The following is a 256,440-nucleotide window of genomic DNA, read 5'->3' on the forward strand; positions in this document are numbered from 1 at the left end:
TCCTACCCTCACATTCTAGGACTAGCTACTACTCCTAGTTATTCTATTATAAGCACTCCGAGGGCTGGGGCCAGGTCATTAAAAAAATTCCAAATCCTCAGCTAAAAACACAGTGCTTTCTATGCATCGTTAATCTTTGTTTAATTGAACGCTTTTCCCTAGTCCTTTGGATTTGGTTATCTTCTGAACTCCCACTTGATCCTGCATGACTTCTTTTTTTCTCTTAGAAAAGAACTTGGACCATCCCCCTTCTCTCTCCACCCTCCATCCCCCAAGGCCAATTTCTTAATGATCTTTTCATTAGACCTACCCCTTTCTTGAGGGCTGGGAGTCCACAATGAGAATTTGAACCCAGGTCTTCTGACTGGTCTCTCAGTGCTCTTTTCTCTACATCATGATGTCCCAGGTACCATAGAGTGACGGATAGAAAGCCAGCCAAAAAACCAGGAGAACCTGGTTTCAAGTTTTGCCACTGCCATCACATGACTGTGATGCTGGGCAGGTCACTTAAACCTCTCAGTGCCCTAGGCGACTCTCCAAGATTCTAAATTGCAAAGAAGGTGCCAGCCTTCACTAGCAGAGGGAATTCCCTCACCAGGGAGTTCTCTATGCCAATGAAATCACAGGTCCAGTAACTGTCCATATTCTTCCCCATCTAGAACAAGGAAACCCTTGGGGATGCCTGCTGAGTAGACGAGGGAAGGAGAGGTTACCTGCCCTCCTCAGCAGCATTAGGGTTGGCCCCAAAATGACCAGCATAGAAAGGTAGAATAATTGCAGTCCTTTGCTCTGAGGCAGACCCAAAACAGACAAGAACGCATATCTATGTAGGTTCCAAGCAACAAAAAGCATATTTCAATAAACTCTAACAGGTCAGGATCCCTTCAGAGACTCTGAGAGCCTCAGAGTTGGAATGAACCCAGAGGTCATCCAGTCCAAGCTATACCTGGAATCCCCTCTCTGACCTTCCTGACAAGAGGTCATTCAGCCGCCACTTGAACATCTCTAGTCACAGAGAACTCATTACCTTCAGAGACACTTCTATCCACTTTGAACATCTGCCACCAATTGTTAGGAAGTCTTCCTTTCCTGAGCTGTTTGCTCAGGTTTTTCATAATGTAGAGACTATAGAAAAGACCCCTTTTGTGATATGAATGCAATATTTTCAATGGTGTTCTCTTTTGGGGGGGGCACCACTATTATTAACCCCTTTCTCACCCTCTCTCCTTGACAACTAACCAAGAGAAACAAAGGTGGGGATACTGATTCAGCCATTCTGGAGAGCAATTTGGAACTATGCCCAAAGGGCTATAAAACCATTCAGACCCTTTGACCCAGAAATACCACTTACTAAGTCTGTATCCCAAAGAGATGAAAAAAAAACCAAAAAGGAAAAGGACCTATATGTACAAAAATATTTATAGCAGCTCTTTTAGTGGTGGCAAAGAATTGGAAATTGAAGGGATATCCATCAACTGGGGAAATGCAGAATGGGTTGTTGTATGTGATTGCGATGGAATACTATTGTGCTGTAAGACGTGATGAGGAGAATGTTCTCAGAAAAACCTGGAAAGACTTGCATGCGCTGATGCAAAGTGAAATGAGCAGAACCAGGAGGACGTTGTATACAGTAACGGCAATGTTGTATGATGATCTACTATGAATAACTTAGCTATTCTCAGCCATGCAAGGATCCAAGACAGTTCTGTAGGATTTATGATGAAAGATGCTGTCTGTCTCCAGAGAAGGAACTGGTAGGGGCTGAATGCAGATCAAAGATACTTTTTCTTTACTTTATTTGGGGTGGGGGGTTGTCTGTGTTTTCTTTCACAGAATGACTTACAAGGAAATGTTTTTCATAACTACACATGTATAACCTATGTCAAATTGCTTGCCTTCTCAATGCGGGGGGTGGGGAGGGAAAGAATCTGGAACTCCAATTTTGAAAAAAATGTTAAAATTACTTTTACATGTAATTGGGAAAAATAAAATATTAAATAAGAAAAAAAAAGAAAGGAAGGAAGGAAAATACCTTGTAACAAGTAAAGGAAATCAAGTTTTTAAAAATCCACAGAGCATCATGTCCAAAACATAAGTCTCGACTGCTTATGCTCATTACCTCTCCACCAAGGGGTGAGTAACATGTTGTATAATCAACCCTTCAAAGTCACAATAATAACAGAATAATAGCCAGCATTTGTATAGCACTTCAAGCCTTACGGAGTACTTTACAAAAGTTATCTCGTGTCATCCTCACAGCAGCCCTGGGAGGTAGGTGCTATTATGAGCCCCATTTTTAAAGATGGGGAAACTGAGGCAGACAGAGGTTAAGTGACTTGCCCAGGGTGACACAGCCAGATTGGAACTCAGGTGTTCCTGACTCAAGGTCCAGCACTCTATCCACTGTGCCACTTAGGTGTCTCAGTAACAAGACTGGCCATTGTTCTGATCAGAGTTCTTAAATCTTTCAAAGTTATTGGGTTTTTTTCTCTATCATGTTATTGCCCTTGTATAAATTTTTCTTCTGATTCTGCTCCCTTTTGTCAATTCATACAATCTAATCTTCTCTGTAATCATCTTGTCATTTCTTATGTCACAATAAGATTCCATTACATTCAGAGGCCACAAATTTTTCCGCCACTCCTTAGCTATCTAAGAGGAAATCTAAGATACCCCCAAAGATTTTAATTCCTTTTCCAGTATTATCCTCCTTCTTCACCCCCCCTTCAATAGTCTATTTCCCTGTTGAGTTTCATGTATTTCTGTACCAAACTGTGTGTCTCCTTTGTCTAGTTGAGTCGAGAGGGAGCCCACACCTCCACCCCTCCCTTCGTGTTTGTATGTTCTTCCCACACACCCCAAATATGAGAAGTAGCAAGCCCTAGCTCCTTCTTCCTCTTTTCTACAATTGTGTATCCCTCCCTTTACCCTCTCTTCTCTTTCTCCTTCTCAAACCCTCAGAACAGAACCAAGGTCACCCTGGCCCTCCATTTTGCTTTTTGAACACGTGTTTAGGTCTCATGATTCTTATTCAGCTTTGGTCTTTCCATCAGGAATTCTTGGAAGTCTTCTATTCTATTCAAGGTTCATATCTCCAGCTTTAGTTGCTGAATTGAGGCCTTGGGGCTTGGTTTTCTTTTTCTTAATTTATTTTTTCCAACTAACAAGCATTTGTTTTCTCTCCCTCTCATTTTCTCCTCTCCTCTCAAAAACTGTACTATTAAAAAAAGACAGGAAGAAAGAAATGAAAGAAAAAAGAAAGGAAGGAAAGAAGAAAACCTTTATTAAGCAATATGCAATCAAGCAAAAAAAAAAAATCCCACGTTGGCCACATCCAAAAATGTAGGTGTTTGTTCTGCATTTTAAGTCTGTCTCCTCTCTGGCAGGAAGTGGGTGAGTGTCCTTTTTCGGTCTTCTCAAATCAGGGTTTATAATTGTATTGATTAGAATTCTAAGATCTTTCAAATTTGTTTTTCTTTATAATGTTATTGTCATATAAATTGTTCTCTTAATTCTGCATCCGTTCATAAAGGTCTGAACTGTTTCAAAGGAAACTTCATTTCATCATTTGTTATGACACAATAATATTTCATTACACTCAGATGCCATAATTTATTTAGCTGTCCCCCAATAGTTGGGTACCTCCTGACTTTTTATTCTTTTACCTCCTTAGTCTCTGACTCTTTTACCAATAGACTTGCCATAAATATTTAAGTAAATATGAGTGTTTTTCATCTTTCTTTGATCTTTTTGGGATATATATCCAGTAATGGTATTGTTAAGTCAAAGGGTATGCACAGCTTAGTGACTTTTTGCAGGGTATAGTTTCAAATTGCTTTCTAGAATGGCTGAACCAATAAACAGTTTCATCAACCATGGATTAATGGGTCTATTTTCATATAACCCTTCCAATGGTCATCATTTTCCCTCTTTGTCATCATGATGGGTGTGTTGCAGAACCTTTAATTTGCTAACCTAAGTTCCTTTAATTTGCATTTATCTAAGTATTAATGATTTAGAGCATTTAAAAAAAAACATGGCTGTTGATAGCTTGGGTTTCTTCCTTTTAAAACTATCTATTCATATTCCACTGATCAATCTCTCTATTTTTTTTAACCGGTCCCAAATTGTTTTGAGAATTACTGCTTCGTAATATAGTTTAAGATTAAAATGGGTCTTCATGCCAGGGTCTGTCCCTTGCTGTGTTTTTAGGTGGAGTGATAAGCTCTTCTTAGTTCCTTTCTGGGTCTCTTGGGGGCTGGGAGGGGTGGTGCCCTGGATGCTCACCTGTACTTCCCAGCATTCAGTCTCCTCCCTATCCCTCTGATCTCTGAGGTTTAGAGGGCTGGATCTTTAGGGCTTTCTCTGGCATCTCAGGACAGAGTGTTAGGGACCCCAGACCCCCTGGACTTTGACCTTTTCTAAGAACTGATGAATAATCGGCTCAGTGCTGGCTGCTTTGCTGCTACCCACTGCCTGGCCACTCCTCTGGTTTCCAAGGCCTCCACTTTGGGCCATTCTTGAGGTAGCCCTCAAGTCTTGCTAGCTCTGGACCCAGAGCTTTGAAGGACTTCTTTTCCTATTGCCCATGGGCTTCTGGATGGATTTTTGTAGAGTTGTGAGGCGGAGCTGGTCACTCTACAGGGTGTCCCTAAAGTCTGGACGCATGGGCAAAGATGCATATTTTGAAATATCTGGAATATTAACAGACCTTAGCCCCCTGACTTTTCTGGGGTGTGCTAAAGGAGAAGGTGTACTCAATGAAAATCACAGATGCAACACACTTGATTGAACACATAAAGAGTGAATGTGCTAAAATTGATGGCAATGTGGAGTTATTGTATCAAGTTCACATGAATCTTGCAAAGTGCATCAACCTTTGCATCACAAATGATGGAAATCATATTGAAGATGTTATTTGTTAATATCCCAATTAAATAAAATGTTGTTGAAAATTTCATTCATTTCATTTCTTGAAAATATGCATTTTTGCCTATGTGTCTAGACTTTAGGAACACCCTGTATAGTTTCTCATTGGAGTTCTTAATCATTATACCATTCAGCGTGAACTTAAGGATTTTGCCAGAGTAGGTGTATGGGAGCCAGGTCTCAGGGGCCTTCCATGCAGGCCGCCATCTTGGCAGGCAGCCATCTTGGCAAGCCCCTCATGTTACCCCTTAGGAGTATACTCCTCTGGCACGTCATTTCTCATAGCTCTCATAGATTCAGACCCTTAGCATGTTGTGAACATGCAGATTTTTAATAACAGAATAAAATGCAAAAGAAATATATAAAATTCCTTCATCACATCTTTCCAGATTGTTTGGGGAAGATGAGAAAACTCCTGAGTTCACTCACCAGTGTAAACCAGCTTGCCTCCTGACCCAAACCAGCTGGAACTCCCCCTCACCTGAGAAAAGCCCAAACCTGGACTGGCCATTCAGGAGAAAGACATTTTTGGCCCACTCTGGTCTTAACCTACTGTAATGCTTTGCATGCTCTCTGGATGCCCCTTCCCATGTCAGCAACTACAAGGCCAATGAAGCCCATCAGGAGCATTGTTCTGTTATGACTGATATGGACCAGGCTCCTTGAACCAGACACTATCTTGAATAATGGCATTTCTCTTATCTTGACATTTTATGGGCACTGTTATGTCCTGTTATGACATTGATGTTTTATACCCATGTTTATGCCTGACACCTGTGGAGACTATAATTTTGGCATCCTGAGTCAGGAGGGGACGGGGGATTGCTCTGAGGGATATAAAGTCCTCTTCTTTTCTTTGAGTTCATTTTCTCATTGGACTCCTGTACATGTCTCTATATGCATGTTTTCCCTCTTTGAGAGAAATAAACACATGCGTGCAGCCTAATTTTGTTCAGCTTTCTTAGAACAACCTCTGTAATGTTGACACCAGCTACTTATGGCAACGAAGAAGACAGAAGAGGGGCACTCATTCCCTCTGTCTTGGGTTCTATCTACCACACCACCCAGCTGCCTCTGGAAGGAGGGAAGCTGGTGTTTTCCCAGCTCACCACTCTGTGGATGCACAGAAAGCACCATGGATGCCAGATCTCACTTGATTCTGTGTGGCATAAATTGTGGCTTGAATGCCATCTGAGGAGGTCCACCTGAACACTCCAGGGCCCTGCTCAGCCTCTCTGCATGGGCTTTGGCTGTTAGTGTCAGAGACAAAGGGACAGAGAGGAAAGAAGCCAAGTATGGCCACTGTCCTCTGCATCCTGGTGCGCCAGCTCCTCCTGTCACAGGAGAGAGCATCATCATGATCCCAGAGGGGAACATGATCCTTTTTGTGTGCTGAGATCATCAGAAACTGCTCTGCCACTCAGTCTCTCCCTGCATCATCTCCTCAGGCCCTGAAGAAAAGGATTCAAAGAGATAAATGGCAAGGCAAATTCTCCCTGGCTACAGATAGAAAGTCAGAACTGGGATGGCCCTAGAACACAGAATGTCAGAGCTGGGAGGGGCCTTAGAACACAGAATGTCACAGCTGGGAGGGCCCTTAGAACAGAGAATGTCAGAGCTGGGAGGAACCTTAAAACATAGGATGTCAAAACTGGGAGGGCCCTAAAACACAGAATGTCAGAGCTGGGAGTGGCCCTAGAAAATAGAATGTCAGAGCTGGGAAAGCCCTTAGAATACAGAATGTCAGGGCTAGGAGAGCCCTTAGAACACAGGGATGTCAGAGCTGGGAGAGTCCTTAGAACACAGGGATGTCAGAGCTGGGAGAGCCCTCAGAACACAAGGATGTCAGAGCTGGGAGGGCCCTTAGAACACAGAATGTCAGAGCTGGGAGGGCCCTTAGAACACAGAATGTCAGGGCTAGGAGAGCCCTTAGAACACAGGATGTCAGGGCTAGGAGGGCCCTTAGAGATGATCTAGCCTAAGATCCTCATTTAGCTCTTCACTATGAAACCCAAGGAGAAAGTGACATTCAAAGTCCATGTCAGGTTAACAGTAGAGCCAGAAAGAGAACCCAGGTACCTTAATTCCTAGCCCCCTAATGCTCTTTGGAGTAAAACTATTAGACTCTCCCTCAACACAGGGAGAGTGAAAAGGTCTTTCCTTCCTCCTTTGGGATCTGACATGAACCATAATGTGGGCTGCCGAATTCCTCCAGTATCCGGACATTACAGCAAGCCTCCCAAGGCAGTGTCAAACTGGAAGACCTTTACTGATAATTCATGTGGGGGACAGATGATACAGTCAGAAGGAATCCAGCAAGTATTAGAAGGGATTATAAAGTTCTGGTCAAGAAAAGGAACACCTTGGGCCCAGGCCAGGCTTTCACCATTGCTTCCTCTTAAAGACAGAGCCTTCAAAAGTGAAAGCCAAGTTTGTGAAGGAACAGCTGGGTAAGCAGATAGTGCCTGACAGTTACATTTGGTGATAGGAGCTCTACCGGCACTTTGTTGAGGAAGGAATACACCTAAGGAGGACTGGTGAAAATGTAAGTTGGGTGTCTTTGATTGAGCCTTACTAGGTGCTAAACCCCAGGCCCCAAACCCCTATCTATTAGGTGCTAAGCCTATGTGGGTGTGAATAGGTAATTAAGGTGGGGCTCCAGGTGGGGCTGATGAAGAGAAGTGCTAACTCCAGAGCCAATAGTAAGAGCCTAAGTTCTGGTCACTCAGATGACGTTTGATGATGTCTGAAATGGCTTAACTCAGATGTTGATGGTTTTCTTGGTAACTATGAATTGTATTGGGTCTGTTTGTAATTTGATTGTATTTGCTCTGAAGTTCAGGGTGCTGGCTTTTCCCCCTGAACTAAGTAAATGATATTTGTATCCTGGATTAAATTGAGATTGTTAACCCCTTAACGTTGCTTTCCTTAGTAAAGCAGATCAAATAAACCTGAGCTTGCAGCATTCTGTGAGCTGGTTGTTTTTGGTTTTACACCCCCACAGCAGCAGCTAGCCAGATTGTTGAAACAAGGAGACCCAAAAAAATACTGAATAAAATAACACCTTACAGAACAGACTAACCAAAATGTCAAAAGAGCTCCAAAAAGCCAATGAGGAGAAGAATGCCTTAAAAGGCAGAATTACCCAAATGGAAATGGAGGTCCAAAAGACCACTGAAGAAAATACCACCTTAAAAATTAGATTGGAGCAAGTGGAAGCTAGTGACTTTATAAGAAATCAAGATATTATAAAACAGAACCAAAGGAATGAAAAAATGGAAGACAATGTGAAATATCTCATTGGAAAAAACACTGGCCTGGAGAATAGATACAGGAGAGATAATTTAAAAATTATTGGACTACCTGTGACCAGAATGGCCTTTGTTTTCTTTGGGTGGCTCAGTTTATCTCATTGGGTGCTGGGCCTGGTGCTCTTCTTCTGGGGCAGGAAGCCCAGAGACCATGCCTGGGAACAGAGAACTTCCTCTGTGATGAGTCATGGGGCTGGCTGAGGGGAGGTGTTGACTCCAGAGCCACGCCCTATTGGGTGTTAACCTAGTCTACGCTAGGGGGAGGGGCCAACTCAAGAACCAATCGGCCCTGGTTATTCAGGCGGCGCTTGATGATGTCAAAAACTCTATAAGAGGGGAGAGGACAGCTTGAAGAGTCCTCTTTCCTTTTCCAGTTGGCGCAGGAGCAGTGGCAAGCGTGACTCTGGGCCAGCCCTTGCTCTTGGGCTGAGCCCAGATGTTGGTAACTATGAATTGTATTGGGTCTGTCTGTTGATATTTGTAATTTGTTTGTATTTTGTTTTGAAGTTCGAGGTTCTGGTTCGTTTCCCCCAAACTAAATGAATGTTCTGAACCTCAGGGTGCTGGCTTTTTCCCCTGAAGTAAGTGAATGAATCTGTATTTGGTCTGTCTCTTGATGCTTGTCTATATGCTCCCCTGAACTAACTGAATGCTAACTGAATGCTGGCGTTTTTCCCCTGAACTAAATGAATGTTGTCTGTATGCTAACTGAATGCTGGATTAAAGTAAGCTGGTCAACCCCATTCACCATGCTTTCCTTGTTTAAGCAGATAAAAAGAACCTGTGCTTTCCTGGCATGCCAGCAGCCTCCTGGGTGCTGTCTGTGGGGGGAATCTTACGCCCCCACAGGAGCTGCTAGCCGGATTATTGAAACACTACCTGAAAGCCATGATCAAAAAAAGAGCCTAGACATCACCTTTCAAGAAATTATCAAGGAAAACTGCCCTGATATTCTAGAACCAGAGGGTAAAATAGAAATTGAAAGAATCCACCGATCACCTCTTGAAAAAGATCCCCAAAAGAAAACTCCCAGGAATATTGTCGCCAAATTCCAGAATTTCCAGGTCAAGGAGAAAATAATGCAAGCAGCCAGAAATAAACAATTTGAATATTGTAGAAACACAATCAGGATAATACAAGATCTAGCAGCTTCTACATTAAGGGATCAAAGGGCTTGGAATATGATATTCCAGAGGTCAAAGAAGCTAGGATTAAAACCAAGAATCACCTACCCAGCAAAACTGAGCATAATGCTCCAAGGCAAAATATGGATTTTCAACAAAATAGAGGACTTTCAAGCTTTCTCAATGAAAAGACCAGAGCTGAATAGAAAATTTGACTTTCAAATACAGAATCAAGAGAAGCATAAAAAGGTAAACAAGAAAGAGAATTCATAAGGGACTTACTAAAGTTGAACTGTTATGTTTACATTCCTACATGGAAAGATGATGTGAATTCATGAGACCCTTCTCAGTATTAGGGAAGTTGAAAGGAATGTAGACAGAAGGCACAGGATGAGTTGAATATGAAGGGATGATATCTAAAAAATGAAATAAATTTAAGGGGTGAGAGAGGAATGTATTGAGAGAAGGAGAAAGGGAGAGATAGAATGGGGTAAATTATCTCACATAAAAGTGGCAAGAAAAAGCAGTTCGTTGGAAGGGAAGAGGGGGCAGGTGAGGGGGAATGAGTGAATCTTACTCTCACCGGACTCAACTTGAGGAGGGAATAACATACACACTCAATTGGGTATCTTACTTCACAGGAAGAGGATAAATAAAAAAAGGGGGGGGGATGATAGAAGGGAGGGCAGATAGGGGGAGGAGGTAATCAAAAGTGAACACTTTTGAAAAGGGACAGAGTCAAGGGAGAATATTGAATAAAGGGGGACAGGATAGGATGGAAGGAAATACAGTTAGCCTTTCACAACATGAGCATTGTGGAAGTGTTTTACATAATGATACATGTGTGATCTATGTTGAATTGCTTGCCTTCGTAGGGAGGGTGGGTGGGGAAGGAAGAGGGGAGAGAATTTGGAACTCAAAGTTTTAAAAGCAGATGCTTAAAAAAACCGATTTTTTTCCATACAGCTGGGAAACAAGATATATAGGGAATGGGGCCTAGAAATCCATCCTGCCCTACACGAAAGTAAGGGGGAAAGGGATGGGGGGGGTGAAAGAAGGGAGGGCTGACTGGGGAACAAGGCAATCAGAATATATGCCATCTTGGAATGGGGGGAGGGTAGAAATGGGAAGAAAGTTTGTAACTCAAAATCTTGTGGAAATCAATGTTGAAAACTAAAATATTAAATAAAAATGATAAAATTAAAAAAAATAAATCTGATAAAGGGGACTTTATACTAAAAATGGAGAGTGAGTAAGGAAACTGCTTCTGCATGTAAAGTACAGGGCTCCCTCACACCTAGGCCTGAAGTCACTGCCCTGAGTTTGAGGCATTCTGTGGATCAGCACCAACTCAAAACCAGAGCTTGTGAGACCCCAATCTATTACTGCCAATTAAAGGCTATATAGTTATCCCTTCCATGTCACGACTTTTCCCATCATGGTTTTGATATATCGCGGGTTGGCATAAGAAACTAAATGGAAATTTTGGGGGGAATTTTGTGGAAATTGTAGATGTCACACAAAGGTCTACAGACAACACAGAAAAAGTCTAGAAACTCAGAAATGCATAAAATATATGTACAGTATTGTATAAGATCAACATATTTTATCTTTTAATACGACAATAATTCAGACTTCTTCTTGGTAAGAAGGGAAGGCCAAAAAATTTTACATGGATTTTCCAAATGGCAGGGGTGCTGCTCCTCTAACTCCCTTGATGTGGAAGAGATAACCATATTGGTTCAAAGCAAAAGATAGTTAATCAAACAACCTAGCATGTAAAGTAAGAGACAAAAAGAAAAGCCTCTCTCCGTGGAATACACTTTCCCACAGGTTGTCAGGTCAACTGTGAGGATGGACACACACAAAGGGACTTTCCACCCACATGGAAAGGACATAAACACCGGGAATATGTGTGTCCCAAATATATGCAAGCAGAATGTACATATAAGGAACACATCTGGAGAATGTATGTGCATGGTGCACAGGTCAGGAACACAGATGGATAGGGTACGTGCATGGGGGAGGGGGCACATGTATGTACACAGGAAGCCTATCATGTGCCAGGCACCATGCTAACTGCTTTACAAATATCATCCTACTAGATCCTCACAACAACCCTGAGGGGTAAGGGCTATTATTATCCCTGTTTTACAGTTGAGGAAACAGGCAAACAGAGGCAAAGTGATTTGTCCCAAGTCACACAGCAAGTAAGGGTCTGAAGCTGGATTTGAACTCAGATCTTCCTGACTCCACGTCCAGCCAGCTGCCTATGCTGCCTAGACATGCCTATAATGGCACAGAGCCTCTGGTGATGACATCATGCTGCTTTGCATGGAATACCATCATCTCTACTGAACTTTCTATCTTGAAGAGGAAAATGGAAAACTGGAAAATCCACCGGATTGGGAGTAAGAAGACCTCTAGCTCTGCTACAACTTTGAACAAGTCATTTAAACTCTTTGTGCTGCAGTTTCCTTATTTGTAAAGTGAACTGAAGGTCAGTCTACTGTCCTACTGGCTTATGCTCGTTGGCTACTCTCTGCTGCCACCTCCTGGTCTTCTTCAGAAAGTTCAAGATCTACTATATTGGTCTCTTGACCTGGTTCCTCAGACTCCCTCCCTCTAACTCTCCTCTGAGTTGCAATCAGAAGTTCCTGTTAATTTTTGTAAAACCGCGTGGTCCTGACAAACACCCCAGGGCTTACACTTCAGCAAAGTGCAAAGGAGCTGGATAAATCTATGATGGGAAAATAGTTCTCAGCAGCATTCCCCTCCCCCACTGTGCCTATCCTGTTCCTTGAAAATCAGGGGGAGTGGGACTGGGGAAAGAAAGCTGAAAAGAGGAGGCGTACTTCACTCCACTTCAATCCACAAAAATCATTGCCTTTACATCATCTTTTTTGTGCCATATTTTCTCTAGCACAAAGTTATTGGTCTCTTTTTATCTGTCTCAGTCAAAACAGGGTAGCACATAGGTAACACACAGTAAGAAAATCATTAAAAAGGGCCAATAATTTACAGAAAGCTCTCCTCAAGAGGAGAGCCAGCAATAAAAGCCATTGCCTTGAATGTTTATACACAAATTCACAAAGTGTGGGAAATAAACAAGGCAAGTCATCAGTCCTGAAACAAAAAGGGAAATCAGTAGCACTGAGAACTGGTTGGATGGGACTAATAACTATGTTACAACATAGCCATGGAAGGATACATTTTATTCAAAAGAATCAACTGATTTTAGAGGAAATATCCAAGTGCAGAAAATCATGAGCTGCATTGGGGAAGCATGGAGAGAACATTTTAACGAGGATCAGTAGGTCTCCATCGATAGAGGTAATATTGTTACGGACATAGAATACAGACCCCCTGGACAGAAGGAGGAAATAGATAAGTAATTTGGGAAGCAGATCCCAACCCTGGTATCAAGACGCAACAGAGTTGTGATGGAGAAATTCAGCTCTCTGGACGCGTGCTGAAGCTCTCTCACTTACAAAATCAAATTAATTGAAAAGTTCTTGACTTGTTTTAATGATCACAGAATCTCAACATCTTCCTCCCCTAGGGCCAAGGAGAACAAGTCTAATCCGTCTTACATGTGACAGCCTTTCAGATCTTGAAGACAACTGTCATGTTCCCTTTAAGTCTTCTCTTCTCCAGGCAAATATTGCCAATTCTTTTAACTCATCTTCCTGTCGGAACATTCTGACAGCCTTCAACATCCTACTTAGCTTCCTTCGGACAAGTTTGTCAATCTTCTTCAAATGTTGCACCTGGAACTGAACAAAATTCTCCAGCTGTGGCCTTCCCAAGGCAAAGTGCACATGACTATTATCTCCTGCTATGTCCTAATCTTGGACATAAGACTAATTTAATTCTTCAAAAGTCAGAGGAAACAAGGGGGAATGACTACAAGGGACCTGAATTTGGCCAATAAGGAAGAGCCAAGTAAGTATCTGAGGCCAGATTTGAATTCAGATCTCCTTGACTCCAGGTCCAGTGCAGTGTCCACTGAGCCACCTAGCTACCTCAGAATAACAGATTCACAGAATTTGAGAGCTGGAAAATATTGTCATCCAGTTTAGCCCATGCACGAAGGAATCCCCCACTATAACATACCTGACAAGTGGTCTATCTGGCAGCCTCTGTTAAAGTAAAGAAGAGGGAAACCACCATCTCTTTGTTTTTTTTCATAGTACACATTTTATTATTTCCATTTTTACAGGTGAGGAAATGGTGGCCCAGAGTCAGGTGGCTTAAGTGGAGTCATACAGTAACTTTGCAGGTGACTGATGAGCTGGGAGATGAACAACAACCAAACCCCCCAATTCACCCAGGGTTGCTCGTTTCTCCCTAAATTCCATGAACTTTTATTAAGCGCTTTCTAATTAGAACCCACGGATCTGGAGGTTAACCATTCCACTTAGAGGCAGCTCATCCTGATCTCAGGCCTAAATTGTCCTCCTGATCACTATCTCTCACTGCAATCCTAGGTCTGCCCGCTAGGGTCAAAGGGAACAAGCCTAATCCTTCTTCAAATATTTGAACAAAGCTATTATGTCCCATCCCCCACCTTCTTTTCTCCAGGCTATCCATACTCAGCTTCTTCCCCTGATCCTCAAGGTCCCCTCATCCTCCTAGTTGTACTCCTCTGAATGTTCTCCATCACTGTCCTTAAACCTAGAACTGAATGCACTACTCCAGATGAGATGTGAGCACAGCATTACACCACAGGACTCTGCTTCTTCCTGAAAACTATGACCCTCCTAATGCAGCCCAAGATCCCATTAGTTTTTTTGGCTGCCCCATTGCACAACTTTCTCATATTGGGCTTCCTATCCACTAAGACCCTCAGATCCTTTTTGAAACAATTCAAAACCATACCTCCGCCATCTGTGGAGCTGATTTTTTTTTTTGCACCCAAGTCCAAGACTTTACATTTATCTCTACTGAATTCATCCGACGAAATCTAACCCAGGGGTAGCTATGTGACAATTCATTTCTTATTAAGCCTCAATCACTGAGACCTGTTAATGACCTTAGCTTGAAAAGCCAAGGTTCCCCCAATGCATCTTGGGCCCTCACCAGTTTTGATCTATCTCTGGCCATTAGATGGCTCTGGAGGAGAAAGTGAGGCTGGTGACTTTGCACAGCCCTCCCTCACTTAAATCTAATTCACCTACATATCTTGGTCCTCTTCCAGAATGAAGGACAAACAACAATAACAACAAGAAGCTACATGGTACAGTGGTTAGAGCACTGGCCGTGAAGTCAGGAGGACCTGAGTTCAAATGTGACCTCAGAGGCATACTAGGTGTGTGACCCTGAGCAAGTCACTTAACCTTGATTGCTTAAAAAAAAAAGTCCAACCCAATGCTCCAGTCTGTCCACTTCCTTTTGGATCCTGACTCTGTGTTCTGTCATTCTCTGTGCTAGCAATCCCTGTGTCATCAGTCATATGCCATCTATGAATTTAAATAAAAATGTTAAATGAGGCCAAGTACAAATCCCTGGGGCACTCTGCTGGAGATCTTCTGCCACCTTGACCCTGAACCCCTCACAATTACTCTTTGAATTTGGCCATCCAGCTAATTCCTAATCCATCTGATTATATTATCATCTAATCCATATCTCTTTATCTCCTCTACAAGAATAACATAAAATACTTTATCAAAAGATTTGCTAAAACCTAGGGAACCTATATCCATAGCATTGCCCCCATCCCATTATTCCTGTAAAAAAAAAAGCCACGATTTCAGGTTCACATGACCTGTCTTCAGTGAAGTCGTGCTGGCTTTTTGTAATCACTGCTTCCTTTTCTAGAGAGTTTCCAACCACCTCTTTAATGATCCTTTCTAGAATTTTCCAACAATTAAAGCAAGCTTGCCTGCTATAGTTGGCGGGCTCTCTTCTCTTTTCTTTTTTTTTTTTTGTTATTTGTGTTTTTACTTATTTTGTTAAATATTTCCCGACTATATTTTGTTATTTAATATTTTGTTTTCAACATTGATTTCCACAAGATTTTGAGTTACAAATTTTCTCCCCATTTCTACCCTCCCCTCCATTCCGAGATTGCATATATTCTGATTGCCCCTTTTCCCAGTCTGCCCTCCCTTCCATCACCCCCCTCCCCCTTATCCCCTTTCTCCTTACTTTCTTGTAGAGCAAGATGGATTTCTATATCCCATTGCTTATGTATCTTATTTCCCAGTTGCATGTAAAAACAACTTTTTTTTGAGCCTTTGTTTTTAGAACTTTAAGATCCAAATTCTCTTCCTTCTTCCCTCCCCACCCACCCTCCTTGAGAAGGCAATCAATTCAACATAGGCCACACATATATCATCATGCAAAACACTTTCATAATAGTCACATTGTGAAAAACTAGCTATATTTCCCTCCATCCTATTCTGTCCCCCTTTATTCAGTTTTCTCCCTTGACTGTCCCTTTTCAAAAGTGTTTGCTTTTGATTACGTCCTCCTCCAATCTGCCCTCCCTTCTATCATCCTCCCTCTCTTATCCCCTTCCCCCCCAACTTTCCTGTAGGGTAAGATACCCAATTGAGTGTGTATGTCATTCCCTCCTTAAGTCAAATCCGATGAGAGCAAGATTCATTCACTCCCTTTCACCTGCCCCCTCTTCCCTTCCAATAGAACGGCTTTTTCTTGCCACTTTTATGTGAGATGATTTATCCCGTTCTATCTCTCCCTTTCTCCTTCTCCCAACATATTTCGCTTTCACCCCTTAAATTTATTTCATTTTTTTAAGATATCATCCCTTTATATTCAAATCATCCTGTGCCCTCTGTCTATATATATATATATATATACACATACATATATATGTATATATACATACATACATACACACACACACACATATATATATATATATATCCGATATATATATACCTAACACTGAGAAAGGTTTCGCGAGTTGCAAATATCATCTTTCCATGTAGGAATGTAAACAAAATAGTTCAACTTTAGTAAGTCCCTTATGATTTCTCTTTCTTGTTTACCTTTTCATGCTTCTCTTGATTCTTGTATTTGAAAGTCAAATTTTCTATTTAGCTCTGGTGTTTTCATTGAGAAAGCTTGAAAGTCCTCTATTTTATTGAAAACCCATATTTTTCCCTGGAGTATAATATTTAGTTTTTCTAGGTAGGTGATTCTTGGTTTTAATCCTAGCTCCTTTGACCTCTGAAATATCATATTGCAAGCCCTGTGATCCCTTAATGTAGAAGCTGCTAGATCTTGTGTTATCCTAATTGTGTTTCCACAATACTCAAATTGTTTCTTTCTGGCTGCTTGCAATATTTTCTCCTTAACCTGGGAACTCTGGAATTTGGTGACAATATTCCTAGGAGTTTTCTTTTTGGGATCTTTTCCAAGAGGCAATCGGTGGATTCTTTCAATTTATATTTTACCCTCTGGCTCTAGAACGTCAGGGCAGTTTTCCTTGATAATTTCTTGAAAGATGATGTCTAGGCTTTTTTTTTTGATCATGGCTTTCAGGTAGTCCAATAATTTTAAAATCATCTCCCCTGTATCTATTCTCCAGGTCAGTGGTTTTTCCAATGAGACATTTCACATTGTCTTCCATTTTTTCATTCTTTTGGTATAATTTCTTGATTTTTCATAAAGTCACTAGCTTCCACTCGCTCCGATCTAATTTTTAAGGTGGTATTTTCTTCAGTGGTCTTTTGGACCTCCTTTTCCATTTGGCTACTTCTGCTTTTTAAGGCATTCTCATCCTCATTGGCTTTTTGGAGCTCTTTTGCCATTTGGGTTAGTCTATTTTTAAGGTGTTATTTTCTTCAGTATTTTTTGGGTCTCCTTTAGCAAGTCGTTAACTTGTTTTTCATGATTTTCTTGCATCACTCTCGTTTCTCTTCCCAATTTTTCCTCTACTTCTCTTACTTGCTTTTCCAAATCCTTTTTGAGCTCTTCCATGGCCTGAGACCAATTCATATTTTTCTTGGAGGCTTTTGATGTAGGCTCTTTGACTTTGTTGACTTCTTCTGGCTGTATGTTGTGATCTTCTTTGTTACCCAAAAAAGATTCTATAGTCTGAGCCTGAGTCCTTTTATGTTGCTTGCTCATCTTCCCAGCCAGTTACTTGACTTTTGAGTTTTTGGTCAGAGTATGACTGCCTTCAGAGTGGAGAGTGCTTTGTCCCAAGCTTCAGGGACTGCTGTTTTTAGAGCTATTTCTCTTCTGAGGTAGTGTGCTCTGGTCTGTGAGTGCAAGCACTCCTTTCTGCCCTGTAGCTACCAGGAGGACTTCCTCTCCACAGTCACCACAAGCTCTGCCACAGCAGCACTCCTCTTCCCCCAAGAACCAGGACTGCAACCCAGATCCAAGCAGGGCAAAGCAAGAGAACCTTGCCTCTGCACCAGCAAAGCTCTCCCTGCACTCCCGCTCTGATAGGCCACTTGATTCCTCCCACAGGGTGGTCCTGGGGCCAGAAGTAGCTGACTCTGGAGCTCTGGAAACAGCTGCTGGAGCTTCCTGCTGCTGCTGCTGCTGCTGCTGCGCCATCTCCACTGCCCCCAGGGCTGGGGTCAGACCCTGCATTTCTCTCACCCAGATCCAGCAGTTTTCCCACTGACCTGCTCAGTGGTCTTTGGTGTCTGTGGGTTGAGAAGTCTGGTAGCTGCTACAGCTCAGTGATTCATGGCCCCCTGCTCTGCACCATCTATTCCTGGCCTGGTCCTTCCTGGTGCAGTCCACACTGGGCTGCACTCTGTGCCCAATACGGTGCGATAGACCCTTCCCAGCTAATATCCAGGCCATCCTGAGCTGGAGACTCACTTCCCTCTGTTATTTCCTGGGTTCTGTAGCTCTAGAATTTGTTCAGAGCCATTTTTTACAGGTGCTTGGAGGGATTTGGGGGAGAGCCTAAGCGAGTCCCTGTTTTTCAGCCACCATCTTGGCTCCATCTCTCCTCTCTTTTCTTTAAACTGGGACTTTTGCCCTTCTCTAATCCTGTGGTTCATCTCCCATTTTCCATGATCTTTCAAATATCATTGACAGTGGCTTGGCAATTCTATTTGCCAAGTCTCTTGGGACTGAAGAATGTGGTTCATCTGGGCCAGGTGACTTGAATTTGTCAAGGGCAATTGAGTCCTCTCTTACTGTCTCCTTACTTATCTGTAGAATTAATTCCCTGCCAGTGATTCTTGTTTTGTCATTCCCAGATAAATGCCATTCCCTTTTGCAGAGAAAACAGACCAAATTAGAATTCAGCAGCATGGCCTTTTCTCTAGTGTCAGTTGGCATTGTCCTAGCCACCCCAAGCAACAGTCCTGGCCCTTCTTTGATCCTCCCTTTTCTGTCAATATGGCTTTTAAAAGCCCTTCTTATCATCCTTAGATTCCCTCTGCCAGCCTCAGATCACTCTTAATGTGCTTGGTACAGAGTAGGCATTTAATAAATGTCATATGAATAAATGAAGGAATGAATTCTGAGCTTTAGCACTACCGACACTATTTTTAAGGGATGGTGTTACCTTCATCTTCATATTCTGTTACTTGACCTTGCTTTCATATTCTGTTTTTGTTTGTTGGTTCAGTCGTTTTCAGTCACGTCTGACTCTTTTGACCCCATTTTGGGTTTTCTTGGCAAAGATATTAGAATGGTTTGCCATTTCCTCCTCCAGATCATTTTACAGATGAGGAAACTGAGGCAAGTAGGGTTAAGTAACTTGCCCAGGATCAAATAACTAGGAAGTCTCTGAGGCTGGATTTGAATTCAAGTCTTCCTGACTCCAGGCCTCCTATCCATTGAGCCACGTAGCTAAGTTGCTTAGTGAGTTCCCAGTGCATCCAAGCCTATCTATTTAGATAACTCCTATTTTTCCTCTGCATTGGAATTTTTCCTTTTATTTCCTCAGAATATCCTTCTTGAGTATCTCCAATCCCTCCTGAGCTCACTTTTTCTGAAGCATGTTACTCCATGGGATCCTGCCTATGTTTCCTCTGAACCCTTGGATATTTGCCTTCTCCAAGTCTAGGGTGCATGTCAGACTAAGTCCATCTTTCCTCTCCTCCCCTATCACAAATTTCAGGAGGGAGTCCTGACCCTCAAGCTTCCCATCATCTCCACCCAATAGCTAATTTCTCCTTCTTAGTGAGAATCGGATGCACTATAGATTTTCTCCTTGTTGGTTCTTTCACCTTTTGAAGATTGTTACTAAAACAAATCAAGAAATTAGCTGTTCTTATTTTGAGAGACAGGCAGGCAGGAAGGCAGAGATAGAGATAAAGAGACAGTATGGTGGAGGGAAAAAAGAGAGAGAGACAGAGACAGAAAAATAGAGGAGGGAGAGGGGAGAGAAGGGAGAGAGAGAGAGACAGACAGAGAGAGAGAGAGAGACAGAGAGAGAGAGAGAGACAGACTGACAGACAAACAGACAGACAGACAGACAGAGACAGAGAGAGAGAGAGAAGAGGCAAGGGGGAGAAGAGAACAGGAGAGAAGAGAAACAGAGAGAGAGGGAAAAGACAGAGACAGACAGAGAAAGAGAGAACGAAAGAAAGAGAGATGGAGAAAGAAGAGGCAGGAGGGGAGAGGAGAGAAACAGAGATAGAGAGGAAGGGGAGAAACAGAGAGACAGAGACAGAGAAAGACAAAGAGACAGAGACAGAGAGTTCTAGAAGATGAGCAGATGTCCGGATAATTGAAGTCCCCCATCACTATCATATCATGTCTATGCGTCAAGTTTATGCTTTCTTTCCCAAATATCTTATCTTTCTTTTTACCACAAGTGCAGGAGTGGACATATGCATGGAACATACATTACGAGGTAGTGGAGCATGTATGTAGGGAACACATGTGTCCAGAGAATGCCTATGAAGGGACATAGATGTAAGGAACCCATGTAGCCAGGACCACTCAGACCTCTAACACTGCAGAGCCTCCGGAGATATCCCGGCATGCTCCCTGCTGCTCTCCTTGTTTGTCCACTCATTGTTGTCGTGTTTGACTCCCCATGACACCATTTGGGATTTCTTGGCAAAGATACTGAAGTGGCTAGCAGGTGTCTCCGCTGAGCCGTTGCTTCTGCTCTCTTTCGCCATCTACTGGTCATCTCCTGGCGTACATTAATATCACTAGGATAAAACATCTCAAGAGAGAGAAGGATCTGTTCACCAGCTCTTTGAAAACCCCCGAAGCCAGCTTTATCTTTTGTGCTTTAGTCAATCTAGTCAGAGCACTAGAGAAGCCTGTAGGTCTTTGAAGTGTGTATTTTAAAATACGTAGGACTTGTGTAGCCTGAACTCCTATTTGGCATAAAATGTGAACATTCCTTTCTACTCTACTCACAGGAGGTCAGTCATGATCCATGCAAATCAAAGGCACTGGAAAGAGAAGCCTGAAAGAGACTGATGACTTTTGTTCTACTTCCTTTTTTTACAGGAACCTCCCAAATGATCCATTATCTGTCACAAAAGGAAATGAAGTCACTCTGCTTGGCCTTGATGAAACTATGTTTGAGATCTATGATGACCACTCCTCTGGATGTTTCCTAGCCATCACTGTAATGCCATAGTCTATTGCTTCTCCAGGACCCAAAGAAAGGGTAACTAGCCAGTAGTATGCAGATTCCACCATCTTCCCCTTTTTGAAAATCAGGACATTTGACCTTCTCCAATGCTGAAACATCTCTCTTGTCCTCCACAATTTTTTTATAAATTATTTCTATTTATTTGTTATTTTATTTATTTTGTTTAATTTATTATTATATTTTATTTTTATTTAATATTTTATTTCCCCAATTACATGTAAAAACAATTTCTTAACCCTCCACAATCTTTTAAAGATCACTGACTATAATTTGGCAATTATGTTTATCCATTTTTTCGCCACCCTGTAATGTCTGGGTACAGTTGCTTAAACCCATCAAGGACAGGGAAGGAGGTGTTCTCTTTCTTTCAAGTGGGGCCCCAGGGCCTACATTAACATGGAATCACAAACTTTGAGCTGCAGGGGACCTTAGGGATCATTTTGAAGATAAGGAAAAATGAGAGCTGGAGAGGGGAAGTGACTTGACCTAGGTCCCACATGTGGCAGGTGACAGAAGCGGAATTTGAACACTGATCCTCTAATTCCAATCACCAGGACTCTTTTCATGATACCAGGCTACCTCTCACAAAGTCTGACTGTACTACAAACTCATTTCCTCTTTTTCTTTTTTTTTTTTTTTTGAGAGGCAATCAGTGTTAAGTGACTTGCCCAGGGATGCACAGCTTATAAGTGTCAGGGTTTGAACTCAGGTCCATTCTGACTTCAGGGCTGGTGTGCTATCCACTGCACCACCTAATTCTTCCTAACTCACTTCCTCTTATTTTGGCTTCTTTTTCTTGTTTCATTTCTTCTTGTTTTGGGTCAACATGGGCATCAACTTCTTATTTGCCATTTTTGTTCTGTCCTTTTCAGGTCAAACACCCTGGTCTAGAGGGTCATTCTCCTTGGCAGAGAAAGAGAAATAAAGCAAAGGCTGAGAAACTCTTCCTCCTAATTATCTATTATGGATAGCCTATGCACAGCAAGCAGCACTCTCCCCCTTCTTGATTCTACCTCTTTCTCAATTTAATTTTTTTTTAAATGACAACCTTTAGTTAGCTTTTCTCACCAGCCACAGCTCATTCTAAGATTGAGCACTCCTGACTCTTGTTTTGCAGAATCCTGACACACTTTGGATTTGGCAAATGGCTCATGCCGTAGGCAGATTTAGAAGCCAAAGGGCTATAATAAGCCATCTTCCCAGTAGCTTTTACAATTTTTCTAGGGGAGGAGAGGCATGGTGTCCTGGAACGTACCCAGAAACATCAGAGAGAAATTCAAATAATATTAGCAACAGCTCACATTTCTATAGCACTTTTAAATGAACAAAGAACTTGCCTTCTGATAATTTTGTGAGTTTGGTGGTACAAAAAATTATTCCCATTTTGCAGATGAATGGAGAAAAGCAAAATGAGATTGTCAGAGACCATCAATGGTGTCAGATGTGTGAGTTGTCCTGTCCTAGTGTCCCTAAGAATATCTTCCATAATGGTCAAAGGATATGAACAGGAAGTTTTCAGAGGAAGAACTTAAAGATATCTATAGTCATATGAAAAAATGCTCTAAATCACTATTGATCAGAGAAATGCAAATCAAAACAACTCTTAGGTACTACATCTCTTCTGTCAGATTTCTGTCATGGCTAACATGACAAAACAGGAAAATCATAAATGCTGGAGAAGATGTGGGAAGATTGGAACATGAATTCATCGTTGGTGAAGTTTTGAACAGATCCAGCCATTCTGGAGAGCAATTTGGAACTATGCCCAAAGGGCTATAAAATGTGTGTACCCTTTAACCCAGCAATACCACTTCTAGGGTTGTATCCTGAAGAGATCACACAAGGGGGAAAAGGACCTGTATGTACAAAAATATTTATAGCAGCTATTTTTGTGGTAGCAAAGAATTGGAAATCAAGGAGATGCCCATCAATTGGGGAATGGCTGAACAAGTTGTGGTATATGAGAATGGGGAACATACAGAATTAAAAACAATCTGGAAAGAACTACATGATATGATGCTGAGAGGAGCAGAACCAGGAGAACATTGTACACAACCACAGACATATTGATTCTGTGATGACTAACCTTGATAGACTTGGCTCTTCTCAGCAATACAAGGTTCAAAGACAGCCCCAAAGGTCTCATGATGGAAAGAGCTATCTACATCCAGATAAAGAACTATGGAGTATGAATGCAGATTGAAGGAAACCATCTGCTCTCTTTTTTTCTATATTTTTTTGGTTTTGTTTCTTCTTTCTCATGATTCACTCCATTGATCATGGTTCTTCTTTACGGCTCGACTATTGTGTAAATATGTTTAATTGAAGGTATACGTAGAACATACATTGGACTCCATGCCATCTTGGGGGGAGGGGGAGAGAAAGGAGGGGAATAAAATTTGGAACTCAAAAACCTGTGGAACTGAGTGTTGCAAACTAAAAATAAAGAAGTTAAATATAAAAAAGAATATCTTCCATAAACCTGGCCAGGCCATATATATTCGGCTTCCAGCCCCGGGGGCAGGGGAAGTGGGGCAGCTACGGCCGTTGCTGCTTCCAGCTCCAGGCCCACCTGGTGGGAGGAATTAAGTGGCGGATCAGAGCAGGGGTGCACAGCCTGCTGAAGATCTAAGCCCAGTTCGGGTTGGGGGTTCTTGGGGAAGGAGCAGTGCTGGTGTGGCAGAGCTGGCACCTCCCCCCCAAACGTGGAACATAGAACTCTGTAGTCTACAAGCAGTCATACCCCACTGAAAAACTCAAGGGTCAAGTTAGTTGGCTGGGAATATGGCCAGGCAGCGAAAACGCACCAAGATTCAGTCTCAGACTTTGCATTCTTTCTTTGCTGACAAAGAAGACCAAAACATACAGACAGAAGAAATTAATAAAGTCAAAGAGCCTACAACAGAAGCCTCCAAGAAAAACAGGAACTGGTCCCAGGCCATGGAAGAGCTCAAAAAGGAGTTGGAAAAGCAAGTTAGAGAAGTAGAGGAAAAATTGGGAAGAGAAATGAGAAGGATGCGAGAAAACCATGAAAAACAAGTCAAGGACTTGCTAAAGGAGACCCAAAAAAATACTGAAAAATACACTGAAGAAAACAACACCTTAAAAAACAGACTAACTCAAATGGCAAAAGAGCTCCAAAAAGCCAATGAGGAGAAGAATGCCTTGAAAGGCAAAATTAGCCAAATGGAAAAGGAGGTCCAAAAGACCACTGAAGAAAATACTACTTTAAAAATTAGATTGGAACAAGTGGAAGCTAGTGACTTTATGAGAAATCAAGATATTATAAAACAGAACCAAAGGAATGAAAAAATGGAAGACAATGTCAAATATCTCATTGGAAAAACCACTGACCTGGAAAATAGATCCAGGAGAGATAATTTAAAAATTATTGGACTACCTGAAAGCCATGATCAAAAAAAGAGCCTAGATATCATCTTTCAAGAAATTATCAAGGAGAACTGCCCTGATATTCTAGAGCCACAGGGCAAAATAGAAATTGAAAGAATCCATCGATCGCCTCCTCAAATAGATCCCAAAAAGAAATCTCCCAGGAATATTGTCGCCAAATTCCAGAGCTCTCAGATCAAGGAGAAAATACTGCAAGCAGCCAGAAAGAAACAATTTGAGTATTGTGGAAACCCAATCAGAATAACCCAAGATCTGGCAGCTTCTACATTAAGAGATCGAAGGGCTTGGAATACGATATTCCGGAGGTCAATGGAGCTAGGATTAAAACCTAGAATCACCTACCCAGCAAAACTGAGTATCATGCTCCAAGGCAAAATATGGATTTTCAATAAAATAGAGGACTTTCAAGCTTTCTCAGTGAAAAGATCAGAACTGAATAGAAAATTTGACTTTCAAACACAAGAATCAAGAGAAGCATGAAAAGGTAATCAAGAAAAAGAACAAGAAAAAGAAATTGCAAGGAACTTCCTAAAGGTGAACTGTTTTGTTGACATTCCTACATGGAAAGATGACGAGTATGATTCATGAGACCTCAGTATTAGGGTAGCTGAAGGGAATATGCATACATATATGTTTATGTATATATATGGGTGAATGTGTATGTATGTATATATCTATACGTATATATATATATATATATATATATATATAGAGAGAGAGAGAGAGAGAGAGAGAGAGAGAGAGAGAGACAGAGAGAGAGAGAGAGACAGAGAGAGAGACAGAGAGAGAGACAGAGCGGACACAGGGTGAGTTGAAGATTAAGGGAAGATATCTAAAAGAAATAAAATCAAATTAAGGGATGAGAGAGGAACATACGGAGAGAGGGAGATAAGGAGAGATAGAATGGGGTGGATTATCTCGCATAAAGGAGGCAAGAGCAAGCAGTTCTGTGGGAGGAGGGGAGAGGGCGGATGAGGGGGGAATGAGTGAACATTGCTCTCATCAGATTTGGCCTAAGGAGGGAATACCATACATACCCAATGGGGAATCTTACCCCACAGGAAAGAAGAGGGAAGAAGATAAAAATAAATGGGGGGGGGGATGATGGAGGGGAAGGCTGATGGGGGTGGAGGTAGTCAAAAACAAACACTTTCGAAAGGGGACAAGGTCAAGGGAGAAAATTCAATAAAGGGTGATGGGTTGGGAAGGAGCAAAATATAGTTAGTCTTTCACAACATGAGTATTGTGGAAGGGTTATACATAATGATACACATGTGGCCTATGTTGAATTGCTTGACTTCTTAGGGAGGGTGGGTGGGAAGGGAAGAGGGGAGAGAATTTGGAACTCAAAGTTTTAAAAACAGATGTTCAAAAACAAACAAATATGTTTTTGCATGCAACTAGAAAATAAGATACACAGACAATGGGGTGTAGAAATTTATCTTGCCCTACAAGAAAGGAAGGGAAAAGGGGATGGGAGGGGAGTGGGGTGACAGAGGGGAGTGCTGACTGGGGAACATGGCAACCAGAATATACGCCATCTTGGAGTGGGTGGGAGGGTAGAAATGGGGAGAAAATTTGTAATTCAAACTCGTGTGAAAATCAATGCTGAAAACTAAATATGTTAAATAAAATTAAAAAAAAAAGAATATCTTCCATAAACCTGCCCAGGCCATATATATTCCCTTTGAACATGTCCTTTCATACATGTGTGTATGGCCACTTGTATGGTTTCTGCTTTGTGGTCCTCACTCATTGAATGTACAGTAATCTATGAGAGAGTATATTCTTGTGGGTATAGAAGGATCTTTTGGTCACCTAATTTGTGATGCTGTCTGATAAAATACTTTTTGCTTGAAAATAATGTGTGTTCTATTCATTAGTGAAATGCAAATCAAAACAACTCTTAGGTGCCACATCATTCCTGTCATATTGGCCAACTTGACAAAACAGGAAAATCATAGATGTTGGAGAGGATGTGGGAAAATTGGAACACTGCTACATTGTTGGTGGAGTTGTGAATTGATCCAGCTATTCTGGAGAGCAATTTGGAACTATGCCCAAAGGGCTATAAAAAAAAGTTCATACCCTTTGACCCAGCAATACCACTTCTAGGGTTGTATCCCAAAGAGATCACACAAGTGGGAAAGGGACCCATATGTACAAAAATATTAGTAGCAGCTCTTTTTGTGGTGGCAAAGAATTGGAAATTAAGGGGATGCCCATCAGTTGGGGAATGGCTAAACAAGTTGTGGTATATGAATGTAATGGAATACTTTTGCACTATAAGAAGTGAGGAGCAGACAGACTTCATAATAACCTGAAAAGACTTACGTGATCTGATGCTGAGTGAGGGGAACAGACCCAGGAGAACATAATACACAATCACAGACACACAGTATCTGTGATGACTAACTTTGATAGACTTGGCTCTTCTCAGCAATACAAGGTTCAAAGACAAAGAAAATAATGTGCATTTTCTGGCTGACTAAGTAACAGTAAACACTCCAGTGGGGGCTCATACAACTTTTAATAGGTGCTAATCCACAAAGCACTTGGAAATTGGGATACCTTTCCTTGGGTGTCCCTTGTGAGTGCAGTCCAAAAGCTACATTACTATACTATACTATAGGATCATAAAACTTAGAGTTAGAAAAGGAATCTCCTTTTTGCATTCCTCAAAAGTTAGTTTACAGGCACTTATAGAGAGGAAGCATGGTATGGCAACCTCAGTTTTCTCATCTGTAAAATAGGGATTATAATACCTGTAGTCCTCGCCTAGTAGGCTTGTCCTGAGAATGGATGTAAAGTAATTTGCCCTATTAAAGCTTAAAACTGCCCTGAGACATTTGGGACAACCTGTAGAAAGGCCGGTTACTTGATATTACCATCTGCTTTGCCTTTTCCCTGAGTCTTTTCTACCACATCCTTCTTTAAATGCCTGTTGATTTCTCAGCATTTGACACTGCCAGACATTATCGCTGCCTGGATACTGCCCTTTCTCTGGGCTCAGTTCTCCTTTGCTGGCTCAACGATTATATCCCAACCCCCAACCCTGATGGTTATCCAAGGCTCGGTGCTGAGCCCTCTTCTCTCTGTACACTCTCTCCCTTCTTATTTCTCATCAGCTTCAATGATCATCTCTATGTAGATACCTCCCACATCCATATTACCAGCCCCAGCCTTTCTCCGGGACTCCATGGCCACATTTTAACTGCCTACTTGACATTTCAAACTGGATGTCCTGAAAGTATCTCAAATTCATTATGTCTGATACAATACTCATGATCAAACTTGCCTCTTTTGCAAACATCCCTACCACTTGAAGGCACCACTGTCCTCCCAGTCACCTTGGGCTCCCACTTGGTGTCCTTAGCCCATGGATCTAGTCTGTTGCCACACTTGCTCTATCTCCAGATCTTTCCTATATGTCTCTTCCTCTACTCACACAACCCCAACCCTAATTCAGATACCTCTTGCTTGTACATCTGCAATAGATTCTTATTTAGTCCCCTCTCCGATGCATTTGCCACTCAGCTTCAAAAGTCGTTGTCCTAAAGCACAGGTCTGATCCCTACTCACTACTCAAAAAAATTCCCTCGGCTCCCTCTTACCTCCTGGAGGCAGACAGAGGTTAAGTGACTTGCCCAAAGCCACTCAGCTAGTAAGTGTCTGAGAATAGATGTGAAATTAGCTTTTCCTGACTCCAGGCCCAGTGGTCTAGCCATTGCACCACCAGCGCCTAGCACATAGTAGGCACTTAATGAATGCTCATTGATTGAGTGATTGATTCAAATTTGGTGAATGGTATCTTAATGATGACTGCAGAGGCAGTGTGTTATAGTGGAAAGTGCATTGTATTTGAAGTCAGAGGACTCAGGTTAGAATTCTGGTTCTTCTACTTTCTACCCATGTAACATGGGTCTAGACATTCAATTCTGGTAAGCCTCAGTTTCCCTCATCTGTAAGTGAGGCAGTTGTACTGAGAGATCTCAAAAATCTCTTCCACTTCTCAAACCCATTGAGGCCTGAGTTTGAATTGTGGCTCTGCTACCTTACTCTGATGATTTTGGGCAAGTCAATTTCCATCTTTGGCACTTAGTTTACTCAACTATAAAATAAGTGGGTACATTAAATGAGTGCTGTCAAACTCAAATAGAAATTTGTTCCTTTTCGGTCATGTCCGACTCTTCTGATCCCATTTGGAATTTTCTTGGCAAAAATACCAGAGGAGTTTGCCATTTCCTTCACCAATTCATTTTACAGATGAGGAACTGAGGCAAATAGGGGACCTGCCCGGGGTCACACAGCTAGTATGTGTCAGAGTCCAGATTTGAACTCAGGTCTTCTCGACTCCAGGTTGGGCACTCTATCCAATGTGCCACCTAGCTGTCCCCCCCCCCTTTTTTGTACACTCCAAAGTTTTTATTGTATTAATTGAATATTAGTTAAATTTTTCATAGTTTTAAAAGATTTTTCCATCGAAACTATTCCATGAATTGTTTTAAATTAAATTTTCAAGTATTTTCAAGTATCAAGTGCCCATTTTTTTCCTCCCACCTGCTCCCTACTGCCCACCACTCACTGAAAAAAAAAAAGGAAAATGGGAAAACAAAACTCCTGTAACAAATAAGGACAGTCAAATGACACCAAATCACACACTGGACAACTGTTAATTCTCTTTCCAAGCCTCTCCTGTATAACTCTCATTTCTTTTCTAATTCCTTCCTTTATTGCTCTCATTTCATTTATAACATCATTTTAACTCTTTCAAACCTCTCATAATTTCTTCTAAGAATTCTAAGTGACCTCCTGGGCAAACTTATATGTTTCTTTGAGGTTTTGTATGTAGGTGTTTGGCAGTTATTCTCCTCTCCTGGGTTTGTATCTAGAGCGTCTCTGGCACTGACACAGCCTTTTCTCTTTTTTTGGTTTCCTCCTTCTTCCAAGGATCTGCTCTGGGCAAACCTGTGTTACTAGGCTAATTGGGAGATCTGGGGGCTGAGTTTTCAATCCCAGCTTTTCTGGAAGTTTCTCCTCCTACCCTGTCCATGCTTTTTTGCTGGACTGAGGACCAAGTCCAGGATCAACTCAGGGCAGGCCAAGTCTAGGCTCTGGGCACTGAGTCCATTCTCCCAGTCCCTCTGAGACAACCCATCTTAGGCCCAGGGCTGCATCTGGGATCAGCTCTAAATGTCCCTTAGCTTGGAGCTCTGAGCATTGAGTATATAACCCTGGCCCGCAACTTTTTCTCATAGTTCCCGTCTATCACTTGCCATGGATCAAATTTGTGATTTTGGTATAAAAAGATGACCCAGTATAGTTTTGCCTTAAATTTCCCTAGCACTAGACAGTTTGGCATTCTTAGATTTTCGTTGGAGTAGTCATAGGGGAGAGCTAAATTGTATTGCTTTCACAGTCTTGACTCAGTCTCCCCTAAGTGACTTTCCCAAGGATGTATGTGGCAAAGCCAGGATTCCAACCCTCTACCCTCAAATCTACTGTTTATTCAATAAACCGTGCTGCCATTCTGGACCTCAGTTTCTCCATCTGTAAATGTGGGAGTTGGGCTAGATGACCTTTAAGATTCTGTCCAGCTCTAAATCTATGATCCTAAGGTCTCCAGAATACCTGAGTGAACCAATCCTAAGTTAAATGTGGAGTGTTCGGATGCCAAGGACACTATTATCATTTGGAGGCTCAGACAGAGCAGGGCTAACATACCAGGAGCTCCTCACCAAGAGAGAATCATGAAAACCAAGCCAGCCTCAGGATCCTGCAGTGGTTGTTGCTATTCATTCTTTCAATGATATCTCAGGTTGACGTCTTGACTTGCTCAGGAATTGGATTTAAGTGAAGCAGAGTTGAGAAAAGTCATCAGCTTCACTCTCTTTCAGAATCATCGAAGTCCTGTGGCAAGCAGTAGACAGATGACCTTAGTGTTTTATCATCCACCTAGTCTACACTGGATAGACTCTTTCATACACCCTTCTAATTCCCATCCCCTGGTATATTATTTCTGAACTGATAGAGAGTTTTGAAACAAACATCAAGGTGCATACCAGGAATAATCTGTAGGACCCTCATTGCTTTTTTTTTTCCACAGGGTTACAAAACTGGTAGAAAAAGAGATATTTCAGCAAAGTATTTGCCAAAGACTCTCACTGTATCTTTGTGGGCAAAACAGATTCAGGCAAGATGACAGCACATGTAATTGGGTTCAGAACTGGCCGAACCATTAGATTCAAAGACTGAATGGCTCAGTGTCATCCAGGAGGGAAGTCTCCCGTGGAGTGATCCAGGGATCTATCCTTGGCCCTTTTCTGGTCAACATTTTTATCAGTGACTTAGGTCAGGGGTCTGTAAGCTACAATAAAACTAATTTTTTTTTAAAGATCTTAGCTTGCAGGCTGTACAAAAACAAGTAGTGAGCTGAATTTGGCCCATAGGCCATGGTTTACTGATCCCTGACACAGATGAAGGCAAAGATTGCATGCTTATCCACTGGAAAATCAATAACCATTTCCTGGGCAGTGGAAGGATGGGACCCTGGCCTGAGAGGCAGAAGAACAGGTTTATAGCCTCAGCACTGCTACTAACTGATTGTGAGATACTGACATCACTTCCCCTTCTCTGGGCCCAAATCTCCTTATCTGTAAAATGAGATGAATGTATTAGGTGGATTCCAAGAGAAGGCAGCATGATACAGAGGAGAGAGAAGAGGATTTAGAATCAGAAGACCTGGGTTTGAATCTAAGTTCTGCTACTTATTGGCTGTATGATCTCAGGCAAAATTCCTCCAGGACCCAGTTTGCTCATCCGAAAAATGAGGGGGAAGATAGCATGATACAGTGAAAAGGACATCAAAGAAATCAGAGGCCCTGGATTCAAAACTAGGCTCTTCCACTTAGTACCTGTGTAACCTTGGGCAAGTTATTTTATTTCCCTTGGCCACACGGTCAAAAAAAATCCTTATTGGCTAAAAAAGTTTCATCATAGTAAAACGAGAGAATTGTATTTGATATCTTCCAAGGACCCTTTCAGCTCTAAATCTCTGACTAAAATTTTGAGAAATACCTATCTTTGAGAATACTTTGATAATTAAAATCAAGTGAGATATATGCTCACCAAAGGGATTGCATTATTGTTATGGAGGAGATACTGCATAAAGTCCAAATCAAACAGGGGTTCCCTGTGGATGGATAGCCATCCCTATGCCCCTGTGTACAGATGGCATTGTACTGATTATCTTAAGTCCCAAATCACGGAGGTTATTTCCTAAATGAGATTCTTAATCACTCAAAAAACAAAAAAAAAGTTCAACCTAACTATCCACACAGGAAAAACCAAGTGGACAAAGAAAGTCAGTTGAATGGATGACCTGCAGAATTAATTCATCAGTTATATATACTTGAGATAAAGGGAGGGAGAAAGGAAGCAAACATTTTTAAATGCCTACTATGTGTCAAGATACTGTGTTAAGCACTTTACAAATATTACTTCATTTGACCCTCACAACAATTCTGGGAAGCAGGTACTATCATTATCCCTATTTTACAGATGAAGAAAATGAGGCAAACAGAGGTTAAGAGTCTTGACCAGGAGCACAGACCTAGTAAGCATTTGAACTCAGGTCTTTCTGACTCTTGGCTCAGCTTTCTATCCACTTCTCCACCTAGTGGCCTCAATGGACATTGCAAATGGACAAAGTGCCAGGTCCAGGATTGACTAGAAGGAAGTTGACAAGGCAGGATTGACTTTCGGAAACTTTGCTGTCCTTTTAATGACCCCAAACTTCTCCCTGAAACAAAGGTCCATTTTTTTCACCTTCATACCAAGTGATGCTGTAAGGCTGTGAGTCATGGTAGACTACACTCTCCGAAAAGCTGAAGATGAAGGTCACCCAAAGGGCGGCAGTGGGCGGGAGCAGGATGCAAACTAGTACAAATGACTAATTAGGTAGTAGAGGTGGGATAAAGAATATATGATGAGAGAATAGTGGGGGAGGGGAAGAGAGATTTGGCTAGACAGAGAGAGTGAAGGACACAGGCTCACGTTTGGCTCTGCCCTGGTCTTCCTAATAATGATAATAGCTAATATTTATTTAAGTTTGCAAACTGCTTTACATATAGAGCCCTGAATGTCTTAGCTCAGTCTTAGTAGCTTTAATCTGCACTAAGACTTCTGGGATGCCTTGTATTTTCTCATATGATCCTAACCAACAACTCTGGGACATAGGTGCTATCATTAATCCCATTTTACAGATAGAAAAACTGAGAATGAGAATAAATGACTTGCCTAGGGTCACACAGCTAGTGTGTCTGAGTATCTGAGGCTAGATTTGAATTCAGGTCTTCCTGACTCCAGGCCCAGAACTCCATCCACTGAGCCACCTAGCTGCCCATGTACAGTATAGCTTGATTTAATTTGGAAGATCTGTTAAACTGCACAGAATTTCTCTATGCCCTAATCCTTTGCAACAGATCATTAGCACACAAGCTGCCATTATTTTTGTCATGGTCCGTTTACAAATAATATCTAGAGTGCTAACATTTAAAATGATGAAACGTCCCCTGAAATGGTGTTTTTTCTTGCTTTGGGACACATGAGAGAAATAGCTCTGCCAACTCCTTATTTATTTGCCTCTCAGAGGACAATCTGGGAGCCTGCCAATAAAGCCACAACTAAAGCCATGTTTTTTCCACTGTAGCCCCTGAACTTCAGCTTGTCCATTTTAAAATAGAAATTCAGTTTTAGTTAATAAATATAAATAATGTCCCTAATATTCTGCTTAAATGCTTTCCCTCTGAGATTATTTCTCATTTATCCTGTATATAGCTTGTTTGTCCATAGTTGTTTTCATGTTGTTGTTAAAAGGAAAATTCTATGTTTGGCCCTTTGCCCTGACAAAAGAGGCAAACCTCAGGAAGAGAAATTTAAAAGGAGTTTATTAAAAAGCGCCAAGGCTTTGTTTAAAAAAAAAAAAAAAAAGCACCAAGGCTGAAAAGCTTGGTGGGATGGCTGAGAGGGAATCAAGGCAGGGGTGGGGAACCTGGGGCCTTGAGGCCACATGTGGCCCTCTAGGTCCTCAAGTGTGGCCCTTTGAATGAAACCAAACTTCACAGAACAAATCCCTTTAATAAAAGGATTTATTCTGTAAAACATGGACTCAATTAAAAAGCCCCACCCAAGGATCTAGAAGGCCACATGTGGCCTTGAGGCCTCAGGTCCCCCACTCCTGAGCTAGGGCCTTAAACCTCCAGCCACTTTTAAAGACTACTTTTCATAATAAGAGGGACACTGTCCTGAGAGGTACACATCTACAAAAGGAGATGGGCCATTATGCCTCAGGTCCTCCCTAAGTATTGCTATTGGGGTGTATGGGGCATTAGGGGAGGACTAACACCTCTGGTGTGAGGGCTGCTGAGCCCTTTTCAGGGCTGCTCATCCACCTTTGGTGTCCACCTGTCACCCAACTCTCACCTGTGGCTCTAAGAAGCTGTAGAATGGGCATCAACCACATCCTGGTAAAACCCACCTCGGCAGACAGGCTAAACCAGGTTTGGGATGACCGACAGGCCTCAAACCTGTCTGTGAGTTAGGGGGATGTCTACCCCAAGCATATGAAGACTCCCCCCACCCCCAGGGGAATGAGTGAATGAGAATAATTTGTTCCAACTGCCATGAAGGCAGCTGAAGCAGGCTCTGTGGAGCACTTAGAGCTTGGTTAGACATCAAAGATGCCAAGGTCATCCACTGTACCACTGCACTGCCAGTCTTCTTGACTTTTGTCTTGCCACTAGACTTCAGTGACTCTGGAAGAAAGAGTGAGGCTGATGACTTTGTGCAACTCTGCCTCACTGAAATCCAGTTCATGCACAAGTCAAGACATCACCTTGTGATGTCATCGGTCCTTTTCAAAAATGAAGGACAAACAATAATCAATTGGCCTACATTTCAAATAAGGAGACAGGTTAGTGAACATGCATGGTAGTTGCTATCATGTGCTCTGGCACTCATTCTGAGAAGATAAGATTGGCGCTAAGGAGATACAAGAACGGGTACTGCCCTCTCCTGCAGGCTGGCTGCATGTAGCCAAAGTCAAGCAAGGTTAAAACATGGGGTCACTTCCAAATGATTCTGCAGTAGTAACTGATTTTACACATTGTCTATCTCATTAGACTGTAAGCTTTTTGAGGGCAGGGGCTGTCATTGACCTTTTTTAATTCTGCAGTGCTTGGCACAGTGCCTGGCACATAGTAGGCGCTTCATAGATTCTTGTTGACTGTTTCAGGAAACATCCCCTAATCACCCAACCAGAAAAGATCTTTCCCTCTTCTGAAGAGCCATAGCTATGGAGGGGCAACCAGGGCTTCACCCAAAGGAACTGAAATTTAGAGGATGCTGACAGCATTTGAAGTCCTTCAGCAAGTTTGGACTTGTATTTCTCTTACTAGACCAACCAAAGGACACATTTGCTCAAAGCAAAAGATATTTACTATAATAGCAGATAAATATAAATGATAAGAAAGATTCCCCATTACACATAGCACCTCTAATTTAAGAAGGAGGCCTCAGCCAATCAAGTCTTCATTCCTCTCTAGGATGAACTGCTAATTTATCGACACAGGACTTTCTTTACCATCTCCCCTCAAAGGGTACCTTTGGCGCTACCCCTTTTCAAATTTCCCCCGTCATGTGGTCATGTGTTATCTTCCTCTATTTAAATGTACGCGCCTTGAGGGCAGGGGCTGTTTTCTTTTCTGCCAGCATTTGTATTTTCAGCACTTACCAGAGTGTCTGGCACATAGTAGGTGCTTAATAAATGCTTGTTGACTGGCTTGACATAGGGGCATACTTCCACTCTTTACTACTCTAGCGGGGAAGAGGAAAATAGTGTATGCAGATAATATGTCATCAGAGAACCCATATGAAGGGGCACATTTCTAAGTAGCACATGTAGCCAGGGAACATAAATAGATCAAGAATCTCAAGTCTCTAAGGCTGTGGAGCTGCTGACGGTCCTCTGGTGAGGTCTCTGCACTGTCCTCTGCTGGGTACATCCCGTGAGATGTTCTCCGAGGTGTTTCCAGTCTCTTCTAGGCATTTTTGCTGAGCTGCTGCTCTCTGTTGCCATCTGCTGGTATTCAGTTATAATGCAGCTTCTTTCTACCGCAGCTACTCTCTGCTATCACCTGCCGGTCTTTCGCTACAATGTAGTTTCTTGACCACTGTAGGAGTTTCCCAGTTATTTGGCGTCCTACCCCCAGGACTATCTCACGTCTTTGGTCTTGCTGACCTTAGTGAGCCTTACCTAGTCAACTAAAGAGAGAAATCCTTAGTAATTTTAGTCTATGTTTTCAGCTCCTTTTCTCTACTTCCTTGATTTAGAGGGAGAAAATGCCTCTCAACCTTGTCCCCCTCTCCTGAAGTCAATTGTGGAAATGGATTATTGTTCAGTCTGTCTGACTCTTCATGACTCCATTTGATGTTTTCTTGGCAGAGATACTGGAACAGTTTGCCATTTCCTTCTCCAGCTCATTTTTACAGGTGAGAAACTTAAGCAAACAGGTTAAGTGACTTGCCCAGGGTCACACAGCTAGTATCTGAGACCAGATTTGATATGAAATGCATCTTTTTGATTCCAAACCTAGTACTCTATCCATTGCACCACTTAGCTGCCCCATTTAGCATGTAGGAAGTGCTTAATAAATGCTTGCTGATTGACTGCTATAAAATATTTGCCACAGTTTTGGAAGCTAAAAAAACCCATAAACTGTGCCAGTAAGCAGACGCTTGATCTCTTTGTCAGGCAGAAAGAGGGAGATCTGTAGCTTATCAGATTTGAAGATGACACAAAAGTAGGACATGTAGACAACATGCTAGATGATACAGTCAGGATCTAAAAAATACCGTGACAGGTAAGAACATTGAAGCCAACTCTGGTAAGATGAAATTTAACAGGGAAAAATGTAAGGTCTAGCATTTGAGTTCAAAGAATCTATTTCTCAAGTAGAAGATCGAGATAGCTGATGGAGACTGTCTTCATTCTGGACTGTTTAGTTTCCTTTTTATTTTATTCTATGTACAATAAACCATGTGATCACAGCAGTCTTTGAATCTAGGAATACTTTGGGAAGTGACCTGAGAATCAACAATATTTCATGGGATAAGGATTCAGTCAGCTGTAAATAGCAAATTTCATTTTTTAATATTTAGATTAATATTTCATTTCATCCCTTAAATTTAATACAATAACCCAGTTAACAAAAGTGGTGGACACGGTGGCCGAGAGAATTACCTAGATGTTTAAAGAACTTGAGAACTTTTTGTTGCCCAGAGGGGATACAGAGTCACTCACTGTCCACAGGCTTCATATTGCTGAACCAGATTGAAATGTAATTGAAAAATATTTAACAAAATAAATAAAAATACAAAACAACATAGATAATATTAATTTGGGGTTTTCTAAATCAATGTGAAGCTTAGGATCTGTTTCTATTTGAGTTTGACAACACTACTGTAGCCTATTTGAAAAAGGGCTACCCATGTGCACATGTGCCAGAGAGAATGGGAAATCTCAGCTAGTAGTTCAAATACTCTATGACTTGGTGGCAGAATCAGATATTTTACTCACCTAATGAAGCTCCCTTGCTGGATACTGAACACGGTGATATACTGTCTTCTCTGTGTGTCCAAAAAAAAAAAAAAGGCAGAAATAAGCCACAACAAAGGCTCACACAAGCAAAGCTGAATGACCACTTGGGTATGGGTTTTTGTTTTTGTTTTTTTGCTAGGCAATCAGGGTTAAGTGACTTACCCAGGATCACACAGCTGGTAGGTGTCAAGTGTCTGAGTATATTGATAAAGGGGATTCCTGTTTAGATCCAGGAGACTAGGGAGCCGCTACAATCCCTTCAAAATCGGAGACTCTGTGAACAATATTGGTTTAGAATATAACATCATTTGCAAAGCATTATGGAGGAGGGTGGGTGGTGATGAGCAATATCGTATCACATACACAAAAGGAAAAAGCATGGATAGGAGTTGAAGAAGACATATTGTCCCTGATGTGATATTCAACCAAGCCAGATCATCCTACTAGCCAGAGTGATACAGGATTTAGAGTTGGGAGAGACCTTGGAAACTATATCGTCCACACCCTCATGTTTAAAGGCAAGCATTTACAGGTAAATGTGGAAAGGAGACAATAGAAAAGATTTACCACTGTTTCTATAGTGATATAGTCTTATTTATGCTGAAAGTAGAGCCAGGAGATTTGGAATCTACTACCTGGGTAACCAGTGTACTAAGTGAAGAAGTAGAAATATCAATATTAAGTTTTCAGTGAGAGTTTTAATTTTCAAAAAAGAAAGGAAAAAGTAATATCCATGGAAGTTAAAGAAAACCAGGTGAGAAAGAGAAGCCGAATATAACCAAACCAAATAGAAGAAATGAGTACTATAGGCAACATAATTTTGAAAGCACTCAAGAATCCATTTTTCAAAATGTCTCTGTAAAGGGAAAAATTTCAAAAGAATGGAAAAGACGATCAATGATACTTTTACTTTTTTTAGAAAGCAACTGAAATATTATAGAGCTGTAAAAAATGACAAAAGGAACAGTTTCAAAGAATCCTGGGAAGTCTTGTATGAACAGATGCAAAGGGGAGTGAGCAGAACCAGGAAGCCAATTTATATAGCAATAACGTGGAGAAACACAACATTTTTGTTTTTAATGACTTAAGAACTTTGATCAATGCCATGACTAATGACAACTTTAGAGGACTGATGATGAAGCATGACATTGACAGAGAGGTGAAGTACAAGGTCAAAGTACAAAAAAAGATATATACATTTTTCGAGGTAACCAATGAGAGGATTTGTTTTGCTTGATTCTACTCGTTTGTTACAAGGAGTATGTTTTTCTTCTGTAACACAGGAACTTTTACAAAGGAATATTTACTTCAAAAGGTAAAACCACAAATAAACATACTGACTCCCCGCAATACCTAGGAGGCATGATCCTTTTCCCCACTTCCAGACCACCACCATTTCAGTGTCTGGGCAAGAGAACGGGATTAATTCATAGCCTAGCTCAGTTCCTATCAGAGCACAGTCCAAGTCCGAAGTCTAAAGTACCCCCTAGGGATTGAGTATGAGGCACTCTGGTTTCTCAGAGCATCCACACTAGTCTGCTGCCTGTACCACTCTGCCTGCAATCCTGGCTCCAAGGTCTCCAAGGCCCATAAGGATCACCTCCTGCACCTGAAACTGAGAACAAACACCTCAGAACAGAAACAAACACCCCCATGCCCATTCCTTACAATTTAGTAAAAGAGAAGTAAGCAGCTAAGACAAGTCTCTAGTCTAGTAGATAGGAGGCACTGGAAGATTTGTCAAGTTACAGGTTAGACAACCCTCAAAGGCTGGATGTTAGTGGTGGTGGTAGAGGAGGAGGAAGAGGAGAGGACACCTTTGAAGACACATTTTGACAAAAATACAGATAGATAGATAGATAGATAGATAGATAGATAGATAGATAGATAGTTGGATATGGATAGATAGATAGATACACACATCCACACATACATAATTTTAAAAATAAAGCAAACTGCAGGTAATAGAGATTTGTAACCACATACATTTGTCTGCTTCTGTTCCACTTTGTATGTGGAAATGTTCTCTTTTTTGGAGTTGATTAAATTCAGAATAAAAAATTTCTCATTTAAAAAAGGCAACTGAGAAAACATAAGCAACTCCTGATTCAGATAGTGAGTTTCTCATGTCTGTAAAAGATTTATGAGAATGGTCTTTGTGCACCTTGAGGATAAGTCTGATTAAAATATGAGAAGAGAACAGGTAGAGAGAGATGAGTTTCTATAGCAGACCACAACTTCACAACATGGAAACAGTTAAAAAAAAACCCTTTCTTTTTAATAAAACAGAACATATTAAGAAATAGTGCAATACTTTTTTTTTTTTAGAACTTTATCCAGACTCCTGGGAAAAGCCCCTCGGAAAGCTGGGCTATTGTCAAAGACAATAAGATTTTTCTTAAAGGAAATGGAGTAAGGTAGTACCCAACCTTTTAACCAAGAGTAACTCTCATATTGTTCCCTTCATTGCCTCACAAATCAATACACATTTATTAAGAGCCTATTAAATGCCAATCACTGTCCTAATCACTGGTGATATATAAAGAGACAAAAGACAATCAAGGATCTTCCAATCCGGGGAGACAATATATAAACAACTATGTACAAAGCAAGCTGTGTATAGGATGAACAGGAGATAATTAATGATGAGAGCACTCAAATTAAGAAGAGTTGGGGAAGGCTTCCTGTAGAAGGTGGGATTTTAGTTGGGACTTAAAAGGAAGCCAAGGAGGTCCTTTGTTGTTGTTGTTGATTGTCCATCATCCAAGAGGACCAATGACATCACAAGCCACAAGCCACAAGCCATGGGTGTGATATCTTGACTTGGACCTGAACTAGATTTGAGTGAGGCAGAACTATGAAAAGCCTTACTTTCTTGTCCAGGGTTATTGAAGTCAAGATGGCCAGATAAAGGTCAAGAAGATGGTGATAGCCCAGGATGGCCTTTCTTAAATTAAGGTCTTTCCTAAGTTTCAGTTAGTCTGAAACCATGTCCGTTCAATAACTAAGGGATAGGTAAAAACTGAGATGAGATGGCTCAATTTACCATCCCAAAGATGTTAATCTGGGAAGGGAAGACCTTCAGAGTTTCTGGCCAGAACAGAAAACCATTGCTCATTCTAAGCCAGAGGTTCCCAAACTTATTTGGCCTACCACCCCCTTAAAAAAAAATTATTCAGCACCACCTTGGAAATCTTTAACCCTTTAATGTGTGGGTTTTCTTAAATTGTGTCATTTCAAAAAAAGATACATCTTGAATTTAATGATTTATTATAAATTTGTGTTTTTTCCTGCATTGAAATTTTGATGACACAATATTGCTTCATGTAACTGTATAGCATCATATTTCAAACAAGTCATTACATGAACATATTCTTGTCGATACATGCTAGAATTCCCGACAATTTGGGACATGGTCACCTGCCAACACTTGCTTATTAAGACTTGTAGGTAGACTTGACCACTGATCAGTTATAACTTGTATTTCATGTTTTTATTTGGAAAATACTGTTATCACTACTACTTTATTACACAACAGATGAAATATGTATGAACAGTTTTTCAAAATTCTCTTCTTTTCTTATGCTTCCACCACCCTCTTATTTTTATTCAACACTTCCCAATTGCACCCAAGGTTACTACTGAGCCCCCCCCCATCATTCTAGTACCCCATAGCGGGGTGATATGGCCCACTTTGGGAATCTCTGATGGCTTAATAAACCATCAGAACCTAAATGATGAGCCACAGAGGTTTGGGCTGGGCCTATTATTAGCCATTCAATGAAAGCCAGAATGATGGGTTAAAAGGTATGTCAAGTAGCTGCATTTAAATACAATGAGCTTTTTGTTTGTTTTTGGTTTTTTGGCAGGGCAATTGGGGTTAAGTGACTTGCCCAAGGTCACACAGCTAGTACATGTGTCAAGTGTCTGAGTCCGAATTTGAACTCAGGTCCTCCTGACTCCAGGGCCAGTGCTCTACTCAATGCACCATCTAGCTGCCCCCAATGAGCTTTTTAAAAGCCTGTTTTTCAGAGCTATATTTCAAGAACTCAAGAATGAAAACTACATAGGACAAAAGTAAAATTTCCCAGCAAGAAAAAGAAGGAGGAAGAAAAATAATAGCAGCATTTCCCAACTTCTGTTCGACTTGGCAGGTGGGGTCCCCAGAAGTAAGCTACTAGTCCTCTCTGTTAACACAGTTAAGATAATTAGTACAAAACCTTCTCTTAAGAACTTGGTTCACTCCTTTCCACAAATACACACAGCATCCATGGGAGGAGTAGGCTTAACCTTAGACCAGAATAGTAGTGAGACATGTATGTAAGAAATAAGTGTGACAAGGTTTAACTCACATCACCTGCTCTGGAAGTTCTCTGTGTGTAGGGAGGTCAGGCAGAACCCTTGTTGTTGTTGTCCATCCTTCATTCTCAAAGAGGACCAGTGACATCACAAGTGTGGTCAGTAGATGAAGCAGAGGAGGGGCATCACTCCAGGCATGATGGATGACGATAACAAAAAAGTTCTTGACTTAGCAGAACCAAATGCAGCCTTAAAGACTCCTCATCCAAGGTGTCTCTGATGCATATGTTAAAATTATGCAAGATACTATGACAAAAATGACTGCTTTGTTCAAGAATCCTCTGAGTATCAGCACTAAGCAAGATGAAAAAAGATACACAAAGTCCAAATAGCCATAAGGTCTTCCAGATGTTATTCTGTTATTTTTTTCTTTTTCAAGGCAATTGGTGTTAAGTGACTTCCCCAAGGTCACACAGCTAATAATTATCAAGTGTCTGATGCCAGATGTGAACTCAGATCTTCCTGACTCCAGGGCCAGTGCTCTGTCCACTGAACCACCTAGCTGCCCCCGGATGCTATTCTTTCTCAATCATATTGTGCTGATCGCATCAAATGCTGGAACATTATAAAATCTCACTAGTAAAATCACTGATACTGCAAAAGAGAGCACTAACCATTCACATCAGGAAGGAAAAAAAAAAGTGGATGAAAAATGGAAACTATCCAGACCATAGAATGAAGTTGAATGGGCAGCCCGTTGAGTTAGTCCATCAGTTCCTGAATATTGGGGACAACGAGCTATGCCCAGAATTGAATAAGAGGGAGAAAGCTGACTCAATCACATATGGAACCTTATGCAGCATTCTCACTGAATGATCCTAAGCTGTTTCCTATAGCCAAAATCTGTTTGGTTTTTTTAAGAATATGATTCTCCTGGTGATGATACATGCCTAAAAATCATGAAATCCCATGATTTCCATTGGAAAGACACAGGGAAAGGGAAAGTAGTTGGTACTAGTTTGCCTGTCCACAGTGACTTGTGTGCAGAAAAGGACATCATGAAGAACATGTGTGATTGAGAAAGGAAATGGTGGCAAGGGTGAAGGATAAATTATGGGCAGCCCAGATGTTACACTAGTGTTCACAGAACATTTAAAGAATTAGAGGAAAACCATTGCTGCTCCCCGACACATTGGTTGGATCCACTATAGAGAATTTATATAAAGAAGCAAATATTAAGGACAGAACTAATACCAATACCCTGCTAGTTTAAATTCATTTGGGGGATTAAATGAGGTACATTTAGCTGCTTATTGGACAGTTTAAAAAGGGAGGTTGACTTTGCCCTGACGCAGCAAGGATATTGAAAAAGGTTACAGGGACACTTGGCTTTTACAGATTTGTCCCTCCCCTCTATTTCCCTATAATCACCAGGCACAGTATTTTGATTCACAGGATGGTCTTCAAATATCCACCAAGCCCAAGTGACCCTGACTCCATACAAGTGAGACTCTTTATGCCCTTAGGTAACCAAGGTAGGCAGGGACCAATCAAGTTCCAGCACAGCTTTGTTGCCCTTTAGGGAAAACTAATCCCTATTTTGGGGAAATAGGTGAATCTTAATTTGTGTTTTGTGGTGTATATGAAAATGCTTACTTTTGTATTTAATTTTTAAAAATGAATAAGGCTGGTTAAAATGTATTTGCAGGTGTTTTCCAAATCTAATCAAAAGCTACAATGAAACTAGATGGAAGATGGATAGGATTACCTACCGTATTTCCCCATGTATAAGATGCACCTTAATTTTCAGGCCCGAAATTTGAAAAAAAAATGTATTACATAAAGTTATTGAACTCAAGTTTTATTCATCTGCTCATAGCTTTCAGGCATCTTTTGGGCTAGTCTGGTGTGTGTATGTATGCTTAGTCCATTCTATTTCATGAATGTGAAGCACCAATTGTGTCCTCCTTTGAAATCAGTTGTTGTACCAGAAGCGAGCGAGACACACCATAGAGTATAAGTTTTAAGTGGAGAATTTATTAGCCAGCGGCCATTGGGGTACGGCACCACAAATCAATGGCAATGTGTTGGGGTGATAGCTTGGCTTATATAGGATATGGGGGTACAGAGTGGGGGGAACAGGAACAAAGGTCCTGGCTGATCAAAAGATTCAGTCAGGTTATCATACTAGTGGGATAATCTCATTTACATTCCTTGGTGGAGTCAGGGAGCCCCAGGGATATCTGCTAGAAAGGGTCTGCCAGGTTATCCTTCAGTGGGATGGTCCTATCTATTGACATTCCTTGGTGGAGTCATGGAGTCCCAGGGGGTTTGCTAAATGCCAAAGATATCTGAGTCCATTCTTTCTGGGGGTGCTTGTCAGTAGCTAGGGGTTTCTCAGGGCTTCCTAATTTTCCTTGTATTACACAGTAACTTCTTTTTCATCAGCAATTCTTCTTGCCTCATGCTGAACCATCTTTGTGGACACAGGAATTCCAGCTTCCCTTTGCTCTTTAATCCATATCATCAATTCCCTCTCTAAATCAGGACATTTTGCTGACTTGCCTCTCATGGCCTTCAGCTATGGCGTTTTCAGTAGGGTTTCTTCTTCCTAGAGCAAGTCCTGGATTGTTTTCTCAGTTGGAGGAGGACCAAACTTACGTTCAGCAGCATGATTTCCATTCACTTTTGCAAACTGGATTACTTTTAACTTGAATTCAGCACTGTACAAAAATCTTTTCTGAGCCATTTCTGGGCAGAACGTGGCAAAACATAACCTAATATACTGGTAATAAATGCGAAACAATGAGCGCAAAGACAACAAGCTCGAAAAAGTGGGAAATGCAAGTAAAAAACATCTACAACCACTGTATAAGATGTACCCAGTTTTTAGACTCCAAAATTTTCGAAAAAGTGTGCGTCCTATGCTTGGGGAAATATGGTATATGGGATTTTGGTGCCCTGTGAGATTTCAGCAAGGACTGAAAGCATGCAGAGGCTAAAAGACAGACTTTGAAAAGTGAAGAGGAAAGCCTTCCAAAGAAAAATAGACACCACTCACCCTAGAAAGTGTGGCAGGCATGAATACCTTAATTGCATTTGAAGAGGCCAGCTAGAAATGAAGTGCCTTCTGGGCACAGACTGCATTCATACCTTTGTCCCCAGGCACTTATCTAAATGAGATTACCTAAGGAGTAGTAGTTCTGGTCCTTCCTTTTCAAAGAGGACCAATGACATCATGGGGTGATGTCGTTACTTGGGAGAATAGAGTTTAAGTGAGGCAGAGTTGCACAAAGTCTTCAGCCTCACTCTCTTCCAAAGTCATCAAAGTCTTGTTGCAAGACATAAGTCAGGATGACTGGGGATGGCCCAGGATGCTATGGGTGACCTTGGCATCTTCAATGTCTAACCAATCTTTAAATGCTCCATGGTACCTGCTTCAGCTACCTTCATGGCTGTTGGGACAAATTATTCTCATCTACCCATTCTGCTGGGAACGTAGGTAGGAAGTCTTCACATGCTTGAGGTAAACATTCCCCTAAGTCACCAAGGTCTTAGGCCTGGTTTAGCCCATCTACTAAGATAAGTTTTATAGGGGTGTGGCCACTGCTTACACTACAGCTTCCTGGAGCCATAGGTGAGAGGTGACTAATTGGACACCAAAGGTAGATGAGTAACCCTGAAAAGCCCTGTTCAGGATGGGTACTTTCTTCTCTGAACACCTCTTACACCACCCATCCCACCCCACCCCAAGGAGTAAGGTAAGTTGAAAGGACTGAACAGAAACTAATCACCCTAAGGCAACAACATGGAATACTTCCTGAAGGGAAGGGGCTTTTGAGCCAAGGTGAGTCTATCAAAAAAGGCAAGCCTTCTCCCACCTTAGATCTGACCAAAAAGAAGCTTTCAAACAGTCATTGCCTTAGCTGAAAGAGTTTTTTAATACCCCACTTAAAGAAAATGTGCCAACACTCTTGCTGAAGAAAATGCCCCAGTTGGGGCCATTGTCTGTTAGAGTACAAGACCAACAACTTAGCCATCTAGCAGATACACCAAACCCAGCTGAGTGGTCTGCTTGGTCCAGTTTGGCAGCTGCTACTGCACAGCAACCTGCCCAGGCACTATCTGCCAAGTAAAGTCAATAAGTATTTATTAAACATTTATTATGTGCCAGGCACTATGCTAGGTGCTAGGTATAAAAAAATCCCTGCTCTTAAGAAACTTCCAGTCTAATGAGGGATGCAACATCTAAATAACTATGTATAAACAAGGTATATTTGAGGATAAATTTGAGATCATCTAGGAGAGAAATTGCTAAGGTTAAAAAGTACCAACAGGGGCTTCTTGCAGCAGGTAGATTCTAATCTAATGGCAGTGTAATTTAACACTGAAAGGTATATTTATCTCTCAAAGAACTGAATGAACTCTGAGTGCAAAATGAAGTGTACTTTTTTAGTTTACTTTTCTTGCTATTTATTTTGCAACATGACTAATATGGAAATCTGTTTTGCATGACTTCACATGTATAATTGATATACTGCTTGCCTTCCCAATGGGGAGAAGAAGAGAAATGAAAAATCAAAAAAATTTAAGTGAATATTAAAATAATGTACAATTATTTTTAAAAGAAGAAAAAAAATCACATTTCTTTCTCAAGCTAAATATGATAGACTATAGCTACCACAAAGGAAGAGCAACAGTTGAAACATCCAGTAGTTCACAGGAAATCAAATCCAAGAAAAGAGTCAGTAGTTTCTAAGAAAGGAGACAGCATTCCAAATGTCTATTCACAAATACTCAAAGTTTTGGTGAGAAGAGGAACTAGAGATCCAAATACCCTAAGGCAGGAAATCATACAGGAAAATTTCACAAAATTATTGAAAGCAGGTAGCAAAGAAAGATCAAGGGAAACCACAGAATGCTACACACCCCAAACAGAAGAAAAGAACAAGTTTTACTCACCAAGAAACAACATAGTTAAACTTTAAAATTGCAACATCAAACGAACCAAGGGGGAAAAAAACCTTTTCACTTTCCAAAGATACAGGACTATTCTTTGTTTATAAGAAATCAAAGGAGAAATTAAAATGTGATCTTCTGAAAAGAAGACCAACTGATACCCCAAAATTAACAGATCCTACAAACCTAAGGCCTAAGCATCAAGGAAAATAATTGAATATTCAACAAAAGGAAGAATTTGAGTTAGTCTTTCTTAACCGAAAGGTAAGCTGGGTATTTAGTATGTAAACTAACCCAACAGAACAAAATTAAACACTTTCAGAAAGCAATGAAAGACTAAGAAAAGAAATACTTGTTTTTCTTTTTTCCGACAAAGCTATGAATGTGGGGAGAGGGAGTCCTTTTAAACAAAATTTCTCCAGACACCTTCTACCCCATGAACAGGAGACTCTCCTGGCATGGAACATATCGTATAAAGTCAGATTTTTTTTCAACGTCTTGTTAGGTTTTGCTGATTTTTTTTTTCTTAAAAAATTCCTTGCTATAACAGATGGCTCTCTGGGGAGAAGGGGGGAATTTTGAAAAATTTCTCCAAAAAAAAAAAAAAGACCCTCACCTTATCTGGGAGACATTGAGAAGGCAAAGAGAGCACTGACTGCCTAAGAATTAAGGAAGCAAAAGATATATATAGTAAAATCAGGAGGCAAGTAGGAGAAGAACGAAAGACCAATTAGGAAAGACTAATGCATTTGGAACCAAAGGGTTTGAATTCAAATCTCAGTCAGTTTACTGCTTATATGTCCTGGATCAAGTTACTTTTCTTCTCCAGAACTCAGTTCCTTTGTCTGGAAATGGGAAGAAACTGGAATGGATTCTAATTTCTTGATACAATTCTAAATCAAAGTTTTGAGACCTGAATGCAATGATAAAAAGCCAGGCAGTCCATAAGTTAGCTATATGCCAGGCACTGTGCTACAAAGAAAGGTAAAAGACAGTTTCTGTTGTCAAGGAGCTTCCAATTTAATGGTTTTAAAGAATCATTGTTGTACCCACGGGGTAGTGACACTACACCCATTCCTCCATCCTAGAGGTCTCTTCTGCTGAATGAGGTACAACCAGGTTCAGCCTTGGGGAGTCTGAATTCTAATGAGAGGATTAGGTTCTCTGTTTTCACATGATACAGCTTATTAAACTCCCACCCTGGGTTAAGTTTTGGTTCACATGTAGTTATCCTCAAAGAGGGAGGAGAATAAAAAGGTATTCAATGTACAATGTAAATCAGGTATAGGATGGGTATTTATTTCCTATGCACAAAAGAAATGATACAAAGATACAGCACGTGTTGACAGAACAACTTGAATAAGGTTTCAGTAACTTAACTTTAACTATTGTTGCAATCTTTTGGGAGACTGATAATTGAATCTCATCAGAACATAAAGCAATCTGTAGGCCTAACTAATAGGAATTTCATATTTCACCTTGGCTTTGCACTGTTTAAACAACTCTGGGTCCATGTCTTCTGCAAGTGGTCATTTTCTTAGATGTAGAGACTCCCTGTGTTGCTCCACTCAATAGTGTCATTGACCTCTAAACCCCTTAAACATATAAGGACATGTCCAAGTTTAGATATGTCCAGCTGGACTGGAGAATAATATTCAGTCCCTTAGGACAGGAAACACAGGGCAGAAAAGACAGCAAGGGGCACAGGTACAAGCTCAGTTAATTGGGTCTATTCTTCATGTGGGAGGGGCCATTGGTTCTGGGAAAAAAGCATATAGTTCATTCCTCTCTTCTTCATGGTAAGGTAATGAAGGTAATGAAAGTGAACACCATTAGACACAGGAGAGTAGTATATGATCATCCTTAAGAGGATTGACAGAGTCTTTTCTTGAAAGTTATTCACTCTACAAAATTGTAAATATCATGTATGGGATAGTTTTCTATTTCCTCCATCACAAAAGAAATGTTTAATACCTGGATACTCAAAAGTTCTCAATAGCAAATACTTAAAACATGAACCAATAACCTATTGCCTGTATCATACTCTCCCTAGGAGTTAAAAACTCCCAGGAGCCTTGTGGAATATTTCACATTCACTATAGATTTTTCCTATCTGAGCAACTGACAAATTCCTTCTATTTTAGCCATTCAGGTATGACTTGGACTTTCTTAGTCTTTTCAACTATATTACTCTCCTGGAAGAGGTCAACCTCTACTTGAGAAGGGTGGAACTGCAAGAGGCATCAACCAACCCTGGATCAGAAAGCCTAGCCCTCTTAACCAAGGTTGGACACATTCATCTCCCAGGATTACTTTTGGGGACCTGTGTTCAAAGGAAGCAACACAAAGCAGAAGAGGCAGCCAGGGGCTTGAGGTCCTATGTCAGGCTCACCTAGGAAAGCACCTGTTCATTACCATTGCCTTGTGCTTACTGCAGGCTGCCATGGCTCTTGGAGGGGAGGAGTAGGAGGGAGGCAGGGAGGGAAGGAAGGAGGGAGGGAGAGAGATTCTTTCCTCCCTTTGCTGGAAGTCTAAGGTTGAAGTGTGTCCCACAGGAATGCCGGCTTATCAAGAGAAAAAGGCTTTTTCCACAGCCCCTCTTTCCTGCTGGGGGGTTGGCTCCTGAATCAGTTGCCAAACATCTTCAACATAGTCCCTCCAGTCACAGGGAGCCAGGACCAATCAGAAGCATATGGACAATCATGTCTGTCTTTTAGTAAAGGGCCAGAACACAGGCACATCACCACACATGGTTGATGGGAGGGCCCCTGATACACAAAGGGGAAATTAGGGCCGAGTGAGGTTGCTAAGTGACCTGCTCAAGATCATACAAACTACTAATTGTTAGAGGTACAATTTGAACCCAGGTCCTGTGATTCTGGAGTCAATTTCTTGTACTTCACCAACCTGCCTTTTTTTTTTTGTTTCAGTGGGTTTATGAGCTCACTGCTGTGTGTACTCCTTGTATGTTCAGTCATTTTGGTGGTGTCCGACTTCTCATGACCCTATTGGGTTTTCTTGGCAAAGATACTGGAGTGGTTTGTCATTTCCTTCTCCAGTTCATTTTTATAGAGGAGGTAACTGAGGCAGACAGGGTAAAGTGATTGCCCAGGGTCACACAGCTAGTAAATGTCTAAGATCACATTTGAACTCAGGTCTTCTGGCACTGAGCCACTTAGCTGCCTCTATTCTCTTTATCTATCCCATGATCCTTAGGAGAAAAAATACATAAATTGATTCTTTACTGCAGGAGAAACAAACAACAACAGGTCATGACAACTCCATAAAAGGATGTAAATCCCAGGTTTCTGAGTAGACCATTGGCAGGCACACAATGTTTTTATTTTCCTATCACCTAATTTAATGTATCTGTTCCCCCTTGCCCTCTCTTATAACAAAGCTATCTCTCATAACAAAATAAAAAATAGGGAGAAAAACCAGTTCAACAAAACCAATACATCAACACATAGCTAGAGTTCCACACCCATAGTGCCAAGTGCCTGCCAGGAAGGGAGGGAGATGCTTTTTAGCTCCTTCCTAGTAGGGATCATTTTATTCATTATATTCCTTTCCCCACTGCCTAGACAATAACAGTTAGTCAGTCAATCAATCAACAAGCATTTATTAAGTGTTCAATGTGGAAGATGTTGTCTTGTTGCTGAGTTGCTTCAGTCTCATCTGACTCTTTGTGACCCCATTTAGGGTTTTCTTGGCAAAATATTGGAGTGGTTTGCCATTTCCTTCCCCTTTGAAGATGTAAAGAGAGGCAAAAACCTAAGGAAGCACATAGTCTAACAAGGGAGACAACACTTAAAGAATTCTATACATACAATATACATACAAGGTCAATGGGAGGTAATTGATCTCAGTGGTGCTATTGTAGGAATTCTAATTTTACAGCATTCAATTTCAATTGTTTCCTTGTTCTTTCTACGTAGTCATGTTGTTTTCCTGATCCGCTTCTTTCTATCAAGTTATATGTCTTCCCAGGCTCCTCTGTGTTCATCATATTCATTGTTTCCGAAAGCACAGTTAATATCCCATTACATTCACGTACCACGACTTGTTAAACCATTCCATAACCGGAGCGTACCATACCTACTTTGTTTCCAATTCTTTGCTACTACAAAGAGTGCTACATAAGTATTTTGGTATATATGGAGTCTTTTTAGAACCACTGAATAATTTCTCACCCAGCTTCAGTCAATTTGGGCTACTTTGCCTTTTCCACCTAGTAAATCCATCATTGGTAAATCTCATCAACTTGCAAGATCTAATCAGCCTTGTTACTCAAATCTCATGGAGGCAGCTTTTGGCACAGTCTATAGAACACTAGGTGTGGTGTCAGGAAGACCTGAGTTCAAATATGGCCGATTGCCCTGGGCAAGCTATTTAACCTCTGTCTTCCTCAGTTTCCTCAATTGTAAAACAGGGACCCTAATAACACCTACCTTACAGGATTATTGTGAGGATAAAACAAGATTATATTTATAAAAAGCACCACACACAGTGCTTGGCACATAGTAGGTATGAATGTTTATTCTTCTGTTCACGAATACTCTCTGCCCCTCTGATTGGAGGGTGGATCCATAAACTCCTTCATTAAGAAGAAAGGATAGGACAGACATCTTATTTCCCACCTGGCTACACTCATTTTGGACTTGACTTTCCACTGTTCCCTGTGCTGAGTATCTCTACCCCTTTTTTCAGCTTTTTCCTGTGTGCTGTCTTCCCCCATTAGATAATAAGCTCCTTGAGGGCAGAGACTCTCTTTCTTTTTTATATTTGTATCCCTAGCACTTAGCACAGTGTCTAACATATAGTAGGTGCTTAATAAATGTAGTCAAAGCTATGGTTTTCCCATTAGCAATGTATGGCTGTGAGAGTTGGACTATAAGGAAAGCTGAGTGCCACAGAATCCATGCTTTCAAATTGTGATGCTGGAGAAGACTTTTCAGAGTCCCTTGGAAAGCAAGGAGATCAAATCAGTCGATACTTAAAGAAATTAATTCAGACTATTCACTGGAAGGTCAAATACTGAAGCTGAAGCTTAAATACTTTGGCCACATAATGAGAAAACAGGACTTATTGGAAAAGACCCTGATGTTGGAAAAGACTGAAGGCAAAAAAAAGAGGGGACGGAAGAGAATGAGATGGATAGATAGCATCATGGAATCAACGAACATGAACTTGGACAGACTTTAAGAGATAGTGGAGGACAGAAGGGTCTGGGGTGCTACGGTCCATGAGGTCATGAAGAGTCAGACACAACTGAACAACAACAACAAATGTTTATTGACTGACTGAAGAAATATTGTCTATATCGAAGGACATGGGTTGAGTTTCCCCAAATTCAAGGGACAAGTCTTCCCAACAGACTTGAGTGTCCCTCAAGGGGCAGTCTCACAGGATCACAGTTTAAGTAACTGAAAGGGATTTTGAAAGTCATGTAGTCCATCTCATTTCACAATCAATCAGTCACAAACATTTATTTATTTAATCCTGCTCTATTCTAGGTGCCAGGGATACAAAGAAAAAACTTAGACAATCCCTGCTCTCAAGTGGCTTACATTCTATCAGAACAAGAAAACCAGAGCCCAGAGAATTTTAAGTAACTTGTAGAAGGTTACACAGTTTGGTAATCAAGTTACAGAAGGAAGAATCAAAGCTGAGTCCTCTGACTCCAAATTCAGTACTTGTCGAATTGTGAGTGATGCCTTATTCTCTTATCCCCCTCTCCATCACCCACTTCAGGACTAGCTCATACCTAAAATGAGATTATGGATGTACATTTTCCAAACTTTAATGGATGATACAAATATTAGCTATCCTTACTATCATCATCATCCTAGGATTTAAGGATGGAAGGATCTAATCCAACTCTCCCCCACCCTTTTTTTAACAGGTGAAGAAACTGATATATTAAGTGACTTGCCCAAAGCCACCAAGATAATATGGACCAGAGTTGGATTCAATTCTGGCTAAATGTATAGGATGGAGATTTAAACTGGGATCCATCCTTTTTTTATTATTTTCCCTCTTTTCACCCTCCTTGTAAAGGGTAAGGGAAAAAGGCCAAGGTGTCCCACTGTATCCAGGACCATCGCCAGTCTTCCTTTTCTATATCTTGCCACTGGACCCAGATGACTCCAGAGGAGAACAGTGAGGATGGCGACTTTGTACAGCCCTCCCTCCCCTAAGTCCAATTCACTCCCACGTCAAGGCATCACCTTCCTGATATCATGGTCCTCTTAGAGAACCGAAAGACAAACGACAAAGGGTGAGGAAAATGTTATTTCAGCAGCCACCTAAAAAGCTGGAAAGGAATCACAGATTCTCACAGTTGAAAGGGGCTTCCGACAGCTTTTAATCCAACCCATTTCTGAAAGATGATCCCTTCTACTCCATTGTTGGTCACAAAAGGTCACTTGTTTTGAGACCCTCCTGGAGGGGAGAACCACTTACTTCCCTAGGCAGCCCATTCCTCTTTGCTATGGATTTAATCATTATTGTCGCAGATGCGTTGCTCCTAATTCTTGCCCTCTAGGGCCAAGCAGGACAAGCTTCCTCCTTTTGACTTGTAAAGTCTTCCATCACCCGGCCCCTCCCTCCCTTTGCAGTCTACTTTCTTCTTACACCCTAACCCCACGTTGTCTGCTATCCAGGGACACTGATCTCCTTGCTGTTCGTGGAACAAGACTCCACCTTCCAGCTCCAGGCATTTTCACCGACTGTCCTCCGTGCTTGGAACTTTCTCTCCCCATCCGCCTCCTAACTTCTCAGGCTTCCCAGCTGACATCTCACCTTCTACAGGAAGCCTTTGCCGGCCCCCTTTAATTCTAGTGCCTTCTCTCTGTTGCTATCTCCAATTTCTTCCGCATCTAGCTTGTTTGTACCCAGATTTTAGCATGTTGTGTTCCCCCACTAAACTGTGAACTCAAGAACCGGGACTGTCTTTTACCTTTATCCCCAGAGCTTAGCAGAGTGACACATAATGGCGCTTAATAAATGCTTGTTGACTAACTCCTTGAAAAGTTTTTCTGCAGCTCCCGTGGCCTGGAACCCTTGGGTTGCGTGGAGTTAGTGAAAAGGAACAGACGGCTGCAAAACCAAACAAGAGCAGGTCACTGTGGGCACTTGGAAAACAATCGGGAGGGATGGGTGGCACTTGGTGAATAGCTCTTCTCGAAACTTTGTATCTCTTCCAGCCCGTAGCGCAGAGCTCAGCGCACCGCAGGGGCTCAAGAAATGCTGGCTGCGCTAAACCAAACACGTTAGAAGGTTCCCGACCGCGGAGGCGGGAGGGACTCGCTGGGACCTCTCTGGGTGGCGGCCGGGGCAGACCCCTAGGTGTCGCTAACGCAAACGGAGGTGGCTGGGCAGCCCGCGAGAGTCCCGAGAGCCCGGGGGAGGCGGAAAAACTACGAGTCCCGGCATGCCCTTCGGGCGCCTCCCGCTTCCCCCTCCCCTCCGCCCATACCCCTCAGCGGGCGCCGAAGCCCATTGGCCGCGGCCTGGCGAGGGTCGCTCCCTCCCACTAGCAGGTTAGTGGGCGCCCCCGGCAGACGTTGACCGGGGCGAGGGGCCTCCGCCATTCTGCAAGCGGTCGCCCGCTGTCGGCGTAGCGTAGGCGCCGGCGGGGAAGCGCAGGGCGGGGGCGCAGACGGCGTGGCGCAGGCGCGCTGCGCGGCTTCGCCCGGGTCCCCAGACAGCTGGCGGAGATAAACAGAGGAGGAGGGAAGGGAAGGGAAGGGAAGGGAAGGAGACGAGGAGAGGGAGGGGAGTGCGTGTGTGTGCGGGGGTGAGGGCGGGCGGGCTCGCGTGTGTGTGCGCGCGTGTGAGTGTGTGTGAGGGAGACGGACGGTGGGAGTGGGTGCTGGGCCGGGGGCCCGCAGCCCCAGCCGGGCTGGCCGCGGGGAGCATGGGAAGGGCTTAACGCGGCGGACCGGCCGAGCGAGCGAGCCACGGGCGGACGGACTGACTGGACGACGGGCTGCCCGCTGCCTCCGGACGGGGCTGGCCCGGTCGCTGCCCCCCGCCGCGCCGACATGGGCTCCTGAAGTTGCACCGACCGCTCGCTGCCTTGCTCCGGGACGAGGCCTGACAGGTAAGCCCGGCCCGCTCCCCCGGCCCCGGCCCGGGCTGGACGGAGGCCTGGGGGTGAGGCAGGGGAGAGGAGACGCCCCCCCCCCCACCGGACACCCCCAGAGTCCGAGCGGAGAGCGAGGGCTTGGGGACTTGGGGGAGCGGAGAGAGCCTGGTAACCAGAGGGAGAACTTTCGGGGAGCAGAAGGAGACCTTAGCAACTAGAAGGGGGGACTTTGGGGAGTACAGGGGAGACTCCGGGGAAGCGAGGGGACCCTGGCAACCACAGGGCAGACTTGAGGGAGCAGAGAGAGAGCCTGGTAACCAGAGGGAGAACTTTGGGGGAGCAGAGAGAGATCTTAGCAACTAGAAGGGGGGACTTTGGGGACTACAGGGGAGACTCCGGGGAAACAGAGGGGACCCTGGCAACCACAAGGGGGACTTTGGGGGAGCAGAGAGAGAGAGACTGGTAACCAGAGTGAGAATTTGAGGAGCTGAGGGAGACCTTAGCAACTAGAAGGGGGGACTTTGGGAAGCAGAGGGGACCCTGGCAATCAGAGGGGGGACTTAAGAGAGAGAGCGAGCCTGGTAACCAAAGGGAGAACTTTGAGAGAGAAAGGAGGCCCTTATCAACTAGAAAGGGACACTTTGGAGGGTAGAGGGGAGACTTGGGGGAGCAGAGGGGACCCTGGCAAAAAGAGGAAGGACTTTGGGAGAAGTGAGGGTCCTTGGGGCCCAGAGTGGGACTTTGGGAGAGGTGAGGGGTCGGTAGGACCCAGATGGGAACTATGGGAAAGAAGAGGGAATTTGTGGGAAGGAAGAAATGAACTTTGTGTGTGGAAAAGGGTATGCTAGAACTGAGGACAGGTGTAGGGAGGACATTGGCTCCAAGAAGGGAGGTTTTAAAAGGTGAGCAGGCCTTACCCATTCTAGGCACCTAATAAAAGTTTATTGACCTGAGAAGATTGAAGGGGAAATATTTTTTTTTTAAATTACTCTTTCCCTGGGTTAGCTGAATAGACCTACACAGGAGCTGGGAATCTGGGGAACCTATGGCTTTGGAGTTTTGGAGACTTTCTTTGGGAGACTGGAGAAGGAGACAGAGCTGAGAGAGTGGTGGAAGTCCCACAATCACGAGACATTGGGCAGAGTTTTTGTTTGACATCTGATCTGGCACAGAGCTCAGGAAGAGGGGGCAGGTGGAAATGCTGGGAGGGCTGCCACACTGACCTGACCCCTTCTGTTTCCTCTGTCTGTGTGCGCACGCGCACGCTCAAGTTCAACAGAAGTTCCCTTTGATTGTACTTCTGTGACGCTGAACTAAACTGCCCAGGTATGCCCCCAGCCCAATGCTGGCCAGTGACAAAGTCACCTTTTATGTGTGAATACATTATTCAGATGTCAGTTAAAACAATATGAGGGACAGTTACTTCACAGAGGGAGAAAGCCAGCTAATTCCAGTTCTTTTTTCTGAAGCAGCCTAATGGTCCCCTCTTGCCTGTTCCTTTGGATGTGCTTGGACATTGCTGGTCTGGCCCTTGGTCTAGCTTGCAGTTTCACTTGTCAAACCTTGTCTTCTGGCACCTTACAGGAACCTCTGCATGAGAGGCTTAGGGCTTGATTTGGGGGACTCTGATGTTTTCTCTAGAATACTTTTCTCTTTTTGACCTCTTGTGCAATAGTGTTCAACTTTGTTTAAAAAAAAAAACAAACTTCTTTGTGTCAGGAGTTTGAAATGCTCTTGCCTTTTGGGAGTGGTGAATGTCTGCACCAGGTGGCATAGTCCAACAGGGTGGAACTGGAGAGATAGATTGGTCTCCCATGTATACAAGGCCTGAAATCTAGAGCAAAGGAAAACATTGGTCAGTGATCCCCACCTTGATCCGTAAAACCATTACAAAAATCTCTTGGGGATCTGGACATTCAAACAGGTAGAACCCAGTAACCCTAACCGGGTCACACCTTTCTTTCCTCTTTTGTTATGTCTCTCAGCTGGCTAATGCAGCAAGTCATTAAGATGATGGGGAAGAAATCTTTGTGGCTACATCAAATCCAACTATGTTATTTCATTATTTGTGTGATTCTTCAAAATCACACTGTTAGAACCCATGAGGACTTTGGAAACTACCTAGCCCCAACTCATTAATTTTACAGAGGAGTGAAATTCAAGGAGGGGGAAGTGAGTTAGGAAAGTCAAGATTAGATCCCAGGACTCCTGATTCCTAATAGAGTTCAGATTAGACCTATAGTTTTTAGATTTAATAGCTAGACTCTCTTTAATTTACCATGGATTAACTGGTTCTTGCTGGCCCTTAATGTTAAACATTGTATAAGATTTGTGAGGAAAAAGTCACCATTTTTGGCGCCAGATACTTTGATTCTGGGGTTATTTCAGAGTGAGCAATTTTGTTTGACTTCTGTAGGAGCAGTAAGGTTAACCTGAGTTCCTCTTGAAGCATTATACAGAGCTGAACCTATAGACATTTGACTAACTAAATGACTACTTTTTTTTTTACCTTCACTTGCTGCCATCCTGTGCCTAATAGCATAGACCTGGCTTGGGGTAATCCAGAATAAGATGTATATCAGCAGCATGGCTTATCGAGTAGCATGATGGACTTGGAGTCAGGAATCTTGGATTCAAATTCTTCCTCGAGCCCTCATAGTTCTCCGTGATCAAGGGCAAATCATTTACGTCTCCCAGCTTCTGTTTCCTCATCTATAAAATTAGGGAGCAGGTATTTGAATTGCCTACTTCCTAAGGTTGTTTAGATAAAAGCAATTTTCAAACATTAAGGTATCGCATAAGCTCTAGTTAACGATAATCTTATTATTGTGTTGATTATGGTGACTTTTAGCACCTCTGCTTTTCTAACCTTGCTTCTAAACGTGTCAGAAGACACCAATGTTTATTGCTATGGGAAGCTCTTAGCAGGGGTTCATTAAAAGTTGGACTGCTTTTGTATAGGGCTGTTTCATACAGAGGCATCTGGAAGTTATGCTTGAGTCCCTCTGGCTATTGAGGGTCTTTAGTACTTTGGGTACCCATCTGCAGAAGCAAGTCCAAAGCTAAGGATTGATGTTTTAAACTCTAAACATTGTTTTTCCTTTTCTTCTTTCTAAACTTAAAAATGATTCTGTTGTGGAATAGAACATTGGAGAACAGGAACATCGTGCATCGTCAGTGAGGCTCAGGTAGGAAGAGTCTCGATGTCGCACTTTCCTCTAATGTTGACCAGTTGAATAGTTTGTCCACACCCTGCCTTCCTTCTCTGCTTTCTCAAATGACCCCTGTTTCTTTAAGCTGTTGCTTTTGATCACTTGAGAACTCCTGATTAGAATATGTTCTTCTTAACTCTTGCCACCTTCTGTCTAGTCTAGAAGCTTAGGTGCTGCTGCTATGGGATATCCAGTTGCTGAATTTTAAAACTATTAACAGGACATTTGCTACCTTTGACTAAGCTGTGGGTATTTAAGGATATTTTGAGGGATGCTAGATATAAAATGGAGACCCCTTTAAGGCAGGCTTGGGGAAAGAAGAGTATTGGTTCACTCTATGGCATGGCGGGGAGATGAGGGGACAACTCCTGATTTGTCCCGGGTTCTTGAGTTTCAGAGCCCATTTTGTGCTATTAGTAATAGCTGTAAACTCTACATTGGGTTTTGTGGCATTAGTGACTAATAGCTTAAAAACTTTAGGGCTGAATATAGCCCTAGAACATGTCAAGTAAGTGGGAGTGTCCCAAATGTGTGTAGGAGGACCTAGGCAAAGGAAATCCTTATCTCAAGACACTCTTGGAAGGGCAGTTGCAATAGGTTCCCTCCTGGTTTTGTTTCTTTATGTGCCTTTAAAAAGAAAAGAGCAGAACTTAACAGATTGGTGCAGTTTTCCTCTAAAGGGAAGTCAGAGATAGTTTGAGATGGGAATTCTGTTTTGGATAATACCTCTGAAACTTAAGAAAGAGCACCTGAGAGTTTGGATTACCAGGGCTCCCATTAGATGGAGGGCAACTTCTTGTTGTTCCAGGACTGAGGACACCTCATTTGGAGCCCTGACAGGACAGTGCTAGTGCCAAGAATAGCACTGAACTATGGTAGGAGTTATGGTGCCCCATTCCCCGTGGGGAGTGGGAGAGGGCCACATCAGGGCTCTGCTGAGGTCTTTGTCTTCCTGTCTGTCATTTTCTGAGTCAGTCTAAACCCAGCTTTCTGCTCGGCTGACAGGGACTTGTTGCTTGTAGGACATCATTGACCTGCTGTTTTGGTTGATGCTGAGCTATTCAGGTCCCAGCAGTTCTCTCTTGCTATGGCAGGGCCAGTATAAAAGAAGGGGCTTCTGTGTCTGGTCCCTTGATTTTTCCAGGTCCCTCTGCCATCATGTCTGTGTTCAGAGGATGAAATTTCAACTCTGGAACTTCCCAGTCACTTGTTTCAAAAGCTTCTATGAGTGGCACCTTAACCAAGACCATTCCAGATCCCGCCACAATGTGAAGCAAGGTCCAAGAGCAGGCAGTCTTAAATGTGGTAAGAAAAGATAAAGTTATTCAATAAACATCCATTTCTCTCTATCGCCTCCTTTTACTTCCAGGTAATTAAGGAGTGAAGAGAGTGGGGAGGGTGGAGAAACTGCATTGATAATTCAGAATAAAAATGCTGAGAACCTCAAGGAAAAATTCTTGGAAAGAGGAAAGCACCTTAAAAATTAAATAATCACAATGAAAAATTTCAGGGCTGAGACAACATTGATTGGCTTTTATCAAAAATTCTTTAGAAAATAAAAGTATTTCTTAGAATAGATGATCCTAAACAAAGGAAAAGCTTACCATTGACTGAGATGGATTGGTAGCCTTAAAAGTGACGTGAAAACTCTGTGTGGATCCTTTGCAAATAAGACAGTCTCATGTAAAATGACATAGTCTCAAAATTGGAAGGGACCGTCCAGGTCATTAGTTTAACCTGTACCTGAATAAGAAAATAAGTCCTCCCCTCCTGGCACTTATCTGGCCTCAGCTTGAAACAGCCCATTATTTTGGAAAGCTTTCATCTTTGGAAAGTTCTTCCTTATGTCAAACCCAGACCTACCAATCTCTTCCCATTGTTTCTCCTTTTGCTGCCCGGAGCGTAGCAGAGCAAATTGACTTTTTCCCAAATGACAGCCCATCCAGAATACTTTGTAAGACAGCTCTCATATCAGCCTTGCATATTCTCTTTCCTAGGCTAAACATAACCAGCTCTTTCAACCAGCTCTCCTATGGCACAGTTTATAAGCTTCTCACCTCCTGGTTACCCTGTCCAGAGGGCCCCCATTTTGTTAAAGTCATTCCTAAAATGTGACCTCCGGAACATTGTACTCCAGATGTGGTCTACCAGGGTGGAAGGATTATTAATCCATTTTACTTTGGACATAGTGCTGGTAAATACAGCCAAAGATGGCATTTGTGTGTCTGAGCTTGCAGTCCACCACAGTCCTCCTCCTTTTCCTTAGTTGTCCAGCTGTACCTCCCTTGTAGCTTCCCCAGAACTCCTTGGTAGAATTTGATTCCTAGCACATAAGGTTCAGTTACCTTAGTAGTTATATGCCACTTTATGTGAAGCATGACTTAAAACTAGATTATAAAATCTTAGTGCTAGAAGGGGACTTGGATGAGATGATTCTTTGCTTGTGAAATATATAAAAGGGAAAATGCTTCACACATACAAAATAGACTTCATGTACCTCGAAAAGAAGTACAGAGTTCTATATGAGAACCAGGAACAAAGATAAGTTCTGACTATTGGGTTAGTGAAGGTTTCGTGGAAAAGTAGCATCTGAGTTGAGTTGGGTCTTGAAACATGTTTAGGAAGGCCAAAGGAGATATCATGGAATTTGGGAAATAGCATTCTAGGCATAGAGAATCATGTAAGAAAAGGCAGGAAATGGAAGGGCCTGTTGGGAATGGCAGCCTCACTTAGGATCATAGACCTAGTGGGGAAAAATGGGAGGGAAGGTGGAGGCTTTGCTGGTGGCCTGTGGACTTCACGTAGCTAGATCCTGTGTCTGACTTCGCAACATCTCCTCTTTTCTCCTTTCTAAGTGCATGGCCACCGCCTTAGTTGACGCCTTCCATCTCCTCTCACCTTGGACACTTCCCGTTGGTCTCTCTGCTTCAGGTTTCTCCCCATTCCAGTCCAGCCTCCACTTAACTGCCAGAGAGATTTTCCTAAAACACAAGAACTCAAGCAGCTCCATATTATTTCAAGGATCAGATAAAAAAATCCTCTCTTTTGCATTTAAAGTTTTTGACAGCCACACTGCTTCCTACCTTTCCATTCTCCTTGAACTCTTCTCCATGTACACTATGATCCAGCTACACTGGCCTCCTTGCCAGTCCCAGCACGTGGTGCTTCATCTTCTGACTCCACACATTTGCCTTGGCTGTCCCCCGTGCTTAAAGTGCACTCCCTCCTCACCTCTGCCTAATCTCTTCCTTGGCTTTCTTTAAGCCTCAGCTCAAATCCCACCTTCCACCAGGCAAGCATGCTTTCCTGATCTGTGATGCTGATAGGGCCTTCTCTTAGATTGCCTTCCGTTTATGCAGCATATATCTTACATAGTTATTTGTGTGTTGTCTCCTCCGTTAGAGTGTAAACTCCTTGAGGCTAAATCTCTGCCACTTCTTCCATAGCATGGAGACCTGGGGTAGCTTGTCAGTGTGATACCTCAACAATTATTGCTCCGAAAAACTCAACAGTTACCTTGTTCCTGAAACAGGGATTGAAAATCTATTGATTTGGGTGATGGTACAGACTTTTGACTTTGGCATTACAGGCCAAAACAGTAGATGCACTTGGACAGCACTTGGCTTCTGCTAATCATTTGAGTTACCATTTTCATTTGAAACTTCCCTTCCAACCCGAAGAAGTGGGAAGGCCTGGAGCATCTTGGGATGCTTTTTGTTCCTTCCTTTGGCGTTTGTAGTGGGGAGAGCAGCAGTAGACATGTTAGTGACCTTTTTATTGTCATTGCACAGTGCCTGGCACATGGTGAGTTCGTAATAAGTGCTCGTTGGTTAATTCATGAGAATGGAATCATGAACTCTTAGAACCAAGGAAAGGACCTTAAGGGAGCATCTAGTCCAACTCCTGAGACCGGTGGGAAGGGGTGCAACTGGCTCAAGGTCATTTTTTCAGTGGTACGAAGAAGAAAACACAGGTGTTCGCTCTCCCATCCTTGTGCTCTTTCTCTTACACCTCAGAGATCTCATTGGCTAACAGGCTGCACCTAGTGTCCTTCTGAATACTCAGACAAAGCTCTCCCTGCCCATTTATGGGTTTACTAAGGTGTTTAACATAGGACTGAGTGAGAACTACATGGCACATGGAAAAATGAATACCTCCTATGTGCCTAATAAAATAAGAGAATAAATCTATATTGTAGGTACATGGGTCCTGCTGGCTAGATGCTGCTAAGATTTTTATACACACACACACACTCACACACACTCTTTCTCTCTCTCTTTCTTTTTCTCTCTCTCTTTCTCTCCCCCTCCTTCCTCCTCTCTTCCTCCCTCTCCCTCCCTCCCCCTTCCCCTTCCCTCCTTCCTCCTTTTCTCTCCCTCTTTCTTTATCCACTTAGCATACAAGAAGTAGTAGGCTAGCAGGATCTGTCTACCTGCCCACTGTCCCTGTTGGGTAATGATTGCCCCCTGGCATTTTGCAGGCCATCTTGGGTCAACTCTTAATTGCATCGTGAAAAATATATGTAGCCTTCACACATACACATGATTTCTGATTATATGGCCTATAATTGGGTGGGGGGGAATCTTGGATACCCTGTACCCTGAGGGAGAAGAAGAGCTAGGAAAACCTTTCTTTACGCATGTGCTTGTTGATGCTGAGGAGTAGCGTGAAAGCATGTAATGTATCTGTCTGGAGTCTTAGAACCAGTCGAAGGAATTTAGCAATGGAAAGGATGGTGGCTGCTCCTAGCCATCCTGCTGCTTTGGCTGGGGTTAGAGAAGCTTGGAGGAAATGAGCTAAGGGGCAAATACTGGAGCTATCCATCCAGCAGAAGTTAAGCATCTACTATGTACCAGGCATTATGCTAAGCACTAGAAATATGCTGAAAGCTGCCCTCCCCTCCCAAAAGACCAACCCAAAACTAGAACTAGAGTTAGAAATTCAACTTTAATAGCTTAAAACTTCACTAAGACTTTTGAAACACCCTGTGAATTATATTTCTGGTGAAATACATAGCCCCTTTAGCATTTCATCCTTTTCTTAATAGAGTTAATTAGTTATTGCTGTCCACCCCCATTCCTGAGCTTCTTCAGTAACCCTGGAATGGGGCTCATCCAATGTATGAGGGGCAAGGCTCTATTTAGACAACAGGTCATCAGCTAGTGTGTTGTGTAAGGGACAGAGAAGGATTCTGACACCCACACGCATGAACACACCCCACACACCCACATCCACATACTTTCCCCCCTGGCCAATATTTGATGATGATTTTTTTTCTTTTCAGGTAATTACATGTGTGCCCCCTGGTCCTGGGCTTGGCTGGAATGCTTGGGGGTACAGAAGATCCTTCTAGAGCCTCCCTTTTCCTACCCCATTTTGAGAAGATGGCAAAAGTCAACATAACTAGAGACCTCATTCGTAGGCAGATAAAGGTAAGCGGCTCAAGATCGCTGGGTCTCAGAGTCTGGGGGACTGCGTCCAGCCCCTTACCCTCTAGAGCCACAAGATGTTGGGGTTGAAAGGAACGTCAGAATACGGAATGTTAGAGATAGATGGCCCTTAGTGATCCTTTAGTTCAGTCTGCTCTTTAACACATGAGGAAGCTGAGGCCTGGAGTAGTGACTCCATGTTCCTCAGTGAGCTAGGAGCAAAGCCAAAGTTCAAACAAAGGCCCCCAGATTCTTAGGTCAGTGCTCTTTCCTCTGTACCATACCCTCTCCCTTTCCCTTGGGGGTTTGGCTTTATGGAGCCCTTCATCACTGGCTGCTTGTGACTTTGCTGCTAAATAAAGAGCCCAGCCAGGTTGGTGAGAAGGGGTCTCTGGGAAGCAGTGCTGAAACGCACTGGGAGGCTCCAGTCTCAGTTCAGCCTCAGAAGGGTGGATCTGGATTGGATAGCTTTGTTCTCTTCAGAGCCCACTCTCTTGAAGCAAGCAGTTTAGATAGACTGGGACAGAGACCACTATTTTATTTACCTGTGTGGCCTCCACTAAGCCTCTTGATAATACCTCTCTGGGACTCCGTTTCCATTGTCTATAAAATGAGGGGGCTAACCAGATCACCTTTAGCTTTCCATCAGTGACCCCAAAGGCCTTTTGCAGCTCTCTCCTGTTACCTCATCTGAACTTTGAGGCTTGACTCACTCTGTACCGGGAGAGGCAGCGCAGTGTTGTGGATCCTGCACTGGGGCTGAGGGAGAAGGAGCCCAGGGTCCACAGCTCTGCTGATGAGCTGTTACTTCATTTTTCTGGACTGAGGTTTACTCCAGTGTAAAATGGGGGTGTTAAGACCTCTCTTTAGAGGCAGTGAGGTGGCTAGATTGGAGAGTTAGGGAGCCCTGAGTTCAAATCCAGCCTCAGACACTTCCTAGCTGGATGACCCTGGGCAAGTCACTTGACTTCTGTTTACCTCACTTTCCTCAGCTGTAAAATGGAGACCATAATAGCACGTACCTCTCAGGGTTTTGAGAAAGATCAAAGGAAATAATATCCATAAAGTACTTAGCACTGTGCCTGTAGTGTAGGACCTTAATAAATGCTTATTCCCTGTCCTTCCCTTCCCTGGAATACCTCACAAGCTGGTTGAGACTCAGATGAAAGAGTAGACGGTGAGATTCTTTACAAACACTTTGTAAATGTCAGCGGTTATTATGATGTCCCAGGGTCCAGAGCAACATTTGGGGTGTAAAATGGCTCTGCACTGGCCTGGGAGCAGCTGGGGAGGAGCTTGGCTGGAGGTGCAGGAGCCTGGAGTTGGACTTTGCCTGGGGTTCTAATCCCAGTCCTGCTGCTGACTGACTTTGTGACTTAGGCAGGTTACCAAGGAGGGGCCAGTACAACTAGTAGAAACACTAGTGTACTCACTGTCAGAAGAACTAGAACTTAGCACAGTTCTCCTGACAGTGACCTCGTGGGGTCTCAGTTTCCTTATTGGTAAGTTGAGGCAGAGGCTAGAGTGGGATGGATGGACCAGGTAGCCATTGAGGCCATGCTCCTCTACCTGAGACCTATATTTGAGCAGAAACCCCCTTGAATGTGGCCATCCAAGTGTTCCTTGATGTTTCTGTACTGCTGTATGCGCTTACTTCCTCCAGTGATTAGGGGTTCTCCTCCTGCTTTGGGGACAGGCCTAATTGTTAGTAAACTCGTCTTAGTGAGACTCTTCCCTAAGTGCTCCCCTTTGGCCCTGGCTCTGCCCTCTGACTCTGGAGCTCTGTTCTAGCGCACACCCCAAACACACTCATTATGTCTCCTTCAGGGTGGGTGCCTGCACACTGCCTTCAGTGACCATACACCGTGTGTCATGTTGTTCTTGTTGCCATGCTCACAACATCACTCAGCCACTCAGAGCCTCATCCATTTCCTCCTCTGTCAGATATTGAGAATTATTGTTAAGTTACTGATTGTGAGAATGAAATGAGAAAGCATTTGACAAACTAGTGTACCACATACATTCTGTATGGTGGTGTGCCTTTACCTGTCTGAGCTTCAGATTCCTCCTCTGTTAAGTGAGGACGATATTCCACGTTCTTACCAGGTGGCAGAATTGTTAGGCTTGTAATGTTCAAATACAGATTGTACATTTAGGATGTGTCTTTTTTTTTCTTGTCATGGGTCTAGTTAGTGAAAGTTTCAGAAAAGCTGATTTAGGCTGAATGTAAAGAGAAACTTCCTGGAACTATGCCAAAGTGTCATGGGCTGCCTTGGGGAGGTGGTAGGAGCTCTCTCATCACTAGCAGCTTTTGGATGGAGCCTGGATGACCACTTGGGGATGAGGCGGTGGATGGAGGTCCTTTCCAGCCCTGAGATTCTGTGATTCCCTGAGCACAGTCGTAGCCCTAGAATCTTGGTGTTAGAAGGGACCTTAGAGGCTGAAACCCAGAGTTTTGAAGCACACAGGTGCTTAGCCTGAATGTGTTCTCTGGCATCTTTTTACCTATGGTTGTTTTCCCATTAGATTCTTACCTCCTCAGAGCAGGCACTGCTTCCTGTGGTGGCCTGAAAATAGCCGGAGCTTAGTGTGCTAGGTGTGGTTAACTGAGATGAGCCGTGTGTCCTGAGAACTCCCAATCTCAAGTAGAAACCTTAAACTTACAGGTGAATGGGGGCAGTAGTTATACTGGTACTTTGCTATATAGAGTCAGTCTCTGCTGTAGGATTGTATTGTAACAAAGTAGTGAAATGCTCAGATATCGGGCCCAGCTCCATGTTGGATGGAGTTCTGTGCTGTTGTCAAATTACAGGGAGGTTCTGGTGTATTTGTGTCACACACAGGGCATGGATATGTGGTGGGGGCAGGGCGGTGGCAGTGGGCGGCGTTAGGTAGTATGGGCATCCCAGGGAGAGTCATTGTGCCTGGACAGTTTGGGATGATAGGAATTCACTAAATCTCCTCTAGTTAATTAATCCGAGGAGGACTGTATGGGGAAGGCAAGATTTCAGGAGTGCTTTTAGTGAAGGAGATGAGAGCTTGGGGGGGTGGGGGGTGGAGGATTAGCTAGGTATACTAAGGGAATGGGACCTCTTTGGGGAAAGGCTCTGAGTGGTGCTATTGGATTAAGAGATCTTGAGCAGGTGTTTTAGAGATGCCACAGGGATGGACTGCTGGGTAAATAGTTGTGCTAATAAATGTGATTTGAAATAATAATGCTAATTATTATAGTGCTAATAAATGTGATTTTAAGTGATTTGAAGGGATTTTGGCATATTTGAAAGACTAGACTTCAGGATTCTGAAAACCTGACTTCTCATAGTCCAGAGGTATGAAGTTGATGTACATAGGTATGTCCTCCCTACTCTTTACCTGTCAGAAATCTTCATAGCCTAGTTCAAGCCCCAGCTCTTCCTTACCTAAAACTCCAACCCACAATAAGGTTTCCTTTTTCATTTAAAAAAATGTGTCTTGTATACGCTAGGCACTGTGCTTGCTGCTAAAAGAAGGGAAAAAGTATTCATGAAGCTAGTATATGCAAAGCACTGTGCTTAAGGCCTGGGGAGACCAAGGGAAAAGTCAGCCGCCCCCTGCTCAACAACACAAGCAGATGGGAATACCATCTTTAAGGGCCTTTCCACTGATAAGATTCTCTCCATTTCTGATGTTGAACCATGTGACACAGAAAAGGACTTTGATGGAGAAAATGTTCTTTTCTGAGTCTTCAGCAGTTGTAGCTGTCCCCCACCCCCACTTCCTAAGCAGTTGCCAGGCTTCATCATCCTGTCTGGGGATTGGCTGGAAGCAGGATGTGGGTACATGTGGTCTGGGGGGAACTACTCTTTCCAGGGTTCTTGGGTGATGCAAAGATGAAAAATGATGAAGTCTTTGCTGTCATGGATCTTCAAGTCTTGTAGGAGAGTGAGACATATTCCCAGACAGCTCTACCACAGATGAGAGAGCATTTACTTGCATAAGAAATGAGAAGCATTGGAAGCCAGAGGAACTGATGCTGGGGGAAGGAAGCAGATCCAGGAGAGCAGTGGACAGCCGTGTAAACAGAACTGCAAACCCAGACTGACCCTGCACAGCCCCACACAACCGAGAGAGTGCCTCTCCTTCCCTTCGTGGCAGAATGGGGAGGGGGGATGCAGGGAGCATGAGAGTTTTATTTGGTGTCACATGCAGTGCACGTGGTGTCTGGTTTTGCTGAGCTGATTCTTTTCTATTTCCTTGGGGAAAAAAAACCATTGCTGTCAGTTTTCAATAACTGCTTTTCCCTCAATAGAAACCTGCCTTGTAATAAAGAAATTTGTTCAGTCATTTTCAATCTTGTCCTACTCTGTGACCCCATCTGAGGTTTTCTTGGCAAAGATACTGGAGTGGTTTGTCATTTCCTTCTCCAGTTCACTTTATATATAGTGAAACTGAGGCAGAGAGGGTGTCATGACTTGCCCAGGGTCACCCAGCTAGTAAGTGTCTGAGGCCAGATTTGCACTCAGGTCTTCCTGACTCCAGGCATGGCATTCTAAACATTATTCCACTGCCCAATAAAGAAATACAGTTAAGTAAACACCAGACCATTTGCCTGACAGCGTACATCTCACCCCAGATATAATCCATTCTTTCCCACTGAAAGAGAGGACACATGTTTCTTCCTCAGTTCCCTGGGGTCAGGATTGCTCCTTGCAGTGATTTGATTTCTTTTTTCATCTTTGTAACAAGGGATGAGAGGAATAAAAGATATATTTGGAAATGAATGGGATGTAACAGCAAAGGCTATTGATAAACAAACAATTTGTAAAAATAAAATTAAATACAAAGAAGAGGTTAGGAAAAATGAGAGGGATTACTTCTATGGCAGGGGGGGGGGGGCGGGGAGGGGAGGAATCAGGGAAGGCTTAGTGGAGGACATGGTACCTGGACCTATTTCAGGCATGGGGGGACAAACAGTGAAACTAAAAAGGGAAAGGGCTGTGTCGTGGAGTAGTGATGAGCCTCTTTTGGTTGGAGTTGTATGAACTGAGGCTGGAAAGATTGCTTGGAAAGATTGTGGGGGCCTTGAATATGAAGCTAAGATGTTCGAATTTTATTTTGCCTCGGCAGAAGGCAACCATGGAAAGTTTTTGAGTACGAGAATAATTTAGAACTGTGTATTAAGGAAAATGTATGAAGGAAGAATTAGAGGGAAGAGATGAGGCAGGGCTACCAATTAGGAGGCTGTGTCATTAGTTCTGGGGAAGGAGGATGAGGCTCTGAACAAAAGTGGTATCCATCCGAGTGGAAAAGAGGAAATGGATTAGAGAGATACCATGAAAGTAGAAGTGACAGATGTTGGTAATTAGCTATACCTGAAGAAGAAAGAAAAATCAAGAATGACCCTGAAGTTTACAGACTGAATGATTGGAAGGATACTCAGCAGAACTGGGGGCACGAGGAGGAAGAATTGAGTTTTGAACATACATGTTATTTTGGTTACATTGAGTCTCTTCTCCAAATACCTGTACAACTCATAGTCAGTACCTGGTTCTGACCTTCATCAGTTATGTGGCCATGGATGATTCACGTAGCCTCTTTGGGGTCTCAGTTTCCTAATGTGTAAAATGAGGATGTACAAAACCTACTCCAGAGGTGCTATAGCAGCAGGAGGAGGTTTTTTGTTTTGCTTTTATGAACACTTGATTGTATCTTACCAGGCCTTTTAATAATGATACCTGACCTGGTTTTTTTTAGAGTTTTTATTGATGTCTTTTGTTATTATATCATGTTGTTTCCAAATATATCCACTCCCTAACCCAGCAGGCCATCCTTGGTAACAAAGCATAAAAAGAGAGGGAAAAGTACAATAGCAAAGGAGCCAACACAGTCTGATGCCGCAGCACATACCATTCTATACCTGTAGTTCTCCACCTCTGCAAACAAAGGAGGGAAATACCTGGTATTTTTTAAGCTACTTAAAGCCATTCTAAGAGTTTTTTCCGTATTACTGCTTGGAAGCTCGTGACAGCCTTCTTCCCCAGTAGATTGTGAGCTCCTTAGGGGCAGTTCATTGTCTTCCTTTGTATTTCCTGCACTACTTAGCACTCTGCTGGATATGTGATAGATGCTCCAGGAAAGACTCGTTAAACTGAATTGATAAACTGAAAACCTTGGTTTTGTTTCCATTTTTCTAGGAGCGGGGTGCGTTGAGCTTCGAGCGGCATTACCATGTCACAGACCCCTTCATCCGACGGCTGGGCCTAGAAGCTGAGCTGCAGGTAACCTAATTGCTACATGGCCTCCTCTTAGGGGATGGGAGGGAACCCACTGTGGATTGCTTAGAACACCTTTTCAAAACTGGACTTGCTTTCCCCTTAAGGTCAATTACACTTCTACCTCACTTCCTCCCCTCCCCCCCGCATTGAACTAAAAAGGTAAAGCTGCTACAAAATCCAAATGATTGCAGAAGACCAGTAGAAATTATTTCTGCACTATCTGTGTTCCACATTCTTCTCTCTTACTTGAGTGAAGGACTGTTGACCATACAACTCTTCTCTCCCTGATCCTGGATTTGGCTGTTTTCTGGCTTTACATGACTCACATAATTAGAATCACATATCATTCAAGTTGAAGAGGAGCTAAGAATACAGAATGTCAGGGTTGGGAGGGGCCTCAGAGGACATTCAGTATAATTCTTTAATTTCACAGAGATTTTATATTTCATCCTAGAGGTAATAGGGAGCCCCTGGAGTTTATTGAATGGGACGGGGTGACATGACCAGACTTGTGCTTTAGGAAGGTTAATTCAGCAGCTCAGTAGAGGTCATATTGCAGTGGGGAGAGACTTTAGGCATGCAGACCCACCAGCAGGCTTGTTGGTATGAAGTGATGAGGGCCTACACAGGGTGAATACCAGTGTCAGAGGAGAGAAACAGCATGTTAAGAGATGTCCCGAAGGCAGAATTGACCAAAGGAGGATAAATAGATTTAGTCAGATTTACTTTTACAAGACCACCTTGTTGCGGTAACCTAGTTTGGTGGAAAGAGTCCTGGACAAGGGATCAGTTAACTTTTCTGACTCCAGTTCCCTCATCTGTGCAACTGCAGTTATACACTTCCTTGTCCTGTATCTCAGGGTTTGTTATGAGGCTCAGATGAGGTCATGCATGTGAAAATGATGACGTATCACACAGTTACAAGGTATTCTTTCAAAAGCTGGTTTGGTTGTTGTCTAGGAACATCCTTTTTCTTTCAAAAAGAAAAAAATCAGTTGGGTTCTATATTTCTCCTCCCTTTACCTTCCCAGGCTTCAGAGACTTCTGCCATCCACAGTTTCTTTAAAATCCTGAGCAGTGGCTTTCCCCCTAACAGCCACCAGGACTTTCAGTGGCCTGTGGACCTATCATCAGGCTTTGCTGCTTTATGTCTAGCTCTTCAAGTATTCTGCACTTATTTTCTTCCCTGTTTTAGTTTGGCCTTCCACCCACCCCTCACTTCTGATCCTCATCCTGGTGAACCAATCACACTGATCTTTTTGCCTAAAAACAAGAAGATTGTGAAGAGTATTCAAAGCACCTGCCTCTTTCCAATTAGCTCTCATCAGTTTGCTTTCTCTAGGGTCTGATGAACATTTTTACTGCTTGAGAGTCAGTTTTTGTTTTGTCAGAAAGAGGTCTTGGAGTCAGAAGACCCGATTGCCTGTTGTCTGTCTACCTCCCTTCCTTCTTCTCTCCCTCCCTGTGTCACTGAGGTTGGAAGGACAGTGGCACTCACCAGCTGATGGATCCTGCTGCTGCTCAGCACATGGCTTTAACCTGCTTTCTTTCCTACCTGTGCCAGTTTGCCCCTCCTTAGGCAACCTGGAAGCCTCCCTTGCCCCCCACTCCTTAGTTCTGGTGGGCTCACCATATTAATGCCAGATTTAGTGCCCATCCCTGATCAACTCTGACCCTCCTGGAGCTTGAGAGATGGGCTAGTTCTGTCCTCCCTACACATACATGCCCTGGCCTGGCCAAGAGACCTGTTTTCTATTGCCAGCTCTTCCAGTTTCATGACTTGTGTCAGGCAAGCTTTGCTTCTCCTCTCTGAGCCTGTGTCCTCTTTTATAAAATGGAAAATGGGAAGCAGTCATCGTTATGCCTACCTTACAAGGTGGCTGTGAGGATGAAATTCAGTCATGTGCATAAAGCCCTAACACTGGTGAATGGGAAGCCTTACGGCTGTGCAGAAATGAATGTTTTGGAGAAACATAAAAGGTGACTGGGCTGCCCTGAGAGGTCATCACCTGTCCAGTTCCAGGCTTCTGAGAGACTTCGGATAACCACTTGTTAGAGATGGGTTTGACATCATTTCTGCTCTGTTAAGTTGGGGCACAGATGCCCTCTGAGATCTCTTCTAGCTTGGAGATTGTTTAAAGAAAATTGATTTGTGCCGAGCACTAGGTCATGAGTTTGTGTGATTTATATTAATCTCCCACCTGGCTCTTAAGTTCATCTCCAAACAAGTAGCATGTACCACCCAGTTAATAATCTAGCCTAATTTCTACTTTCTGTGGCTTTACTATTTACTTCCAGATCTCTGTGTTGTTCAGGATTTGGCCAGTTTGGCATTTTGTTATTCTGCCTACATACTATTAGAGTTTGTTCCTATGTTCATAGGGCTATTTTGAAAGCTTTCCAAGTCTTACTTGGATCATTTTGTTTCTTAGGCATTTTCCCCTCTGTGTTCTGCCCTAAGGCCCTGAGATTTTTTGCTCTGAGCTTCATTTTTTTTTTTTTTACTTTGCACATTTCTGTCCTCTTTTTAGGAGTCTAAATGCTGCTGTCATATGACTGCTGCCCAGATGTTTCCATCTACCTTTTTCTCCTTAATTCAGTCCTTCCTCTTAGTGCAAAGTGAATCAGAATCCTCGTTATTTTCTCTGTACTAGAAAATTATCCCAAGCACACTCTTTAAAATCTAGTCACTTCCTTATGGTAAAAACAAACAGAACTACTTCCAGCGTATAGCTTAGTAGTTATTTACCCCAGGGCTGTCCAACCGTAGGTTTTTATTGAAACAATATACAGTATATTTTGATTTGCCATTTTAGTGAGAGCTCTTTGGTAGCTCAGCTTCGGCTTCATTTACTAAAGCATTTATGTACATTTCTATGCTTGTAGGTGGGCGGCATAAATCACACTGCAGGTTACACATGGCCCTCAGGCCACATTTTGGACAGTCCTGATTTACCCCATCACTTGTGCCTGACCTATGCTAGAGCATTCCAAGCTCATATTGGCCTGATCAGGCACAGTTGGACACATTGAATCTTGACTCTAGCATAGTGATGTCATTTTGGTCCTCTTCGAGAATGAAGGACAACAACCAACCAACCCCCGGTCTAAAGGCACATTGTTGAGTTCATAGAAAGTGAGGCTTGGATGGGAAGAGACAACTGAGGCCCAGCATTAAGAAGGGCTTTGCCTATGTTCAAACAGCCGTTAGTGTTAACTCTTTACAGCTGGGCTAGAATCCATGTTTCCAAAACTCTGTTAGTTGTTTTTCACATCCTACCATGATGCTTTAAGTTGAATTAGGAAGGACTTTTCTACCTTTCTTCCGTGATCTTAACACATTCCTTGAATGAGATCACCATCATATTTCCTCCTCCGTCAGATATCTGACAGGTAGGCCCCTTCCTGTTTCCTGGGCCTCTAAACTTAGGCATGTATACAAGACTACCACCTTTCATTTCTGTCTTCTGACCATCTGTGCCTCTCTAGGAATGTGTATGCTACCTTATTATGACCCAGTTATTCTGATTATTTCCTAACTGAAGAAGTCTCCCTATTCCCTTCATTTTCCTGGAAGACTCAGTTCAAACCCGGCCTCAGATACTCACTAGTGGTGTGACCTTAGCAAGTCACTTAACCTCTGTTTGCCTCAGTGGCCTCAACTATAATATGGGAATAACAACAGCACCTACCTTGCAGGGTTGTTGTGAGGATCAAATGTGAGAATATTTGCGAGGCGCTTTATATTTTTTAATTTTTTCCAATTACATATAAAGACAATTTTTAACATTTGTTTTTTTTTAATTTTTGAATTCCAAATTCTCTCCCTCCCTTCTCAATCCCCTTGTTAAGAAGGTTATCCATGTGCAGTTATGTAAAACATTTCCTTATTAGTCATGTTGTAAAAGAAATACAGACCAAAAAAGAAAAGAAAGATAAAGAAAGTTTAAAAATGTATGCTTTGATGTGCATTCTGACTCCATCATTTCTTTGAAGATGGATAGCATTTTTCATCATAAGTCCCTAGGAATTGTCTTGGATAGCTGAGTCATTCACGGTTAAACATCCTTACGATATTGTTGTTACTATGTACAACATTCTCCTGGTTCTGCTCCCTTCACTTTGCATCTGTCCATGTAAGTCTTGGTTGGTTTTTCCGAAAGCATCCTGCTCACCATCTCTTATAGCACAATAGTATTCCATTGCAATCGTACGCCACAACCTGTTTAACCATTTCCCCAATTGATGGGTGTCCCTTCAGTTTCTAATGCTTTGCTATCACAAAAAAGCTGCTATAAATATTCTTATACATGTGGGTCCTTTTCCTTTTTTTAAAAAAGATCTCTGTGGGATACAGACCTGGTAGTAGTGTTGGTGGATCAAAGGGTACGCACAGTTTTATAGCCCTTTGGGCGTAGTTCCAAGTTGCTCTCCAGAATAGTTGGACTGGTTCACAACTCCACCAACAGTGCTTTAGTGTCCCAATTTTTCCATATCACCCTCAACATTTATCATTTTTCTTTTCTGTCGTATTGACCAATCTGATAGGTGTGAGATGGTTATTTTAATTTACATTTCTCTAATCAGTAGTGATTTAGAGCATTTTGTCTTATGACTATGGATAGTTTTGATGTCTTCTGAAAAATGCCTGTTCATATCCTGTCAGCAAATGACTTTTCACTTTCCAACTGCATTTTTCTGCTTCTCTTTAGTTCCTGTGCTTGAAATATCTGTACCACCATCTCTCTGCATCTGTTGAGTTCTTCTCTGTTTGTTTAAAGCCTGATTTAAATCTTGCAACCACCAGGAACTCATCCCTGATTCCCCTTCTCTAAACTCACGTATCACTTTGTACCCCTCGTGTACTTATGTCACTTTGTGTTATAGGTATCTGTATGTATCTCATTTCCCTGCTAGACTGTGAGCTATCCAAACTTTGTAAATGCCCAAGCCGGGAACAGAATGCCCTGCACACTGAGACTTAATAAATGTTTGAGTATCAATCAACAAATATTTATTAAGCACATACAATGTGAATGACTTTAGTTTATCTAACTAGCCATGCTATTTCTTTATTTGCCATCTTAATGAGTTAACCTGATTTCTGATAATAAAAAATAATAGCTAGCCTTTGTATAGCACTTTATGGTTTGCACAGTGTTTTACAAGTATTACCTTATTTTATGCTCACAAAAACCCTGGGAGGTAGCTGCTATTATCTCCATTTCACAAATGAGGAAACAAGTTAAGTGACTTGCCCACAGTTATATAGCTAGTAAGTGTCTGAAGCTGGATTTGAACTCAGATCTTCCTGACTACAGGGCCACTGCTGTCTAGTCTAATGTGTCACCTAACTACTCTAATAACTTTTTTCCATTTGTTTTTTAGGTCTTTTTGTATAGTTTGAGTTCTTACTAGAGAAGAATGTGGTGATCTTTTGATGCTAATATGGGTTTATTAAGAAAAATGACCCCAAATTGACCTTACTTTTTTTTTTTTAATAAGGGTACTGGATTAGTAAGAAGCATCATTACTTAGTGGAAGTTATAGGTATTTACATTATTTGGCCAAGGGAATCCCTTCATTCACAAATTCTTTGATCTTAATCCCCTCTAGATTGATAGAACGAGGGACTGCTGTAGGCATAGATGATTTTTAGCAATTTCCCATGCTATCTCTGAGAAACAGATATAAATGATGGAGCTGATTGAACAGTTATTCCCAGAGTACTGGATCTTATTTCCCTGTCAAAATGGAAGGACATGGTGTACCGTCCTTGATTCTCAACATTTTTATCAGTGGCCTGGATGAAGACAGGTGTGATTAACAGATTTGTAGATAAAGCAAAACCCAAAGTGGACACTAATCAGAGAGGTGACAGTATCAAGATTTTAAATGGTCTTAACAGAGTGACATGCTAGGCCCAAACCAGTTTGAGATTTAACAGGAATTAATGTAAAATGTTGTATTTTAAAGTTGTAAAGGGCTGGATGACTGGATGTACGAGGCTTGTCAGGATTGTTGTTGAGGGGATTCTTTTTTCAAGTGTGGGCTAGATTATGTGGCCATAGAGCCCTTGAGCCCCTTCTAGCTCAGAAGTTCTGTGTTGGTGGTGATGTTTTTTTCTTCTGAGTAATCTTACAGTAGTTGTTACCAGGCCAGAGAGCTTTTGACCAGGTTCTTTAATTGGAGTCTTTTCAGTTTCCATTGATAAATCTTAGTATATTCCTTGTATGCTAGATACCACACCAGGCCTGGTATTCTTCCTTCTTGAAGCTTGAAGTTTTAAGGGAAGCATTGTGTGAGACAAGTTTTGTTGATGGTTGGGGGGAGGTTGGCAGAAATTGACATTAAATATCCATTTACTTAATCCATAGCACTACCTTTTTGCCTGTTGACTTCCTGGAGGAGGCTGACTTGGAAGGGAGAGGGAAAATGAGTAACCTTCCTATTTGGAGCTGCCTCTGAACCCAGGAATGAGTGGACAGTTTTTGGCAGGTAGAGTCAGGTCTCATTCTAAAGTTAATACTCTTTTCCTTATACCAAATTGTCTCCTAGAACTATTTTTTTAGATGGCACTAGTAAATGTTATACAGTTCACATTTAGGGTGCCTTGGAATACTTTATAAACCTAATTATTGAGTTAGTTTTATTGGGTACAAGATCATGAAATAGAAAACATGTCTGAGTCCTCACACCGTCTCAATTCATGAAGTCTAAATAGCTGGATTATAATGGACATCAGTAGGTGACTATGCAGAATTTAATCTGTATTCTGTAATATTCCCACAGTGAGCCAGTGGATAGAAGTTGCAAAGAGGTCAATATAAACTCGATGTCAGGAAAACCCTCCTAACATTTAGAGCTGACCAAAAAGCAGTGGGCTGCCTCAGGAGGCATTGGGCTACAAGCAGAGGCTCAATGACTATTTGTCTGGTATGTTATAGCAGGGGTTCCTTTTGGGTATGGGTTAGACTAGGTGGAATCTGATATCCCTTCTCACTCTCAGGGTTCTGGCCCTTGACATCCTTTTGTCTCTGGTTCTAAAGGGAGAGGCCCCAGTTTTTTGGGCATGGGCTTTCCTGTAATACCGATGGGCTCCTCTTTGTTCATTTGTCTACTTTCACTCTTGTTCACCTCCCATGAGAAGAGTGTTGAAGTTTTCCTGTTAATTCAGTCTTAACTGTGCAGAGCCTGGGGTAGATAACTTTTTTAAGGCCACTAAACCAAAGGAAAGAATCTAGCTGCCCAAGCTGGAACACTGGTCAGACAGCCTCTGGCTTTGGACACCTCTCGCCCCAGCTCAGTTGCTGAAATGCTGTGTGACTTTGGGCAAATTAATTCCCTTCCCTGGACCTCATTTTGCTTTCTTTCTTTTTATGTAGCAGATAGGAATTGATCTAGATGATAGGTGCCCTTCCAGTTCTGACACTCAGACTTTTGTAGTTTTTTTTTTTAATTTTGTGAATTATCCAAGCTTTTCCTCTTTCATAGAGCATGTGTATGTGCACAGTAGAAAGTACATTAAACTTGGTGTTGGGTGACCTGTACTTACCAGCTGTGGGTAAATAGTTTCTGTTTCTTCATGTCTAAAATGGAGATAGTGATGACGAGTGGTTAGGAGGAATGCCCTTTAACCTGGAAACTCTATTGAGTTTCTAATGAAAGCCGTCTGTTTAGGGTAAAGGTAGTGTTCCTTTGCTTGTCAGCCCTTTGTGAATCACACCTTATGGAAGAAGCTGAGGAGACAAAGGAACTTCGGGCTTCCATAGCAGTTGGGACTTTGGCGCAGATTTTCTCTGTGTCCTTTTTGTCTCTGCTGTGCTCTCTGCTACTTGGTGCCTCATGGAGCAGACACAGCCTGGAGAAGCCCATGTTTATCCCTCAGTAGCAACCACCTCCAACCTCCCCCTCCTCTTGACACCCTTCTCTCCTTCTTTCACTGGTTTATTTGCACCCCTATGTGTAGTGAACACCTATTCTCTTGTATTTTTAAAATATAATTGTGTATCATGTGCCTGTACTAGAGCCAGCCCTGTTTATCAAGACTGAAATAATTTGTGTCAGACTCACTGTTCCCTCATAAAGCAGATTCTTGGGCATGTGTTCAAAGTCATAAAACCCTTTATTGGCATTCTTCAGCATAATGATTCTGTGTGTAGTGAAGCTATTCTGGACTTTCTGTGCTTTTCCCATCCCAACACCTCCCCTCCCCCAGGACTTTCCTTCCTGCTCCTTCCTTCCTATTCTTGGACCAAAATCAATTCTGATTTGGATGTCCACTGTGGTCCCTGGATAAAGGTGTTCTTGTACAGGTACAGACTGGAGTTCCAGAAAAGGGGGTGTGGTTTTGGTAGTTTTGCTTTTTGATGGAGGGACCCAGAAGGTAGGTGCTTTCAGCTGATTTGTTGCTCATTCATCCTATAGCTTGAGCAGGAAGTATGAGAGCAGGGTTTCTAGGAAAGAAACGGGCTTGGCCTCCTCACTAAAGCTCTGTGCCAGGAGGAGAGCCAGCACTGGAGGTGGGTCTTTCTGGGGACTTCTTGGGGCTCTCCTTTAGTGGATGGTACTGTGGGAGAAAGCACAAACACAGGTTTGAGTCCAGGTTGTGATAATAGCTCTGTGGTCCTGGACAAGTTACTGAATCTCTAAAAAGCCTCAGTTTCCTCGTCTATAAAATGGTTGTTTTTACACTTACCTCTGAGGAAAACATTGGCAAACCTTAAAGCAGTGTAGAATTCAGTAATCGTCAAAATAGATGGAAAACCTTTAAATGTAGTTGAAAGGGTGAGCGTGAGGAGAGGTTTCATTTATGGGATTTTGCTGCTAGTGATTAGTCTCCCTTAGCCTGCTAATCTGCCTCAGCCATTGATTCCTGATCCTGTTTTTTTTTACAACTTACAAGCTATTGTTTTAAGGGAAGTGGTGAAATCCTCCAAACATAATTGTTATAAAAATCTGTACCACTATTTGAAATAGATAAAAATAGATGTCTCTGCCTCATGGCAGAAAAGTGTAGAGGAGGCAGAGGAATGAGCTGGGTCCCTGGGTGAGACCTTTGTCTCCGTTTCCTCTGGGAAACTTCCTGGCCAAACAAGAACAACAGTTAGATTCACATGTCTCGTTACCTCTCCTTTTACAAAGTATGCACTTAGTTGCATATCTGTCCATAATTTTAAGCTGTATTTAAATCATCTTTAAATTATATCCACGTTGTGACTCCTCACCAGGAGTCTCCTCCCCTTCCTCTCTAGCTTGACTGCTTACTATGGAGTCTAGCCAGGATTGGAAGCACAACTGGAAGCACGAACAGGAAGGATCCTATTGGCTTAAATGAAGAGCCCAGAGGGACCTTACACATCAGCTGGGCCACCCTTCTCATTTTACACCTGAAGAAGATGAGGCCCAGAAGCCTAGGGTGACTTTCCCAAGGCTTTATAGGGAATAAGTGAGAGGAGATTGGAAGCCAGGTCTTCAGGTCCCAAATCCAGATGGTTTCTATTTCATGATGTCTCCAAAAGTGGCAGGAGCCTGAAAATGCATGTATTTGATTATACTGGGATGAGTCCATGGTGCTGGTTATGATAGATGCTCTGGCCCCTAGTGCAGAATTCAGCCCATCCAAGCCTTCTCATCCTTTGTGCCTCATTGGTGCTGTTCCCTTTAGCCAGTGATGTCTGACTTTTTTTTTTTTTGGACATTTATGTCATCTTTTGTTTCAAGGAGCGCTGTGAAAATCCCTGAACAAAATTAAATTATAAGAACCTATACCACATGAATGAGAAAAACATTTCTCTCTGTTGCCCAGCAGAGAAGTGTCCTTCCATGAGTCTTCCATAGAAGTTCTAGTGTACTAGTCTTCCTCAAAAACTTTTGTGTAGGAAAGTGAATGTAATGTCTGACTGTCAAATATAATTTTTGTTGATGATCTGATGTGTGCCTCCTCTCTTTGTTTCTATTAGTGTAAACAGTGCAGCACTATTATTATGACCCAGATTAGGAAGTAAGAATAAAAATAGCATAATGGGCTTAAGTAGTGGCCTGTGGGGTAGGCAGGGCAAATAATGTCATCATTATTTACAGTTGAAAGAATGAAGATTCATAGGCATTAAATGATTTGCCACATAGTGTCATCTGAACACAGGTCTTACGACCTCAAGTTCAGTGTTTTTGCAATTTTAATCAGCAGTCTTTTATTAAAGTGCCTTCTAGGTGCCAGGCCATAAAAATAAAATAGTTCCTGCCCTCGATTGTACTCTAATGTGGGAATAGGGATATTTTACATGCACACACATAAGTAAAAACAGATTGTGTACAATGTGATTTTAAAAAATTAAATATTTCGCAACTACATGTAAAAATTATTAATAATAATTTTTAAAATTTTGAGTCCTAAATTCTTTTCCTCCCATACCCCCTCCTTGAGAAGACAAGTAATTTGATATCAGCCATACAGGTGAAGTCATGCAAACATTTCTATATTAGCCACGTTGCAAAAGAAAACGCAAAATAAAACAGTAAAAATAAAGCAAAAAGTATGCCTCAGTCTAGATTTAGAGTTTATCAGCTCTGTATCTGAAGGTGGAAAGCATCTTTCATCATGGGTTCTTTGGAATTGCCCTGGATCATTGATCAGAGTAGCTGTCTTTCACAGTTGATCATCCTTGGAATATTGTTACTGTCTCTTCCAGGTTCTGCTAACTTTGTATGAGTTCATGTATCTTCTTGGGTTTTTCTGAAACCACCTCCCTCACCATTTTTTTTTTCAGTGTTTAATTTATTTTCAGTTTTCAGCATTCATTTCTCCCCTTCCCTCTTCCCTCCCTAGGGTGGCATGCAATCTGATATGGATTGCATCATTCCTTATAGCACAGTAGTATACCATCATCCCCTCATCATTTCTTATAGCACAGTAATATTCCATCACAATCATGTATCAGAACTTGTTCACTTATTCCCCAGTTGATGGGCATCCCCTCAATTTTCAGTTCTTTGCCACCACAAAAAGAGCTGCTATAAATATTTTTGTACAAATGGGTCCTTTTCCCTTCTTATGATCTGTTTGGGCTACAGACCTAGTAGCTATATTACTGGGCCAAAGCTATGCATAGTTTTGTAGCCCTTTGGGCGTAGTTCTCAATTGTTCTCTAGAATGGTTGAACTAGTTCACAATTCCACCAACAGTGCATTAGTGTCCCAGTTTTTCCACATCTCCTTCAGAATTTGCCATTTTTCTTTTCTGTCCTGTTAGCCAATCTGATAAGTGTGAAGTGGTACCTCGGAGTTGTTTTAATCTCTGTTTTTCTAATCTGTAGTGATTTAGGGCATTTTTTTCATGTGACTGTTGATAGCTTTGATTTCTTCTAGAAACTGCCTGTTCATATCCTTTGACCATTTGTCAACTGGAGAATTGGGCTCAATTACCTATATATTTGAGAAATGAGGCTTGTATGCTATTAAATTTTGTTCCCCAGTTTCCAGTTTTCCTTCTAATTTTGGCTGCATTACCTTTGTGCAAAAGCTTTTAATTAATTGCATGTAATCAAAATGGTCTGTTTTACTTCCTGTAATCTTTTCTATCTCTTGTTTGGTCATAAACTATTCCCTTAGGCACAGATCTGATAGATACATTTTTTCATGTTCCCCTAATTTACCCATGATTATCACCCTTTATGTCGAAATCATTTATCCATTTTGACCTTATCTTGGTATACAGTGTGAGATGTTGGTCTGTACCTAGTTTCTGCCAAACTGTTTTCCAGCTTTCTCAGCGTTTTTCTTTTCAAATGTTGAATTCTTACCCCCAAAGCTTGGATCTTTGGGTTTATCAAACATTGGATTACTGCTATGTATTTTGTACCTGATCAATTCCACTGATCCACCACTCTATTTCTTAGCCAGTACCAGATTGTTCTGATGATCAACACTTTGTAATATAGTTTGAAATCTGGCTGTTAAGTCTCCTTCCTTAACATTTTTTTTTCTTTGATTCCCTTGATATTCTTGACCTTTTGTTCTTCCAAATGAATTTTATTTTTTCTAGCTCTACAAAAGAATTCTTTAGTAGTTTGATGTGGCACTAAATAAGGAAATTAACTTAGGCAAAATTGCCATTTTTTTTTTTTTATCATATTGATTGGGCCTACCCATGAGCAAGTAATATTTCTCCAGTTCTTTGGGTCTGTCTTTATTTGTGTGAAAAATGTTTTGTAATTGTGTTCATATAATCCCCCAGTTTGTTTTGGCAGGTCAGCTCCCATGCATTTTAAATTGTCTGCAATGATTTTTAAATGGAATTTCTCTGTCTCTTCCTGCTGGGTTTTGTTGGTGGTATGTTGAAATGCTGATAATTTATGTGGGTTTATTTTATATCGTGCAACTTTGCTGAAGTTGTTAACTGTTTTCATCTAGGTTTTTAGTTGATTTTCTAGGGTTCTCTAAGTATATCATCACATCATCTGCAAAGAGTGATAGTGTTGTTTTCTCATCACCTATTTTTTTTTTATTCCTTCAATTTCTTTTTTTTTGTTTTGTTTTATAACTATAGCTACTGTTTCTAGTACAATATCAAATAACGGTGGTAATGAGCCTTCTCACTTCACCCCTGATCTTATTGGGAAGGCTTCTAGTTTATTCCCCTTGCAGATAATGCTTGCTTTTGGTTTTGGATAGATACTATTTGTTATTTTAAGGAAGGCTCCAATGATTCCTGTGCATCTTAGTGTTTTTAATAGGAATGGGTGCTGTATTTTGTCAAATGCTTTTTTTGCATCTGTTGATATAATCATATGATTTTGGTTGTTTTTATTATTGATGTGGTTGATTATACTGATCGTTTTCCTAATATTGAACCAGCTCTGCATTCCTGGTATAAATCCCACCTGGCCATAGTGTATGATCTTTGTGACATATAGCTGTAAATTCCTTGCTAGTATTTTATTTAAAATTTTTGCATTGATATTCATTAAGGAAGTTGGTCTATAGTTTTCTTTCTCTGTTTTTGCTCTCCCTGGGTTTAGCTATAAAACTGTATTTGTGTCTTAAAGGAAATTTGATAGGACTCCTTCTTTACCTATTTTTTCCACATAATTTACATAGTAGTGGAATTAATTGTTCCTTAAATGTTAGGTAGAATTCACTTGTAAATTAATCTGATCTTGGGGTTTTTTTCCTTAGGGCATTCATTGATGGCTTGTTCATTTTCTTCTTCTGTGATAGTTATTTAAGTATTTTATTTCCTCTTCTGTTAATCTGGGCAGTTTATATTTTTGTAAACATTCATCCATTTCACTTAGATTGTCAGTTTTACTAGCATGTACTTGGGCAAAATAACTCCTAAAAATTGCTTTAATTTCATCTTCATTAGTGGTCCATTTACCCTTTTCATTTTTTATACTAGTAATTTGGTTTTCTTCTTTTTAATCTGGTTAACCAATGCTTTATTTTATTATTTTGTTTTGTTTTTTCATAAAACGAGCTCCTAGTTTTACTTATTAGTTCAGTGGTTTTTTTACTTTCAATTTTATTAATCTCTCCTTTGATTTTCAGGATTTCTGTTTTGATGTTTAATTAGGGATTTTTAATTTGTTCTAGGTTTTTGTTTTTGTTTTTTCAAATTTATTTATTTATTTTTAGTTTGCAACATTTACTTCCATAAGTTTTAAATTTTCCCCACCTCCCTTCCCTATCCCCTTCCCAAGATGGTGTACAATCTGAGATAGGCTCTACATGTACATTCTTATTAAACATATTCTCACATTAGTCATGTTGTATAAAACGTATGAGAGGAACCATGAGAAAGAAAAAACAAAACAAAAAAAGAGAGCAAATAGTATGCTTCAGTCTACATTCAGACTCCATATTTCATTGTCTGGGTGTGGTTGACATTTTCATGAGTCTTTTGGAGCTGTCCAAAATGTCCTTGCATTGCTGAGGAGAGCTAAATCTACCAAAGTCAGTCATCTCACGATGTGGCTGTCACTGTGTACAGTGTTCTCCTGGTTCTGCTCACTTCACTCAGCATCAATTCATGTAAGTCTTTCCAGGTTTTCCTGAAGTCCATCTCTTAATCATTTCTTATAGCATAGTAGCATTCCATTACATTTATATACCGCAACTTGTTCAGCTATTCCCCAATTGATGGACATCCCCTCAATTTCCAGTTCTTGGCCACCACAAAAAGAGCTGCTATAAATATTTTTGTACATGTGAGTCCTTTGCCCATTTTTAAGATCTCTTTGGGATACAGCCCTAGAAGTGGCATTGCTGGGTCAAAGGGTATGGACATTTTTTAGCTCTTTGGGCATAGTTCCAAATTGCTCCCCAGAATGGTTGGATAAGTTCACAACTCCAACGACAATGCTTTAATGTTCCAATTTTCCCACATCTCCAGCATTTATAATTTTCCTGTCTTGTCATGTTAGCCAATCTGATAGTTGTGATGTAGTATCTAAGTGTTGTTTTAATTTGCATTTCTCTAATCAGTAGTGATTTAGAGAATTTTTTCGTATGGCTATAGATAGCCTTAATTCCTTCCTCTGAAAACTACCTGTTCATATCCTTTGACCATTTATCAGTTGAGGAATACCTTGTATTCTTATGAATTTGACTCAGTTCTCTATATATCTTAGAAACGAGGCTTTTATCAGAGACGCTGGTTGTGAAAATTCTTTCCCAACTTTCTGCTTCCCTCCTAATCTTGGTTGCACTGGCTTTGTACAAAAACTTTTCAATTTAATGTAATCAAAATTAACCATTTTGCATTTCATAGTGTTCCCTAACTCTTGTTTGATCATAAATTCCTCAATTCTCTGTGAATCTATCAGGTAAACTTCTTTGTTCTCCTAATTTGCTTATAGTATCAGCCTTTATATCTAAAAATTGGTACCCATTTGGACTTCATTTTGGTATATGGTGTAAGGTGTCAGTCTATGCCTACTTTCTGCTGTACTATTTTCCAGTTTTCCCAGCAATTTTTTGTCAAATAATGAGTTCTTATCCCAGAAGCTGGAGTCTTTGGGTTTATCAAACAGTAAATTACTGTAGTCATTGACTACTGTGTCTTTTGTACCTAACCTGTTCCACTGATCCAGTACAAAGTAGTTTTGATGATTGCTGCTTTATAATACTCTTCTAGTTTTTTTTAGTTGTATGCCCAATTCATTGATCTGTTCTTTCTATCTTATATTGATGTACTCATTTAGAGAGATAAATTTTCCCCCAAGTACTGCTTTTGGCTGTATCCCACAAATTTTGGCCTCTTATCTCATTGTCTTTCTCTTTAATGAACTTATTGTTTCTATGATTTGTTCTTTGACCCACCCATTCTTTATGATTAGATTGTTTAGTTTCAATTAACTTTTAATCTGTGCTTCCTTGGCTCTTTATTACATATAATTTTTATTGCATTATGGTCTGAAAAGTGTGCATTTAATATTTCTGCATTTGGTTATGAGGTTTTTATTCCCTAATACGTGGTCATTTTTTGTGAAGGTGCCAAGTGTTTTCCAGAGGTCTATCATATCTAACTTTTCTAAATTTTTATTCATCTCCTTAACTTCTTTCATATTTATTTATCTACCTCTGAGAGGGGAAAGTTGAGGTCCCCCATCAGTATAATTTTACTATTTCCTTCTGTTATTCATTTAACTTTTCCTTTAAGAATTTGGATGCTATGCCATTTGTACTTATATTTGTATTGCTATTACTTCATTATGTATTGTGCCTTTTAACAAGATGTAGTTTCCCTGCTTATCACTTTTAATTAGGTCTATTTTTGCTTTTACTTTTGTCCTGAGATCATGATTGCTACCCCTTCCTTTTTACTTCATATGAACATAATAGATTCTGCTGCAGCCCCTTATTTCAAGTCTTTTGTGTCTCTCTTTCAAGTATGTCTCTTATAAACAACATATTGCTGGATTCTGGTTTCTGATCCATTCTGCTACCCACTTCTGTTTCATGGGTGGTTTCATCCCATTCATATTCATAGTTATGATTACCAATAATGCATTTCCCTCTGTTCCATTTCTTCTCTTTATTTCCCTCTCTCTTCCTCTCCCTCTCTCCCCTGTGAGTCCTGTAAAGTCTGCTTTGCTTCTGACCACTTCTTTTATCATGTCTTTTGTCCCTCTTATCTTCTTCCTCTCCTATTTCCCTATTGGATAAGATAAATTTCTATTACCAATTGAGTATGTATGTATTTTTTCCCTCTTTGAACCAATTTAAATGAGTGAGATTCAAGAGTTGTCTCCCAGGGGCCCTGCCCCCTCCCCTCCTGTCCTTGCCTCTTTTATGTAAGATAATTTCCCATTTTTCCCTCTTCCTTCCCCCTTCTTTTAGGTCATCCCACTTTCTTGCCTATCCATTTTTTCACACCATTACAATATAACTACTTACTCTTTCTATGTAGACTCCTTCTAACTGCCCTTATAATGATAAAATTCTTAGAAGATATATGTATCTGCATCAATAAAGTGGAGAAAAAGCAAATTAATGAATTGGGCAAGCAACTAAAAAAACTAGAAAAAGAACAAATTAAAAATCCCCAATTAAATACCAAATTAGAAATCCTGAAAACCAAAGGAGAGATTAATAAAATTGAACTAATAAGTAAAAGTAGAAGCTAGTTTTATGAAAAAAAGTCAATAAAATAGATTAACCATTGGTTAATTTGATTTTTAAAAAGGACTAGTATCAAAAACGAAAGGGGTGAATTTACCACCATTGAAAAGGAAATTAAGACAGTTGTTAAGAGATATTTTGCCTAATTATATGCCAGTAATTTGACATTCTAAATGAAATGGACAAATATCTACAAAAATGTAAATTAACCAGATTAACAGAAGAAGAAATAAAATACTTAAATAATCCAATCTTAGGAAAAGAAATTGAACAAGCTATCAATGAACTTCCTAAGAAAAAATCCCCAGGACCGGATGGGTTCACAAGCTAATTCTACCAAATGTTTAAAGAACACTTAATCCCATACTATATAAACTATTTGGGAAAATAGGGGAATAAGGAGTCCTACCAAATTCCTTTTATGACACAGATATGGTGCTGATACCCAAACCAGGAAGAGCCAAAACGGAGAAAATTAATAGACCAATTTCCCTAAAGAATATTGATGCAAAAATTTTAAATAAAGTACTAGTGAAGACATTCAATATATCACAAGGAACATACATTATGACCAGGTGGGATTTATACCAGGAGTGCAGGGTTGGTTCAATATTGGGAAAATTATCAGCATAATTGACCATATCAGTAACAAAACCAACAGAAATCATATGATTATCTCAATAGATACAGAAAAAGCCTTTGACAAAATGCAGCACCCGTTCCTATTAAAAATGCTACAGAGCATAGGAAATAAATGGAGCTTACCTTAAAATGATAAGTAATATTTATCTAAAACCATCAGCAAGCAGTAATGGGGATAAACTGGAAGACTTCCCAGTACAATCAGGGATGAAGCAAGGATGCTGATTATTCCATTATTTAGTATTGTTCTAGAAATATTAGCTATAGCAGTAAGAGAAGAAAAAGAAATTAAAGTAATTAGAATAGGCAGTGAGGATGATACGATGTTATGCTTAGAAAATCCTAGAGAATCAACTAAAAAACTACTTGAAATTATGAACAACTTTAGGAAAGATGCGGAATACAAAATAAACCCACACAAGTCATCAGCATTTCTATGAAATACCAGCAGAGTCCAGCAGCAAGAGATAGAATGAGAAATTCCATTTAAAATAACTGTAGATGATATAAAATACTTGGGAGTCTACCTGCCAAGACAAACCCAGGAACACTTTTCACACAAATAAAGTCAGTTCTAGACAATTAAAAAATATTAATTGCTCGTGGGTGGGTTGAGCCAATATAATAAATATGACAGTTCTGCCTGATCTATTTATTCAATGCTATGCCAATCAAACCATCAAAAAATTATTTTCTAGAGCTAGAAAAAGTAACACTTCATCTGAAAGAACAAAAGCTCAACGATAGCAAGGGAATCAATGAAAAAAATGTGAAAGTAGGTGGTCTACACATTTCAAACTGCATTTTTATAAAGCGGTAATTATCGAAATTATCTGGTACTGGCTAAGAAATAGAATGGTGGGTCAGTGAAATTGATTAGGTACAAATTATAGTAAATAACTATGGTAATCTAGTATATGGTAAACCCAAAGATCCAAGCTTTTGGAACGAAAACTCATTATTTGACCAAAAACTGCTGGGAAAACTAGAAAACAGTATGGCAGAAACTAGATATACACCAACATCTCATACCGTACACTAAGGTATGGTCAAAATGGGTATGTGATTTATACTTAGAGTGATACCATAAGCAAATTACGAGAGCATGGAATAGTTTATCCGTCAGATTTATGGATAAGTGAAGAATTTAGGACCAAAGAAGATATAGAGAGTATTACAAAATGTAAAGTAGATTATTTTGATTACATAAAATTAAAAAAGTTTTTGTACAAACAAAACTCATGCAACCAAAATTATAAAGAAAGCAGAAAAAATTTTGCAGTAAGTATCTCTGATAAAGACCTGTTTCTCAAATATATGGAGAATTGAGTCAAATTTATAAAAATATAAGTCATTCCCCAATTGATAAATGGCCAAAGGATATGAACAGGCAATTTTCAAAGAAATCAAAGCTATTTATAATCATGTGAAAAAATGTTCTAAAACACTATTGATTAGAGAAACGCAAATTAAAACAACCCTGAAGTACCACCTTGAACCTATCAGATTGACTAATATGCCAAAAAAGGAAAATGTTGGATGTCAGAGGGGATGTGGGAAAACTGGGACACTAATGCACTGTTGGTAGTTATGAAGTGATCCAGCCATTCTGGAGAGCAATTTGGAACTATGCCCACTGGGCTATAAAACTCTGCATATCCTTTGGTCCAGCAACATCACTACTAGGTCTGTATCCCAAAGACATCCATAAAAAGGGAAAAGGACCTGTTTGTACAAAAATATTTATAGCAGTTCTCTTTGTGGTGGCTAAGAATTGGAAATCAAAGGGACGGGGAATGGCTAAACAAGCTGTAGTATGTGATTGTAATGAAATATTATTGTGCTATAAGAAATGACAAACAGGATGATTTCAGAAAAACCTGGAAAGACTTACATGAACTGATGCATAGTGAAGTGAAGAGAACCGGGAGAACATTGTATACAGTAACAACAGTGTTGTTCAGTGAAGAACTGTGAATGACTTAGCTATTCTCAGTAATACAGTGATCCAAGACAATCCCAAAGGTCTAATGATGAAGCATACTATCTGCCTCCAGAGAAAGAACTGATACTGATTGAATATAGACTGAAGCATGCTACTTTTTACTTTTTCTTTTTTTTTCTTTTACTTGAGTCTTCTTGTACAAAATAACTCATATGGAAGAGTTTTACATAATTGCATATGTATAACCTGTATCTGCTTACCATCTCAAGAAGGGGAGGGGAAGGAGGAAAGGATAGAGTTAGAAACTTGAAACCTTAAAAATGCTAAAAAAAATTTTTGAAAAAAAAAAGGTACCTTAAAAATAATTTTGAAACATAATAAAAATACTAATACTTCTCCCCACCCTCAACAAAGAAGATATGTGTATCTTCCCGTTTAGAAAAGCAAGTAATTTAACTTTGTTGAGTCCCTTATGATTTCTCTCTCATATTTACCTTTTTATGCTTCTCTGGAGTTTTACATTTGAAAGTCATATTTTCTATTCAGCTCTGGTCTTTTCATCAGGAATGCTTAAAAGTCCTCTATTTCATTAAATGCTCTTCCCCCCCCCCCCCGAAGGATTATACTCAGTTTTGCTGGGTAGGTTATTCTTGGTTGTAATCTCAGTTCTTTCACCTTCCAGAATATTATATTCCAGTTCCTCTGCTCCTTTAATGTGGTAGCTGCTAAATCTTGTGTCATCCTGATTGTGCCTGCATGGTATTTGAGTGGTTTCTGTCTGGCTGCTTGAAGTATTTTCTCTTTGACCTGGGAGCTCTGGAATTTGGCTATAGTATTCCTGGGTGTTTTCATTTTGGGATCTCCTTCAGATGTGACTGGTGGATTTTTTTCAATTTCTCTTTTACCCCCTGGTTCTAGGATATTTGCAATTTTCCATGATCATTTTTTGAAATATAATGTCTAGACTTATTTTATTCATAGCTTTCAGGGAGTTTTATTGTTTCGTGATGTCTCATTGATTCATTAGCTTCCATTTGCCCAATTCTAATTTTTAAGGAATGATTTTCTTCAGTGAGCTTTTGTACCTCTTTTTCCATTTGGCCAATTCTGTTTTTTTAAGCTACTAGTTTCTTCAGTATTTTTTTCTGCCTCTTTTACCAAACTATTAATTGTCTTCATAATTTTCTTAATTTTTTTTCATTTCTTTGCCTAATTTTTCCTCTTTACCTCTGAGTTTGAGAATAATTTTTTTAGCTCTTCCAGGAATTCTTGTTGAGCTTGTGTCCAATTCACATTTTTCATTGAGAGTTTCCTTGTAACTGTTTTTGGTGTATTTTGATCTTCCATATCACCATAGTAGCTTTTTATGGTCAAGTTCTTTTTGTTGTTTGTTCATTTTTATGGCCTGTTTCTTGATTTTTAACTTTATGTTAATGTTTATCTAGTGTTGGGCGGTTTGGGAGGGGCATTGTCTCAGACTTTAGGCTTTTTCACAGTTTTCAAAACTAGTTCTGGGGTCTTTAAAGTTTTCAGTACTTCCCAGGTGGTGTGATTTGGGGAGAGGTGTGGTCACTGCTCTCTTCGTTTAAACTTTGGTGCTTACCCAGGAAGGACCCCGGATTTCATGGGATTATAATTGATACAGTTCCTCAGGGTTCCTGATCCCTTGGGACCAGAAGTGATACTTCCCTTCAGGGCTTCCAGTCCATCTTGACCAGAAGTGTTCCTCTCCTCCTTTGAACTATGACCCAGAAGTCAGTATAAACAGTGGAATTGCCAGTGTCCGTCCTACATCCAGTTTCAGCGCAGAGGTACCCTGTTGTTTTTATGACCAGTTGCCAGGTTTCCTTGCTTACTGGTTTGAGGGCTCCCAAAGCTGCTTCTGCTTCTGTCACCATCACTTGTGTTCCCTCCCTGGAACTTCAGCCCCACATCACCAAGTGCTTATTAGACATTTCAAACTGGATATCTCCAAGACTTCTTAAAACTTGCCTGTTTCTGTTGAAAGCACCACCATCCTTTGAATTTCCCAGGTTCATAATCTCAGTGTTAGCCTAAACAACTTGTTTTCCCATGTATCCGATCAGTTTCCAAGTCTTGGCATTTCTGCCTTCCTAACACCTCTCACATCTGAGCCCATTTTTCTGCTCACACAGCTACTACTCTAGATCCGTCACGACCTGTTCTGTGGATTATTGCAACAATCTCCTAATTGGTCTTCCTTCACTCTAGTCCATCTTACACACTGCTACCTCAGTAACTTACCTTAAGTGTAAACCCACCTGGTGATTCCCCTAGTCAGTCTGCTTCAGTGGCTTGCTATTGCTTCTCAATTCCAATATAACCTGGTCTGTTTAACTTTTAAAGCATATGCAGTCTAGCCCCAACCTATCAATCCAGCCCCATTCAACAGCATTCTCCATCTCACTCTCAGCTATACAGCCAAACTGGCCTTCTCTGTGTTCTTCCCATGACATTCATCTCTAGTCTCCATGCCTTTCCCCTGGCTTTCTCCCATACCTGGAATGCCATTCCTCCTTAATTTTACCTTAAAAAGTCCCTGTCTTCCTTTAACATGCTGTTCTTCTGCATGACGTCTTTCCCAGTCCCCCTAACTACTCGTGCTCTTTCTCCCAAACTACCTTGTATGTAACTGATTTGTACATTTTTGTATTTATTCACTTTATTTATGACATATACATATTTCTAGCTGTACGCACCTTTCCGTGAGAATGTCAGCTCTACATAAATAAGGATTGTTTCATTCTTTGTGCCGATGTCCTTTTTGCCCAGCACAATGCCCTGGAGTGAAGAGGCTCTTGATGAGTCCTTGTGGAGCCGCTCCTGGGCAGGAGCCATCCTGGGCTACATCTTCCTCAGCCCACACTAGCCTGAGAGCCTGATTCCTCGAAGAGTCTCTGTGTGTGAGAGCATTCCCCAAGAACTGGTGTCACTGACTCTTCTTCCCTTTCCTTCCTCTTTGCCTCCCTCCATCAGGGTCACTCAGGATGTGTAAACTGCCTGGAATGGAATGAGAAAGGAGAGTGAGTATCAGCCCTCGGGTTACCCAGGAGATGGCGCTAAGGCTGTGAGGAGCAGGGCTGGCCTGAGCTTGAGAGGCTTCTTTCTAGAATCCCTTGGCAGACCGAAGAGTCTGTGGGAATCGGAGCCACAGCTCTTTCTCTGTTCCCCACCCTGGCTTGAAAGCATTATTTGCCCTTCTTGTTTTCTGGCCACCTGACAAATGGTCTCCTTTAGTCCCTTAGACCCCTAAACCAGCAGTTCCCTAAGCCAGGTTTTTTGACAACGTATCACATTTCTTTTTTCATTACATCAGTCATTTCTGGCGGGGGGGAATCAAATGAACAAATTTCCCCCTTTCAAGATTGAGTCTTCCTTTGCATCGCATTATTTCAAGAACTAGAATGAAATTCCTAAAGTTATACTTAACTTCGTGGTTTAAAAAAATAATCACCTGATACCTAGCCCTCTAGTCATAAGCCTCTCTAGGAGCAAAGATATTTCTTGAAGCCTTTCTAGCTTGTAGGTCCTTTAAAGTTTTGCTCTGCTAGTAAAGTAAAAAAAATTATGGTCCTTTTTATGTTATGGTAAGGACTGAAAGAGGACTTTAGTAGAGCAAAAACACAAGCTAATTTTTAAAAAGTTTATAACATGTAGCATATTTGGCATTTATGTGGGGTGTCATGATGTTAGATGAACAATAACCCTTTTAATAATCCTTTTAAAAGGATGGGCGTTTCTAGTGTGGCCTTACTTCTAGGCCAAGGAAAGCCAGGGAGTCATGAGAAGAGAAATCCTACCTAGAAGCTGGGAATATTGGGAAAGTAAAGGCACCAAAGAAGCTTAGAGACGGGCCCTAGACTCAGCTCTTGATCTCTAGGAGAAATGGCAAGACTCCTTGCTTTCTGGGACTAAGTAGTATGAGAGACTCAGGACATTTCCTGCTCTGATCTCCAGCTTGCTAGCGTCTGGCTCCGATGACCAGCACACCATTGTGTGGGATCCCTTGCACCACAAGAAGCTCCTCTCCATGCACACGGGGCACACGGCCAACATCTTCTCTGTCAAGGTGAGTGGAAGCTAGAGAGGCATTGGGAAGAAGGGAAAGAAATGTGGTTAATGACTGAGCACAATCCAGTCTTCTGTTTGAGGCTGCTGGTGTGATGCTGGTTGTCTTTTTGAAAGCTTGGGTCTCAAGCCCCCAAATTGTGTTCTTTGTCAGTAACAAGAACCAACCAGATGCATCCAGATTGGAGAGCTCAAAACTTGCCATAGGGCATTTCAGAATGTCAGAGCTGTAAGGAGCCTTAGAGCGCATCTGCTTCAGCCCCTAGTTTTAGAGGGGAGAAGAATGAAGCACAGTGAGGTTAAGTGATTTGCCAACCTGGTTAGCTATAGATATTGCAGCTGGGAGTCAGACCCAAGTCTTCTGACTGCAATTCAGTACTCTTTTCACTGTTATGCAGCCTCATGCATAATCTTAGAGCTAGAAGGAACCATAGACTTGAAGGGCAACCTTGTCATGAGCAGCCATGAGAAAGGAACAGACCCCTCTAAGGTCACATGGCTTGTGACACAAATGCCGCCCTGCATGCGTTCATGTCTGCTTTCCTGGGCCCTGGGACCTCACTTATCCAATACCTCTTGACTCCAAACCTCTTTTTCAAAACAAGGGAAATAGTTTTTACAGTGAGCTTTTATTTTTGCAGCTTGCTTTGAGTTAAGTAGGACCCTCTGAGAGGCAATGGCATTGCTGAATTGCCTTAATGGTTGGATGACCCAGGGCAAGTCCTGTACCCAGGCAGGTTGAAAGCCATTTCTCAAGCTCTGCAGTCTGAAAAAAGGTCTTAGGCAAGCTGTGCCTTCTGCCTTGCACCCGGACGGTAGTAGGAGTCTGTTGTAGAGATGACAAGACCACAGGTATGTGTGGTGCCAGGGCTCACCTCCTTATCTCAATAGTGGATCAGTGTTTCCCACCCCAGATCATGCTGAATCCTTTCTGCCAAAGCTGCTGAGAATCCCTCAGTACCAATGAATTGGTTTTGGATGGCTGTCATACAGTCAACAAACATTTATTAAGTGCCTCCTTTGGGAAGGGCAGATGGAGAGCAGGGATCATGAGTGCAGGCATGGCTTTTTTTTGGTTGTGTGGCATTGTGTGTGTGAGAGCAGAACGGTCACAGAAGGCCTGCAGAAAAATCCGAGAAAGTCATCCTTTCTAGTTGCCAGCTAGCTCACCTTTCTGTAGCACTTCTGTATTGGGGTAATCAAGGGCTCTCCTGACCAGGATCCACGGAATCAGTCGTAGTACCATGGCTCCCGTGTCTGCAGGGCCCTGCAGCTTATAGAGTGCTTCTCTCACAGCCCTAGGAGGAATTCTTACAAGTGTTGTCTCCATTTTACAGATGAGAAAGCTGAGCCTCAGAGAAGTTAAGGGCCTTGCCTTAGCAACGCTGCCAGTAAATGGCTCATCTGGTCTCAGGTGGAGACCTTTTGATTCTAGGTCTGTTGCTTTCTGCCATAGCATGCAGACTTTAGGTTAGCTCTTGTATGGAAGTCTACGAAACTCTTACTTGGGGGAGTGGCTACCGGGGTCGGAACTGACTTTTCCCCTTCTCCACCGCCACCCACAACAATATTTACCCACATTAGTTTCTGCCTCATGCTGGGGACCGGATCTTGATCACGGGAGCAGCTGATTCTAAAGTGCACGTGCATGACCTGACTGTGAAAGAGACGATCCACATGTTTGGAGACCACACAAACCGGGTGAAGCGCATCGCCACAGCCCCAATGTGGCCCAACACGTTCTGGAGTGCTGCAGAGGATGGGCTCATCCGGTAAGCACCCCGGCCCAGTCTTTATGCCAGGCTCTGTTTCATGCCTAGCCAGTCCTTCCTTCTAGCAAGTATTCAGGCCTCATTTTGCTACCCATTGCAGAAGTCTGTGTCTTTTTTAAAATAGGATTATCTAAATGTGTTTGGAGCAGCAAGATGAATCAGTAAGCATTTCCTAAAATGGCCAACAATTACTGTGCTGTGCCTAGCCCTGTCCTAGGTGCTATGGCCAAGGGAGAGAGGAGTATGAGACTTTTACACCTAATCAGAAAGAAGGCAAGACATGAAGATGTTTGAACCTATTAGCAAATGATAGAAGACGAGCCTCCCTGATACAAGTCCTTGTTGCGGCCCTCTTGCACTCTTATAATCTCCTAGTAGGTTCTCCTCCCTTTTCCAATCCATCCTTCACACCAGTGTCGGAATAATCTTCTATTTTTATAGATCTGGCCATGCTACTCCTGCTCAGAAATCTTCAGTTGATCCAAAGTTCCTTGAAGTTCAAATTCTTGAGCTTAGTGTTCAAGGCCTCTCATGATCCAGTGCTGCATTCTCTTTCTATCGTCTTTACTCCTTTGCACATATTCTGCCCTCTAGCCAATCTAGATTACTCACCACTCCTTGTGTGTCCACACTACCCTCCACCCCCCAATCCCCAGGCCTGTGATTTTCCTTATGTTGTTCCCTTTGCCAAGAATACTTTTCTGTGTCCCCCATGTCACATCTGTTGAATTCTTACCCATCCTTTAAAAATGAACTCAGATATCTCCTCTGTGAAGCCTTTCCTGACTGTGACCTTTTCCTTCCTTGACCTTCACATAGTTCTTGGTTCGTTCCTCCTCTGTGCACTTATATATGTAACATTTTGTGTTTTAGTTATGTGTGTGTGTATTGTCATACTACACTACAGGTTCCATAAGGGTAGGAGCTGGTTGGTCCAGGCTTTTCATCTCTCCCAGCACATCTCCCTGTCCTGTCAATACAATAGGCACTTAATAAATGTTTGTTTGAATTAATTTGAGTCATAGTTCAGTCATTCAACAAACATTAATTGATTATGAGGCACATACAGTGCATTTCAGGAAATAGACAACAAAGAATGTTGTCTTCCCCCGTAAAGAACTTGATAGTGGGTAGTGGGCAAAGTGCAATTGGATCAGTATCAAAAGGGAAGGAGCACAGAAAGGGATTTGGAAGTCTAGAGGAGTGGGGGAAGCAGGAAGGGAGAATGAACAGAGGCTTCATAGGGCATAGGAGTCTAGCCAGAACAGGGCATGTGAAGGGGAATGGTGACATCACCCTGTAAAGACAGGCTAGGAACAAGGTGAGGAGGGCCTCAGATGTAGGACAGACAAATGTGTACTTTGTTCTGTTGGCAGCAGGTGATAATTGGAGGTTTGTGGGCAGGGGAATAATATGGATTATAGAACACAGAGCTGAAAGGACCTAGCCATCAAGATAGAAATGCATTAGAAGGACTTATCTGGCAGTCTGTATTGGAGGAATTGGAGCAGGAATTGGTTGGAAGCAGGAAGACAGGTTTGGAGTCTGTTATAATCCAGGTGAAAAGTAGTAACAAGGGCCTAAACTCCAGAAGAGGCAGTGGAAGTACAAAGGAAGGGTAAGAAAAAATGTATAGAGATGGAATTGGCAAGACTTAGCCATTAGACGTGGAGAAAAATGGAAGAGTCAGAGAGGACTTCAGAGATGAAGCCTGGCTAGTGCATACAGTCATAAAATGGGCAAGTCGGGAACGAGACTCATTTTGAAAGGGTAAATAAAACTAGCTCAGTCTTGGAGGTGTTGAGCTTGAAGTGCCGATGGGATGTCCAGTTGGATACATTCAGTAGATGAACAGAGCTTTGGAGAGAGATTGGAGTGGAAAATATGGATTTGGGAATAGTTGTATAGATAGTGGTTGAAGCCACGCAAGAGAATTAGAAAAAGAGAGAACCACTGCGAAGACCTGTGGCATAGAAACCCTTGGAGGAAAGTCAGTAGCCACAGTGGCTTCAGAGAGGTCAGGGTCATCAAGGATTAGAAGTCATTGGTGACGTTGGAAAGAGCCATTTCAGTAGAGTGATGGGAATAGAAACCAGATAGCAAGTAGTGAAATAAAGGCAACAAATGCGTGCGAGTTTAGTACTGAAAGAGGAAGTAGGGAGAAAATGGTTTGAGAGGTTGTGGCAGAGGAGCCTGCAGGTGGGTGTATGTAGGGAAGTGGATTATTAAAGCAGGTGAATGTAAAGACATGGGGGGGGGCGGGGCGGGGAGCAGGAAGAGAAGTGAAATACAAGGTTCCAGGTGTTGTGGAAGAAGGTGCGCCTGGGATACAGGTGCAAGGTTAGTTTTGGTGAGGAGGCACAGGATTCTTCTCTGGTGAGACAGGAGGAAAGAAAGGACAGTAAAGATGCAGAATCCATCTGAGGTGTGGAATCGAAGAGTTGAGAAAGGCCTTGACCTGAGGAAGAGGGAAAAGATTTGAAACAGTCACAAGTGAACTTATTTACTTTCGTGTGAAAATCCCCACTTCCCATTCCAGTTTCTGATACCGTGAGGCCCCCTCAGACTCTTCCCCCTTTGTACTCACACAGCTTCTACCCCGAGGTGATCCTAGAGTCCACAGAAGGCGTAGACTTGCTGCTGCTCTCTACAATGGCTTACATCTTCCCAACCTTCTGTCTTGCAGTCAGTATGACCTTCGAGAGAACAGTAAACACTCAGAGGTGCTGATCGACCTGACCGAATATTGTGGCCAGCTGGTGGAGGCCAAATGCCTCACAGTCAACCCCCAAGACAACAACTGCCTGGCGGTTGGGGCCAGTGGACCCTTTGTTCGGCTCTATGATATCCGAATGATCCACAATCACAGGTATGGCCCTCTGGTCCTGTGGCCCACTAACTCCCATTGGAGCCAAGGTCACTGCCAGTCATCTTCCTCTCCTTAGTGCCTCACCCCTTCTTACTTGGTGGCTGTTTTAAGCTGTGAAGGGAACTGCCTTCCATTCCATCTCCCAAACCTTCTGGAGACCGCAGAAGGGATCCCTGGTGAGACCAGAACTCCCTCAGGGGACTCTAAAGCAGAACCCCTAAAGTGGTTTTAGGCTTTCCAGGTTCACTCTAGAACCTCTTGGGAGATAGTTGGTGATGTTCCATAAAAAGATCAGTGATCTCCTGGGCTCTCCTTGCTTCCTTAGGTGGAGCTAGGATCTCAGGGTGATTGCTAGCTCCACTGGTACAGATTAAAGTCTATCTCTCCCCTCCTGTCCTGGATCCACACTCCTCTAGACTGCTCCATAAATCCTCCATGAAGGTCCATTGTGTTCTTTTCATACCTTGAAGGGGCACCAGGTAGTGGTTGCTATCTAGCCATCCATTGTCTCACTTCCCATACGTGACCTGCCCACTTCCTTTTCCATCTCTCTGCACCCTTGAATGGCATCTCTGTATCACTTCCGGAATGCAAATCATTGGCAACATACTGTCTACAGACACCATTATTAGTCTTTCCATTGCCCTTTGTGCCACATGCAACTTTGATTTTTCTGATACTGTGGTGATCTGTGCTTCACAGCATCAGTGGAAATACCCTAGACTTGCTTGGAAGGAGGGAGGAGTTTTGCGTGATATTTTCAGTGCCTCATGGATCAGTCTCCCCCAGTGGGTAGGCAGGGACCATGCAGTAGCCATGGAGGGCACCTCACTGGGTAAGATAGGGAAGATGTTGCATGACCTAGTGAGGAAAGATGCCACCTGCCATGTCATTCAATTCATCAGGTATTTATTAAGCACCTACCCTATACAGTGCACTGTTCTCAGTGCCAGGGACACAAAGACAAAATGATGCCACGGACTGTCTGATTTTGTCTTGTAATACCACCCTTAGGTGGCAATTCTTAAAGGTTTTATGGTTCTCTCTCCTGGCAGAAAAAGCATGAAGCAAGGCCCTTCAGCTGGTGTGCACACGTTCTGTGACCGACGGAAGCCCCTCCCTGATGGTGCTGCCCAGTACTACGTAGCAGGTAGGACTCTATCCAGCCACAGCCCCTGGAGAACCTCCTCATTAGGTCGAGGCTGACTTTTTGGGAAGGGTGGGAAGTATAACTGACTTTGGGAGATACCACTGTCATCCAGGGACAGAAGGGGTAGCTTATGGAAAGAGCCTCAGGGCTTCTGGGCCTCAGCAGCCAGCTCCATGGGACTTGTCATATCCTGGAGTTGCCTGTCTTTGGGCACAGCTTCCCATATTCAGCTGACTGAAGAGGCAAGCCATTTCACTCTAAGCCTTAGGTAATCTCTAAGGTCCTTTTCAATGTTATCAATCAGTAATCTGGAGAGTTACTCTTATTATGTGGTCTCACTCATCTGTCTCTACCGTTATGGATAGACTGGGGTACTGAGGACCCTATTGCCAGAAAAGCTGCCTAGTCCAGTGGTGAAGCAGCTATCAAGAGGACTGATAGGCAAGGAATGGGAGGCTGGACAGCTTGGGTTGAGAACACTGCCATTAACTGGTTGACTGACTTCAAGGAAAAAATTCAGGAGACAGCCTGCGTATTGGTCAGTGATGGGGCTGGGAGATCATAATCCCCCTTCTTCTTAACCCACAAATGTGTTGTTAGGATCAAATGAGGTGATGTATGTCAAAGTGCTTTGAAAAGCACTTCATGCTAAAGCATTAGGAGTGAGCACAGAACTGGTGTCTGGACTTGGAGGGAGAATCCCCAGTACCTGCAGGAAAGAGACATGGGCAAAGGGACTTCCCCTTCTCCTTCCTTTCTCTAGCCAGTCTTCCTGTCTATGTGTTGAAAAAGAATGAATGCCATAGGCTTGACTATGATGCATCTCTAATGCTGTGTGTGGGTCTCTACTTCTTCATTCACAAAATCTGGCTCTGGGCTAGTGGGTGGGTGAGTGAGGTTGGAACAGAGACCTTACATCCCAGTGGTTGGCCTGTCTCCCACAGGGCACTTACCAGTGAAGCTGCCAGACTACAATAACCGCCTTCGAGTGCTGGTTGCTACCTACGTCACCTTCAGTCCCAATGGCACCGAGCTGTTGGTCAACATGGGAGGGGAACAGGTAGGCACTTGAGTGGGAAATAGCTGAGCCTTGCAGGTAGCCCTGTGTCCAGCTAGTTGAAGTTGTGTGTGATTCTCACAAAGGAGGTTAAGATAGAATGAAGAAAACAGTCTTGGCTTCATAGCCGGAGGCTCTCAGGGAATAGTGGTTCTGCCCCTTATTCAGTTTGTTTAAAAAGATCAAAGCATACCCACAGAGCTAAGTGAGAAACAGGACTTGCTCGCTGTACCAACCAAAAGGGCAAGGAGAGTGGGCATGGTGCCATTGTGTTGGGGCTCAGCTGGCATAGATGTCCTGTCCCTTTCTCTGGGACAGGAAAATCTGAAGGGGGAACAGAGGGCACATGCCCAAGGTGAACAGGGGTGACTGTGTCATCTGGTTAGATGGGTATTAGAAGGAATGAGCCTTCAGAAAGGTGGCGTTCCTATCCCCTGTGTTATCTTAGAAGTGCCATGATGGCAAGAATCTGGTCTTATGTATCTTTGGATGTCCTCTAGACCCAAACACTGCTTTCCTCACACAGGAGTTTAAAAAAGAACTGGTTGAACAAATGTCCTCAGGACCTCTAAAAAGCTTTGAGCCAAATCTATCATATGCTTATTGAGCATTCACTTTATATTAGATCCATTTTAATGGATCTTAAAAATGAGGAAAACAGTTCTTGTACTGCCCACCTATCAAGGTTATTTAATCTGTTAGGCAAGCGCTTTATAGTGCTTAAATGGGCAGGAAGCATTTCATTATTTATTGCTTTATAATATCATTTAATCCCTAACTGTCCCTTGTGGCTCTGTGACCAGGCACATCACTTTCGCAGTCTGGCCCTATGGTGCTGTGATCCCGAATAGGACAACATATAAAGGGTTCAGGCAGGGGGCACGGGTAGTCACTGTAGGCTGGAGCTGGGGAGGGCTTTCTTCTGACCCGGAGAGTAATGGGTAGAATGGGTTCTGTTTGGGAATCAGGAAAGGACAATAGGAAGATGGTAGATGTGGAGTCGATGGAACCACATCCCACAGACTTCAAGCGTTGTTTCCCTCAGCTGTGAGATGAGGAGAAATAGAGGCAGCTGGGTGGCACACGGAATAGAGCACCGGCTCTGGAGTCAGGAAGACCTGAGTTCAAATTCGGCTTCAGACGACACATTTACTAGCTGTGTGACCTTGGGCAAGTCATTTAGCTCCAATTGCCTTGCCTATCCACCTGCCAAAAAAAAAAAGAAAGAAATGAGGAGAAATACTATCTGTAGTAACTTCTCAGAGATTATTCTTGTTGTGAAGATCACATGAAAGAATTCTATGAAGTACTTTGTAAATCTTAAGGAGCTGTATGCATTCAGCTGATAACTTTTCATGTCTTTTAATATGAATTGGCTGAATATTACTCAGAGAGCTCTTTCTCTGGAACTTCCCGATGCCCTGATAGATCCTTGTCTGGCAAGGCCTTAAGTACCACTTGCTGTGAATCCTCCCTGCCATCTACTTGGCACCCACTGTATCCTGGCTTTTTAGGATACATCCTTGAAGAGGGTGGAGTCTTTGCTGTCCACTGATGACAGTGAGGGATTTTCATGGCCTCTCTCTCTCTCTCCCCACTCCTCTAGGTCTATTTGTTTGACCTGACATACAAGCAGAGACCATACACCTTTCTCCTGCCAAGGAAATGTCACTCATCAGGGGGTGAGTGTGGGAATGGGAGGGCCCAGGTTCCTGACACTACTTCTCTTCCCCATCAGATCAGAATGGAGGCTTCAGAGGCTGACCCCGTGGGGTCCAGATCTCCGTCCTCTGTAGAGATATCGCTAGACAACTTGTCAGTGTTTCTCTTCCCTCTGATTCAGTTGTGCGTTTATTTTACTACCACTATCTCCCCTACCCAACTTCTAATCTGGGCTTGTAACCCCTGGACAACCAGCATAGGTCATGTTGAGCTTCCTTGGGTATTGATAAGGTCTTCCAACCTTCCCCCATTGGGGAGCCTCTCCTTTGGAACAGTGCTCTCTGCCTCCTTCCCATTTCTTCTGGCATGGCTGGGAGAATCTCTAAGCCTACTTTGTCCACCACCAGTAAGCTTCCTTTAGCCACCCAGTGCCTGTCATCAGCAGGCTTGCCTGGGTTTGGGTGGGAATAGAAGCATCATCGTCCATACCCATAATTTAAACTGTCCTTTTCTCCTTCCCCCAAACCCATCAGAGGTCCAGAATGGCAAGATGTCCACCAATGGCATGTCCAATGGGCTCCACCTGCACAGCAATGGCTTTCGATTGTCGGAGGGCAGAGCACACGTAAGGTAATGCCTGCTTTAGGCTGCAGCACCTCTCCCTGATTGTGATGTGTCCCATCATATGACTCGGCACCTTTCATGGGTCTTCCCAGAGAGGGAGGGGAAGGATGTGGATCTGCCGTAGAGGCAAGAGAGAGCCAGCAAAGCCATGGTTGTGGAGTGGTTTGTGGGTGGAGAAGCTGCTTTGTTCCTTCTGCCTGGTCAGGCCTTTGGGAATAGAGAATGTGTCAAGTCATGCCCTTTTAGGATTGCATCAGCAAGGATTGAGGCCCCAGAGTTTGCCTTGCTGTCATTCTATCCTGTCTTGATTTCCCCCTTTGCTTTCTCCCCTGTAATCTCCAAGTTTCCGGTAAGGATAGGATGAAATAGGAACCATTTCCAACACACAGGAAGTGGAGGGGAGAGATAATGTATTAGGGGGAGAAACTGTCATTTGGGAATTCTCTTGGGAGGTAGGTATGACATTTTCTAGTTCCTTTGAGCCTGGAGGGCAAGAAATCTTGACCAGGGAGTTGGAACTTTACAACTCAAGAGGTGTTATGAGTCTGTGACTCTCTTCTGCATAGCTTTGGTAAGCATGACTACATGTCTTTGTGTTATAGAGGGAGGGAGATGCCTCAGGAGAGTCCCTTCATTCGCCTCTATCGAATCTAGGATCAAGAAATTTAGTTCAGTTCAACAGACGTTATTAAACCCCTGCTATTATGTCAAGGTCCCCAAAGATCTCGACAGGTGTTGGGCTGAATCTAACAAGATGAAATTTAACAGTGAAACATGTGAAGGCTGAAGCTTGGGTTGCAAAAATTAGCTTCAAGGACAAGATGGGGAAGGCAGGATCAGAAAACATTTTGTCTGAAAAAGAGCTGGCGATTTTAGTGGACTGCAAGCTGCACAGTGATGAGCAATAGGACGTGGCAGCCAGCTGCTCTAATGCTATTTGGGGTTACCTGGAGAGAAGCAGTGATTTCAGAGCTCGAGTGGAGTTAATCACTATGTCCCCTGCCCCAGTCAGAACAAATCTGGAGGGCTGAGTTTATTTCTGGCTGCTACAGCTCAAGAAGACTTAGCATGTGGGGAGCGTCTGGAGGGGTAGCAGTGAAGACCAGCTGAAGGAGCAGGGAAGATTTAGCCTGGAAAAAAGACTCAGGGGAGCAGGATGGCCATCCTGTATGTGGAAAGAGGAATTAGGTGTGTTCTGTTTATTCTCAGAGCAGTGGGTTGGAGGGACCTTCAAAGAGGCAGGTTTAGGCTGGATGTCGGGTAAGACCTTTCAAACAGGGAGACTGTTCAGAAGTGGAATGGATGGACTGCCTTGGGAGACTGTGGCTTCCTCATGTGGAGGGCTCAGAGACCACTTGTCTAGTGTGTCAGAATGGAGATTCCTCGTAGGTTTGGGTTGAACTAGATGCTGCCGAAGTGCCTTTCAACCTTAAAATAAGATTCCTTGATGTATAGGGCCCTGTGATAAACATTTGGATGACAGAGGAAGGAAGGTAAACCCGCCTGCCTTCAAGGAGCTTGTGATCTGGTTGAGGGATGAGGTGTGTGCAATTCCAGAAGTGAATACGTGCACAAGAAGAGTCAGAGAGTCTGGCCAGAGAAATTCAAGCTGATAAATAGCACTTTTATATGGATACATTAAATAAAGGCTTCTTGAAGGAGGCGGCATCTCAGCTGTATGCTGGTGTGGGCTATCAGAGGTGGAAGGGGAGAGGACAGCAAGGGCCAGGATAAAGTGAGCAATGGTGAAGAGTCAAGTGTGACCAAAGAGTACAGGGGGAGGAGGGTTAAATAAGTTTGGAAAGGACGGCCGTGGAAAGCCTTAAATTCCAAGCAAAGTCACTCGGACTTTATTCTGGACAGTGGAGAGCCAATAAAGTGGTGGCAGAGTGTGCAGGATTGATGGGAGCAGCAAGAAGGTTGTGTGGGGAGTTGTTGCAGTAGCTGAGCACGAACTAAGGAGGGTTTGAGCAGCAGAGGAGGAGGGACAAAGAGGAGGTGATGGTAGAGGTCACGTCGGCAGGGCTTGGCGACCAGCTGGGTGTGGAAGGTGGGAGATGAAGCAGGGAGGCTTTGAGCTGGGCTAATCTGGTGATGGTGGCAAGAGGCGAGCTTTGCAGAAGGAGGACATGAGCCGTCTCAGTGTGGACAGTTAGTGGGCAGTTTGAAGTAGGAAACTGGGACTTGGGGGAAGGAGTTACTGGAGCTTTCCTGCCACAGCCCATTCCGTTCTTTCATCTGCTGTCTCAGCTGTGCCTCTCTGGAGCAGGAGCTGGGAGACTGTCCTTCTCAGTGAGGTTTAAGGAAGGGCTAGCCTAGTTCACTGGCCAGCATCACATACCTGGTAGGGCTAACCTGGCCTGCCCTTTTCCAGCATTCAGGGTCACTCCTTCTGCTGGCCTGGGTGCCTCGTCCCTTGCTCTCCTGCCATGATTTTCTCCCCTGTTTTACCTCTTCTCTGTAGTCCCCAAGCAGAGCTGCCTCCATCCCTAGAGCGAGTGAAGCAACAGGCCAATGAGGCTTTTGCCTGCCAGCAGTGGACTCAGGCCATCCAGCTTTACAGCAAAGCCGTGCAGAAGGCCCCCCACAACGCCATGCTCTACGGGAACCGAGCTGCTGCCTACATGAAGCGCAAGTGGTGAGTGAGCCCCAGCAGTCTGGCCAACAGACAGCAGGACAGGGGTGCCTGGGCATCCTTGGGCTTAGCCAACCTGGCTCCTCCTCCCAGAAAGCAGACCAGCCAGAACCAAACCAAGCCCATCCCTCAGTCACTTTGGACAAGTCACTGCCTTTCTCTGAGCCTCTGTTTCTAGTGCTAGAGGATTTCTGAAGTCTCTTCCAGCTTGGGTCTATGTCACTTACCTGTCAGCCTCAGTGACCTTATTTGAAAAGCAGGGATAACAGTCTTGTCACTAGCTTCTTTCTAAGGTCCCTGTGAGGAGAGGGACTGTAAAGTGCTCTGGTGTCAGCTGCTGTCGGTAGGGCTTTCTCACTGTTTGCCACAAAATTCACAGTCCTTCCCATTTTGACTACCAGGGCATGGATTTTTCAGCAACTCATGAAGCTGTTCTAGGTCACCAAGAGATTCTGGTCCACATGAGTGGGAATCATAGATGTTTGAGGCATCAGAGTCTGAGCTGGAGGTTGTACCCTGTCCCTGGGACCCTTGACCCTCCCCAGGAAGAAGATTCAGAAGAATCCCCACCCATGCCACAGAGCCTGTATCACCCAAGTTCCACATTTCCTGCTGAACCGCCTCTAGTGGTTGTTGCTGGTTCAGCAGAAGAGTTCAGGGGCTTCCCTGAAACCAAGTGTGGATGGGGGGCAGTAATACAGATACTAGGCAAGGAAATTGGTGAAGCCCCTTAGTGTCTAGAGGTCCTTAAGCTTTTTGGATCTTGGATGCTTTTCATCCAAACAGTGAGCCTGAGCTGCTCCTCAAGGGCTAGCAGTTGGACTTTGAAAAGGCCTCTTTCTCCTTTTGCCCATCAGATGAGATGATATTTATGAAAGTGCTTAGCTATATATATATTCCCTTCTCTTCCATCACATCTTTGTGCACTGACGGGCCTTCTTTTTCCTGGGAATAGGACAGTTGGGTCTCCATCCATTTCTGTTCTTTCTGGCAGCTACCTGGACCAGAGGATGCCATTGGGAAAACCTAGTAAATGCCCAGTACTGGGAACCCTTCAGCCCACAAGCCCTCCATGGTTCTCAGTTCAGCTTCATACCTTCCCTTGGTACATTGTCATGTCCTTTTCTAGTTATTATGCTGCCTGGAATTAGAAAGTATTTCCATTGGGATCTTTGGGGTCTATCTGAATGGTTTTTAATCCTTCCTGCTGCTGCTGCTGCTATGCCCTGGTAGCTCTGGCCAGGAGATGATGATTAGTTTCCAGTCCCCTCGCCCTGCGTATTACCAGATGTGCCCCATCTTGTTCGTGACCTTCCTAAAATGTGGAGAGAGCAAAGCTGCGGCCTTCTCTCCAGCATAGATCGCTGCTGTTCCGGCTTGCGTACCTCACAGGCCCCAAGGCCTGCAATGCTCTTGGCTTGGTCTTTGGGCTGACTCATGATCAGCTCGGAGAGGGGCACCTTGCAGACAGTAATTGGATTTCAGCACTGCAGCAGCTCCTGAGTCACTCCCGCTTGTTCTGGTGTCTACTGGATCATGATGGATTCTCTGCTTCTGCATGACTGCACCCCTCTCCCCCTCCCCCTTCCACCCCCTTTATTGTCAGTCTATCCTAGTCACAGTGTGGCAGCAGCAGCTCCGATGACCCACACACCACACCCTTTTGCTCCTGCCTTAGGTGCTCAGTCTTGAAGCTGGAAAGTTCCATAGAATCTCAGAGCAGTTCCTCCTTGTTAGCCATTGACTAAGTGTGTGTTTTGGCCAAATCTGTGATCTTCACCTGTGCCAGCCACTGCTGCCTGGAGTCTCTGAATGTTCCCATCTAGCCTAGATTGTCCTGGTTGGTATTATCCTTTTTTGGACAGCAAGTAGATTACAATTAGTGCGAATAAGGAAGCTCCTGAAATGGAGAAGACATTCATTCAGATTTGCATTGCACATTTCTATTGGTCTGGAGCCAATTACAGATAGTTCTTACTTTAAGTGGACTGTTCCATGGTCTTCTACATAATTTTTTTACATAATGTGAATTTGCTTGTGGATGTGGGGAAGAGAGGGAGTGAGTGAGGAAGGGGACATGGCACCCATAGAGGGGAGGGGGCTGGCACACAGTTCAAGGACACATGGGGGCCATGGACAGAGAAGTGAGAGCAGGAGGAAGATCACACGGGGGTCTGGCCGAAACAGAGGAAGAGCACCCAGGGGGCAGATCCATGGGGGCCAGACAAGCAGGCAGGTGGGTGGCACAAGGCAAAGGTCTCTCTTGCTGGAGGTCACAAGCCAAGCCCCTGACCTGGTGGCAGTGTCACAGTGTCTCTCTGTGCATCAGTTTTTCTGCTTTCACTTGAAGGGGGTCTTTCTGGTGGGGGTAGTAAGCTGCAGAGAAGAGAGCGCTCGCGCAAGTGTGTGCACTAGTGTAAGGTAAAGTTAACAAAGGTGTTTTTTTGGAATGCACATTTCGTCCAGAATTCTTTACATAAAGTTGAATTTGCATAATGCAAATTTATATAAAGCAAGAACTGTCTGTATCATATTTTACATGATTATAATTTCAAATTCAAATACATGCAACCACTTGAGGGGATTCATTACTTGCACTAATTACAACTAACACCTCCCCCCCACCCCACCCCAGCCATTATGTTTGTGTTCTTGATAGATGAGTGATCAGCCAGCATGTATTTATTAAGCACTTGCTGTGTGCCAGAAGCTACACTGTTCCTGCCCTCAAGGAGCTCACATTCCAGTGGGGAAACAGCATGAATCATAGACTGCATGGAGGGGATTAGGTTGTGAAATTCTTTCAGTTTCAAACAGAGGACTTTGTTTGATCCTGAAGGTAACAGGAACTTATTGAGCAGGGAGGTGACATGGTCAGCCTACACTTGAGATCACGTGACATCCATGTGGACGATGGAGTGGAGTGGGGAGAGAGGGCAGGGAGGCCAATTAGATGGTGATTGCTGATGGGGACTTACCGGCACTAGGGTGGTGACTGTGTGAGTAGAGGAACAGAGGTGTCGTGGAGGTGGATAGAACAAGACTTGGCAATAGTTCGACTGTGAGGTGAGAATGATACTGAGATTGTGAGCCTGGCTGACTGGGAGGAGTGGGGGCGGGGCCCTCAACAATGACAGGAAAGGTGAGAATTGGCGAGGGTTTGGGGGGACATGGTAAGTTTGCATCTCAAAGACAATTGGTGATTTAAAACTAGCTCAGGAAAATTAGTTTAGAGGAAGAAATGAAAAGGGCACAGAACAGAGCCTTGGTTAACAGATAAAGAGCCAGCAAAGGAGGATGACGGGTAAGAGAAGAACCAGGAGAAACTAGTGTCATAAAAGCTTTGAGAAAAGAGTATCCAAGGGAAGAAATGGTGATCAGTAGTGTCAGACTGTGGAGAAGTCAAGAAAAATAAGAATTTTGAGGCAATGTCATTGGATTTGGCAATTAAGAGATCATTGGTACCACTGGAGAAGGCAGATTCCATTGAATGATGAAATCAGAAGCCAGATTGCAGAGGGTTTTATAAGAGGGTCTTATATATATATAAGACAGTTTTATATTCACTCTGAAGCTCAAAAATTGGGCCACAATAGATCTCTGCCTAAGCTCCACTTAATGTCTATATTTCAGGCCCTCTTAGCTCTGAGTGAATGTCAGTGGTAACTGTTTCTCTTTTGAGTAGCAACCCTGAGGGTCTTGCCCTCCCAGTTTGATTTTTTGTTTTCTTCTTTTCTTTTTTCTAACTAAATGGGCCAATCTTTGACTCACTTCTTAAAGAGGCTGATTCCCTGACTGGGCGCTACTTCACTCAGAGTGAGAACCTGAAAAGGCCTTAGCCCGAGGGCCAGGGTCTCCCAGTGCATCCTAGGCCCTCTCTAGTCATCCTGGTGAATATCAGGCCACTGGACCCAGATGGCTCTGGAGGAGAAAGTGAGGCTGGTGACCTTGCACAGCCCTCCCTCACTCAAATCAAAGTCAACTGCCAGTCAAGTCATCAATTAGCTGATGTCATGGTCCTCTTTGAGAAAGAAGGACGAATACAGCAACAGTAATAAGAGAAAAAAGTATAGGCACCAAGTGTAAATGGTGTTCTTAAGTTTAGCCGAGAAGGGCAAGAGATACTTTGGATGGTAGGATCAGATCAAGCAAAGGTTTTTTATGAATGGAAGAAGATTCAGATTGACAAAGTTGTATTAAAAAAAAAAGAAAAATGACAAATGCTGGAGGCAGGGGGGAAGACAGACACATCCATACACTGTTGGTGCAGTTACATGCTGGTTCACCCGTTCTGGAAAGCAATTTGTAACTGCCCAAAATTAGCCATTAAATTGTGTATACCCAATCATACCATTATTAGGTCTATCCCAAAGAGACTAAGAATGAGGAAAAGGACCTATATGTACAAAAAATCTTCTCATGGCTCTTTTTGTGGTAGCAAAGAATTGTAAACTGAGGGTATGCCCATCACTTGGAGAATGACTGAACAAATTATAGTATATTAATACGAAGAATTACTATTGGGCTGTAAGAAAAGATTAAGTAGATGGTCTCAGAGAAACCTGAGAAGACTTGTAAGAATTGATGCAGAGTGAACATGACCAGGAGAACAATTTATACAAAGACAATAACATTGTAGAGACAGAATTTTGAAAGACTTGGGGACTGTGATCGATGTAATGACCAGCTACAGTTCCACAGGACCAATAATGAAACATGCTGCCCACCTTTCTGAGAGTTGATGGAGTGCAGATTGAAGCATATTTTTTGGACATGGTCAATGAGGGAATTTGTTTTGCTCAACTGTACATGTTTTAACAAGGATTTTGCTTTGGTTTTGGGTTTTTTGCTTTCTTCAGTGGGGGGAGGGAGGAGGTGGGAGGGAGAACAAATGCAGACTTGTTGGTAGGGGAAAAAAATTTTTTAAAAGAATGGGGGTGGGGCTGGGGCAGAGGTATGTTTTGTAGACATCCGAGAAGGAACAGTAGAAAAAGAGAGACTGAAGATTAGTGAGAGAGTGGGGGTGATTGTGGGTGTAATATGCTGTTATCAGATTAACACCGTGGGCTTTTAATGAGTCTTATTCCTAGAATAGATCCAGTTGCCTAGAGCCAGGTGACCAGGGCATGGCCTTTATACTTCAATGATAATGATGGTGTCAGCAGATTTTACCATGGCCTCGTACTGGGCACTGTGTTTGCAGAACAGAGTTATGTCCTGTCCCTGGACAGGACAGGGTGGAGAACAGGGGTGCTATAGCTTTCTGGGAGGACAAAAATGTTACTAGAAATAACTTCCTTTCAGCCCTTGTCCTTCATGGCCTTCTGCTGGCCTCATTCCCTCCCTCTCCCACAACTACTAAGGTTTTTCAGAGTGCATGGACTAGCTGGTAAACCGCAGGAGAGAAGCTGCTAGTGACCAGGCTGAGAGAGATTGTCCCCTGGGCTCTATGCATGTCCCCTTCCCCTCAGCTTATACTGGGCCTCCCTCCTCCCCATGAGGAATCTAAGACTTGGGGGTCAGGGTTGGGGTGATGAAAGAAAGAAGGGGACTTCTGAAAAGGACCCAGTGGATGGATGGTGCCTGAGGTGTTTACTGAATGGCAGTGTGCAGTTGGGCTGTTTGCCCACTGGGGGGCACTCTTGCCTTGTTCTTGCTTGCACACTGGAAATCCTTTGGTTTTAAAGTGTCTTGGATGTTCTGGCATTTTTTTAGTAATGTCAGACTCTTCGTGACCTCATTTGGGGTTTTCTTGGCAGAGAAAACCACTGAAGTGGTTTGCCATTTCCTTCTCCAGTTCTTTTTACAGATAAGAAAACTGAGGCAAACAGGGTGAAGTGACTTGCCCAGGGTCACACAGCTAGTACGTGTTTGAGGCTGGATTTGAACTTAGGAAGAGGAGTCTTCCCGACTCCAGGCCAGGAACTTTGTCCAATGTGCTGTGTCCACTGAGGATCTTAGAATGGCCAAGCAAAGCCGGCTTTAGAGCCCAAGGCTGCTCTTTGGGGAGCAGTCCTTCATAGCTGATGTGTGCAAAACCTGGGCTTCGGGGAGGTAATAGGTATAGTGAAGATGGTATTCCCTCCCTCTTCTCCCCTGCCTCCAGTTACCTGCCTATGCTCTCCTGTCTCCTTAGGGATGGGGACCACTATGACGCCCTGAGGGATTGCCTCAGGGCCATCTCCCTCAACCCCTGCCATTTGAAGGCTCATTTCCGTCTAGCACGATGCCTCTTCGAGCTCAAGTATGTGGCTGAGGCCCTAGAGTGTCTGGATGACTTCAAAGGGAAGTTCCCAGAGCAGGCCCACAGCAGTGCCTGTGATGCTCTAGGCCGGGACATCACTGCAGCTCTCTTCTCTAAGAGTGATAATGGTGAGTGAGGTAGGGCTGATCCTGAGGGAGAAGGGTGTGAGCCTCCCTTCCCCTGCCAGCTTATGAGCTGAGCCCAGATAGGTACCATGAGTTCCAGGTTTGTATTGCTCCCTAACCCTGCCCACCCCAATTCCTTTCTCTTTTCTGCTTTAGCTGCCTGAGCCAGGTATCACCCCAACAACAGCTGCCCCCATGGAAACCAAATGAGGACAGAATCAAGTTGGACCTTGAGACCTAGGCCTACAGAAGGGATCTTAGAGATCCTCTGGTCCAGCAAAAACCTAGAGAGGGCAGTGACTTTCCCAAGGTCACATAGCCCTCACCAGTAAAGTCACGGATCTGTGTGTGCTCCACTGTATACATCTTGTTTTGTGCTGGTCATAGTCTTATTCCAGCTTGTGTTGCTGTGGAGGCAGGAGACTTGGACCATTTACTCGTTGTGTGACCTTAGCAAAGTATTCAGTCTCTCTGGAACTTACTTGCCTGGTCTGTAAAATGGGAGCGGCAATTCAGTTTGGGTCCTCAAGCAGCTAGTATGTGCAGCGCACCAAGGATACAAGAACAAAAGAAAAACCAAGCCCCTCCTATCAAGGTGCTTCATTCCCTGGTCAGACTAAAAGTCACAGGGTTAGAGAGATCTGGGTCCTAGATAGCTAGGACCCCTCCCAGCTATAATGTCTAAATTTCATGATTGATTTAGAAAAATCCACTCACTCAGTGCTTGTAGTCCTTTCCCTTGTCCCTGAGACTGACAGAGTGCCGATGGTGACTCTGGACATCCAAGCCCTGACCCTGGCAGCCTTCTGGAAGGAAGAACCTTAAGATGCTTCCCTGCCCTCCCCACTCTCAGTCAGTGTGGCTGTCTCCAGTGAGTCTGAGTCAGGCCTGCCATAAATGAGTTCTTGTCCACTGTGTCAGCTCCCTCTAGAAATGTCCCTCTGTGCTGGCTCTTGTGGAGCTCTGACCTGGCACTGAGACCAAATCTTGTACAAGGGCACCTGAGCTGAAGGCAGAGAGGGGTGGGTAACAGGCTGCTCATTGACTCTGGCCCCTTCTCCCCACAGAGGAAAAGAAGGGTGGTGGTCCTGTGCGACTGAGGAGCACCAGCCGAAAGGACTCCATCTCAGAAGACGAGATGGTGCTACGGGAGCGGAGCTATGACTACCAGTTCCGGTACTGTGGGCACTGCAATACCACCACAGACATCAAGGAAGCAAACTTCTTCGGCAGGTTTGTGAGTCGGGGTTCCTTCTGCTCCAAGCAGGTGGCTTGGCTGGCCACAGGAGAACAGAAGCCTTCTCTGTGCACAGGCCAGGGGGCACCAAGCTGGCTCTCCATAGGTTGATTAATCACCCTGAAGGAGGATCAGTGAGGACTCTCAGAGCCTAGCAGTTGGGAAGGGACTCAGGAGAGCCCCCACAAGCAATGCTGGGCACATTGTGCGCCCAGCCCTGTACTAGGTACCAGGTGAAGGGGGTGGGGAGGAAGAGCATACCACATCGTGAGATAGTCTCATTTAGTAATACCTGCTCCTGGGCAAAAACCCCGTGCTCACTGCTGGCAGGGGTAAAATCTAGCCCTCATGAAATTTCCATTCTAGTAGGGAGCGAAGACCCAAGAACAGTTGTCACATGGGATTCCATCGTGGAGCGCTCCCAAGAATACATATAAAGTTCTAGTCAGGTCAGAGGGAGCAGGAAGCTGTAATGATAACTACCACTAGCATTTATGTAATACTTGAACATTTGCAAAAGCACTTTGTGTCCTCTCACTTGCTCACATTTGCCTTTTGGGGAGGAGGTGGCGTTTGAATTGGCTTTTTAAAAATGGGTAGGAATTCATCAGGTAAAGAGGAATAGGGAGGACATCGCAAGCATAGGGAAGAGTATGAGTAAGGTACAGAGGTGGAAAGGTATACAGTGTGTTGTGGGTGGAGGGAAGCTATAGGGGAGGGTGCCGAAGCGTAGAGAGCAGATTGGAGTTAAAAGACATTGGCTCATGCTCTGCCATCTCTGGGTCAGTTTCCTTATCGCTGAAATGGGGCCAGTAATACTTACAGTACCCAACTACATAAGAGCGGGCCGCCATTGTTACTCATTACAAAAATAGTAGTTCAGAATAAGGTGAAACTGGGAGACTCGAGTGTCTTTCTCTTCCCCGGCCCTTTCCTCTATTACATAGGGTACATGGACTCTTCTCCCTGTTCCTCCAATCCAGAATCCCAACAGCTTCTGGAACTGAAGGACAAGGCTGGGGGTGGGCGGGAAGTATTGTGAATGCTGGCAGTGACTCCCACCCATCCACCCATGGTGACTAACCTTCTCCTTTCCCTCCCCAGCAATGCACAGTATATTGTCAGTGGCTCGGATGATGGCTCCTTCTTCATCTGGGAGAAAGAGACTACCAACCTGGTGCGCGTTCTGCAGGGGGATGAGTCCATCGTCAACTGCCTGCAGCCACACCCCAGCTACTGCTTCCTGGCTACCAGCGGCATTGACCCAGTTGTGAGGCTCTGGAATCCTCGGCCCGAGGTGAGGCACAGGGCGGAGTGGAAAGAATGTTCTGGGACCGTAGAATCAGAAGGCCTGCGTCCATCTCCCAAAGCTTGCTAACTGTGCTGTTCTAAGTGTTCTTAGCCATTGACCTCTCTGAGCCACTTTCAGAAGGGAAACCCTTGAAAAATCATGAAGTGCCACAGCACGAGTCAGTGGCGATGGGCTTCTTATTGGCCTTGTTTTTGCCATCTCCTGGATGGAGCCTCAGGGCTCTTGACCCAATGCCTGCAATGTGCAGTGCTATCACTGCCCAGCCCTGTGGAGGTCACCAAGAAGATGGAGATACAAGGGCTTTCCTAGGAGAGCTTCCAGCCCAGAAGGCAGAGACTGACCCATGGAGAATAGCTCCTTAGAAGAAGGGCTGCAGGAAGACAGGGAGGAGGAAGCCCAGAAGTTCGGATGTCTTGAGTACAACGCTGTGAGGTGTAGTTATTGTGAGTGATGGAATAAGATAGGGACCTGGGGTGTTAAGAGATGAAGTTACCTATGCATAGTCATACCCCTGGGAAGTCAAGGAAGACTTCCTAGAGAAGGTGGGATTTGCTCTAGGCCTGAAGAAGGCGGCTGGTGTTTGGATTCCTTGTGGGGACTGGTCCCTTCCCTTCCCCCTCCCCTCAGAAACCAAACAGTTTTCTGATTCCAAATGGAATTTGCCCCTACTTCTCCAGGGAACCGAGCAGGCTCCATAAGGCTGTCAGCAGAATCTGGGCTGGGTCTTTGAGGCTAAAAATAACAGCTCAGCAGCAGCAGGGGAGACTCAGATCAGGCCTTGGCCCCTGTGGATGCAGCCCTCTCAGGGCATCATTCTCACAGGTAGGGAACGGAAGGGACTTGCTTCCCTCTCAAGCCGTGCTCTTCCTCTTTCCTTCCTTCCTTTCCCCCCTCAGAGTGAAGACCTCACAGGACGAGTGGTTGAGGACATGGAGGGGGCTTCTCAGGCCAATCAGCGCCGGATGAATGCTGATCCCCTGGAGGTGATGCTGCTCAACATGGGCTACCGGATCACGGGCCTGAGCAGTGGAGGCGCTGGGGCTTCTGATGACGAGGACAGCTCTGAGGGGCAGGTCCAGTGCCGGCCCAGCTAAGGCCCAGCCTACGCCTCCCATCTCCTCACAGAGGAGGAGGAGCAGGAGGAGGAGGAGGGGTTTAGTTTTGGTTTTTCTTTTTGGTTTTGGGTTTTTTTTATCCCCCTCCAGACACCCCCTCCCCGTTTTGTTTGTTTGTTTGGGGGTGGAGGGTGGGGGACAGTAGAGCTCATTGGCTTCCAGACTCTTGGGGGTGACTGTCCGAGGCCCAGAGCGGAAGCTTCTTCCAGCAGTCTCCCTCCTCCTGCCCCTGGCAGCGAGTCCTCTGGCATCAGGCTGCTGGGAGGGCAAGAGCATAACCCCAGTAACTGGAGCCCTTCTATGACTACAGACAGGGTTGTGGGGTGTGAAGGAGGAATCTTGGGCTACAAATGCCCTTGGCTCTGCTTAGTTCTTGTCCTCAAGTCCCTGGAGAACTGGCCTGTCTCCCTGTGTCCTCCAGGGTGGTCAGGGATGAGGCCTTGGCCAACTCTGGCATCTGCTCAGCATTCCTACTCCCTTCTTCCCTGGAGGGAGGTCCTAAAGTGGTGGGAGCAGATTGAGGGAAAGCAAAGCTCACCCCACCCTCTCCGGACTGGAGAGTCCAGGCTAACCCAGCCTCATAGGAGGGGAGCGCCTCGGTCTTCACTGATGTCCTGGCCCTCAGCTCTCTCTCATTTAGCAGCCTCAATTAACTCATTCCCTTTATCTTCCTGGGAAAGTGGTTGGGGCCTAGAGCCACTGGCCCTGGCAGAGAATAGCCTTTCACTACGCTAATGCCCCCTCTCCAACTCTGCTTGGCCTCACTGTGACCTCTGCCCCAGAGCCTATTGGCATCCTCCCCTTCCACTGTCCCTCATCTCCTCCAGCGTCAGTGCTGAGCATAATGCTCAGTAAGGGCTCCTTTCTACCATCCCTCCCCTGGCCGTGGAGTCCCCCCTTCCGCCTTTCCTATCCATTTTACATTCCCTGTTGTGCTGAGCCTCTGGACACCTAGGGAGTGATGGCCTTTCTGTCTGTCTCCGTAGGGGCCACCCCACCCCACCCCACATGTCCATCTGCACATGCTGGCGGAGAAGGGGGTCTCATCCACTCTCCCCCCACATCCTCCTCTCCCTGTAGAGTGCTGCACCAGCCCAGGCTCCCCCCTCCCCTGCTCCTCAGGTCCCACCCTCCCCACCTCCGAGCCAAGGACACTTGGGAAAAGTAGATGCCATTGTCCCAGCCTTCCAGTCAGGAGGAGGGTGCTTCCCTGCCTCTGCCGGCTAGCCAGGCTGGGGATCATTTTAAAATCCATTTCATTGTTTTAAAAGTAAAATTAGGAGTGGGTTCGGAGGAGGATGGACAGGAAAGGTTTTGGGGCGTCTTTCTGCTGCTTCATTCCCCACAAAGCAGGGGCGGTTTCTCCCCGCCTTCTTTCCCTCCCCGCCCCTTTCCTCCTTCCTATCCTCGCTTGGTAATGAAGTATATTTATTGGTGAAGGAGACAACTGCTGCTGGGACTGGCTCTCCCCTCTCTTTTCCCTGACTTCTCCAGTCCAGAGAGGGAGAGTGGGGTGGGCAGGGCTCCCTGGGGAGGGGAGGGGAGGCCTGGCATAGCCCCTTAGCTTTCCTGCCTCTAAGCTGACACTCACTCTGCTCCAGCCCAGGGCCCTCTCCCTCCCCCTCCCCCCCAGTGTGGAAGAAACACAAAAGCCTTACTGTCCCCTTGGGCAGGAGCAGAATATTTTTGTTCCTCTGCCCTCCCCTCCTTCCCCACCCCCAGCAGAGTGAGGGTGACAATGCAATTGATTAAAAACATTTTGTTCTAGGTGTGGATGTGGCATTTGTGGAAGGAGAGGGGAGGTTCCTCAAGACAGGACCGGCCCCCAATGCTTTGGGCCCCTGCAGGCCAATGTCACTGGTCACTCATCCCTGGTTTTACTGAGGGCCAAGCTGAGCCTCGACTCAGCTTTCCACACACAGGATTTGCACCTAGCATGTGACACCTCCAATTCTAGACCACTTCCCTTTGGATAACCCTTGTCGGTGTTATCCACATCTGTCGTTTTACAGAAGCTGAAAGGAATGGCCAGAGCCAGGGCAGGGCTGGAGGAGTCTAATGGCAGTGGTCCCATACCCATACTCCTGCCCCTTTTGAAAGATTTGGTCCATAGCCACTCATAAGATCAGAGAGCTCAAAATGGGATTTCCAAGGCTGCCTAGTCCAGCCCCAGGTCACGTAGGTAGTAAATGAAAAAAACTAGGATTCTGGGTCCTGTGTTGAGAGCATCTGGGACATTTTCTACCTTCCAGAGAGCTAAGAGAGGAGGCCAGCTTGGAACATTGACCACAGGGGCTCTTAGAACATGGAACTTCACAGCTGGAGGGACCTGAGAATTCAGATGACACTTTTTACAGTAGAAGAAACAGGCTCAGAAAGGGAAAATGCCCAAGACCACCAGGCGAATCTGTGGCCAAGGCAAGAGCAGAGTTCTGGCTCCGCATCCCCAGGCTAATGGTGTCTTTGTTGGACGATGCCATGCGGCTCCTCGTGTCTGTAGAGAGCTTTGAGCCTTTTCTGAGTGTGCTTCCATTGGAGGACTTGCTTGTTGCTCATGACATCCTTCCGGCTGAGGCTGGGCAGGCACTGCTGTGCCATGTTTTACAGATGAGGAGGTTGGAAAAATGACTAGTGGAGCCGTCATTAGGCAGGTCCAAGCCCAGCCCTGATTCTGCCAATTAATGAACAGCTGAAACAGAGTGCTTTGAGATTCACAAATCTTTTTCACACATTTCTATACATTGTCAATAGATAAGACTTTGCTCCTCTGCTAGAGCAGCAACTATGAAAAGCCATATGATCACCCCCACTGGTCTGGGCACTAGCCTTAGTGGATATCCCAAAGCCTGGCACTTTCTCTGCATCAGAGGGGACAGTGCTAAGCAGAACAGTACTACTTGGCATTTGGTACTTCCAAAGATGTACAATTTCTTTAGTATGAGTGCTTCCTCTAGAGGTGAGCCACTATAACCAAAAAAAAAAAAAAAAACCCACACTTCAGTGACGTTTTAAGATTCTGCATCTCTTCCATCACTAGAAGTGTTCCATGGCTCCTGTCTAGTGGCCCAGGGCCAATTTCTAGGGGTCCAGTGGGTAGTGCTCCCTAAAGGAAGTTGGTCAGGTCTGTTCCAAGGAAGAAGACAAAGTAGTGATGAGTGCCGAGAGAGGGGCTGCTGTGTGTAAGAAACACCTTCCCTCTCTCTGCTGTTTTTAATGTGTCAGATGATGGGCACTGGGCTAGACAATCCCTAAGGACCCTTCTAGCCCTAACATTATTTTATGCCCCCAGAAATGTTTTACAAGGAAAAATCCCATTGGTCATATTCAGCAACGTTGTTATGTTCAACTTCCAACTATGCTAGGCACCCAACAGGGCAAGAACAAAATCGTCCCTGCCTTCAAGGAGCTTATATTATCACGTCTATGGAGAGAACCAGGCAAAAGCACAGAGGATGGGGAGTTCAGGGGAGGCTCCATGGATTTCTTGAAAGACAAAAATTCTAGAAGGCAGAAACGGTGCATTCTATCTGGTTTTAGAGTGTGGAGATCATTGGTCAAGTTCAAGCAGCCCATGAGCCAGCCAGTCTAACTCGGAGTGTGTGAATGGCAAAGCAGGTTCTAGACCTAAGTACCACCAACCTGGGGAATTTGCATTTTGTCCTAGAGGCATCACTGTCCCCTGGACTTGCCTGGCAATGGGCAGCCCAGTTCTTTTTTCCACTCACATGGCATAGCTGCCCCCATAATCCACAGTTTGTAGTGTTTTGCATTACGGACCTGATGTGTGCTAGACACAGTGCTGGATGTGAAGGATAAAATGACAACCCTCAGCTCTGGTTCTAGTGGGAGACACCAGCATATTCATCACAAAGTAAATAGGCTCAAACAAAACAGGCCAGAAGGTCGCCAAAAAATAAGCAGGATCCTCACTCCCCTGGGCTCCAGGCATTAGTTAGCCTGCTGCTCCTAAACTGGAGTGTAAAGAGCATTGGAGTCAAGGGATTTGAGTTAGAATCCTAGTTCTGATTCTCACTCCTATGTGACCTTAAGCAAGTCATTCTGCCCTCACTCCCAATTTCCCCACATAAAACAAAAGGTTGTTATAGATGAACTCTTATGGGCCTTGCAGCTCTTAAAAGCTGAAGGAATGGGAAGGGCACATGAAGCTAGGTAAAGCTTCTGTTACTTCTGTAGATGAGAAATGGGGAGTGGGGGAATGTTTGATGATAAGCCTGGTGGTGCCAAGTAACGATTGGGTAGGTTTACTGTAACTTTAGGTTCACACAGCCCTGACTCATCTATAAAGTAAAGCTACACAGCCCATCTTGAAATGTGGAAAACACTTGGTAAATCTTTAACTGCTACATAAATGAAGTATTCATTCATTGAACAAATATTCAATTAACATTGGGCACCTGATATATGCAAAGGATGCACATACAAAAATGAAAGTCCCTGCCCTCAAGTAGTAGTTTACGTTCTAGAAAGGTACATAAATGTTAGTACAAACTAATTTTAAAAGGGGGAAAGTGATAATATCTGGGTGGGGGGAGGGGATAAGACCACAGGAGCTGTGCTTTTAAGGAGGCCATGAAACTGGATGAGTAGGGGGTAGGGGTGGGGGCGGGCAGAGACCACCTGGGCAAAAAGCATGGATGTGGGAAGTGGGATACTTATAGAACCCCCAACTGAACTGGAAGGCTGGGTCCTCAGGATATCTGACCTCTGCTTCCTTCAGAGTTCTAGGAGTAACCCAAAGAGGGTGGGGGTTTCTAATACTGTCATTTCATGAGCTCCTGGTGGCATGCTCTCTATGGATTATCCAGTTGAAATCAATCAACCAACCAAAGTGAACTAGCTTACCAAACCACTAGGGATGTGGTTTAGTAAGAACAGTTGGAACAAAATTATCCCTCCAAAAAAATCTGACACTTTCCCATAACTGCATACAGTCCAGGCAAAAGTGGGCTCAAAGTTGGAGAACACATGTCAAAAGGGTAACAGCTCTTGATTGGATGGAAGTCTTTACTCCCTGGAGCCCTTGGGAAGTTCCCCTAAGCAGGTGCATGGCACCCTGCTGGGCCCAGTAGTGAGGTCCTTTGTAAAAGCCTGATGCTGTGCTTCTCCAAGCTTCCTTGGACAAGTCACCCTCCCCCCCCCCCCCAATGCCCTTTCCTCAGCACTTCAGTTTATCCTCTCTCAGCTCCCAACTGAAAGCATCCCTTGTTGCTGGTGACATGGTCTGTGGGAGGAGTGTCACAGAGCTCCTTGCTGGAATGCCCCTGCTCAAATCTCCTTTTCTGATATACATAGGCCCAGTGGGGTGCCTGATTCTTTCAGCCAGTTGGAATACATGTATGTTGTCATCTGGCTTGAAGCATTTTGCTTCTTACACCTGGTTCACACCTTTGATTGTGTAACTCAAAGAGGCCATCTCACCTGATAAAGCGATCTTAGAAGCCATCCAACCTAACGGCTTTATTTTACAAATGGAATTGAAAAAGGTTAAGTGACAACCAGGGACATGCAGCTGATAAGTGCTTCAGGCAGGTTTTGAACTCATTCTTGACTCCAGGCTCTGCACTATACTCAACCACCCACCTGTTTACTTCCCAGGGTGTGAACATTTGTTCATTGGGGTTGGGGGTGGATATGGAACACTCCTATTTGCAACAGAATTATGCATCTAGGGCTGGAAGGGACTTCAGACGTTATCTAGTCTGATGCTGCCTCATTTTATAGATGAGGAAGCTGACCACTGGAGGCTGTGTTCCCAAGGTTCGTATAAGTGGTAGGAGCCACTTTTGCCTGAAAATACACTTTCCACTTCGCTGTTAATATCTCAAGATCATAAATTCATAGCTGTGGAAGGGACCTTGGGGTGACGTCATCTAGTCCATCACTCTTGGGTTGTTTTGTTTTCTTTTACAGATGAGGAAATGGACCCAGAGAGATATGGTGGCTTGCCTTAAGTCACAGAGGTAGCCAGCCACGGAGGTACGACATGACCCTAGGGCCTCTGGTGCTTTTCCCATCGAGCTACATTGTCTCTTCAGCATCAGAAATACAGCCTTCTGGTTCCCACCATGTTTTTCTCCATCAACCTTTGAATTATAACTTTGACTCTTCATGGTATGGAGGATTTGCAGGTAGATAGCACTTACTAGCTGTGTGACCCTGAGCAAGTTACATAACCTTGTTTGCCTCAGTTTCCCCATCTGTAAAATGAGCTGGAGAGGGAAATGGCAAACCGCTCCAGCATCTTTGCTAAGAAAATCCCAAATAGGGTCACAAAGAGTTGGACATGACTGAACAACAATAAAGCATTTCTAGGAGGATGTTTTATTTAAAAATGGGTCTTGGAGCTGAGGAACAGATTGGGGTTCGTTAAAAACATTGGGCAGTCATTCCCATTTTCTTCCTGTTCAGTTCTGGGCCTAACTGACAAAAAATTAAGAGTTGAAAGAGACCTCAGAGGCTATCTCAACCCACATTTAAGAATCCCCGCTACTACTTAACAAAAAAAGTGTCTAAGGATTTTAGTGGCTGAAAACTAAGTCTAAATAACAGTGTGATATGACAACAGAGAAAGCTAAAGCAGCCTTGAGCTACGTTTAGAAGCATTGCACTCAGAAATGGGGAAGAGGCGGGGGTTTATAGTCCTCTACCCTGCCGTGGTCAGATGGCACCTGTAACATTAAGTGTAAGATTGTGCCTATGCATCCACATGGGTTGGCTAAATGCAGCTCACAGAAGTTACTGATGGGTATCTATGACACCTTTTCCACCTGTCTTCAATGGAAAGAATTATTCCTGATTTGAAAGAGGTGAAGGATGTGGCATCCAAGAGGGGCACTAGTCCATAGATAAAATAGTTTCAAAATCGAAACTGCCTCCCTAATCACAAGCTCTTAAGGAAGGTAGCCAGCCCTAAGTTTACAGCTTCTGGCTTGTCCCATTCCCACCAACTCTACACAAAAGACAAATTGCACAGATGTCAAATAACGAGTAAAACCATTTATCCAAGCAAACAAACAAGTTTCACAGGTTAGAATGTACAAGAACATACACAAGAGTGAACGGGTTCTCCTTAGGCTGGGAATAAAATAAGATCTCAGTTCAAACTGAGAGATCTCAACCCAAGGGGAAATTCCCTGAAGTCTCTGGGAAGGCAAGCTGGAACCAGAGACATATTGAGAAGCCAGCTTCCCCCATGTGTCTTCATATTCCAGAGTCTCTCTCTCTTCCCTGGAATCAATCCTGAAGGAAGTGTGGAACCACATGTTCCTTTCAAAGAATCTCTAGGGACCCCCACCTCCACCTTATGCAGGTCTGTGAAGTTGTCTCAGGTACGTCTCCACTATGTAGGAGTCATGTCATACAGGGACATATAATCTGCTCCAGCATTGTCTGGAAATATAGTTTATGCAAGTTTAATTCTGAGTATTAATCTTACCCATGACCCACGTTCCCCCCACTCTGCCAAGACACTAGGCTCACATGAATCAAGTCTGATCTGGAGGGCAAGCCATATCTCTTGAGATCCTTGCCCATACCTGGAATCATTCAACTTAAACAGATCTGTATCTTTTCCTATCACACATTTCCTTGTTAACATGTTTAACTCCTGTTCTTCATAGTTATACACTGCAGCCTCCGTACACCCACCTCTTCATGACTCTCAGAGTAATGGTAGTTTTGAATTCTTCGAAGAGTGTTGTATTCCATGTCTCACTGCCACACAGCAATGGTAGAATGTTGGTATTAAAAAGATGTGCCTTTGTTTTCATGGGAAGTTTAGAGTCATTAAAGAAGTTTTGCAACCCCCCAATGGCATCTAGCCCTCCATTGTAATCCTATGTATTTCATTTTATGCATTTCACATTATTCTGAAACGGGGTACATAGGCCTTACTAGAAAGGGATCCATGACACAAAAAGGTTATGAACACCTGCTATTGTTATTGTCATTAATAGCTAATTATCAAGCATTTACTATGTGCCAGGCACTATGCTATCTCATTTGATCCTCACAACAACCCCGAGGGGTAAGTGGTATTATTTTACAGATGGAGAAACTGAGTACAACAGACTTTTGGGGTTTTTGTTGTTTAAGTTTTAGTGACTTGCCTGAGGCCATGTCAGCAATAAAGGGCAGAGATAGGCTTTCAAATTCAGTATTATTGAAGGTTACTGAGAGATGGTACAGACCTGAGCATGTTTGGGTTGGGCAAGGAAGATACCTGTAGTTAAGGAGAGGATTGAAAGTATGATGGTCTAGGGAAACGGTCTCCAAACTTTTTTGATCACACACTTCTATCGATTCCCAAAAAAAGTTTTGAGCATGCACCCCCTAATACGCGTGTACTGGAGGTCTGGAGCATTCACAGACTCATCAGCTGTGGAGGTCGCTTCCAGGAAAAGTATGATGGGAAATGCCTTGGAGAGACACTGGAGCATGTGTGGACATTCTGTAGCTGGTTCCAGTGGGCACCCATGTGGAGAAGGATCAAAAGCATTCACAAGAATCCGGTCAGTTTCAGTGGCTTGCTTTTTGCTTCATTCATATCCAGGTCAGCTCAGGGGCCGTCTCTGCCTCTGCATCCAGTGAAAGACCACGCAGTAAGGAGAAGGATCTGGGGTCCTTCCCCAACTCCATGGCCACATAGCCCCTGAAAACCTGGGTCCTTGTCTTTTTTGTTGGTTCTTTCTCTGTTCTAAGTAAAGGGAGTGGAGCTTCATGATAGAGCTCCATCATCCTGACATTATAGAGCCTGGAGACTTTAGGTTGAGTATTGCAGCCAGAACAGTATTAATGCCCCAAGGAACAAGATGCAACCTTCCAAGACTGATTCTTGGGACCCCAGTCAGGGAGAAGGCCTCATCCAGTTGTTAAGTTGCATCTGGACGTGAATTTTCTAAGACCAATGCTATGTAGAAACTGTCGATGTTAAAGGAGACAAACAGGCTTGGTGATATACGTACATACATAGAGATAAAGAGATATAGAGATAGATATATAGATATGTGTGTATGTGTATATAGATATACCTATAGATGTATACACACACACACACATAATTTATTCCCTTAAAGCTAGCAGTACATGATCATGGAGTCAAAAGGAAATTTCTGTCTGACAAAAGAATGACAAGGTTTAAGTACACTTTAGAACAATCTCAACTCCAGTTTATGGTCTCCATATCATCAGAAAGTTAGTTTCTTAGTTGGATGAGTCATAAATACAGTAAGACAAGACAAATGACAAAGTGGTTCAGTTAGAAATTGCGATCCCAGGATGGTTGTGCCCCTAGGGTATCAAGATAAGAGAAATCCCACTGTTCTAGTTGCAGACATCCTGTCACCAATAGGAAAGATATTCCTTGTCAATCTTATCGGTCTTTTAAGTTGCTGACACAGGAAAGGGCATTTTTAGAGTAGAGTAAAGCAGTTTGGTTGATTAGTTCAGACTTTGGGTCTTATTGGGCTTCAGATAATCTGAAAGGCCTGTCAAAACTGAGCTAAGTTTAAACCTACTCCCCCAGAGACCCAGCTGCTATAGGGGAGAGTATACTATTGGGGGAAATGCTGGTGTGTTTATTCTTGCTTTGAATATCTTTTTGTAAAAGCCAATTAGTGCTAAGTGATTAAAGGGAAATGGAAAGCTAGTTACCTGGTCCCCCTAACAATGAGGGGAACAAAGCTAGTAGAGGCCTCAAGTCAATTATAATAGAGAGAAATAATACCCCTAACCACTCATGGTTCCTTGGAACCCAGAGAGGAGTTGTGGCCTGCCCGACCCTGAGAGAACAGGGCCAGAGTCTGCGTGTTATATATGTAGAAACTCTCAGGGTTCCTTGAAACTTTGAGGGGAGATGAAGCAGCCTGGCCTTGATCAGAGAATATCCACTATGTGTGTATCATTTATAAATTGTGTACATACACTACTGTACTAATAGTTCTGTGTATTACAAAACTTACCCAGTAGAGATCCACCAAAGTTTATTGAGGAGGGGAGTGACCTGGTCATACCCTCCATCTAAGGAAAATAACTTCAGCAGCTCTTCGGAGGACAGATTAGGGAAGGGAGACACTTAAGGCAAGGAGACCAATTAGGAAGCTACTGAAATAGTCCAGGTAAGAAGTGATGAGGCCCTGAACTAAGCCAATGGCAGTGAGATTTGTTGTTGAGTTGTTTTTCAGTGATGTCCTACTCTCTTCATGACCCTATTTGGGGTTTTCTTGGCAATAGTGGTTTTCCATTTCCTTCTCCAGCTCATTTTACAGGTGAGGAAACTGAGGCAAACAGGGTGAAGTGACTTGCCCAGGGTCACACAGCTAGGAAGTGCCTGAGGATGAATTTGAACTCAAGAACATGATTCTTCCTGACTCCAGGCCTAGCACTCCATGCACCATGGCGCCACCTAGCTGCCCTTGCAGTGAGATATGAGGATGTACTGTACGTGAGGGATGTCCCTGACCTAATGGGGCTTAAGATCTAATAGGAAAGCTACAAACACGATTTACATGCAAAATCATATAGCTTATTCTTTAGAGATCTAGATGGCTTTAGACCCTTTTGGGGGGTTCCTGCACTTTCCCCAGCCCAACTTCTTCCTGCCACTCTTCCCCCTCGGGTTCATCTGTTTCCCAATGAGAAACAGATCTCAGTTCTTCACCAGAACATATGATCTGATTCACTCTCCTAGCCCTGATCCCAATGGATCAATCCACAGATCCCTCTCCAAATTTAGGTTTTTCTGGAGAATATTATAATCTAATTAAAAGGCTAAGAAAGACCAATGTCAAAGCAAAAATCCTCTTGTGCTTGCCTTTAAGGATCAGATCTATAGAAATGAGCATTTCTAGCTATTGCAGGGAAGATTAGCTCAACTAACAAAGTCTGGGAGTTCAGATGCCTTTGCCAGAAGGATTCTAAGAGGTTCTCTCTAGCCACACATGTACTTTAAAAGTTACACATGGGTGGGGTGGGGCAGAGGATGGGCCAGTTAGGTGGCACAGTGAATAGAGCACCTGCTCTGGAGTCAGTCAGACACTAGCTGTGTGACCCTGAGCAAGTCATTTAACCTTATTTGCCTCCAAAAAAAGTTACATCTCAGTGCAGAATGTTGGTTTATTTAAAGGAAAAGGAAAAATAATTCAAATATCTGTTTCTAGTGTGGTATCATGACAAATTGGCAGCTGATAACCTCCAGGACTCCAAAAGGAGATTAAGAGGCCAGAGACCCAGTTCTGCCTTTACCACAGGAGGCTTTTCTATCTTGTCCCAGACTATCTAGTACATTCTAATTCCTTTCACTAGCTTTATGTCATGGCACGTAAGAATTTTCTTGAACTACAGTTAATAGCCCATGTTTGGGACCCAATTATTTCATTCTAGTAATAAGGCCTTTAGTTATAAGTTTATGCTATCGGTTAAGTAACTTGCCCAGGGTCACACAAGCTAGTAAGTGTGTGAGGCTGGTTTTGTACTCAGGTCTTCCTGATTCCAAGCCCAGAGCTCCATCCACTGAGCCACCCAGCTGCCTCCATGTTTTGTTGTTCAGTCATTTAGGTGGTGTCCCACTCTTGGAGACTTCATTTGGGGTTTTCTTGGTGTGATATGTGAAAAGTCTGAGAAACATAGTTGCTGGATAATTAATATCAATTTATTAATCATAGCTAGCAATTAATTAATAAAATGATGATCATTGGCTTTCTCTTGTAAACCAAAGATATCCCCTGGAGAACATTCCATACTCAAAAAGCTTTTGGAAAAGGGGGTTACCTGTGAGTGGAAATCAACTCTGATTGGTCAATGATTAATGAGGGGTGGACATATTAATGAGGAGGTGGGCAAAAAGTCTTCAGCTCCTCCTGCTGAGAATGGGACCCCATCGTGAGACCCAGATACCTCCAGCAATCTGGGCAAAAGAATCCATCTCTACCCACACTACTCTGGCTGGTTTTCCCCTTCATAAGCTGGGTCACCCTAAATACTAACGGAAGGTTCCAAGGATAGGGGTTTATGTCCTAATGGCAAGCTCTCACCTAGACTGGATTCTGTTTGTAATATCTTCTAGTTGGGTGGGGTCCCACCCAAGATTCAAAAGCATGTATCCCAAGGGTTTGAGCACTCTCATAGAGAAGCAATGCCCTTCAGAGGCTGGTTGAATAACTTACAGGGGTTGGTTTCTGAATGAGGAAATAGAAAGGGAGAACCTTAATTTTAATTAATAATTGGTTATTAATATAAGAGAAAAATAATCATTTCTCTCATTGACAAGTTGTTTGCCATTTCCTTCTCCAGCTCATTTTACAAATGAGGAAACCAAGGAAAACAGGGTCAAGTGACTTGCTCAGGGTCACACAGCTAGGAAATGTCTAAGGATAAATTTGAACTCACAAAGAGGCATCTTTCTGACTCCAGGCGGGTTGCTCTGTGGTGCCGCCTAGCTCCCTCACAGTCTAAGTGGGGGAGACAAATCACTATATACTTATAAGATACGTATATCCTGTAAATGGAAGGTAATCTTTGGTGAGAAGGAAAATATTCCCTCCTTCCTCCTCCCTCTTCCCCTCCGTACCCCCAAGCAGACCATTCTGTCTTTAATTTAACCCTTTAAAATGGGTTGCCTTTGATTGTTAGTAAAATGTTCCTCATATCAAACCTAAGTCTCACCCATAACTCCTAATTCTGCTCACTGGGGCCAAGCAGAGCAGTTAAATCTTTCTTCCCTGAGTCTGTCCTTCAAATATTGGCTATTACTCAACACCCATCCCCCCACCCCACCTCAAGTCACATCTCCAGTTCCCTCAAATTTTCTTCATATGACATGAACGTTAAACGTATCCTCCTGGTCCTCCTCTGAATGCTTTTCAGCTTACCTAGGCAGCTGGGCGGTACAGTGGATGGAGATCTGAGCCTGGACTCGGACTCTACCTGTGTGACACTAGGCAAGCCCTTCACTTCTGCCTCGGTTTCCTCATCCTGTAATATCTACTGCCCAGGCTTGTTGTGAAGATCAAATGAGAAAATATTTGTAAAAAGCACTCACCCAGTGCCTGACACATAGTAGGTGCTTAAGAAATACTTGTTCTTCTTCCCTTATCACTATCCTTCCTAATATAGAATGCTCAGAACTGAACATAGTACTCAGGATGCAGTCTGACCAGGACTGAGCACAGAGGGACAATCACCTTCCTCATTTTGGACCTTAGGCTTCTCTTTAATGCAGTCTAAGATTCAATTCTAGGTGGGGTGCAGCTAGGGGGTTCAGTGGATAGAGCACAGGACCTGGAGTCAGGAGAATGTGAGTTTAAATTTTGGCCCTAAACACTTACTAGCTGTTTGATCTTGAGCAAGTCAAGTAATCCCCATTGCCTTCCCCACCCCAACCCCTCAAAAGTCAATTCAATGAATATTAAATAACTACTATATATGGCACTATGTTGTGGCCTACAAAGCTATGGTGGAGGGGGGCAGGGAATAGAGATATAACGTATATACAGATAATAATTTTTAAAGTAAACTAAAATTATTTTGGGGTTGTGGGCTGAGAAGAATGAAGAACTGAGAGGAAGGGGCAATTAGGAAAGGCGTCTTGTAGGATTCAGAAATGAGCTTTCTATTCTCTATTCCCACAGCTCTCCTGGTAGATCTAGGCCCACCTAGATGATTTCAAGGACCTTCTAATTGATCTTTCTGCCTCAAATCCCTCCTCACACCTTCCAGAGAACTTTTCCTTAAGCGTAGATCCAACCATGCCACTTCCTTCCCCAGTAAATTCCAGTAGCTCCGATTACTTCAAGGATTAAGTATAAACGCTTGTTTTTAACCTTTAAAACCCTTCACAACCTTGTCCCCCTCTATCCTCTCAGCCTTGATGTACATTCCGCTTCCATCCACACTCAATCCAGTCAAATTGGCCTTTTCAAGTTCCCTACACTCCTTCTTCCCCCTCAGGCCTGCTTTTTCAATGGCCTACCCACACAGGCCTGGAATGCCCTCCCTCCTCACCTCTACCTCATAGAGGCTTCTCAATCCTCTTTTACATATAGCCTTTGCTAGGGCCTCTCTGTCAAACCACCATATACTGAACTACTTTCTATCTATTCCCTTTTTTATTTCTTCTGAATAGACTTGTGAAGCAAATGCCCTAGAAATACTCTCCCAATCCCCACTAATAGGGGCAACCTGGGTCCCCGAGTACAGCTGCTACATGTCCTCTCAGGGTTATAGGGGTAACCCTAAAGAGTTGGAAGGTATCTTTCTAGTGCTTATAACTCAAAGCTCCCACTAGTGTGCTTTCAATTCAATAAACATTTATTAAGTACCTACGATGTACCAGGCCCCGTGCTAAGTGCTGGGAATACAAGAAGAGGCAAAAGACAGCCGCTGCCTTCAAGGAGCTTACAGTCTAATGGAGGAGACAAGCAAACAGATACATAAAGCAAGCTGTACACAAGATAAATAAGAGTTAATTAAGAGAGGGAAAGCACTGGAATTAAGAGGTGTTAAAGCAGGCTTCCTGTAGAAGGTGAGATTTTAGTTGGAAATTAAAGAAAACTAGAGATGTCAGTGGTCAGAGAAGGTAGAGCATTCCAGACATGGGGAACAGCCAGGGAAAATGTCTTGAGCTGAGAGACGAGTGTCTTGTTCATGGAACAGCCAGGAGGTCAGTGTCACTGGATAGAAGAGTATGTAACAGGTAGTAAGGAGACTGGAAAGATAGGAGGAAGCTAGGTTATGAAGGGATTTGAATGCCAAATAGCATTTTGTATTAGATTCAGGGGGCAATAGGGAGCCACTGGAGTTTATTGAGTAGGAGGGTGACATGATAAGTCCTGTGTTGTAGAAAAATCACTTTGGTGGCTGAATGAAGGATGGATTGGAGTGGGGAGAGAGCTAAGGCAGGCAGACCCACTAGCAGACTACTGGGCAAGTGTGAGGGGCTACTAGAGGGATGGCAGTGCCGGGTATTTGAGAGACATTGCAAAGGTGAAAGCAATAGGCCTTAGAAACAGATTGGATATGGTGGGGTGAGAGTGAGGAATCCAGGACGCCTTCTAGGTTGGGAGCCTGAGGGCTTTGGACGATGGTGTTGCCCTCTTCAGTAACAGGGAAGGTGTGTATGTGGGGGGGGGGCGTAGTTTTGGGGGAAAGATAATGAGTTTTGTTTTGGATATAATGAGTTTAAGATGTCTACCGGACATTCAGTTTGAGATGTTTGAAAGGCCCTTCGAAAAAGCAAGATTGGAAGTCAGCAGAGGATTTTGCAGCAAGATAGGGAGATTTGATAATTATCAGCCCAGAGATAGTAATTAAACCCAGAGGAGCGTATGGGATCACCAAGTGAAGTAGTATAGAAGGAGAAGAGAAGAGAAGCAAGCCCAGGAAAGAACCCTGAGGGACACCTATACTTAGAGGGCAAGATCTGGAGGTGGATCCAGTAAAGGAGACAGAAAAGAAGCAGTCAGACAGACAGGGGGAGAACTAGGAGAGAGAAGTGTCCTGAAAACCTAGAGAGAAGAATATCAAGGAGGAGAGAGTGATCAACAGTGTCAAAGGCTGCAGAGAAGTCAAGGGGAGTGAGGACTGAGAAAAGGCCATTGGATTTAGCAACTAAGAAACATTAGTAAATTTGGAGAGAGCAGTTCCAGTGAAATGGTAAGGTCAGAAGCCAGACTGTAAGGGGTCAAGAAGAGAGTGAGAGAAAGTGGAGACACCTGTTGTAGATGGCCTTTTTGAGGAGTGTAGTCACAGATGGCAGAAGATATGTGACTATAGCAGGATGGATGGATCAAGGGAGTGTTTTCTGAAGTTGGGAAGAGACTTGGCCATGCTTCTAGGGAGTAGAGAATGAGCAGTGGACAGGGACAGATTGAAAATAAGTGATGGACTGGGGATGAGAGAGGAGGCAATCTGTTGGAGAGGGGATGGAATGGGATTGCTGAGCAGGTAGAGGGGTTAGCCTTGGTAAGGAGTGAAGCCACTTCATGTGAGACAGGGGTGAAGAAGCAGAGTGGCAGAAGGCACCAGAGTGATGGGAGATGAGGAAGAGGGAGTTGACAGCAAATGGCTTGAATGTTCTCTGTAAAATAGGAGGCAAGGTTCTGAGTGGTGGAGGGAGGAGGGATGAAAAGTTTAGAAGATCTACTGTGGAGAGTGGGATAGTGAGCTGATAAGGGAGGTGTGGTAGGACTGCCTGGCGGCAGGTTGTGTACCATACATTTGTAGCGGACCGAAGAGCAATCAGCATCACAGGTCCCTCCTCACATTCATATGTGAGCTTACTGTCTCCCTTCTTAAAATGCAAGCTGCCCGGGGGCAGGGATTGTTTTATTTCTTGTATTTGTATGCACTGTGCCTGGCCCGTAGTAATTGTTGATTGAGCAAACAATTCCAAAAGGAGTGAAAGCATGCTAGGCAGTCTGTGCGCCAGCCAATAAACATTTAAGGGCCTTCTGTGTACTAAGCGCCCGGGATACAAAAACAAACAACCGAAGAACCAACGGAGTCCTTGCCCTGGAGCAAACAAGGTATGCGCCAGCTGATGGATGGTCATTTGAAAGGGAAAGGCCGCGGAGGCGGCTGCGCTTTACAATCATCATCGCATTAGAGCGCCTTGCGGCCGTGCGGGAACCCTGGCCGGAGGGTTTGCCCGACAAATGCTTGCTAGGAGGTTCGTCTTCGCCCGAAGGCGCCAGAGAGCCACTGCATTTAACTGAGCTGGGGAATGAATGACACGGTCGTTCCTGCCACTGAATGGTTTTGGCGGCTGCGTGCGGACTGCGCTTGCTTTCTCGGCCGTCCCGTCTCGCCGTCGCGTGGTGGGAGTCAGTTCCCCTCCGCGGACTCCTCTGGGGCCTCCCCACCAACGAAGGGGAGGTCTGGCATAGGCCCCGAGAGGCGAGGCTCCTGTTCCGGGGGAAAGGGGAGAACGGTTAAGAGAGAAACATCATCTCCAGGAAGTGACGCAGGGCAGACCGGCTCCAGGCGGCCGGAGGTAGGCAGCGCCATGGCAGGAGCGGAAGCGGAAGGATGCTCCCTGCTGGGGCCGCCAATGCCCCCTCAGGGGATGGCGGAAGTGGAGGTGGCAGACGAAGCGGCGATGAAGCAGTTCCGTGGAGGCGGCGGTGGCGGCAGCAGCGCGGTCGTGGGCATGGACGTGGAGCGGAGTCGCTTCCCCTACTGCGTGGTGTGGACGCCCATTCCCTTGCTCACGTGAGTGTCTGCCGCCCCCCCACCCCATCAGACCCTCCCCGCCCCCCCAGCCATATTCCGGAGTGCCGAGCTCCCGGCCCCGCCCCGTCACCAGCCCCGCCCCGTCAGCTCCGTGAGCTGCTCACAAGCCTGGCCCCGCCCTCAGAGCTCCGCCCCTCGCAGGGCTAAGCGCTCGTCAAAGCAGGCCGCGTCCTTTCAGAGGCTCTTGCGCCCGGTGCCCCCCACTCTTCGCCTACCCCTCCGAGCCCCCGCCCCCCGCCAGCCCTCGGCCCCTTGCGAAGGCCGGCCTGCCCTCTGAGCTGTTCGCGAGCCCGGCCCCGCCTCTTACCGGTTCTCAAAGATGCTTGCCCTCAGAGCTCCGCCCCCTGCCGTCCCTCAGCCACTAGCGAAGGCTGGCCCCGCCCCTTCACCCGCCCTCCGAGATGCTCTTGTTCCTGGCTCCGCCCCCTCGCCTGCCCTCAGCCCCCCCAGAGAAGGCTTGCTCCGCCCCTAACGCTAAATGTGCCCTTGGAGCAGCTCTAGAGCCCGGCCCCGCCCCCATCTCCCCTCGAGGGTCACCAGCCCAAGCTCTGAACTTCCAGGAGCTTTGAACAGAACTGTGGCTCCGCCCCCTTAGAGCCTCACCCCCCCCCCCCCCGTACCCCTGGAGGGAGGGGCGGTCCTCACTACGATGATGCCCCTGCCCCTTTCCTGGCCTTCCTTGTAGGTGAAAAGAGGGCAGGGAGACCTTGGGAAGGTCCCTCAACCTCTCTGGGCCCCGGTTCATCTGCAAAATGGAGTAATGATGCCCCTGGCACCTGCCGTAGCGAGGAGAGGAGACTATGTGTGGTACAGTGCTTTGGGCACCGTCTGAAGTACTGCCTTGGCTCTCCGTGCTTTCTACCCTCATCCCCTCCCCCCACCTAGGATTATCCTCCAGCTCCCTATTTCTGTCTTAAGGCTTCCCCATCCTGGTCCTCCCATCCCTATGCCCCCTTCCTCCCTATCCCCTCTGCTCCCCTCCCCTGCCCACCTCCATACCAGGGGCATTGGCTGTTCTCTAGTCCCTCCATCTCCCCCCTTGACCTCCCTTCTTGGGGCCTTCCATCTCTAAGCTCAAGGGCCCATCTGTTGCCCCCATCCCTATTTGTGACTTCCCTTCCCTGGGTCCCTTTGGGATCCCAGAATCCTTGCCTGGACACAGGAAGAGCAGCCACCCCTTCACTACTCTTGCCACCAGGGAAATGAGAGACTGCCCCCTCCTAATGAGCAGTGCCTCCAGCAGAGATCGACTTTGTCTTCTGTGTGTAAATTTAGGGAACTCTGTCCCTTCCTACACCAACCACAACACCCAGTTCCTTTCTCCTACCCCATTTTCAGTCCTTGCCTGAGGCTAGCTCACCAGAGGTTCCCTGGATGCCCTGGAGCAGAGATCAGGAGGTCTCTGGTTTAAGCCTAGCTCTTCCACTTCTCAGGGTGGGAAAAGCTGGGCATATCATCTTCTCTTTCTGAACTTCTGCTTCCTTCTCTACGATGAGGGAGTTAAACTTCTTGAAGTATTAAAGTCCTTGTCAGCTGAAATTTGGTAAGTTTGGAGAAGCTGCTGCACTACCCTGGGCAAGCCTTCATCCAGTCTTGACTTTGATTCCTGCTGAAAGAGAATCCCAAATTGGAATGATTTGCTTCAGGAAGGAGTGTGCCCCTCAGTGGAGGTCTTCAAGCAAAGGTCGTATGGCTGGCTATTCAGTGTATCATGAAAAGGATTATTGGTTAGTTGGACTTTGGAGGTTCCTTCTAACTGAGAGATCCTAGGAAGACCTGGGTTCTAATTCGGTCGTAGACACTAGATATGTGACCATCTCTCTTTTTACTCTAACACACCACCTCTCTGGGTTTATAGTGGTTTTTTTTTAAATATTTTTTTTATTTTTTTTTTAGTTTACAACACTCAGAGTTCCACCAGTTTTTGAGTTCCAAATTTTCTCTCCTTCCCTCTCCTCCCCCCACCCCCGACAGCATATAATCCAATGTAGGTTCTACATATACCTTCACATTGAACTTATTCACATAATAGTCCAGTTGTAAAGAAGAATTATAACCAATGGAATGAATCATGAGAAAGGAGAAATGAAACCAAAAAAGAAGGGGAAAAAAAGAGCAAATAGTTTGCCTCAGTCTGCATTCAGACTCTGTGATTCTTTCTCTGGATGTGCATAGCTTTTTCCGTCATGAGTCTTTTGGAGCTGTCTTTGAACCTGGTATTGATGAGAGTAGCCAAGTCTATCAAAGTTAGTCCTTACAGAGGCTGTGGGTCTGTAATTGTGTATAATGTTCTGGTTCTGCTCCCCTCACTCAGTATCAGTTCATGTAAGTCTTTTCAGGTTGTAATGAAGTCTGTCTGCCCCTCATTTCTTATTGCACAATAGTATTTCATTACATTCATATACCACAGTTTGTTCAGCCATTCCCCAAATGATGGGCATCCCCTTGATTTCCAAGTCTTTGCCACCACAAAAAGAGCTGCTATAAACATTTTTGTACATACGGGTCCCTTTCCCACTTGTGTGAACTCTTTGGGATACAGCCCTAGAAGTAGTATTGCTGGGTCAAAGTGTATGCACATTTTTATGGCTCTTTGGGCATGGTTTCTGGATTTATAGTGTTGACAAAGGTAGATAGGTGGGAATGCATAGGTGTGGTTCTCAGGACCATGAATTGACCAGTGTGGTGAGAGTACCAGCTCTATGTGGAAGAGTAGTGGGAGGTGAGACCGCCAAGGTACCAGATTGTGGAGGGCCTTCCTGAAAGCCAGGCTATGGCATGTAGGGAAAGGGAAGCTATTGGAGGTCTTTGGGCAAGAAAATGATGCAGTAAAACAGAGCTTCGGGAATAGTAACTCAGGAATCAAGTGTTTTAAAGTCTACAAAGTCCCTTGGTGACATCGTCCGCTCCCCTGGCTTTGATATCTCTTTGCCAGTGACTTCCAGATCTCTGTATCTTGTCCTAGACTCACTCAGGGACTCAGGGCCCACATCTTAAACTGCCCATCGATGGAACGGCCCATGGACATATCAGCACATTCAAACATGTTCAAAACAACTCGTTATCTCTACTCCCAGTCACCCCCCTCCCATTATTCTTGGGGACGCCATAATTCTTCCAGTTCTCTGGACTCCCAGCTTGTGTCCTCCTTAGTTCTTTGCTCTTACTCATCCTACACAACGGATCAGTTGCCATCTTATCTTTTCTGTCCCCACAACACCTCTCACATGCCCCAGCCTCGTCAACTCTCATTGCAGTTGCCTCCTATTTGCTCTCCCCACCTCAGGCCTTTCCCCACTTTAATCCATTTTCCACATAGCTATCAAAGGGCCATCTCAAACATGTTACCCCACCCCCCACCCCCGCTCAGTAAATTTCCACTGGCACAGTTGTGTCTGACTCTTTGTGACCTCATTTGGGGTTTTCTTGGCAAAGATGCTGGGGTGATTTGTCGTTCCCTTCTCCAGATCATTTTACAGATGAGGAAACGGAGACAAACTGGGTTAAGTGACTTGCCCAGGGTCACATGGCTAGAAAGTGTCTGAGGCTGGATTTGAACTCAGGAAGAAGAGTCCCAGTGCTGTATGCACTGTGGTGCCACCTAGTGGCCTGCGTTACCTGTAGGATCAAATATAAAGTCCTTTGGTATTCTATCTCTGCTCCACCTGATCTCTCTTCCACATTATGGCCTCCAGCATGCTACAGTGGTCCTTTTCCTGTTCCACACACACGGGACACTGCATTTCTTGTTTCCATCCTTTGCACTGGCTGTCCCATCTCTAGAAAGCGCCACCTTCTCCAGGGAGCCTTCCTGATCCTCCCCCACAACCAGCACCCTCCCTCCCCAAACTACCGTGTCTTCATTCCGTGTCTCCTCTATATACTTACAGATACACGTGTTGTCTTCCCCTTTAGGGCAGGGGCTGTTTCCCTTTGCCTCTGTATCCCTAGCACTTGGCACAAGGCCTGGCCCAGAGAAGGCGTATCAGAGGTGCTTAGTGATTGAGTGTAGTTTCCTCACAACGATTTGGTGGGTTAGAGAGCACAAGTGTTGTCTTGATTTTATGGTTGGGGTGGGGGTGGGGGTGGGGGGAAGTGACTTCTACGATCCCACAGTTGAGTGGGACCAGGATTGGAATCCATATCACCCAGTGTTGAATGCATTGCTCCTTCCCGTACACTGTATCCTTCTGGGGTTGAAAGTGATATTGGAGAGGGGAGATAAGCTAAGAGACTCTTTAAAGAACCCTTGCATGGATCTACCCTGATCTCCCCCCTGCCCTTTCAGGCCCAGCTGAGGTACCTTTCCCTAATTCCCTTTTGTTGTTACTTCACTCTCCCCTTTCACAATATCTTGTATGTTACTCTCTGTGGACACCCTGCATCTCACCACCCCTCCACCACCTCCATCCCGACTTAGACTCTTGGAAGATCTTATGCCTTTGGCTTTGTATCCCCAGCCCTAGCACCTTGTCTTGTACCCCATGGGCACTCAGTGAATTTCTGTGGAATTGAATTGAACCTTTGTCTTGCAGGTGGGTTTTCCCCATCATTGGCCACATGGGCATTTGTACTTCCACAGGAGTCATTCGGGACTTTGCAGGCCCCTACTATGTCTCGGTGAGTTCCCAGACCTTGCTCTCTGGAGTACGCAGGGATCCGCTTCTGAACCAGCTGATCTCTGTAGTTGGCCTTCTTTTCATCCACCCCAGACTTCATGTCACAGAGATGGAGCAAAGCCTGCAATTAGCAGGTGGTATATTTCTTTCCCCTCCATTGTTCTGACACTAACACCAACACCTCTTGTCCCAAGAGCATTGGGAGAGTCAGAGTGGCCAGTACCACTGGGAAGTGGTTATTTTAGCAGTTTTCTTCCTCATCTCTGGACCAACACTTTCTCTGAACAATTATCTCCATCCCCTTTAGGGCTCCCTTCACAGCAGGGAATGCAAACCTGAAAAGATAGCCAGTTAGGAGGCATTTGATGCTAAACAGTAAATGAAGTGTATGGAAAATAAGTTGTTGAGAAAAGTGTTAAGTGTATCCTGACCACACAGTGATCTCTCCCTTTCCTTCCCGAAATAGAGAATTAGAATTCCAGGTAATCACTCTTCTATGTCTCACTTTTCCTGCCTCTGAAAAGTAGAGGTGATGAGATCATAGAGTGGTAGGTGTTGGGGGCCGCCTGCAGAATCATCCTTTAGATGCAGGACTGAGAAGAAGACTAGTGTAAGGCCATGTGGAACAGGAGTCTTCTTACAACTTACCGGGAGGAGGCCCACTTACCAGCATGGGTCTGGTTTATTTGGAAGATCATAGGGCATCACGCCATTGGTCAAACTGCATTGACCCTCGATCCTAGCAGCCAGTCAGCTTCGATAGGGCGGTGGTGAGGAAAGGGGCATAAGAGTCGCCTTTGAAAGAGCCTTGCTCTCCCCTTTCGCACCAGCTCCTCCATCAGCCGAGGAATGGCTCATCCGTAGACACATAGGTGCCAGGGACCTCACCTAGGACATCTTCTTACTCCTAGTAACGGGTCTTTTTGATCCCAGGCCAGGTCACTAGGACACACTTTTTTTCTCTTAGGGACACTAGATACCGGTCCCCCTGCCTTCCTACTTTACCACTCTTAAAAAATGTTTTTTCCCTGGTCCACTGGAGATCTAGAATGCAGTTACTGGCCAGAATGACAGGATCTCCCACTTAGACCTAAAAGACATCTCAGATTTATCTAGTACAGGGGCGGAGAACCTGTACTTTGAGGCCACATGTGGCCCTCTAGGTCCTCAAGTGCGACCCTTTGACTTAATCCAAACTTCACAGAACAAATCCACTTAATGAAAGGATTTATTCTGTAAAACTTGCACCCAATCAAAAGGACACATCCAAGGACCTAGAAGGCCACATTGACCCCGAGGCCCCAGGTTCCCCACCCCTAATCTGGTACATCTTCCTGCTCTTTGCAAGAAACTTCCTCAGCAGGCCATCCAGCAGTGTCCATCTGCCCCTGACCAGACACTGCCAGGAACGCAGTCTTGCCACTTTGCAAGACAGACCATTCCACCATCAGAAAGGTTTTCTCTTTTCTGAGCTGGAATCTGTCTCCCTATAATTCCCACCTTTGAATTGTGAAAGGATTTTTACTACCAACATACACAAGGAAGGCCAAAGGAGAAAAAACCACAGCTCTCAGTAGGGCTTCCCCAAGGGTCACAGAAAAGCTGTCCTTGGGTCTTTTGCCTGGATTACAAAGGAGTGCCCCTCCCTGTTCTCTCTTGGGTCCTTGTAGGCATTCTTAGCTCTCAAGGCTTCATCTCCCCCAGGGCTCCAGCCTCATTTTCTTTTCTACTTTAGGGGAAGGGATAATGATCAGCCCTCCCCTCCTCCCCTCAGCTCTGTACTCCATGATAGGAGGCCCATCACCTGTCTTTATAACTCCTTTTCTATAGTCAGACCCAGGTGACAAATGTTAGGTGACTTAGGGAGGGGGCTGATTCGTTCAATGCACACATGCCGCATTAGCCCTCTGGGCTTTCTTCCCTCCCCCTTAGGCCCTGACCTTCCACTGTAGCACCAGAGCTGGGATGTCTTCCTTCCTGATGGCCACAGGCCAGGGCACCGAGCTGTTGTTTATTATCTGAGCCAGCTGGTCCCCTCTTGGCCTAACATGACATTTGAACAAAGGATTTTCTCTTCTTTCCCCACAGGAAGACAATATGGCCTTTGGGAAGCCTGTGAAGTAAGTTATTAAAAACTTAACTTGGAGGATGGGTGAACCCCACCTGCCCCAGCAAGGAAGACAGAGGGGGCCTGAGGGTGTGCCTGCCCCCCAGGGCAATGGGCTGAGTCTGCGGCGTCAGCAGTCTCCATTTCCCCACTGCTGCCATGCCAGAGGCCTCCCGTGGAGCTCTGCTGTTTCTCTGGTCCTTGGGGCAACCTTCACCTCCCTTATGCATTAGGGAAGTGCTGTTTCTATCCTTGGCTTTACTAAGCTTAAGAGGATGAAAGTACACAGAAACAGCTAGAAGTGGGCAGACAAGGTGGGCAGGCCAGCAGGGGCGGTGCTCTCAGAGATCCCAGGATGAGCCTGGGACTCGTAGCAAAGATGATCTGTCTAGAGGTGACAAAACCAGCTTGGGCTTCAAGGCCCAAGCAGGGTTTGTGTTTGTGTTTTCCTTTCTCCATAGATGACCTCCTTTATGGTAGACTCAGTGGAGATGCCAAGGCATGCTACTTAGAAATAAGCTCATGTCTCTAACAGTGGGAGTCATAGGAGTGTGTCATGCTCTGCAGTGATAAGGCCCAGTGTGGCCTATCTGCCGCCAAGTGAGGCTGACTTGGCTTTGGAAGGCGATTGGGCTGAACTATGGACCTAGAATGGATGTTCGGGAGCTCCTTGGGAAAGAATTAGTGTAGCAGCCCAACCTAGGGAGTATGCGCCCCCCACCCAGCCCTAGTCACTAAAAGGTGGGCAGGGGCCTTAGTTCGCATCTCCTTCAGACCAGAGTCATGGCATTGGGCCTGTCCTGATTCACACTGGCCTTTGGAGGGGCAGGTGAGGCAGGGATGCCCTTCTCCCTGGTGTGAGCCCTGAGCTGAGCAAAGTGATTGCCTGGGCAGCCTCACATAGGGAAGAGGTCAAATCAGCCTTTGAGACCCTGGGGCCCCATGGCTCCTTCTCCCCTCAGGTACTGGAAGTTGGACCCCTCCAAAGTGCAAGCAGGTCGGCCGAATGCTTGGGACACCGCAGTCCACGAAGCGTCAGAGGAATATAAACATCGCATGGTAGGTGGGGCAGGAGGGGAGTGGTGGCGGCTCAGACCTCCTATGCAGCCCTGAGGCTGGTACCTAATACCTGCTGTCCCTCGCTCCTGCAGCACAACCTCTGCTGTGACAATTGCCACTCCCATGTGGCCCTGGCCCTGAATCTGATGCGCTACAATAACAGCTCCCACTGGAACATGGTGAAGGTTGGCCTCTTCTGCCTGATCTACGGGAAGTACGTCAGGTGAGACCAGGCCAGGCCCCTTTGGGGTGTACCTGGGGGTAGAGCCCCTGCCCGAGCCTCCAGGGGATAAGGCCTCTCAGCTGTGGGGTAGAGTGTGGAGCGGTCTGTCAGTTCTGGTTCTGCTGTGAGGAGCTATTGGTAAACAATCAGTATGACTAGGATGAGCTGAGTGACCTTGGGAAATCACTGCCCCTCTGTGTCCTTGTTCATAAAAGAAGGGCAGTGAGTCTCTGGCTTCTGGCTTCTCAGGGCTGTGCCACGATGAAGACATGTACTCTCTTCCTGATGCCAACATCGCAGGGTGCTGGGCTCCCTCAGTGACCATCAGACAGCATACAGGAACGGATCTGAGCTCTGCCAGCCTTACCACCTCCCAGGGCAGGCAGGGGCAAGGGGGTACATTGGAAAGATGATCCCGCATGGAATTCCAAGAGCTGAATGTGAACCCTGCCTCTGCCCTCAGTGGGTTGGCGCAACCCTAGACAAGGGAGAATTTCCAAGCCCCCAGAAGCACTCCTAACATGCAGCTATGCCAGAGGCAGCAGGGAGGAGCCTTATTGGGCTCTCTGGGAGCTGGAGCTCAGAGGGGTCTTTAGAAATCTGAGCAAATACTGTCTTTGATTCACTGCAGCCACTGTGCTCGGGGGATGGTTAACGTGGGAAGCAGTCATATGAACATTTTCTTGATAGTGAGAGCTCATACCCATTCAGTCCTTCACAACTGATGAGCACTTTCCGCTCCACAGCCCTCAAGTATGAGGACATGGAGAGTCAGAGAGAGGAAGGGCCTTGTCCAGGGTTATGCCAGCCCACTGAGGGCAGAGGAGGGGTTCACACTCAGCTCTTGGAATTCCACATGGGATCATCTTTCCACTGTACCCCCTTGTCCCTGCCTGCCCTGGGAGATGGTAAGGCTGGCAGAGCTCAGATGCATTCCTGTATGCTGTGTCTGATGGTCACTGAGGGAGCCCAGGGGCGGTCACTGCCCCCTGAGGTAAGACCAGCTTCCCCTGGTGCTGGGCAGCAGAGAGGTGGGGCTTACCCATGAATGTCAGCCAGCAGCTTCTATGAGCCTAGCTTGTGCTAGGCCCTGAGGGGGAACTTGGGAAAGATGCCTCCTTAGCTCCCGGTCTGGCCGAGCCAGCCACTGAGCTGAGGGAAGGAAGCGTGTCTTGTGTCCCAGAGTGCGCTCAAGTGTGCACACACTTACATGCACACACATTTCCACTCACTGTGCACGCCCCACTGTGGGGGGTGGGGGGGGGAGGGTGCTTCCCTGTGTCCTTATTGGAGTCTCCAGTTCCAACAGCAGGAGGCCCAACGGCCCAGAGAGGCTCTCTGTGCCTTCGCAGCTCACACATCAAGGCTCGGTCAAGCCAGATCCCTAAGAACTTTGTGTTGGATCGACCTCATAACAGCTCTGAACTCGGGTGCACACAGGTCCTTCCCCATGCAGTCTGCAGACACTGTGGTTAGGCCGGTGTCTAGGACATTTGGGAGTTATGGGAGCCGGGAGGGAGGGTGTTCATTTCCTGAGTCCCCTTTGCCTCCCTTCGCGTTGTGCATGGTCTTCATCCTTCATCATAGGTCTAAAAGGGCTGGACAGGACTAATCTGTTACTTTGCGCTCTCATGCTTTTTCCCTTCTCTGTCTCTACTACAGTGTTGGGGCATTTGTGAAGACCTGGCTTCCCTTTGTCCTCCTCTTGGGCATCATTGTTACTACTGCCCTTGTCTTCAACCTGCGGTGATGGCAGCACCCTCAGCCTGATCCTAGAGTTGGGAGGCCTCAGCTGGAAGGAGACTGGGCCTGATGTGTACACACTCCCTGCCCCACCCTCCCAGAGCCGACTGCTGGGCCTAGACTCCTACCTCCTTTGGTTGCAGATACCGCTCCCTACCCGAAGTCCTGGAGCCTGCCTGTGAGCTTGGAGCCAGGCTTCTTAGCAGCCAAAACTCAAGAGACTGAGATGACGACCCAGAAAGGGCCAGTTACTCCTAGTTGTGTTTTAGCCAAGCCAGGGCCCTTCCCCTTCTCCCCACTGCCTGGGATGGAGAAGCTGACCTCTCCTCACCTTGTGGGATCTTTCAGGATGCTATTGGGGAAGGGGACTGGCTCTCCTCCCAAGGCCAGAATCCTCTCCCCTTCCTGATCTTTCCCACTGAGTCCTGCAGCCTGGCACAGCCTGCCTCTACCCCCAGCACAGACTTTCCAGGCCTTTCCCTCTCATCCCTGTCTCCCCCACCCCCTCCACATAGCTCCCGATCCCTGTCTCAGGGGAGGGGCAGAAGGGCAGCCATAGATTCAGTCACTCTAGTCTAGCTGAGGCCCCATGTTAGCCAAGATGCTCCCCCAAAGGCAGTAGGCAGGGCCTGGCTTTGGGAAGGAAGTGGCCTGGTCTCCCTACCACCACCACCCAGCCTCTAACCACTGGTTCCCCTTCTCTGCCAGGAGCAGGTAATAAATAGTGTATAATTGGAAGGGTTTGGCTAATAACTGCTATGATAGCCAAGAAATGGAGGGGCAGGTGCCCCACCTCCAGCCCCTCAGAGGCATGGTTCCCCCTGCTCGGGTCCCTTCCCTTGCTCGGGGCCTTGCCCTCCAGTTTAGGATCGGGGATGGTTGGCTGCTCCTACTTTTCCCATCTGTTTTACTGCAGAAGGAGACAAATGTTAGCAATTCCTGGCCCAAGCAGGAGGCCCTACTTCTACAAACTAACAGTTCCTCCCCTTAACCCTGGTGTGAGGGGGGGACAGAAACACAGTGGGAACTCCAAAGGGCTATGTATCGCTGTGTCCAGTGCCACACTGACCAGCTGTTGTGAGCCTCTCTTGGAAGGGCACACACTAGGGAGACTGTCACTGTGGCACCTGTCACTTTTGTCACCCCTTCCCTTTTCATGTTATGTGATTGGGGCATGGCCCTTCCAACCCTTTGCTAAGCAGATCTAGTTTACTGTGTCCCTCCCCCTCTGAAGGGCAGCTGAGCTCCCGTGGAAAGGGGGCTCACCAGGCAGGGCCAATAAAAAGGCTTGACTCCAGTCTGCAGCCAGGCCTTTTCCCTTTCTTGATTCTGAGCCCTACAATGTGTCTCTCTCCAAGGATCCTCAGGGGCCTGAGCCCTCCTCCTAGGCTTGGAGCCAGATGCCTGGACCACCAGAGCAGTCTCCTCATTCCCCAGGGAGGGAAGGCTTACAAAGGAATCCCTGGAACCCCTCACAGTCATTCTTTAAAAACAGAGAATGACCCCCCTCCACGCCCCGTACTCCTAGCTCCAGCCCTGACGGGGGCTGAGGTCACAGTCCGGGAGAGGGGAAGGGCTCAGCTCCTCCTCGACGTCTGATCACATGCTGGGAGGAAAGAGCAGGACTTTAAAGACCTACTCCTCGTATTCACTACAAGATCATAGAATCTGAATTGGAAACATTGTGCCTTCTCTATAACATCTCCAACAAGGGGTCCTCCAGCCTCTGCCTGAATACTTCCACTGGCAGGGAGGTCACTACCTCCTGAGACTGGACCTTCCAATGTGTACAGTTCTTACTCAGGCACAAGACAAGATGGTGCAGTGGCTAGAGAACTGGCCTCTGAGCCAGTAGCAACTGGGTTCCAGTCACACATCTGGTTCAGGACAGCATTCTGCTCCAGGACATACCTGAAGGGAGCTCAGTCAGCTAAGGATCTATGGGATAATTGGGCTGGAGGAAGACTGCTGAAACCAGTTCCTTGCTCCCTGGGGGCTTACAGCCTAGTTTGGGCCAACAGGCCCCAAGGAAGTATGTAATGGAGTGCCAGATTAATGTTGACAGTTATTGCCCACAGGCATTCAGGAGGACAAGATCATCTGAGAAGGCTGTGGAGTAGATAACTTAGCTGGATCCTGAAGGACAGAGGGAGGGAGGCAATGATTTAGGCTGGTGAAGGTGAAGGTGTTGGAACAATTCTGCTAGCAGCTGCTGTGGGGGTGAAAGACCAACATGAGCCCCACAACAACAACTCTGCCAGCACAGGTTCTTTTGATCTGCTTTACTAAGGAAAGTAACGTTAAGGGCTTAACAATCTTATTTTAATCCAACATACACATACAAACTCATTTAGTTTGGGAGGAAAAGCCAGTAACTTGAACTTCAGAGCAAATACAAATACAAACATACTTTAGAAACAGACCAAATCACAATTGAGTTACCGAAAAGCATCAATATTTGAGTTCATGAGCCAGGGAGCTCAACAACGGCTGACCCAGAGTCACACACCACTCCTGTGGCTCAGACCTCCAAGGGAGAACGCCAACCTCTGGCTTTACGTATCTTGTTCAGGGTCAAAGATGAGTCACACATGCGACTCACCCACGTGACCTAAAAGCGTCACAAAAATAGGACTTAAATCCACATGGTCTAAAAGCCTCTGATGTCACAAACATGTCACTCCAACCCATGTAAACTAAGCTTTCCCTTGGGGCAAGGAGGTGACCAAGGACTCCTAATTTAATCAAGGAAACAAAGGCCAAACTCTTCAAGGGCACTTGATTGAATAAGTGTTAAAAGCCCATCTTAATTACCAATGCAGAATGGTAGGACATTTGAGATCCCAGTGAGAGCAAAATGTGGGAAGCAAGAGCCACACTACCCTTTAAGGGCATAGTGAAACTGGTTTGACTAGAGCAGAGGCCAGAAAAGCAGGTTAGAGCAGGCAATGAGCTCGACTCTAAATCATCAACCCAGTTGAAAATGCAATGGGTAACCTTGAATAAATCACTATTTCTCTGTGCCATAGTTCCCTCATCCATAAAATGGAGGGAGTGGACCACGTCACCTTTTAGGGCTCTTCCAGAAATGAGTTCTAAGAATATGAGTGTACTGCCTTATGAGGCAGTAACCTCCTCATCACTGGAAATCCTTGAGCAGAAACTAGATGTCCTAGTCTGAGGGTGGTTGTGCAGAGGCTGTGTGTGTGTGTTCTTTTGTCCCTAAAAAGCTAACATAGGTAATAGGGAGCCATCTACAAGGAAGTGACTGATTATCCCTGTGTTTAAAAAGGATTAATTAGCTTTCCAGTGTGTACAGGAGGGATTGGAGGAAAGGCTGGAGGCAGGAAGAAATGGTGAGGAAGCTGTTGCAATAGTCCAGATGAGGGAGGGAGCCAGAGGAATGCAGCGAAGCACAGGACGGAATGTTAGACAGGACATTAACGAGTTTAAGCTTGTTGGAGGGCAACCGGACTGGTGAACAACTAAAGACATGCCCGAGAGACGAGTGATCGGAGGTACTTGGGATGTTTAGCCTGGAGAAGACATGATGTATTTATTGAGGGATGTGCTCCCTGCCTTACAATCCTTTAAAAAAAAGGGTTGTTCCAGGGGACAAGGATCAGATTTATTCTGTTTGTCTTGGGAGGAGAACCAGGGGCAAAGTTAAAGAGAAGCAAGTGAGGGTTCAATATAAAAAAAAAAAAACAACTTTTAGCAATTTTGTTGTTTGGTCGTTTTCAGTCATGTTGGACTCTGTGACCCCATTTGGGGTTTTCTTGGCAAAGATAGTGGAGTGATTTGCCATTTCCTTCCACAGCTCATTGGACAGATGAGGAAACTGAGGCAAACGGTCAAGTGGCTTGCCCAGGATCACACAGCTAGTAAGTGTCTGAGGCCAGATTTTAACTTTCGAAGATGAGTCTTCCTGACACCAGGCCTGTATTTCTATCCACTTAACCATCCACCTACCCCTTCTTACCAGTAAGAGCTGCTCTGAAGCTATAGTGAGCTCCCCATCACTGGGAGTCTTCAAGGGGAGGTTTGATGACCACTTGTCGACATCCCACTTCCTGCTCATATATAACTCAAACTAGATGACCTCCAAAGTTCCTTCTCCTACCCCAACATTCTGTGAGTCAGGAGAAGGAAGGAGTAGAGATGAGCTGTTTTAGGTGTATTGAGTTAGAGGTGAAGGTGGTATCCATCCACTCGTGTGAGTCGGGCAAGAAGTAGATTGGAAATGGGAATAGCCAATGTTGAGGTCTTAGACATCTTTGGGACAGAGTCTGGGTGGGGAGATGAGGGAGAGGGTGTACCCCAGGGAGAAGTCAGGGGCACAATCCATGGGAGTCCAAGGGTTGGACTGAGTGGATGGGAGGAAGCTATCAACTCTACCCCTTCAGGAAAGGTTTTTCAGGAGGTGAGTTGGTTTGTTTGTTTTAAGAGGTGTTGGCTTTTTTAAAGTGCTCCAAAAGCAACAATCCGTGGTTCTAAATGTTCTTCTTAGATAATTAGCCCAGGCTGGAATAAGGAAAAAGAGTGGAGAGGGGGCCCCCTTCTTCTGAACAGGACCTCCAGGCTTTCTCCAAGGACTTTGGGGGGTGCAGAGGAGTGAGGCATTAAGCTGTGGGCAGCTGAAGCCAGGAGCCCTCCACATAGGCACAAGGAGACAGGGACTGGTGGGTATTCTTTCCACAGTGTTTGGAGGTGCCCTGGTGGTCTGCTTGGAGGGCTGCCTAAACACTGGAGATCTTGAGGTAGAAGGGCTCATCAGAGATCATTTGGTCCATTCCATTTTACAGGTGGAAGGGACTTCGATGTCTGAAGGGTAAGTGATATAGAAGGGATGCCAAGGATTCTGGAATGTAGAAATAGGGCCATCTAATCCAAACCCCTGATTTTGCAGATGAACAAACAGGTCCAGAGGGGGGATGTCACTTCTCTAAGGCTACACAGGTAGGAAGTAGCCGAAGGGGATTCAAACTCAGATCCTCTGACTTTTATCACAGAATGTCACAGCATTGGCAAGGACATCAGAAGCCATCTGATATTCCAACCCATACCAGAAAAAGGATCCCTTCTGCCTGACAAGTGGCCGCCCAGCCCCTGTTTGACTAGAAGGACCTAAATTTGGGAGTACCTTGAGGGACCAAGCTGCTTCAACCGACTATGCATTTTTCAAATCCACAAGACAAAGGAAATAGGGATAGGATGGAAGTACTTATTTCAAAGTAAAGTGATAATAGCATTTTTGCTTCAGTTGACCAGTCTAGTATATCTAGTATATCTCCACATATACTTATCTAGTATATCTCCACAGAAGGAAAACTCATCACACCTGAATTTTCCTTTCCCCTAGTCCCACTGCCTTGTGAGAGGGAAATGACATCCATCAGGGCCCCTCCAGGAGGAAACAAATGGTGGCAGGTGGTGAGGTGAGGGCTAGCTACCCGTGCCCACTGCGATAAGAGGCTATCGGAGGCATTGGGGGTGGGGGCGGTGCCAGCCAAGGCTGGTCCCGGAGAAACCAGGCAGCTTTGGGGCAGCCTCTTGTGGCGATGGTGGGAACTGCAAGTAGAGGTGGGTGCAGTAGGATCATCGATTTTGAGTTGAACAGCGTCTTGGAGGTCATTTATTCTGACACCCCCTCCCCCTCATTTTCTCATTTTTCAAATGAGGAAACTGAGGCCTAGAGGAAAACAATGATTTTCTCAATGCCGCAAGGTGGTAACTGAGCCAATACTAGACCCCCAAGTCCCAATGCTCCATTTTTTTGTTCTTGTGGTCTCCCTCACACTTGCTGTTCAGTTATGTCTCACTCTCCATGGCTGCATTTGGGCTTTTCTTGGCAAGGATACATTTCCTTCTCCAGCCCATTTGACAGATGGGGAAACTGAGGCAAATAGGATTCTGTGCCTTGTCCAGGGTCACACAGCTAGTAAATGTCTGAGGCCAGATTTGAACTCAGGAAAATGAGTCTTCGGGACTCTAGGCCCTGTACTCTATCCACTGCACCACCAGCTTCTTCATTCTTTAGGGGTTTCATCTACCAAGTGGATCCTCCATGCTACCTTGAAACAAAACGTCTCTGGGTGTCCCAGGGGGAGCTTCTGAGGGCAATTGAGCCTCTCCAGAGGAGTTCTACCCACTAAACGCCTGCCTTTTTGGATGAATCATATTTTCAGGGAGATAAGGGAATTTGGAGGGGAGAGGGGAGCAGGAGTTGCCTTGCTCCATATTCTGTTCTCTTCTCCAGTCTCTAAGGAGGCACATCGAGGAGAATGGAATACAAACACTTAACCAAGTTTCTGACTTTCCTTCCAGTGGAGCAGGCAGGGCAAAGCTAGGTCTGCCCATTTCATAGCTGAAGTCATTGAGGCCAAGAAAAATAAAATTAATTCCTCAAAGCCACACAGTAAGTCTGAGGGAGGACTGGAGTGAGGAGCCATGTGTCTGGGTTTGGGGCCCCAGAACTTGATGCCCCACTTGGACAGGCAGCAGAGGTCTCTTTGGGAAGCAGGGAGTTCAGGCTGGGCAGGGACGGGCTCCAGGCCCGGTTTTGCAGCAGACTCTGTAGGTGTTTCCTCCTCCCCAGGTTGAGTCAGCTTTAGAACTCAGTCGCTCCTACTCACCCTCGAATCTGGCTGCCCTGCCTTCGCTGACCAACACAACAGAGGAATTGGGGTCACCCACAGAGCTCCCCATCCTGGATCCTGACAGGTAATGCCCTCCAGGAGCAGTATAGGGCCCTCCAACAGAGAGACTGTGCTCATCTCCGGGCAGAGAACAGGTGGGCACTATCTTCTGTAGCCACCCTAGGCCCTCCACAAACTTCAGGGTACCTTTTCTGTCCCTCCCCCAGAGATCCATCTTAGTAGGGGGAGTGTGTATCTGGGGACCAGGACTGACAACCAGGCAGACAGATGTGTCTAGAACTTCTGCCCTGGAGTTTGCAGAAGGGTGGGGATGCCTGGGTTTGTTTGTTATTTCACTGTCTCTGAAGAGGGGCCCGAGAAGGAGAGGGAGCTAGGGATGGGAAACTTGCCTCTCTTTTCCTGTGGCCATGGCACCATACAGACTTGGGGTCACATACCGCCCCCCAACACACACATACACACAGGGGGCACTAGTGCTCTCTGGCAGTATGTCCTAGCCCACATAACTCAGAGGTGTGCCACAGACAAAGGTGTGCAATACAGCCCCACTCCAGGCAATACAGAGATATACAGCCGATCTTCCACAGGACTCCGTGTCCCACATACAGGCCAGACACCTGGACCACATAAAGACAAGCTGTCACACAGACAGGTGCGCAGCATCCCACACCCAGGAGCCCATGGAGATCTTGGAAAGACACAGAAGACCCACATAACAGACACAGACACACAGGGACACAAACACACGAAGAGGAAAGGGCAGACAAACAGCCCAGTCATCTAAAGAAACAATATAATCCGTTATGCACATAGGCCAGGGCTAGCCCAGCCCAGAGGCCCTTCCCCGAGCTCCCTAGTTCCATGGCATTTGACCTTGCAGTGGGCTCTCCCCTGAGCCCCAAGCCCCTCACTCCGACTCCGATGTAGCCATCTGTTTGTCTGTCTGATCCACAGGACAGTAACCAGCACCTGAGCTTGTGGGGTTGGCCTGTCTAGATTTCCTCAGTGTTCCTACCCCAAATCCCTCACCCCACCCCTATTTGCAAAAGGAACTGCTCTCTTCTTTTTAAAGAAATTCTCCCTTCATCTTCTCCTTAAGTTACTGCTCCCCCAGCCTCACCATCTGCACCTCCCCCACCACCCCAGTCATCCTCTGGGGAGAACGAAAGCAAGAGTTTTGGTGGGTCTGAGCTAGATCCCTACTCTTAAAATGGAGCTGGGGATGAGGTTCCCTCTCCAGAAGAGAGAGCAAGGGGGAGGGAGCCCAGGGCCGGTATGTTGGGTGCTGACTCAGAATGGGAGGGTGTAGGTGGGTGAGGACGCAGGATAAGACTTGCCTGCTGACTCCAGCACACCCTGAACCCCCAGTGCAGGGAAGGGAAGGCCAGGAAGCCTTGGGAGGGTTTTGTGGATCCAGGGACCACCTCTGGCAAAGCAGCAGGCACCTATGTTTGTCTTCCTACCTGTCCTCATTCATCCCCCTGCCACTGAACAAATGTTTTCCTCTTGGATGGGAATGATACTGTGCCCTATGCCCAAGGAAGCTGGGAAAGGCCTAGCATGCTGTTTCCTCAGGCTTTACTCCCTGGGGAGCACCGCCTCCACACATACTGAATGAGGTCACAGGACAGTGTTCTGCCTGGCACCAAGAGCTGACATGAATGGACCCTGGGGCCCTGCCAGGCACAGATGGGCTCCAGAGACATCCCTGAAGCCAGGGGCCCAGGAGGGGGCAGGGGGAGCAGGTGGGGAGCCCTGAGCAGCACTACCAGGGGAGCTTACTGGAGTGAGTCCTAGGCTAGGGCTGGGGGCCAAGGTAGGGAGTGGGTGTGGAAGAAGGTTGGGGAGGAAGTCGGGGGAGGTTGCCTCATACAGGAAGGCAGAGGCCAGATAAGGGTAGAGGTTGGGGGCAGGGAAGCCCCACGGCCAGAGCCTTCCAGGGTGGGGACAGAGCGGATGTGGGCAAGTGAATCTATCTGTGGGCCTGTGCACATGGGTATGTTACCTATGGCTGCTGGGGTGTGTGTCTGTGAGTCTGCTGCATGCATGCTTGCCTCTCTAGGAGCCAGCTGTGTCCATGTGCCCACCGTATACATGGATGTACCCATGGGGACACCTGCACATGCCTATGCCTTTGTCTGAGGGGGCATTTGCCCTCCTGTCCACATTCATACAGATGCTTGCCTGTGTTTCTGGGCACATGTATGCACATCTGTAGTGTGTACTTGTCTGTACTCTCTGATCTTCTAGCCTTACCCTACCACTGCTGGCATCCACTGTACTGACCCCCTCTGTTGTCCTTCTCAGCCCCACTCCCACAGAGGCAGAGACTCAAGGCCATGTCAGGCCTGGGGGACAGGGAGAGCAAGTGACTCAGGGAGAGGCTCAGGACTGAGTGGGCGGCTATAAGAATCTTTCCTGGGGGAATGGGCAGTGCTTGTCGCTGGACCCAGTGGCCTAATCTTCAGGCAATCTCCTTAGGGAAAAGCTGCCCACAGGCAGCCTGGATATTGCCACCAACTGATGTTACTGAGCGTGCCTAGGACATCAGAAGGATCCCTCTAGCACTACTGGTTCTGGGGGCTGCTCAGCCCTGCCATCCCATGGCGTATGAAGTGGAGGGAGATACACTGCTGGATCTCAGCTTCCTTACCGAGGAGGAACAGGATGCCATCGCCAATGTCCTGAGCAGGGATGCCCGTCTGCGCCAGCTGGAGGAGGGAAGGGTCAGGTGAGGGCAGGAGCAGGGAATAGGAAGGACAGGGGTCAGAGGTGGTTGGAAGAGAATCAAAACTTCTGAGAAGACTTAAAGCACAAGATGTTAGACCAGGAAGGGCACTTAGAACATAGAATGTGGGCCTAGGAAAAAACCTTAGAACACAGAATGTCAGAGCTGGGAGGGGCCTTAAAACATGGAATGTCAGAGCTGGGAGGGGCCTTAAAACATGGAATGTCAGAACTGGATGGGACCTTAGAACATGGAATGTCAGAGCTGGGAGGGGCCTTAAAACATGGAATATCAGAACTGGATGGGACCTTAGAACATGGAATGTCAGAGCTGGATGGGACCTTAGAAGATGGAATGTCAGAGCTGGAAGAGCTGGAAGGGACCTTCAAATATTGGAATGTCAGAGCTGGAAGGGACCTTCAAATATTGAAATGTCAGAGATGGAAGGGACCTTAGAACATGGAATGCCAGAGCTGGCTGGAACTTAGAATGTGAATTGTCAGAGTTGGACGGAGCCTTAGAATAGAAATGGAAGGGACTTTGAATATTGGAATCTCAGAGTTGGATGGGACCTTAGAACATGGAATGTCAGAGCTGGATGGGACCTTAGAATATGAATGACAGAAGAGACCTTAGAACCTAGAAAGAAGCTTAGAACATACAGTAGCAAAGCATCTCAGAGATCATAGACCTAGATTTCAGCAAAGTATTTGAGAACATGTGTTATGTTATCCTTGTGGACAAGGTGGAGAGACTTGGGCTTAATGATCATTTACTTATGGGGCTTTGTGACTCAATGAATGACCCAGATAGTAGTCATTAGTGTATGGATGTTGACTTGGAAAAAAATCTGTAAAGCAGTACCCCCAGGGATCTGTCCTTGGCTGTCCAAGGCTGCTCAACATTCGTATCAATGATTTGGATGAAGACATAAATGGAATAGTTGTCGAACTGGTGAATGCTGTGAAGCTGGGAGGGAGGGGTAACATGTTAGCAGAGTCAGGATACCAAAAGGACCCAAGAAGCTGCAACAATGAGCCAACCTAATAATGTGAAATTTAATATGGATAACTATGAAGCCCTGCTTAGGTTCAAACCATCAACTCCATAAGCACAGGATGGGGGAGATCTTTTCCTATGGAAAGAAAGAGAGCCAGGGGTTTTAGTGGACCATGAGCAAGACAGTGTGGCAGACAGAGAACAATAGCTAATTCTATGCTGCATTCAGAAAGGTTTATTTGGCCCTGGTCTGATGACATGTGGACCATTGGGCCTAGTTCTGGGTGCTATGTTTGAGGAAGAACCTTTAACTAGCTAGGACTTGCCCAGAAGAGGGTAATTAGGATCCAGCAGACTGAAGGGTCTGGAGAAGAGGTGACTGGGCGGGGGTGGAACATGTTCGGCTGTCATTTAGATTAGAAACAGGTCCTGGATTTGGAATTTCCTTGTTATGGGGAACTCTCAGATGAGGAAACATCTACTAGTAAGTCAGTCAACAAGCATTTATCAAGTGCCTACTATGTGCCAGGCATCATGCTAAGCACTAGGGATTATGAAGAAAGGTACAAATAGTTAATTCCCAGTTTAAATGGGGGACACAACATGCAAATCACTGTGTACAAACAAGGTCTATGCAGGATAAATTGGAGATAATCCAACAGAGGGAAGGCACTAACTTTAAGGAGAACCAGGTTTCTTCTTGTAGAGAGTAGGATTTTTTGCTGGAACTTGAAGGAAGCCAGGGAGGCAGAGATGGGGAGGGAGAGAGTTCCAGGCATGAGGAACAGCCAGAGAAAATGTCAAGAGTTGGGAGCTGGAATGTCTTATGTGAGGACCAGCCAGGAGGCCAGTGTCCCCAGATCAGAGAGTACATGTCAGGGAGTGAGGTGTAAGAAGACTGGAAAGGTCGGAGGGAATTAGGTTAGGAAGGGCTTTAAAGGCCATAAAATGGGGATGAGAATAGCACCTGCTACCCTGGGGTGTTGTAAGAACCAAATGAGATGCCAGCTGCTTAGCACAGTGCCTGGCGCACAGTAGGTACTAAATACAAGTTAGTACGTTTTCTTATTATTATTGTCATACAGAGGATTTTCTGTTATTTTATATTTGATCGTGGAGGCCATAGGGAGCCACTGTTGTTTAATTGTATAGGGAGCTGACATGGTCAGGTCTGAGCTTTAGGAAGATCAGTTTGACGAGTAGGTAGGAGAAGGGGTAGATGACGCATGGGACCAATGCAAGCAGGTGGTTGTTGTTGGTTTTTTGTTCCATTTTGAGTTTTGGATACCCCTAAGAGGTAAAAATGATTTTCCCAAGCCCCCAAGCCAGGATGCATCAGTTAGGACTTGGATTCAGGTTTTTCTGTTTCTATGGTCAGCTCTCTATCCACTGTTGCAACCAGCTTCTCAGGTGTCATTTAGAAGAGGGGTTAAGCTTGTTCCATTGAAGTCCGGAGTGGAAAACCTGGAGCAATGGTACAAGCTGCAAAAAGGCCCATCTAAGCTGTGGTGGGAGCTGTCCAAGGTGGCGCGGGCTGCCTTGTCGGGGAGGTCTTCAAGCAGAGACACCATGATCCCTTGTTGGATATGGGTTGTAGACAGTTTCTGAGGTCCCTGCCAGCTCTAAGGGTCTATAACTGAGGAAAGAAACCTTGGGAAAGGGGAGAGGAGGCTGAGGGTGAAGGAGGCCAGGGGCATGCCGCTGGTTAGGGAGAGCTGCCAAGCCTGAGGCATTAAAGAATCTAGCAGGGACAGCAAAGATCAATGCCCACTTTGTCATCTGCTCAGCAAGCTTCGAGCATCACTGGTGGATCCTGGGCAGCTAAAGACCCTGACAGGCGATTGGTTCAGAGATGCCCGCTCCCAGCGGCACCGCCATGCCCGCCTGGGCTCTGACCTTGTTCGAGCCTCCATCCGCCGGAAGAAGAGGTCCAGGGGTGAGGAGCCACTGCTCCAGGGACCAAAGGCCCCTAGGAGTTTCCATTTGGAGCCCCATCCCACTGTCTCTGAACAGTGCCAGGCAGGAAGCAGGCATTTGGGTCCCCAGCTTGTGGGCCTTGGTGCCCCTGCCATGTGTCCCTGATTAGCCTGGCACACATCTCCTACCCCTCCCTGGTCCTCCTTATGGCTTAGCATGAAGTCAGCCTCCTGGGCACTGTGTCATCCACCCACATTGTCCCTGTGGACTTCCACCCATTTCTTCCTTGACCTAGACATAAGGGGCAGAATGTGTCTGCTGGGAGGACTGGAACATTGACCATCCAGTGGGTGCAAGGACACGGGTGGGGGGGGGGGTAGGGAACACTGAGGCCCTTACTTTGGCACAGGTGAGCCAGAGCTGGGGAGTGAAGGAGAGCCTGAGGAGGAGGAGGTGGGCTCCAGGTAAGAGGGGAAGGGAGCCTAGGGGATGCCAGCTGGGGCACCAATGGGGCTGAGAGCCCCAGAAGACCAGAGTCCTTTCCCTTATATCCTTTTCCCTGCAGTCTCAGGCTCTCCTTGGAGGTGCCCACCCCAGAAAGGGGCAGTGAAGCTGAGGTGAGTGGGGAGGTGGGAAAACCCCTGGGGATGCAGCTGTGGTGAATGGGGCACAGTTTATCAACTGAGTCAGGCAGGAGGAGAACTGCCCTGGGCTAGGGTTGGACTTTGTGGGGTTGCAGTCCAGGAGGGCTGAGCCTATATCCCTGAGTCAGGCTCCCAGCCACCTCCTCCCACAAGCCTTAGGTCAGCCCTTAGCCTGAGGGGGAGTCAAGCAAGCTGTTAAGTGAAAGTGGGAAGAGGCAGCTCTAGGACAGGCTAAGCTGGTCTCACAGCTCAGGGTTCTCAGCCCCACCCTCAGGCTCAGGACCTGGCCACCAAAGTTTGACCTCTGACCTCCCATTCTTCACTCTCTCCTCCTCACCCCCACCACCCTCCCAGCCTTCCTCTTCTCTGTCCTTCCAGGTTCCAGCCCCAGTTCCAACTGAGGAAGAGCCAGGCTCCCAGGCCCAGGCAGGTGAGCAGCCTTGTGTGGGAAGAGGGCCAGAGAAAGAAAATACTGGGGGGAAGTGGGCAGGACTGGTACTGGGAAAAACACATGAAAAATCCAGGTTTGGTTCAAGGGAAGAGATCTGAACTGGGAGTCAGGAGACTGGAGTCTAATTCTAGTTCTGCCACTAATGCTGTGTGACCTTGGGTAAGTCACCTTTCATAAACTCATTGATTGTCAGAGCTGGGAGGGCCCTTAGAACACAGAATGTCAGAGCTGGGAGAACCCTTAGAACACAGGATGTCAGGGCTGAGAGGGCCCTTAGAACAGAGGATGTCAGGGCCGAGAGGGCCCTTAGAACACAGAATGTCTGAGCCAGGAGGACCCTTAGAACACAGAATGTCAGAGCCAGGAGGGCTCTTAGAACACAGAATGTGTTCTAAGACTGTGTTGCCAGACACTCTGCTAAACACTATTTTCCCCCAAAGTATTATTTCATTTGATCTTCACAACAACCCTGGAAGGTAGGTGCCATTTTATAGATGAGGTTGGCAAAAAGAAGTTAGATGACTTGCCCAGGGCCTGAGGCTAGATTTGAACTTGGGCCTTTGGGACTTCAGGTCCAGTGCTCTGTCCACTGCACCAGTAGCTACCTCAACAAGGGCAGTGATGAACCCAAGGTAATGGAAAGAGGTGGCTACCAAGTCAGAGCTAGAGCTTGAATCTGGTCAAGAGCTGCTGTTCTTCACCGCTTAAGAAGCTATTCTCTTCCTCAGTATAATGAGAGGCAGGGACAAAGGCAGCGGGTAGCCAGCCTTTTTTTGTCCCATGGACCACTCTAGCAGTCTGGTGAAATCACTGGAACCCTTTTCAGAATAAGATTTTTAAATGTATAAAATAAAATAAGAAGGATTGCAAAGGAAACAGTAATTTAGACATTATTTACATTATCATTAAAATAATTATTTAAATTTAAAAAAATAACAGACCCTTCTCAAATCTCTGGCCCTTTTGGGGGTTTGTGGGCCTCGAGTTAATCACCCCTGGACTAGATGGATTAAGGCTTTTCCCACCTCTACCTTTTATATCGTTATCGTTGTTCTGAGGTAAGTCTCTGACAGTTAATCAGCTAACATTACTGGGTTCCATGTCAGTGCACAACACCCTGCTGGGGAGAGATACAAAATTCAGATAAGATTTGGTCCTCTACCCTCAAGGAATTTGTAATCTATCAAGGAGATAAGACACCAACACAGACAGCTGGACTACCCAATATTGAGTAATAAGGGCTTGGAACTAAGTGGCAACATAGCATGGTACTGGAGTTGGAGTTAGAAAGATATGGGCCCAGATCATGCCTCTGTCAAACATTAGTGATGTGACCATAGGAGGAAGGAAGGAAGCATTCATTAAGCGCTTATGTGTCAGGCGCTTTACAAATATTATCTTATGTGATCCTCCCGACAACCCTGGGAGGTCGGTGTTATTATCCCCATTTTACAGTTGAGGAAACCGAGGCAGACTTGTCCAGGGTCACACAGCTTGTGTCTCACACAGGTCGGATCTGTGGTCACATTTGAACTCAGGTCTTCTTGACTCTGGCGCCCCCTAGTGACCACGGGCTTGTCACAACCCCTCTGAGCTGGTTTCCTATCTGTAAATCAGGCATGATCTTAAATTGACAGCTACATGGCCGCTATTATTATTCTAACATCCCGTGGTCTAAAGCTGTTTCATCTCTGACATCCCATGCTCTGAAGTCTCTTCTTGTTCTGAGAGTTTGTGTTCTAAGGGCCGTTCCAACTGAAATTCCACGTTTTGAAGGTTCTCCCATTTTGGACATTCTGTGTTCTAAGGAGCCCTTCTGGCTCTAACATTCTGTCTTCTAAGGTCTCTCCCCAGTTCTGACAGTCCATGTCCTAAGGTCTCTTCCCAGTTTGGACATTTTATGTTCTAAGGCTCCTTCTAAAATTCTGTGATCTAATAAATATCTCCTGATGCTACCCCCCTCTCACGTGTGAATTTATGAAATCCTTTCCCAACTTGAGACTGTCACAGATGTGCAAACACTATATAATTTCCCTGGAATAAATCGCTGTATGTGTGTGAAGAGTTGGTCAGTCAACAAGCATTTATTAAGGGCATACTCTGTGTTAAGTGCTAGGGATACAAAGAAAGGCAAAAAAAAAAAAAACCCTTTCCAGGTGAGACCCAAAATGGACGGCCCACCCCTGCCCGAACTTGCTCAGCCTTTGCACAAGGTTTTTGTTTGTTTTTGAGGGGAGTGGCTCTCTCCCAGCTTTGGAGGTGTTTAGGCTGGGACAGTCACTTGCCTAGTTTGGAGGGATAAGCTGGGGCGGGGGTGCGAGTGTGTGGGGGGGTGTACTACATCCTGCACTGTTCCTTGTAGCTCCAGGTCCTGACCCCAGCTCCGGTGTAGACGGCTGGGAGAAGGATGAAGTGGTGGTGGGAAAGGAGAAACAGGAAAAGGAGGAGGAAGCGAAGGAGGAGGCTAGATCCAGAGAGGTCCAGGAAGCGGAGCCGGAGCCGGAGCTGGCGCCAAAACCTGAGCAGGAGGTGAAGGGGAAGGAGGAGGAGCCCAACCCTCCCCTGGTCCAGGTAGGCAGGACTTACTCTCGGAGCTCTTCCAGCAGGCTGCTCCCAAGATGTGGAGCGGAGGCCACGGCCCGGGGCACCTCTTTCCCTCACTCCCCATCTTCCTTTGCCTCAGAGGTCGGGGCTCTCAGGAGCCCCAAGAAAGGAAGTCTGTGCTCCCGGGACCTCCAAGTTGGGTCTCTTCAAGTAAGGGGCCAGGGAGCTTAGAGAGGAAAGGGCGGGGATGGGCACTTCTCTGGGAGTGAATGGGGGGGGGCGCCTTCAGCGCCTAATTATTCCGGGGATGGCTCCCTTGCCCCCCTCATTATTCTCTCCCCGCCCCCTCCTCCTCAGGGTGAGCCGGATCTCCAAAGCCTGGAGAACGGGGAGGAGGAGCCCTTAGGTTCCCCAGGGCGAGGTTCTGCTCCCCGCTATAGTCGCATGCTGAGCAGTAGCTCCTCAGTGTCCAGCCTCAGCTCCTCCACGGTAAGGGGCGGGGGTCCTGTACCTTGGGGAAGGACAAGGGGGCTTCCCAGACCCCGGCTTGCCCTCTACCTGGCCCTGATAGGTCACCTTTTCTCTGGGCTCCCTCCCTATACCTGCACCCTAGGTGAGTCCCCTAGTCCCATCCCCATGCCGCTCTGTGTAAGTTGTGCCCCCTTCCCCAGCCCGTGCCCTCGCTGAGCCCCCTCCCTACGTCCGTGCCCTTGCGGAACCCCTGACGGTCCCGTTGTGCCCCCAGCTGAGCGGCAGCCAGCTGAGCCTGTACAGCGAGGGCGAGGCGGGCGCGGTGCCCGTGCGGGGCTCCATCCAGTTCTCGCTGCTCTACCAGCCGGTCCCCGGGGAGCTGAGGGTGCAGGTGATTCAGTGCCAGGGGCTGGCCCCGGCCCGGAAGCGCCGCTCGGACCCGTGAGTGGGGGGCGGGGAGGCTGGGGGACTCTCAGCCCCGACCTAGGCAGGGCTCTCCTGGGCTCTAACCTTGCCCCGCGCCCTCCTCCCCAGCTACGTGAAAAGCTACCTCCTCCCAGACAAGTCCCCGCAAAGCAAACGCAAGACCACGGTGAAGAAACGCAACTTGAACCCGGTGTTCAACGAGACCCTGCGGGTAAGGAGGGAGAGAGGGGCGGGCGTGGGCGGGGCCGAAGAGCCAGTGCAAGAAGCTGGCCGGGAGGTGGGGAAGGGGCGGAGCCAGGAGATTGGGCGGGGCCCGGGGTGGGCGGGGATTGGATGGAAGGCAAGGCCTGGCAGAAGAGGGAATTTTGAGGGGAGGGAAGAGACATTGAGATGAGGGTCCGGGGGGGGGGGGGGCGGGCCAGCAGTTGGCCCAAGCTCAGAAGGCGGAGGACGGGTAACTTGTTAGGGATGGGAGTGGTCGCGGGGTGGGCCTAAGAAGGGTTGGGTCGTACCGAGGGGGTGGGACTTGAAGGGCTGAGGCGAGAAAGGGGCGGAGCTTGAAGGAAGCTGCGGATGGAGGAGGCGGAGCGAGACTTGAAGGACGGCCAGAGCTCGTTGAAGGCGGGGCCAAGGAGGGAGGGGCGTGGCTACAAAAGGACCCACCCATCCCACCCCTCAAAGTGTGGGATGTGGCCACTTAGCATCCTTAACTCAGCTTCCCTCGATCCCAGTACTCTGTGGAGCAGTCGGAGCTTGGCGGCCGCGTGCTCCACCTTTCCGTGTGGCACCACGAGAGCCTCGGCCGCAACCTTTTCCTGGGCGAGGTCGAGGTGCCCTTGGGCTCGTGGGACTGGGCTTCCCAGTCAGCCTGGCTGCCCCTGCAGCCCCGGGTAAGGAGACCCCAGACCCTGGCATCAGCCCACTAGGACTTTCTTAATAGCCTCTGCCCGGCCCTGGGTTCCAGGCCCTACTTTCTCTGGGCCTGCCTCCCGTTATCTCCTCTCCAGCCCCCGCCCACCCTGATCTCTCACCTCGGCCTCACCCCCGATTTCCCTGTCCTTTGTCACTTCCTCCCCTAATGCCGAATCCCCTCTGCTCCCACCTCTCAACCCCGCCCCCCCCATGCCAACCCTTCTCGCGCCCTACCCCCTGATGCCTCTGAGTCTTCATTCTGAGCAGTCCAGTCTTCTGATGGAGCCTTCTCTCAGGCCCCGCCCCTGGCCCCTCCTCCTCTGAGGCCCAACTTTCTTCCCCCAATCAAACACACACATCCTCAGATGTACCCCCTTCTACGCTCCCACCCCCCCCCCCCCCCCGATGCACCATCATCTCTGTCTCCAAACCTTAATGCAGCCTCCTTTCCGTTGCCACTCCCTGATGCTGCCTCCTCTCAGGTTCCACCTCCTGGGTTCCCCGTCTGCTAAGACCCACCCTGGACCCACCCTGCAGTCCCTCCCCTTGACACTTTAGCCTCTCAGGTCCCACTCCCAGATGCTTCCTTCTCTCAGGTCCGGCCCCCAGACTCTTCAGCCTCGCGTCATCACAAGTTTTGTCCTTTTTAAGTCTAGACTTTAGTGACCTCTCCTCTCGGACCCCCCACCCCCACCCCACCCCCGCAGCACCGTCCTCTGAGATATCACCCCCCCCCCCAAGAATCCCCCTCTAGAGCCTCAATCCCCCGAGCTCCCTCCTGTTGAGCCTCATCCTCCCAAAAGTCCTCTTTGGCACGACCCTCCCGAGAGCTCTCCTCTCGAACCCCATTCATTCAGGTGTCCTTCGGCCAAGTCCCCTCCCACGAAACATCCTCTTGAGCTCCACCGCTCCAAGGCTTGTCCTTTCAGACCTGAGCCCACCTTTCTGGCCGCAATCCCCTCGAGCTCCCTCCTCTCTGACTCCAATACGCCAAGCTCTGTCCTCCCAGGCCCCGGACCCTGGTGGTCCCTCCTCTCGGGTCCCACCACCTGATGTTTGCTCCTTTTGAGCCCCCCACCCCTGAAGCTTCCTTCTCTCAGGTGCCGCTCTTGCTGGCTCCTCCCTTCCCCACAGGCCCCGCCTTCCCCGGACGGGCTCCTGAGCAGGGGGCAGCTGTCTTTAGCCCTCAAGTTCATCCCAGCTGGAGCAGAAGGTGAGGGAGTCCTCGCTGCAGTGTCCGTCCCTTGGGAGCACGGAGGTGCAGCCTGATGGGACGCTTCCTCAGGACCTGGGGGTGGGGAGAAAGGGCAGAGGACCATAAACAGAGCTCGGTCTCCTCTCCTGGGACTGCAGGCGCGGGGCTCCCTCCCAGTGGAGAGTTGCACTTTTGGGTGAAGGATGCACAGAACCTCATCCCCTTTCGCTCGGGCCCCGTGGACTCTTACATACAGTGGTGAGAGCACCTCCCCTCCCAATTCACCTCCCTGCTACTCCCTCTCCCACCCCTCACCTTACTCCGTAGCTACCTGGTGTGTGCCGAGCTTCTGCTGCCCCTGGCCAGGCCCACTTCCCCAACCTGTCCCCCTAGCTCGGTGCTACCTGATGACAGTCGAACCAGCCGCCAAAGGACAAGGGTGGTGCGCCGCAGCCTGAGCCCTGTCTTCAACCACACTATGGTCTATGATGGCTTCGAGTCTGCTGACTTGCATCAGGCCTGTGCGGAGCTGTCCCTTTGGGATCACGGCACCCTGGGCAGTCGCCTGCTGGGGGGCACCCGCCTCAGCCTGGGCACCGGTGAGCAGGGCTGGGAGATTTCAGCTAGGGGCACCAAAGGCGAAACTAGATGGACTGCGGAGGGGGAGGGCTGGGGCACACAAAGTGGAGTCTGGGTAGGCAAAGAGTGAGGACTGGGAGAGATACAGTGAGGGGTGACTGTGTGGTGAGAGGGAAAGCAGAGACTTGGATGTGGTGGCCCAGGGTGATCAGGGAACCGAGGATGGAGAGGGGAGGTGGGTACTTGTGTGTCTGGGAGGCTGATGGTGGGTTTGGGAGAAAGTGGTCCTCATGCCCAGGAGTCACACCAGTGGTAGAGGGTATGTGGGGAGCAAGAGGGCGTGGGGTGATGTCAACTGATCCCCTCATATGGCAAAGGTGCTTAATGCATATTGATCTGATTGAGCATGCTGATTGCTGGGGAGGGTAGTGCCTACCCATGAGATAGTGCCTTCTGCCCCCCCAGGCAGCAGCTATGGGCTTCAGGTGCCATGGATGGACTCCACCCCTGAGGAGAAGCACCTGTGGCAGATGCTGTTGGCCCGGCCCTGCGAGTGGGTGGATGGGCTCCTGCCTCTCAGAACCAATCTCACACCCAGGACGTAGCTGTGCCAGTCCCTGCCAGGTGCTGGGGCAGGAGGGGAATCGGACAGGGACAATAAAGTCACTACCACAGCCTAAAAGGCCCTGGGGTCTGCTTGGGGACCTGAGGGGTCTGGGAGGGTCAGATTCTCTCCAATGGCAGATGGTCCCAAGGTTACTACACCAGCTACCTACAGACCTAGGCAACGAGTTAAAGAGTTCAGCCTCCCAGAACCCTTGGGCTATGGCAGCAGGGGCAGGAGAAGAGCCACTCGGGACTGCTGGGGTCTGTACTTCTGAGAGGGCTGGGCACAGGCACATCCTTTGCCCACTGTGCTCTTCTGCCCCTCCTCTGCCTTCTGTCCTCTGGGCCTCTGTCTAGCCCAATTCCTCCCTCCCTGTCTCCTTCTGTGCATGTGTCCTGCCACCTTTCTTCCATTGTCTCTTGTTTCTTTGAGTAGAATAGAAGGTCCTGGAGGGCTGGGACTCTTATTTGTCTCTGTATCCCCCAGTGCTTTGCCCTTAGTGAGGGCTTAAGAAATACGTTTTGGATTAGATAGGGGATGTAGAATCAAAAAGAAATACGGACCAGCTGGAAGCCAGGTGGATGGGCAGATGTCATTGAGACCCAAAGAGAGAAGTCCCAGGGGATCTCCATCATCTCTCAGGCTCCACAGCAGTGACAGACACAAACATACAAAAGTATCCTCTTTAATGGCTTTGGCCTGGCCACTGCCCTTGGCCAAGCCCTCCCCTAGGCAGGTCAGCTCTCAGGGCAGTCCATCCTGTTTCTCATCATCTACTCCTGATCCCTACCCCCCAACACTTTGTGAAGGAAGGGTGCCTCTGCCCACCACAGTAAGTGCTGCCGCTTGGGCCCCTGCACGAGTGGCTGCCTGCTGCCATGATGTCCGTAGGTCTGCCCTTGTGCCCACTGCATCCTGAGCCTAGGGCACCGGCACTGCCCTCTGTGCCAGGATGGCTCTCCAGATTCGGCACACCATTCCGCCCCTGTGGAGAGATGGGTAGGTTCAGTAAGCCCAGCCTGATCACTTTCCCCATCTTGGGCAGGAGGGCCTGGCTGACCAGTGTCGCGGGGTTCAGGGGAGCTGGAGCCAGAGAGGGGAGGGGGCTCTCTGTTGAGTTCATGCCTGAGTAAATCGGGGAAGATACCTGATCTGAGTATAGACAAGGTCATCTCGACTGGCACAGGTGATGAGCATGTGCAAGGTGAAACCATGGCTCAGGAGCTGGGGTCCAAGAGAAGGGAAGAGTAGATAGCATTTCTGCAGCATTTTAAGGTCTGCAAACATTCCCCATGTCTTATCTCAGTCCACCCTCACAACCACCCTGACCCTGAGGCCAAGAGAAGTCACACAGGTAAGAAAATGTCAGAGGGATGATTTGAACTCGGGTTTTCCTGAGTCCAAGGCCAGTATTCTATCCCCTACGCCACCTAGTGGCCTTAGAGAGCCCCAGAAGGATGAGAGATCCACTGGCTTGGAGCCCCTGTTCTGTCTGATTCTGGTCTCTGGCTGACCTCAGGCCAGTCTATTCCTCTTTCTACACTTTGTTTTCCTTCTCAAAAGAAGAATCAATAGTTTCAGCTGGAGGACAGAATGAGCTCCCCCTGGGCTTCCTCACCCATGGTCTTGGGTTCAAGAACCTGCCACTTAGTAGCTGTGGCCTTAGCTGGTTACTTCCCCCGGGCCTGTGTGATTCTCTGGACTAGATAAAGGCCCCTCCTAACATGTTAGAATCCCATGAGTAGAATGGACCTGGTACCTTCCAGCTCTAAGAGGCTGTGACAGAGCCCTAAAGAAGGGAAGAGAGACCCAGACAGGGCTCTTTAGAAGGTAACCCCTCTGCCGCAGTTTCCCCTTAGAATGCTACTCCAGAGGAGGGCTATCAGAGGCCTGGGGGGGGGGCATTTCTCCCCTCCTAATCCCCCCCACCAGCCTGGGACCCCAGTACTCACTGTCTGGATGGTGCCTGAATCTACACCCAGCTGCTGCAGCCACTGGGCCAGTTCAGGGTCCCCTGAGGAGGCTGGTGAGATATCTAGGAAAGAGAAGTGGCCTGATAAGCCCCAGGAGCTTGGAATCTCCCTTTCTGCCACCCACCCTCCTGCCTCCTAGGCTCAGAAACACAATGCTGGAACTGGAAGGTGTCTTAGAGATTAGCTCAGCCTTAAAGTATCATACAAACTTGAGGAATTCTTGTTACTTAACTGACCATCTCCCCAGAGAGGCATGGATCACAGTCCATTGGTGGTACATGTTCCGACTCCCCACCCAGCCAATCTCGCTGGGGCCCTCGGTTACCTGCAGGCCCAGAGCCTAAGGTTAGAGTTGAGGTCTCCTCTACATGCTGCAGGGCCCTGAGGGCTAATGCTTGGCACTGCCTCTCTTTCTCTGCCAGCTGTCCTAGGAGCCTGAAAGACAAGGGGTGATGGGAAGGGGGCTGAGCATTCTATACACATCTAGTGAATTAAAGTAGGGGTGGACAATGTCTACCAAGGTGCTCACCTGCCTGTCTCTGCCCTTAGGAGGCTCAGCTGTGCCAACAGAGGTAGGGAATCCTCTTCAGGGGCCCTTGAATGGCTCCTCCTGGATGGTACACCCCTCTGCTCAGCCTCCTGCTCCTCTTCCTCACTCCCATCCTCAGGCTCCCCTGTGGCTGGCTTCTTTAGCTCTGAAAATACAAAGATGGGAAGGAGTGAGCACAGCTTGAATCTGACCTAAGCAAAGGGTCCCAGGGAGGGCACTGCCAGCCTGGCCTGAGGTATATCTGGCCCCTGGGCTGGAAGATGTCTCTTTTTCCTCCCTCGATATCCACTCCTTTACCCCTGCCTACAGTGACCACCCTGTGCCCATAAGCTCCAGCTCAAGCCTCACCTGTCCCCAGCACAGCCAGGGCTGCCCTTACTGCCCGGCTCATCAGTCCGTCCAGGGCAAACATCCAGTGGGGCCGGATTTCATGCCTTCGGAGGACCCGTTTCACCTGGGGAGGGTGGTGATTTCAGATAAGAGACAGATGATGCCAAGGGGAGGAGCTTGAGACAGGGACGGGGCCCAAAGTAAGGCATTGGGAGCCTGGATAAAGGAGTAGAGCCCACTCTGATATGGCCTATGGTGAGAGGTAGGTAAGCGTCCAGGGTCTGAGATCCAGATGGTATGAGGAGGGAGTGGGGGAAGATCTGAGAGGTTTGAGAAATAGGAGCCAAGGGAAGAGGGGGACACTGGTCTTTGTTCTCATCCCCTCAGAGAAATGAGCAGAAGCTACCTCAGGAGGGATTAAGGTAGGATCTGGGAAAGGACTTCCCACTGGGCAGGAGTGGCTTATGGGGCAGAGGCAGGGGGGTGATTCAGCTTGAAAGCCCCTCCTACCCCTGTACTATGAGCCCCCCCACCCCCACCCCAGCCCTGTCCCCACTCACAGCATCCTGGAAAGCAAAGAGGGGTCCCTGGATTAATGCCAAGCTGTGCCCCTGAGCCTGAAGCTGCTCTTGCAGGGCCCGAAGCTCCTGTGCCAGCTGTCGGCGGCTGGAAGAGCAAATGTAGCTTCGGAGGCCTCTCACCAGCTGGGCTACCTGCTCCCGGCTCAGGCGTGGCCCAGGGGGGCCCTAGGGAGAAAGTTAGGGAAGGAAAGCAGGCTTTGTTCATCAGGGCCCCAGCCTAGAGGCAGTGGATCATGCCCATGAAATGTCTCACTTGGCAGGCCCAGGCTCCTATGTCTCAGAGCCAAGGCTGTATAAGAGGAAGGGTTGGCAAAAGGCAGTCGGGATGGGATTGGGACATGGGGAGTGGAGGGAGAGGGTGGCACCCCCAAGATATGAAATGGCTGAGAGCCAGAAAGGACCTCAGATGATCTCATTCAACCCTGTCATTCTGGAGATGGAAAAACCAGAGTCCAGAGAGAGTGACTTCGTCCAGGTCACACACAAACCCAGGTTCTCCAGATCCCCATCATGTGTTCTCTCCCCCACTTGGGGCTATGTGTACCCACCTGCTCCAGAGCCCACTGCAGACTCTCCACTATGGTGGACAGCTCCTGGCTGAGTACTCGCTCTAGCATGGCCCTCCGCTCATTCTCCTTACGCATCAGGGACCGCTGTGGGGTCTCTTCTGGGGATAAGGTCCGCTCTGTGACAGACTCCTCGGGTACCCTGAGCATGGCATGGATACATTGGCCTCTAGGCACCTTGGTGACTTGTCCAGAATAGGGAAAGGACCGAGGCCACTGGAGCCCCGGGGACTGGCACCAGGATGAAGGTGCAGAGCCTCTTCTGGGCATCAGGGGGCACTTGGTGCCAGTTACAGGAATGGTTCCTGGGGATGGGACCAGAAGGGGCCCAATCTGGGGCCTCTTGTACTCCCAGGTCTTGGGGAGGAGGCAGCCCTGAAGATGCCCATGCTGTTCTTCCCTTCCCCAGTCTACAGTCCTTACCGAAGCTGGCTTTTAGGGGTTCCTCCTTCACTGAAGCAGCGCTTGGGGGCCATGGAGCTGGTCTGGAGACTGGCACCTGGACATGGCACTGTCTGTGAATGGCCAGCTGAGGAAGCTAGACTGATTGGTGGGACACCTGGGGACCAGGAGCTGTCAGGCTGAGCTCTTCCCAGCCCCTTTCCCCTTCCATCCCTCCCCACAACCTTTCACTGGACCAGGGCACACCTGTAGCGTGAGGGGGATGATGGGGTGACATGGAGTTTCGGGGTTTGCGCCGAGGTTGCAAAAAAGGATCACCCAGCAGGGCAGCAGCATTGGCACGGTGCTTAGGCTCTGGCTCAAAGGTGCGTAGGATGAAGGCTTGGGCCTCCTCAGACATGGTGCTGGGCACTGGGGGGTGGATCTTGTACATACCCACCTGTGGGAAAGGGGGAGAAGTAGGAAAGGTCACTGGGGTACTGCCATCAACACTAACAGCCACCCGAGGTAGGCCCTGGTTCACCCTACCACTGGGCTGAAGTGTGAGGAATACCTGGAACATGGCAGCCTGGGGGCTGCCTAGCTCATGGAAAGGTGGACGTCCAGTGGCCATTTCAATGACAGTGCAGCCCAGGGACCAGATGTCGGCTGCCTTCCCGTAGCCCCGGGGGCCTTGGTCAATGATCTCAGGAGCCATGTATTGCAGGGTTCCTATTGGGACAGATTGAGTCTGACTTGAAGAGCATGATGGGACCCAGACCAGGTACTATCACTTCCTCCCCTCCCCACCAAAACATCAACACATCCTAAGAGTCTAGGACCTAGACACTTACATTGGGCACTGCCACCCACCACATGAACCACTGCTTACCACAGGCACTGTCACCACGCTAGGCAAGATGGCCTATGATCGGGAAGGTTCCAAGGTCCCAAGGTCCCTAAGGATTTCCTCAGAGTCCCCATTGCCCAGAGAAGGCACACTTTATCTCTCCTCCCCCACCCATTGACTCTCGCCCTGACCCTGTGCTACCTGTGAAGGTCTCAGTACAGGGGGTGATTCCTGCCAGCCTCTTGGAAGTGCCAAAGTCGGAGATCTTGAGCAGACCACTATACGTATTGATCAGTACATTGTCCCCCTGGGCAGAGAATGTGGGTGTTCATCAGATGCTAGGCTGGAATCCACCAGGGCCAGGAATTAATGTCCTGCCTTGGTGGGGCTATGGGAGTTCTGGGGGACTCTCCTAGGGAGGCCATCCATACCTCCAAATCTCACCCCTCCTGCCCTGGGGACAGATCTGCTGTCCCCAGCCCAGTTCTGTCACGCCACATCCATCTTACCTCCACATCACAAGCCAATCTACCTTTGTCTCCCTCTGTGCCTCTGTCCCTCCCACCTAATCAGAAATTCATGTAGTAAGGCCTCAGTTTCCCATTCCAGCTCTATCATTCTGATTCCATTGCAGCCTTGGTCCAATCTCTAACTGGGGGCTGGACTGTTAACTGGCTGAGAAGCCAGGGAAGGGGTCATTGAGCATCTGCTTGAAGACCTCCAGTCCTCAGGCAGCTCCACGTTCAGACCACTGTAAGGGTCAGCAAGATGTGTCGTCTGTTCCCCACCCCGCTTTGGGATCTCTGGGACCAAGCAGAAGAGCCTGACTGAAGGACATCCAAGCTGGAGCTGAAAGTGGCCTGAGAAACCAGTTAGTTCAACTTGGTCATCTTTACAGATGGGGAAACTGAGGCTCAGAAAGGTGAAACGACTTGGCCCAGATCACACAGGTACCGAGTCGTATAGACCTGGGATTTGGATGAGCCCATCTGGTTCTTCCCAAGACAGCACGTTGCCTCCTGATGCCTCCTGTATCCACTGCCTTCAAATGCTTGAAGGCAGCCATCATGTCCTGGCTGACCCTGACTCTTGGTCAGGTTAAGTGTCCTCAGTTGCTCTTTAGTCATTCCATATGTGGCACGATCTCCTGCCCCTTCCCCACTCTGGTCACTCTCCTCTGGACACAATGACCTATCAATGTCCTTCCTAGAATATGGCTTCCAGATGTGGGTCTAATTGGAGCTGAGGAGTCCCCTCCTGAGCTCTGGCTGTCTCAATAAAGGAAGCCAACTTCAGAGACATGTCTTGGCCACCATGCCATGCTGCTGACTTACACTGAGCCTACAGTCCACTAATGCCCCCAGGTAATTTCCCCCATAAACCACTGCTTCACCATATGTACCCCAATCCTGGTTTTTAATTCAAAAGTTGAGACTGCACCAACGTAGGGCTTCCCATCAACATAATCAGCTTCCCCACTAACCCGGTAAGAGCAGGTTAGCTGCTGCCTGTGTCTGCCAATTTTAAATTTAATCTGTGTCAATTCAAAAGCATTTGTTAAGCCCCTACTGTGTGCCAGGCACTGTACTGTGCTAATTGCTCAGACTCAGACTCAGACTCCTCAAGGAGCCGGCTTTGTGTTCCCCTGTGAATTTGACAAGCATATCAAGTATGCCCTCACTCAAGTCATCAGTCAAGATGGTGAATGGGATCAAGGACAAATCCCCGCAACAGTCTGCTGGAAGCCTCCCTAGCCAGTCATTAATGACTCCTCTTTGGGTCCTGTTACTCAGTATCCCCATCACTGTGAATTACCTGGATGTTTGCGTGCGTGTGTGCGTGCATGCGTGTGTGTGTGTGTGTGTGTGTGTGTGTGTGTGTGTGTGTGTACACATGCACACGTGTTCTCACATGCAGCCCTCGGTCATCACCTTGATGTCACGGTGGATGATGTGGTTGTCATGGAGATAGCTCAGACCTTGTAGGATCTGCCTGGTGTAGAAGCTGATGGTGCTCTCATTGTCCTGAAGTGGTCCCCACACGGCCCGCAACAGAGATGACAGGCTGCCTGCACACAGGGACAGACACGCTGCCACATCTGACTCCACTGAACATGCCCAGCCCTGCTTCAGGCTGAGTCTGGTAGCCCTGCATTCACTGTTAACCCTTCCCATAGCCTCCGACCCCCTTCCCTCCATGGCCATTTCTGAGATCTGGACCCATAGGTACCATAGGACCTCCCTCAGTCCTGAGCCCATAACCCCAATTTCACAGACATCCTGCCCCCATCCTCAGTTCTGGGGCCCTGGGTCCACAGTTAACTCCTTCAGTCCTGAGCCCACAACCCCAATTTCACAGATATCCTGCCCCCATCCTGAGTTTGGGAGCCTTGGGCCCACAGTTAACTCCTTCAGTCTTGAGCCCACAATACCAATTTCACAGATATCCTGCCCCCATCCTGAGTTCTGGGGCTCTGGGCCCACATTAACTCCTTCAGTCCTGAGACCACAATCTCAATTTCACAGATATCCTGCCCCCTTCCTGAGTTCTGGGGCCCTGGGTCCACAGTTAACTCCTTCAGTCCTGAGCCCATAGCCCCAATCTCATAGATACACTGAATCCCGGGGCCCTGGGCCCACAGTTATTCACTGGTACATAAAACTATGTGCCCTTGCCTAGGTACCTCCAGGCACCTCCTCCATGAAAATCTTGAGGAAACCAGCCTGGCTGATGGATCCCAGGTACTGGACAATATTCTTATGGCGTAAACGTTTGTGCAGGGCGATTTCCTCATGGAGGGGCTGGGAAAACCTGGAGATGGAGTCACAGCATGGCATCACCCCCAAGCACTGACTTCAGGTATTGCCCCATGCCTCAAAAACAGCATGGGGATTCATCCCATCCATACCAGTTCACTGCCTCCCTCCCAAGCCAGATCCCCCAGCCCTGTACTCAGAGGCTGAACCAGGGGTCCCACTCGGTTCACCCGGGCCCCAGGTACCTGCTGTCTCTCTCAGGGATCTCTTTTATGGCAATCCGTACCTGGGTGCTGCGGTCCCGACCGGCATACACCACCCCATAGGTACCTTTGCCCAGGACCAGCCGCTCTCCTGTCTCTGTGTACTCGTAGTCAAACTGGGGAAAGGTGGAGGCAGGGTCAGTCAGCCTCCTCAGTCCCTCCCCCAGGCACTCACCCACACCTGCATGCCATCTTACCTCCAACACCTCCTTAGTGGTTGTGCCCGCATCTCCAGGTTGCACTGTCTGGGTCATGAAGGTCTGGATCTGCTTGCAGAACCTGTGTGGACCCAATGAACTATTCTGGACCTCCACCCATGCCTTCTCCCACCCTGGCCTGGCCAGACCTTGACTGGGTCAAAAGGCAGCTTTTTTCCAAGATAGACTTGGACAATACCTTAGGACCTGGCCTTTCTCTGTCCCTTGGTCACCTCCCATCTGTGGCTCAATTCCCAGTTCCTCCCTAATAGTGCCCTTATGAACCCCAACCCCTATACAGGGTGTCAGCTTTAACAGTTTAAAACTGCATTAAGACTTCTGGGACACCCTGTATAGAGGTTGGGCACCCCTCCTCCCCCTACTGCCTGACCTCACCAATTACCCTTGCTCCCACCTTCCCAGAATCACTCAGACTCAGTGAGGCCAGAGTCCATCCTCTCTGCCTGAGCAGGAGTCCCTGACTCATTATCAGCAGGGGATCCCAGTCCCAGCCTCCAGCCCTTGAGGCTCACCACTGGCAGTGTTGGTGGCTGGGGAAGCCCAGCTGGAAGTCCTGGGCTGTGTGGAACACATACAGAAAGCAACAGCGCTCATCCCTCTTCGAGATGCTGGGCAGAGAGAGCCAAGGAAGGGGCTAAGGTGGGCTTGGGTCCCCCAGAACCCCTCAGGGCAGCCCTGCCCTCCCACCAGCTGGGAGCCCTCTGCCAGGAATGAAGGGAGGAGTCATCAAGGGGCTAATGTCTCACCTGACTCCCCGGATGAAGGCCGCGGGGAAGGTCCAGCCAGAGCCGGCAGCCTGGGTGAAAGGGGGGGATGGGGGACTGGCCTAGGGGAGACAGGGAGTCCTGGGGTAGGGGAAAGATTCTAGGGTACAGGGCCAGGTTGGGATTCCAGGCCACAGAAGGTGGGGAATGGGGTTCAGAAGAGTGAGGGGGTGTGGATAGGGTCAGGGTCCAGAGTGTAAGAGATGCACATAGTAGGTTAGATTAGATTGGATCGAATGTTGGTCCATGCCATGAAGGATGGGGGTGGGGTGGGGCTAGTGCTTCAGGTGATGGGGTGCAGGGGATGATGGGGGAGAAGGGAATTCAGGCCCTGGGAGATATAGGTAGCGACTCAGGGCCCAGTGGGGTTGGGTATGGGGGCAGCCCCACCTCTGTCTCAGACTCCAGCAGGCTCAAGGTCACGGCCGTACTGGGGCTCCCCTCTTGCACCTGAAGCCTGGCAGGCTGCAGCACCTTATTCTGCTCCAGGATCAGCACCTGGAGGGCATGAAGAAAGAGCTCACCCTATGTCAAGGTACCAGCCTTGGCTCCAGCCCTAGTTCCTTCCCTACATCTGCATCCTCCATACTAGGCATTCGTCCGAGGCAGTGAAGGGCTGGCAAGACTGTAGGAGGAATCGTAGCCAGAAGAGGGCCCTCGGGCCCATGGGCCCTGAGGGCTGGGGGGCTGGGTGGAAGTGCTGGTACAAAAGGAAGGTCTCCATCACTGAGGCCAGGTACCTGTGGGCACAGAACAAGCACGAGCATCAGGCCTCTGAGGCACTCAGCCCCCCAGCTCCCTCGGTGTCCCCTGGGCACCTACCAGAGGGGAGCGTTCAGCTTGTAGAGCTGCTCAGCAGCCAGAGCCACCTGGATGGAGTCGTTGGCAAGGATCTGGGCACCCAGGTAGAAGCCCACGTCCCAGTAATACTGCATCTTCTCCACACTGCCCTTGCGGCCCAGCAGGCACCCCATCTTCAGTCCTAAGCACAGGAGCAGACACAGGGACACCCATGAATGGGGCATGGCAGGAGGGGCACTAGCGCAGGGCTGTGTGTCCCACTACCACCACCACCCTATCAGCCCCAGGCCAGTGGGATTGGAGGCTCATTCAATGACACCCTCTCCCCACCTTCCTTGAGGGCTGGAAGCATGGTGGCCCCACCTCATATTATGGGAAAAGGGGGGGCTTTCTCTCTAGGACAGGGGCCTCTCCTGGGGCTGGAGGAACGGGAGGAGTCACCTATCTGTCGGAGCTCATCTGAGTTCTCAAACTGGTGTCCAGCAGCTACAAGAAGGACGGCTGCATTGATGCCTGAGTGAAGGCTGGGCTCTGTCTCAAAGGCCTTTCGGTACCTGGTGGCAAATCCAGGGCGGGGGTGGGGGGGGTGGGGAAGGTGGGGGAGAGGAGCTTACAGTCAGGGCCCTAGGTTTGGCCTAAAGGGGCTATAGTGGGCTACACAAGTTGGACATTGAAAAGACCAGGTTCACCAGCTCTGGGATTCTCCCAGTCCTCCCAGAGGCCCCTGAGGCTGGCAGGAGGAGGGGTGACTGGTGGCTCCTCTTACCAATGACAAGCCTGGTCTCGGTGACCAGTGTCAATGAAGCCAGAGCTGTTAAACATGTCCTTGTAGATTCGGCCACACATGCAGTAGAGGTCGGGGGCCACGGCCCCACTATGCACCAGGGGCAACAGCACAGACAGAGCCTTGTCTCGGTCCCCAGGCCTGTTCCTCCTGGAGCCAGCAGGCAAGGAGAGGGTGAGGCCTAGGTAATAGCACCTGGGGCCCCTCCAGCCCTGCCCCCACAGCCAGCTTCTCTAAGCAGCAGCCTCAGGGGCCCAGAATAGAAGTGCCCCCAGCTCCCTCACTGCTCACCTCAGGGGCCTCTCCCTCACTGCTCACCCCAGGGGCCTCTCCCTCACTGCTCACCCCAGGGGCCTCTCCCTCACTGCTCACCCCAGGGGCCTCTCCCTCACTGCTCACCCCAGGGGCCTCTCCCTCACTGCTCACCCCAGGGGCCTCTCCCTCACTGCTCACCCCAGGGGCCTCTCCCTCACTGCTCACCCCAGGGACCTCTCCCTCACTGCCCACCCAGGGGCATTGTCCTTACTACACGCTCAGGGGGCATCTCCCTCACTGCTCATCTCCCAGTGAGGGAGATGCCCCCTGAGCGGGCAGTGAGGGAGAAACTTAATGGGCTTGTCTCAAGTCTCACAGACTTGAGGGATCCCAAGTCTCACAGACAGTATTGGTCAAGGCTGGCAATTGAACCCAGGTGCTCAGACTCTGGGGCCAGTGCTCTTCTCCAATGCTCCCATACCCCACTCCTCACCCCTGGAGCCCTTCTCCCTATGGCCTGTGACCCAAGATGTCACCCCCACCTTTCCCCCAGGCCCGGCCCCTCCCCTCCTCCTGCCCTTTGGGTCTCACTGGTTGAGGGCGAAGGTGTAGTGGAAACAGATGTTGTGCTGTTCAGCCACATCACAGGTGGGCAGGGCCTGCAGCGTCTCCACCAGGGAGATGATGGCCCCATAGTCCTATGGGGGAGAGGGCAAAGTAGAGATGGTAACTTCCAATGGGCACCTGCTCCTCCCTCCGTGACAGCCCCCTCCCCCCACCCTCTCAGTTCCTAGAAGGATCTTGTTCTCCAAGAACCTGGCCACCCTCTCCTACATGCTAACCTGGAAGTCCTGGATCTGACCCCTGGGGCAAAGCCCAGAGGAAGGGACTGAGGCAGAGAGAAGTGACTTGTGTAACATTGCACTGGCAGTAAGAGGTGGGCTATGAACCCAGGCTCTTGGGCTCCAAAGTTGGAGCTCTTTCCATTGCATCACCCTGCCTCAGTTTTCCTCTCTGTAAAATTGGTTGTAATCCTAACGTCCCTCAGCATAGGTGGCATGAGCTGTAAAATATCACAGAAATGTTGCCTGATTTCCAACCCCTTCTGTCCAGGCCTACCTGCACATCCCGGTAAGAGAGCAGCAGGGTCATGATGATGTCGGGGGTCAGCAGCTCTACACTGTCCAGCCGTTGCTGCAGCCGGCCCAGCTCGTGGCGAAGCTGGTCCCCAGAAAAACGCTCCCGGGCCCGGCGGATATCCCTTCGCATGGTCTCCCGGAAGTAGCCACTGGGTGAGGGATGATGGATGGCTCTCCCATCCTGTCCTCCAAAAGCCCCACTTCCCATGGTTCTCCAGGCCTTCCCTCCCAATGCTGATGGTCACTGTGCTCCCTCTCCTCCCTAGCCTTCCCTGGGGCCTCCACCGTAGGTACCAGGAGTTGGTGGGTATAGCTTCCAGCAGGCGGACAAGCCTGCCCACCAGAGGGGTCAGGAAGGCCTCAGCGCCTGCCCCCGACTGGAACAGCCCCTCTGCCAGCCCCTTCATAACACCTGCATCGCCACACAGGACCCGTCCTTGGCCAGTCACCATGTAGGGGATGAAGGTGTAGCCCCCAATACAATCCTGCAAAGGAATCCTGGCAATAAGGGAAGGGGAGGAGCACGTCCTCCTCCAGATGGCACTCCTGCGTCTGCCCCTTGGCTGTGGGTCTGAATAGGGGCAGCAAGGGCTGACGCTGGAGCAGCTCAGAGGCAAGGGTCTGGCCAACAGTCTGGAAAACGGCCAAGGGGCACATGTGTACATGGGTATGCGTGGAGAGGTGGGTGGGGGGAGACATAAAACAAGGGGAAAGGGGACTGTGGGAGGGGCTGGGCTGGGGTGTAGACCAGGGAAAGAAGCTTGGTCTCTACTCACGGCATTTTTCTGAAAGACATCTTCCTGCAGGGAAAAGGGACACTAAATTAGTGGGCATAGTGGGCATATAACCACAAGTGGGCAGGACCAGAGGGATCCCAAGGCCCTCCTTGACCCTGGCCTGGTCCATTCTCCCCTCTACCCCAGGGCTGACACATTAAGGATACCTGCTAGGATTTACAGCTCATTTAGGGCATTAGAGATCATTTAGTCCAACCCTCTTCTTATACAGGTATGGAAACTGAGGCCCAGAGCAATCCTAGGTGCCTAAATTTAAAGGGATCTCAGAAGTCATCATGCCCCTGCTGCCCCCCCACCCCACTTCTTATATATAGATGAGGCAGCTAGGTGGCACAGTGAATAAGTCTGCTAGACTTGCAGTCAGGAAGTCCTGAGTTCAAATTCTGTCTCAGACACCTTACTAAGGGGCATGATTTGGGCAAGTCACTTAATCTCCGACTGCCTCAGTTTCTTCATGAGGATGATAATAGCACCTACCTCAGAGGGTTCTTGTAGGGATCGGTGAGATAATATATGGCCAAGTGCTTTGCAGATTTTAAAGTGTATGTAAATGCTAGAGATTATTATTATTAAAAAGAAGCTGAGGCTGGGAGAAAGCACAGGTGCCTAGGTTTAGAGTCACACTTTCAGAAGGGACCTCAGAAGCGTCAAGCACCAAGCCCGTAGGGGGTACAGAGCCAAAGGTGAAAGCGGCTGCTCTTGAGGAGCACACAAGCTAGAGCTCTCATTTTTTTTTTTTTACCAAGAAGTAAAAGAAAATAAATGACTTGTCCAAGGTCATAAAGATGGTAAGTGAGGGAGGGGGCAGGAGGTGACCTCTAAATCCAACACATTTCCCAACAGCACACAGTAAACACTTAATAATTGCTTGCGGACTTGACTTGAACTTCTAAGTGTCTCAAGGTGGGATGATGGAGGTTCAGTGGATGAGTGACTTGCCCAAGGTCTTACTGGCAGTTAAAGAGGGAGGGAGCTTGCCCCTGCCTTACACACCCAAGCTGGCCCTGAGGATGCCCACATACCCTGAGGGCCTGTAGGTCAGGCAGGTCTGCTTGGGCACAGAGAAGCACGTTGTTGTTCATGCTGAAGCTCTCCCTCACTCCGAGGTGGTAGAACAGGGAGGGCTGGCCCAGGGAGCCACTCACTTCTAGCACAACCACATCTGGGGGAGAGACGGGGAGGCCTGAGAGAGGATCACTTGCCAGGGAACCCCCACACCCCTTTCCCCAATGTGGTCTGAACATGACAAATATTGGGAGAAAGTGGAAGGAACTAAGGAAAGAAATCAAGGCAGCTTTAGGGCAGAAACAGTCCCTTTTCCACTCCCACCCCCTGCTCTGACCCCCTCAGGCGTGGTCCTCACAGCTTTCCCCTCAAAAGGTAGGCTCCTGGGCTCCTACCATTGGCTCTGGGTTCTAAGACCTTGTCTCCCCCACTTCCTGGGTGGAGGAAACATGGATTCTCATAGTAATGACAAAAATGGGGAGAATTTCCTCAATCAGTCCCTAGATTCCCCCAAAGGGACATGAAAGGGGAAAAGAGATCCATTCACTCTTCCCTTCAGGTGGGATTCATTAATGGGCACTGGACCTAAGAACATAGCACGTCAGAGCAGGGAAGGACTTTGGAACACAAGAGTGTCCAAGCTGGGAGGAACCTTAAGACAGAGAATGTCAGAGCTGGAAAGGACCTTAGAACACAAAATGTCAGAGCTGGGAGGGCCCTTAGAACACAGACTGTCACAACAAGAAGAGACTTCAGAACATGGAATGTCAGAAATGGAAGGGGCCTTAGCACACAGAATGTCAGAACTGGGAGGGCCCCTAGAACACAGAATGTCAGAGCTGGGAGGGGCCTTAGAACACAGAATGTCAGAGGTGGGAGGGATTTTAGCATACAGAATACTAGAACCAGGAGGAATCTTGGAACACGGTGTCAGAGATGGATGGGCAGAGCTAGAGAGAGGATCTGGTCTAACCCATACATTTTATAGAAGAGAAATGTTAGCCCCCAGTACTACTGAGTCAGCTCTTGGTTCCTGTGCCTTGAGGGCCCCTCCCTTCAAACTGCTGTCAGCCCCTTCCTGGGGTTATGCAAGAGGATGCTTCTTCCCAGCAGGAAGCCCAACCCCGAAGCAGGGGGAGGAAGCCCTGGGAACAGGGCTCTGGGCTGAGAGCCAGGATTCCTGGCCTCCCATCCCAATTCCTTTGGGTCCTGACCCTCCAGGTCTCAAGGTTTAGGGCCTGTCAGCCTCAGGCAGGACTGCTCACCCAAGCAGAACAACAAGAAGGCAACTAGGCCTAGACCCACCCTGGTTTTGGGAAAATTGTATCATCCTAGGAGCAAAGTCTGCAAACACCTACCTGCCCCCACTCACACACACACACCATCCCAGGGTGATGGGAAAGGTCCCAGGTCATGGTTAAGTACCATGACTGAGAATGAGAATCACTGTTATGCGCCTGTCTGTATTTCTCTGTGGACCATTGTATTCATTAATATTTAACTGAGCTGGTGTATGCCTGTATTTGTGTTCTCTTGTACTGGAAGGGCCATTTTTAAACAACTATTTCTTGGAATGGCCTTCAGGAAAATAAACAAACTGGTTTCCAAACCTAGAGAAGGTGGAGCTGACTCAGGATAAGAATTTGGACTCCCTACAACGGAAAGCTTTCCGGATCTTGCCACCAGGAGTCCCGCCTCTGGGGCCCCACCCTTCTAACACCACCTTTCTAAGACACGCCCCCCTCTCTACCCCTGAATGTGTCTCTTGGCCCCGCCCCTAGCCCCACCCCTCTTCCCACCCCCTCGGTACCCCCTCCAGATCCACACCACCCACCCCACCCCCTCGCCCTCTTATGGCTCCGCCCCTAGATTTCATTTCCTCATTAGCCCCGCCCCCTGGATTGAGCCCACCCCTCCTAGATTGCCATCCCTTGAGCTTACTCAGATTTTTATAGCCACACCCTTTTCCCAGCCACCCCCCCATTGAATAAGGAGTCTTGTTTTCCACTTTTGAGCTCCGCCCTTCTTAGCCCGATAGTTTCTTTATAGTCACGCCCCTCTTCTAGGCCCCACCCACCCATTTAAATCCCCATTAGCCCCTCCCCCCAATACTTGGCCCCACCCACTAGTATCTCTTGGTTTCTGCTCCCTTGACCCTTGACCTTCTAGGCTCAACTCGCTCAATCCGACAAGGTCCCTCTTTCATAGCCGCGCCCCCAGGTAAGGCGATGCCCACCTTAGCCTACAGGCTCCACCCTCCTTTTTGTCTCCTATTCCCCCTAAATCCCACCCTCTTGGCTCTGCCCCAAGACCTCGTCCGGCCCCGCCCATTCTGTCTTCTAAGTTTTGAGTCCCGCCCCTTAGCCCCTCCCCCGATTCCAGACCCCGCCCCCATCTTAGCTCATAGGGCCCCTCCCACTCTTCGTCTCCAAACCCCTGAATCCTGCCACTCTTAGCTCCGCCCCCATCAGCCCTGCCCCTGCCTGATCCCTCCCTCTTGGCCCCGCCCCCACGTCCAGGCCCCACCCCACCCTCAGGGCTCCGAGGCTGGCTCACCCGCGTTGTAGAAGGAGTCCAGGGCGGCAGACTCGCCCAGCTCCACGGTCCCAAAGGGCAGCGTGCGCAGCTGCGGCGCTGGGCGCGGCCCGGAGAGCTGGACGCAAGCGTCGCGCAGGCAGCGCAGGGGCAGCGGCTCAGCCTGGGCCTCGGCCTCGGGCTCCCGGGTCAACACGTAGACCACGCTAAGCGGCCGACTCCGGCCCCAGCCCCGGCCGGCGGTCAGCGGCCGCGGGGTACTCAGCGCCACGGCCAGTGGATCCTGCCAGCAGCTGCCGGCGCGCTGCGGCCCCCGCTGGCCCGGGCCTGCCATCCCCGCACCAGCAGGCCAGTGGCCGCGCTGTGGCTCCCGCTCCCCGCTCGCTGCTGCTCTCACGTGGGGGCCGGCCCTGCCCCGCCCCACCCCGCCCCTAGCCGGGAGCCTGGGCCGTGTGCCCGGGGACGCCCGTGGGCCGCAGACTCTAGGGTGCTAGCCGGCATGTGGGAGAGAAGAGGGTGGGGCCGTGGAAAGGGCGAGCCCGAGCGCCGCGCCGGCTTGTTCATTTCCTACCTCTGTCTCGTGGCCAAGCCAGTTCCCCAATAAGGGCTGCAGTGTCCTCCGCGGTCAGGCTCAGTCCCGACCTCTCCGTGGAATTTGTGTCCCAGCCGCTAGAGACCCTGGCTAGCTGTGAGATGGCACCGCGGGCAGCAGCACCAACACCTAAATCAGGATCCTACCTCCGACAGTAGTAACAGCTAACGTATACAGAGCTTACCATATGCCGGGCATCTTACAATTATTATCTCATTTGAGCTTCACAACAACCCTGGGAGGGAGGCACTATTATCACCTTTTTACAGGTGAGGAAACTGAGGTTAGATGACTTGTCCGAGGTAGGTGTCTGGATTTGAACTCATGTTTTGCTGACTCCAGGCCCAGCACTGCATCCATTCTTCACCTAGCTTTGTGATCCCAGCGGAGTCACTTAATCTCTTTCAGCCTCAGTTTCCCCATCTGTAAAATAGGGATAATACTAGCACTTGTCTCGAAGTGTTGTGATTAACAAATGGGATTACATACGGAAAATGCTCAGCAATCCTTAAAGGGATATGTACATGCTAGCAATGCTGATGATTAGTCAATATGCATTTATTAATTAAGCACTTACTATGTGCTGATTCCTGGGCAAATCACTTATCTTCTCATCTGTAAAACGGAGATGATAATACTTCCCTACAGGAATTGTGAGCGTGAGGGACCCTGGTTAAGTGATTTGCCCAAGATTACACAGAGAGTAAGTGCCAGCGGTGGAATTCGAACCTAGATCCTCTGGTTCAGATCCACGGTTTTTGTTTTTGTTTTTTTCTGGAGGTACCTCTGCCACCTATGATGTCAAATGAACACGCTTTGGAAACTAAACTGAGCTAGGAATTTAAATGTGTGTGTACAAGAATGTTTTGTTTGCAGACACGTATACACTTTTGCAGATGCGTATCCTCGTAGGTACAAGGATATATGTGTTTGCAGGGGCAGACAAATACTGTGGGGGAGGGCAAGTGTGGGGGTGCACTTTGAGTAAGCCAGGGTGTGTCCCAGTTCCCAGACATCCCTGAAAAACCAGCTTCTACTCTCCTCTTGTGGCATGGGAGCTGGAGAATCAGGCAAGAATAGCTCCTCCCTATTCTGGTGGCTGGGGTGTGGCCCTGCCCATCTCATTTTTCCTCCTCCCGAGTCTCCAAACTAGACACATTGTGGGGCTTTGCCCATCCCTGGCCAGGGCTGATGTCCCCACCCACTTGCACACAAGTCAGAACCCAACCCTGGCCTGTGGTTGCCAGCTACTGCTTCCCCTAGCCGGCTTCCTCTCCCTCCCTAAGAAAATAGATGTCTGGGAGGAGAGCTGGGGAGGTTGTCTGCTGAGGGGAAAGGAGGGAGGAGATGGAAGACATTTATTCAACAAACATTCAGACCTACTACACATAGTCTCATAGTTGAGGGACACATTCCATCATGCTCTATGCCTCCCCTAGTTCATAAGCTGTTTTTCTTATCAGACTTCTTAGATTGCTATCTTGTAGTCAGGGGAACCCTGCCTCCGCCCACCCTACCCCCACCCCATCCCCAAAAGATGCTGCATCCCTGGCTTCCTTCCCCAGGACCTTCTCTCGTCACTCCCTGCCCTTCATCTCCCCATCTTGTCCCCTCCCCCACTGAACCAGGAGGTATAGGCATACTCTGTTCTCCTCACTGCTATTTCCAAACCTTCCCCTTCCCCCACCAGGAAGCATCTACTTCTCTTTCAAGGGTCACCCACTATCTGTGTTGCCCTATTTAGATCCTGGATGGGGGAGTTAGTTATCTATCAGCATCCCAGGTCAATTTCCCCTCATTCACCAAGGAGTTTAGTACCTGCAGGGCTCCCAGGCTTCTTTTCCGCCCCAACTCCCTGCTCTTATACTCGGAGACTCGAATACACATGTTGTTTCTTCCAGTTTCATCATCCTCAACTTTCATGACCTGCCCCTCCACTCCATCTTGGAGGCATCGTTGTGCCCTGGGTGTCTACACCTGCCAGTGACCCACCTCCACAACCCATAACTCTGAAACTCTTCTCTCTGACCACAGCCTCACTGTAATCTGCCATCTCTCTCCATGCCTCATCCTTCCTAAGCCTATTCTGTATCTTCATTATAATATCTAGTCACTCCACTTTCCTAGCTTTCCCAGTCCTGCTCTGGCCTCATTTCCCTCTATCCCCCATTTTATGCCACAGTTAATTCATTTTGACACTCTCCTCCCTCCTCAAATCATTCTCCCCTTGTCATATCGCTGCATGTGCCTTTCCAGATAGCAAACTCCAGATCACCATCCAAATTATCTGCTTCTACTCCAGGGTTAACAACAGTGAAGTCATTTGTTGTTGTTGTTGAGTCGTTTTTGGACATGTCCGACTCTTCATGACCTCATTTAGGGTTTTCCTGGAAGAGATACTGGAGCAGTTCACCATTTCCTTCTCCAGCTCATTTTCCAGATGAGGAAACTGAGGCAAACAGGGTTAAGTGACTTGCTCAGGGTCACACAGCTAGGAAGTGTCTGAGGCCAGATTTAAACTCAGGTCTTCCTGACTCCAAGTGCTGTCCAGTATGTCATCTAGCTGCCTCATGAGCTAGTTGAGAGGAGACTGTGATAGAATAACGGTTTTCAAATTATTTGGTCTCAGGACTTCTTCACACTTTTAAAAATTGTTAAAGACCCCCCCCCCCCGAAAGGCTTTTGCTTATGTTTGTTGTTCAGTTGTGTTCAATTCTTTTTTTTTTTGGAGGGGGGAAGGCAGGGCAGTTGGGGTTAAGTAACTTGCCCATGGTCACATAGCTAGTAAGTATATCAAATGTCTGAGTCGAATTTGAACTCAGGTCCTCCTGAGTCCAGGGCCAGTGCTCTACTCACTGCGCCACCTAGCTGCCCTGTGTTCAATTCTTCTTGACCCCATTTGGGGTTTTCTTGGCAGAGATCCTGGAGTGGTTTGCCGTTTCCTTCTCCAGCTCATTTTACAGATGAGGAAACTGAGACAAAGAGAGCTAAGTAACTTGCCCAGGGTCACACAGCTAGTAAGTGCCTGAAGCCAGATTTGAACTTAGGAAGATGAGTCTCCCTGACTTAGGCCTAGTGCTCTATTCACTATGGTGGCACCTAGCTGCCAGTGAAATCATACAACTGTACTGTTTAGGTCCACTACAAATCGATGCTTCCAAATCTCAACTGAGCTCTCACTATTGCAGTCCTTTTACTCCTCCCTCCTTAGATGTAACAGAGGTTCTCACCCCTTAATTTTATTTTATTTTTTTTTAGATATCATCCCTTCATATTCAACTCACCCTGTGCCCTCTGTCTATATATATGTATATTTCCTTCAATTACCCTAATACTGAGAAGGGTCTCATGAATTATGCACATCATCTTTCCATGTAGGAATGTAAACAAAACAGTTCAACTTTAGTAAGTCCCTTATGATTTCTCTTTCTTGCTTACCTTCACAGAGGTTCTCAAAGTATGGTCCAGGGACTTTTGGGAGGTCCACAAAGTCAAAACTATTTTCATAATGATACTAAGATGTTTTAATTTCTAATATGGTAAATATTGATAGATATTACCCACATAAATAAAGGGGGCAGCTAGGTGGTGCCATCTACCTACCTACTAACCTACCTACCTGTCCATCCACCTCTCTCTCTCTCTCTCCCTCTCTCTCTCTGTCTCTAATCTATCCATCCATCTATTTGTCTATCTATGCATCCATCTATCCATCTATCCATCTATCTATCTATCTATCTATCTATCTATCTATCTATCTATCTATCTATCTAATCTCTATGTTCACAGGCTCCAGGCTAGAACTTCTGCTCTAGAGCATGTTGGGGGTAGGGGGGGTGAGGCAAGAGAGATAGGTAACAAAGGGAGGAGAGTGATTCTTTTGAATGCTAGCATTTGGGAGAGGCCAAGAAGTTTAACAATGATTTTATTTTTTTATCAGAGAGCACTGTAGTTGGTACATCTATCTAGAGGCCAGAGCTGAGTTTGGTGCTGGACCTGGGGAGATAGAATGTCTTAAAAGAGCCAGAAATTCGAAGGAACAGAACTAGGAACTCGGATAACATTAGAACCAGAAACCCCTTAGAGACGAGAATGTTAGAGTCAGAAGGAACCTTAAAGGTAAAGTGTTAGAACCAGTAAGGAACTTAGAACCTAATATGTTTGAGAAGGGTAGCCCCTTTCTCCCATTGCTGAGTCCTTCTCAGAACCTCCAGTCTGAGGAAGGACCCAAATAGCTTTCATTCTCTGGAATTTCCCATCATGCCCAAGGGTGGGAACAGCTCTCACCACCCACCACCTCATCTTGCTTCATCAGTTTCCTTTATATTATGTCTTCTTCCATTAGAATATAAGCCCTTGGAGGTTCCAGGCTTTTTGCTTGTGTTTGTATCCTCAGAGCTTGGAGCATAGTAAGTGATTAATAAAAGCTTGTTGGCTTAACTTAGAGCTGAGACCTTATAACAGATTGTTAGAACATAAAATATTAGAGCTGTTAGCATCCTAGGAATACAGATTGTCAAAATGAGGAGGAACTTTAGAACACAAAAAAAAATCAGTGTTGGAGGGACCTTAGAGAGACCTGCAGAGAGGACACGGCTTGCCTAAGGTCACATGGGATGCTCCAGCACTGATACCTGCCAGTACCCGCCAGGTGTCTAACGGAGCATCATTATGGTTCTACGGTAGGGGTGGCCCACTCCCAGCCCCGTGTCCCAGGCAATGCCATACTTGTGTGCCCCAGCCTCGGTACTTGGTAGCGCCCATTGAGGTTGGATTTATAGCAGTTGGCGTACCACCAGGCCGCCGCCACAGTGACTGCACAATTCCCCTTGCTGGTGTCACTATCAGCATCATAGGTGGAGAAGGAATGTCTATTATGAAAAGTCAAGGCATCCCCTGGAGGGGGCAAACAAGAAAGAGAGCTCATTCTGGCAACCTGTCTTCCCATTCATTCTCTGTTCCCGGGTCACCCCCTTCTAGCCAAGCACAGGTTCTTAAAGAGGGGCAGTGTGGTGTAATGGGCTGGGAGTCAGGAGAACTGGGTTCTAATCTTGGCTCTGATGCCAATTTTCTACGTGATCTCAAAGAAGTGATTTCTCCAATCTGGGTCTCATTTTCTGCATCTAGAACATGTAGGGTGGAATCAAAATGACGGTAGGACTTGGAGTATATAGAGGCCTCAGAGGTCAACTCCATTTTACAGATGAGGAAACTGAGGCCCATTGAGGTTAAATGACATCATAAGTATCAGAGTAAGAATTCCAGTTGAGGCCCTCTGATTCCAAATCCAAGTTCTTTCCATGATATCATATTGCCTGCTCTAGAACCAGCGTCTAAATTATTATAAGGGACTCTAGAGATCAGTGAGTTTCACCTCTCCTTCCATCACTTTCCAAGGCCTCTCAGGTCCTCCAGCTCCCCGGCCCTTTCTGTGTAGCCAAAACTAGATGAAAAGGTTCTACACCAAAGGTCTGTCCCCAAGGCTCTGAGGAAGGTGGCACCCTGCCCACCATGCTCACTTCCTTCTTTTCAGCCCCTCCCCAATGGCCCTTATATCTCTGAACAGCCTTTCCTGGTTCGTCCTTCCGGGGGCCCCAGTTCCTGCTCCCTCTGCCAACCTACCCGCAGTGCCCTCCAGGAACTTGTCAAGAACCAGCTGGTATTTGTCAGCCTCGCTCAGGATCCTGAAGCCCTGGTAGTGGGCGAAGATTCGGGTACCATTGAAGTGTTCCAGTTCCACTCAGAGTTCCTTGGGTGCTTCCGGGTGGGGAAAAGGCAGAGGGATAAATAGGAATTCCTTTACCCCCAGCAAAAATAGTTGGAGTCACACATGATCTGTGGGCATGGTCATCCCTGAAGAGGATTCAAGGGCATGCCCCTGAATGCCAGCACTTTGGGCTTAGGCCCTATATTCTCCAAGCTAGTTAGGGCTCTTGGGGAAACCAGATGGTCACCCTTTCCCCAGCCTATTTCCAAATTCCTGTCATAGCAGGGCTGCTAGGACCACAGTCATCTTCTTTCTCCTGAATTATCACCCTAGCCATGTTTCTCACGGCATTTTGCCTGGTAGCATCGTGTGGGTAGAAAGAGCATTATATCTGGAATTAGGCTCAAATCCTGGCTATCTGTGTGAGTCTGAACAAGTCACATCCTCTGGGCCTCAGTTTCCTTATCTGTAAAATGAAGGGACAGGACCTTTCTCCAGCTTCTTCCCTCTCCAAACCATCTTTCAATCTGCTGCCCAGTTACTCCTCTCTTTAAAAACCATCAATGACTCCCCATTGCCTACCAAGTAGAGTATAAATTCCTGATCCAAGACTTTTCACATCTTGGATCCTGGCTGCCTCGCCTCACTATCTTCCCCTTCATGCTGTAAGCAAAGTGGGTTTACTCCTCAACATTGAACTTCATAGAATCACAAAATCCCAGGGTTGGAAGGGACATCAGAGGATATCTAGTCCAACCTGTACCTAAACCCCACCACAACATCCCCAACAAATGGTCATCTAGCCTTCCAGAGATGGGGAACCTACTCCTTCTGAAGGCAACTTGAGGATATCTCTAATTATTAGCAAGATTTCCCAACATGGAGCCTAGAGCTGTCCCTCAGCACCTTCTGAGTTCTCACAAACAGAACCAGTGCAATCGCTCTTCCACTTGCCCCCTGCCCCCTTCAAATAGTGGGTCTTCCCCAGGCTAAACATTTTCAGTCCCTTCAACTAATTAATTACTCAAATGACATGGGCTCAAGGCCCTTCCCTATCCTGGCTACCCACCTCTGGATACTCTTCCTTGCCCTTCTCAGACTACTACACCCAGTCCTGAACACAGCTCAGTTCCTGGTCTGACCAGGGCAGGATACAGACAGGTGATCACCTTTATTTTTTGGAAGCTACGCTCATCTTACTGGGGGCCTAAGGTTTCATTAACTTTCTTGTTTGCCACATCATGCTATTCACTCCATTTCAGCTTGCAGTCAAATGAAACCTCTGATCTCATCCTTAAAACACTTCTATCTAATTATTCTTCTCCCACATGGTAATGGTAAAATTAATTTTTTGCACCCAAGTGTAAAACTTTACATTTATCCTTTTTGAATTTCATCTTACTCAACTCAGCTCAATGCTCTAGTTTGTCGAGATCTTTTCGGATCCTGATTCTGACTTCCAGTGTGTTAGTTGGTGTTAAAATCCAATTTGATGAATCTTTATCCAAGACAATGATGAAAATGTGAACCAGCCCAGGGCCAAGCACAGATCCCTAGGGTTCTCCATTGGAGAATATCCTGAGGAATCATTAATGCCTAGTTGTCCTGCTTCCTGCCATCTCTGTGCCTAAGTGCCTAGAATGAATTCCCATTTGCAATTAGTGGGGAAGAGTGAAATATGTGCTGGATTTAGTGTCAGAGGCCTTGAGTTCAAGTTCTGGTTCTACTCTTTACTCCCTGAGACACCTCATGCACCCTATGAGACTCCTCCATGGGCCTCAGTGGCCTCATCTGTAAAACAAGGGGGTTGGACTAAATGGCCTCTGAGGTGCTTTGCAGCTTTGGGTCTAGGATGCTGGGATTTCTGTGTGGGAAGGTTTCTCCCAGCTCACACGCCAGCTTCTCCATTAGGTCTTTCCTGCTTCTACCCTAGATATATGGTGGAAGTGTCCTTTCCACACACCTCCCTTCATATTCCCCACAGTATTTTGCCTGGTAGCATCCATTCTGTCTGGATTCAGGCTCAAATCCTGGCTCTTATTATTGGGGCGAGTCTGAGCACGTCATATCTTCTGTGCCTCAGCTTCCCCATCTGTAAAATTTGGCGACTGGACCAAGAACCAGAACCAATGAGAAATTTCTTCACCTAGGGCCAAAATAGTTGGTTGTGGAGAGGAAGCAGCTCTGCCAAGGTCCCATGACCCTTTGCTCTTATCTCATTTGTCCCTGTATTAGCTGCTTCTCAGTTCCTCCTCTCCCCACCCCCCCATCCCCCACTGTACTCTGAGTCAACTGTTGAGGGCAAAAATTGCATCTTATTTCTCTTTGTTTCCCCAGGACCCAGCCCAGTTTCCTGGAACAATAAATATTTGTTGAATGGAGATCTGAGAAAGAGAAGCAAGCCTCAGAGAAGTGGTTCTTGGGGTGGCCAAGGTACAGAAGGGCATGGGTCTGGAGTGCTTACCTCCATGGGTAAGATGATACAGGTTTTCATTTCCACGCCAGAACTCGGACTCCTGGCTCCCAAAACTGGCTTTGTAGGATGCCTGCCCAGGGTCAGTAGAAATCTACAGAGCCATCCTGACATCTCTGGAACACCTGGTGAGGGACCCGTGGTCCAGGGGCTGAGGACTCAGCCAGAAGAGAAAAGCTCCTTGCTCCCTGACCTCCAGGGGACCCAGTCCTTATTTCTTCAGAAAGGAGGGAGGGAGGAAGGGTGGGCTTCAAGCCTGCAGAGTCTGTTGGATCAGGGGAGTATTCACAATGAATCCCACCCACCCCATGGGAGAATTTTTGTCGAGAACTTCAGGAAATGTTTGTCATAAAAGAGCCTGATGGATAGCGGATCTCAAAGTGTAATTGGGGTTTGAGGAAGGGTGGGCAAGACCAGAGAGAACAGCCCTTGGCACTTCTGGGGGGCCCTTAGCTTCCCACCCTTGTCTCATCCAAGTGGACCCTTCCAGCTCAAAGTCATTTGGGCACAACCCCACACCCAGAAGGGACTGCATGGATAGGGATGACTCCTTTCGTTTTTCTACCCCCAGAGCCTAGCAGAGTTCCTGGCAATGTTGTTGTATTTGTTGTTCAGTCATTCCAGTTGTATCTGACTTTTCATGATCTCATTTGAAGTTTTCTTGGCAAAGATACTGGCAAAGATATTTCTTCTCCAGCTTATTTTATAGATGAGGAAACTGAGGCAAGCAGGATTAAGTGACTTGCCCAGGGTCACACAGCTAGAAAGTATCTGAGGCTGGGTTTGAACTCAGGTCGTCCTGACTCCAGGCCTAGCAGTCTGTCCACTGGGCCACCTAGCTGTCCTGGGCCTGGTGCAGTAAGCACTTCATCTTGCTGGTTGGTTGATCCAGTGACTGGTTCTTTTTCACCCCTTCCATCTGGTGAAAGCCTCCCTCCTTTATCCTCCAGAGACCTGCGGGGGTCCTAGCTCCTCCAGGCAGCCCCCTCCACCACCCATTACTTCAGCACACAGGCATCTCCTTCTGTGGAACTCCCATTGTTTGGGGGTGTTCTCTGTCCATTTCTTATGTGCCTGTCTCTTGTGTCCCCAATTAGATTATCAACTTCCCTGAGGGCAGGGCTGATGTCTGAGATTTCTAGTCTCATCCAGAGCCAGGCAGAATCCAACCAACCAAGGCTTAGCCCCATTCTATGGGGCTCTAACTCCCTCTTGGGGCCAAGTCAGAGAGGTGCAGGCCCAGGGTACCCTCGCTTTCCTGCCTCAGCCCAGCCCCACTCACCAGCCAGCCCCCCTCAGCAGAGGTCATGTCACAGAAGACAGGCAAGACCTTGCCATTGGGTAGGCACACCCGGTACCAGCTGCTCAGGGAGGCTCCTCAACTCTGTAGCTCTCTGCAGTCCTGGGGTCCTGGGTGAGTCAGAGGGGCCAGGACTGTGGTGCCTCTTCCAGCTCCCTCTCCTACCAATGTCCTTCCCCCTTCCAGTCCCTTCATCCATTCAGTCTGCCCCACCCATCGGCTTTCCCCAAGACTCCTAGCAGCCCCTTCCCAGCCAGCCAGCACTCGCCCCTCTCCCAATTCCTTCTCCCCTTCCTAACAGACCCCCTTCCAATCCCACCAGGGGTCCCTGATTCCTACCTCATAACAGAACTCTTGTTGCAACCCTCCCCAGGGACTGCAACCCCAAGACTCTTAAAAGATTCCCCTCTTGGCCTTCCCCCAACCCATTAGTGTTAGAACCGGGGCTGAGCTCAAGAGACTGGAGACAGGCTACCTTGGTTTCCAAATTGTGCCTCCATCTCCCACACCTCACTGTGGAGGGTCTTGGGTTTCAGAGGAGGAGAGATTTAGAACAGTTTTTAGAAGTTTCAGGGAATAGGCACCCAGCCTAGGCTTGGGATGATTGCCTCCCCGCAGTTGTGGATCCCAAGGGCACTCAGGAATCAACCTTTCTTTTCCTCCAGAGATCTTCTCACCTGCTTGGCACTGCTTCAACATGTCCATTGCATCTCCTGGCACCAGGGGAACAAGCTGTATGTTACCTCAGTGGACCAAACTGTATGCTACCTCAGTGGACCAGTAATTGGTCATTGTCCCTAGGTAATGGTCAGGATTGGGGAGGGGGGTATATGTGAGGTTGGGGCAGCCTGAGCAGTGGAGGAGGCCTACTTGGGACCCCAGAAAGTTTGAGGGGTTCAGGTGAGGAGAGTGGGAGGGCTCATCCAGACTTCGTCCCTCTCCCTAAAGCCTCCCACTCTGGGAAATTCAACTTCTGTTAGAGGGAAGAACCAAGTGCCTGGAGCAGCTGGGGGGTGGGGTGGGGAAGCCCTAGCTTTGGAGTCAAAGAGAGCTGGGTTCAGATCCCACTTCTGGCGCTTACTACAGTCTCCAGTTCTGAATTTCCTCACCTGCAAGATGAGCAACAATTATATCGGTGAATGAAAACATTTAGATTCAGGAAGAATCAGGTTCAAGGCCTGCTCCCAATTTTACCACTGTGGGACCAGCGGCAAGTCTCTTTACTTCTCTGGGACTCAGTTTCCTCACATATAAAAAGAGGTTAATCCCCATGGTAACTAACTTGAGGACTGGCTGAGATAATGGCCATGGAACAGTCTTGGTGGACCTTAAGGCTGGCTGATCTTCTTGTGAACTGGAGCTCTTTGGCTGTTATTTGAGGAGGGGCCAGAAGCACCTGGGAGCTCCCCAGCCTCTGGCTGCCTCTCTCCCACAGATGCCCACTGAGGCAGAGGGGGCGAATCCAGAGCAGAGAGGCCGGGGAGCCCTGATTGAGAGAGGACTCACTCACCAGGCTCCCCCTTGGGTCCGACTTTCCCTGGTGACCCCGGCAGTCCTGAAACAAGTGCATTACCCATAAGCCTGGCACTTCTTGGGACTATCTAGGCAGGGGTGGGGGACCTGCAGCCCGGAGGCCACATGTGGCCTTCTAGGTCCTTGGATGTGGCCTTTTGACTGAGTCCAAGTTTTATAGAACACATCCTTTTATTAAGAGGATTTGTTCTATGAAGTTTAGATTTAGTCAAAGGGCCACACTTGAGGACCTAGGGGCCACATGTGGCCTTGCCCCACCCCCCGAAGCATCTCATCCTTCTGTCTCAGGACAGAGGGAGACCCTCTCCCACGTCTCTTTTCTCACCTCTAGAGCCTGGTGCCCCCTTTTCACCGGGGCTTCCAGCTGCCCCTGCGGGTCCTGGGCAGCCCTGCAGAACAATCATTTCGCTGGTATCCAGAGCTTTGGGTTCTGTAGAAGGAAGGACAATGGAATCGTGGGAGTTGGGGGGAAGGGAATGGAGGGCAGGTTGACAGTTAGGTGGCACAGAGCATAGAGTGTTGAATCTAGAGCCAGGAAGACTGGAGTTCAACTCTGGCCTCAGATATAACTAACCGTGTGACCCTGGACAAGTAATTTCACCTCTGTCTGCCTCAGTTTTCCCATCTGCAAAATGGGGACCATAATAGTATTTCCCCCCCCAGGTCATTATGGGGATCAAATGAGATAACATTGGCAAAGAGCTCTATAACTGCTAGCTTTATTTATTGCTTATTATTACACTTTCACAAGCTCTCATACTCACCTCCTCCTGGCCGATCACCGGTGGCCACTTCCCCAGTTCAGGCCTAGGGAGCCCCCAGACAGGTCTCGCTGCCCCTCAGCCTCTCCCCTCTCTACGTTGTCCTTTGCACAAATTGCCAAAGCCTTTTTGTGGGCAGATCTTACCTTATCACATACCTGCTTGAGAAACATTCTATGGCTCCTCAGTGCCCTGGAATTACTTTGTATTCACTGTATCCCTCAGTGAAACATAGTCTCCCCAAGGGCAAGGACCATTTCATTGAGTCTTTGCATCCCCCCCGCACCTGCTACCAGGCACACAGTAGGCCCATCAGGAGGCCTCTCCTTTGCTACCTCTAGGGTCAAGCCCCTTCCCTGACATTCAAGGTCTCCCACAATCAGATACTGACTTATTTCCCGAGCCTCCCTTCACATACCATCTACTTCAACTCGACTGGGCTGCTTATCCCTGTTCTCCTGCTACCCTCTATGCCTTTGTGTGCCTTCTTCACCATTCCTGGGACACTCTGCTGAGGCAGTGTGGCCTAGTGGAGAGAGCCCTGGGTCTAGACTTGGGCCTAGGAGCTGCTTTATACCCTAACTCTATTACTTAGTGGTTAGAGCATTAAGCCTGGAGTCAGGAAGATCTGAGTTCAAAGCCGGCCTCAGACACTGACTAGCTTTGTGACCCTGGACAAGTCACTTAACCCCTATTTGCCTCCATTCTTCATCTATAAAATGAGACACAGAGAAGGAAATGGCAAACCACTCCCATGTCTTTGCCTAGAAAACCGCATAGAGTCAAACAGGACACAACAACAACAAACTATTACCTGGCTGTTCCTGGACAAGTCACTGGCCCCTCTAGGACTGAGAGGATCTCTACCATTTGACATCCTGCTCATCCTTCAATGCCCAGCTCAAATCCTCCTCCCTCCAAGGGGAGAGGGGGAGGAGTTAAAAAGAACAGATGGAGAAGGGGGTGGGAATTGAAGAGAGTCAGGTGTCAGGCTGGGGATAGGGTCAACTGCACTGGCCCTCCCAGCTTAGGTGCCCTCTCCACAAGCCCCCTCCCTTCCTGAGCCCCCACCCTCCCAGATTCCAGATCCTCAGGGTTCTTCCCTGCTGAGCCCAGCACAGATTTTGCCTTTTTTGCATCCAGGCCCGATGTTGTTGAATGAAAAAGATCTAAACTGAAGAGGGCCAGGATGTCCAAAAGGGAATTCATCTTTCCCCCCAAACTCTCCGTTCTCCTTCCTGTCGAGGATACCACCATTCTCCCAGGTGCCCAGGTTCACAGCCCAGATATTAGCCTCGCCTCTTTCATCCCCCCATATCCAATCTGTTGCTGAGGCCTATGCACTTTGCTTTTGTGACATCTCTCACATATATGCTTCTCTCCTCTGACACTGGCACCCCCCTGGTATAGGCCCTCATCACTTCATGCCTAGACTATTGCAATAGCCTGCTGGGTGGGGGTCCCCTTGCCTCAAGTCTCTCCCTGCTCCAATCCACCTTCCAGCTGTCAGTGGCCTTCTTTAAAGAGCCCTTCTTACCACATTACCTGATTGTCCAATCAACCCCATTGGCTCTCCGGCCCTTGAGGATCCACTGGCATTAGAAGTCCTGCATAACCTGCCTCCCCCACCTTTCTGGTCTTCTTACACCTTGCAAGTGAGGCTCTAATTCATCCCAGTTTCCCTCAGTACTCTTTGATCCAATGACACTGGTCTCCTGGCTGCTCCTTGAACAAGATACTCCAGTCTCCTAACTCTGGGCATTTTGTCCCACTGTCTCCCATGCCTGGAACTCTCTCTCCTTGTCTCTGTTAGTAAGTACCTAATATTTATTGAAGGATTGCTAGGTGGTGCAGTGGATAGAGCTCTGGCCCTGCAGTCAGGAGGACCTGAGTTCAAATCTGGCCTCAGACACTCATTAGCTGTGGAACATTGGCCAAGGCATTTAACTGTTTGCCTCAGTTTCTTCATCTGTAAAACAAGCTGGAGAAGGAAATGACAAACCACTCCAGTGTCTTTGCCAAGGAAACCCCAAATGGGGTCATGAAGAGTTAGACATGACTGAAAGTGATTCACAACAACAAATGTTTGAAGTTGGGCCTGGAGGACCCTCAAACTCTCTAAAGCCCCAGGCACCTTTCCTGTCCTGTTCCCTTGTCCTCCCTCTATCTGCCAATGATCATGCTGTAATGGAAGGGACCTTGGGCTAAGTCAGGACATGGAGGTTCTGATCCCAGCTCTTCATCTACTTGCTGTGTGACCTTCAGCAAATCACCTCCTTTCTCTGGGTCCCAATGTCCTTCTTTCTGAAATCACTGGGGGAGGAAGAATTGGATTTTAAATAACCTTTGAGGCCCCTTCGGATTCTCAGGAGAAGTCCTCCTGATCCTCCAAAACAGCAGCTCAGCTGCTACTTTCTCCCAGGGATCTTTGCTCTTCCTTTTCTCCCATCTCCTACCATATGCACTTGGAGCCCCCACCTTTCAATGGCACCTGTCTAATGAAGTGGCAAGTAGGTGTTCCCTGTCCTGGTTGGAGCAGGGGAAGGAATGGTATGAGGAGAAGATATCTACCTGGGCAGGCGGGAGGCTCCTGGGTTGCAATGAAGTCAAATCCTGAGAGCAGAAGCAAGAGCAGGATTCCCTTCAATGGAAGCTCCATCTTCTCGGCACCCATGGGATCAGTCTGGGGGCAGAGTCCTCCACTTATAGACTAGGGGGCAAACAAGACTGTAAATAGGAACTTCCCCGATTGTTCCCACAGAGTGTCCCACCCTGGCCTTGGAGCCGTGAGGCAGGCAGCAGGCATTCCCCCCAGTCTGGTGACCCCTAGAAGGAACAAATTGTCCCTTCCCCTCATCCTCAGCCCTGGAGCTTTGCCAAAATTTTCCCTATCTATTGAATATGCCAGGACTCCTCAAACTGTTCCTCAGACTTCCAGTGAGGGAGTGAGGAGGGAAAGGATATCTGCTCCCACCCAGCTGTGGAGGCTGCTTACATGTGGCATCCTGAGCATTGCTCATCTAGGTGAGCCTGACACGAGACTTGAAGGCCACACCTGTTTCTTCTGGTTTGTGTTAGCACACTTTAGCACAGGTGATTAAATGATGATCCTAAGGTGGATGTTCTTGGGCTGGGTGACAACCTCCTGAGTTCAAGAGGTCAGAAGCTCCTGGGTCTGGATGCTGGCACCTGGCAGGATGTGACCTCCCCAAGCACTTCTCAGAGGAGAAGATAACCATGACCAGATGGGCATTACAGCTGAAGAATGAAGAAAACTCTGGCTGCCGCTGGATCACTTCTCTCTTGCATAGCCATGGGAGCTCTGCTCTGGGGTTTGGGCTGTCCTGATTGGGAGGCCCCCTGGAACCAGAGAAACCTGGTCCTGCTCCTTCCTGCCTGGGTGACCTCTGGCAAATCCCTTCACCTTTCTGGTCCCCACTGTCCTGCCTGCACAATGAGGGGCTGGGATTGGTTGCCCTTTCTCCTCCAGCTCAAAATCATCTGTATTTTTCTTTATTTTTAGCATTCAATTTGTTTTTCAGTTAGAGAAATAGGGATAGAGGAATTAATGCATCTTTCATTTTCTTCAAGGAAGGTACATCTTAGAAGTTACCTGCTATGGCAAGCCTTTCTTGATGTTCCTAGTTGGTATTGTTCAACAGTGCTCCCTCCCTCCCTCCCTCTCTCTCTCTCTCTCTCTCTCTCCTCTCTGTCACTCTCAAAATTACCTTGTGTAAATATTTTGATCCTACCACTCTGCATATGTCCTAAGGAGGTCAATGATAGAGAAAAAGGTCCATTTTAAGAAAAAGGTCCTTATGAAACTGACAGGAAAGTAAACGGGTGCCCCTTGGTTGGGGAATAGCTGACTGTAATATTAATGGAATATGAAGATCTTTCCTGACCATTAATAGGCCTATGTGACCATATGTGTTCAATCACAGCTGTGATACATCCTGAGTCACATAGAGCCCATTGGGGGAGGAATTTGATTTAGGGGGAGGCTTGCATACTAGGAGGCTTGCTTTTGGGAAGGCTTTCATACCTTTTGGTACTAAGTTAATTAGGCACTGAGTCACTAGGGTTGTGATTCTGGCTCTAAGAAGTGTATATATATTCTGAGGTTGGTATTTTGCTTTGGGGGTCTTGCTCATGAGAAGGACCTTTTGATTCCCTGGACAGGACTCTGAGTAGCTATTTGTTAAGAGCCCCCCGCCCCCGCAACTGCTCAGATGTAGTGGTACTCGCCTGATCTAGTGGTTTGTGTAGGTGGTTGTATTACCTTGATCAGACAGTCGGAGCTCTTTCTGTTGATCTTTGTGCTAATTTCTCTGCTTGTATTTTCTCCACGTTCAGGGTGCTGACCTTTCCCCTGAACTAGTGAATGTAATTAAAGTAAGATTGTTGACCTCCTTAAAGTTGCCTTTCCTTTAAGAAAAGCAGATCAAAGAACCTGTTCTAGCAGGCTGTCCTGGGTATGCCAGGGTGCTTGCTGTTACACTGACCAAATTGTGGAATACGAGTATAATCAAACAGTGTAGGAAGGGATGAATAGGAATCATTCAGAGAAGCCTGGGAAGATATACATAGAAATTTACACAATTACGTAAAGGTGAACAGCCTGGAAAGACTTCAGGATTCTGTTGAATGTAAGCCCTTAGAAGACTTGATGGTGAAGGTTGCCTTTGATATCTCTGTCAAACAGGTGGTGGAATACAGGTGTAGAAAAGCGCATACATTTTCAGAAATGGTCAATACATTGATTTTTTTTTTGCTTGAACAGTTTCCATGTCAGTTATTCAATCATAGAAGCAACAGCAACAACAAAGCTAGTTAACATTGGGGTGGTAGTGTTAACCCCGGCCTGATTAACTACAGGCATGGATTATAACAATGTACTCAGCATAAAAGATACCAGGATTGGCACCACCAAAGAAATGAGAGTTTGCTTGGGAGGTTGATTGAGTCACTTGGACACAACAGTGAGGTTTTTAAAAGCATTACATTTTTTTTAAATCACTGACAATGGATAGAACACTAGATCTGGAGTCAGGGAGCCCTGAGTTCAGATCCAGCCTCAGACACTAGCAGTGTGATCATAGTTAACACATCCATTCAATGAGGGGGTGAGACCAGGTGACTTGTGAGATTCTTTCCATCCCTATTAGTCTATGATCCCATGATCCTCTTCCTCCCTCCACCAATACTGCTTTAAAAATAAAAGCCACATACCTTTTTTTCTGACTCCAAGTTTGCCTTCTCAGCCCAGGGCCATGCTGAGTCTAAGCACTCTGTATTAGCCCCATGGATTATTTCTTGGCCAATTCATGTACCTGGACTGCAACCCTCAGGCCTTTGGAAAGTAATTGGAGAAAATCAGAGCTGAGAAGGACAGAAAGAGAAGGGTCTGTCTATAGTTTCCTTAATGAGATCATTGCCCATCCATTGGGCCCCACCAGGGAGATGTGGCCCTGAAGATGGCAATGAAGAGAGCTGTGAGGAGTTTCTGGGCCAAGTTAGGAGCTTCAGCAACACAACTTGCCAATTTGTACTGCCATCCCAGGTAAATATATTGATGGCCAAGCTTTTTAGGGTGCTCGTTCAAATGCCCATCATTATCTGGACAATAGACATCCTTCATCTAATTGGTCTTTTCTGTGTCAATAGGGCAGCTAGGTGGCACTATAGTACACAGCACGCTGGGCCTGGAGTCAAGAAGATTCATCTTCCTGAGTTGGAATCTGGCCTCAGACACTTCCTAGCTGTGTGACCCTGGGCCAGTCACTTAACCCTGTTTGCCTCAGTTTTCTCATCTGGAAAATGAGCTAGAGAAGGAAATATCAAACTGCTCCAGTATCTTTGCTAAAAAAACAAACAAACCCAAAAGAAGTCATGAAGAGTTGGATACCACCGAACAGCAACAACCTCCCAGGGTCCTTTTGAGGATCAAATAAGATACTAGTTGTAAAGCACTTAGCACAGCACTTGGTACACAACATGGGCTTAATCAGCACTTATTCCCTCTGTGATTTTTTTTACACGTGTGATATTTTAATAGTTTTATTTAATTTTAATATTTTAATTTATATTTAATGTAAATATATAATATATAATAAAATATAATAGATAGCACACAATAATAGGTAATAAATATTATCTATTTAATAATTAATATTTTAATAATAGCACAGGTGCTCCTATTATCTTGATTTTACAGATGGAGAAACTGAGGCAGACCGAGGTGAAGTCACTTGGCCAGGGACTCTTAGTGTCTGGGGCTGTCTCCCCAACTACAAGCCCTGTAGTGCTACAGGCTTCTACCCACTGTGTCACCTAGCTGGTTAGAGGGTAATGAAGAAGTGCCCGGTGGATATAAGCAGGCTGCAACACATAACCAGGGAGGAGCTTCAAAGACCACAGACCCCATGGGGGTCTTTGCCTCAGTGTCTGTCCTTCAGTTTTAGGCTAGGAGGCTACAACCTTGTGAGTTTCAAAGGGTTGGGAGAGTGAGTCCCATGAGGTCTGCGACTCTGACAGTAGAATCCACACCAGGTTTTGCAGCCGACCCAACTTTGATGCCTCAAGGAAGAGAAGACCCAGCCCTCTGAGATGATGCCACATTTTTGGATGTGAACTCGGTGGTACCAGTGCTATGTGGCTAATGCATTAAATCTGATCCCACTCTTCCCAGAGATTGAGGTGGTATAAGGTGAAATGTCCCCTGGAGATGCTTATTCCTCCATTCTGGCTATATCTTTGAAATAAATATCCCTTTGTAAAAGCTAATTGATGTTAATTGCCCAAATGGAATCTGAATTGAGTGGGAAGAATTTATCCAAGATGGAGTCTTGAGATTGCAGTAGAGAAGATATTTCCCAGTCCCTTAGGGATAAGCCTAGTACTTTGAGGGGAGATGATAATATTAGTTAGCATTTACATAGCACCTATTATGTGCCAGAAACTATACTAAGCACTTAAAAAAAATTACCTCATTTGATTCTCATGACAATTCTGGGAGGCAGGTGCTTTTATTATGCCCGTTTTGCAGGTGGGGCAAGCTGAGGTGGTCACACAGCTAGGGAGTGTCTGCAGCCAGGTTTGAATTCAGGTCCTCCTGACTCCAGGCCCAGCTCTTTGAGAGAGAGGGGCCAGAGTAATTGTTATACATATTAACCCAGAGCTTCAGCCTTGGGCCACAGGAATGGGACTGGGTGATCTCTGAGGTGTCTTTTAGCTTAAGATCCTGCGGCCTCACCAAAAGATATTTGGGACACTGATACTGGGGCAGCAAATTTCCTTGTGGGCTGTATTCTTGAAGCCTGTGATGTATCACTGTATTATCTAACAAGGAAGTTCAATATCTGAGTTGCCCACAAGGTGGTGATATTCTTGGGCCACCAGCCCAATTACCAATTCAGTTCCTCTCCAGTCTTTACATGGTAGGACTTCCCAAAAGTCTCTCCACTGGCCACCAGAGGGCGGTCAGCCTTTAAACTTTCCCAAATTCAGCCAAAGGGCTGGGTAGCTTCCCTTTCAAAGGTGATACCAGCTGGCTTCAGGATTTGAAATGGGAGATGATAGGAAATACTGCTCAGAATATTAAAAGCGGAAGATTATAGCTCTAGACCCCCAGTCCATATCTGGAATCTTCTTTCTCAGTTGATCAACACCAACATTCATAGGACAGGGATTGAACATAATGTGGCCACATAGTTCATGGAACATTGTATAAATTAATTGACCCTCTCCCTCCTTCTCCAACTATTTCCTGAAACTCCCTCTCCTAGAGAGTGCCAAGAGAACAGACTTGAGCTACCAATCCAGGCTGGGGAAAGGATTAAGGAAGGGATTTCATATCTGTGCCTTTCTTGGTATCAAAGACTATATGAAAGGAAAAACAAGGATGTGTCATCAAAGGGAGTTTTCTCCCCTAGATCTTAGCCCATAGGATTTTCAACAGATGCTGGTTCCCTGACACTTGAGACATGTCTCTCCTATGCTGATCTCTGCCATAAGGGTCTTTAGGGGCCATGGATTTGAGTAGGGCTAAGTTGTTCCTTAAGGTCCTTATCCTCCATCTCTCATGACCAATGGGCAATGTCCAAAGCTGCAGCAGCACACTGAAGTTTTTAAAAGTTCTAAAAATAAATTTAAGTTTAAAAGTTTTTAAAATAAATTTTATTGATGTTATTTTATTGATATAAATTTTGTTATAAATTATTTTGATATTTAGATAAATTTCATTGATATGTTGTTATATCATTTAAATTTTCCAGTATGGTGAGGGGGAGGGAAGGAGAACAAGCATTTAGATAGTGACTACGACACACCTAGGCCAGGGCAGTTAGGTGTCGCAGTGAGTAGAGCACCAGCTCTGGAGTCAGGAGGACCTGAGTTCAAATGCAACCCCAGACACTTGACACACGTCCTAGCTGTGTGACCTTGGGCAAGTCACTTAACCCCAATTGCCTTCCTTTCTCCCCTCCCCCCAAAAAATACAACATGCCAGGCATTGTACTAAGTGCTTTACAACTATTATCTCATTTTGATCCTTACAACAACCCTTTGAGGTAGGTGGTGTTGTTATCCCCATTTTACAGTTAAGGAAACTGAGGCAAACAGAGGTTAAATGACTTGCCCAGAGTCACACAGGTAATAAGTATATGAGGCTGAATTTAACCTCAGGTCTTGCATGTAATGGCCTGTTACTGTGCTATAAGAAATGAGGCATATAAGGAATATGGAGAAGACTAGGAAGACTTAGATGAACTGATGCAAAGTGAAGTAGGCAGAACCAGAAAACAATATGCACAATGACTCCAGGCCCAGAGGTCTATCCACTGTGCTAGCCACGTGCCTGTTATATCCCTTCCTCCTCCTCTCTTCAAAAAGCGATTGTTTTTAAAAAAAAGTTCAGGAAAACTATTCACCACATTGAAAAAGTCTGACATTATAAGCATTGTTCCATACTCATAGTTTCTTACCTCTGTAGAGCAGAGGGTGAAGTGAATGAAAGAAGAAATTAATAGAGTGAGAAAAGCATTTATTAGTCAATACTCAACAAGCATTTACCAAGTGCCAAGTACTGTACATAGTCCTGTGGATATAAATCTGAAAAGCAAATTCAGGTCCCTGCTTTATAGAAGCCTTTATTCTAGTGAGGGCAACAATATACCTAGGAGAGCAGTGACCAGAAAGGAAGGGGCCCTTGGGCCAGAAAGTTACCTATGATGGTGAGGGTAGCATAGACTGATACACCACACTGAAGAACTACGGCCAGACTGATGCGGTCATGGTTCCTAGTTCCAGAAGTAGAGGGGCTGGAGAAGGAAAGAGTACAAACAAGGAGAAAAGGTAGCCAGAGAAGAAGGAATGAAGAGAAGGATGCATTGGGAAAGAAAGGATATGCTAGAACTTTCTTGAAATGAAGCTCCAGGAAAGGCAGTCACCAATCAGGGAAGCAAGACAGCAGGGAGGCAGTCCCTTGGTGACGTTGTTTCTGGGGTGTCCTGTGTAAAGTGGCCAGCCAAGAGGCAATGGAGCACTGTGACTGAAAAGGAAGGACTAGCACCTGCTCGGATCTCCTCTTTGGGGCCTAGCTTGATCATTAGATTTGCTTGGCCTTCAGTTTTGAGTTTGTCATTCTTTCATTTACATTATTGTAGTCATTGTGCATATTGTTTCCTGATTCTGCCTACTTTACTTTGCATCATCAGTTCATCTAAGTCTTCTCAGGTTTCTCTGTATTCCACATATGCTTCATTTCTTTTCTTTTCTTTTCTTTTTTTTTTAGTTTTCAACATTCACTTTTATAAGATTTTGAATTCCAAACTTTTTTCTCCCTCCCTGACTTCCTTTCCCCCTCCCCAAGATGGCAAGCAATCTGATACAGGTTATAGATGTACAATTATATGAAACGTACTTCCATGTTAGTGAAAGAAGAATCAGAACAAAAGGGAAAAACCATGAAAAAGAAAACAACAAAAAAAGAGAAAATAATATGATTCAAGCTGCATTCAGATTCCATAATTCTTTCTTCGGATGTGGATATCATTTTCCATCATGAGTCTTATGGAATTGTCTTAGATCATTGTGTTGCTGAGGAGTTCTAAGTGTGAAAGTTAGTCATCACACAATGTTGCTGTTACTGTGTGCAGTGCTCTCCTGGTTCTGTTCATGTATCAGTAAGGCAAGATTCATGACCTCCAGGATGACCATGAACATGCCTGTATGGTTCGGAATAGCCAGTATGAAAAACTCTCTGGGTAGAAGGCAGAAGAAAGTATAACATTTATTTAGACACCAGAGGATCAAACCCCAAGACCAATAACTCCGATTCAATATAGCAGTAATTATATTCCAAAACCAGTAAGCCCACCTCAATGGAGCAACAAGAAAATTATAACACAGTATCATAGCAAGGAACCAAGTCAACCTGTAACCTTCCCCTCTGCTGGGGCCTTCCCATAAACACTCACCAATCCTAACTGTCTGCTTACCTGTGTTCTCTCTCCCCTCAGTTCTCTGGTCTCTGCAGCAACCTGGTTTCCACTGTCTGCTCCCAACTCTTTCCGCAGCTCTGTCATCTCACAGTTCTTACTTCTCCTCACTGGGCTGGATTCTGAATTCTCAGTTCTCGATGGGCTACCTTCTGGGTATACATATTCTTTTTAGGGCTTGAGGGCTTCATACCCAAATAGCAAAAGGGTGTGGGCCTGAGGCTTAGCATCTATTTAGCAAAAGGGTGGGGGAAAGATCTTTAATCACTGATTGGCATCACAAAGGTATAGGCAGACCTCTAAATGGGCCTCCTTTAACTGGCCCCACCTGAGGCCTATTGAATGGGCAAGGGAGATCTTTAATCATATAATCACCACAACTCACTTCACTTAGCATCAGTTCATGTAAGTCTTTCCAGGGTTTTTTTGAAGTCCACCTGCTCATCATTTCTTATAGCACAATAGTATTCCATCATATTCATATACCACAACTTGTTCAGCCATTCCCCAATTGATGGGTATCCCCTCAATTTCCAATTCTTGGCCACCACAAAAAGAGCTGCTATAAATATTTTTGGACGCGTGGGTCTTTTCCCCTTTTTTATGATCTCTTTAGGATACAGACCTAGAAGCAGTATTGCTGGGTCAAAGGGTATGCAGAGTTTTATGGCCTTCCGGCATATGCTTCATTTCTTACAGCACAGTAACAGGCCATTATGTGCATGGACCACAACTCGTCCAGTCATTCCCTGATGTGATGGCTGCCTGGCTGGGGGGAATGCCCATAGACCTTGACTATGTACTAAAAGAGGTTCATTAGCCCATACATGACAGCGGATGGTAGTCCAGAAGATCAGCCTATTTCATCAAAGAGCAGTTGATTGACATGGGATTTGATGGCCAGGAGAGAACAGCAAGACGACATCATATTGATGTAGTTGGCTCTGCAGCATCAACGGTGTGAGGTTGGGTACTCTGCACTCCAACTAGAGATATCCCTATGTGTGTGCCCTGTTGATATGGGCTGCTGGCATGGGTATCCTCTAATTATTTTCATGGTAATCTGTAGATTGCTGGTTGGAGAAAGTGGTAGATGTGAAGTCAAGGAAGGACTGAGTTGGAATCCCAGGTAATCCCAGGTAAATCAGTTAACCTTGTTGTCCTCAGTTTCTTCACCTGTAAAATGGGGATAATAATTGCACTTATCTCCCAACGTGGTTGTGAGGAGGATCAAATGAGAGAACATATGGAAAACACTTCGTAAATCTTAAAGCACTGTGCTAATTATTAGCTATTTTAATTATTTAAATGAGTGTCAATTAAAAAATAGTGTGTCTTCTGGCTGGCTGGTAAAATTAAGCTACATTGGGAACTCATGAACTATGATTTTGAGTGGAAGTTAACTCACAGAGTGGCAGCTAGGTGGCACAGTGGGTAGCAAGTTAGATTTGGAGGCAGGATTACTACCTGGATTCAAAGCTCCCCTCAGAAACTAGCTGTATGACCCTGGGCAAGTCACTTAACCTCAGTTTTTGCATCTGTAAAAGCGGATAATAATGACATCTGCCTTACAAGGTAGTTATGAGGATCAAATAAGATAATATAGGAAAAGCACTTTGCAAACCTTAAACCTTAAAGTACCAGCTATTATTATCAGTCTCTTTGCTGTTCCTCACACAAAGCAGTCCATCTCTTGACTCTGGGCTCTTTCACTGGCTGTCCCCCATGTCTGGAATCCTCTCCTTCCTTACTTCTGTCTCCTGTCTTCCCTGGTTTTCTTCAGGTCCCAGATAAAATCCTACCTTCTACTAGGAATGTTTCTGGATCTCCCTTAATTCTATTGTCTTTCTGAAAAGGACCTATTTGTACAAAAATACTTATAGCAGGCTCTTTTTGTGGTGGCAAAGAATTGGAAGCTGAGGGGATGCCCATCAATTGGGGAATGGTATGTGATTGTGACGAAATACTATTGTGCTATTAGAAATGACAAGCAGGATGCTTTCAGAAACACCTGGGAAGACTTATATGAACTGATACAAAATGAAATAAGCTGTTTACACAGTAACCACAATACTGTAGGATGATCAACTGTGAATGACTTAGCTATTCTCAGTAATACAATGGTCTAAGACAATTCCGAAGGACTTATAATGAAAAATGCTATCCACCTCCTGAGAAAGAACTGGGGGAGTCTGAATGCATGCTTTTTTTTACTTCCATTATTTTTCTTAGGGGTTTTTTTTTTGGTCTGTTTTCTTTTTGCAACATTGCTAATAAGGAAATTTGCATGACTGCATATATATAAATCTATAGCAAATTCCTTGCCTGATCAAGGAAGGGGGAAGGAAGGGAGAGAATTTGGAACTCAAAATTTTTTCAAAACGAATGTTAAAAATTGTTTTTACATGTAAAACATTGTTTTACATGTATAAAAAATTCAATTGCTTTTCCTCTGTTGATTGATTCCAATTTATACTGTATATCTCGTTGTACATAGTGCTTTATATGTTGTGTCCTCCATTGGACTGTGAGCTCCTTGGAATGCCTTTCTTTGTATTCCCAGTGCTTAGTACAATGCTTGGCACATGGTAGGTGCTTAATACATATCTGTTGACTTGAACTGGAGGGTTGAACTTGAACCAAGGTCTAGGTGAGTCCAATTTCCATTGAAGGGTTAATTATCTTTCCAGTGGCCAAGGCAGACTCCAAATTTTAGGCTCCAAATCTTTAGCTCTTCCATCTTCCTCACCCTCTACATTCAGCTCACCCTCTGCCTTCTGGGTTCCTTTCTTTGTAATGTCTCTCTGTTTTTGTCCCCTCTTCCCCGCTTCCACGACCCACCCTGGCTCAGACCCATCTTACCTCTGACCTGAATTATTTGGGTAGCCTCCTAACCTCCCTGCCTCCAGTCTGTCCCTCTCCAGTCCATTTCACATTGGCTGCCTGCCTCATATTCCTTGAACAGAGCTCTAGCCACATCTCTCTTCTCCTTGGATATATTTTGTTCTTCCCTGACATCTAGAAAACAAAGTCTTAGCTCCTAATCCTAGCATTCAAGGTCCTCCCCAGTCTGCCCCCAGCCTATCTTACCAGGCTTTCTTATCTTCTGCCACTGCCCAGCAGGACTCTGTGCCCCAGCCAAACCTGATGACTCGACCGTTCCCTAAGTACACCCTAAGCTTTTCTGTTTCTCTATGTTTGCTCACACTGGTAGTCCTTCACCCTGATCCTTCAGAGGCCCACTCAAGCGTCACCTCCTCTGTGAAATCTTCTCTGAGTCCAGAGATATCAACTTCTGAATTTCTGCAGTTCACTTGCTGTGTGCCCATGGGCAAATCACTTAACTTCTCTGAGACACAATTTCCTCGTCTGGAAAATGGAGCACTACCTTTCGTACCTCTCACAGGGTTGTCATGTGGCTCAAGTGAGATAATGTATGTAAAGCATTTTATACACCTTCAAGATCCATGAAAACGCCTACTAGAATATTCTTATTATTATTAATTACTATTAGCAGCAGCAACATTTCCACCCAGGTGTGCTGTCTTTCTTCTCTTTCCTTCTATTACTTATGTCTCTCTTCTGACATTCAGCCCATCTTGCCTCGCCTTGTATTATGATTGTCTATATACCAACCTCGTAAATGTTTTCTGGGTCTGTGCCAGTTGGAGCCCTCCAAGCCCAACATGATGCCTCATCCCCAAGATCATAGAGTTTCAAGCTGGAGGGGACCTCGAAAATCATAGCTTAGACTCAGTAAATATTTGTTAAGTGATGGGAGGTTACTCTGGCTACTATGTGGAGGGTAGATTGGAGAAGAGAGAGCCTGGAGGCAGGGAGGCCAGTTAAGAGGTTATCAGAATCATCTAAGCAAGGTTGGATTATCTACTGTAGTAGCAGTGGGGGGTGGTGGTGAGGAGGAGATGTTACAAAGGAAGAATCCACAGCACCAAGCAATTGACTGGACATAAAGATGGAGGAGTCATTAGAAATTCAATGTGCTTCAACAAATAATCGTAATTGTTTGACATCTAAAAATTTCATCTCCTACCTCTTTGACTTTGCACAGACTTTCCCCCACGTTGAGAATGCCCTATTTCCTCACCTGGGCCTCCTAGCATCTCCAGCTTCCTTCAGAGCTCAGTTCAGGGGCTGCCAATGACACAAGACCTTTTCAATTCCCCCTAGAGAGGAGACAGACAGACAGACAGACAGACAGACCAGGGTTGGGGTGGGGGTGGTGGAGAGGGAGAGAGAGGGAAAGAGACAGAGAGAGAGAGAGAGACAGAGACAGAGAGAGACAGAGAAACATAGAGAGACAGGGGGGAGGGAGGGATGGAAAGGGAGAGAGATACACAGAGAAAGGGGAGAGAGAAAGAGAGAGGGAGAGGGAGAGGGAGAGGGAGAGAGAACTCTCTTCTTAAAATTACTTTGTCTAATTTTTGGATTTGATCAACATCTGAGTGTTTATTTGTTACAAAGTTTTTTTTTTTCTCTTTTCTCGATTCTCAAGGTGGGGTAAGAGGGAGAAAAATGCTCATTAATGGAAAAGAAAAGAAAAATTTAAGAAGAAAATAATTCTTCATATGATTTTGTATTTAATTATCTGGGCACATGCTCATAGATTCATGGGCTCACTGATTTGGAGATGGAAGCGTCTTGAGGGCAGGTTCTGTTTCATCTTTTATCTTTTCATCTCCAGAGTCTTGCACACAGTAAGCACTTAATAAATGCTTGCTGGATTGAAATGCCAACTATATGCAAAGTCCTGTGCTCTTAACTGGGGGACAGAAAGATTAAAAAATGAACCCACAGCTCCACCCTCATGAAAAAATAAGCAGAGGTAGTGGAGAGAGAACAAATCTCTGATTCAAAACCCGGGTCCTAATCGTAATAGCTCTATGACCTTGGGCAAGTCACCTAACCTCCTAGAGACTCAGTTTTGTTACCTTTAAAATGGGTTACATTCTGTGACTCTTTGATGAATTAACAAATAATTATGATTCAAAGGAGGATGTGCTGGAGTCGAGGAGAGTTCTAGGCAAAGCGCTATGAGAAATCTGAAGAAGGGGAGATCCCTTCCAGCTTGAGGGGGTTAGGGTAGGAAAAGCAGGTGGGCTTCCTGGAGGAGGTGCTTCTCAGCTGGACCTTGAAGGAAGAGAAGGATTTTAAATGATAGGGATAGACAAGGGAAATAACCATAATAGTAGCTAGCATTTCTATAGTGCCTACTATGTGCCAGGTGCCGAGCTAAGTGCTTTACAATTATTTCATTTAATCCCCACAACAACCCTGGGAGGTAGGTGAAATTATATCCCCATTTTCAGATGAGGAAACTGAGGCAAATAGAGGTTAAGCGACTTGCTTAGGGTCACACAGCTAGAAAGTGTCTGAGGTCAGATTTGAACTCAGGTCTTCCTGACTCCAGGGCCAGAGCTCCAACCACTGAGTCACCTAGCTGCCCTTAAACATGCCCCTGGGACACCATCCAGGTAGTCATGAAGGATGGCCCTGGGGGGAATGCAGAGTGGAAGGGGGCTGGGCAAGATCAGTGCACAGCTGGCACTTCGGTCTGGCTGGAACCCAGAGGGCAGGAAAGGGGAATCATGGGTGAGGAGGTCAGGAAGGAGGCAATTGAGGGTTCTGCCAGTCTGCTCCACTGGCAGGATGGCCACCCATTCTGAGAGACAGGGAAGTCAGCAGGACCAAAAAGGGTTTGAGGAGAAGGGCAGACGTTTGGTTTGGTGTGTATGGAGTCAGAGGCAGCAGCAGCAGGCTGTCCCGGTGGAGGTGTCCCTTGGGCATCTGGACGAGTGTAATGGAGCGCCCGGTTCTCCTGTGTCTACTTGGGCCCACTGCCCAAATGCAAGATGCCTCAATATGGAAAACAAAATCCCCTAACTCCCCTAACTCAGCTGCTCCATCTTCTAGAAACCGATGAGGCAGATACGGGAACTCTCCCCTCCCCAAAGCTATTGTGTAAACACTAACGGCCTGCCTGCCTTTTGCATAGGATGATTTCAAGAGAAATGCCTGTAGTGCACGCAGGTGCACGTTTCCATTTTTTACCTTCCTATCCTCATTTCCTAGCATAGTCCATCGACCAATAAACATTTATTAAGTGCCTACTATGTGCCGGGCTCTGTGTTAGGTGTTAGAGATGCCAATAGAGCATGAAACAACCGTTATTCTCAAAGAGCTGACGTTCCAGGGCTTATTGAAGAGAAACAAGGACAGACGTTTAGGGAATGGCCATCTTAGGGAGGAGAGGTGGAACCATAAGAGGGGAAGCCACAGGGATCACAGAACCTAGGGAAGAGAGTTTCAAGGAGAATTGGGGGTGGGGGAGGAAGGCAGATAAGCTGCAAAAGCAGCATGGGGCCAACAAGGCCAGGCCCCCTTTCACTGGCATCGAAGGGGCATTCTTTCTCCCTAGGGAGGAGTGCTGCCCCCATCTCATGCCTCCCAGATAGTACAGAACCCAGGATGCTTCCAAATCTTCTACCCCCTTCCTTGATGGACCCCTCTCCTTCACTCCGCCCCACTCCAGGGTCCCATTCCCATAGTCTGATTTCCTGAAATATTCCTTCAGGCTGGGGTAGGGGATGGACCAGCTCCTTTGTGGGTATAATTCTGCCATGATTAGACTGCTCAATGTACCACCCACACCTCCCCTTCTCACCCCTCTACTCCCACAAATGAAAGAATTCCAGGTTAGAAATCTAAAGACAGGAGAAAGAGATGCCCACTCACATGCTAGGTGCTAGGAGTGTCGAGGGGCAGGAGACACAGTCCCTGACACTCATGTTCCTGGAGCATTTTGAGGTTTGCACAATCCTTTATATACATTTCACTTGATCCCTAATAATAATCCTCAGGAAATTCACACAAGCATTATTGTTGTCTTCTCTCAGAGGAAGACACTGAGGTTCAGAGGCATCAGTGACTGCCCAAGGTCACACGGCTGCTACATGACAGAGCTGGGAACTCGTACCCAGGCCTTCTGCTTCCAAGTCCAGGCCCATTTCTGCCACCTGAAATGAGCTCACAGGATCCTAGATTTAGAACTGATGAGAACCTTAGAGATCATCTAGGCCAGGGGAGGGGAACCTGAGGCCTCGAGGCCACAGATTCCCCACCCCTGAATTCTAGTCCAACCTCTTTATTTTACCAATGAGGAAAGTGGGACCCAGAGATTAAGTGACTCATCCAAGGACACAGAATAGTGAGTGGCAGAGGCAGGACTCACACTAAGATCCTCTGACTACATACCCAGTACTCTTCTCACGGTGTTGGGCTGCCTCCTGAAACTATCGTGTTCCTTTTTATAAAATGAATTCCCCTCACAGGGATGTTGTGAGAAAGGGATGTGAATTAAGATTAGTATGCCATGAAGTACCAGATTCCAAGGTGGGATCTGTAGGAGCTTAGAGGAGGGAGTCTTGTGGACTAGAGGTGGTCAGGGTAAGCTTCCTGGAGGGAGAGCCTTGAAGGATGGGAAGAATTCAAACACAACAGGAGGCATGAGGAGGAAGTGGTCCCTCCAAGGTTTAGGGGTAGAGTCCTTGATTAGATGCTAAACTGTGAGGTGACACTGAAGGGTGATAGCTAAGCCTCTTCCAAAATTTGCCCTTGAGTTCAACTTAATTTTGAATTTAAATTTAATTGAGTTCAATTTACTTTGACAAAGATTTCCTAAGCATCTATTACTTGCCAGGCATTGTGGTGGGCACTGTGGACACAAAGACAAAAATCAAACAGTACCTGCCCTCAAGGAGCTTCCATTTTAACCAGTGGTAAAATGATAGGTAAGTAAATGTGTGGTGATTTCAAGACAAAGAGAACTCTAGTAACTGGCATAGTTTAAGTGTAGATGGCCACGCAGGAGTGGTGCTTTGAAGGAAGGCAGGGATGCTGAGGGGAGAAGGAAGGGAAGAGGGGAGGAGAGCATGCCTTCCATACATAAAATGTGCCAAGATATGGGGATGAGAGATGGGATGCAAGGTGGAGGTAACAGAGAGAAAACCAGATGGGCGGGAACAGAGTAACGGGAACGAAGATCATGTGAAATATGCCTGGAAGACCTTGAAATGCCAAGGAGAGGAGGTTTGCATTTTTATCCTATTTTTAACCTTTCTTTGTGTCATGGACTCTGTGATAGTATGGTAAACAGGAAGCATGCTGGAGTCAGAGGAGCCCATTGTTAAATTTTCAGCATAATCATCTATAACTTGGAAATGGTAAATGCTGCAAGTCAAGAGCTTCATTTATTGTTTTGTTGATTGTCTGGACTAGATTTAAGTGATGGAGAAAATGTTAACAATTCAGATTAATATTGTTTCTGGCATACTTTTTTTCTTCAAGGAGCTGGTTGTTTAACATTTACCAGCACACCTCGAAGCCTGTGGGCTCCTTCTCCTAGTAAGGTTTTTAAATAATTGGAGCAAATGCACAAGTTGGTGAAAATCAGTCATTGTTTTCCTCTCCAGGTTCACAGACCCCCTGAAATCCAACCATGGACTGCTGGTTAAGAATCTCGGTCCTCGAGGCTAATTATTAGAGAAAATATGTGCTAGTGAGACTCAATCTGTGTTTTAAGACTATCACATTGGCAACTGTGTGTTGGTGGGATGAAGACTGCAGCGGGGAGAGACTAGAAGACAGTTCATTGCAATGGACTGCATGAATTCAAGGTGCTTTAAGAATATAAGTATGAAATGCTTTAGAGCTAAGTTGGTAATTCACTGATAGCAGTAATTGACAAGAGCTGGCCAGTGGCAGCATGTGAGGGTTTGGGGAAGGAATCTTTGGTGTCACCTCCCAGTTCAGTGTCTCTTCCAGGACTCTTAACATTTCCTAAAAGACCTTCTCTCTCCATCAGCTTCATTTGAATTTTATTCATCCTTTAAGAAGAGGGAGAGAAAAAACAACCCAAGCTAGTCACCTCAAGGGGACCAGAGGTTGGTGGTACCAACAGAATTAGGGAAATTTGGAGAAGGAAGAGCGCTGAGGAGAAAAATGAGTTGTTTTGGCCAAATTGAATTTGAGAAGCTTTATGGTACATTGAGCAGGCAGTTGGCAATGAAGGGGCAGCATGATATAATGGACAGAATGCTCGAGTTTGAATCAGGGGGACCTGAGTTCAAGTCCCACCTAAGACGCTTGCACAAGTGTCTCATGTCTCCCAGCCTGTTTCCCCAGCTCTAATAGCATGAGGATGGTAACCTGTAGCACTCTGAGGGTTACTGTGAGGTTCAGAAGGTGCTTCGCAAACTTTAAAATACTTCATAAGTGTCAGTTATGAAGTTATTTTAAATACATCTTTATTGATATCTTGTTTTTATGTAGCCTAGATTCCCTCATATAGCAAAATATTTTAAAATTTATTTTTAATGTGAGACTAGTGTTTAGGAGGGAGAGGTCAGGGCTCTGGTAGGTTTCTGCATCAACACAATAATTGAGAAGGGGGCCCAGCATGGAGCCTTGGCCCTAGAAGGGCTGCATTTTGGTCTTGGCTTCTGCTCTATTCTACCTGCACATACACACAATATTTCTCTCCCCTCTCGCCTTTAACTCCTCAGCCTACCATCTCTCTCCACCCTCAAGTTCCTCCCCTGGCCCCAATCCACTAGACCTTACAGGTGGTACAGGTCCAGCTGCCTTTCCCTTCTTTCTGCCTTGAAGGAGTCTAGAGATAGCGACACCCCACCCCACCCCACCTCATCCCCACATGTCCCCTTCTCCAGAATGCAGGAAGAGTGATCACACCCCAGAGTGAAGAGTTCCTTTATTGGAGGACAGCGGCCCTCAGGTGCGGCCAGTGGGCATGAGAGAGCCACCTCAGGGAGCATCAGAGCTGGAAGGGGTGGGCAGAAGGCATCTTCCAAAGCTTGACCTTCCTCTCCCTCAGGGGGTGGAGCCCAGCCCCCCTTTCCCAGGTAGAAGCAGGGCTGAGGGCATATGAGGTCAGAAGGGCCTGGTACTACTGCCTCTGCCCCCCTACTCCATCTTGTTCTGGTGGTCAGATCCTGTGATGGAGATCACGGGATGGAGAAAATATTCAATTGTGGGAGGGGGGTAGAGAAGAGGGACAGCTCCCCTGGGCTTAGTAGAACACTCCCCTCCTTTACCCTGAGCCTGCTGGGAGGTGGGGATGGGGATGAAAATTCTGGCAAAAGTTCAGTCTCAGAAGGCCAATGGCCACACTGGGACACCAGCAGTCCCTAATTCTCTTGACAAAGAGATGGTGGCCCAGGAGAGCAAGCCGATAGGTTATAATACAGGCTCTGGGTACAGGGCTTCAGAAGCAGATCTTGCCCCATGCCTCCAATGCCAGGCAGCCCCTCAGGCCTGGCTTCATACCACAGCACACAGCACCACACACTAAGATCCATTCCTCCCTGCCTCCCTCCCCACTGAGGCCTAGGAGTGGGAATGTGGAGTACTAGTTGGGGGCTACAGGAGATGGGGCTGGCCTCTCCTGTCTCCAACTTTTCCCAAGTTTTTGAAGGGGGAGGTTGGGAAAGATTGTCCCCCTCCCTCCCCAGGACAGGGGCTCAGGGCAGGGAGGTGGGCCTCGCTTCCCTTCACACCTAAAACAAAGCAAACTGCAAACATTGGTCCCTCTCTAGTAACCAGGGGAAGGGTCAGATCCCCTAGCAGGGGCCAGGCAGGCCATCCCTTGGGCCAGGACCTACTGGTTCTCCTCTCTGGCAGCGTGAAGGAGACAAGGACACAGGTCCAGGGTTAGTCCCCTCCCCACTGAGGTCCCTTTCCCACAAGCCTTGGGAAGAGAAGGGGATAGATATGGGAACTGGGGGGGAGATGTGGAAATGGGGGAAGGGGCTTTTCCCAGGCCATCACATGCTATCCCCTTCCCTGCCTTGGGAAAAGAGGGACTTCACAGCTGGGAAGGAAAAAATAACCTCACACCTATCCCTCCCCAACTTCAAACTAGAAGTCCAAGGGGTCAGACCGATTTCTGGGGGCTATTTAGGGTAAGGGGACTGAGCAACCAGCATGGTGGGGGAGGGGGGGGGGGGAAGGGGCCCAGGGACTCTCCCTACCTCCTTCTCAGGGACCCAAGTATCTTACAGTGTCTGATAGGTGTTGTCCTTGACTCGGATAAAACGGATGAGGAAGAAGGTTACAGCCTGCAGACTCAGCACCAGCACTATGCCCCCAACAAAGCTAGCCCCATCAAAGCCAGGCGTGTGGGAGTCCAGAGGCGGGACAGTGGCAGGGCTGCCTGGACAGGGCAGAGGAGGGTATCATCATGTTTCACACCATGCTCAGGGCCCTGTGCCCAACAGGGAAGGGCATGGCCAGGGCAGCTGACTGGGACTTCCCCTTGGAGCTCATTGGGTCCAGCCCCATCATTTTGACCCCCATAGAGATTAAGTCACTTGCTCAAAGAGCTAGGATACAGAGGGGCTGGGATTTGAACCCAGGTCTTCTTACTCCAGGACATCTGGTGTTTTTTCTCCTTAATACACGTCAATTTTCCCACCTATTCTCTTGCTTGATTTTTCTAACACCTCCTCGAGGGAGGCAAGGTTGCTGTTAACAGTTTTACAGACAGAATGAGACACAGAGAGCACAGGGCAGGCTAACAGATCTACCACTAGAGTTCACCATCTGAAGGGGGAAATCATACTTCTCTGGGCCTGTTTCTTCTTCTGTAAAATGAGGGAGATGGAAAGTCCCTCCTTTTCTAAGCCTTCCATGTCTTAAGGACCTTTCCAGCTCACAGTGAGTTTGTAACAGCTCAGCTTAGAACCCAAGCCTCACTGCAGTCCTGTAACATTATTGATAATCCCATATTTATATATGACTTCATCCTTTGGAAAGCCAATTCAATTCACAGGGAACAATTTCTTCTGCTCCACATTCCATCACTCTCTGCAAGATGGGCAGAAGAACCTCCATTTGACAGATGTGGACATCCTTAGGAATTCTGAGACCCGGCCTAGGGCAGGGGTCCCAGTGCCTCTCCTATGGATTGCTTCCTTGCTGAAAGTCCCCTCTCTCCAAGAAGCAATACTGCCTCTGGGAGCAGAGGCCTTATGGGCTCTGTCCCTTCCTTAGGATAAGATTTCCCCTCTTGGACTGAGGGTTTGGGGAAGGGCAAGATCATCCTGGGACAAAGGGCAGGGCAGGTCCCCATCTGAGCCCAGGGATAGGATGAGTAGGAAAGAAGAGACTAGTCACAAAGAGAAAGAAGAGTAGACATGGGGAAGCCCTGAAAAGGGGAAGAGGAGGAAAGAAAAAAAAACACAGAAAACCAGGATCTGAGAGTAGGGCCTGCTGGCAGCAGAGAGAGCTAGCCTGCCTATCAATAATTCAGCCTTTGGGGAGATCTCATTACCTATTGTAATTAACCAAGAGCTCCCACTGATCCCTCCTCCCCTCAGTTACCAAAGGCTGTCTTGTGACTTTTTCAGATGCCCAACAGTCCCCCACCCCCGATATACTCCCTCACCCAAAGTGGGGGGAAGGCTGGGATTAGCAACCTCCCCCTTTCCCAAGGCCCCTAGAACTGGGCCTCCAATAGTTCTGGCCTTCGTGACACCTTGTCATTCTCGGGGGCCTTATAGTATGCTGCCCCAGAGTTGGTCTTCCCACCTCCCACCCAATGCCCCCCATGGTTCACCCCATACCTGATGTGAATGCCTTTGGTTCCTGGGTGGGTGGCTGTGGAGCAGCTGGGGAGACACAATCTGTTATAATCCAGGGAAAAAGGATCTGGAATCTCCCCCACTAATGGCCCAAGCTACTGGGAGCTTTCCCCTCCACCGCCACTCCTCCAGCTAATCCAGGTTTTGTCAATCAGCCCCCTTCCCCTGAGTACCAGACCCCCTTATCTCTGCTTAGAGTTACCTGGGCACAGGGCTGTGTGGTTATAGATAGAGCAGCCTTCCTTGGCCTCCTCTTCCCGAGCTACACAGTGCCCATGTCCTGGAGGAGAGAAGGAAGGAGGGAAGAGGTAGGGACAGGAAATCCCCCAAAGACTCAGCCTAGAAACAAGTCCCTAAGGACTTTCCCAGCCTTCAGGGCCCCAAGGGGTCCAGACTCAAATCTGAGATAAAGGAGATTCCTGGAGGTTTTGGGAACACTGAAGATTTCTAAGTTTATGGAATGACAAAAGGTAAGGAATGACCTTAGAATGCAGACTATCAACTAGATGAGATCTTGGAATGTGGAACATCAGGGCTAGGCAGGAGCTTAGAGAGACCATCTACCTCTTCACTTGGGCCTTGTGGCTTTGGTTTTAAAAATATTTTGTAACGGTATTTCAATATGGTTTTCTTTTGTAATGTTACATATTTTGTTTTATGTATTTAAAAACCACATTCTGGGAAGGGGTCTGTGGTACACACCAAAAAGGCTGAGGACTCCTGATCTAGGCCCACCTCATCATTTATAGCTGAGCAAACAAGAAGCCCAGAGAAGGGAAAGGCCAACAGTGGGACAACAGGGGGACATCGTCCCCATTTCTCCAGGTTCCCAACCCACTGTATCACATGTCATTTAAGTTACTTATGACAGAAGACTCCTTAAAGTAATAACTGAGAAACTATTGTGGACTGTGTAGGAGGGGCACGGGGGTGGGAGGGGGATGCTTACAGATTTTCATTCTGACAGTTGCAGGAGTCACACACAGCTCTCTTGCCTTTTTCCAGGTCCTTACCTGACTCCTCACCCCCACAGTGTTCCCACACACAGCCTGAAAGGTTTCGAGCAGGTTCCCCCTCCACGCAGCGCCTGCAGGATTCCAGCTGTTTGCATTCAGCAACAGCAGCAGGGCCCCAGATGTTAAGGCCGAGCAGGCCCCCCCTGCCCAAACCTCTGCCTCCTTTACCTGGGGTGAGGGAAGAAGAAGAACTAAGACTGAGTAGTCAGGAAGGGGTTTCTCCAGCTTTAGCAGCCGCTCCTCCTCCCCCCCACCCCCCAACACACACCTGGGCTCTGTTATCTGTTGCCAAAAGTAGGGGCCAGTTGTTTCCTACTCCGCACACCCAACAGCTGGCTCTTCCTGACTCTCATCCTTCAGTCAGAGCTGTGGAATTGCTGGGAGGTCACAGCTAGGGCCACACCAGGCAGGTTCTCTGGGTTTAGGACCAGGTTGGCCTGGGACAGCTACAGGCTCAGGCCCCCAGCAGGGAGGCAGGGACCAGGACTTAGCCATTTGTCTATGAGGATGAGGCAAATAGGAGCGAGTTGCACACTTGGCTTGAATAGCTGGGAAGGAGGGTTGGAAGCAGTCATGTCTCTGAGGGGCTGGGCTACCTCACCTGCCTGAGCAGGTTCATGCACCTGATGAGGGGCGATGTGAGAGCATACCTGTCTGGGAAGGAGGGCCCGCCCACACCTGGCTGTCCCCACCTGTCCCCCACCACTCACCGGCTGCTGCGAGTTGGGCACAGAGCAGGAGGCAGCAGCAGCCGCTGCAAAGCGCAGCCCGGAGGGCTCGGGGCCCCGGCACGGCCATGGACTCAGGGGGAGAAGGCTGCTCCTGGCGCTGGGCACGGGAGGGCTGGCGGAGCGTCCCTGCCTAACACTGGGCAGCGGGGGAATAAGCCGCCACCAGGCGAGCTCCAGTACCTGGGCAACCTGGGGCGGAGCCCAGCGGAGGGGGGCGGGGTCATGGTGCGGAGGCGGGGCCATGTGAGTGTGGGCAGGGTCAGGGACTAAGCGGGTGAGGTGGAGGGGGGCGTGGTTAACAACGGGAAGAGAGTAGAGGGCAGAGGAAGGACCCTTCCCCGCACCTGCGTTAAGAAGAACCTTGAAGGTGGGGCGGGGTCTGGCAAGAACACAGGGCGTGGCCAAGAGCTCAAAGGCGGGGCCAATAGCAGGGATTGGGGGCAGGTGAAAGTGAGACCAGAAGTATGGGGAGGGGCCAGATGGAGGAGGAGTCAGCTCTGCGGGCCGGGAGCACTAGAGGGGCCAGATGGGAATCGGGCCGTGGACCCCAGAATGCAGAGGTGACCTCAGGAACCAGACATACCTGCAGGCACCAAAGTGTGGGCGTGGTCTGGAAGGAGGGGCTTAAAAAGGTGAGTAGGGGCTGTAGATTTGGGAGTTGGGCCCTGGGGGAGGGACACTGAATCAGCTTGGGGAGAAGGAGATCGAAGTCCTGGCTCTTCCGTCCTGAGAAGAGTCTTCCTCCTCAGGACCTGCTCCACACAACAATCAAATAAACATTTATTAAGCGCCTGCCATGTGTGAGGCACTTTGCTAAGCGATGGGGGATGTGAAGAAAGGCAAAAACGTGGACCCTGCCTTTTAGGAGCTCGACTTCTTATAGGGGAGACAGTCACAGGCTTCATTTTACAGATATAGAATCTGAGGCCCAGAGAGGGCAAAGGAACCTTAGTTAATCAACAAACATCTATTAAGCACCTACTTTCTGCCCCCAAAATGTGCTAGATGCTAGGAATAACAGCAAAAGTGAGATTGACCCTGATCTCAAGAAGATCGCCCCTGCTCACCCTGGGGCGAGTTAGTCAGAGTACAGACTTGAACCCTGGTAACCTGACTCCCGATTCAATTCACAAACATTGAGTGCTGCCTACAAATAACTCAAGAAAGGAAGTGTGTTTTGGTGGAGACAATCATAGTGATAGAAGGTCCCTTGCCTGGGCATAGACCTGGACTGTGAACCTTTCCTCTGAAATACAAGCAACTTAAACTTTAAAATTAAGGAGCTGGCCATCTTCATCCTCTCACTGCCCTGATGAAATCACAGGTCTGGTTAAAATGATGTTCAAGGCCTTGTGCTCTGGAGATCTATATAAATTAGAAATGTGGGAGTCCCTGTCCTCAAAGACTTTAAAGTCTACTGGGCTATGGTGGGAAAACATGTACATAGATGAAGAAATACACAATCTAGACAAAATCATTTCCATGGGAGACAATTGGAGTCATCAGCAAAAACTTCCTGCAGGAGGTGGTCCTTGGGTCCTGAGAGGCAGAGGTGAGGAGGGGGAACATTCTCTGTATGGGGGTGGGGAGGGACTAGCCTGTGCACGCAGATTCAAGATGGAATGGCACAGAAGAGGGACCAACGAGTAAGCCAGTTTGGTGGTGTGTGTGTGTGTGTGTGTGTGTATGTACATACGTGCATGTGTATGTACATACGTGCATGTGTAATCTGCTTGGAAAGATAGTCTGGAACCAGACTGTGAAGGGTTTAAAATGTCAGACAGATTAGTTTATGTTTTATCTTCAGGGTAATAGTGAGCCATTGATGCTTCTCAGGCAGGGGAGTCATATGGTCAGATCTATGTTTTGGGACTTGGATTTGGCAGCTATGTCTCTGGAGGACAGATCTGAGTGGGGAGAGTGGAGGCAGGGAGAACAATTAGACAATTAGAATGGGTGATGAGGCATAAACTCAGGTGGTGGTTGTGTGAGTAGACAGAAGGGGAGGGAAGAATGAAGGAATAGATGTATCAAGCATCTACTAGGTGTCAGGACCTCTTAATTTGGAGGGTTTATTTGTTTAGAGACACAAGAGTTATCACTTAGCATGTGTAGAGAGGCAGCTGGGTGGTGCAGTGGTTAGAGTGCTGGGAGTCAAGAAGACCTGAGTTCAAATCTGGCCTCAGATGCTTACTAGCTGTGTGACCCTGGGCAACTCACTTCACCCTGTCTGCCTCAGTTTCCTCATCTACAAAATGAGCTGGAGAAGGAAGTGACAAACAGCTCCAGTATCTTTGCCAAGAAAACTCCAAATGGAGGTACAAAGAGTCGGATACAACTGAACAACACCACATAGCCCCCTCCTGCCTTTAAAGTCTTCCTATCCCCTATTCCCCTCCACCTCCTTTCTGCCCAGTGACCCTGGCCTCTTGCTGCTCCATCAGGGCAGTCCCATTTCTCCACTCTAGGCATTTTCTCAGACTGTCTCCCACACCTGAAAGGCTCTCCTTTCTCATCTCTGCCTCCTGGCTTCCTCGCCCCCAAGTCCTAATGGGAATCCTGCCTTTCCCCACCCCTTGATTCTGTTGGGGATCTCCAATTTACCCTGGTCTAGCTTGATCCCCCTAGGCAGTGTTTTCTAGTTCCCCAGAGGATCCTCCAGGTCCTTCCCATAGACTAGATAGAGTTTATCAGCTTCAGGAGCATGGAGGGCAAGTGGCTGGACCGCTTGTCTGCCAGGGTACTTCCTGAGGCTAGGGAGACCTCCTCCCGCCCTTCCTTACTCATGAGATTGAGGGTTCTCTCCTCAGTTCAAGATATAACTGAGCTAAGGTCTCAGAGTTCGTTTCTTCTTGGGAAACCAATGGATGCAAGAACTCAAGCAGCAGAAAGCAGCATAAGGGGGGTGAGGGGGTGGGGAGGGAAGGACTGGGTGTTAAGTGTCTTGTTTTGTTTTCTATTTTTAGCCGTAGTCAAAGCAACGAGCATTTATTAAGCACCTACTATATGCCAAGCCACTGATGGTGACACAAAGAAAGGCAAAACATAGTTCCTGCCCTCCAGGAACTCCCAGTCTAAGGGGGGGGGGGGGGTGGTGGTGGTGGTGGTGGTGAGGGAGACCGCAGGCCAGAGGACAAAAGCAAGAAAAAGGTTAAAAAGTAATGAGCAGGGAAGTTTTTCAGTATCTTAACACTGGAAGTCTTAGAGCTGACTTTTTATTCTCCTGCTTCAAAGGGCCCAAAAGTGCAGCTTTAACTCAGACCAATCTACCTGGGGGCAAAATGAAGTCAAACAGGTCTGCTCTGTGACTCCTTTACTAGGCTGGGAAGGATCAGGGGCTGACCTCAAGCCTCCCTAGGCCCACCAGTATCATGGCTCACAAGGAGGGGGGTGCAGTTTAAGGGAAGGGAGTTCTCTCATCAGCTCCTGGAGTTTACAGAGAGGTAAGCTTTTGTTGAGCCTTTGATCGGATCCCCCCATGAAGGATCTGTGGACAGGGCCCTTGCATTTCACTGATGGTGGCTTTTCTTGGAGGTGATTTGGTTGGCTCCCGCTCCTGTGGGACAGACGGTGTGAGAAGAGCCCACACCATCTGGCTATGTCATCATTGTGCTGGCCTATAAAACCAAGCTGCCAGACCTCCCCTCTCCCCCCACGTCTGCCTTTCTTCCACTGAAGTCCTGAGAGGAAAGCAAAGCTAACAGGAAAATCGGATCCAGGGCAGGGGGCATCCAGTTCTCTTCCGCAGCCCTCACCCCCTACCCCAAAGAGCAACATAGCTAAAAGGCAGACATGCTCTCATCATGTACCCATTCTCTCTAGCCTTGGAGAGCCCCTGGCATAAACCCCAAGCCAAGCCGAAGCCCTCAAGGGAGGGGAACTATAAGGTCTGAACGGTGAGGGTGTCTGTAGCAAATGGAGGGGGATTCCTTGGAACTCCAATGTCCAGAATTCAGGGATTCAGAATTCTCTCAGGAGAAAGGGGATTTCCTGGGCAATATGACTTCTCAAGTGAACGAGAATTTCCCACATGCTCCCTGGTGCTTGGAATAACAGTGAGTGGTAAGGGACTAAAGCCGTGATGCTGGTGGAAGCATGGGACCTGACCTGACCTTTGGACCTTGATCTTACTGGGAATCATATGGACAGTGTGTATATTTACAATGGGGGCAGGAAAGCACTTCCTGTCTAATAGCCCCACACATGTTTCTTTCCGAAGGGGAATCCAAACAGTCAGCCAGTATTAGCAGTCTGGAAGACTTTAGGATCCTATATAGGAAAAGGAACACAATGGAAACAAATTGTTTTTGACTGTTTATGGGCTCCTGTGAGGTTTTTGTGTTTTCTGCATAGTTTATGGGCTCCTGTGAGTGTCCTGCATTTTCTGTGGGGAGGAATAATGGTTGTTTGTTCTCTACTCAGATGAATTGTTACTCTGAACGGTTATATGGGATTTGAGACCCCCTTATCTTCATCTAAGAACCCTATATGTGAGTGACTGGGGCTGGGGGTAGTTCCCAGGATTGGGACTTGTCTGTGCCTAAGGCATTGGGCCACAGACCACATGTAAAATGGCATGTGGGTGTTGGGGGTGCATTGGATTCGGTGATCTCAAAGTCCCTTCCAGCTCTAAAACCATGATCCAAACCCATCATCTTCTCTCCTAAAGCCAGACCCCCTCTCAACTGATCTCTAGCTCCTATCAGCTAAACTCCAAGCTTGAGTTGTATCTTAGACTCCTTCCTTTCTCTTATCTGTCACTAAGTCCTATCTTTCTTCCTTCTCTTCTAGTTCATCCTTTCTCTTTTCTCCCACAAGCCCCAGCCCTAAGGCAGGCTTCCATCACTTCTATGGATCATGAAATAGATAAATAGCCTGACCCCAGTGTCTCCCCTTCCCAGCTATCCTGCACACTAGGCTATAATGATACGTCTCCCCTGCTTCAAAACTTCCAAGGGCTCCCTAGTATCTATTTGATCCATTTCCAGCTTGTTGGTTTGGATTTCCTAGCCATACCCATGGCCTTACCTATCCAGCTCATTCTCTCACTTCTTCTCAAGATCTTTAACACCATCCCTTCAGGCCAGGTCTCTTACTCAGTACCCCTCTTCCCATGTATATCCATACCTTCATGCCTCTACTTATTATTTTTTTTTGAGGCAATCAGGGTTAAATGACATGCCCAGGGTCACAGAGCTAGTGTCCAAGGCTGGATTTGAATTCAGGTTCTCCTGACTCCATGGTTGGTGTTCCATCTCCTATACCACCTAGCTGTCCTTACTTATTCTTCATACCTGACTAAGCCTTGCCTTCCCCCTCCCCCATCTACTGGGCATGCTTCCAAGAGCCTTCCCTGACCACCTAGGCATATAGATCTCCCTCCCCTGACTTCCAGTTAGTGCCCTCTCAAACCTTCACAGCACACCATAGTGTGTCCCTCAGGGCTCCTAGGGACCGAGTATGCATGGGGAATGGAGACTAGACAGTCTATATCTTCTGCCAAGTATCTGGAGGGGTTTAGGTTGTCCTTTTCCAGTATATACAAATCGATAAACCAAAGGTACATTCTGTTACTGTTCCTTAATGAGGCCCAGTACTGGCCTTCACGTGGGGATGAATTCTGGCCACAGCACCGAGCCTGGTCCATCTTGTCCTCTAGCAGGCTAAGCTGCTTGCCCAGTGGAGGAGGACTCAATCTCTGGGCATCTGGTGCCTCTCAGCAAAAGCCTGGGTCCCCAGTGGGGAGAGGCCCAGGATTCCATATTCTCTCTCTCTCCCTCTCTCCCCCCTCCCCTCCTCTCTCCTCCTTTCTCTCTCTCCCTCCCTCCCCTCCCTTCTCCCTTTCCCTCTCCCTTTCTCTTTCCATAGACTGAGCTCCATCCTTTCCTGGTCCATAAGTGAGAACTGGAACTCTCAAATGGACTCTGGAGCTGAATTCCATCTAGTGGCCATCTGAGGAACTGCTGGTATGGCTAAGCCAGGAAACTCCTCTTACTCAAACACACAAGACCTTTTCTTACATGGCTCAAATAACCCCCACCAAACACCCTGACTAGTCCCAGAAAGAGGCCGACAGACTTCACATTCAACTCAACAAACATATATTAAGGGGTTACTACATGCAAGGGCCCTGTGCCAGAAGGAGCTCACATTCTATAGAGAGACAATATATAAATAGATAACTAAATATACCTTAATTTGAGGAAGGAGAGAGCATTAATAATTGGGGGAAGGAGGAATCAGAAAATCAATCAATAAACAAGCACCTTCTTTGTGCTAGGTGTTGTTAGTACTGGGGATAAAAAGAAAAAGTGAAAACAAGCCCTGCCCTCAGAGAGCTTATAGTCTATTAAGGGAGACAACACTCACACACAAATACACATACATGCATGTGTAAGTAAAGAAACCCTCCTGAGTCTAAATCCTTCACCCCCAAACCCATCAGCAGCCCTGGTCCCTAGTTTAGTTTCTATTAGACAATTCTAAGGGGTTAGATTTTTCTCCAACTATCACTCACGAGGCCTGATAGGTGTGTTTCCCATTGACTATCAGCCAGCTTTAATTAGCTTTTAGAAAAGGTATTTAGAAAAGGTATTTCCTAAGCACATATATAGCAAGGGCAGTTGTTACAAAAAGAAAAAAAAAAGATTCCTCCCAATCTTGGGAGTCCATTCTCCCGTGGCACACACATGGGCTTATAATAAAAATGGTAAGATGAGGCACATGTGTAGGGAACCCTTGTGCCAAAGGCTAACATAGCTCCAAGTTACTGGAATTCTTTTTCTCTCTTAGGTATCTAGCTCCCAGCTGGACTCTAAGGGTTAATGCCCTTATCAGAGTCCTGAAGCTGACTTTCCTTGGGGTCTAGCTTGTCCTCAATATGAGTCTTAGCTCCTGACGTAAAAGCTGAAGTTCAGCCATCATTTGCTTCAGGGATGCTGCTGCTGGCTCAGTTCATCATGCGGTCGATTCCATCTCCACAGAATCTTGCTTTCCTTTTATCCCTCAGCATATCTCTACTCCCGGCTGGACATGTCCATTCTCCCCAGTAACATGGTCACTTTCTTCCCCTCCCCCGCCCCAAGCAATTCCCTTTCAGAGGCTGAGAATCCTCAGCTTCTGAACTTGGAGTCTTCTTCCACTTAACTGACTATCTCCGAACTAGTTTGCTATCAAGAGGTATTGCTTGACTGTCTTCAACCAGTAACAAAATGGTTTGTGTATGACATTATCTGTCATTATTCAATGACCCAAAGCCACTATGATCCTTTCAGACTCATTATGGACATTCATAACAGGATAACTTTTTAGTGATCGATGGATGGGTTCGATTGAGTTGTCTGGGCATTCTGTGATTAATCAGTGTGGGGTGGACTCCCACTCTTCTGTAAGTATACATAAAATAAATATCAGATGAACGCGAGGAAGAGGGCATGAGCAGATACAGGGGGATGGCAGTAAGAAAGAGAAACTGGGCTCTGACCTGACACTTGAAGAAGCCAGGGATTCTCACCTAGGAGGCTGAGGTGGGGCATTCCAGGCATGGGAGCCAGTCTGCGTGGAGGCACTCCAGAGGAAGATGCTATGCCCAGCTTGGTAAAGAGCAAGGAGGCCAGCTTGGCTGGAACACTGAGCCTATGCTAAAAGAGCAATGTGGAAAAGCAGACTAGAGATGCCTTGTGAAGAGCTTTAAGAGGCAAGCTGAGTTGTTGAGAGGCATTGTGGTCTTGTACAAAGGAGTCAGTCAGGGGTCACCTGGCTCAGATGCTGACTAACTATGTGAGTTAGGTAACCTCTGAGCCACAGTTTCTTCATCTGTAAAATGGGGTGGTCCTTTCTAGCTCAAAATGTAGGATTCTGTTAGATTGTGTTTTATCCCAGAGGCAATAGGGAACCATTGAAGACTCTTGAGCAGGGGAGAGACAGGTCTATTTTGGGGATGTGTGTTTTTGGCATGCTCCACTTCCTCATGTGTGACATTCCTCCCGTTTCTGTTTCTCCCATGCCTAGAATGCACTCCCTCCTCAATTCTTCCTCTTGGAATCCTTGGATTACTTCGAAACTCAGGTCACTCAGTGCCAGTTGTATTAGGAGATGTTTCGTGGTCACCACAGCTACTAGTGCCTTTTTTCCAAGGTTACTTATTTTCTTCTGTATATGTTTTTTCTTTGTCTACCTGTACGTCCATGTGCATGTACACACATGTGCTGTCTTCCCCAGTCTGATGTAAACTTCACTTCTGTCTTTGTATCCCAACTACTTATCACAATGCCTGGTACACAGTGGTGTTTAATAAATGCTCATTGATTAATTGATCAGTTGGGAGCTATGTGGAGCATTTGAGAGGGGAGAGCTGGAGGCAGAGGGACCAGATAGGATCTTATTATATCAGTCGAAGCAGGAGCTGATGCGAGCCTGAAGTAGGCTGGTGCTGGTGTGTGTGTGTGTGTGTGTGTGTGTGTGTGTGTGTGTGTGTGTAGAGGGGAACAGATGTGAGGGATGTGGTGAAGGTAGAATTGACAAGACTTGGCAAGTCGTTAGCTATGGAGGGGGCTGGGAGCAGAGAGGGAAAGAACAGAATCAAGGATGATGGGAGATAGAGACCCGGGAGTCATGGAGACAGGACATTTTTTTCTGGTAGTTCCAATGTTCAAGGGAGCTTGGGTGGATGGCAGGGTCAAGTCCCTGAGGGCAGGGCAGACCTGGATCTGTTTGTAGGCAGCAGGGAGGAAGCTGATAAACATCGAGCATTGATATGGTGTTTTACAAATATTTTCCCCCTTTATTCTCACAACAATCCTGTGAGGTAAATGCTGTTATTATCCCCATTTTACAGAGGGGGAAACTGAGGAAGACAGTGGTTAAGTGACCTGCCCAGGGTCATATAGCTAGGAAGTATCTGAGGTCAGATTTGAACTCAGGCCTTGCTGACTCTAGGTCCAGTGCTGCATCTGCTTTGCCACCTAGCTGCCTCAGACGAAGAGGTTAAGGATAAGATATGTTTGATTGATAAGTAGAGATTGAGGATGGAAGTGAGAATGATCCAAGGCGCCAGCTCTCCTGGAGCACTGGAGGTGATGGGGCCAAGGGCACAAGGAGAGAGGCTGGCTTTGGGGAGAAGAGCCTCCTTTCCCTCTGACACTGAACCAAACAAGAGAGAATGAGAGATGATGCTGTGGGATTTCAGGGTGTAAGATGAGGCTAGGAGGGGGCTCAGGATGGACGGATTCTGTTTGGGGGGAGGGCGTCTTCTGCTGAGAGGGAAGAGGTGACACCAGCTGTGTAAGGAGCCAGGCTGAGGAGAGCTGCCTGGGGGTATGGGGTAGACGGAAGGGAGGGATTTCCCGGCAGTCGAGGGCCAAGTAAGCTCAGATAACGGGAAGTGAGAGTGGACCAGGCTGCTCAATTGTATGGCTTCCCCAACAGTGTGTGTGAAGATGTATGACTTCCCCATCACTGTGTGTGAAGTTGTGTGACTTCCCATCATTGCATGTGAAGTTATGTGACTTCCCCATCATTGTGTGTGAAGTTGTATGACTTCCCCATCACTGTATGTGGAGTTGTGTGACTTCTCCATTGCTGTGTGTAAAGCTGTGTGACTTCATCATTGTGTGTGAAGTTGTATGACTTCCCCATTGCTGTCTGTAAAGTTGTATGACTTCCTCATCATTGTGTGTGAAACTATGTCACTTCTCCCATCATTTGTGTGCGAAGTTGTGTGACTTCCCATAATTGTGTGTGAAGTTGTGTGACTTCTTTATCATTGTGTGTGAAGTTGTGTGACTTCCCATCATTGTGTGTGAAGTTGTGTCACTTCCTCATCGTGGTGTGTGAAGGTGTGTCACTTCTCCCATCATTGTGTGTGAAGCTGTGTCACTTCTCCCATCATTGTGTGTGAAGTTGTGTGACTTCCCATCATTGTGTGTGAAGTTGTGTGACTTCCCATCATTGCGTGTGAAGTTGTGTGACTTCCCCATCATTGTGTGTGAAGTTGTGTGACTTCCCCATTGCTGTGTGTGAAATTGTATAACTTCTCCATCACTGTATGTGAACCTGTGTGACTTCCCCATCTCTGTGTGTGAAGTTGTGTGACTTCCCCATCATTGCGTGTGAAGTTGTGTGACTTCCCCATCATTGTGTGTGAAGTTGTGGCTTTCCCATCAGTATGTGTGAAGATGTGTGACTTCTCCATTGCTGTGTGTAAAGCTGTGTGACTTCATCATTGTGTGTGAAGTTGTATGACTTCCCCATTGCTGTCTGTAAAGTTGTATGACTTCCTCATCATGGTGTGTGAAGCTATGTCACTTCTCCCATCATTGTGTGTGAAGTTGTGTGACTTCTCCATCTCTGTGTGCGAAGTTGTATGACTTCCCAACATTGTGTGTGAAGTTGATTTCCCATCATTGTGTGTGAAGTTGTGTGACTTCCCCATTGCTGTGTGTAAAGTTGTATGACTTCCTTATCATGGTACGTGAAGCTATGCCACTTCTCCCATCACTGTGTGTGAAGTTGTGTGACTTCCCCATCATTGTGTGTGAAGTTGTGTGACTTCCCAACATTGTGTGTGAAGTTGTATGATTTCCCTGTAGCTGTGTATGAAGTGGTACAGCTTCCTCCATCAGTGTGTGTGAAGTTGTGTGACTTCCCCATTGCTGTGTATGAAGTGGTACAGCTTCCTCCATCAGTGTGTGTGAAGTTGTGTGACTTCCTCATCATGGTGTGTGAAGCCATGTCACTTCCCCCACCATTGCTCAGCAGGATGGGAATAGGAGAGAAGAATGTTGATGGTGCAGGCTAAGCCAAGCTTTAGGTTTGACAAGGCAGGCCCAGGAGGAAAAGGAAGGTCAAGATCAGAATTGAGCCCAGGTCTAGTAGACTGAGAAAACAGGGAGGAATCATTGATTTCAAGCTGGAAGGAACCTAAGGGGCCATCTTGTCCAGTTTACAGATGAGTAAACTGAGGCTTAGAAGATTAAGCACCTTGCCCAAGGTCACCCAACTATTGTCAGAAGTAGGATTTGAACCAAGGTCCTCATGACTGGAAGTATATCACTGTTGACTCTGCTATCCTCTCTCTCCATGGAGGGAACAAATGAAAAGGTGAAAAATAGGGTTAGGAGGGATGAGCCTAAGGGGTAGATGAAAGGATAGGGGGTTGTAGTGAGAGATTATGGATCCTAGAAGAAGAACAGTTAGGGATAGTGGTGAGATCCAGGTGGGGTGGAGATCCAGGCCATGGGAGCTGGGGAAATTGGAGAACTGGCAGGGCGCCATGTTCACAGGAATGTGAAGTAGTGGGGGAACAAGCCTTAAGTGGAAGACACTGGGAGCCTGCTAAAGTCATGATGATGGGCAGTGAAAGGGCCCTGCTCTCTCATTTGGAGCATGCACAGACACACTAGCTCTGTTCAGTTGGCCACATGATGAAAAGACCAACTGTTGACTGACTAGGAAGCCAAAAGCCAGAACTGGGGCATGTCGAAAAGGCACAAGGAAGCAGCCAAAGTGAAGGGATAGCTGTTCTCTTCCTCCCCCGTTGCACTTAAGGGAAAACTTGTGCTGGAAGCCTTTGGGTAGGGAGAGGTCTGGAGCCTAGCACACCTGGGGACAACATGCAGCCTGTATAGATGCCGCTGTTGTTTGCCCCTTGCCGTTTGTCCTTTCCTGTTTTAGGGGAAGGAGAGAGAGAATGGCTGTAATTTTGTGAACTTCCAAAGGTCAGGAGAGCGAGTCACCAGAAATCCAGGAGCTAGTTCCATGCTGGGATTTAATGGGGAAGCCAGATGGTGAGGAACAAAGTCTCCAGTGACCTTCCTGGCCCAGTGTAGCAGCAGCTGAGAGATGTAAACTCATTTATCCATTAGTCATGCGGCATTTGGAAGAAAACTTACTGGGGAGAATACCACATCGAAACCCTGTGAAGTGAACCCGCTCTCCCCAGGGACTGAGATGGTGGATGGGAGAGGGAGCTGGGGCCAAAGGGTAGATTTCTGTTCTTGCTCTCCCTTCAACGGAAATATCTTTTGATAAAATCCAACGGATGTTAATTAGTTAAATGGAAGGGAGAACACAAATTACTGGTGGCTAACTGTGGGGAATGGGGGTCAATTATAGCATTAGAGACCCCCACATTCCCTCTGAGCTAGAACCCTGAAGGGTAGATGTAATCAGATGCAATCTGGGAGAATGAGTCCACAGCAGGGGTGGGGAACCTGTGGCCCCAAGGCTACCTGAGGCCCTCTAGGTCCTCAAGTGCGGCACTTTGACTGAATCCAAATTTCACAGGAAAAAAAAAACCAAACTTTCATTAAAGTATAAGAGTATTGCTGCACTTATTCAATACCACCTCTGTGCCAGGTGCTATGCTAGCCACTGGGACTATGAAGGCAGAAATAATTCCTGCCCTCAAGGGGCCTATATTCTTTTTTTTTTTTTGGAGGAGGGAAGGCAGGGCAATTGGTGTTAAGTGACTTGCCCAAGGTCACACAGCTAGTAAGTGTGTCAAGTCTCTGAGGCTGGATTCCTGCTGACTCCAGGGCCAGTGCTCTACTCACTACACCACCTAGCTGCCCCTATAGTCTATGGGACACATAACTAGAACATGAGCCCCTTGAAGGCAGAAGAACTCTTTTACCTTTCTTTGTATCCCCAGAACCTATTACTGTGCTTGGTACATCGTAAGCACTAAATAAATGCTTACTCAGTAAATTAGGGGGATCAATATGAAATAAGTCTGGAGACGTAGGTAGGAGCCCTATTATGAAGGCCTTTAGGTATCAAACAGAAGAGTTTATACGGAAGTCTTAAGGACAGAGCCCTGAGAGATGCTCATAGTTTAAGGATAGAAGAGGGACTAGGGAGCCATTGAAGATTTTTGACTGGGAGAGTCAGATGTAGGTTTAGGAATATTAATCCAGTAATTGGGTGAAGGATTGATTGGAGAGGGGAGAATTCAGAAGCAGGGAGGTAAATTAGAAGACTATCACAGGACTATAGTCCAGGTGAAAGGTGATAAGAGCCTGAACAAGAGTGAGAGCTGTGTGAGGGGAGAGAAGGGTCTGCCTGGGGTCAAATGTCACCTCTAACACTTGCTGACTTCTATGACTTTGGGCAAGTCACTTAATGGTTCCATGCCTCAGTTTCCTCATCTGTAAAGCAAGGAGGAGGTTGGACCATAGGGGAAATATTGTGATTGTGGGGTTGACAATACAGGAATGAGGAATAAAGAGAGAAAAAGAGAGACAGGAGAGACAGAAAAACAGAAAGATAGTTGGAGGAGGAAGAAAGAGAGAGAAACAGAGATCTTTGTATATTTGACACAGAGAGAAAGGGAAAGGGGAAGAGAGAGAGAGAGAGAGGAGAGAAAAGGGAGGAGAGAGGGGGAAGGAGGGAAAGAGGGAGAGAGAGAGAGAGACAGAGAGAAAGAGAGGGAGAATGAGAGAGAGGAAAGAGAGAGAGAGGAGTTTGGTTTCAGACACAGATTCATAGGATTCCTGGGTTTTGGTTTCCTTGTAAATTAAATGAGGAGGCTGGCCTACCCCCTTAGTTCCAACTGAAAATTACTTTAGAGATCATCTTGTTCAACCCCCTCATCTTAGAAAGAAAAAAAAAAACAAGACCTAGAGAGATAAAGTGATTTGCCCAAGGTAACTCAACTGCTAAATAATTAGAGTGGGGATTTGAACCCAGATCTTTTGTCCCCTCCCATTCTTCTTTCTCCCCCAGGTTCCAAGAGCTCAGCGGATAGAGTGGAAAGAGAGTGTGCTCCTCCTCCCATTTTTCTGACATAGAGAGAGCTCTTAGGAGCTCTCTGTCCAAGCCACGACCCAGGGTCTTGTCTAGCCTGGCAGCTCAATGGCTGCTGTCCATAGTGAGAAGACACCTCAGGCCATGGAGCAGCTCAGGATGAGCGAAATCTGTAGTTCTATACTCTGCTAAATCCTACGGCTTTATCTTGACTAGGACCTTAACTCAAAGTGCAATATTACACCTTGGCCCTTGCTCAAACCCCAGCTCTGACCCCCTCACTTAATATACAAGAGAACTAAAGTCCAGGAATCTAATGAATCTATGTCTGAAACCAAACTCATCTGTTTGTCCTTCCTTCCTTCCTGCTTTCCTTCCTTTCCTCTTTCCTTCCTTCTCTCTTTCCTTTCTTCCCTCCCTCCTTCCTTCCCTCCCTCCCTCCTTCCTTCCTTCCTTCCTCCCTCTCTCTCATCTCTCTCTCTCTCTCTCTCTCTCTCTCTCTCCTCTCTTTTTCTGCTCTTGAGCTGGCAGGCTAGAAAGGGGGATAGGAGACAGAATGCCTGGGGTCCCAAGACTTCCCAATATCCAGCTCTGTGGAAGATGGGTCCACTCCAGAAGCCCAGGTCGGGCCCCTCCAAACCCCTCTCCTGTGTTTGGGGGGATGAGTAACAATGCCTTAGATTGGGAAGGGGAAGGCTGAATGAGGGAACAGTGTTATATAATGCACAAAATGTCAGGCTTGAAGTCAGTAGACCCTGAGTTCAAATTCCGTTTCAAACCATAACTAGCTCTGTGAACATAGGTGAGTCACCTTCTCTGAGTCTATTTTCTTGCCTGAACAATGGGGATAAAAAAAAAATTTGACCCTTGAGGATCACGAGTGAGACATTGTGTGTACCCCTTGAGATCTTTGGGGGCACTGCACCAGGGGCAGAGTGATGGGAATTTTAATCAAGTTGGCTTCTTGAAGGTTGGGATGTAACTATATTAATTATATCTATGGAGGAAATCTAATGTTCGAATTATCTACCTGGTGGTAACTTACATAAGCCACCAGCCAAGAGGCCTCATGTTATGGTTGCATGAAAGGTTGTAGCTTCCCCACTGACCATCAGAGGACACAATTTACAATTGCCAGTAGTTCTTAAAGTGTGGTCTGGGACCCCTGGAGTCCCTGAGGAGGGACCATGAGGTCAAAATTATTTTCATAATGAGACTAAGACATTTTAATTTCTAATATGGTTTATATCAATAGACATAACCCACATAAACAAAAACTCTTGGGGGGTTGTTGAGTCATTTCAGTCATGTCTGACTCTTGGTGGCCCCATTTGGGGTTTTCTTGGCAAGAGATACTTGGAGTGGCTTGTCATTTTCTTCTCCAGCTCATTTGATGGATGAGGAAACTGAGGCAAAGAAGGTGAAGTGACTTGCCCAGGGTCACACTGTTAATACATGTCTGAGGCCAGATTTGAACTCAGGAAGATCAGTCTTCCTGACTCCAGGCCCAGGACTCTATGCACTATGGCACCACCTAGCAGCCCCTCAATAGTTTCTAAGAGTATAAGAGGATCTTGAGACCAAAATGTTGAGAACTGCTGGCCTGGAATCCTCCCTTCTCAGCCCTCCCCTGCTCTCCCCTCACCATCTCCCCCTGCCCCAACCACTGCCACCATCAGAATGTAAACTCCTTGAGGAAGACTGTTGATGACTTATACAGTGCTTAGACAAAGCGCGTGAGAGACGCATGATATTTATCATTCATTCATCATTCAAATAATTAGCTGTCATTTAATGGCTTCTGCTAGTTGGTTTCATAATTCAAGCTAAGGGATGATTTAGAGTAACAAAAATATGAAATCTACAGCCTGCACACAAATGTAATACCCTCACCCACACCAGAAGCCTTTTCTCTCAGCTAATCACCCCTCCCCAGAGACGGGACACAGGTAGTCAACATATGATGGCCACATAATTAATTGAATATAGCAAAACCACATGGAATCATTTATCTCCAACCATCTCCTAAACCTCCTTCTGCTTATCCTCCCAGATCTTAAGGGTTGGGCTGGGGTGGGGGCGGGTCACAACATACATCCCTGTTATAGAAAGAAGAGGTTGCGAGTTGAGGACTCTATCTCAGGATCAAAGACTGTGAGCAAGGGGAAGCAAGAGAAACATGGTGGGAGAGAATCATCTTTTTCTTCACTTCACCAGCCAGTGGGATTTTCCTGCCAGTCTCAGCCATTCTGGTCCTATCTCTCTGCTCTAGGTTCTACCTTCCCTAGCCCCACAACCACATAGGTCAGGCTGAGGTTGCAGTGACTAGCTTGGTGGAGAAGGGAGGTGGTGGTAGCCCAGGCCAAAGGGGACCACTGCTGTTTTTCTCTTTCTGGCATAAACAGAGAGATCTTTGGGTGCCTTGGGTTCAAGGTCTCAGCTCTTCCTCTTGTGGCCTTGTTCAGTAGCAGAATCTTGCGCCTCAGCCACTTGGGGCCACGTTGGCCATGAAGCCTCAGTCCCCTAGACTCTTATCTAATGGCAGTGGCTGTGCATTTGCCATCTCCCACGAGGCATCCAGGGAGGAAAGAGACTGCAGGCCTATATGGATGCATAGAGATCCTGACACATCTCTGTCCTGTTATGTGGCTTTTGGTCTCTTAGAGTGAGAGTCTCCTCTGGGTAGTCCCACTTACCTGCCCTCTCTGTTCTGCAAAGGATCAGGGAGATTTTCCTCTTGGTAGCAGTTCACGAATTTTCTTCTCCCTGTCTCCCTCTGTGGGAGAGCATCTGAGGGCCCTTGAGTCCCCACAGAGAGGAGGACTGGCGTACCATACAACTACCTGCCTTGCATGGTTATCACAAGAGAAATGCTTGGCAAATCTCACGCGCTAAAAAAATGTGAATTACAATGGCCAGCAAGAGACCGGCAGAGAACACATATAAACATACGCAGACATAGGTAAGCACACAGATGTGGTCACACACACAGGCAGATGACTCATCCATAACACTGGACATGCATAGTGGATGGACTTCTGGATCTGGAATCAGGAAGACTGGGTTCAAATCCACCCTTAGACACTTTAGTCGTTTCTAGAAGATGCTACTTACACCCTGGCTGTCCTTGGCTATTATCCTCCTTCCCTTCCCAGCAGATCTTGGACTTGGCCCCCTGGGAAGCTGTGAGCTTTCACACCATTTCCTGGCATTTCCAAACCAGGCTGCTGCAGTTACTATCCCCTTCCCCCCAACTCCCATTTGTTGTTGTTCAGTTGTGTCTCATCCTTTGTGACCCCATTGGGGGTTTTCTTGGCAGAGAAACAGGAGTGGTTTGCCATTTCCTTCTCCAGCTCATTTTATAGTTGAGGAAACTGAGGCAAACTGGGTGAAGTGACTTGCCCAGGCTCACAGAGATAGGAAGTGTCTGAGGCTGGATTTGAACTCAGGTCTTCCTGACTCCAGACCCAATGACTGCAGCACCTATCCTCTATTTATCCCCATTTAACTTCCCTGTGTGTGCTGTCTTTTCCCCATTCAAATGTAAGATTCTTGAGGACAGGGATGGTCTTTCTTATTTATGTTTGTATCCCTGGTACTTAGACAAAGTACCTTGCACAGTGCTTAATATTTATCATTAATTGGTCATTCAAATACTTAGCTGCCATTTTAATCTCTCTGAGCCTCAGTTTCCTCACATGTCAGACAGGGATAATAAAAGAACCTACATCATGGGGTTGTTTTAAGGACCACAGAGATACTTTGTAAGTTCTTTGTAACCTATGTCAGCCACCATGCTCACTGTAGTAATTTAATTCCTGCCTGCCCCATTGCCCCCTGAAGAGATATTACTCCTTTGGGTGCAGAAAGCATCACCCCCCCCCATTTGCCTTTCTGTCCTCCCCAGCCTCCCAGTCACATACAGGTCAGTGGCTGAGGCTGTGGTGATCGCCGGTGGCTCAGGACCAAAGGGGCCACTACTGTTTTGTTTCCTTCCGGCCCCCCTCCCTGGAGGCTAAGGCCAGTGCTGAACCCTGGGACAACAGGAAAGGGGAAGGGCTTGGCCACTTCTGGGACAGCTGGGAAGCTGTGTATATGGGGGACGTGTGAGATGGGGTGGGGGAGTCATTGGAATGAGTCTCCTAGATGCTAGGAGGGCCAGGGAGGATTGTTTTTTGTGTCCCCACCCTACCCCTTCCACACAGATATATCAAAAGGAGTAGCTGAAGAACGGGGGGTCTTTAGGCCCCAGCTCTAGCCAAAGAGAATCAGGATTCCCCGTTCTCACGCCCTTCTCAGCTCCTTCCCCTGATATCCACCCTTTTCCCATCGCTAGCTCCTTCGGGGAAGTGGCCTTTCCCTCCCTCTCCCCAACAACACTGGCTTTCCAAGACCATGAATAATTCAGTCCCTGAAATCCTGCCCAGACTAGGGGCCAAGGGGAGGAAGGGAAGAAGGGAGGAAGGGCCAGGACTCTTCCAGGATTATCCAGTGTACAGGTGCCGGGGTGGGGGGGGGCAATGATGTCACCAGCAGCACCCACTGCACAGCATCTGTCAGCTCCATAACTCCTCCCCCCTCCCAGGCAGCATTGCCTGATGCATGCACCCCAGAAGTTCATCGGGCGTCCCCGGCAGCTGGTTTATCTCAATTCTACAAGCATCTGAACAGTGCTGTGGGAACTTCAGTCAGAAAGCTTTGGATTCAAATCTTCCCTATGACATTATGTGCCAGGCCTTGGAGAGTCAAATCAAAACAGGCCCTGCCTTCCAAGAAATGACACCTTAAGGTGGTGGATAAAACTAGTCCATAGATAAGGAAACATAAAGTAACCTTGAGATTTAGAGCTAGGTGGGACCTTAGAAGTCATAGTCTAACTCTAAGGAAACTGAGGTCAGCTGGAGAGGTCAGAGTGACTTGGTAAGGGTCAGAGGTAATAAGTGTCACTGGGCCTGGCTTTAATCCACAGAGACCCCATGCCTCCCAAGGACCTGGCAGCAACGGGGAAGGCCTGTGTAGAAGGGGGCTCTGGGGCTGTTGCTTGGAAGGCAGCCAGGTATTCTGAGAGGCCTCAGTGAGAAGGGAGAAGAGCATGGGGGACAGCCCGGGCACCTCTCATCACCACTGCCATCACTCTGTGTCACCTTAATCGATCATACTGTCACCCTCTGACTGGCAGCTCGGCCCATCAACCCTCACTGACGTAGTGTCCTCCACCTTGGGAGCCAATCAGGGACGGCACAGCAAGAGCAGCAAAAGCCACGGGATTATAGAATTTGGAGCTGCCGCAAGCATGGATCTGACCATATCACTTCCCACGGTGACTGTGGGGAGTCATTCACTATCTCTGGTCCTTAGATTTCTGGGCCTGGAACCAGAAAGACCTGAGTTTAAATCTGGCGGCCTCAGACGCTTAAAAGTGTGGTGACCCTGAAGTCCCTTAACCTCCTGTCTGACTCAGTTTCCTCACTGTAAAATGGGCACGTTAGCAGCACTTACCTCTCAGGGATGTTTCGAGGATCAAATGAGATATTTGTAAAGCACTTAGTACAGTGCCTGGCATACAGCAGGCACTACATAAACGCTTTTTCATCTTCCCCAAGTTGCAGAATGAGGGGATTAGACTAGATGAGCTAGGAGGTCTCTTCTACCTCTAGATCAGTAATCGTAATCCAACCAATTTTATAGATGAGGAAACTGAGGCCCATGGAGGTTAGTTAGGAACAGTCTTCTGGAAAAAAATTGCAAGGCTCTTTTCACTATGCCACATTTGCCTCCTAACAATCCAGGTACCTGTTCTGGGACCTGAGTTCTAGTCTTGGTTCTATCACTTACTAACTCACTGACCTTGGGTAAGCCACTTCCCTTCTCTGAGATTCAGACTCTTCTGTAAAATGGAGAAAATGATGCTTGTTCCACTCATCTTTCTGGGACGTTCTATGACACAAGATGATGTGTGTAAAATAGATTGTGAACCTTAAAACCCCTTGTAAATGTCAATTGTTGTCACTTCTTTTTCCTCATGTGTAAAATGAGGGGATTGGCCATGATGACCGGTGAGATTCATTCTAGAACCAGTTCTGGTCAGTAATGATCAGCACATTTGGCCCCCTCTGCTCTTCCAGCCTATAACAGGGCCGGGCTGGGGCTTTGCTGGGAATCTTCCCCAAAACTCACTTCCATTTCTTATCTCATCCTTCCCTTTAGCCTAATCCTACCCTTTATTATGTCATAAAATCATGGCCTGGGCTTGGGATACCTGGGTTCTAGTTCTGGCTGTCTGCTAGCTTGTTCTGTGAACTAGGACCACCTATTCCCAAGTCATGCTCATTCTTTTGTAAAATGACAGAGTTGGAACAGATGACATTCTATGTCCCAAGGTTCCTTCCAGTTCTGACCTTCTATGTTTTAACATTCTATGTTCTAAGAGTCCTCCCAACTCTGATATCCTATGTTCTAAGGGCTCCACCATCTCTAACCTTCTCAGTTCTAAGGGTCAGAGGTAATAAGTGTCACTGGGCCTGGCTTTTATCCACAGAGACCCCATGCCTCCCAAGGACCTGGCAGCAACGGGGAAGGCCTGTGTAGAAGGGGCCCCTGGGGCTGTTGCTTGGAAGGCAGCCAGGTATTCTGAGAGGCCTCAGTGAGAAGGGAGAAGAGCATGGGGGACAGCCTGGGCACCTCTCATCACCACTGCCATCACTCTGTGTCACCTTAATCGATCATACTGTCACCCTCTGACTGGCAGCTCGGCCAGCTCCTGTACTCTAAGGACTCTCCCAGCTCTGACAGCCTCTGTTCTAAGGGCCCTCCCAGCTCTGACATTCTGTGCTCTAAGGGCCCTTCCATCTCTAACCTCAGTTCTAAGGGCCCTCCCAGCTCTGACACTCAGTGTTCTAACCCAATCTCTAACCTTCTCAGTTCTAAGATTGTTCCAGCTCAGACATCCCCTGTTCTAAGGGCCCTCCCATCTCTGACCTTGTCTTGTAAGGCCCTCCCAGCTTTGACATTCCCTGTTCTGTAGTCCCTCCCAGGTTTGACATTCTGTGCTTTAAGGTCACCTCCAGCTCTGACATCCTGTGTTCTAAGGGCCCTTCCATCTCTAACCTTCTCAGTTCTAAGGGCCCTCCCACCTCTGACCTTGTCTTGTAAGGCCCTCCCAGCTCTGACATTCCCTGTTCTGCAGTCTCTCCCAGGTTTGACATTCTGTGCTTTAAGGTCACCTCCAGCTCTGACATTCTGTGCTCACAGACACGTTCTAGGTCTCTTCCAGCGCAGACACCCCCCGTTCTGTGACCCTCCCCCCCGCCCCCCCTTGCTGCCTATCACAATTCCCATCCCCGTCACCCCAGATCCCAGAGCCCGCATCAGCGTCACCTAGCAGCGTCACCCGGTCCCCGCCACCATGACTGTCACCCGGCCCGCGCCCCCTCCCTCTCCCTGCTTCACCTGCATCATCCTCAGCCCCAACCCCGTCACGGTCCCGCCTACGCGCCCCCCAACCCCCCGCCCCCTGGCCCCGCCCGCCGGGGCCCGGCCCGCAGAGGGCGCTGCCTCAAGGACGGAGCGGGAGGAGGCGGGGCTGGGCGCTTTTTATGAATGGGGAGCCGCCAGCGCGAGGCCTCATTATCATGCCGCGCGGCGCGCGCTGCGCTGCTTTCCGCGAAGCCCATTGGCTGGGCCGGGCCGCTGACGTCAGAGAGCAGGCGGCTCAGGGCGGGGCCCGGCGCGGGTGAGTCACGCCGCTCCGCTGGCGGGGGCTTGGGTGACCCAAGCTTAGACCACGGCGGCCCCGCGGCGGCTGGGACCCCTATACCCTGCTGCTGCTGCAGTGGACCACCCCCCCCCGGCCGGGGACCGCAGCCTCGGCCCAGCCCCGGCTCCAGCCGCAGCCCCAGGACCCCGGGACTGGTGAGTGACGGCCCCCGTCCCTGGGACCCGGGAGTCCGGGATGCTAGCGTGCTGCAGGAGCCCGGGACGCCCCGGCCTGGGCGAGCCAGAGGCTTGGGTGTCCTGGCAGCAAAGGGAGCGGCTGGGGGGAGGGACCCCTGCATGAGCCAGGCTGACCTGCTCGGGGTGGCGTAAGGGACCATTTGGGCCGCTCGGGGGCAGGACCCAGGTGTCCGGCCAGGGAAGATGCGGCCGCCCCACTAAGCATCCCAAGTGTTGGGCGAGAGGCTCGGTCGCAGGGGAGGGCTTGTGGGTGAGAGGGGATGGGAATTCAGGTGGGGCTGGAGGGGTGCGTGGTTCAGGGACACAGAGGTCGGGGCTGGGGAGGTGGGGAATGAGGGTGCCTGGCCTAGAAACACAGGTGTCCGAGCGCGAGAAGAGGTCTGGTCTTACAGCATCCTCAGCCCCGAGGGTGGATGTGGGAGCTGCGGGGGGGCCGGAGGAGAGGACACCCCACCCCGTAACTTCTCCTTAGATTACCTTAAGTGTCCCCAGTCTTTTACGATGGTCTGAGTCTCAGGGAATATCCCGCCCGCCCCCCCCCCTTTTCCTTCCTTGAATAGACTGGGGAGGCGGTTAGACCTTGTTTAGTAATGAATTCACCTGACGGGAGAGCAGCTTGTAAGGAGCCTAGGTAAGGAGTATTGAGTTATCCCTAAGGGAAGGAAAGAGAGGGTATGACCCCCGTGAGCATCAGGACTCTGATGTCCCAAAGAATCGGGGAAGATTTGGGCACCACCACTCCCTTTCCCTCCTCCCCAACATAGTATCCCAGGTGCCGAAAGAAAGCATTAACCTCAGCCCTTTGAAATCTGGGACTCACAGGATTCTCACCCAACCCTTTCTTCCAGCAGGTACCACAATGCAGGGGGTAGGAGGCCCTCTGGACTGGCTGGCGCCAGGGAATGAGAGTGGTGTGGAGTCCCCACGGGACACCGGCCCAGCCTCCTCTCTGCCCCTCCCCACAGTTTGGGACGTGGTGCTGTGCATCTCTGGGACCCTGGTATTCTGCGAGAATGCGGTGGTCGTGGCCATCATCGTGGGCACACCGGCCTTCCGGGCTCCCATGTTCCTGCTCATTGGTAGCCTGGCGTCTGCAGACCTGCTAGCTGGCCTGGGCCTCATCCTGCACTTTGCCTCCAAATATTGTATTGGCTCCCCCATCCTGAGCCTGGTCCTGGTGGGAATCCTGGTCACTGCCTTCACTGCCAGCATCTACAGCCTGTTGGCCATCACTGTGGACCGCTACCTGTCCCTCTACAATGCACTCACCTACTACTCTGAGACCACAGTGACAAGGACATATGCCATGCTGGTGCTGGTGTGGGGGGGTGCTCTGGGCCTGGGCCTCCTTCCTGTGCTGGCCTGGAACTGCCTGGATGAGCCAGCCTCCTGCGGCGTCGTGAGCCCACTGACCAAGAACCACCTGGTGGTCCTGGCTGTGGTCTTCTTCATGGTGTTTGGCGTGATGCTACAGCTGTATGCCCAGATCTGCCGGATCGTCTGCCGCCATGCCCAGCAGATCGCCCTCCAGAGGCACCTGCTGCCCGCCTCCCACTATGTGGCCACTCGCAAGGGCATTGCCACCCTGGCCGTGGTGCTGGGGGCCTTTGCCGCCTGCTGGCTTCCTTTTGCGGTCTACTGCCTGTTGGGTGACTCCCACTCACCCCTGCTCTACACCTATCTCACCTTGCTCCCGGCCACCTCCAACTCTCTCTTCAACCCTGTCATCTATGCCTTCCGAAATCACGACATCCAGAAAGTCTTGTGGGCCGTCTGTTGCTGCTGCTCCTCCTCCAAGTCCCCCTTCCGCTCTCGCTCCCCCAGTGACGTCTAGTTCGGGTCCCCTCCTCCTTCCCTCCTCTCCCCACTTTTGTGCTTCTCCTGCCCTCCTTCTGAATGATGTGTCTTTGACAGTCCTATACCAGCCTCAGTCTCCCTCCACCCCCCCCCCCACCCCCAGGCACAGAATTCTGCAGCTCTGGAATGCTTTGTCTGGTTGGGAAGGGTTCCTTCTCTTCCAATCCCTCCCCAGCCCCCCCAGGCTCCAGCCAAAGGGGCTTTGGAAATGATGAGTCTTGAAGAATCTGTTCCACTCCCCCCACCCCCTTTCCTGTGTCTTGGCTAAAAAGCCAGTAAGTTTTGTGTGTGATTGGCCTGGGGAGACACTAAGTCACTGGGCCATTTGGAGAGAGAGAGAGAGAGAGAGAGAGAGAGAGAGAGAGAGAGAGAGAGAGAGAGATTTATGTATATACACATACAAAGACCCTATTTATTTATTTATCTAAATATTTATTTATTTATTTGTGTTGGTGGGTCTATTTATTGGTGGGAGGGATGGAGGGAAGGGACCTCAACCTTGCAAAGCAATCCTTATCACCCACATACCTTTGTTCTTTGGAAGGGGGGGGAGGGGGGAGGGAGAAAGAAATCATTTATTTTGTTAATTTTGATTTTTTTTTAAACAAAGAGATAGATCAGAGACACCAGAGCCCCTGGTCTCCACCCTTCGCCCCGTGACCTCTCACCCTCCACTCCTGGGGGTCTGCAGGGGTGGGGGAAACACACCAGCTTCTAGGGGTTTATTTTTTTAAGCCATCCTCCTAAGGAATGGAGAATTCTGGACAAGTTCCCTGGCTCCAGCCTTCTTTGGGGCTGTGCTGTCCTCTGGTGGCTACCAATGGGAACTGCAGCCTGCAGTGCCATGGGTTGACGTGGGTGTCTTCTTCCCTCACCTTCCCCCCCACCCCAAATTTCTTCTCTCTTCCACATCCGCAGTGGGCATCTGGACCCTCCACCCCTCATGCATGGTCACAGCCATGGCATTGTTGGGGGGAGCCACCCTTTCACTGGCCCCAGGGGAGGGTGGGCATGGGATGATATATCCCTACTCCTTGGCACTCTCTTACGCTGGGTAGAGTACCCCCTTCCTAGTGCCTCCCACCCACTCCACCCTTCTCTCTCGTACCCTTCCCTGGCCCAGACTCGAAATAAAAAAATAAGTTTGTGATAAGAAATGCTTCAGTTTTTGCCTGTCTGCCATGATGGTGGTGGTGGCTGGGGGTGAGGGGGAAGAGACTGGAGGGATGATTGGGAGCCCCATGGGGCAAATCCAGGGCCAAAGTCCAAGTGGGTTGGGTTCAGAGCAGAATGGGGCCTGCTGAAAGACCAGCTGTGGCCAGCTGCAGCAGATAAGGGATGATGCCTAATCCTGGACAGCATTTCCAGCTGGGTTCCACTGCCCATCCGAGCTGTTCCCTAGACATTGTCCACAGCTGTCCTCTGGACCTTCCAGGAGACCACATCTCCACAGGGAAGGAAGGGCCCTGGGCTGTTCTGATGCTGTCCGTTGCCAGCCTCTGCCCCATCTGTCAGTTGGCTAATGTACCCTGGAGGAGCCCAAGCCCAGAGGGAGGTGGAATCTACAGATCTCTGCTTTGTAAGGATTTGGGACATAAGGCCTGGTCATCCTGGGTCTCCCCATGGACCAATGGTCCCTACTGCAAGATGACTGGTTGAGGTTAGGGCTCAGCCTGGGACCAGCTTTGGGCTTGGTTTCCCTGGTCGGCATCGTGCCTTAGCCCAAGTTTCGGTTTTAGAAGTTGATGAATCTGGCAGGCTTTGGGCTCAATCTGTGGCCTGGGGTCAGGAGTGGAGAGCAGCAGAGCAAAGTGGCCCGAAGTGGCTTACTAGATATGAGCAAGTCAACCTCACCTCCCCAAGCCTCAGTTTTCTAATCTGTGAAACGGAGAGTTAATACTTGTAGCACCTCCCTGGAAGGATTGTAGTGAGGAGTAAGTGAATTAATTAAAGCTTAAAGCTTTAATAGCTTAAAATGAAACCGAGACTTTTGGGATATCCTATATGTGTAAAGTGCTTTGTAACCTTCAAAAGCACCATGTAAATGGCAATTTAATTATTGATGCTCTTAATAATAATAGCTAGCATTCATACAGTACTTTTAAGGTTTGCAAAAACACTTTACAAATCCTCTCTAAGTTATTATCCCCATTTTACAGATGGGACAACCGAGGCAGACACGTAGCTAGGCATCTGGAGCAGAATTTGAACTCCTGACTGTAAGCCCACCACTCTATCCAGCTGCTATCCATAGAGCTAAGGCTTGATCTCTTATCACAGGTGCAACCAGTTTTAGGGCATCAGTCTACAGTCAGGGTTTGTTCAGTCCTCTTCGGTCATGTCAGACCTTTCGTGACCCCATTTGGGGTTTTCTTGGCAGAAATGGTTTGTCATTTCCTTCTCCAGCCTATGTGACAGATGAGGAAACTGAGGCAAACAGGGCTAAGTGACTTGCTCAGGGTCACATTCGAACACAGGTCTCTCTGGCGCCAGGCTTGGCATCCACTGAGCCACCTAGCTGCCCCTCTCGTTTGACTCTCACAACAACCATGGGAGATGTAGGAGCTATTACCACCCCCATCCTACAGATGAGAAAACCAGCACACGCAGAGGTTAAATGACTTTCCCAGAGTCACGCAACTAGGAAGTGTCTAAGCTGGATTTGAATTCAGGTCTTTCTGACTCCAGACCTAGGCACTTAAACATTCTGAGCCTCAGTTTCTACATCTATAAAATGGGGAGACCGTGTGTCATTGATGCAGGGTTGGATTTGGAGTCAGGAAGACCTGGCTTTGGGTCCTACCACTGATTCATATGAGCCATGTGACCCTAGATAAGTCACCTCCCTTCACAGAGCGTTAGGCAATTACCAAGATGATTTCTAAGATCCCTTTTAACTCCATATCCTAAGACCCTGTGATTAAGAGTCAGACAATGTGGATTCAGATCTGGTCTTTGCCCCTTCTTATCTGTATGACCCTGGGCAAGTCATTGTCAGGACTTCAATTTCCCTTCTAGCTCAAAATTCATTGCAGACAAATGGCTATCTGCACCATTGGAGAGAGAGCCCACACTGGAAGACCCTTGCACCAATAAACTCGGGTCCATTGAAAAAAATGCTTGTAGTGCCCACCTTGCTGGGTTATCATAAAGCTCAAATGAGAGAGATCATGTAACCAAAGTGTCACAACCTCAAAGCACTGTAGAAATTTCACTTATTAATACCATCATGGTGGGGCAGCTAGGTGGCACAGTAGATAGAGCACTAGCCCTGGAGTCAGGAGGACCAGAGTTCAAATCAGGCCTCAGACACTTGACACATGTACTAGCTGTGTGACCTTGGGCAAGTCACTTAACCCTAATCACCTCACAAAATACCCCATCATTCTGATTAGCTGAGTATTTGGTCAAGATTTAGGTTCAGCAGAGGACCAATTGTAAAGGTCTGATCTGAATTCAGGGTTTGGAGCTCAATCTGTGAAGGGATTAGGTGATTGGTGAGGGCCGCTTTGAAGGGGGACATTTGGGACCAGCATTAGGAGGTTCAGTCCAGGGCTGGGGTTAGGATTTAGTTTTTAGCCACTTGGCAGGGTGGGGTATGAATCTACCTCTAGATTAAGGGTCAGTCTAGTGGCTGGGGATGGGCACTGAGTTTACAACCAAACTTTGGGTGCTCCTGCCAGGATTCGAAGTCTGTGGACAGGTGTTCGGGGCTTTTTTGGACAGGGTATCAATCAACGACCAGGATAATGATTCTCTGTGGTCAGGTGAGGACTCCAGTATGTGGCTGAGGTCAGAGGTGAATCTCTGGCCAATTTTAGGGGAAGACAAGAGCTCAGCCCTGGGCCAAGCTTCATTGTCAGGTTTTGGCTCTGCCAGGAGTCAGACTCTGCCAGAGATTAGGACTCATTCTGGGGCCTGGGGTTGGCATCAATCCATAGCCTCAGAATCACAGAATTTGAATCAGAATCATAGAATTTGCAAGGTGGAAAGGACCTCAGTGGCCATCTAAGGTAACCTACACACGAAAGGAATCCCCAGAAGAACAAACCTGACAAGTGTTCAGGCCAGCCCCTGCTTGGAGACCTCTACCTCTCCAGGCAGTCCATCCTACTTTGGAGACCTCCAGGAGTGAAGTCTGGACACTGTAACTCATCTTCATCTCTTTTAAACTGTGGTTCCTAGAACTGAGTGCAGATGAAGTCCAACCAGGGAGGAGGACAGTGGGACTATTTTAGGGAGCCAATATCTAGGGGGAGCTTGGGATCTGTCAGTGACTTGGCTAGGACTCAGTCTAAGTCCAGTATTGGGGCAGGGTCTGTCTGTGGCCGGCCTCAGGGATCAGTCCATGGCCACGGATGGCTGGAGTTTGGGCTTAACCTTGTAGATACTTTTAGATGAGTCTATTGCCAAGATTTGGGCAAGTCCAGGGTTGAACCAATGTTCACAGCCAGTTTTCAGTTCTGTGGCTCTTTTTTAAGTAGCCAAAATGTGTCAGCCTATGGCAGAGGTCAGGGGTCAGGCTATATAGATCAGGCTGGGGACAGGCTGTACTTAGAGTGAGGTTTCAGTCCCAATGAGAGGAAGGACCTATTGAAGGGAGTGAAGCTAGGACCATGCTTCGGGGTCAGTGGACTGATCCAAGGCGATCGGGCTACGGACAGGGTCAAGATTGACTGTGTACCCACTTTTGTGGTTGAGGTTAAGGGTCAGTCTGGATTTCTGTTGAGGGCATGAACTAGGCTTCCAGTCACCCAGGTTGCCAACCTCACATTGTCACCCATGATTCTCCCTTCTCCCTCACCTCTCATATCTTGTCAGTTGCCAAGTCTCGTTCATTCGACTGCCACATTTCTCAGATTTATCTCTTGCGTTCCCCACACATGACCAACACCTGTTTGCGTCCTCGTCGCCTCTTGCCCGGACAGTGGCAATAGCCTCCTAAATGGCACAAAGATATAAGGGATGGCTAATACACTGGACGCCAGAGACAGGGACCAAAAAGATGGCAAGACATGATGGCCAATCACGATTCCAGAGGACTCGGGAGGAAACAGGATACTGGCCTCCTAAGAGAGAGGTAACAGATTCAGAGGGCAGATTGAGATCTATTTGGGGGACACGGCCAATGCTTGCTTGACTATATACACCTGTAACAGCCCTCTCGATGGAGGCAGGGCAGGGGGAGGTGGGATAAAGAGAAGGTGGGATTTAAAAAAAATTAATTTAAATAATTTAAAAACAAAAGGATGTTGACAGGCTAGAGCACTGGGCTGAATCTAATATGATGGAATTCAAAAGCAACAAAGTTAAAGTCTTTCTTTGGGGTGCAAAAAATTAATTTCACAAGTATAAAATGGGGGGAAACTGGTATATACAGTGGTTATTTTGGGAAAAGATCTGGGGGTTTTAGTGGACCACCAGCTTAAAATGAGTCAGCAGTATGATATGGCAGCCAAAATGCTAATGGGATCTTGGACTGCATTAAGGCAGGCCCAGCTTCCGGGAACACGGAGGGGATTGCCCCACCGCACTCTGTCCTCATCTAGGGTATTGTGGTTTAAAAAGGCCTTTGTTCAGTGAGCAAGTGTTCAGAGAAAGGCAGCCAGGATGGTAAAGGGACCAGAGTCAATGATATACGAGGAAAGTGCTTAGCCCAGAACAAGGGAAGACTCAAGGGGTCAGGACTCGGGGCTGTTGGGTGATGAAGGGTTAGACTTGTTCTGTTTGGCCCCAAAGCACAGGACCTGAGAAACCTGTGGAAATTGCAAAGAAGAGAGTTTAGACTTGATGCCAGCGCAAATTTCCTAACAATGAGAGCTTTCTAAAGGTGCTCTGGGCTGACTTGAGAGGTGGTCGGTTCCCTGGCTTAGAGGTCTCTAGGCACAGGCTGGATGGTTACTAGAAAACAAGAAGAGGGAGAAGAAGAGGAAGAGGAAGAGGAAGAGGAGGAGGAGAAGGAGGAGGAGAAGGAGAAGGAGGAGAAGGAGAAGGAGGAGAAGGAGAAGGAGGAGGAGAAGAAGAAGAAGGAGGAGGAGGAGGAGGAGAAGGAGAAGAAGAAGAAGAAGAAGAAGAAGGAGGAGGAGGAGGAGGAGGAGGAGGAAAAGAAGAAGAAGAAGAAGAAGAAGAAGAAGAAGAAGAAGAAGAAGAAGAAGAAGAAGAAGAAGAAGAAGAAGAGAAGGAGGAGGAGGAGGAGGAGGAGGAGGAGGAGGAGGAGGAGGAAGAGGAGGAGAAGAGGGAGGAGGAAGAGGAGGAGAAGAGGGAGGAGGAAGAGGAGGAGAAGGAGAAGAGGGAGGAGGAAGAGGAGGAGAAGGAGGAGGAGAAGGAGAATATCCCTTCTAAGTTTCAAGTTTCATGATTCTGTGATTCTGGTTTTCTTGCCTCAAATCTCTCTCCCTCTTGAATCCATCCTCCACACAGCTGCCAAGGGAATATTCCTAAAGTACAGGTCTGACTAGGACACTCCCCTTCTCAGTGAACTCCAGCGGCTCCCTTCTGCTTCCAGGATTAAAAACAAAATCTTTAGCTGGCTCTCACAAGTGTGCTGAGAGGCTGAGGGTCAGTTAGGTGGCACAGGGAATAGAAGACTGGGCCTGGAGTCAGGAATATCTGAATTGAAATCTGTCTTCAGATCCTTACTGGCTGTGTGACTCTGGAAAATTCACTTTACCTCTGTCTGCCTCAGTTTCCTTAACTGTAAAATGAGCCTAATAAAGCACCTACCGCCTAAGGTTGTTGTGCAGATAAAATAAGATACTATTTGTAAAGTGCTATATAAATGCTCACTATCATTATATTATTATCATTAAGTATTTTATATCATAACCAATTACTCATTTGGTTGAATAGTTAGGTAGCTAAATTTTTTAAAATGAATTTTCATCTTTTGGCAATTTTTTCATGTCCTACCACATATTTACTGGGCAGCGAGATGATGCAGCGTCTAGAACACCGGGCCTGGAGTCAGCAAGATTTAAGCCCCAGAAACTTACTAGCTGTGTGACCCTGGGCAAGTCACTTAACCTTGTTGTCTCAGTTTCTTCATCTGTAAAATAAACTGGAGAAGGAAATGGCAAATTGCTCCAGTATCTTTGCCGGAATAACCCCAAATGGGGTCACGAAGAGTCAGACATGATTGAAACAACTGAATGACCACCACCTCAACAAAAACCACCTATTTGTGTGAGTAAGCATTTTCATTTTATTTTTGTCAAAGAATCGAAATATGGGTATAAATCTGATGCAAAACCAGATTCAAGACTGTGTTTGTCTGATGTAGAACCAAATATCTCATATCTTTGTTCGAGTAAAAAATTTCAATATCCAAATTAGGTTTCTATATGATTTATTACATTACTCTATTTTATATAACTATATGAGATGGTTATTATGTTAAACATCTTCCAAGTTGTAACTTATTTCATTAAAAATATTATATATGTTGAATGAAATTCGTAAAATAAAGAAATTTAATATAGAGTCTTTCAGATAATAGTAAGCATACAAAATCTCTCTGGATTACTTTTAATTTTATGGGATGCCCCACATATAATATTAATAATTATTTTATAATCTTATATTTAGAGTTTTCATAATTAGAGGAAGAATAAAATTTAATGTTTTCTAATTATAATTTTATAACATATATTTTAATTTGGAGCTATTTGGGGGCAAAAGTTATCATTGTAGTTATTGTAAGCACTTAATGAATTAATCTAAAAATATTATAAGTGGTATATTCAATTACCCTGGAGGTTGACAACATATTTTTTTAATCAAAAGGGAAGGAAAAAAAAATACTGGGAACCACTGACATAGAAGGTTCATTTGTGGCCAAGGGTATGGTTTAATATTTAGCAGGGATTAGGATTCAGTCTGCAGCCAGAATTTAAGTCTCAGTTTACGGCTGAAATAAGGCATGGGCCGGACAATTTGGGGGTTACTCTATAGCTCATTTGGGGGGGGTCACTCTGTGGTCTAGATGCTTTATGTCTCAGGTGATGCTTGGATCACGTCTTCATCCATGTCCTGGGTTAAGGGTAAGTCAGTGAGAGGCAGCATGGGTGATGCATTGAGGCCACCAGGCGGCGCCATAGTGCAGAGGGCACTGGTCCTGGAGTCAGGAAGACCTGAGTTCAAATTTAAGCTCAGACGTTTACTAGCTGTGTGACCCTGAGCAAGATATTCATCTTTGCCTGCCTCAGTTTTCTCAACTGTCAAAGGAGAATAAATAACAGCACCTGCCTCCCAGGGTTGTTGTGAAGATCAAATGGGACAATATTTGTAAAGGGCACTCAGCACAGCACCTGACACAGAGTAGGCACTGGATGAATGCTTACTCCCTGCTCCCCCACCTCCTGCTAATGAGAAGACTATTTGATCTGGAAGTAGAAGAGTCCAGGATTCAGATACCATTCTGACACTAGCTGTGTAACCCCAGGCAAGTCATTTAGGTTCTCTGAGGTCTCAGTTTTGTCATCTCTGAAATGGGGCTAATAATACCTATATATAGTGTCATTATGGCAGTCACAGTGTAACGATGAGAATCAAATAAGATCATGGACATAAAGCACTTTGCATACCTGTAAGGGATAGAGGCTGGACCTGTGATCTCGCTGGTATAGAGAATTCCCTCTGCCAGTGCAGGTCAGAGTCTTGTCTGCAGCTTACAATTCTAGAGAGTTATCTGGATCACTGAGAGTGCCAGTGACTTACCCAGGATTCCATAGCCAGGATGGGTCAGAAGTGACCTTGAGCCCAGGTTTTACTGGCTTCAAGCCTGGCTCTCCGACCACTGGGCTGTACAAATCTTAAAATGTGGCAGGTGAGGATGATGGTGGTGGTGATGATGGTGATAATGATGGTAATGGTGATAGCGATAGTGATGATGACAATGATGATGGTAGCCGTGGTGATGATAGTAGTGATGGTGATGGTGATGATGATGATGGTAGTGATGATGATGGTGATAATGATGGTGGCGGTGATGATGCTGATGATGGTGAAAATGTTGGTGGTGATGGTGATAGTGATGATGGTGTTGATGATGGTGATGATGATGGTAGCAGTGGTGATGATAGTAGTGATGGTGATGGTGATGATGATGATGGTGATGGTGATGGCAATGATGATGGTAGCAGTGGTGATGATAGTAGTGATGGTGATGGTTATGGTGATGGTGATGATGATGGTGATAATGATGGTGATGGTGATGGCGATGATCATGGTAGCAGTGGTGATGATAGTAGTGATGGTGATGGTGATAATGATGGTGGTGGTGATAGTGATAGTGATGATGGTGCTGGTTATAATGATGGTGATGGTGGTGATGGAGATGGTGATAATGAGGATGGTGGTGGTGGTGCTGATGGTGCTGATGATGGTAATGATGATGACGATGGTGGTGGTGGGGGTGATGATGATAATTATGATGCAGCAACAGCATTGCAGATGACAAGAAGATGGCTGGGATGGAACATAAATGAGTTTGGAAGTATGGTCTAGGGGCTGGGGCTGCTAGATATGGTCGCCATGTAAATGGCCCTGGCTGACCCACCAGTGAGGGACAGTTCTGCCCTGGGCAGGGGTTCCAAAGCTGAGTGGACTAAGTCACCTAGACCAGAGATGGCAAACAAGTGGCCCACAAGTGCCCACTAACCAGATTAAAATGTAATTGGGAATGATTTAACAAAATAATAAAAGTACAATAAAACATAAATGATGCGTTTTGAAATTAAGTCAATGAATCTGTAGGGATCTTTATGAACGGATTGGTGACCCCCATTTCTATTTGAGCTTGACAACATTGACCTAGAGCGTGGTCTCAGGAGATCTGGTAGTTGAGAGGGAGCCTCAACAAAGTGGATGCCAATAAGATTGAAGTGTGGACAGTCAGACAGGAATGCGAAGCCTTATTAAAGGTCCAGAGCTGGGGTCAAGCGGAAGTGCCAGGCTAGGGTCAGGAGTCATTCACTCTGTGGCTGGGGTCTGTAGTCCTAAATTCTAAATGTAGAAAGTTTGAAGGGGTCACTGTCTAGATGTCAATAAAATCTATGAAGTGCCTACTACGTGCAATGCACTGTGCTAAGTGCCAAAGGAAGGCAAAAGACAGTCCCTTCCCTAGAAAAACTTACAATCTAACAATAGCCGGGGTTTGGAATAAACCTTTGCCTGGGGCTAAGAAAGTCAGCCTAAAGCCCAGGTTGGGATTCAGTCTGGGGCCAGTTTTGGGAGGGATGTAAGTCTGTGGCTGGGGATAAGAATCATTCTTTAGTCAGGATTTCAAATCAACCCATGGCATCAGCTGGGGATCAGGCTGGGGCCAGTCTTAATGGGTCAGTCTATGGTTGAGGCCTAGTTTCAGGCTTTAGTTAGGGCTCAATTTTCGGATGGTTACAGGTCAGGTAGGGCCTGGAGTTAAGGCTCGGTCTTTAGCCTGTGTTAGGGAGTTAGGCACTGGCAGGAATCTGGGCTAAATCAATGAGGGGTGAATCTGGGACAGGCTCAGGGGCCAGACTATGGCTGAGGAAAAGAATCAGCTTGAGGCCCGAGTTAGGATTCAGTTTGTGCCCAGATCTTAAGAGGTCCAATCTACAGCTAATTGAAGTGGTCAGTCCAGGACAAGCATCAGGGATCTTTTTGTGACTAGCATAGAAATCAACCCATAAGCGGCGTGTATGACCAAGCTGTCAAGTGGTTGCTAGTCAACGGGGAGAATTAGGGCCTATTGCTCAAGTCGAAGGCTCAGTCTAGAGCTGGGTTTAGAGCCCAGTCTGTGACAGGGGACTTGGATCAATCTCTGTCAGGGGTGGGGAACCTGAGGCCTCGAGGTCACATGTGGCCCTCTAGGTCCTCAAGTGTGGCCCTTCCGCTGAATCCAAACTTCATAGAATAAATCCTGTTACCAAAAGGATTTGTTCTGGCTGGGATTAGGTTTCAGCCTGGAATAGGGGTAGGGCAAGCCAGCATGTCACCAGTCTTTAGGAGCAACCTGCTGCCTCTAAGTGATAGCTCAGAGGCTTTTTTTGATTCCCTCCCCCCAGAAAACTGCCTTGTAGATATTTGTATTTATTCATTTTATATTTATTTATGTCCTCTCCATTTTTATATGTACTTGCTGTCTGCCTCATTAGAGTGTAAGCTTCTTGAGAGCAGGGACTTTTTAAAATTTTTTCTACTTGTATTCCCCTGTAGCAGGGGCAGAAAGTAGGTGCTTAATAAATGCTTAGAGTCCAACAACAGATTTAGATCGTCGATTGATTGTCAGCAGAAGTTAGGGCTCAGTGAGTGCCTGAATGGAGAGTGTAAGACTGAGCAAGCGTAAGATGCAGGCTTTGGAGGGCTCAGGGCTCAGGCTGTGATCAGGGTTTGGGCTCAGTTAAATTGGAATAAAAAAGCAAGTGGGGAGTTAAAACTAAAGCTAATTCAGGAAAAAGGAAAAAAGAGTGGCATCCTATGGATACCAAGGCAGATGTTTTTAGATCTGGCCAAATGTATTAATATTTGCCTGACTCTTTTTATTTGTTCCAAGGGAAGTTTCTAGAGGGGTGAGGGAGAGTCATCAGAAAGCAACAGTGACAGTGATATAAAGAGGAAAAGTACAACAATAAAGATTTAAAAGGGGGAGAGAGAGAGAGAGAGAGAGAGAGAGAGGAGAGAGAGAGAGAGAGAGAGAGAAGGATACAGAGGAGAGAGGGAAGGAGAGAGAGAAAAGAATGAGAGGGAGAGAGAAGAGAGAAGGAAGAGGAAAAGAGATTGGGAGAGGGGAAGAAAGGAAGACAGAGAGAGAGAGTGAAAAGGAGAAAGAGTGAAAGGAAGAAAGAAAAAGGGAGAGAGAGAGAAAGACAGGGAGGGAGAGAGAGGGAGAGAGAGTGGGGAGAGGTGGGGAGAGAGAGGGAGAGAGAGACAGAGATGGGAGAGAGAGAAGGAGGGAAGGAGACAGAGAAGGAGAGAGGGAGGGAGAGAGAGAGTGAAGGAAGGATGAGAGACACACAGATGAACTACATTCTTGCGTGATAAAAGAAATGGTGGCTGTGATTACTGAGTCATTGACTTTGAAAATGATCTTTGAAATACCATGGAGAATGGTCAGGTGCCAGAAGACTGGAGAAGGGCCAATGGTCTGATTTTTCTGCACAAAAAGAGAGAAGATAGTGGAACTGGGGAACTTCATTAACTTCAATTCCTGGTGACATTCTAGGACATGTTATTAAAGGTATAACCAGAGCCCCTATTTTATCCTCCTCTCTGAATTATTGTTGATCCTGGACCTGAGAGGGGGGAGACGGTGATTGGAAAGAGAAAGAGACCAGCGAGATGGTTTCTGATGATCCTGGTATATTAGAGGCTGATTGCCTGTCCTCCTACAGGAGGGGTGTTGGGTCCTGGTGAATTCTTTCTTGATGCAGAAAAGAAGTCCTGAAATTGGAGGGAGGAGTAGGGGGTGTCATACTGTGCAGGCTGTGACAGGCTGTCTTCTTTCTGCTCACCTGGGACTTGGAATTCTGAGCTTCCATGAGGGAGATGGGAGGGGCCGGGGCTACTGTTACTGCCCACAGGGAAACCTGGAGAACTTACCTGGGGTTGTCCTGAAAGTGCAGCCCCCTCAAAGGAAGACCCCCAGAGGTGTGCCCTACCAGGGAAGTCCTGATCCTGGAGCAAAGATGGGCAGCAGAAGCCCCAAGGAGAGGAGAGTCTGAGCTGCTGAGCTTGCCAGAGAGTGAAATTTCTGGACTAGTGAGCTGGGGGAGATTTCCCTCCCTGGCTTCCTCTCATTCACAGTGTAATGGGGTGTTGTCTGGCCCCCACTGTACCCTTGTTCTCACAGCATGAATGTCAGGATTTGCCTGCTGGCAGTCTGAGTGTGTGTCTGTGTATATGTGAGCATGAGTTGTGTGACAGTGTGTGTGAGAGTATGAGTGTGTGTGTATGAGTATGAATGTGTGTGTGAATGTGAGTGTGTGTGTGTGTGAGTATATGTAGCTGATGGTGAGCCTTCTTCTGGAAGTGGGAGATGACCTGTAACAGGAGGGCCCTGCTTCCTGACTCACAGCATGCACAGGTATTCTGTGACTGCTTCCTGCCTGTTGACCATGTACTGAATGTGCAGACATTAGCCTTCCACCGGAGCAATTTGACCCCCTTTTCCTTCCTTGGTAGCAACTGGGGACAAACTGCTACAGGCCCCTGTGTAGCCCCTGGACATTGGCCTGCCTGTTTTCTCTTTCTGTTGTGTTTCTATCCCTTCCTGCTCCAAGGAGTGTCAGAGGAGACGAGATCTCTTGAACCTTCACAAGGTAGGAAGAGCAAGCTGCCAGAGGTCCAGAACTGGACTCCACCATCACAGTCAGTCAGCAGCCAAGCCAGGTTTTTGGGGTGCCAGGGAAGCCCCAAGGAGTGACTTGTTTGATCCCCCCAGTAGTGGATTGACTCCAAGTCACTGTGTCCTGCCTCAGCAAAGGAGACCTCTCCAGTGGTGATGTGCTGCAATCAGAAGTGAATTTGGTGGGGCAATGCTCTGTAGTAACGCCTTTAAGCTTGAACCCAGTCTCCCCAAGGACTGAGGTCACACAGAAGAGAGTATAGCCCTGGTGGTGGTGGGGGGAGATAAGCTTTTGTACTTTTGTTCCTACTCTGTCTTCTTAGTAAATATACTTCTGTAAAAGCAAATTGATATTAATTAGTTAAACAATAACCAGGTCACTAATCGCTGTACCAATCACTGAAAAGGGGGGCATGCTAACGATACTAGTGATCAGAGCTGAAGAGAACATATTAGAACTGGGGCTTGTACCAGTAGCTGCTCCTCAGGGATACCCCTTGAACCCAGATGAAGAAATGCTGCTTACCAGCCATCTGGGGAACTGACTCGTCGGTTATGAGCGAGAGCAGGAACCGCCAGAGCTTACAAAGCTATGACGGAAGCAGAGGACAATTATTTAGAATTGGGAGAGACCTTGGAAGTTATCTAATCCTTCATTTTACCGATGAAGAAACTGAGGCCCAGAGGCTAAGTCAGATGACTTCCCTGAGGTCACACAGGTAGGAAGTGGGAGAGCCCTGGCTCCAATCCAGGTCCTCCTCGTGGTACTGTTTCCACATTCATGGAAGGGAGAAGTTTCTGGTCCGTGAACCTGAGATGGGGAGTAGACCCCGCCCCAATAATTTTATTCCTTTCCCATAAACCCGCGGAAATATGTATGGCTGGAATCCCCACGGGCTACACACAAAGATGTTGGAGGGTGACCCGGAGGAAGTTCAGGAGATGACTGGAGGTCTCCGTATGGGAGTACTCGGTCTATTTCCTTTCCATTTTATGTTCTGTACAATAAAGTGTTTGTTTCTGAGTTCTGTGAATGCACAGGGCTGAGAACTGAGAGGGGAGAACCTAGAGAGGGTGAGGATTCACTAGCTAACGACAAGGGGTGGGGGGCGGCAAGGTGGTGCAGTGGATGGAGCAGCAGCAGCTCTGGAGTCAAGAGGACCTGAGTTCAAATTCAGCCTCAGACACTTACTAGCTGTGTGACCCCGAGCAAGTTGCTTAATCCCGATTGCCTCAAAAAATGGTAGGCTTCATATTTTAATATTTTGAGCAATATTTTATTTCATCTTCTAGAATGACTTTAGATTTGGCCTAACTGCTTAGTGGTCGTGGATTTGGGGTGAGGTTGAGGGGTAGAGAAAAGTAGTAGTCTAGGTGTCGGCAAGCTGAAGGCCATCTGGTCACCAGCAGAGATACCACAGCCTCTAGAGAAACTGACAGGATCACTGAGCCGGTGGCACAGGTAGAGCACCACCTGGCGGTCAACTCAAATATTACACTACATTGCAATGACACTCACTATCTTCCTATAGGTTTAAGGAAAGCAGCGCTCAAACCACACAAAACCCAAGGGTGCCAAGAGGAGAAAGCAGAGTCACAAAAATATGGCTTGCGAGCACCCAGAAAAGGAAGTGTGAGAGCCATCGTGTCTTCATGCTAGACTAATCTCGTTTCCTTTTTTTGACAGGGTCACTAGAATGGTAGATCGAGGCACGCCATAGATACGGTATATCTATGTTATATCAAAGCACTTGACAAGGTCTCTCGTGTGATTCTTGAGAACAAAGCAGAGAAATAGGAGTTAGCTGATGGTGTGGTTAGGTGGGTTCAAAACTTACCAAAAAATAGTGATCAATACAATAATGTAAATTGGATAGATATCTTTAGTGGAGTGCCCCAGGGATCTGTCCTAGCCTCCAGAATAGCTGACATTTTATCAATGACTTGGATACAGGCACAGATGGTACGGTTGTCAAGTCTGCAGATAACACAAAGCTCAAAGGGATAGCTAGTGTATTGGAATGACAGAATAGGGATTAAAAAAATAAACAAAACATAGAGACTAAAACATTGGACCAAATCTAATAAGATGAAAATTAATGGAGATAAATGCAAAGTTCTACAGTTGGGTTCACAAAATGAGCTTTACAAGTACAAGATGGAAGGAGAGAAATATAACTCACATAGATACATGGATAGATGGACACATAGGCATAAAGGTAGATAGATAGATAGATAGATAGATAGATAGATAGATAGATAGATAGATAGACAGATGGATAGATAGACAGGTAGGTAGATAGATAGGTAGATAGGTAGAGAGAGAGAGAGACAGACAGACAGGCAGGTAGATAGATAGATAGATAGATAGACAGATAGATGATAGACAGATGGATAGATAGACAGGTAAGTAGGTAGATAGGTAGATAGATGGATGATAGATAGAGAGAGAGACAGACAAACAGGTAGATAGATAGAGAGAGAGAGAGAGAGAGATAGACAGGTAGATAGATAGGTAGATAGATAGATGGATAGATAGACAGGTAAGTGGATAGATAGATAGATAGATAGATAGATAGACAGGTAGATAGATAGATATACAGGTAGATAGATAGATAGATAGATAGACAGACAGACAGATAGACAGGAAGATAGATAGAGAGATAGACAGGTAAGTAGATAGATAGATAGATAGATAGAGACAGACAGACAGACAGACAGGTAGATAGATAGATAGATAGATAGAGAGAGAGAGAGAGAGAGACAGACAGACAGACAGACAGATAGATAGATAGACGGATAGACGGATAGATGGATAGATAGACAGTTAAGTAGATAGATAGGTAGATAGATGGATGATAGATAGAGAGAGAGACAGACAGACAGACAGGTAGATAGATAGATAGACAGATGGATAGATAGACAGGTAGGTAGATAGATAGGTAGTTAGATGGATGATAGATAGATAGAGAGAGAGAGAGATAGACAGGTAGATAGATAGGTAGATAGATGGATAGATAGACAGGTAAGTAGATAGACAGACAGACAGGTAGATAGGTAGATAGATAGATAGAGAGAGAGAGAGAGAGAGAGAGAGACAGACAGACAGACAGACAGACAGACAGACAGATAGATAGACGGATAGATGGATATATAGACAGGTAAGTAGATAGATAGGTAGATAGATGGATGATAGATAGAGAGAGAGAGAGACAGACAGACAGACAGGTAGATAGATAGATAGATAGATAGATAGACAGATGGATAGACAGGTAGGTAGATAGATAGGTAGATAGATGGATGATAGATAGATAGAGAGAGAGAGAGATAGACAGGTAGATAGATAGGTAGATAGATGGATAGATAGACAGGTAAGTAGATAGATAGACAGACAGACAGGTAGATAGGTAGATAGATAGACAGGTAAGTAGATAGATAGATAGATAGATAGATAGATAGATAGATAGATAGATAGATAGATAGGTAGATAGATAGATAGACAGGTAGATAGATAGATAGACAGGTAGATAGATAGATAGATAGATAGATAGATAGATAGATAGATAGATAGATAGACAGGTAGATAGATAGAGCAAACATTTGTTAAGCACCTGTTATGTGCTGGCACTGTGCTAAGTATATAAATACAAGCTAGATAATCTTTTCCTTTACGGAACTTACATTCCAAAGAGAGAAGACAACCCATAAAGGAGACCTAGAAAGGGGTGGAGGAAAGGAAGGGCACCAGTATGCTGGAGACCCTCCTGAAATAGTTGCCCAGTCACTAATCAGGAGAGTGGGCCCTCTGGGCAGAGGCTTCTCCATGGAAGATAAGGGGCAAGAAAAGACGTCTGTAGTGTGGAATCAGGAGTGGAAAAGATATGAATAATATCCAGGGGTTATAGTAAATGGTAATGTTGTAAATCAATGGTGTGATGTTGTAGCCAATGATGCCAATGATGTCCCAGACTACAGGACCAGGGAGAAAGATGGTCCTCTGCCCTGGTCTGATCACATCATGTTCAACTCCAGGTACCACATTTAGGAAGGACATATAGGAGCTAGAATGTGTCCAGAGGAAGGTGACCAGCAGGGGTCATCATACAGGATCTTTAGTCTGGAGAAGACTCGGGGTAGACATCATAGCTGTCTTCAAGCACTGGAGGACTGTGGTATGAAAGAGGGATTAGATCCGTTCTGCTCAGCCCTAGAGGGAGCATTTATGAGCAATGAATGGAATTTGAGCTTAAG

The 256,440-nt window shown here is 46.6% G+C and overlaps 7 protein-coding genes across 16 annotated transcripts; 4 read left to right on the forward strand and 3 right to left on the reverse strand.

The window, feature by feature from the left end:
- The first annotated feature begins 54,054 nt into the window (after positions 1 to 54,054).
- WDTC1 (WD and tetratricopeptide repeats 1) lies at positions 54,055 to 116,112 on the forward strand. 3 transcript variants are annotated; one of them, XM_036745139.1, is made up of 17 exons: positions 54,080 to 54,364; positions 57,494 to 57,537; positions 62,846 to 62,993; positions 69,164 to 69,247; positions 91,452 to 91,498; positions 92,433 to 92,544; positions 94,128 to 94,315; positions 97,002 to 97,184; positions 98,240 to 98,334; positions 99,279 to 99,394; positions 100,998 to 101,073; positions 101,587 to 101,683; positions 104,142 to 104,315; positions 110,449 to 110,684; positions 111,749 to 111,914; positions 113,023 to 113,215; positions 114,127 to 116,112. In XM_036745139.1, the coding sequence occupies exons 3-17, from the start codon at positions 62,886 to 62,888 to the stop codon at positions 114,322 to 114,324; spliced, it is 2,073 nt and encodes a 690-aa protein (XP_036601034.1). In that variant the 5' UTR covers positions 54,080 to 54,364; positions 57,494 to 57,537; positions 62,846 to 62,885; the 3' UTR covers positions 114,325 to 116,112. The 3 variants fall into 3 exon arrangements, with proteins under 3 accessions (XP_036601035.1, XP_036601034.1, XP_036601033.1); XM_036745140.1 differs by lacking the exon at positions 57,494 to 57,537 and having other exon boundaries at positions 54,055 to 54,364; XM_036745138.1 differs by lacking the exon at positions 54,080 to 54,364 and having other exon boundaries at positions 57,475 to 57,537.
- Positions 116,113 to 131,326: 15,214 nt separating this feature from the next.
- On the forward strand, positions 131,327 to 142,647 carry TMEM222 (transmembrane protein 222). The gene is made up of 6 exons (XM_036747672.1): positions 131,327 to 131,571; positions 136,128 to 136,212; positions 138,300 to 138,331; positions 139,281 to 139,377; positions 139,470 to 139,600; positions 141,263 to 142,647. The coding sequence occupies exons 1-6, from the start codon at positions 131,366 to 131,368 to the stop codon at positions 141,348 to 141,350; spliced, it is 639 nt and encodes a 212-aa protein (XP_036603567.1). The 5' UTR covers positions 131,327 to 131,365; the 3' UTR covers positions 141,351 to 142,647.
- Positions 142,648 to 147,978: 5,331 nt separating this feature from the next.
- SYTL1 (synaptotagmin like 1) lies at positions 147,979 to 161,525 on the forward strand. 5 transcript variants are annotated; one of them, XM_036745345.1, is made up of 15 exons: positions 147,979 to 148,066; positions 150,484 to 150,733; positions 153,517 to 153,665; positions 154,056 to 154,110; positions 154,212 to 154,263; positions 154,645 to 154,720; positions 157,104 to 157,312; positions 157,643 to 157,774; positions 158,031 to 158,197; positions 158,291 to 158,393; positions 158,914 to 159,072; positions 160,229 to 160,307; positions 160,448 to 160,547; positions 160,683 to 160,888; positions 161,334 to 161,525. In XM_036745345.1, exons 2-15 carry the CDS (start codon positions 150,606 to 150,608, stop codon positions 161,471 to 161,473), a joined length of 1,755 nt encoding a protein of 584 aa, XP_036601240.1. In that variant the 5' UTR covers positions 147,979 to 148,066; positions 150,484 to 150,605; the 3' UTR covers positions 161,474 to 161,525. The 5 variants fall into 5 exon arrangements, with proteins under 5 accessions (XP_036601240.1, XP_036601242.1, XP_036601241.1 ...); XM_036745347.1 differs by having other exon boundaries at positions 154,669 to 154,720; XM_036745346.1 differs by having other exon boundaries at positions 148,065 to 148,136.
- A 619-nt stretch (positions 161,526 to 162,144) lies between these two features.
- MAP3K6 (mitogen-activated protein kinase kinase kinase 6) lies at positions 162,145 to 178,412 on the reverse strand. 2 transcript variants are annotated; one of them, XM_036747340.1, is made up of 29 exons: positions 178,045 to 178,412; positions 175,506 to 175,645; positions 174,463 to 174,486; positions 173,981 to 174,171; positions 173,667 to 173,835; positions 173,139 to 173,245; positions 172,275 to 172,442; positions 171,950 to 172,062; positions 171,530 to 171,689; positions 171,297 to 171,447; positions 171,098 to 171,205; positions 170,690 to 170,769; positions 170,456 to 170,551; positions 169,923 to 170,004; positions 169,708 to 169,841; positions 169,390 to 169,517; positions 168,638 to 168,774; positions 166,908 to 167,013; positions 166,431 to 166,588; positions 166,124 to 166,316; positions 165,899 to 166,034; positions 165,458 to 165,617; positions 164,889 to 165,074; positions 164,347 to 164,452; positions 163,978 to 164,143; positions 163,774 to 163,883; positions 163,428 to 163,510; positions 162,623 to 162,699; positions 162,145 to 162,460 (listed from the first exon to the last, which is right to left on the reverse strand). In XM_036747340.1, exons 1-29 carry the CDS (start codon positions 178,355 to 178,357, stop codon positions 162,397 to 162,399), a joined length of 3,846 nt encoding a protein of 1,281 aa, XP_036603235.1. In that variant the 5' UTR covers positions 178,358 to 178,412; the 3' UTR covers positions 162,145 to 162,396. The 2 variants fall into 2 exon arrangements, with proteins under 2 accessions (XP_036603235.1, XP_036603236.1); XM_036747341.1 differs by having other exon boundaries at positions 165,899 to 165,974; positions 178,045 to 178,357.
- Positions 178,413 to 183,270: 4,858 nt separating this feature from the next.
- On the reverse strand, positions 183,271 to 193,063 carry FCN3 (ficolin 3). The gene is given in 10 exon segments (XM_036742795.1): positions 183,271 to 183,368; positions 183,371 to 183,511; positions 184,238 to 184,372; positions 186,787 to 186,868; positions 186,870 to 186,920; positions 188,078 to 188,205; positions 188,773 to 188,808; positions 189,606 to 189,650; positions 189,954 to 190,058; positions 192,961 to 193,063. Coding segments are annotated over 10 exon segments (924 nt in total).
- Positions 193,064 to 210,830: 17,767 nt separating this feature from the next.
- CD164L2 (CD164 molecule like 2) lies at positions 210,831 to 215,445 on the reverse strand. 2 transcript variants are annotated; one of them, XM_036747085.1, is made up of 6 exons: positions 215,292 to 215,445; positions 214,579 to 214,749; positions 213,768 to 213,845; positions 213,548 to 213,592; positions 211,983 to 212,136; positions 210,831 to 210,916 (listed from the first exon to the last, which is right to left on the reverse strand). In XM_036747085.1, exons 1-6 carry the CDS (start codon positions 215,377 to 215,379, stop codon positions 210,910 to 210,912), a joined length of 543 nt encoding a protein of 180 aa, XP_036602980.1. In that variant the 5' UTR covers positions 215,380 to 215,445; the 3' UTR covers positions 210,831 to 210,909. The 2 variants fall into 2 exon arrangements, with proteins under 2 accessions (XP_036602980.1, XP_036602981.1); XM_036747086.1 differs by lacking the exon at positions 210,831 to 210,916 and having other exon boundaries at positions 211,979 to 212,136.
- Positions 215,446 to 215,845: 400 nt separating this feature from the next.
- GPR3 (G protein-coupled receptor 3) lies at positions 215,846 to 239,226 on the forward strand. 2 transcript variants are annotated; one of them, XM_036743113.1, is made up of 2 exons: positions 215,846 to 215,944; positions 237,860 to 239,226. In XM_036743113.1, the coding sequence occupies exon 2, from the start codon at positions 237,871 to 237,873 to the stop codon at positions 238,843 to 238,845; it is 975 nt and encodes a 324-aa protein (XP_036599008.1). In that variant the 5' UTR covers positions 215,846 to 215,944; positions 237,860 to 237,870; the 3' UTR covers positions 238,846 to 239,226. The 2 variants fall into 2 exon arrangements, with proteins under 2 accessions (XP_036599008.1, XP_036599009.1); XM_036743114.1 differs by having other exon boundaries at positions 237,863 to 239,226.
- The last annotated feature ends 17,214 nt before the right edge of the window (positions 239,227 to 256,440 follow it).

The sequence above is a fragment of the Trichosurus vulpecula genome, chromosome 2 (genome assembly GCF_011100635.1).
Source record: "Trichosurus vulpecula isolate mTriVul1 chromosome 2, mTriVul1.pri, whole genome shotgun sequence".
NCBI lineage: Eukaryota > Metazoa > Chordata > Mammalia > Diprotodontia > Phalangeridae > Trichosurus > Trichosurus vulpecula.

Excerpts from the sequence above, each read along its gene's own strand:
- WDTC1 (XM_036745140.1), top strand. The coding sequence starts at position 62,886 with ATGCTTGGGGGTACAGAAGATCCTTCTAGAGCCTCCCTTTTCCTACCC. Across the intron at positions 98,335-99,278 it reads TGCCCAGTACTACGTAGCAG|GGCACTTACCAGTGAAGCTG; the intron begins GTAGGACTCTAT and ends TGTCTCCCACAG. Across the intron at positions 101,684-104,141 it reads GAGGGCAGAGCACACGTAAG|TCCCCAAGCAGAGCTGCCTC; the intron begins GTAATGCCTGCT and ends TCTTCTCTGTAG.
- TMEM222 (XM_036747672.1), top strand. The coding sequence starts at position 131,366 with ATGGCAGGAGCGGAAGCGGAAGGATGCTCCCTGCTGGGGCCGCCAATG. Across the intron at positions 138,332-139,280 it reads GCCTTTGGGAAGCCTGTGAA|GTACTGGAAGTTGGACCCCT; the intron begins GTAAGTTATTAA and ends TTCTCCCCTCAG. Across the intron at positions 139,378-139,469 it reads AGGAATATAAACATCGCATG|CACAACCTCTGCTGTGACAA; the intron begins GTAGGTGGGGCA and ends TCGCTCCTGCAG.
- SYTL1 (XM_036745345.1), top strand. The coding sequence starts at position 150,606 with ATGGCGTATGAAGTGGAGGGAGATACACTGCTGGATCTCAGCTTCCTT. Across the intron at positions 154,721-157,103 it reads AGGCTCCCAGGCCCAGGCAG|CTCCAGGTCCTGACCCCAGC; the intron begins GTGAGCAGCCTT and ends TGTTCCTTGTAG. Across the intron at positions 160,889-161,333 it reads CCGCCTCAGCCTGGGCACCG|GCAGCAGCTATGGGCTTCAG; the intron begins GTGAGCAGGGCT and ends CTGCCCCCCCAG.
- MAP3K6 (XM_036747340.1), bottom strand. The coding sequence starts at position 178,357 with ATGGCAGGCCCGGGCCAGCGGGGGCCGCAGCGCGCCGGCAGCTGCTGG. Across the intron at positions 170,005-170,455 it reads AGCCACCAACACTGCCAGTG|GTTCTGCAAGCAGATCCAGA; the intron begins GTGAGCCTCAAG and ends GGGTCCACACAG. Across the intron at positions 163,884-163,977 it reads CTAAGGGCAGAGACAGGCAG|GCTCCTAGGACAGCTGGCAG; the intron begins GTGAGCACCTTG and ends CTTGTCTTTCAG.
- CD164L2 (XM_036747085.1), bottom strand. The coding sequence starts at position 215,379 with ATGGCCGTGCCGGGGCCCCGAGCCCTCCGGGCTGCGCTTTGCAGCGGC. Across the intron at positions 213,593-213,767 it reads CCACACAGCCCTGTGCCCAG|CTGCTCCACAGCCACCCACC; the intron begins GTAACTCTAAGC and ends GTGTCTCCCCAG. Across the intron at positions 212,137-213,547 it reads ACCAAAGGCATTCACATCAG|GCAGCCCTGCCACTGTCCCG; the intron begins GTATGGGGTGAA and ends TGCCCTGTCCAG.
- GPR3 (XM_036743113.1), top strand. The coding sequence starts at position 237,871 with ATGCAGGGGGTAGGAGGCCCTCTGGACTGGCTGGCGCCAGGGAATGAG.